A 221,364-nucleotide genomic window follows, 5' to 3' on the forward strand; every position below is an offset into this window, starting at 1 on the left:
CAAAATATATAGGATTTACAGAGCCCTTCAACAGTATTTAAACACTCAGTATGTCATACATTAATTTATTTGTGCCATTTATAATAAAAAAAAAAAAACCCACAGAATAAAATTTTCTACAATTACCTTCCTTAAGCTCAAACTGAGAGCACATTTTTACAACTTGATATAAAGTAACTACAAATATAAAGATGAGTTGCATAAGTAATGGAATGCTTTGGTATTAACACCTGTAAATAATCACTTTTATTTTATTTACTCTGGAGTGGAGCAGGTGAATGAAGACTTTTAGCTGTCAGTGTATGATAGTGCAGCAAATAACAAACAATACTTCACATGGTGATACAAGCACCAAATCCAGCACAAATTCTCCTTAGACATTGCTCTTTTGAAAAAAATCGACAGGCCACTTGAATTTTCAATAGGCGGCCATGTAGGGGTCAATTGAAGAATTACACAGGGGTTAAAATATAAAAATACTCCAATCATATTTAAAACTATACCACATTATTTGCCTGATCATAAAGATTCCAAAAAGGTGTAGTTTGGACTGTCTATGATTGAATGTTAAGGGGTTTTGTGGTAAAAACCTTAAGAATGGTGACAAAGGTCAATTTCAGTTGGTACAGGGGTAAAAAGTTAAAGTTGCTACAATTTTAGTAAAAAGTGGTGCAAACTGTTGATTGAGCTACTCAGATTAATAAATGGAATAGTTTTGACTGCGTTGAATGCTTGGTCTCCAAAGTAAAGGATAAAAAATGTTGACGTCCATTGAATTCTATGACATGTGACATATGTTACCCTGTAACGTGATACATGGTGCAAACTATTCCTTTTTGAAACCCTACTAACTCAGCCAATAATTTGCATCACCTTTGAATAAAATTGGAGCAACTCTAACTTCTGACCCCTGTATAAACTGAAACTGAACTTTATCACCATTCTTGTTGTTTTTACCCCATAACTCTATAGAATTCAGTCATAGATAATCAAAACTATACCTTTTTAGAATCTTTACAATCAGACAAATAATGTGGTATAATTTTCAATATGACTGGAGCATTGTTATATTTTGACTCCTATGTAATTCTTCAGTTGACCCCTACGTGGCCGCCTATTGAAAATTCAAGTGGCCCGTCAGTTTTTTCAAAAGAGTAATAGCTAAGGCGTACTTTTGCCAAATTTGGTGCTTGTATCACCATTTGAAGGACTCCTCTGTAAATATTCTGTTATCTGCTGCACTAGATGTGACAAAGACTGGAATATTGATAGGTCATAGAGAAACCACTTGCCGTTTTGTGTTGTCATTTGTCTTTTCATCTAGTTCATTTGTCTGCGGATGATAAGCAGCTGTTACACTCTTCTTTATACCCAGAAGGCCACAGAGGTTGTGGTTGAGCTAAAGAAAAAGAACACACACACACACACACACACACACACACACACACACACACACACACACACACACACACACACACACACACACACACACACACACACACACACACACACACACACACACACACACACACACACACAACATAACGTATGCTAACTTAAATATAGTAAACACCAAATTACTTTGGGTATGTATGTGTGTTAAGTATGTTCACCAAAAATGCACACATCTCATTCACAAATTCTTGCCCCTGATCAGATCAAATCTGCGTTGGGCAAACATGGTGAGATCATTTGGCAGATCTTCTGAGCTTTTTCAGATGATGATTTTGTTTTTAAAGTGAAGGCTTCAACCCATTTAGAAAAATCATCTGTGGCTGTAAAAATGTCCTGATAGGCATCGACAGTTTTTGGGAGAGGTCCAGTGAGATCTATTCCCAACAACTCCCAGACAGCCAACACCTACCAAAACAAAAAGGAATTATGTTGATACAAAAAAAAGGAATAGTAAAAACAAATATTGGGTAAAATTTACCTTTATATTTTCTAAGGGTTGTGCAGCTGTCAAAGGTTTTCTTGATCGCTGGCAACTGTCACATTGTGAGACCTTTAAGAAGAAGAAGAAGAAAAAAAAAAGCATTACTGTCACGACCAGGTGATTTTTGTGAAAAACATATAACATCAAGATACATACCCATGTGTCACTGTCAACAGTCATTGCATGCCAGTAAAACCTGGAACACATGGCAGAGTGTGTTTTTACTGTCCCTGTGTGGCCCCCAATGGGAGAGGAGTGAAATTCATCAAATAGTTGTCTTGCATCTTTTTTGGATTTGACTGCCTTTCTGTTTCCGAAAAAGAGCTCTCCTTCTGCAACAAGCATCCATATGAAGTTAAACAAAGACAGTGTAAAAAGAACACATACATACATATATACATACATATATATACTCAACAAAAATATAAAACGCAACACTTTTGGTTTTGCTCCCATTTTGTATGAGATGTACTCAAAGATCTAAAACTTTTTCCACATACACAATATCACCATTTCCCTCAAATATTGTTCACAAACCAGTTGAAATCTGTGATAGTGAGCACTTCTCCTTTGCTGAGATAATCCATCCCACCTCACAGGTGTGCCATATCAAGATGCTGATTAGACACCATGATTAATGCACAGGTGTGCCTTAGACTGCCCACAATAAAAGGCCACTCTGAAAGGTGCAGTTTTGTTTTATTGGGGGGGGATATCAGTGACCACCATTTGCCTCATGCAGTGCAACACATCTCCTTCGCATCATCCGTGAAGAGAACACCTCGCCAACGTGCCAAACGGCAGCGAATGTGAGCATTTGCCCACTCAAGTCGGTTACGACGACGAACTGGAGTCAGGTCGAGACCCCGATGAGGACAACGGGCATGCAGATGAGCTTCCCTGAGACGGTTTCTGACAGTTTGTGCAGAAATTCTTTGGTTATGCAAACCGATTGTTCCAGCAGCTGTCCGAGTGGCTGGTCTCAAACAATCTTGGAGGTGAACATGCTGGATGTGGAGGTCCTGGGCTGGTGTGGTTACACGTGGTCTGCTGTTGTGAGGCTGGTTGGATGTACTGCCAAATTCTCTGAAACGCCTTTGGAGACGGCTTATGGTAGAGAAATGAACATTCAATACACGAACAACAGCTCTGGTTGACATTCCTGCTGTCAGCATGCCAATTGCATGCTCCCTCAAATCTTGCGACATCTGTGGCATTGTGCTGTGTGATAAAACTGCACCTTTCAGAGTGGCCTTTTATTGTGGACAGTCTAAGGCACACCTGTGCACTAATCATGGTGTCTAATCAGCATCTTGATATGGCACACCTGTGAGGTGGGATGGATTATCTCAGCAAAGGAGAAGTGCTCACTATCACAGATTTAGACTGGTTTGTGAACAATATTTGAGAGAAATGGTGATATTGTATATGTGGAAAAAGTTTTAGATCTTTGAGTTCATCTCATACAAAATGGGAGCAAAACCAAAAGTGTTGCGTTTATATTTTTGTTGAGTATACATACATATATACACACACACGAGGTCTGTTAGAAAACTATCCGACCTTTTTATTTTTTTTTTAAAACTATATGGATTTGAATCATGTGCGCTTGCATCGGCCAAGCTTGAACCTTCATGCGCATGCGTGAGTTTTTTCACGCCTGTCGGTTGCGTCATTCGACTGTGGGCAGGCTTTGAGTGAGCGCTGGTCCACCCCCCTCGTCGGATTTTCATTGTCAGGAAAATCGCGGAGCGATTGGAGCAGCGCTGAATCAAATTTTTCCAGAAACTGTGAGAGACAGCCAGGTGGAAACCATTCGGAAGATTCAGACAGCTTTAGGTGAAGATACTCTGGGCGTCACACAGATTAAGGGTCATTACAACCGGATTAAAGACGGCCCACAGCGGCGCAGGGCGTGCCGCGCTCCGAGTGGCCATCGACAGGCTGAAACGACCAGATCATTTCCAAAGTGAAGGCTGTGTTGATCCGGGACGTCGTCTGACTACCAGAGAAATTGTGGAAGAGGTGGACATCAGCACTTTTGCGGCACATTCCACTGTTACAGGAGATTTTGTAATGAAACACGTGCGGAGGAATTTGCGCATCGGGACAGAGCCGCTCATAGCGCACAACAAAAAGAACGTCCGTGTTGGAAACCATTCGGAAGATTCAGACGGCTTTCGGTGGCTTTTCAGTCGAGTGAGTATCCGAGAAATTGTGTAACAGCTGAGCATGTCACAACTTGTCCTGTGAGACTTCCAACACGGACGTGTTTTTTGTTGTGCGCCATGAGCGGCTCTGTCCCGACGCGCGAATTCCTCCGCACGTGTTTCATTACAAAATTTCCTGTAACAGAGGAATGTGCCGCAAAAGTGCTGATGTACACCTCTTCCACAGTTTCTCTGGTTGTCAGACGACGTCCCGGATCAACACAGCATTCACTTTGGAAATGATCTGGTCGTTTCAGCCTGTCGATGGCCGCTCGGAGCGCGGCGCGCCCTGCGCCGCTGTGGGCCGTCTTTAATCCGGTTGTAATGATCCTTAATCTGCGTGATGCCCAGAGTATCTTCACCGAAAGCCGTCTGAATCATCCGAATGGTTTCCACCTGGCTGTCTCTCACAGTTTCTGGAAAAATTTGATTCAGCGCTGCTCCAATCGCTCAGCCATTTTCCTGACAATGAAAATCCGACGAGGGGGGTGGACCAGTGCTCACTCAAAGCCTGCCCACAGGCGAATGATGCAACCGACAGGCATGAAAAAAACTCACGCATGCGCACGAAGGTTCAAGCTTGGCTGATGCAAGCGCACATGATTCAAATCCATATAGTTTAAAAAAAAAAATAAAAAGGTCGGATAGTTTTCTAACAGACTCGTGTGTGTATATGTGTGTGTGTGTGTATGTATGGCACATTTCAAAGATACGTACGTCTTGAGGTAAATTTTTCTGCAGATCTTCTCAGAGTAGATTTATGAGATTTGGAATACCCTTCTGTGTATTTTCCCAGAGAGATGTAGTTGCAAATGTCCTCATATCTACTCTCCATAATGACTATAACTGTAAAAAATGTGCATATTTTGCTGTGAATATAAATAACCTGACTGTGTAAGTGACAAACCAGACAAAGCAGTAAGGATACACAAAGGTCCACTTATTGCTGTTGCATTTTCATGCAAAGACCAAACTAATGTGTGTTTCCTTCGGTGAGAGGCTCAACTCCCCGTGTGAATGTTCTGTTGAGTTGAGCATTCCGACAATATTATCCTATAAACACAGTGTGCACATGCAAATTTTAACCTTTTAAAATTGAAAAGACACTTATTGCTGTCGTATTTACAAGCAAAATCAAAACTGATGTGAGTTTTCTTCAACTGCTCGGTCAGAGTCCATCGCAGAAAGAAATGTGCCACACACCTCCAGGTACCCAACTCTCCTCTGCCGTGCACGTGGGGATGCAGGGGAATTTAATGACTCCATCACTGGTCTGTCCGCGGCTTACCCGTGCGGAGCACCTGGAGGGAGGAAAACCGGCGAAAGCCGAACCCTGAAAATCTGACTGTCTCTGGGATTGTAGTAAACCAGCCGCCCTGCCTGCTGTGGTGGTGAAAGAAAAACGGCAGAAACTTCTGACAACTCTGAGCGGTAGATCACTCAGCTCGTGCATCAATGAAGAATGCAGCTAGCTGCGAAAACTAGGGTGAATTGCAGTATCATCGATCTTGCAGCCCTACGCCTGTCTGAGGGTCACTTTGCCATCAATCGGGGACCCCTGCGTCCCCGCGGTTGGGGTTACGGTCACAGGCCCGGCTGGGGCCTTCATCCCCCTAAATGCAGACCTGCTGCGGAGGGTTGTCCTCACTCGGATGGGCTATTGCACCGCCTCGCCATCCCAAGGAAACGTCCTTGCCACCCTTGCCCACTCCTCCTCCATCTCCTCCGTGGGGAGGTAGGGGAGCACCACTTCACGCGGTACGCATCGGCTGCAGCTGCTGGTGGATGACTGCCAAGTCTCTCCATGCTGCCTGCGTTTGCACCTCCGTGCGCCACCAGCCCGCGTTGTTGACACGGGGGGTTCTCCGGCAGCAGGCACGCCCGCAAGCCTCCCCTGCCGCACTTGACCTCCTGAGAGAGGCGGTGTGTGAGTGTGTGTGTGAGATGAACTCTGAAGGGCTTGCTGGCCTCCAACCCTTTCAGTGTCTGACAGTTCAAAGGTTTTGAGGAAGTGATCCTTGATTGCTGCGCATTTGTTCACAGCAGTGGGGAGGGGGCTTTGCAGAAGTGCAATCAGTCTTGTTTCCATGTAGTTGTTGAGGGCCAACATGATTGTTGATGGCTGTATATTTGTTCGCAGCAGATCGTGATCAGCCTCGTTTGTTTCCATGGAAGTGAGTGCTGACACGACTTAATTTTGTGTCGTCTGCTGTGATCAAAGAGGTTCTCTCAAAGCAAACTGCACCTTGGTTTGTGCAAACCAGGTGGCAGTTTACAGAAGCGTGACATTGTTCCACAGAGATGTGATAGATGAAAACAGAAAACCCAGTCTTTGAGTCATTTGAACGTTTGAGTCGCTAAATCATGTACGGCAGTCCTTTTGTGCACGTGTGCTACAACACATCCAAACACAGAATGCATTCATGCAGAGTGAATCAGCTGGAGAGAAAGTGAAGTGCATCCGTGTGCATGTGCGTGTGTCTGATCCACGTACGTAGTGTCTGTGCATCCGTGGATAAGAACTGGTAATCGAACCCGTGCGCTTGACTGACTGCTTGATTACACAGCCGCAGCGCCAGTGATCAGAAACAGCAGGGTTTTGACAAATAAAGGCAGCCCCCCGTCTTGCTCTGAAAGGTGAAACAAGAGATGAACCGTTTTAAGTTTGCTTGTTAGTTTAAATAGCAATATTTTCTTTTTCTTGGGGGGGTCATAGAAGGACTCTGAACTTTGCGATCTGGTGTTCCAAGCCCTGACAAGGAAGCAGTGTGTCCCGCTGCACATCTTCAACCTCAGTGCCATTTGCGTTACGGCAAAAATGAAGACAGGGCAAGGGCTACACACGACAGAATGCATACGGGTGATTCTTAGACTATGGGCACTTTTATGTCCCTTGATCATATTTTATGAAAAAAAGAAGAAAGGGGAAATTTCACACTTTTATAGTTATCTTTACAATGAAAGTGTTTTAAGAAATTTGTCCTAGTAGTCTATGATGACTTTTTCACCTTTTTTCAGCATCATTATAAATTAAAAGCAAACATACACAGGTGCAAGCAAATCTACAAACACAACAATACGCGAAAAACGCTGAGTACGCGCGCATTTCAGGTGTACAGACAGCGATTAGTGTTTTGGTATTTGAGAGATTTGAGAAATATTTGGCGTGTTTGGAGTGTGTATTATATTTTGGTGGAGTATTTAGTGTGTGTGGTTCGTGTGATGGTGTTATTTATTTATTTTTTCTTTTTGGTAAAAATGAGGTGTTTTATGAATGTTGAGCAAGTGCTTCAGTTTTTGGGAGGTTTTTGGAGTAAGACGGAGCACACAGCGTGTCATCAGAGTCCAAACCAGACAGTGAGGATTCTGATGATGGAGATGATCAATCTTTTGTTCTGGATGAGAAACCAGAGCAAGTGGATCCACCGACATGCCCACAGATATCCACAGTGGATTGGAATACGTGCTTCTGTTTGCAGTTTGTTCAGGACTCAGGTGCTACAGAGCTCCACCCCAGCGCTGAGTCCTGGAACGCAGGGATGCAGACACACACTGCTCCAGCAGTTGCTCCAGGTGCACTCCGTTTAAAGCGTGGAGATCGTTAGCTTCAGTTTCATTTTGTTCCTCCTTCGTCTGTTTTGCGCTCTTAATTCGCAGGCTATTCTGTGATAAAGCTCGTTTGTCCACCTTTTCTCAACGATTTGTGATTTTTTACTTTGTGACCGGGCCACACATTTTTATTTGAATTAGTGCTGTTTGCTGTGTTGCTTGTTTTGTTGGTTCACATTCAGGTAAAATACTATACTACGAGGTCTATAGGAAAAGAAACCAACCTTTTTATTTTTTCAAAAACTATATGGATTTGAATCACGTGTGATTGTGTCAGACAAGCTTGAACCCTCGTGCGCATGCGTGAGTTTTTTCAGGCCTGTCGGTTGCGTCATTCGCCTGTGGGCAGGCTTTGAGTGAGCACTGGTCCACCCCCTTGTTGGAATTCCTTTGTCTGACTTCTTCCTGAGAGACTGGTGCTTTGCTTGATCAAAATTTTTTCTGAAACTGTAAGGCACATCCAAGTGGACACCATTCGAGAAATTCAGACGGTTTTCGGTGAAAATTTTAACGGCTGATGAGAGATTATGGAGTGTTACTGTCGCTTTAAGGACTGCCCACGGAGCCGGACGGCGCGCCGCACCCCGAGCCGCAGTCGTCAGCCTGTTTCAAGCTGAAAACTTCCAAATTTAAGCCTCTGTTGACCCAGGACGTCGTGAGAGAACAGAGAAGTTTCAGAAGAGCTTGGGACATTCCACTGTTAAAGGAGATTTTGTAATGAAAGACATGCGGACGGATTTGCGCGTCGGCACCCAGCCGCTCATCGCGCGGCGCCACAGCAAAACATCTCCGTTGGAAGCATTACAGGACAAGTTTGAACATGCCCAGCTGTTAAACAATTTCTCGGATACTCACTCGACTGTAAGCCATTGAAAACCGCCTGAATCTTACGAATGGTTATCAACACGGAGGTGTTTTGCTGTGGCGCCGCGGCATGAGCGGCTGGGTGCCGACGCCCGAATCCGTCCGCACGTCTTTCATTACAAAATCTCCTTTAACAGTGGAATGTCCGGATAAACTGCTGATCCCGAGCTCTTCTGAAACTTCTGTTCTCTCACGACGTCCTGGGTCAACAGAGGCTTAAATTTGGAAGTTTTCAGCTTGAAACAGGCTGACGATGGTGGCGCCGTCCGGCTCCGTGGGCAGTCCTTAAAGCGACAGTAACATTCCATAATCTCTCATCAGCCGTTAAAATTTTCACCGAAAACCGTCTGAATTTCTCGAATGGTGTCCACTTGGATGTGTCTCAGTTTCTGAAAAAATTTTGATCAAGCAAAGCGCCAGTTTCTCGGGAAGAAGTCAGAGAAAGGAATTCCGACGAGGGGGGTGGACCAGTGCTCACTCAAAGCCTGCCCACAGGCGAATGATGCAACCGACAGGCGTGAAAAAACTCACGCATGCGCACGAGAGTTCAAGCTTGTCTGACGTAATCGCATGTGATTCAAATCCATATAGTTTTTCAAAAAAATAAAAAGGTCAGTTTCTTTTCTAATAGACCTCGTATATACTATATTTATAGTTGTACTCAGTCCCTTTGACGAGAACATATTTATTTATTATTTTGGCAAATTAAATCAAAAAGAATTCAAGCTTCTCTTTTCTAAAATTTCCAAACTTGTGCTCTTTAAACTTACACTGTCTACGATCTGATGTAAAACTTGTGCCAGATCCCAATGCAGCTCTGAACTTGATCCACTGTGAACAACTGGAGTTGACTGAAAGACCAACAACATGCTGTGGCAGCTGGTGGAAAATGAACAAAACTGATTTCTGTCATATCTGTGATTTGTTTATTTGCTACGAGGTAAGAAGCTCTGTGAATATTTTATCAACACCACATCAGATCTCCAGTCTGCTTCTTTCCAGGCTGCTGTTCTGTAAAAAACCCCAGTAGGAATTTAAATATCGTTTGTTGTAAATAATTATGAAGTGTTGCTTATTCAGGAAAAATGTTGTTCACCTTTAAGACACTCCTCGTTCCACCTCCACCATCAACCTCTGACGTAACAGGTATAGCAGCAGACATCATCACCAGGCTCGGAGGATGTTCATTCAGTTGTTTAATTTTGTAGAAAAAAAGCAGATCACAGACATGACACAAAACTAAAGTCATTTCAAATGGCAACTTTCTGGCTTTAAGAAACACTATAAGAAATCAAGAAAAAAAAATTGTGGCAGTCAGTAACAGTTACTTTTTTAGACCAAGCAGAGGGAAAAAAATATGGACTCACTCAATTCTGAGGAATAAATTATGGAATCACCCTGTAAATTTTTATCCCCAAAACTAACACCTGCATCAAATCAGATCTGCTCGTTAGTCTGCATCTAAAAAGGAGTGATCACACCTTGGAGAGCTGTTGCACCAAGTGGACTGACATGAATCATGGCTCCAACACGAGAGATGTCAATTGAAACAAAGGGGAGGATTATCAAACTCTTAAAAGAGGGTAAATCATCACGCAATGTTGCAAAAGATGTTGGTTGTTCAGTCAGCTGTGTCTAAACTCTGGACCAAATACAAACAACATGGGAAGGTTGTTAAAGGCAAACATACTGGTAGACCAAGGAAGACATCAAAGCGTCAAGACAGAAAACTTAAAGAAATATGTCTCAAAAATCGAAAATGCACAACAAAACAAATGAGGAACGAATGGGAGGAAACTGGAGTCAACGTCTGTGACCGAACTGTAAGAAACCACCTAAAGGAAATGGGATTTACATACAAAAGCTAAACGAAAGGCATCATTAACACCTAAACAGAAAAAAACAAGGTTACAATGGGCTATGGAAAAGCAATTGTGGACTGTGGATGACTGGATGAAAGTCATATTCAGTGATGAATCTCGAATCTGCATTGGGCAAGGTGATGATGCTGGAACTTTTGTTTGGTGCCTTTCCAATGAGATTTATAAAGATGACTGTCTGAAGAGAACATGTAAATTTCCACAGTCATTGATGATATGGGGCTGCATGTCAGGTAAAGGCACTGGGGAGATGGCTGTCATTACATCATCAATAAATGCACAAGTTTACATTGATATTTTGGACACTTTTGTTATCCCATCAATTGAAAGGATGTTTGGGGATGATGAAATCATTTCTCAAGATGATAATGCATCTTGCCATAGAGCAAAAACTGTGAAAACATTCCTTGCAAAAAGACACATAGGATCAATGTCATGGCCTGCAAATAGTCCGGATCTTAATCCAATTGAAAATCTTTGGCGGAAGTTGAAGAAAACAGTCCATGACAAGGCTCCAACCTGCAAAGCTGATCTGGTAACAGCAATCGGAGAAAGCTGGAGCCAGATTGATGAAGAGTACTGTTTGTCACTCATTAAGTCCATGCCTCAGAGACTGCAAGCTGTTATAAAAGCCAGAGGTGGTGCAACAAAATACTAGTGATGTGTTGGAGCGTTCTTTTGTTTTTCATGATTCCATAATTTTTTCCTCAGAATTGAGTGATTCCATATTTTTTTTCCTCTGCTTGGTCTAAAAAAGTACTGACTGCCACAATTTTTTTTCCTGATTTCTTATAGTGTTTCTTAAAGCCAGAAAGTTGCCATTTGAAATTACTTTAGTTTTGTGTCATGTCTGTGATCTGCTTTTTTTTCTACAAAATTAAACAACTGAATGAACATCCTCCGAGGCCAGTGATTCCATAATTTTTGCCAGGGGTTGTAGTTAATTCGAGCGAAGCACCAGTGTGAGCTTGCTCATGGTGCAGGAAGTCCCAAACAGGAACTGCAAAATTTTTGAGTCCACAGTGTAACAGGAAATGTAAAATGTTTAACACATCCTGGACTGACCATAGATGAGATCTCATGGGATCTCACAGGAATTCAGTGGCAACTTGACACAAACAGGAAGTGCCAAACTTGTTTGTTTTTGCTGTGACATGTTTATCCAATGTAAGGTTTTTGTGTAACTTTTTGTTTGCCTTAATTAAAAAAAAAAAAAGAAAATTTAAAGAAGAGGAGATCTCATGGGAATTCAGTGAAGTTGACACTGAAACAGGAAATGTTAAATGCTGAGTCGACATTGAATCCGGGAATGCTAAAGTGAGAACCAGCAAGCACCTTGATAGCACATGAGGTCAGTCAGTTGCATGAAGTTTTTAGCCATGCTAATGCTGCCCAGAAGCATTTACTGAAAATAAAGTGCAAAAAATCTAAATGAGATGGTGAGGGCTTTCCAGGCATGTGAGACACAAATAAAAGAAAAATGCTTAAAATGGCTGGGGGTTAAGACAGCTGTCGTTGGGGGGTCTGGGGGCGAACCCAAAGGTTTTTAACCATGCTTATGCTCCCCAGAAGCATTTACTGAAACCTGAAGTACCAGCTGAAACACTGACAGCAGTGTGTCAACTGTACCAGGGGACAGTAATTTGCTGGAAATATTTTTGCTGGACTTTTGAGGTTCCCCTCCAAAACTTTAATGACAATCTGTAAATTTTCTTGAATGTCACTGAATGTTTCTTGAATGTTTTGGTTAATTTTTTTCTCTCTTATGCAGTTCAGGAACATACCCAATTTTGGGTGTATTTTGTGAATTTCATGAGCAAAAGCTAGTATGCAATGAAGAACTGACATTTAATGAATCAAACAAAGCCATGAGAATTTAAACTGATCAGAAACTGGAGGAAAAGAAGCATTTTGGGTGAATTTTATTATTTTCCCAGCAAACATTATTTGCTTACAACAAGATTAAATATTTTGTGATGAAGAATTGTTAACAGTGTTTAAATAAATCTAAGAATCCAATCTGAATCAAAAGCCATCAAAAATGAAAGAGAAAAAACATTTTGGGTGAATTTCACCCCAAAGAAGTCCACATTTTTTCCTAAAATGTATCATTTCTAAAAGCCCCATATTTCCACAATAATTAAATTTCAACATTCAGAGAACCACAAAGTATCCCAGCATCCAGCAGGGCTTCCTGACACAGACACCATCTCACACCTTGACTACTGCAACACCTTGCTGCCAGGTTAAACACCATGAACATCCAAACACATCACACCTTCACACCACCTTTTAGTCCAAATCTTCACACAGATTTTATCTGTGGGTTTTTTAATAGAATGCAACAGGCCCCAGACCCAGGGTCTATAGTTGCACCATAAACATTGCAGGCATTGTATCTGAGGGCTGTCTTCAAGATGGTGACCATTCCGATACTTGATGATAACTGCACCTCATGGACATTTGGGGGACCAGAGTTTGCCTCAAGGTATTTCTTCAGGTTCTTCTTCATAAGCCCTGTTGCCCCTATCTATATCTATTTACCTGTATCTATTTCTTGAAATGACCAAGTTCTTCAAAGGTCATTTTTAAGGTCTTGGTATTTTGTGATCCCCCACCCCACCTCTATTGAGACCAGTCATTGGGGACTGTTACATCGATAAATTTGGCTGTTATTTTTCCTTGCTTATTCCAAATGACAATATCAGGTTTTATTGCACCTCCTTCAATATGGCCGTTGCATGTCTATTGTGTCCTTTGCCATGTTCCTGTAGACTAGCCTTTGGTTATCTGCAAACTGCTTATCTGTTTTGCATTCATTTTTTGTCATTGTTCATTTGTGCAGCCAAGATTTTCACTAAGGCTTGATGTTCTGACCAGCATCCCATCCAGTTGTTTATCTCCAACACTGTATTCTCTTTTAATGTTATTGTCTTTTTTAAGGAGGCCTTTTAATGATTTTGGCCTCCCATAAATGTTGTCATTTTGGAGATCTCTGCTAGACTGCTGACATTCTGCTGTAATGTCGTGGCACAGTATTCCTCTTACTAAATCTGGTTCCTCTTATCTCCAAATATTCCGGGGCTAATTTATTCCATAATTCACACAGTTTAACTCGGTCAGTGTGGTTCCTTCTGGGACCAGTCTAACCAATCCCAGGTTAACTTTCTGAAGAATACTTTTGAATATTGTCAACCTCCTTCCATTTGATCAGTTTAGGATACTCCTGTATGTCTACTTTTCTTGTTGGCTATATCTTCTTCTAATGCTCACATCTGTATCTTGGTTTGTGGTTGGGGTGGTAAATGACTCCTGATTTGTTGGGGTGGTGAATAACTCCTATTCCTTTTGTGTGAGAGGCTGACTGGTTCTGGTGTTCTTTGCCAAATATGTCTTTGCTGATGAGGGTTATTTTTTGGTGATGTAATGGTCTGTGTGAGAGGAAATATGTTATACTTGAAGATTTGGTTAATTTCATCTTGCATTACTTGTTGTTATATCCTCATCCGTGAAGTGTTTCCATGTAACAAAATTTTGTCTTTGGGTGCGGAGTCACCCTTTTTTCATTTCATTTTATTTCATTTATAGGATATTGCCCACAGCAGTACCCACTTTTCCTCCCTCTTCCACCGACTGCTTTCATACTCTACCTGCTTCCTTTCCTCTAGCGACTGGTGATCATTCATTGATTTTTCTTGGGCTTCTTCCTTTACACTTTTTTTCTACTGTAAAATATTTTGGGATTCGAAAGGCAATTGAGTGTAGTTTTGCAGGTGTGAGATCTTCTTTCTTCTCTGCAGGTGGAATCAATTCTTTTATCCTTTCCTCAAATATTTTTTCTTGCCCCACTTTTTGTATCTTGAGTAAGCGAAGCAGTGTCAGATCTTTTTCTTCTCCTCAATGGACCAATGTACAGTGTTGTTTTTTTAGGTCTTTTGAGTCTGCTTTTGCTGGGGTCCAGGATCAGTACTTGGGTGATCTGGTGGGTTAGCTAGCTGAGTGCTGGCACAGACGAGACGTCTCCCCGCAGCACTGACAGAAGTTGTATGAATTATCATGTGTCTGTTCAAATGGCTCTTTAGTCTAAATCTTCGACCACACTCAGAACAGCCAAATGGTTTATGCCCTGTATGAATTATCAAGTGTTTGTTTAGGTTGCTTTTTAGTCCAAATCTCTTACCACACTCAGAACAGCTAAATTGCTTTTGTCCTGTGTGAATTATCATGTGTTTGTTCAGACAGCTCTTTCGTCCAAATCTTTTACCACATTCAGAACAGCCAAACCGTTTTTGTTCTGTATGAATTATCATGTGTCTGTTCAGGTGGCTCTTCTGTCCAAATTTTTGACCACACTCAGAACAGCCAAAGTGCTTTTGTCCTGTATGAATAATCATGTGTCCTTTCAGGTAGCTCTTTTGTCTAAATCTTTGACCACATTCAGAACAGCCAAATGGTTTTTGTCCTGTATGGATTATCACGTGTGTGTTTAGCTGGCTTTTTTGTCCAAATCTTCGACCACATTCAGAACAGCAAAATTGTTTATCACCTGTATGAATTATCATGTGTCCATTCAGGTGACTCTTTTGTCTGAATCGTTTACCACATTGAGAACAACCAAATGGTTTTTTTCCTGTATGAATTATCATATGTGTGTTTAGGTTGGCCTTTCGGTCAAATGTTTTACTACACTCAGAACAGCCAAATCGTTTTTGTCCTGTCTGAATTCTCACATGTTTGTTCAGAGTGCCCTTTTGTTTGTGTCTTTTACTCCATTCAGAACAGCTAAATGGTTTTATGCTTGCCTGCCTCCCCTTATGTGGCTCTGAATTCTTCATGTGATCAGCTGCTTTTCCATATTTAGACCAATTAAATTGTTTCTCCTCAATGTTGCAATTGCTTGAACCAACAATATTAGTATTTTTTCGACAGTTAAAAGGTGATTGAAGTTCTCCAGTCTGTTTCCAGTCAGAACTGTCATCAGTCTCAGTTCCAGAACTGTCTGAACACTTGCCACTGGTATATGGCTGTAAATGACTGTTTGGACCTGAGTTGCTGGCTGGTTGTGGTCCCCCATCATCCTCTCCATCAGCATCTGCTGTTCTGTGTACAGATGAGCTGCTGGCTACAGGCTCAGCCTCTGTGCTCTCATCACTTTGACTTTGATGAAGCTGTGATGACTCTGGTTTTTCATCATCATTTTCACTCTTCACAGGGACAGCAGTGAAACCAAACCTGGTGACATCTGCCTCCAGATGCTGAAGCTGCTCTCCCTGCTGACTTATCCACAGCTTCTCTTCTTCTTTAATGTCCTCCTGGTCGACACTCAGATTCCATTCCTGGTGTTCAGAGAGAGTTTCCTCTTTAATCACCAACAACGGCTGTATGTCTGCAACAAACAATTAAATTAATAAACGTTAGAACAACACTCATCAAAATAAAGTAGCAGAGTGGTGAGTTTGATGACAGTGTTATTGCACTGATGGAAATGATAAAGTGGAAATGTAGATCAGGAGAGTTTGTCACTTGTCTATTATAATATAGATTCTAGTATTAAAAGGTTTGTAGTTTTGGTTGTTGATGGGAGCTGTAGAAAGGCTGAGCTGTTCTTACCCGTGTACAACAGGCTACTGATGTACACAGGTACACAAACAAATAAACAAACCACTGCCGCCACCAAACTCCTTTCAGTTACCTTCTTTTTTAGATTCAAAGTCTCTGCTGATCTCGGACAAATGGAGCAAAAACATTGAGGAGGGTGATGCCACTTTCCTTCAGGAAGAAATTATCCAGAGATTTTATAGAATATGGAGAAATGTTCTAGGTATCTTTCATCAAAATCCAGCTCATTCTCAGTCACAGAATCACTGGAGGAATACCCAATAAGGAAATATTTGACTGCTACAACAACAGGTTATAAAGTCTCAGTAACACAAACAAAGCTGAGTGAACAAACCTGTTCTGTAGATGAGATTTGGAGGATTAAAAACAGCATCCAGCCCTTTAACTCTTTTTTTCTCTTCTTTTAAATGACACATTTGTTCTTCCTGGTCTGCGATCATTCCCTCATCAGCAGGTGTTAGCTGTAGTTTCAACATGTCCCTCAGCTGCTGGACTTCAGACATGTCTGTAGAAAGACTTTAAAAAACACAAAAGAAAGAATCAACAACCAAGTGGAGGAAAGACTAAAAACAGGCCGATTTAATCATCTGCTGCTGCTCTGTTGTCCAGGCTGACCAATCCATCAGGATAAATTAAGTCTTCTGATTCTAACTGGTTTGTGTGAAACCATGGCGTTGTGCTCAGAGTTCAGCAGTTTGGAGTCATGATGTTGATACATGACCTTCAAATTTTATGAATTGTGTGCATAGTTCAATTTTTGTGTGTATAAAATGAGAAAAAACTGTAATCGATAGTATCGACTGATCAGCCTCATCAGCCTGTAAACCCTGGATCTGTCCTGGATCAGAGACTCTGTTATTACTAAAGAACAATTTATTGGATTTTGTGTGAAATCAGTCAGATCTGATCTGATCTGGGCCCTTCAACGGGAAGAGCTCGTAGGAACTCCACCTGACAAAGGGCCCCAAACACAGATTTCAAGCACATCACCAAACTGAACTGTCCTTCATTTATCATCATAAAGCACAGTTTATCTTATTTATATCAAAGTGTATGTATTGCCGGATACAGCAAACATGCACCTAGCGATATTTGACCGGATCTCCTCGCTGACTGACTAGTTCAAATGACGTCATCATAGAGGGTATTTCAACATGGCGGAGCCCCCGGCAGTGAGTGTTGGTGCTAATTTTTCATCTTTAAATGCCATTTTGGGTGCCATAAAGTCATTTGAATCAGAACAGAAAATCACCTACTGGCGGAGGGATTCTCGGACGCTAAAAGCAGCTCAAAAATGTGGCATAGCCGTGCCCGAAATTATTTCCACTGTGTGGCGAAAATTTCCCCTGTGCCTGAAATTATTTCCACCGACGCTTTCTGCCATGCAGTGGAAATAGCTTGAGGGATTCTCGGTCACTAAAAGCAGTTCAAAAACATGGCATAGCCGTGTCCGAAATTATTGCCACGGCATGGCAAAAATTATTTCCACCGTGCCCGAAATTATGTCCAATGGCGCTTTTCGCCACGCGGTGGAAATAATTTCAGGCACGGTGGAAATAATTTTTTCAATCTTGGTAATTTTCTGTGTAGGGCGGGGATGATAAACAAAACCTGCAAATTCAGACGGAATAAAAACGAAAATACAGAAGTCCACGGCACGTGTGTTTATCCTGTTTTTTCTCTGTCAATGTCATGTCTGAAAAACCTTTGATCAGTCCACCCCTGAAAGTAGTTAATGGTAAAATATGCCAATTTTCAATAATGAAAATCACCAATATCGAGCTAATACCATGAATGTGAAATAAGGAGATCTTAAACTCCGATTGCCTTTAAGTTCCCACCTGACTGTGGCCGTTCCTTTCCGTCGTGAATAAATTTAGCCGGCCAGCAAAACAGCGCAACCTGCCATTTTGCCAGTGCCGCATACAACGAAATATCGTCCAGTCCAACTTTGCCGAGGGCGCCGCCATGTTGAAATAAACTCTACGATGATGTCATTTGAACTAGCCAATCAGCGAGGAGATCCGGTCGCTAGGTACGTGTTTGCCGTATCCGGTAAAATATAACCTATTTTTTTTGCTGATATTTGGTGTTCAGTCTATAATAAGAACTCCAACACAAACTAACAGCTATCATTTGGATGTGGTGGAGTTGGTCTGAAATAAAGTTTAGTGGACAAACCTGCTCTGGATCAGCGAACTTCAGGCTTAAAAACAGCATCCAGCACGTTGACTAATTTCTTCTCTTCTTTAAATCCACTCGTTTCTTCTTGCTGCTCTGCGATCTGTTTGTTTCTACCAACTCAAATATCTCGGCATTAGCAGCAGTTAGCCGCTGTTTCAACAACCTTCTCAGCTGTTCCACCTTTTCGCGCGAAGTTCGCCTTGTGTTCTTCCAGTTTGCTGTCGATCTTTGTGCTTCTGGAGCTCTTCAAAAACATATATTTTAGGATTACAGAGTGAAGTTTGATCTGTTCAGAGAAAAGTTTACAGCGTCTCCAGCTAACTAGCCTTAGCCTCGGACAACAGGAAAATTCTTCTTCGGTGGATTCTTCTTCCTCTATCGAGTTTTTTGGCGGTTTGCAACCCAGTGCATTACCGCCGCCAAATGTTGGGGAGCGCAGCATGAATGGAGTCTGACGTAGGTTATATTAATAAGGAAGTGGGGGAGAAAAAAGTGGAGGAAATTACACTGTACTATGTTCTCTTGAATAACCCTGTTCCCTTTAAATATGCCCACAGTGTGGTATTGTGGTCCACAATAGGACCAAAATGGAAATAAGTCTTTTGACTTGTTGTGTTATCCTTGAAATTCCATTATAAATGTATCATATATGCATAAATCAATCAGTCAATCAATCAATCAATCAATGCCAATACATATTTCTTAGACTTCAATTACATGTATCATTCAGAAATACAAACAGTGTGGTACTTTATGGCAAAACTGTGTCAAATAGGCAGTTCTCAAAAACTAAATGTCCATGCTGGAAGGAGACAAGAGAGGGAAGCCACCAAGAAACAACATTGAAAGAATATTTGGCTTCTGTGGGTGTGAGTGGAGAAACTTGGAATAGCACAACATATAGTCTTAACTTTTCTGACTTGTGGTTGTTTCTGTTGCATTTCTAACATTACAGAACTGCTAAAAATAAAAGTGTTTTATTTTATTGTTTTTAAAACTTTGTAGAACAAATGTAAACACCAAACTCTTTTAAATGTGGAGTTATGTGGTAAAAGCAGCAAGAATGGTGACCAGGGCCAATTTCAGTTTGTGCAGGGGTCAAAAGTAAAAGTTGCTTAAATTTTGGTAAAAAAAAAAAAAAAAAAAAAAATAAATAAAATGGTGCAAATTATTAAAATGGTTGAGCTAATAGTGTTTATAAATGTAATACTTTTGACTTTGTTGAATGTTTGGTGTGCAAAGTAGCTGCTCCGTGTTGTGTGACACAGCGCAGCACTGCTCTTACAGACAGAGAGTAGAGTAGACTTTGATGAATCTGCGTGTGCAGCAGTCAGTGCGTGCGGGAGAGAAAAAAAAGCTTGAGTATCGACCTTTTTACACAAGGATCGTTCAATATTACCAGCGTTGGTATCGATATTACCGATATTAGGATCAATCCGCCCACCTCTACTTTCCACACGTGTTTCCAACTTTCAGCTCATCACTAGGTGTATTTAAGCTCCATTGGCTGTACTGGTAGGCAGCACGGTGGCTTAGTGGTTAGCACTGTTGCCTCACAGCGAGAAGGTTTTGGGTTCAATTCCTGTGGCATTTCTGTGTGGAGTTTGCATGTTCTCCCCGTGTTTGCGTGGGTTTCCTCCGGGTGCTCCGGTTACCTCCCACAACCAAAGACATGCGGGTTAGGTGGATTGGAATCTTTAAAATTGTCCCTAGGTGTGTGTGGGTGTGTCTGTGTTTGTTTGACTATTTGTGGCCCTGCAACAGACTGGCGTCCTGTCCTGGGTGTACCCCGCCTCACGCTCTATGACTGCTGCTCCAGCCCCCCGCGACCCTTAATTGGACTAAGCGGTAGAAGATGAATGAATGAATGAATGGTTGCACGGGTTTTTCACCTGATCATTGTGCCTTGTGCCTTCGCTTCTAGCTCTGTTTCATTGTGTTTTTAAGTCCTGCTGCCACGTTGTGTTTTGACCACCTGCCTGTTTATATTGACCATGCCCTTTGCCTGATGATTCTGATCTGTTTGCTTCTTTTGGACTGCCTCTCTGTGTACCGGACCCTACTGATTTATGCAGTAAACACCTCTTTGAACCAGAGCTACTGTGTCGAGTCACACTCTCACAAATGCCACTAGCTTAGCTTATGGCAAGCTAAAAGTGGACGCTCTCGTTTTTGAATTCCTGCACAAAAAGTAGTCCCCAGATAATTGTGATATAGTCCTGTGAGATAATATCTCATCTAAATCAATTCTAAAATTTACCAGTAATGAAATTACAAAGATAACTGAAGAGTAGCCATAATAAATATTTAAGAAACTTAAAGTTCATGAGCAACTTCGCCTGTTATCACTCAAGCCCACTGTAAACACTGATATGATGGAGTTTGATACGGAAGAGTTCAGAAAGATACAATTGGAATGTTTTGATTACCATTTACAGTTGGCGATGAAAGTCTTGGGTGTTAAAGTCAGAACAAGAAGCTGCACTGAAAGAGATCTATCTGGGAAGAGACGCATTCTGTGTGTTGTTGCTCCAATGAGAGCGACACACTGAGCAGGGTGGCGAAAGTAGTCCGGCGAGCTCAATCTGTGGGCGCGAGCTATCCCACAAGTCCAAAATAGCAGAGATGTCGGTCCAATGAAAGCGGCACTCTGAGCAGGGTGGTGTCGAGTCCCACATTTGTCTCCAGCCTTCTCTGTTCGACAAACCTGATAATCAATCTATAATCTAAATCATAATATTGCGTAAAAAAGTAAATTCCTTCGGCTGTTCCCTTGTTTGCACACGGGGTTGCCACTTCAAATCTGAGGCCTAGAGCACCAAAATGTCTAGAACCGGTGTCGCAGACCGAACGGTCCAACCATTCCCCCCCCCCCCCATAAAAACTGGTCCCCCTGTCTTCACTGCGCATGTGTCATTTCTGTGTGTCAGCCGTGGTTCACCGATTATCACCTCATTTCTGCGTCAAACTGCATTCCAGTCATCATGTATCTAGGACCGATATTTGAAGCTTTTCTACAACAATCATTTCCACATAAATTCAGCATTATTTCATAATAAAAGACAGAGAAAGTGATCAGAGCACAGCAGCCAGATGAGCTGCTGCTGTATGGAGCTCAGTTTACTGTTAAAACTGACAATAATGCCCTTACGTATGTCCTTACTACTGCTAAACTGAATGCAAAGGAGCATCGTTGGCTTTCAGCTCTTGCTACCTATAACTTCACCTTGCAATATAGACCCAGGCCTAATAATATTGATGCTGATGTATTATTATAAAAGGGTCAATTATACAACAGCAATGTGTGTATGTAAAATGTTTTACATTAGTTATTGGTATAATTACACAAAATTTGTGTAGCCTTTATTTTATTTTATATTTATTCATTTATTTTACTTAATACCTGACAGGTTGGGCCTCCAGGTCGTGAATTTGCGAAATGTGGGATTTTCACCTCTGATTGGTTAGAAGGTGATCAGAAGGTTCCGCCCTTTTCACATCTGATTGGCTCGAAGGTGAGCAGCAGTAGAAGTCTGTTTTGAAATGTTATCTGATGCTCAAGCAGGACAGACAGACTGACTGACAGCTGAGCAGAGAGAAATGTTTTAAAAGTGGTAAATGTTTTAAGCTAAGTGGTAAATATATCTGCAAAACAGCTACAGCTTGGGACTCCGACAAGGGCGGTCGCATCTCCTCCACTCTCCCTTATCTCTGCTCTCTGCTTTAACCTTCAAGTCCCTACTTCACCAGACTGTGAATTCCTCAAATTATATTGGATTCTGGATCTATTGGACTACTATTGGATTAACCATGGAATTGATCAGCTGGTCTCTGAACGCTATTGACACCATTTTTTCTACAAGAAGGTCAGGACCGGGGGATCCTATCTGCCCAGATGGAACGCATCCTGCGGGCTATGTTCTCGACTCCTGGAGGTCTTGGCATGTGGCATGCTTTGCACCTTTCTCTGTTGAGGACGTCGAGGATTTATTCATTTTTGGTCTTATGGTAGCAGGGCTGATACATTTTGGCTTATGTGCTGCCCTGATCTACCGGAAAATTGGCAAGACGGCAGCATCAAGAACCACGGCCCCTCACTTGTCCATCATGATTAAAGAGGTTGGCAAGGTAGACTGCGATAACTCTTGAACTCAGACGCAAATTGGATGACATCTTGGAGCAGATGCGTGCCTTGCAGATGAAGCTGAAGATTTCAGAGGCCGGTGAATATTCTTAATTCATAACTGGGAATATTCTTAATTCATAATTTGGATTCGGTTGTGCAAGTGGAACTGTTAAAAGTGTTTTTCACTGCTGTAACCATAACATTACAGGCTTATCTGTTGTACAACTTCAGTTGTTCTATATTCCAACCTATTTTCCAGCTGAAAAAAAATTACGCTGCAGTTGAGCCGTTCCGCTGTTTCCGGGGGTGTAAAAATGTTCATTTCTCTACATTGATTGTGGACCCGCTTGTTCAGATTTAGAAGCAGGTCTTCAATTTATTCATCAACCTCTGTCAAAGCTATTTAATGTCATGATGACTGGGACTCTTGTCTGTTGCAGGCAAGAAAAGAGAATCATCCACTGTTTAATTCACACAGTAGTATTTGTTTCTTTTTTTCTTTCGTTCCTCACAACGTGCTTTTTCCATGGGACTGTGTGAAGGTTCTCTGGTGTGGACTGACTTTTCAATCAGTCTTTTCCACCAGCACTCGCTGTGCGGCAAGTTCTCTTGCAGCATGCAGCACAGTCAGTGCTGCAGACACGAGTATTTGAAGGGGAGACCGGGACTATTTGCCCCCGGAAATGTTTTTAATTTATAAACCTTTGAAACACTATTGCCTGCATTTTGAGGGCCAAATTTTGTCAAGTAAAGCTGTTTTGTTTTTTTAGTCTTTGTTACAGCCTTACTTCAAAACCAAAAGAAACAAGGCATCAGGCCAAAACATGGAAGCATGTAGAAATGTACCTGTGTCAGGGGCAATAAACCAGGTATCTCTGGCGCCCTCTTTTGGCTGCCCTGGATCTGTTCAGTAATTCTGCCCTTGGGCATGTTTGTAAACTAAAAACACTACTCTATCATTCTGGGAGGGGTACTGGTCTGTACCATCAGTCTTATAGCCATCATTATTAACTACCAATACTTCATTAATTTGCTGTCAAATGTCAATATAATACTAGCATTAATATGTTGCATAACTAGACAATTAGGTAACAGCTCAAAACACTTTTAATAACACTAACCCAAATTGATATCAAATCAAAATAATCAGTTCTGAATCTTAAGAATTGGAATTGATTCAATTCTTGAAATCTGAATCGATACCCAGCCCTAATAGTGACAGAGAACTTTAACCCCTGTATCGACTTCTTTCAATGACCATGTTGTTTGTAGATCATTTTTAAGGTCTTGGTATTTCGCTTGTGTGTCTTTGTTTTTTCATTTATCTTTGATGTCTTTTTAATAGAATGCAGTGGGCCCCAAACCTGGGGTCTAAAGTTGCACCCTAGTCTCTATAGTTATCCTAACCAGAGCTGGCATTGTGTCCGAGGGCTCTCTTCTAGATGGAGATTGTTCCCTTAATTGCAGACAACTGCACCTCGTGCGCTTGGGTGACCGGGGATTGCCTCAAGGTATGTCTTCAGGTTCTTCTTCATCAGGCCTGTTTCCCCCACCACAACTGGGATGATATTGATGTCTTTCAATGACCATGTTGTTCGTAGGTCATTTTTCAGGTCTTGGTATTTTGTGATCTTTCCCCTTTCTGCTCGACTCAGGCCATAGTCATTGGGGACTGTCACATCGATGATTTTGGCTGTTTTCTCTTGCTTGTTCCAGATGACAATATCAGGTTTGATTGCACCTCCTTCGATGTGTCTTCCTGCTGGGATCTCTTTGTCGTAGAAATCAAATCAAATCAATTTTATTTATATAGCGCCAAATCACAACAAACAGTTGCCCCAAGGTGCTTTATATTGTAAGGCAAAGCCATACAATAATTACGGAAAAACCCCAACGGTCAAAACGACCCCCTGTGAGCAAGCACTTGGCGACAGTGGGAAGGAAAAACTCCCTTTTAACAGGAAGAAACCTCCAGCAGAACCATGATCAGGGAAGGGCAATCTTCTGCTGGGACTTGTTGGGGCTGAGTGAGAGAACCAGGAAAAAGACATGCTGTGGAGGGGAGCAGAGATCAATCACTAATGATTAAATGCAGAGTAGTGCATACAGAGCAAAAAGAGAAAGAAACACTCAGTGCATCATGGGAACCCCCCAGCAGTCTAAGTCTATAGCAGCATAACTAAGGGATGGTTCAGGGTCACCTGATCCAGCCCTAACTATAAGCTTTAGCAAAAAGGAAAGTTTTAAGCCTAATCTTAAAAGTAGAGAGGGTGTCTGTCTCCCTGATCCGAATTGGGAGCTGGTTCCACAGGAGAGGAGCCTGAAAGCTGAAGGCTCTGCCTCCCATTCTACTCTTACAAACCCTAGGAACTACAAGTAAGCCTGCAGTCTGAGAGCGAAGCGCTCTATTGGGGTGATATGGTACTATGAGGTCCCTAAGATAAGAAGGGACCTGATTATTCAAAACCTTATAAGTAAGAAGAATAATTTTAAATTCTATTCTAGAATTAACAGGAAGCCAATGAAGAGAGGCCAATATGGGTGAGATATGCTCTCTCCTTCTAGTCCCCGTTAGTACTCTAGCTGCAGCATTTTGAATTAACTGAAGGCTTTTCAGGGAACTTTTAGGACAACCTGATAATAATGAATTACAATAGTCCAGCCTAGAGGAAATAAATGCATGAATTAGTTTTTCAGCATCACTCTGAGACAAGACCTTTCTAATTTTAGAGATATTGCGTAAATGCAAAAAAGCAGTCCTACATATTTGTTTAATATGCGCTGTGAATGACATATCCTGATCAAAAATGACTCCAAGATTTCTCACAGTGTTACTAGAGGTCAGGGTAATGCCATCCAGAGTAAGGATCTGGTTAGACACCATGTTTCTAAGATTTGTGGGGCCAAGTACAATAACTTCAGTTTTATCTGAGTTTAAAAGCAGGAAATTAGAGGTCATCCATGTCTTTATGTCTGTAAGACAATCCTGCAGTTTAGCTAATTGGTGTGTGTCCTCTGGCTTCATGGATAGATAAAGCTGGGTATCATCTGCGTAACAATGAAAATTTAAGCAATGCCGTCTAATAATACTGCCTAAGGGAAGCATGTATAAAGTGAATAAAATTGGTCCTAGCACAGAACCTAGTGGAACTCCATAATTAACCTTAGTCTGTGAAGAAGATTCCCCATTTACATGAACAAATTGTAATCTATTAGATAAATATGATTCAAACCACTGCAGCGCAGTGCCTTTAATACCTATGGCATGCTCTAATCTCTGTAATAAAATTTTATGGTCAACAGTATCAAAAGCAGCACTGAGGTCTAACAGAACAAGCACAGAGATGAGTCCACTGTCTGAGGCCATAAGAAGATCATTTGTAACCTTTACTAATGCTGTTTCTGTACTATGATGAATTCTAAAACCTGACTGAAACTCTTCAAATAGACCATTCCTCTGCAGATGATCAGTTAGCTGTTTTACAACTACCCTTTCAAAAATTTTTGAGAGAAAAGGAAGGTTGGAGATGGCCTATAATTAGCTAAGATAGCTGGGTCAAGTGATGGCTTTTTAAGTAATGGTTTAATTACTGCCACCTTAAAAGCCTGTGGTACATAGCCAACTAATAAAGATAGATTGATCATATTTAAGATCGAAACATTAAATAATGGTAGGGCTTCCTTGAGCAGCCTGGTAGGAATGGGGTCTAATAGACATGTTGATGGTTTGGATGAAGTAACTAATGAAAATAACTCAGACAGAACAATCTGACAGAAAGAGTCTAACCAAATACCGGCATCACTGAAAGCAGCCAAAGATAACGATACGTCTTTGGGATGGTTATGAGTAATTTTTTCTCTAATAGTTAAAATTGTATTAGCAAAGAAAGTCATGAAGTCATTACTAGTTAAAGTTAAAGGAATACTCGGCTCAATAGAGCTCTGACTCTTTGTCAGCCTGGCTACAGTGCTGAAAAGAAACCTGGGGTTGTTCTTATTTTCTTCAATTAGTGATGAGTAGTAAGATGTCCTAGCTTTACGGAGGGCTTTTTTTATAGAGCAACAGACTCTTTCCAGGCTAAGTGAAGATCTTCTAAATTAGTGAGACGCCATTTCCTCTCCAACTTACGGGTTATCTGCTTTAAGCTGCGAGTTTGTGAGTTATACCACGGAGTCAGGCACTTCTGATTTAAAGCTCTCTTTCTCAGAGGAGCTACAGCATCCAAAGTTGTCTTCAATGAGGATGTAAAACTATTGACGAGATACTCTATCTCACTTACAGAATTTAGGTAGCTACTCTGCACTGTGTTGGTATATGGCATTAGAGAACATAAAGAAGGAATCATATCCTTAAACCTAGTTACAGCACTTTCTGAAAGACTTCTAGTGTAATGAAACTTATTCCCCACTGCTGGGTAGTCCATCAGAGTAAATGTAAATGTTATTAAGAAATGATCAGACAGAAGGGAGTTTTCAGGGAATACTGTTAAGTCTTCAATTTCCATACCATAAGTCAGAACAAGATCTAAGATATGATTAAAGTGGTGGGTGGACGCATTTACATTTTGAGCAAAGCCAATTGAGTCTAATAATAGATTAAATGCAGTGTTGAGGCTGTCATTCTCAGCATCTGTGTGGATGTTAAAATCGCCCACTATAATTATCTTATCTGAGCTAAGCACTAAGTCAGACAAAAGGTCTCAAAATTCACAGAGAAACTCACAGTAACGACCAGGAGGACGATAGATAACAACAAATAAAACTGTTTTTTGGGACTTCAAATTTGGATGGACAAGACTAAGAGTCAAGCTTTCAAATGAATTAAAGCTCTGTCTGGGTTTTTGATTAATTAATAAGCTGGAATGGAAGATTGCTGCTAATCCTCCGCCTCGGCCCATGCTACAAGCATTCTGGCAGTTAGTGTGACTCGGGGTTGTTGACTCATTTAAACTAACATATTCATCCTCCTGTAACCAGGTTTCTGTAAGGCAGAATAAATCAATATGTTGATCAATTATTATATCATTTACTAACAGGGACTTAGAAGAGAGAGACCTAATGTTTAATAGACCACATTTAAATATTTTAGTCTGTGGTGCAGTTGAAGGTGCTATATTTTTTCTTTTTGAATTTTTATGCTTAAATAGATTTTTGCTGGTTATTGGTGGTCTGGGAGCAGGCACCGTCTCTACGGGGATGGGGTAATGAGGGGATGGCAGGGGGAGAGAAGCTGCAGAGAGGTGTGTAAGACTACAACTCTGCTTCCTGGTCCCAACCCTGGATAGTCGTGGTTTGGAGGATTTAAGAAAATTGGCCAGATTTCTAGAAATGAGAGCTGCTCCATCCAAAGTGGGATGGATGCCGTCTCTCCTAACAAGACCAGGTTTTCCCCAGAAGCTTTGCCAATTATCTATGAAGCCCACCTCATTTTTTGGACACCACTCAGCAATTCAAGGAGAACATGCGGCTAAACATGTCACTCCCGGTCTGATTGGGGAGGGGCCCAGAGAAAACTACAGAGTCCGACATTGTTTTTGCAAAGTTACACACTGATTCAATGTTAATTTTAGTGACCTCCGATTGGCGTAACCGGGTGTCATTACTGCCGACGTGAATTACAATCTTACCAAATTTACGCTTAGCCTTAGCCAGCAGTTTCAAATTTCCTTCAATGTCGCCTGCTCTGGCCCCCGGAAGACAACTGACTATGGTTGCTGGTGTTGCTAACTTCACATTTCTCAAAACAGAGTCGCCAATAACCAGAGTTTGATCCTCGGCGGGTGTGTCGCCGAGTGGGGAAAAACGGTTAGAAATGTGAACGGGTTGGCGGTGTACACGGGGCTTCTGTTTAGGGCTACGCTTCCTCCTCACAGTCACCCAGTCGGCCTGCTTTCCCGGCTGCTCGGGATCTGCCAGAGGGAAACTAACGGCGGCTAAGCTACCTTGGTCCGCACCAACTACAGGGGCCTGGCTAGCTGTAGAATTTTCCACGGTGCGGAGCCGAGTCTCCAATTCGCCCAGCCTGGCCTCCAAAGCTATGAATAAGCTACACTTATTACAAGTACCATTACTGCTAAAGGAGGCCGAGGAATAACTAAACATTTCACACCCAGAGCAGAAAAGTGCAGGAGAGACAGGAGAAGCCGCCATGCTAAACCGGCTAAGAGCTAGTAGCTGCGCTAAGCTAGCGGATTCCTAAAAACACACGAAGTGAATAATGTGTAAATAATTTAGAGGTGATTCAGCAGAGGGAGTGCTTTAGTTAAGGCACGTGAAGATTACACTGTGAAACAAATCGTTATCTAGGTAACTAGATCAATTTAACTGCGCAGATTAAACAGCTAACAGATACAGCAAAACACCGCTGTGCTCCGGAACAGGAAGTGATACAATACCGCAGTGAGAGCCAACCAGCAGTAGAAGACAGTTACTTTTCCGTTGGATGAGACTGGTGCTGGCTCATGCTCCCAGATGTTTTCTTTGACTTCTATCTCCAGTTCCTTGCATACTTTCCAGTGGAGATATTGACAGATCTTGTAGTGTCTGGATGTATAATGTCCGTCTGCCATGAGGATCTGGAATGCTGATGTTAGATGGTTTACACTCTCAACAGCTGTATGACAGAATCGGCATTTATCATTTTGTGAGATCCCTGCCATTTTTTTGAAGCCATTTGTTAGAAGTCCCTGATCTTGTGCTCCAATCAGAATTCTTTCTCCATCAAAACCAAGTTCTCCATTTTTAGCCACTGTATTGATCCAACTTTGTCAGTGTATTTCTTTTCGAGTTCTTCTTGGAATTGTCTGACCCTTTTGTACTGTTTCTATCTTTCCACTCAATGTTTTCCTTCTCTTTTGCTGTATTGTTCTCTGGTCTGTCTTGCAAGTTCACAAGTTTTTGATTTTTCCTTCCTCTGTCTCTACTTAAGTCATACCCGATATCATGCTCCTTCAGGATCTTGCTCAGCAGGTCTATGATTACGCAGAATAAAAGTGGTGAGAGGTTGTCTCCCTGAAATATCCCTCTCTGAACTCATATGTCTGGGATTGTTATTTGTCCCTTTGAGTGACTGAGGGTGATGGTGGTGTTCCACTTGTTCATTTGTGCTCTCAGGAAAGATCTTATTTCCTCATAGATGTTGTAGATTTATAAGCACCTCATGATCCAGGAGTGTGGCACGCTTTCAAATGCCTTTTTGTAGGCATATAGAGTTTAAATCAGTCAACGCGGTTCCTTCTGGAACCAGTTTAGCCAGTCCCAGGTTAACTTTTTGCAGGATAGTTTTGAATTTTCTGTTTTCCTTTAATTTATTCAGTTTTGGACACTCTTTCATGTCCATTTTTCTTGTTTCTTCAATCATATTTGCCAATTCCTCTTCTAGTTCCTGATGTTCTGGGTCTGTGTGCACCTGTATATTGTTTTGTGGATGGGCTGGTGAATGGCTCATTTTTGAGGGGGTAGTAATGACTCGCTTTTTTGGGGGGCAATGAATGGCTCGTTTTTTTTGGGGGGGGGGGGGTAATGCCTGATTCCTTTTTTGTTGGTGTGGTGTTTGATTCCTATTGTGTTGGGATTGTGTTTGACTCCTACTTCTTTGGTGTGAGAGGCTGGCTTGGTCTGGTGCTTTTTGTTGCATGTATGTTTTCTGAGGTCATTTGTAGGTGGTGCAATGGGTTGTGTCAGAGGGCAGGTGTCTGTTTTTCATTTGCCTTGAATTTCCTTCTAATAGAGTGCAGTGGACCCCAGACATGGGGTCTAAAGTTGCACCCATGTATGAATTATCGTGTGTGTTCAGGTTTCTCTTCAGTCCAAATCTTTGACCACATCCTGTATGAATTATCATGTGTGTGTTCAGGTTTCTCTTCAGTCCAAATCTTTGACCACATTCAGAACAGACAAATGGTTTTTGCCTTTTGTTTTTCATCTGTCTTGAATTTCCTTCTAATAGAGTGTAGTGGGCCCCAGACATGGGGTCTAAAGTTGCACCCTTAACATTATTGACATTGTATTCGAGGGCTCTCTTCAAGACGGTGACCTATCCTCTCCTCAAATACTGCCTTTGATCTCCTGCACCAGTTCTTGTGTTTGAGTAAGTGAAGCAGTGAAAGATCTTTTTCTTCTCCCCACTGGACCAATTTACAATGGTGTAGTTTCATTGGATTCTTTTGGCCCTTTGATGATGTTGTTGCTGGGATCCAGGATGAGAATTGTCTGGTGGATGACCCAGCTGAATGCTGCCACAGGAGAGATGCACCATTGCTGTCTTCACACGCCCTGGTGCCTAGGCACCTTGTGGAGTTTTTAAGCTGGTGTTTGTTTTCTTTGAATCATCCTCATACCAAGATCTCTACTGGTAAACCCCTTCACAGTGGGACAGAGGACACTCGAGGCTCATGTCCATTAGGAACTCCAGCGCACCCTGTGTGAATTATCGTGTGTGATCAAACTGCGCTTTCATCTAAATCTGATCACACTCAGAACAGAAAAATGCTTTTTGTGTTTTATTTCTCTTTTTTTTTTTTACAGAGTGCAATGGGCCCCAAACCCGGGGTCTATAGTTGCATCCTATAGATTCCTGGCATTGTATCCGAGGGCTCTCCTCAAGATGGTGATGGTTCCCTTAATTGCAGATATCTGCACCTCATGAGCACTTGGGTGACCAGGGATTGGCTCGAGGTATTTCTTCAGGTTCTTCTTCATAAGCCGTGTTGCTTCCACCACAACTACTATGATATCTATTTCTTTCAATGACCATGTTGTTCGTAGGTCATTTGTCAGGTCTTGGTATTTCATGATTTTCTCCCTTTCAGCTCTATTCAGGCCATAGTCATTGGGGACTGTTACATCAATTTTTGCTGCCTTCTCTTGCTTGTTCCAGATGACAATATCAGGTTTATTGCACTTCTTCAATATGTCATCCTGCTGGGATCTCTGTCGTGGATTAGTAGTTTTCCATTGGACAAGACTGGTGCTGGCTCATGCTCCCAGACATTTCCCTCTACTTCCACCTCCAGTTCCCTGCATACTTTCCAGTGGAGATGTTTACAGATCTTGTTGTGCCGGCTTGTACACAGTAAAATCACTAGTGTAAAACTAACACTGACAGTGAACATATAGTCTCAGGTAGGACCATATGTACACTGTCAGTGTTAATTTAAGACTGGTGATTTTACTGTGTATAATGTCCATTTGCCATGATGATCTGGCATGCCGATGGGTTACACTCTCAACAGCTGTATGACAGAATTAGCATTGATCATTTTGTGAAATTCCTGCCATTTGTTAAAAGTCCCTGATCTTGTGGTCCAACTAGAATTCTTTCTCCATCAAAACCAAGTTCTCCATTTGTAAGCCACCGTATAGACCCTTTTTTGTCTGTGTTCCTTTTTGAGTTCTTCTTGGAATCATCCAGCCCTTTTGTGCCGTTTATTTGGAAATGAGAACAACCCATGTTCTGTCTCAGTTTAAGTTATAATATGTGTATTAATATCGTAAATAAAGCTGGAAAAACATGGATCAGATGTAAAAATTAATGTGACTCTTGACCACTGTATGTTTTTTTTTTCTTCATAATGATCCTAAATAAAGAAAACATAAAAAACAAACTGCAAAAGATCCTACACTAACCGAAGTGAAGCAATTTGTTTTGTCAGCGTGGCCCAAACAAGCGTTTGATGAAAACATGCAGCCATATTTGAGAAGAAAATTTGAGCTACACTGAGGAAAATAAGTATTTGAACACCCTGCGATTTTGCAAGTTCTCCCACTTAGAAATCATGGAGGGGTCTGAAATTTTCATCTTAGGTGCATGTCCACTGTGAGAGACATAATCAAAAAAAAAAAAAAAGAAAAAAAAAAAAAAAAGAAAAAAAAAAATCCGGAAATCACAATGTATGATTTTTGTAAAATAATTAATTTGTATGTTACTGCTGCAAATCAATGTTAATATTTGGTACAGTAGCCTTTGTTTGCAATTACAGAGGTCAAACGTTTCCTGTAGTTTTTCCACCAGGTTTGCACACACTGCAGCAGGGATTTTGGTCCACTCATCCATACAGATCTTCTCCAAATCTATCAGGTTTGGAGTTTCAGCTCCCTCCAAAGATTTTCTATTGAGTTCAGGTCTGGAGACTGGCCAAGCCACTCCAGGACCTTAGTTGCCCTGGCTGTGTATTTGGGGTCATTGTCATGCTGGAAAACCCAGCCATGACCCATCTTCACTGAGGGACGGAGGTTGTTTGCCAAAATCTTGCAATACGTGACCCCATCCCTCCTCCCTTCAATACGGTGCAGTCATCCTGTCCCCTTTGCAGAAGAGCACCCCCAGAGTATGATGTTTCCACCACCATGCTTCACGGTTGGGATGGTTTTCTTGGGGTTGTTCTCATCCTCTAAACATGTAAGTGGAGTTGATTCCAAAAAGCTCTATTCTGGTCCCATCTGACCACATGACCTTCTCCCATGCCTCCTCTGGATCATCCAGATGGTCACTGGTGAACTTCAAACTGGCCTGGACATGTGCTGGCTTGAGCAGGGGGACCTTGCTGCCCTGCAGGATTTTAAACCCATGACAGCATCATGTGTTACTAATGTAATCTTTGTGACTGTGGTCCCAGCTCTCTTCAGGTCATTGACCAGGTCCTCCTGTGTAGTTCTGAGCTTTCTCAGAATCATCCTTACCCCACAAAGTGAGATCTTGCACGGAATCCCAGACTGAGGGAGATTGACAGTCATCTTGTGTTTCTTCCACTTTCTAATAAATAATCATAACAGTTGTTGTCTTCTACCAAGCTGCTTGCCTGTTGTCCTGTAGTCCATCCCAGCCTTGTGCAGGTCTACAGTTTTGTCACTGGTGTCCTTAGACAGCTCTTTGGTCTTGGCTATGGTGGACAGGTTGGAGTGTGATTGAGTGTGTGAACAGGTGTCTTTTATACAGGTAACAAGTTCAAACAGGTGCAATTAATACAGGTAAAGAGTCCAGAATAAGAGGGCTTCTTAAAGAAAAATTAACAGGTCTGTGAGAGCCAGAATTCTTGCTGGTTGGTAGATGTTCAAATACTTATTTGCAGTAGTAACTTACAAATAAATTATATAAAAAAAAAATCATACATTGTGATTTCCGGATTTATTTTTTTTTTAGATTATGTCTCTCACAGTGGACATGCACCTAAGATAAAAATTTCAGACCCCTCCATGATTTTTAAGTGGGAGAACTTGCAAAATTGCAGGGTGTTCAAATACTTATTTTCCTCACTGTAACAGTGGAAAATGATTGTTTACTCTGGGGATTCTGAGTAATTATACCAGATAGCCTAAAAGATCTACACGACAGCCACTGGGGTATTGTCAAAATGAAGTCCCTGGCTAGAAGCTTGATGTGATGGCCTTCAGTGGATGATGGTATTGAAACTGAAGTGAATCAGTGTGACATTTGCAAGTATCAGTGTAGTGCACCAGAACACCTGTGCATACCTGGAAATGGGCATCGGGTCCATGGAAACAAATACATTTGGATTTTGCTGAATCTAAGGGTCAGATGTTCTTAGTACTGACTGATGTATATTGCAGACGGCCAGAGATTGTTTCTATGTCCACTACTACTACGTGCAAGACCGCAGAAGTTTTGAGAAACTTGTTTGCTGCTTATGAGTTACTGAATGAAGTGGTAATTGACAATGGACCTCAATCCATTTCAAGTGAATTTGAGACATTCATAAAATTGATTGCAGTCAAACATATCAAAACTCCAGCATACCATCCACCATCAAATGGATTGGCTGAGTGATTAGTGCAAAGTTTCAAGAAGTCTTTGGCAAAAAACAAAACAGTTGGTTGTCAGTCGCTGCAACACTCGGTTGCAAATTTTTTGTTTGGCTACAGAAATACACCGCATGTGACAACTGGAATAACTCCAGCTGAACTGTTTGTGTGAAGACCTGTTCGCACAAGGTTGTCTTTGATAAAGCCAAATTTTTCACAAGTGCTTCAAGATCAATTGGTTCAGAAAGAGTCCAAGAGTAAAGGCAGACTCAGAAACTTCGAGACTTCTGTAGGACAGTCGGTGCTAGTTAGAAAGTACAGGAGAGGAGAGAAAAATGGGTTACTGGAGAGATTACCCAAGTTATGGGTCCAGTCACTTATCTGACTAATTTGACTAATGGGTCACGTGTGAAGAAGCATGTTAACCAGTTAGTGGTAAACAAGAACAAAGAATCAGAAAATGATGAAGGTAAAGATGTTCATGTTTTGGTGATGTTCTTGTTTTGGTCTTGGACTTCCTGAGGAAACGCAACCTCTGGAACCAGAACCTGCAGTGGAAGAGCCATTGCCAGTTTCACAGGAACTCAGGGAACCAGACCCTGTGCCTCAGGATGAAGGGGGACCTAAAAGAACGATTAGGCCTCTGGCCAGACTGAACTTGTTTTTTAGCAGAGTAATAATGTACAGGAGAGGACTGTGGTGTCCTATGAAAGGAACCAGCAGGGGGCCCCAGGCCTATATAAGGCTGGATCCACTCCTGTAGCAGGATCGGCATTGGTGAGCGTCAGGGCGTGACCAGCAGGTGTTGAGCTGGACACGTTATTGTACAACCCCTGGCAAAAATTATGGAATCACCGGCCTCGGAGGATGTTCATTCAGTTGTTTAATTTTGTAGAAAAAAAGCAGATCACAGACATGACACAAAACTAAAGTCATTTCAAATGGCAACTTTCTGGCTTTAAGAAACACTGTAAGAAATCAGGAAAAAAAAATTGTGGCAGTCAGTAACAGTTACTTTTTTTAGACCAAGCAGAGGGAAAAAAATATGGAATCACTCAATTCTGAGGAAAAAATTATGGAATCATGAAAAACAAAATAACGCTCCAACACATCACTAGTATTTTGTTGCATCACCTCTGGCTTTTATAACAGCTTGCAGTCTCTGAGGCATGGACTTAATGAGTGACAAACAGTACTCTTCATCAGTCTGGCTCCAACTTTCTCTGATTGCTGTTGCCAGATCAGCTTTGCAGGTTGGAGCCTTGTCATGGACCATTTTCTTCAACTTCCACCAAAGATTTTCAATTGGATTAAGATCCGGACTATTTGCAGACGATGACATTGACCCTATGTGTCTTTTTGCAAGGAATGTTTTCACAGTTTTTGCTCTATGGCAAGATGCATTATCATCTTGAAAAATGATTTCATCATCCCCAAACATCCTTTCAATTGATGGGATAAGAAAAGTGTCCAAAATATCAACATAAACTTGTGCATTTATTGATGATGTAATGACAGCCATCTCCCCAGTGCCTTTACCTGACATGCAGCCCCATATCATCAATGACTGTGGAAATTTACATGTTCTCTTCAGGCAGTCATCTTTATAAATCTCATTGGAACAGCACCAAACAAAAGTTCCAGCATCATCACCTTGCCCAATGCAGATTCGAGACTCATCACTGAATATGACTTTCATCCAGTCATCCACAGTCCACGATTGCTTTTCCTTAGTCCATTGTAACCTTGTTTTTTCTGTTTAGGTGTTAATGATGGCTTTCGTTTAGCTTTTCTGTATGTAAATCCCATTTCCTTTAGGCGGTTTCTTACAGTTCAGTCACAGACGTTGACTCCAGTTTCCTCCCATTCGTTCCTCATTTGTTTTGTTGTGCATTTTCGATTTTTGAGACATATTGCTTTAAGTTTTCTGTCTTGATGCTTTGATGGCTTCCTTGGTCTACCAGTATGTTTGCCTTTAACAACCTTCCCATGTTGTTTGTATTTGGTCCAGAGTTTAGACACAGCTGACTGTGAACAACCAACATCTTTTGCAACACTGCGTGATGATTTACCCTCTTTTAAGAGTTTGATAATCCTCTCCTTTGTTTCAATTGACATCTCTCGTGTTGGAGCCATTATTCATGTCAGTCCACTTGGTGCAACAGCTCTCCAAGGTGTGATCACTCCTTTTTAGATGCAGACTAACGAGCAGATCTGATATGATGCAGGTGTTAGTTTTGGGGATGAAACTTTACGGGTGATTCTTAGACTACGGGCACTTATGTCCTTTGATCATATTGTATGAAAAACAGAAAAAAGGGGAAATTTCACACTTTTATAGTTATCTTTACAATGAAAGTGTTAAGAAATTTGTTCTAGTAGTCTATGATGACTTTTTCACCTTTTTTCAGCATCATTATATGCAAATATTGCCGTTTTGTGCTTGTCCCACACCCAGACTTTTGATCTTCAATGATAAAAATGAATGGTAAAGAAACGTTTTTTCTAATGTTTTAAAATCTCTGAATAAAATATCAGTAAAATAATCAAAACATAATTGGGGTATTCAGTGTCATACAACTGTTGTGATTTTTTTTAAAACAAAATGTAGTTGTCCCACACTATTGCCGTAATTTCCACCACAACACTGTAATGTCCCTTTAAACAGTTTGTATGAAAGATTGTTTGGGTAGTTTCTATGGAGATAAACAGTGACATCAGAGCACATGTATATAGCGCCAAATCACAACAAACAGTTGCCCCAAGGCGCTTTATACTGTAAGGCAATGGTGTGGTGGAAATTACATTTACAAGGCCAATAGTGCCCGTAGTTAAAGAATCACCCTTACAGGGTGATTCCATAATTTATTCCTCAGAATTGAGTGAGTCCATATTTTTTTCCCTCTGCTTGGTCTAAAAAAGTAACCGTTACTGACTGCCACAATTATTTTTCCTGATTTCTTAGTGTTTCTTAAAGCCAGAAAGTTGCCAATGGAAATGACTTTAGTTTTGTGTCATGTCTGTGATCTGCTTTTTTTCTACAAAATTAAACAACTGAATGAACATCCTCCGAGGCCGGTGATTCCATAATTATTGCCAGGGGTTGTAGCTCTCAGACACGTCCTGGATCTCGCTTAGGCTAGGATCCCTCCCTTCCTTTAGGCTAAATTAGGAGGTCTGAGAATCCTTGTGAATACGGACCAGCTGTCTACCTGGGTGGTTGCCATCCAGGACCCAAGGTGGTTGCATAGTGTAGTGGATGAGGCAAAGCACAGCACCAGCACATGGCCTCAGACTTGACCTCTCAATATCAGCCAACTCTCTCCTTGACCAGTCATACCGCCAACATTCAAAGTCTTAAAACTTACATCCACACTTCTTTGCTCCACTCCCACCGCCTCCGGACACATTCTGCTCCTCTTCATCACCCAGCAGTAGCCCAATATCCACCAGCACCCTGGCGTTCAACAGCCTCATCAGTGGTCGTTAACTTGGGCCTCGACCGGATGCTCGTCCTGCTTCATTGTTTTAGGCTTGGGATCAGTGCTTTGAATCCACTGGCATCCAAACTGGGTATATGACCAAATTTAGTGTACGTGCATCTTGCTTTTCCCCTCTTGTACCTGAGCCTGGGACCAGTACTCAGAATGTACGGGATGTATACCCCATTTCATTAAATTAGCTTTATTTTACATTAATTAAGCAACCCGTTACTTCTGCCTTTGCATCACATTTTAGAGATTTGTTTTTTCATTTAGGTTTAAAGGATATCATTTAGATGAGAGAACCCTGATTTTTTATTTTTAAATAAATGTTTGCACAGATAGACACAAAATGTTTGTTTGCAATGCTGAGTTTAGCTATGCAAAAATTATTACTAGGAAATGGTTGACATCTCCAAACCTGGATTACCGGCACAATCTTGTGTATTCAATATTTGTCATGGAACGCATTACACATCCTAAGAGACTTCAAATGGACAAGTTTGACAGAATTTGGGAGAAATGGAGAACATATATTTTGACTTGATGGCCCGAATTTGTATAATTCTCCATATTACTGGTAAAAGTAACACTGAATGTTAATTGTATTATGTACACCTCTTGTTCTAATTTTTCTTTTTGTTCTTTTTCTTATGTATGCATAATGTAAATTTAAAAAAATAATAATTATGTTTTTAACCCTTTCAAATTGTTATGAATTTTTAATGAAGATTCGTGTACTGATAGTCCAGGTCAAAGGCTGAAGTCAGGAAAAAGCTTGGAAAACAGAATAAAAAAAAATCCCCATCTTTTAACATGGAACAAATTTTCAAACATTCCCATCTATCTCAAAAAAGATAAAATGCCTTTCATATTTTAGAGTGTTAGGTAGGATGGTATCTTTTATCATCTGACAAAGTCCGATCTGATCCACAATGTGTATTTTGTAGACATTTGACTTTAATATCGAAAAGTCCATCAGGTGTACATTTTTCATTATATCGCAATCAAAAGTGCCGCAATCACTCATTTTTCTGTTATGGATTCACCTACACCACCAACACTGGATGGAGGTTCCAATTTTATGCCAGTTTGTCTTCCAGTTAACAGTTGGAAACCAAGTGACAAAAAGCAACAACAGATTGTGCACAGCAGAGATAACCAGTGAAAATGATCTAAGAAAAAAAAACAAACCCGCACACAAAAAAATTTGATTTGATGCAAGTGCGTCAACTCAATACATGCTCCTGACATTCGATCACATCAAATGTAGCTTTTGAAAAGTCACTTCTAACAGGACTTTGACCTTGAAAACTTTTTCCAAGGTAAAAAATTGTGGGATTGGAAACTAGTGTTGGTGGAGGTTTGCGCTCTATGAACGCGGTGCTCGAATTATTTCTTTGAAATGGCATAAAGAAATGCCATTCTGCCTACAACCTTACAGCTGCACAAAACTCTGAAATGATGAGTTTTTTGTTTTACAAGATTTTTTGTTAACTATGTGTGTGCCGAATGAACTCAATTCATTCAAAATGAAGCCCCAGGATGCGTAGACTTTCTATCTTCACTGTATACCAGTTGGTATGAACCACTTCAAGGAAGGCAAAAACAGCTTTCATAGGGGTGAGATTTTGTTCCCCCCCTTTCATGAGGATTTTCACTCTCTCTTTTGTCTCAGCAGGTCTTCCTTGTTGTGTCGGTTGTGTTCAGGAAGTCCCTGGTTTGTGTTGGTGAATCCTACAGCCTCTACCCCACAAAATGAAAGTTGCCCCAGGCTTGGACCAATGAGTCCATTCTGGATGTCACAACCCCCTAACCCCAGCACCCAGAATGTGTAAAAAGACAATAAATATGCTGCACATTTTAGAAAACTACAATCAAAGTGTTTATTTTATGGATTAGAAGGGCCTGTTTTACATAAGCGTGTAAAAACACAAATTCCACAGACTGTGGCTGTTGAAGCTGTCATTGGCTGAGCTGCTCTATGATGTCATCATTCGAGGGGCAATGCTCATCGACATCAGCTCCTGGAACAGAAGCTTGCACGCATACGGCATCCGAACCAGAGAAATCTGACAAAAACAAGATCAATTAGTGTCAATATGAAGAACTAATGGGCTGACTTCTAGATCTTCTCAAAGTAAAAACAAGAAAAACTGTTGAATGTATATTGCTGAAGAAGTTGACATTTATTTGTGTGACATACCTGTGTCTTGTTGCGACAACCACGACACTCGTAAGTGTGCGTTCGTGTGTTGGCGATGGCCATGAGGCCACACAAATTGCAGACGTGAACCTGATATGGATCAGATGCCTCAAAGAGCCGTTCTCTGAGGAACTGAGCTGCTCCGTGAGCAATCTGACAGTCCCGTTCCATCTCCCCGAAACGCAGACCACCATCACTGAGGAGATAGACAGCATCGCCTTACAGCCTTGAAACAATGTCTTAAGACATTTTTAACGTAAGATTTCAGATGTGAATTTGATATTCAAGCCAACCCTCAAAATACAAAACCACCAGCTCCATCCTAAATAATTTCAGTAAAACTTAGTGGCAGCGCCAGGAAATTTTTGTTGGGGGGCCGAGGTAAAAGTTGGAGGGGCTCCACAAAACGTCATCGAATTGAACAATATATAGTAAACTGCTTTATAAATACCAAGGTATATGTTTTAGTCACCCGTGTTACTCTAAAATGTGGTATAAATTCGCACACACATCACTTAGAATCACGTGCTTTGTGATCCACAAACACAAATTGTGTGTGGGTTTTTACAAATAAATGTTTATTTGCAAAACTGAAAATTCTGTTTGTGAAAGGTGATTCAGCATTGGTGGATCACCAAACACACATTCATCACTTTGCTCAGTTACGCAATATTGAGGCATTCTCAGTGCAAAACTGCAGTTGAGATCCACAAATATGTCAGTCGCTATTCACATTATTGGCAGGATTATTGGGGGGGCTCGGCTCATTATTGGGCAGGCTTAACCCCCCCCCCCCCCAAGCCCCCCCTGGTGCCGCCACTGGACCCAAGAGCGGCCAAAAGCAGATCAACACTCTGTAAAGGCTAAAAATTGGATTAAATGTGAAATTTAGAGCTGCATCACCTGAATGCTGATTAAAAAAAGGCAATAATTGACGACAGGAACTGCAGGGGAAATCTGGGTGCAAGTACTTGTTTGTGCGGTACAAGCTTTCTCTGGGCCACCTTTTCCAAGTCTCCGTCCACTGACAGCTGCCTGCTTGTCTGTGGTGCCAAGTGTTTTGTTAGTCTCCAGTGCCCTGAACTGCCAACATGGCTGCAGAGCTGACGGTGAGAGGGTTAGACTTCAAGCCCACACAGTGAAGCTGAAAGTAGAGTGCAGTGTGCAGAATGCCAACTACTGCAGGAGATAACAGAATATCTACAGAGGAATGCTTGAAATGGTGATGCAAGCACCAAATTTGGCACAAATAATCCTTACTTTTTTGAAAAAAACAGACTGGCCACTTGAATTATCAACAGGTGGCCACGTAGGGGTCAATTGAAGAATTACACAGGTGTCAAAATGTAAAAGTTGCTTCAACCATATTAAAAACTATACAACATTTCCAAAAAGTTATAGCTTGTACCATCTATGACTAAATGTTCTGGAGTTATGGGGTAAAAACAGCAAGAATGGTGACAAAGGTCAGTTTCAGTTTGTACATGGGTCAAAGGTTAAAGTTGCTCCAATTTTCATGAAAAAATTATTGGAAATTATTGGTTGAGTTAATGTTTTAAAAAGGAATAGTTTGCACAATGTGTCAGGCTTAGTTATCATGCTACGGGGTAACATGCAGTGAGACACATAAGTATTTGATACACTATCAATTTTGCAAGTTTTCCCGATGGAGAGGTCTAATTTTTATCGTAGGGACACTTCAGCTATGACAATAGAATAGCTTTTATTGTCCGTTATTGTTAGATTCCGTCACTGTGAGAGACAGAATCAAAAAAAAAAAAAAAAAAAATTGAGAAATTCACATTGTATGATTCTTTTTAATAATTAATTTGCATTATATGAAATAAGTATTTGATCCAACAGAAAAACAGACCTTAATATTTGGTACAGAAAACTTTGTTTGCAGTTCCAGAGCTCAGACATTTCCTGTAGTTCTTGACCAGGTTTGCACACTGCAGCAGGGATTTTGGTCCACTCCTCCATACAGATCTTCTCCAGATCTTTCAGGTTTGGAGTTTCAGCTCCCTCTAGCTCTATTTTGCTCCTGTGTGAATCTTAGGAGTGGTTAGCATTTTTGTTAGCAGTTAGCGTGCGCTAGCTTGGCGCACAAAGTACACTACTTTACACTTTACATAAATCCTGCATGATGCTGGCAGATAGGGTGGCTCTTTTAGAGCAGGGGTTCTCAATCTGGTCCTCAAAGACCCCTGAACCTGCACATTTTCCGTCTCTCCCAGCTCTGCCACAAGCTGATTTGCCAAATCAGGTGCCTGTTAAGAGCAGATTGGCTGTGGCCTTGGATATGCCTGTTGTGAGTTCTTTGGACCCACAGGTGACTTCCACTCCTATCTCCAGGCCAAAACGACAGGCTTTAGTGATACGGGATTCTATCACCCGCAAAGTCAGGTTACAGATGCTGGCTGACGTTAAATGTATTCCTGGGGCCAGAGCTCCCGACATTGCATCCCATCTTAGGGTGCTGACACTGCAGAAGGGTAGACAAACAAAGGAACATGACACGAGATACAGCCACAGTTATTCACGTCGGCGCCAATGATGTCAGGATAAAGCACTCTGAGGTCACAAAAATGGACATAGAGAGGACTTGTGACCTTGCCAGAAACATGTCTCAGCATCAATAGCCTCTGGTCGCCACCCCTCCCGTGGTAATGAGGCGTTAAGCAAGCTGACATCGTTAAATAGGTGGCTGACGCAATTTTGTCAACAACAAGGCTTTAGTTTTATTGATAACTGGCCTTCATTTTGGGGCCACCATGGCTTGCTGATGCCGGACAGCTTTCACCCTACTGCAGAAGGCACCACCATCTTGTCTGCAAACATACATAGAGCTCTACAGGGAGGGTAACATTAGGACATTACAGCAGGCCACAGAGCAGGAGATTACAGACCCTGTAAGGCTTATGATGAATGTGGGTGTGGAATCCATTAGCTTAGCAGTGCAGAAAATCCCCTAAGGTGATTGTGCAGTTTATGTGGCAGGGAGGCAAATTCATCCAGTTGAGACTGTGGCCTGTTTCCGCAAATGTGACCATAAAAATCAGAGGGATATGCTTTGCAAGCTTAATACCCATTACAACACTGGATGACGTTGAAATTGAGGATGGCCCTTTGGCTGTTCCAGCAATATGAAATACAAGGTCTGTGAGAAAACAATCCGACCTTTTTATTTTATGCAAAAAATATATGGATTTGATTCATATGATTTTACGTCAGCCAAGCTTGAACCTTCGCGCGCATGCGTGAATTTTTCCACGCCTGTCGGTTGCGTCATTCGCCTGTGGGCAGGCTTTGAGTGAGCACTGGTCCACCCCTCTTGTCGTTGTTTCATTGCGAGGAAATGGCGGAATGATTTGGGCTTTTTTCCCCATCAGAAAGTTTTCAGAAACTGTTAGACAGGCAGCTGGAAACCATTCAAAAAATTTATCTGGCTTTCGGTGAAAATTTTACGGGCTTCACAGAGAATGAGTGTTACTACAGCTTTAAGGACTGCCCACAATGGCGCACGAGCCGCCATTGAGAGGCAGAAACCACCACATCATTTCTAAACGGATCGCTGTGTGGAGCCGGGACCGTCGTGTGCAATTTCTCTGGTTATCACAAGAGGTGGACATCAGCCATTTTCCGGCAGATTTCACTTTTAACAAGAGATTTTGTCATGGAAAGCCGCGCGGAGGCTTTGCGCGTGACGACCGATTTCGGAGTGTTAAAGGACAAGTTGGGACATGCCCAGCTCTCCACAATTTCTCTTATACTCACTCGACTGGTAAGCACTGAAAGCTTGTCCCAACTTGTCCTTTAACACTCCGAAATGGAGGTGTTCTTTTGTCTCGCTCCATCAGCAAATCGGTCAACCCCACTGAGCTCCTTAGTCTGGGTCTCATTAACATAAAATCACTGTCCTCAAAATCATTGCTGATTAATGATCTAATTATGGATCATCACTTAGATATGATTGGGTTATGTGAAACCTGGCTTAAACCTCCAGCTGTCCTCCCCTCAAATGAGGCTCCTCACTGGCATACACATTTGGTCATGTCCCTCGTGATGAGAAGCAAGGCGGGGGTGTTGCTCTTATTTATAAATCTAGGTTTAGTTTTTATTAACAGTTGGGGGTCATAAATATAATGTTATCCTATCTATTCGTTATTCCTTATCTATATAATTCGAATATCTGATTCTCTGCTCTGCCCACGATGCTACGTATTCCCAAGGTCACAAGAATAAAAATCAGCTGTATTATTGTGTCACTGCCCCCGGCCCACACTTTGAATTCTTAGATGAATTTGGGGGGTTTATCTCTAACTTGTCAACTAGTGCAGATTCTGATTATTGGTGACTTTAGCATTTATATAAATAAGCCTTCTAATCCCCTCTGCAAATCATTTATGGAAATTATGGATGTATTAGGACTCCAGGAATGCATTCAGGATTCAACACACGTGTGGAAATACCCTGGATTTGGTTCTCGCACGTGTTATTGCTGTCACGAATATTGACATCATGCCTCTTGCTTCAGTAGTCAAAACTATTCCATTTATTCACCCTATTAACCAATAATTTGCACCAGTTTTTACCACAACTGGAGCAACTTTAACTTCTGACCCTTGTACAAACTGAAACTGACCTTTGTCACCATTCTTGCTGTTTTTACCACATAACATTCAGTCATAGATTGTCCAAACTCAACCATTTTGGAATCTCTATGATCAGACAAATAATGTGGTGTAGTTTTCAATGATTAGAGCATCTTTTAAATTCTGACTCCTGTGTAATTCTTCAATTGGCCCCTATCTGGCCACCGATTGAACATTCAAGTAGCCAGTTTGTTTTTTCAAAAGAGTAATGTCTAAGGAGTATTTGTGCCAATTTTACTATCACCATCCGAAAGATTGTTTCAGTTATCTGCAGCACTAAGCCCCACCCTTTACACTTAACTACCATCTGCCACTGTCTAGCCAGCTACAATTGTGACAGTGAGGGCCTGGTTCATATGTTTTTATGCCAGAGTGTTTTTCTGGCCTCTGGAGTCCACAAGGCAGTGAATCTTTGAAATCAGACTTTTCTTTCATAGACATGTGCAGCCCATCCAAGGTTAATGAGCACCATCTGCCCAAAGCATTTGCTTTTAAGATAGCAGTAACTCACCCTCGCCCCTTCTCCTGTCAGTATAACAATTCTTACCAGGCTTAGAAACAAAGACACTCAAGACAACCAGGAGCTGGATTTTGGTTGTTGGAGGCTTTTAAAGATGTGATGCCATTAGGAACGTACATCAACTGGAGAATTGCAGGTACGACGTCAAACATGTTACCAACAAACTTTATTGTAATTTTCCAAGAACTGCAAATGCATTACGGGAAACACTTTTTTTTTTTTGCACAGTTAGCCTGCAGAAAGTTTTCTTAAATTTCACTTTACACTGCGAATGACTGCCTGAGCAAATAGAGTGACTGGAGGCAGTGATTCAAGACAGATTTAGATTTAGGGTTAGAGTTAACCCTAACCCTTATTCTATGTAGTATAAGTTGCACCAATTAAAAAAGGTCTCTTGAACAGGAAAAACCCATATATAAGTTGCACTGGTGTATAAGTCACACCTTAATTCTCTATTACAGGTGAGCCCTGTTAACTCCTGCATGTGCAAGATCCAATTTGGCTTTACTCACGGTCAAATTTAGACTACTGTATAAAAGTCAGTTTCTGTGCCGATGATCCCTGACTATTCAAAGTTTTTGGATGCGACTCTTTAGGTCCTTACTGCCCGCTCAGACTGGGCCGGAATTTATGCACGCCACACACGCGCCCGTTTGTGCGTGTCTGGCAAATAGTCAGGAATCTTCAGCACAGAATCCCAAACCCACTCCAGATGAAGAAATCACCACCATATAGGAAGGAATCACTCTTCAAATGGTCAAAATTATTTATGGCAAGGTAAGGTGATCTAAATTTTTTTTAGTCAACTTCATTAACTCGCAGTTTCAGATAACCCGCAGTCCGATTTTGTGCAACCCAACTCGGTCGAGTTAACAGAGTTTACCTGTACCAGTTTATGAATTTGAGATTTTTGTGCATTGTTGATGTGTACTTTTTACTACTGGCATTCTTTTATTACTGAAGTATATTCCATTTCATGCTTTGATTAATGTGAAAGTCCGATATAAATAGATACTGTAATTATTATTGGGAATAAAGTCATGATTTTTCAATGATATAAATCACACCCGAGTATAATTCGTAGAGCTCCCCAAACTAGTTAAAAACCATGACATACTGCGGAGCGGTGCGGCGGCACAGGAAAAACACCTCCGTGTTGATAACCATTTGTAAAATCCAGGCGGCTTTTGATGGCTTTCAGTGGAGTGAGTATATGAGAAATTGTTTAACAGCTGGACATGTTCCAACTTGTCCTTAAGGCTTCCAACAGAGGTGTTTTTCCTGTGGCGGAGCGTCGCGGCGGCTGCGAGCCGACGCTGTAATCCGTCCGCATGTCTTTCATTAAAAAAAATCTCCTTTAACAGTGGAATATCTGGATAAAATGCTGAAACCGACTTCTTCTGAAACTTCTCTGTTCTCTCACGACGTCCTGGATCAACAGAGCCTGAAATGTGGAGGTTTTCAGCTTGAAACAGGCTGACGACGGCGCCTGAGAGCGCTGCGCGACGTCTCGCACCGTGGGAAGTCCTTAAAGCGACAGTATCACCTCAAAATCTCTCATCAGCTGTTAAAATTTTCACCGAAAACCAGCTTAATTTTTCGAACCGTGTCCACTTCGATGTGTCTCACAGGTTTAGAAAAAATTTTGATCAAACAAAGCGCCAGTCTCTCAGCAACTTCTCAGACAAAGGAATTCCGACGAGGGGCTGGACGATTCCTCCCACAAGGAGTGCTCACAGGCGAAAGACGTCACCGACAGGCGTGGAAAAACTCACGCATGCGCATGAGGGTTCAAGCATGTCTGACGTAAAAACATATGAATGAAATCCATATAGTTTTTGAAAAAAATAAAAAGGACCTATACTTTATTGACAGACCTCGTACATACATACACACACACACACACACATATATATATATACACATATATATATAATGGTTACATACACTTCATAATGCAAACTCTTGGACACATCATCAGTGATAGTACCTGGGGTCATGGGGGGTTTCGGGTCTTTCAACTTCAGACCCCCTCGCCCAGGCGACCCGACCGGGAGTGATCAAATCCCGGCCTGTGTCCAAGAAGCTGTCGCCCACTGCTTGTCCCTCCTGATCCACAACCACCGTGAAGCTCTCTCTGCAGCCTCGAATGCTGCAGTGATGGCCTTTCTTTTGCGTGCTCCAGTGATACCCAAGAGGCTATAGGCCTTGCAGAGTGACTTTCCTGCAAAGCCCCTTACTCCAACTTCGACAGGAAGGCACCTCGCATGCCACCCCCATCTGCGACACTCCACCAGCTCAGCATACTTCTCCCTCTTCCTCTCACTGGCTTCCTCCATTCTCTCCTCCCAGGGCACTGTAAGCTCCAGCATAATGACCTGCTTAGATGACTCTGAAAACAGAACGATGTCTGGTCTAAGATTGGTTTCCAAGATGTTTTCAGGAAAGCGAAGCTGTTTCCCCAGGTCCACCCTCAACTGCCAGTCCTTCGCTGCACCCAGGAGACCTGTCTGGGCCTTCGGTCAGGCGGGTGGTTGTTCTCCAGCTCGCACAAACGAGATTTCCCGCCTTAATGGTTTCAAGCTCTCGCACTGGACTATGGCAGTATTGATGGACTCAGCAACTACTTTCAGCACCTGGTCATGGCGCCAACGATAGCGACAATCCCCCAGCGCTTTGGGGCAGCTGCTGAGGATGTGCCCCAGAGTTCCTCTCCCCTGGCACAAGGGGCATGCTGAGGTATCAGCCTTGCCCCAAGTGAAAAGGTTCGACGGGCTGGGTAGGACATCATAAACTGACTGGATTAAGAATTTAATGCGGAAGGGTTCTGCCTTCCACAACCCCGGCCACGAGATCTTCCTCTCTATGGCTCCCTCCCATCTGGTCCATGCGCCCTGTTGTCTCAATCCCACCATCTGGCTTGCACGCTGCTCCTCAACCCCAGCTCTCACTTCGCGTTGAACCAGGTCCTGCCTTACCTTGCCCTCAGTTTTGTTATAGTGGATTGTTGGGATAGTACCCAGGCCCGCCCGGCCGATTGCCACAGAACCCACAAGCTCCTTGTTACGCAGCCGTGCTTCTGCCTGGTCCACAGCTTCCTGTGCCTTCCACTTTCTGCCAGTCCTCACCTCAATACCTGCTTGAGATACTTTCATGTCCTTGGAATCCCTATATTGGAGCACCTCTCTTGCTCTGATAACCCTAAACTCCTCAGTAAGGCTTTTGATAGGGAGCGTCAGCTTGGTCTTATTGCCGTAAAGGGCAATGCTGCTCAGGCTTCGAGGTAAGCCCAACCAACGACACAGATGGCTGCTGATCCTCCTCTCAAACCCTTCCACCGTAGAGATGGGAAACTCATACACGAGCAATGGCCACAGTATTCTAGGCAGGATGCCATGCTGGTATAACCACACCTTGAATTTACCCGGAAGACCTGACTTGTCGACTGTTGTCAGCCAACTCTCTAATTGTTCATTAGTTGCCCTAATGGAGGCGGCATCCTTTAGGGAGCAGTCAAAGGTTTTTCCAAGGCTCTTCACAGGTTTCTCTGTGACAGATGGTATACGGGTACCTCCTAGATAGAAGTGGAACCGATCAGTCACCTTCCCTCTCTTCAGGACCAGTGACCTGGATTTTTCTGGCTTAAAGCGCATCCAAGCCCAGGTGGTTGACCTCTCCAAACCTTGGAGGATCCCTCTGCACCCAGGAACTGACACTGTTGTTACTGTCAGGTCATCCATGAATGCCCTGATAGGAGGCTGCCAGATCCAAGACTTAGTTTGAGGACCTCTACATTCCGGCTCGGCAGACTTGACTAGCATGTTCATGGCCAGGGCAAAGAGTATCACTGAAATAGTACATCCCGTGATAATCCCTTTCTCCAGCTGATAATACTCTGATGTAACTGTGCCAGAAGTGAACCTTAAGTTAAAGCTATTATAATAATCCATAATGAGGACTTTGATGTTGCTCGGGACGTGGTGCCTCTCCAATGCCGCCTCCACTAGCTTGTGAGGTATGGAACCATACGCATTGGCTAAGTCCAACCATAGTACCGCCAGGTTTCCTTTCCCTTCTCGGGCCTCTCTAATCAGTTGTGTTACCACACCACTGTGTTCCAGGCATCCTGGAAACCCTGGGATCCCCCCCTTTTGCACTGAGGTGTCGATGTACTGATTCTTCAAGAGGTAGACTGACAGCCGCTGGGAGAGGATACTGAAAAATATCTTCCCCTCAACGTTAAGAAGAGAGATGGTTCTAAACTGCTCAATGGTGGTTGACCTCTCCTCCTTTGGAACCCAAACCCCTTCTGCAGATCTCCACTGTTGGGCCACCTTACCCCTCCTCCAGATAACCCTCAAGATCCTCCACAGGTGCCGCAGGAGCTTGGGGCACCTTTTATACACCAAGTAAGGTACCCCATTGGGTCCAGGTGCTGAGCTGGACCTGGCAGCCTTGACAACAGCTTTGATTTCTTCCCAACTAGGTGTTTTGATGTTAAAGGCAGTAATCGGAACAGGCGGATTAATCAGGCCTCTGCATTCACCCAAGTCCTCCTCCCGGCCTGCATCGCTATAGGTATTATGGAGATATAAATCTACCTCCTCCTTTGAGCATATAAGGTGGCCACTACGTTTTTGACCTAGCAACTGTTTGGCACACCCAAACGGGTTTGCCAGAAAGGAAGCACGTCTCTTGGCTCTCTCTCTGGCCCGCTTCCTGTGCCATTCTGCTCGCCGGAGGGTCAACAACCTCTTCCTAAGAATACCTCGAAGTTCTACCAATCCTAACTTCTCGTCCTCACTTGCTCCCTTAAACTGCCTCTTCAGGAGTCGTAGTTGCTGGCGTAGCTGTGAGATCTTTTCTGCCCTGCGGTTCTTGGAGTACTGGTTTGTAATGACTCTCTTTTCTGCCAACCCAAACCTTTCGGTGGCGATATTGATGATCACAGTTGCCATCGTTTGGAGTTTCCTATTTGCCCCTCCCCTCATGGTAGCTTCCAGGATACATATATATATACATACATATATATATACATACATATACATACATACATATATTTATATATATATATATATATATATACATACATACATACATGGTCTGTTAGAAAAGTATCCGACCTTTTTATTTTTTCAAAAACTATATGGATTTGAATCGTGCGTTTGCATCAGCCAAGCTTGAACCTTCGTGCGCATGCGTGAGGTTTTTCACGCCTGTCGGTTGCGTCATTCGCCTGTGGGCAGGCTTTGAGTGAACACTGGTCCAGCCCCCTCGTCGGATTTTCATTGTCAGGGAAATGGCTAGCGACTGCCGCTTTGCTCCATGAAAATTTTTTCAGAAACTGTGTGAGACAGCCAGGTGGAAACCATTCGGAAAATTCAGATGGCTTTCGGTGAAGATTCTATCGGCGTCACACAGATTAAGGAGGATTACAACCGGATTAAAGACAGCCCACAGCGGCTGGGGGCGCGCCGCGCTTCGAGCGGCCATCGACAGGCTGAAACAACCAGATAATTTCCAAAGTGAACGCTGTGTTGATCCGGGACGTCGTGTGACTACCAGAGAAATTGCAAAAAATGTGGACATCAGCACTTTTGCGGCAGATTCTACTGTTACAGGAGATTTTGTAATGAAATGTAAACTCACTCCTCGTGTGTATATATATATATATATATATATATATATATATATATATATATATATATATAAAAGATGAAGCTGTCATTTAGCTGCAGATGTTAGCTAAAGTTCACAGTCAGGTCAACAGTGTTTGTAGGTCACAGACAAGAGCAAATGGTTCTTGTGTCTCACCGTGAACGGCCCTCCATTGGCTGCCTGTTCAGGATCTGAACAGGACCCCGGGCTCTTGAATGAATCTTGTCATCTACCATGTGCTTCAGACGCTGGTAATATGTTGGGCCAATAAAGATCTGCGATGTGAGTTTCCGGCCTGTGAAACCATTGTACAGAACCTGAATGGCAGATGGACAGAAATCAGTAATAAACCAAACTACAGCAGACCATAGAAGTAGAGAGATGGAACGCCAACTCCTGATCTCGAGGGCTGAGGTTGTGCCGCGGATGCGCGAGAGGAGTTTGGGTTCTTTACTTCCGGTCTTTTGCTCTGCAGCCAGTGCTTCGTTCACATGTTTTATAAACTCCAATATTCTGCTGGGAATCAATGATATCAAACATCACAAAATAAGGTTAAAGGTTTTGATCAATGAATCTGAATAATGTACAGAGCCTTACATTTTGTAGCTGCCCCGATTATCGCTCACAAAGTCACGCTGCTCTCAAAATAAAAATGGATCTTCAGTGCTGAACTGTTATTACTGCGAAGGTTTGCAAACCGGTTATGTTGAAAGATCAAGATATAACCCACATATCCCACACGTCGGGAACTATTCAGATCAAATATATCTTATATAAAATACAGATCTTGGAATCAATTAGCAACAAGGCAAGTTTTAAAAGACAGTTAAAAGTTAAGTTTATTCAGTCAGCTAAGGGAAGAGGATCACGCCACCTTTTTATTTATTTATATATATATATTTTTTAATGTGATTTCTGGTCCAATAGATGAGCTTATCTTCTACTCCATTATTTTCTTGTCCAAAACGTGGTGCTAAATTTGCCATCTACACTTCTACAGGGATACAGTAGCTATTTATTTTAAGATTTTATTGTTCTCTATTAACTATACACTTATTGCTATTTACATTAATTGATGAGATTATAATGTCTCTGCAATGTTTACGTTTAATCGAGCTCCTCAGTGTTGTCAAGTTTTAGCCTCACACGGACCACAATGGAAATAAGTGTTTAATTGTGTCATCTGTGAATCATTGATATATTCATCTTTTTGTGTTCATATTGATTTTACAAAATCAGTTCTGTAAATACTGATGATTTCCTGTTTAACTCTAAATACTATTTTATCTGAGGTAACAAGGCTCAAACTGCTCAACTCAGCATCTAAGAGTCAGCTGGTGGTCTCCGGTGACAGCGGTCACCTGCGTCATCCTGTCAGCCGCTGTCTGGTAGAATGCCGCCTGTGAGGCCTTTCATGTAAATTTAAATCATGTAATATACAAACCTGCTGGGCTTGCTGGTTATTTTACACAGTTTTGGCAGCTTGTTAGAAACTGAAGGCAGGTGTTAGGTCCTTCATGATGCCTCTCTTATTTTCTTTGTGTTGACTTAAATAAATGATGCATATTTCATCGTACTGACTGTGTGATACCTCAGTGATATTGATATTGAAATAATGTATGACTGAACTTCCTACTTTTAAACTCTGATAGGACTGAAATGATGGTTCTTGGTCCAGTGAGACATCGGCATCAATTTGACCGGTTAACACTTAGCCTAGGCTCATGTGTCATACATCACACTGACAAAGTGAGGAAACTTGGGGTAATTTTTGATCCTACATTGTCCTTTGATCTCCACATTAGAGATATTACAAGGACTTGCTTTCTTCCACCTGTGAAATATAGTGAAGATTCGTCCCATCCTGTCTATGGCTGATGCTGAGACCCTGACTCGTGCTTGTCTCTTCTGGATTGGACTACTGCAATGTTCTATTTTCTGGTTTACCATAGTCCAGCATTAGGGCTCTCCAATTGGTTCAAAATGCTGCAGCCAGACTTTTGACACGAAGCAGAAAGTTTGAGCATACTGCACCCATTTTTGCGTCTCCTCACTGGCTTCCTGTCCCTGTGAGATCAGATTTTAAGGTTCTGCTACTAGCCTTTTCACGGACTGGCACCTCCCTACCTAGCTGACCTAATTAAACCCTACGTACCGGCCCGGGCTCTGCGTTCTCAAGGTGCAGGACTACTTTGTGTCCCTAGGGTGAATAAAAAAATATGCGGGTCATAGAGCTTTCTCTTATCGTGTGGAGACTTTCAAGTCCAGAATAAGACGCACTTATTTTCCCTTTCGCATGGCTAGCATATTGACATAGTATAGTTCTACACGTTTTACTTTTTAATTCAATTTATTAGGAAACGGAGCGTGCCACGGCCTCAACTTTATCTAAAGTCTGGGTCTTTTAGTGAAGCTTAGGGCTACTGGTCGGCGATCACCTTAGTATTTCTTCTGCTTTCCTTGTTGCTTAATGCTGACAAATTACACTGCATTTGTCTTTCTGATGCCTGATTCTGTTTTTTCCTCTCTGAGGTGCGGCTCCATCCAGAGATGGGTGTGGTGTCTGTTCCAGAAACAGTCCTGTGCATCGGCAACATTTCCTGTATGTTCGTTTTGGGAATTGTTTTGTAATTTGTGTCTGTAGCTTGGCCCAAGCAGAGGGTCACCCAAATGAGTCTGGTCTGCTTGAGGTTTCTTCATCAGAGGGACTTTTTCCCTTACCACTGTTGCTCTGGTTGGTAAGGTTAGACCTTACCTGTGTGAAGCACGTTGAGAAAGCTTTGTTGTGATTTGGTGCTATATAAATGAAAATAAATTGAAATTGAACTGAAAATAAAATGCAAGTTGTTCATAACAATGAGTTTTGTTGTTCAGCAAAAGAATGTGGTTCTTCTGGAACAATATCAGGATCTTCAAGACTGATGCTAGCCAATATTTCTTTGAAATGCTGTGGAAAAAAATAGAAATTGCCGCAGTGAGGCCGGCAACCTTCTGATATCGCACACACCTCTGCTTGTTGCCGTTGGACTGACTAAAATCCCCCCAAGTGTGTGTGTGTGTGTGTGTGTGTATATATATTATATATATATATATATATATATTTTTTTTTTTTCCAGCTGTAAATTTTTCTCCCCAAAACAGAGTTTATTTATGTTTGAGAGGTCACACCCACATTTTTGAGGTGCAAATATGCAGATATGACTCAAGAAAATATTTTATATTTAGTGGTAGAAACAGACAAACAGATTGGAGTTGTACATGAGGTATATGAATTTGTGAGGTTTTTTTTTGGTCAGGTTAAGTTCTTCATCAGTGTGATGGCCGTGGAAAGAAACTGTTCCTGTGTCTAGTTGTTCTGATGTACACAGCTCTGTAACACTGACCAGATGGGAGGAGTTTAAACAGAGTGTGTCCAGGGTGGGAGGGGTCTGCAGAGATGTTACCAGCTGGCTTCCTGGTCCTGGACCGGTATAAGCCCTGGACGGAGGGCAAGCTGGCTCCCAGACCTGACAGTTGGTTGAAGTCTGTGCCTGTCATATTTGGAGGCAGATGGAAACCAAACAGAGAAATGGAGATGCACAGGACAGACTGGATGATGGATGTGTAGAAGATGATGAGCAGTTCCTGGTGCAGGTTGAACGTCCTGAGCTGTTTGAGGAAGTACATCCTGTGCTGTGCCTTTTACCTGGTGAAATCTATGTGACAGGTCCACTTTAGATGCTGGGAGATGGTGGATCCCAGGAACCGGTAAGTATCCACAGTAGACACAGTGTTGTTGAGGATTTTTTTTTTTTTTGGCGGGTGGGGTGGGGGGTGGGTGGAGAATGTCAGTGATGATGGTGCTGAAGTCCACGAGCAGGATCCTCATGTACATCTGCAATCCAGGTGCTGCCAGATGTAATGAAGTCTGAAGAATATAACTGCATTTTCTGCTACTAATTCTTGTTCTTATCTTTCAGAAATAACCAGAGAAAATCATCCGGTCTGTATGATTAAAATGTATATGTCTTTGACCTGATTCCATTATGCTGACGTTTGAGTAACGGCGTGATGTTTCTGCCATAATCCTAAAACTACTGTTTTATGATCATATTGTGTTGATGTATGCTTGCACTGTCCAGATGAATGTGTTTAGACTCATATTAACGTAGTACAATATCCACTGTATTCGAGTTAGGGCTTCTTTGTAAGAGCACATTATGTGCTGAAGATACTGTACTCGTTATTCTACTTTTGACTAATTGTGGGAGTATTGAAACTGCTTTTGTGGCCGGTTTAGTACCAGTGGAATGTCTAGACAAGATGTACCCCGTCTATATTGTTGCTGCGAAACTAAGTGGTGAACCGCAGGCACATCTGTGCACGCCAGCCTGCTGACATTTAAGATATATGTTATGGCTAAGGATAATCTCACGAAGTGCGTTTATGCCCACACAGAGTTGTTTTGCAGATTCTCACGGGAACAAGGGAGAGGAAGCCTGAAGAATGTGGCCATGACCTGTCCTGTACAGGCCAGTCAGGGACAGGTGTGGTAAAGACACTCGAGGGAAGTCATGTGCTAGTAACCTCTCCTTCCAAGCTAGTCTGACCACACAACGCAAGGGGAGGAGAATTCCCAGAAGCAAACGGTTCTCACCAACTTCTTGCACCAGTGAGGAGGGGACCACGCCGCAAGAATAGATGAATTATTGTTAGAGCAGGGTATTTAAGTGGTTCATAGATAGCATGGGGGACTCTTCTTATCTCCTGCTGAGAGCTAAGGCTACATCAGGACTGAGAACAGGCTTCACAGAGCTCTGTGTAAGATTTTACTACTCAATGTTTTAAATAAAACTCTGTTCTGAACAGTAAATCAGGCAGGGTTCAATCTGAACAGATTCTTTTGCCTCATGACTTCTTTGTTTCCACTTTCCCTGGGATCAACGGATGCACGGTGACTGCCAGACGAGGTCAAGTGTCTTGGGGAGCCAGTCTCCAACAAGAGCCATGTTGACTGCATCCTCAACTGATCTGTTTGCCTGGTAGGCAAAGTGTGGGCAGACCAGCAGGGCTCCTGTAATGTCCTTCAGGTGGCTCAACACCAGCTGTTCAAAAGATTTCATAATTACTGATGTCAGGGTGATGGGCCCGTAGTCATTTAGTCCACAGAATTGTTGAAAATCTGGGTAAAGATGGGCACCAGTTGATTAGCACATCCTCTCAAACAAGAGGGAGAGACATCGTCAGGTCCAGGAGCCTTCTTGATCTTTTGTCTGCGAAACTGCTGGCATACTTCCTCTTCACAGTTCGTTAGTGTGGGTGGGATTGCAGGGGACAGAGGTGTCCAGGAGGGCAGGTATTCCATTGTTGTTGGGGTGGGTGAGGGGTATTAGAGGGTCTCTTTCAAAACTGGGGATTCTCCACAGGTGGGGGAAAGGTGTCCTGTTGGTGATGGCATGCTGAAGACCTCTCCACACTGTTGCAGGATTATTTGTCCCTGTCACATTGGCGTATTTGTAGAGCTGCTCATTACAGCGTATCGTCTATGCTGCAATGAGCAGCTCTCCACCCACTTCACGTGGAGTTTCTTCTCAATACACAGCAGTATACTGAGGGCTACGCGCGTAGGATGGAAGAAATTAAACATGTTTAATTTTCTTTGGCGTAGAGCACTAGACACAGTTTGAAGCAGGTCTGCGCAGCACAACGTTACTGCATGCAAGTCTGTGCAACAATGCGCTCTCTCTCTCCCTCTCTCTCTCTCTCCCCCTCCCCCCCCCCCTCTCTCTCTCCCCCCCCCCCCTCTCTCTCCCCCTCCCCTCTCTCTCTCGACACTCGCTGCATGTCGGTGCGATCATCAAACGCTCTGATTAATCAGTCTGATCAAAGCTGAAAAGAGCTGTGACTCTTTAAAATAAACGCGCACTCGCTGCATGTCGGTGCAATCATCAGACGACCTGATCGATCAGTCTGATCAAATCAGCGGACCTGATCGGAGCAACCAGAGTCACAGCGTTTTGTTCAGGGCAGCCTTTACCACAGCCAGATTCAGCAGCATCTGGACACAATGAAAGTGATCCACCAAGACAAAAACTAAATAAATAAATAAATAAATAATGTTAAATGACTCTGTTTTTGAGCCGCACCACACCATGCAGTAGAGAACAGAGCGCACTTCCACAGAGGCAGAAAACAGCACTGAACTGGTTTAATAGCAGCATGGTATACGCGACTGTGTGCACAAAAGCGAACACACGCAGCTGCAAGTATGAACGAACACTGAAAAAGGCTGAGTATGCGCGCATTTCAGGCATATTTAAATGAAACATAACGCTGCAATGAGCAGTTCTATGAATACACCAATGTGAAAGGGGCTTATCAGAGTAGCTCCTCTTTGCAGGTGCAGAGCACTGTCAGGGATATGTTCCCTGAGCCAAGTTTCAGTGAAACACAATGCGGGTGATCTGTCAAAGTCTGCGTTTTTCCTACTGAGGAGCAGCAATTCATCCATCTTGTTCAACCAGAAAGGGTATGTTGGCAAGGTGGATAGATGGGAGCGCAGCCCTCACTGTCAGTTTCACTGCATCGCTGCCACAGCGACATCTTCTCCAACCAAAACATCTGTGAAACTCCCTAGTTTCTGAAAACCAGCAGAAAAGTTCCAGCAGATGACAGTTCAATATTTATGAGCTCTTCCCTGGCGTAAGAGACCAAAGGAGGTGAGGAGAGTGCAAAAAAAACAACAAAAAAAAAAAAACACACACACAATACTTGGATGGGGGACCTCTGTGGAACACCAGCGGCTGCATGTGTTTCTCCAGCTAAAACTGGAGTTGCGTCAGGAAGGGCATCCGGCGTAAAACTTGCGCCAAATACCAATGCGGATCTGGTTGAATCTCCTGTGGCGACCCCGAACACAAAAATGGGAGCAGCCGAATGGACAACAAACAACACGCAAATAATAATAATAATAAAAAAAACACAAAGTACATCAGCAGCGCCATCTTGGATCGCCACCAAATTGCGTTAATCCAAATGCTGACACATCTCAACACCCGCTTGCCCAGCTGCTAAAAAGTGTATGCAGGTGAGAAGGTCAGTGATACTGAGCAGTACCATGTCCTCCATTATATATAAGCCTCTGAGGCTCGCTGGTGTTCATCTCTGGGTTCCAGAGCATCAAACAGAGAGTCTATGACTTCCCCTGGATGGGACAGCTGTAGGTTCCTTCCCCATCCGTGGCTGGTACGCATTTACAGCTGGATGGACTGAGGCAAAGCGGGATCACTGCCTTGTCTCAGGACACAATACAGTAAAGTAAGCAGGGCAGGAACCCAGGTCTCCATATTGCCAGGTAACCTTATCCACTCAGCTACCTGCTCTACATCCTTCATCACATCAGAGAAATCATACCTATGGTGTTACTGACAACACCAAAATCAGGAAAAGCTGCCAGTACACAGAAAATGAAAATAATAATAATAATAATAAAAAAGTCTTGCAGTGATCGCTACATTTCCTTTGAGTTTTATTTCATTGGAGACTGTATCAAAGATATTACATTAATATATATAGTACTGTGCAAAAGCTTTAGGCATTCCAGAATTATAATACAAGTAGGGTTTGATAGTCTGAAAGTCACAATGGATTTAATTTATTTATGAATGTTTATCAGGTTTTCATAATTTTTAATGGTTTTATGATGTATTAAATAAGCCTAAAACATTTGCACAGTAATCTATATCTATTCCTGTATTTAAGGCCTGCAACCCACACACACTGATTTGAAGTTAAATACTTCAGAATAAACACATGATGAAAGTGAGCCTGTCAGCAGGGGTCTGGGGGCTGGTCAAGGTGGCCAGAAAATTTGTGGTTTCTGTTGTCCAGGGATGCATTCTGGAGGGGTTTTAGATTACTATTTTCTCGCCCGATTTCCCCCAATTTAGTTGTACTGCTAAATGTGTGAATTTGTATTTTATTTTGCACATTTTCACCTTTTCTTTGCCTTCATCAACTTTGCCTAATCAACATTAATATCACAGCCTACATGTTAGGTGATCAGATGAAAAATACTTCTTTACATTCCATTCTAGCAAAATTGGTCTAAATGATCTTTATGTAATAACTTTGTTAAAAATATACAAAAGTACATTTTACAGAGTTCAACTCAAAAAGTCTACACAGCAGCAAGATATAACCCTGAGAAAAAAAAATAATGCTTATAATTTCATCCAGAGCACCATGGGAGGAATAGCTGGTCTGGCCTTAGGGCTTTGATTAAACCCACAATTCCTGGAACTGAGGTTGAACAATCACTTAGCATAATGTAAATGGTAAACGGAGTGCATTTATATAGCGCTTTTCCATCTGCATCAGAAGCTTAAAGCACTTTACAATGATGCCTCACATTCACACGCACACTGATGTCGGGGTGCTGCTACACACTGTGAGGGGATTAAGGACCTTGCCCAAGGGCCCTTAGTGATTTTCCAGTCAGGCTGGGGTTTGAACTGAGGATCCTCTTGCGTGAAGCCCAACGCTTAACCACTAGACCATCACCTCCCCAGTGAATATATCCAAGCGAGCTTCAACCACGCATTACAAACACACATAAGCACGTTTGTGAACTCCATGTGAAATTCATCAGGTCTGTCACTCACAAAACACACAACGTTATAAACTTTTTTTTGACCACTTTTAATAAGCTCACCTCATTTCCTCTAAGGTGGTAGCCATATTCAGACAGCAGGTTGGACACTTTCTGCACATTGACAGCATCATTGAATGGCGTGGCATCACCGATCTCACCTTTGTTTGCAGAAACCTAAATGAAGATGATGAAGACATGAGGAGAAAATATATGAAAGTGAATGTAGCTGTAAGTCAAGACAATTTTTTTTATTTTTATTTAATCATTAGAGCTACTATTCTGTTTCATTACCATCATTTTCACATCTGCCCGTTTATGCACATTTTTTTTTTTTTATAAGTGGAAAGAGTTGCATTAGTGCCTGAGATTTTTTTATTGTGAGTAGAAAATGACAGTGGTACTCTTTGGTAATAATTGTTGCCAGTGGGGCAAAACGGGTTAATAATTCTGCAGTTATATAGCGCTTTTACACCAATGCTTGAGATGACATGTAATCATCGTTATCTTATGATTATTACCTTGCCCTGCAGACATTCAATCAAATGCCCAACTGTCATACGAGATGGGATGGCATGAGGGTTAATTATGATGTCAGGTGTAATTCCCTCACAGGTAAATGGCATGTCCTGCAACACAAGACAACAAAATATAGAAAAACATAAATGTTGTGGAGCACAAAATTAAACTTGACTCAAGTAGAGCGATGGGGCTGGAGATTATAAAAAAAAAAGCAAAACCCAGTAATTAAGTGTTACTGGTCTTCCCTGATTCATGTATCCACTGTGTTGCAACACAGTGCAAAACCACAGTCTGGCTTCCATATCGAAAGAGGTAAGAATCTGTACTTCTGCCCGTCACTGACTCAACCATGTGAAATGAGACTGTGGTGTAAATATACATACAGCAAGGCTTTTTTTAAAGATGGCATCACAAACGATATACCACAGGCCAGAATTAGGAGGAAGGACATGAAAGAGCACGTCCACAGGCACAAGAATGGCTTTTGGAAAGAACTCTTAAAATGTCCTGGGTTAAGGAATTTGAGCTTTTTATGTGCATTTGTGTGCAATTTTTGAGTGGTATTTTTCTGACTCTCAATGTAAAAATACTCTTCAGGCAACATTCTACGTTCACATAGATAAGATACTGGCTGTCACTGAGGACAGACAGCTCAAGGTTTCTCCCCTCATGAAAAATTATCAAGTAAGACAGAAAATCTTTTTCTATTTTTACTTAAAGAGAAAAAAAGTCCGAAAGTATCTGCTGATACAAAGTACAAATCAATATTTTTATTTTCCTAGATATTAGATTTACACAAAACACATTGCAAGCACAATGAAGTCAAGCCAGTGCACATGCTGGTGAGTTTAGCCACTCTGACATGTATTGGTGTGAAGAGAGAGGGGGAAAAAAAAGCTCTTTAAACCAAGAGGCTCCTCTATGGAGCCCGTCTAGGGACATGGTAGTTCATTTTTTTTTGGCCCAGATTATTGTGTTCCCTCACAATACTTTTGTCTTCCCTTGCAACAGTTTCTGCGTTCCCTCACAATAATTTAATATCATATTAAAGCTCATGCCTATCAGAGCACACAGTGAATGGAATCAGGTAGGGGGAGACTGAACGCATATGTGCGCGTGCACGCACGCACGCACACACACACACACACACACACACACATACACACACACACACACATAGACAGACAGACACACACACACACACACAGAGACACACACACATAGACAGAAACAGCAACAGGATTCATGAGAGAATGGGATCCCGGGAGATGAGGGAATAAGTTCCTACAACTTGCACAGCTGTAAGACTCTGTATGAAATATAGTTTATTTATACAACAGTGATAGTACGTAGCAACACCTGTAGTTCAGTAGCCATGCAGGCTTCCAGAGCCGTGGAGTTTCCCCAGAATAAAGGCATCTTCTAGTGCATCATATCTGTGCTGAAACAGACCATTTTTCTTTAAAATACGCTTCAGAGTCTTCATGTACATAATCACATTGTGCCTCACAGACAAAGCCTCCAGTATATTATTGTTTGTGAGCCCCAAGTTAAAGTAAAAATTAATCAAGTTCTGGTTATCCATGACATACAATCCATCCAAACGATTCAAGGAACGTGTGTGTCGCCAGGCTGGAAATATGGACTCAAATGGTATTGCAAGGGAATGCAATAATCTGGGCCCCCCCCCAAAAAGAAACATTTTTTTAAATAGCTCATCAGTTCCACTTTGTACAACATTGTAGAAGTAAAACTAGGACATTATAGCAACTGCATTATGTTTCAGTTGTTTAAAAATACATTAATTCTCATTATCATGTGTACAGAAATGTCTTATTCAGCTGAAATGACTGGTTGTTCACAATCTACTCAGATCCTCCATAAAAGCAAGAACTGGAGGGGAGTTGATGGTCTAGCGGTTAAGGCGTTGGGATTGAGACCAGAAGATCCTCGATTCAATCCCTGCCTGACTGAAAAATCACTAAGGGCCCTTGGGCAAGGTCCTTAATCCCTTGTTGCTCCTGGTGTGTAGTGAGCGCCTTGTATGGCAGCACACTGACATCGGGGTGAATGTAAGGCATTATTATAAAGCGCTTTGAACATCTGATGCAGATGTAAAAGCACAATATAAATGCAGTCCATTTACCATTTATTTATTTCTTCTAGTTTTTTTTTCTAGGTATAGGGAGGAGGAAGGGTGTTGAGGGTTAGGGTATTTTGTTGATCATTGTTTAGTTGTGTGCACTTTGTTTTTCTATCTTGTATCTTTTTTCTATCTTTAATTTTAAATAATGTACTAATTCTGAAGTTTTGTAACAGACAGATGCCAAAGGGATTATGGGGAAGATGAGCCTCCGCTAACACTGATTGGTTGACTCATTCATTCTATGTAAAAACTAACACATTAATGTGAGGTGTTGGTGTTTACATATAAATGTGCTTTTGTAAAATATGCCATTTTTTATTTGCAAAAAAAAAAAAACAAAACAAGTTGTGATTAGACAACCGTCTGATATAGCCGAGCTGTAATGTCCACATGTTACGTTTAGCTTAAGCGCCTTGCAGGATCCACACAGTGTCGCCGCAGCAACCAACCAGTCCCGCTTTCCGACAACTGTCGCAACAGCTACGCTTTGAGTGGCATTTTTCCTCCGCGTAGTTCCACGGATCCGAGGACACTGATTTGCATCTGTAACACACAGATCAGTGTCCGCGGACTTATAAAACTTGCATGATGTCATAAAAAAAAAAAAAAAAAACGCTTTGCGATAAGCATTTTAAAAACTCAGTGACGATCACAATTATAGAGTAAACATGAACACCCCCCACCCCCATGATGAAATCTGTGGAATTCCTCGGATCCGCGGGGTTTTCACAGCCCTGGGTCTAACCTTACCAACCCTCAGAGCAAGCACACAGGCGAGAGTGGTAAGGAAAAAATCCCTCCGATGATGTGAGGATGAAACCTCAAACAGACCAGACTCAAAGGGGTGACCCTCTGCTTAGACCATGCTACTGACACACGACAATACAAATATACAGGAAATTTGGGCCATGCTGGTGCACAAGACAGGATGCTTGCAGAAAACGACACCCACTCCCATCTCTGGATGAAGACTCACTTTAAACAGAGAAAAAAACAATCAGGCGGTAGAAAGACAACCAACAGTATAATTTATCAGCATTTAGCAACAAGAAAAACAGAAAAAAATACTAAGGTGATCGCTGGCCACTAGCCCCAAGTTTCACTAAAAGACCCAGAATTTAGATAAAGTTGAAGCCGCGGCCCGCTCCGTTTACTAATCAATGAATTAAAAAAAAAAAAAGTATAGAAAGATACTATGCCAGTATGCTAGCCATACGAACGGGAAAATAAGCGCGTCATAAGTCTGGATTAGAAAGTCTCTACAGAATCTGACTTTTATTGATGCAGGGAGATCATTCTGCAGAACAGGGGCACGATAAGAGAAAGTTCTATGACCCACAGACTTTTATTCACCCAAGGGATACTAAGTAGTCCTACACCCTGAGAACGCAGAGCCCGGGCCAGTACGTAGGGTTTAATTAGGTCAGCTAATTCTCTCATCTCCATAAAATCCTTAGAGGACTGACTTGCATCAGTAAAAAGCAATTTCCTACTTTTAAACTCTGACAAGACTGAAATGATGGTTCTTGGTCCAATGAGACATCGGCATCAATTTGCTTTCTACCCTTTTAAATTCATCTATTAGTAAACGGAGCGGGTCGTGGCCTCAACTTCATCTAAACTCTGGGTCTTTCAGTGAAGCTTAGGGCTAGTGGCCGGCGATCACCTTAGTATTTCTTCTGTTTTTCTTGTTGTTTAATGCTGACAAATTATACTGTATTTGTTGTCTTTCTGACTAACTCCATTTTTTCCTCAATGTCCGAGGTGTGGCTCCATCCAGAAGTGGCGGTCTTCTGTAATGATCATAAAATAGATGGGATCTGTGGACCCAAATCCCCCCACTCCCCCGGCTCTCCCCAGCCAACCTCCCTTCCTGGACACCAGCATGGACTTCCAAAGAGAGACCTGGAGTCACCATCATGGTATATAACATGATGGTTCCTTTACCTCCTGCCTGTACTGGATACCACAGGTTCCCTTCTGTCCATGTCGACTGGCGAACTTGTCTCCAATCTGCGGAATCCGCACAGAGCGAACCTGCAGGAGACAAAGTAGATTAAACTTCTAAAACGCTTATGATACATTCAGTTTCAACAGCATTATCATAAGACAAGTATCATTGTAAGTTTGGGCTATAAAACATCCGAGGTTCAAGAAAGTCACATGTATCTGTGGTATCGGGGCTCAATGCCTCTAGGCGGTTGCCAACATGTACATGAGGTATAACAGTCCTACGTCTGCTGGACAAGAGTGATTCTTAAAAGAACTTTGTCCGAGTAATTTGATGCTCTGCGACCAGTGCAGTCTGGCTTTATGCACACAGTCAAACATCGACTGCATCCTGGCTGTGTAAATACTCACTGAAAACAAGTGTGAATGTCAGCAATATGCTCTCTGGGGAAAATCTACAGGATCCCCAGTCACTGATGAGTGAGTGGCTATGTACAAAACACACACACATATACATATATACACACATACATACATACATACACATACATACATACACATACATATACACACACACATATACACATACACACACACATATACACATACATACACATATACACACACACATATACACATACATACACATATACACACACACATATACACATACATACACATATACACACACACATATACACATACATATACATACACATATACACACACACATATACACATACATATACACATACATATACATACACATATACACACACACATATACACATACATATACACATACATGAACCATCCCTTAGTTATGCTGCTATAGACTTAGACTGCTGGGGGGTTCCCATGATGCACTGAGTGTTTCTTTCGCTTTTTGCTCTGTATGCACCACTTTGCATTTAATCATTAGTGATCGATCTCTGCTCCCCTCCACAGCATGTCTTTTTCCTGGTTCTCTCCCTCAGCCCCAACCAGTCCCAGCAGAAGACTGCCCCTCCCTGAGCCTGGTTCTGCTGGAGGTTTCTTCCTGTTAAAAGGGAGTTTTTCCTTCCCACTGTAGCCAAGTGCTTGCTCACAGGGGGTCGTTTTGACCGTTGGGATTTTACGTAATTATTGTATGGCCTTGCCATACAATATAAAGCGCCTTGGGGCAACTGTTTGTTGTGATTTGGCGCTATATAAATAAAATTGATTGATTGATTGATACATACATACATATACATACATACATACATACATACATACATATATATATATATATATATACACATATATATATATATACACATATATATATATATATACACATATATATATAAGAGAGAGCGAGTGAGCAAGAGAAAATTAATTTCTGCTCACCCTGATCTTGCAAAACTTGTAGCCCTCCTGGTTAAGGGTTACCATGACCTGATCCACAATGCCGGTCTCACTGGTTCGCAAGAAGGTGCTGCAGTCCCTCTTGGTGTATCGGCGATTGGTGCTGTCCAGCTCATCATCATTTTCTGGCAGAGTCACAGTTTTTCCGATGATTACGTCCTCACCAGACACACGAACACCAGGTGCAATGAGGCCATCATCATCCAGCTTATCGTAGATGGCATGTCGCATACCTGAAAAGAGACAGCCCAGATTTATTAAAAATTTTTAGATTCAAAGTGATGTGATTCAATACAGACTAATAAGTCACTTTTTAGTGGCCAGTGAAGACACCAGTTTTGAACAGTTAAAGTCGGGTGTGAGGGTGTGGGTGTACGACCAAATAAAGCCCTCACCCTGACAGGTTTCTCTTGTGGGCTTCTCAAACATCTCTTCTTGATCAAAGCCCTTCTTTGACTCTTGTTCTTTGTATGATCTATAGAAAACAGACCTGCAAAGAAGTAGAGAGAGAAAAAAAAAAGTAAATTACCCATGTTCCCATATCAATCAATCAATTCAATCAATTTTTTTATATAGCGCCAAATCACAACAAACAGTTGCCCCAAGGCGCTTTATATTGTAAGGCAAGGCCATACAATAATTATGTAAAACCCCAACGGTCAAAACGACCCCCTGTGAGCAAGCACTTGGCTACAGTGGGAAGGAAAAACTCCCTTTTAACAGGAAGAAACCTCCAGCAGAACCAGGCTCAGGGAGGGGCAGTCTTCTGCTGGGACTGGTTGGGGCTGAGGGAGAGAACCAGGAAAAAGACATGCTGTGGAGGGGAGCAGAGATCAATCACTAATGATTAAATGCAGAGTGGTGCATACAGAGCAAAAAGAGAAAGAAACAGTGCATCATGGGAACCCCCCAGCAGTCTACGTCTATAGCAGCATAACTAAGGGATGGTTCAGGGTCACCTGATCCAGCCCTAACTATAAGCTTTAGCAAAAAGGAAAGTTTTAAGCCTAATCTTAAAAGTAGAGAGGGTGTCTGTCTCCCTGATCTGAATTGGGAGCCGGTTCCACAGGAGAGGAGCCTGAAAGCTGAAGGCTCTGCCTCCCATTCTACTCTTACAAACCCTAGGAACTACAAGTAAGCCTGCAGTCTGAGAGCGAAGCGCTCTATTGGGGTGATATGGTACTACGAGGTCCCTAAGATAAGATGGGACCTGATTATTCAAAACCTTATAAGTAAGAAGAAGAATTGACAGCATATGACAGCAGGCGTTCAATAGCCAAGTTCCATGACAGTTTAATGTGAAGTTTAGTGATACTTTTAGAATGTTGACAAAATACAATTGTAAAAGGACATCATTTCCATGCAGTGGTGTTATGTAGCCTTTGGGACTTGTCCTCTCCCAATATTAATCAAGCTAAATATATTCATAAAGCATTTCAAATGGGGGGGAAAAAAAAAAAAAAAAAAAAAAAAAAAAAATCTACAAAGTGCTTAAACTCCAGAACAACATTAGAAAGATCGCCATATTACAGAGCAAAAACAAGAGTCAATGGAAGTCCCCTTTCACATCACAACAGAAGGCTCTTCCAACAAGGTAGGGATCACCTTTTTATGTGTGTCTGTATGGCAAAAGTGACTCCAACCCTTCTACAGCTGAGCCACTGGCGTACTCGACAATCAGGTTTTTGTTAAACTTAGAAGACTCATCATCGACCGAAACAGTGTGCTGAATGGCACCGTACTTCTTAAGGAAGTCAATCACTTCTTCATCTTGAACTAATCCGGTCAGTTCCTCAACAATGACTGTATCTTGACACTAGACCTCTGTATAAAATCCATGTTGCAATAGAGCAATGCTGACATCACCCAGCTGGACTCCTGGCTGGGTCATGCTAAGTTTTACATTGTAACCCTTCTTTGTCTGATGGAGCTACAGGTGATAATACGGTTCAATGTCAGTTTGCAATTTGGACCAGCTATCAGAATTCCTAGGCCATCGTTCACGGAGTCCAGGTAGGATCATCAACATTAAACTCACTCACTCAGAGCTAACTTTTCAAAAGGAACATATATTCTCAGTCATCGATAGGAACAGTATGACACAGTACATCAGTGTTATTCACTGAACAAGGAAAAAAATACGATGCGCGCAAAGATAGAATAAAAAACAAAAAGAAGTGTCCTTTATTGTTGTGGGGGTTTTCTTTTTTCCTACTGGGTTCTTCATTGAGCTCAGTTTATCTTTTCATTGGGGCCCTTAGGGTTGTGTTCATTTCTGTCCTACCACACCACAAGTAAGGAGGTGAGTACAGTTGTCCTCCTCAGCTCTGGCTCTCCATCCGGTCCCTCAGATCTGGATCTCCGCGGTGAACCGTCTGGTGGCTAACCGCTGGCTGCTGATCTCTTCACTCCAGATTCGACTCCTGATGCACTGACGTCCGCTCTCAACATCAATCGATAAAATCCCTCAAAAAACCTGACTGCTGAGCAGTTAACATCAACCGAAATTCCGTAGGTTTAACAGACAGCGACTTTCAACTGTTTAGCTCAGTTTTAAACTTATGGACAAACTTTGGCAGGGCCGCCCTCACACACGTGTGTCCAGTTGGTGTGCTCTCTTGCTGCGCCGCTCTCTTAGCGTGCTGCGCTCACCGGCAACGCGGTCGCCTGTGACGTCACGGCGGAATGCCTTTTCTGCTCAGGGACATGGAGTTAACAGTAGATGCCAGCTATCACTCACAAACTCATACAAGTGAAAAAATTGACTTCTGCTCCTCTTAAATGATTTCTCTTTCTCTTTACTATCCTTTATGAAGCCTGGGCTACATCTGGCAGCAGTATTTTGTACCATCTGTAGACAATAACTGTTTTTCTATCCATTGTGGTGACAGATATGCACGTCCTGCTAAATAATGCCATTCTGCTGTACTTTCACATCCAACATTGCTGTAATGTCATCTGAAAAGAGATAAGAAGCTCTCAGTCTCTCACTGTATCCACATATCGCACAATGTATTTCAGAATGTCACATGGTTCTTTCTGTACACCATGTGACCAATAATTGAAGAAATGGCCTGAAAAACCACCTCAACCTACTCATGTAAGTGTAAATATTTTGAAACAATATTTTGAGAGGGTTTTATGTTTTCCATAAAGCGAGAGTTACGAATGTAACTACAGTTCTGTGAATTCCGGATGACCGCCAGAGGGCGGTGCTTTAGCACCTGGATAACTACATGTGCGCAGCACAGAGGTCGAGAATATATACCAACAAAGTCACGCAATTGAATGTGACCTGGGTGACGTCACTGGTTGTCTTTATATACCAGACGCACCCAGCGCTCGCTTCTTTTCGGAACTCGCAAGACTCTGAGTGACAAGCAACTCTGGCGGTCATCCGAAATTCATAGAACCGTAGTTACATTCATAACTCTCGTTCTATTTCATTCCTCCTGACCGCCAGAGGGCGGTGCTTTAGCAGCTGGATGACTTAATACCAACAAGGTCACGAAGAGTCACACTCAACTCCAATCAGCAGTGGGGAGTGGAGGCAGACAACACCGCCGAAGTCACCGCAGGAGGAGCAGCCACATTCAGTCTGTAATAGCGGGCGAAGGTACAGGACGAAGCCCACGTAGCAGCAGCACAAATATCACTCAAAGGGACACCTCTCAGTGCAGCCCAGGAGGTGGACACCCCTCTGGTGGAATGGCATGTAACCTTAGGAGGCTGAAGACCTCTGGACCTGTATACTTGTAAAATGGCATCCACGACCAAATGCGAGAGTCGCTGCTTTGAGACAGCACAGCCTCTTTTGTGATCACTGTAACACACAAACAGGGCATCCGTTTTCCGGATCCTGGCAGTCGCATTAATGAACTGCTTCAACATTCGGACAGGACACAGGGAACCTGAAACAGATAATCCTGGATCAGAATGCGGGACATACCCAGCCAAGGAAACTGGCTGGTTAACATGAAAAGTTGAAATTCTCTTGGGTAAAAAGGACGGATTAGGCCACAGCGTAACCCCAGATCCGTCAGAATTCCATCGCAAACAGTCTCCAGCGACTGATAGGGCATGGAGCTCTCCCACCCGCTTAGCCGAAGACAGTGCAAGTAGAAAGGCAGTCTTCACTGACACCCATTTAAGATCAGCACTTTCAACTGGTTCGAAAGGGGATACGCTTAAACCCTCCAGGACTAGAGGAAGGTCCCATGAAGGTACGCGTGCAAGCCTTGGAGGCCGCAAACGTAGAGCACCTTTCAAAAAACAACACACTAAGAGGTGTGAACCCACTGACCGGCCATCAACGTAGACGTGCCGGGCAGAGATTGCAGCAACATAAACCTTCAAGGTGGCGACAGAAAGTCCTTTCTCCAGCAGTTCTTGTAAATATTTGAGGAGAATAGGCACAGGGCAATGCTCCGGGTCTAACTTTTGTTTCTCACACCACCGCGCAAACAGCTTCCATCTGTTGTCATAAAAAGCCCTGGTAGAAGCAGCACGTGAATTAAGGATAGTCTGAACAACAGCCTGGTCACAAGAACTTAACAAGGAGTCTGGCCCCTCAAGGCCACACATACAGTTCTGGGTGAGGGTGCCAAAATCCTCCCCTGTAGCTGTGACAACAAATTCTTCCTCTCCGGGAGAGCCCAAGGTTCTCCCTCAAGGAGTTTGTAAATCATGGGAAACCAAATCCTCCCAGGCCAGAATGGAGCAACCAGCAGCACCCTGTGGCAGCTCTGATCTATCCTGTGCAGTGTCAACATCAGCAGCGGGAGAGGAGGGAAGGCATAAAGGAGGCAATCTGGCCACGGGTGAGCCAATGCATCCTGCCCCAGCGGGCTGTCTGGTTCCAAGAGGGAGTACCATCGTGGGCAATGTGTCGAGGTGCTTGAAGCGAAAAGGTCCACTTCCGCTGCACCATATTTCTACCAGATCATTTGGACCACAAATCGGGTTCAGTCTCCACTCTCCTGGTGGTGGTTTCTGTCTGGAGAGTAAATCCGCTGCGCTGTTCTGTACACCGGGCAGATGAACTGCTCTGACACTCTGAAGGCGAGACAATGCCCATAAGAGAAGCTTCCGAGTTTCTGCCAATGAGTGATTGGACCTGGTGCCCCCCTGATGGTTTATGTGATAGACTGTTGACATGTTGTCCGACCGGACAAGAACATGTCTTCCTCTCAGGGCCGGGAGGAAATGCTTGAGAGCCAGTCGCACAGCGCGACGCTCCAGCACGTTTATGTGTTGGAGTCTCTCCTGGGGACTCCAGACACCCCTCACCATCCTGTGATTCCACATGGCCCCCCAACCTTTGAGTGATGCATCTGTAACAACCACCTCTTGGTGGGAAGGAACAGAGCCTAGAGGGACACCCTTGCAGATGAAGTCCACGTTCCCCCAGGGTTTGAGGTGCAGAAGGCACTGGTTGGAGAGTCCTACAAGCCTGTGCTGATGCAACTTTGAGTTGAGGCCTAGGTTGTTGATCCAAATGTGTAGGGGACGTAAGAACAGACGTCCCAAAGGTACCACTAGCGACATTGCAGTCAATTTGCCCACCAACCGGAGCAGCAAACCAAAAGGCAGTGTCACAGCCCGTTGAATGTCTGAGACGAGACGAATTACATCGTCCACTCTCTGCGGGGATGGCGATGCAGTTATAGTCAGGGAGTTGATGGCAATGCCGATGAAGGTCGTTTGTTGACTAGGAACAAGAGAACTCTTTGCAAAGTTCACTGTGAGTCCTAAATGAGAGACATGGTTCAGTAGAAGAGCTGTGTCGTTGTGCGCCTGTTCCTGAGTCGGAGCGCAGACAAGCCAATCGTTTAAGTAGGGTAGGATTCTTAATCCAAGAGCTTGCAGTGGGGCTAGTGCTGCAGCCATACATCTGGTAAATGTACGAGGGGCGAGAGAGAGGCCAAAAGGAAGCACCCTGAACTGGTATGCCTGACCTTTGAAAGCAAAGCGGAGAAACTGCCTGTGATGAGGCGCCACTGGCACATGGAAATAGGCGTCTTTTAAGTCGACACTTGTGAACCAGTCTCCTGGTGTGATAGTTTGAAGGACGTCTACTGTGCGGAGCATGTGAAACTGCAGCACTTTGATATAACGATTCAGACGTCGGAGATCGAGGATAGGATGAAAGCCGCCATCCTTCTTTGGAACAAGGAAGTAAATTGAATAGAACCCCCTGAGCTGGTCTGAACTGTGAACTGGCTCTATGGCCCCCTTCTCCAGGAGTTCCAAAATCTCCCATTGTAGGGCAGCAGACTGCACCGAGTCGGAAACAACAGTCATCCTCACCCCATTGAACTTTGGAGGACGACATCTGAACTGAATTCTGTAACCTTCGAACAAGGTTGAAATGACCCATGGGTCTTGAACTTGAGCCTCCCAGTGGCTGAGTTGATTTCGTGAAAAACGGCTGGGGGCCAAACATTGGCAGTCAGACCCGACCACCTCTGCCTCGCATCCCTGAGGACCTCTGGGTGCAATTACTGGAAGCTCTGCGAAACCGTTCAGTTCTCGGGGGTCTGCCCGTAAGCTCACGAAAGGCAGGCTGCTGGGAGAGCTGGCCCTCAACTGCAAAAGCACGTGCAGCTCTGGGAGTCGGCGGAAGCCTGGATGTAGAGTGAAAAGCTGTAGCACGTCTGACTGGCTGAGGTCTGGAAGACCGGTGTAGGTCAACAAACTGTTGCCGAGATTTACTAGCCTCGACAGCACGCTCTAAAGTTTGTTGGGCCGCAGGTCCAAATACTTGGCCTGGAAGAACCAGCAGCGAACGGAGTGTGCCTCTGCAGGATTTGGATAGGGGGGACTGCGCAAGCCACACCTGACGTCTAGTGATGGTAAGGGTTGACATCAGTCTGCCAAGCTCTCTGGACATATAAGCGAAGGTTTGGAGTGAGGCATCACTAAGACTTTGCGTAGCATCATCAACCTCTGCCTCCCTCAAAGACTTTGAGAGGGCAAGGGCTAAATGGGACAGTGAGTTGCCTAGGCGACCGATGCGAGCAGCTATGTCATAGCTTTTGGTGAGGAGGTCATCAGTGACCCTACACTGAGGACGTGGGCAGCGGGCATCCGGCCGAGCAGCATCAGCTGGAGCCACAACCAGGTTTGCAATAATGCTGTCAACGGCGGGCATATGGTTCAGACCATACTGCGCCGAATCACACATAGAGCTAAGGGCTCTGCAGTCCTGTGATAGATGGGTCAATGGTTTGGGGTCCGCCCAACATCGGTGGAGCTCCTCGATATATGGTTATGAAACTGGAACGTTGAAGTCATGCTTCTGAATGACTTTGAAAAAGGCACTTGAAGCGGTGGTTTCAGCAGGGGGATTGTCGACCCCAAGCCTGGATAAAGCCTACTGAACAGCTTGCTTGACAAAGGATAGTCCAGGTCCGGTTTGCGGCATGGACTCTGCCTCAGAGGTATGACAGCCCACTAATGAATGGCTTGGAGAAAGACCCCTCTCATCCTCATCCTCCACACAGTTTATATCACTTGTCATGTACAAGGAATGAGTTGCAGCAATAGACACGACATCTTCCTCCTGCTGAGTAACTACATTGGTCTGATCAGCCTCATTAGGGACAACAGGAACTGTCACTGCATCCCTAGGCTGTAGATTCAGAAGCAAGGACTTAATCTGAGCAAACTCAGAACTCAACGTTTCGACCTTTTCAGCCAAAGCATGGTCATGAGTAACCTTCTTAGCAGAAGGGGCTCCTGCATGTGGGCGTTTACGGCGCTTTGGGTCCTTCCTGGGGCTGGAGGCCAAAGTCCCACTAGATATTCCACTTTCCAATGCCGCAAGTCTAGCAGATCTCTCTGCCAGTGGCATGCTGGCACAATTAAGGCAGGCATCGCCAGTCAGGGCTTCCCTCAGGTGTCTGATCCCAAGACAGGAGGGGCAAAACATATGTCCATCATCTGGGCTCAAGGGAGCCAAACAGGTACTACAGCCATGCAACAAAGGCCCTGTCAACATTGTGGACTGCGTGCAGATGGCTAATGCAAGCCCTGATGGTTACAAATGGAAAGACAAAGTGTGACTCACACGCAGTGTAAATAGTAACATGAGGCATGGAGCGTGAAGCACTCACAGCCGCAGACTTGACACGAGGCACGGAGCGTGACGCACTCCAGCCGCAGACTCGGCACGAGGCACGGAGCGTGAAACACTCATAGTGTAAAAGCTAATACAAGGCCCGGAGCGTGAAACACTCACAGCCACAGTAATAACACGATGCACACAGCCGAAAAACTCATAGCCCAAGTGCTAAGTCACTTAGAGCAACGACAACACTAGCTGCTAGCGGAGCTGTTAAACCTAGCAAATGGCGGCAGTGCAGATGAAGTACTTCAAGGAGTGGAAAACACTCACTGCAAGCCCAACACAGTACACTATACTGGTTCTGATACACACACTACTACGTAGTTAACGGGGTTAGTGACACAACTAAACAAATAGCCAGCTTTCATCGAAACAACACAGCTAATGTGCACAGAGGAAAATACCCAGCAGGGCAGCGGCAAAGGCGTGCACCCAGCGTTTAGGAAGGTGTACTCACGACAGGCGTCAAAGAATACAAAAAACGGTGAAGCCGTGTCTCGCAGCCTCTGGAGGACGTGTGCAGTGCATGTAGCTCCAACTGAAGGTGGGTTACGAGGCTACAAGCGAGAGCGGCAATCGCAGCTAAATGCGTTCTCAACCTCTAAGAATGCGAGAATGAAGAAAAGAAGCGAGCGCTTGGTCCATCTGGTATATAAAGACAACCAGTGACATCACCCAGGTCACATTCAATGGCGTGACTTTGTTGGTCTATATTCTCGATCTCTGTGCTGCACACATGTAGTTATCCAGGTGCTAAAGTACCACCCTCTGGCGGTCAGGAGGAATGAAATAGAACATGGAATTAGGCAGCGAGGAGGCCAGCCATAATTTGGATGGTCAATTTTTCAAAAGACGGCTGAAAATAACAGGGGACGACTTGCTCATAGCAGTCTAAAATATGTGTATAATGCATAGATCTCGCTAGCGTTATAACAGAGTAACGGTCCGTTATGCTGCCTGAAAAAACATCTCACCTGTAACACATCCAGAAGCCATATCAACACATTAAAGGAAATGGCGCGCTGAAATCTGGCTGTTAGTGACCATCCAATGATCCACCGGGATTACTCTGTCCACCTCCGCGACCGGTTTCAAGTATACGGCATTCGCAACAAACAGCTACGGAGACTTCAGAAAACAAAGTACTCGTGAGTACTTGTGTGTTTCTGACAGCGGTGACATGACTATTAGAAATATCCAAGCACGCTTCAATGGTATGTAGCTGCTAACGTTAACAACTGAGGCATAGATTAATTAAAGTCTACGTAAGTGTGATGTCATGTTGTGACGACTTGTTTTTAAGTGATAACTGTTCATTCTGATGCAGCCATGGTAAAACCAGCAGCCCTGAGAAGGTTTAGTGCACCTGCACGGCCATTAATCATAAACGCAGCCTGTTAAAATCAAAACAAAATGTTTAAAAGTGTTGTATATAACTGTGAAAAATCTTATATGCCTGTGAAAAACAGACATTCCACGTCCATGCACAAAGCAGCAATAAAACAGCTGACGTGGTTTAAAACAGTGCAGCAGCTGTTTTAACCATCTATGTCAGCTGTTATATTGCAACTTTATACATGGACGTGAAATGTCACAGATCTGTGACATTTCACGTCCATGTACATGTACAAAGGCAACGATCACGGCAACAGTAAACCTGCATCCTGTAACACAAACAGCAGAATCACCACAATTAGGTTCCAAAATCCAAGAGACTGAAAAGTTAAGAGTTTTGGGGTGAAGTGTGTCGTCTCCTCTGTAAATCCGAGCCATCACTTTCAATTTCAATTTATTTTCATTTATATAGCGCCAAATCACAACAAGGCTGCCTCAAGGCGCTTCACAAAAGTAAGGTCTAACCTTGCCAACCCCCAGAGCAACAGTGACAAGGAAAAACTCCCTCTGAGGAAGAAACCTCAAGCAGAACAGACTCAAAGAGGTGACCCTCTGCTTGGGTCATGCTACAGACACAAATTACAAAACAATTCACAAAATGAACATATAGGAAATGTTGCCGGTGCACAGGACGGTTTCCGGAACAAAAGGAAAAAAAAGGGGAATCAAGCATCAGAAAGACAACAAATACAGTATAATTTGTCAGCATTAAGCAACAAGAAAAACAGAAGAAATACTAAGGTGATCGCCTGCGACTAAGCCCTAAGCTTCACTAAAAGATCCAGAATTTAGGTAACGTTAAGGCCGAAGCATTTCCTAATAAAATGAATTAAAAAAGTTAAAAGCATAGAAAAATACTATGCCAGTATGCTAGGCATACGAAAGGGAAAATAAGTGCATCTTAAGTCTGGACTTGAAAGTCTCTTCAATCTGACTGTTTTTTTGGACACAGGAAGTTCATTCCACAGAACAGGGGCACAATAAAAGAAAGCTCTATGACCCACAGGGTTTTTATTCACCCAAGGGACACTAAGTAGTCCTGCACCCTGAGAACACAGAGCCCAGGCCGGTATGTAGGGTTTAATAAGGTCAGCTATGTAGGGAGGTGCCAGTTCACAAACAATTTTATAGGATAGTAGCAGAACCTTAAAATCTGATCTCACAGGGACAGGAAGCCAGTGAAGAGACGCCAAAATGGGTGTAGTCAAACTTTCTGCTGTGTCCAGTCTACTGTCAGGAGGGAGGGGGTTGGGGAGGGATCATCGAGCCACTCGGTGGATCTGTTCCTACAGTAGACTCCGTGGTCAAACTTTCTGCTTCCTGTCAAACGTCTAGCAGCATTTTGAACCAACTGGAGACCCCTAATGCTGGACTGTGGTAAACCAGAAAATAAAACATTATAGCAGTCCAATCTAGAAGAGACAAACGCATGAATCAGGTTCTCAGCATCAGCCATAGACAAGATGGGATGAATTTTTGTTATATTTCGCAGGTGGAAGAAAACAGTCCTCGTAATATCTCTAATGTGGAGGTCAAAGGACAACGTAGGATCAAAAATTACCCCAAGGTTCCTCACTTTGTCAGTGTGATGTATGACACACGAGCCTAGGCTAAGTGTTAACCGGTCAAATTGATGCCGATGTCTCACTGGACCAAGAACCATCATTTCAGTCTTATCAGAGTTTAAAAGTAGAAGGTTGCGAGACATCCAGCTTCTCAATCTTCTAAGGCTTTTATGTGGATGAGATTACCAGCAGTTAACAGCATGTATAACTTAACATCACCAGCATAGCAGTGAAAGGTAACCCCAAAACGCCACAATATGTGCCCAAGGAAAAGCAGGGGGCCTAAGACGGACCCCTGTGGAACCCCAAATTTCATGTCACTAAGGTTAGAGGTCGCGGGGGCAGCAGCTCAAGCAAAGCCGCCCAGACCTCCCGGCCCTACCTAGCTGACCTAATTAAACCCTATGTACCGGCCCGTGCTTTGTGTTCTCAAGGTGCAGGACTACTTTGTGTCCCTAGGGTGAATAAAAAGTCTGCGGTTCACAGAGCTTTCTCTTATCGTGCCCCTGTTCTGTGGAATGATCCCCCTGCTTCAATAAAACAGTAAGAATCTAATTAAAGGCCAGACTTAAAACGCACCTATTTTCCCTTTCATATGGCTAGCATACTGGCTTAGTATGTTTCCATGCTTCTTACTCTATTAGATTAATTTTATTAGGAAACGGAGTGGGCCGCTGCCTCAACTTTATCTAAAGTCTGGGTCTTTTAGTGAAGCTTAGGGCTAGTGGCCGGCAATCACCTTAGTATTTGTTCTGTTTTTCTTGTTGCTTAATGCTGACAAATGACATTGTATCTGTTGTCTTTCTGATGCTTGATTCTATTTTTTTCCCTTTTCGCTCTGTTTGAGGTGCGGCTCCATCCAGAGATGGGTGTGGTATCTGTTCCAGAAACAGTCCAGTGCACCGGCAACATTTCATGTATGTTCGTTTTTGTGAATTTTTTGTAATTTGTGTCTGTAGCATGGCCCAAGCAAAGGGTCATCCCTTTGAGTCTGGTCTGCTTGAGGTTTCTTCCTTACCACTGTTGGTAGGGTTAGACCTTACCTGTGTGAAGCACCTTGAGGCAACCTTGTTGTGATTTGGTGCTATAGAAATTAAAATAAATTGAGTTGCCGCAGACACTCAGAACTGACACAAGCACAGCGAAGGCAGGGAAATCGATTTTTAGGGGAGACCGTTCGGTCGGCGACACCGGTCCAGGTGAAAACCAAAGTCTCTCTCACACACACACACACACACACACACACACACACACACACACACACACACACACACACACACACACACACACACACACACACACACACACACACACACACACACACACACACACACACACACACACACACACACACACACAAAATGGATTTTAGCTCACATCGGATAAAATGTCCTGCCCGACTGCAATGTATTTCCATTAAAAACCCCTAGCATGGAACCGGAAGGATCAGTCTGAACGTGAACAGTAACAGAGGTACAAAATTAAAGTTCAGTACTGACACTTGCCAACTCAAGGCATCTGGGACTGGAGTCATTTCCTTGATTAAAAGCCCGACCGTTCATTTTTTCAAACCGTGCTCAGACTTGGTCCCGCAGTCTGAATGTGCACCTGGTAAATCAGACACGACAAAAGCCTGTGATTTCAATTCAGTTTTTTTTTTACTTCTAGAGTGCCATTTGACACTTTTCTGCCTTCACTCTTTACTATCATATTTTAATAATTTTTGCAGTTCACACACTGATTAAAAATGGATCAGAAAAGTCTGTAAATTTACAACATGGAGTCAGAAAAAAAGGAAACTGTACACTTTACCTTTAAATTGGAGGTGATGATTGTAAAAAGAAAAGCTTACAGAACTGCAGCTGCATAAATCAGGCTTTAAATTAATTAAATCATCATAAATAGTAAATTTATATAAATTTGATAGCTTAACCATTTTTATATTTATTTTGTTAGTACCTGTACCTGGGTGTGTTGCTGTATGTGGTTAAATGATTTAAAAAATGTTGAAAACATAAAAGGCTCGTTCAGTAGTTCAGCGCAATTGGAACCAAAATGGCGCCATGTTCTGAGCTGATGCTACTCTCTGAATAAAGGGATTCTAGAGAAAAGAAGAGGAGAGCAAGGGGGTTTCAGTTTTAAGGTGTAGCTTGTAACTTATTTTAGGTTTAGTTTATAAATAAAACTGAAAGGAGTAGCTTTTATTAAATTTTATTTTAGTTACCCTCAATGCATGGCAGAGCTGTTAACTTGTCAACCATGTACAATGCAAGTCAAGTCTGGGAGCATGTGCTGATGCTGATGGGCACATTTTTTTTTTTACCAGCTGAATCCCTGCAACTGCTTTTGAGTACCTCTCAACTTGTATGAACCTTAATTGTCAAATTCACTCATTCACACTACAATGCCAGAAGCTGCCTAACCGATGCTCAACTGTGCTCTGGGAGCTACATGGAATTTAAGGACTTTGTCCATGTGTACCTTAAAGGTGCTTACAATGGGGAACAAGTACTATATTTAAAATATTTGGAATCTCAGATCGAATTCTGGTGCATTTTCAGGTCTATTTACCCCCCACCCCCCCCCAAAAAAAAAAAATCTCCAAAAGAAATGTTATTTTTTGTTGGGTCAGGTCAAGTTTTCCACCCCAGTCTTTTCACACAATTTGTATTGTGGTTCAGAAAAGTACACAATAAATGACAATTCAAAGAACTCAAAAATAATAATTTTCAGTATCAATTCAAATGGAACAATTCTTAGTTTTTCCTACGTAGTTTTGGCACGAGCTTTGGAGCCATTGATAATTTTTCATTTCAAATTCTTGGCCACCTTAAAATGCTTATAACCGTGTTCAAGATTAATTTCTGATTACTGTAATTTCTAACTTAAAAAAAAAAACAGTAAACTTGCAGTTAAAATAGTTTTAATAAAAAAAGGTTCTTTAGAAATCTTTGGTTGTTCATCTGTAAGTTAAAACCATAATTTATCTGTCGTGTTGAGATAATTTCTTGATTAACATTATAATGAATAATGTTCATTATAATGAACATTTGCATTTATTTTTAGACAAAGCATGAAAAATAATGTGTACATTAGATATAAAGAAATATGAAACTGCATTGTGCTTTTCTTTGATTACTTGGTAGTTAAAGTAAATAAAAAAAAAATCTAAGTTGTTTAAAGTTGAGTCTTTACTTGCAGTTCTATTTCATTCCTCCTGACCGCCAGAGGGCGGTGCTTTAGCACCTGGATAACTACATGTGCACAGCACAGAGATCGAGAATATATACCAACAAAGTCACACCATTGAATGTGACCTGGGTGACATCACTGGTTGTCTTTATATACCAGACGCACCCAGCGCTCGCTTCTTTTCTACATTCTCGCATTCTTAGAGGTTGAGAACGCATTTAGCTGCGACTGCCACTCTCGCTTGTAGCCTCACAACCCACCTTCGGTTGGAGCTACGTGCACTGCACACGTCCTCCAGAGGCTGCGAGACACGGCTTCACCGTTTTTTGTATTCTTTGACGCCTGTCGTAAGTACACCTTCCTAAACGCCGGGTGCACGCCTTGCCGCTGCCCTGCTGGATATTTTCCTCTGTGCACATTAGCTGTGTTGTTTCGATGAAAGCTGGCTATTTGTTTAGTTGTGTCACTAACCCCGTTAACTACGTAGTAGTGTGTGTATCAGAACCAGTATAGTGTACTGTGTTGGGCTTGCAGTGAGTGTTTTCCACTCCTTGAAGTACTTTGTCTGCACTGCCGCCATTTGCTAAGTTTAACAGCTCCGCTAGCAGCTAGTGTTGTCGTCGTTGCTCTAAGTGACTTAGCACTTGGGCTGTGAGTTTTTCAGTTGTGTGAATCGTGTTATTACTGTGGCTGAGTGTTTCACGCTCCGGGCCTTGTATTAGCTTTTACACTATGAGTGTTTCAAGCTCCGTGCCTCGTGCCGAGTCTGCGGCTGGAGTGCTTCACGCTCCGTGCCTCGTGTCGAGTCTGCGGCTGTGAGTGCTTCACGCTCCATGCCTCGTGTCAAGCCGACGGCTGTGAGTGCTTCACGCTCCGTGCCTCGTGTCGAGTCTGCGGCTGTGAGTGCTTCACGCTCCGTGCCTCGTGTCAAGCCGACGGCTGTGAGTGCTTCACGCTCCGTGCCTCGTGTCGAGTCTGCGGCTGTGAGTGCTTCACGCTCCGTGCCTCGTGTCAAGTCGACGGCTGTGAGTGCTTCACGCTCCGTGCCTCGTGTCACTATTTACACTGCGTGTGATTCACGCTTTGTCTTTCCATTTGTAACCATCAGGGCTTACGTTAGCCATCTGCACGCAGTCCACAATGTTGACAGGGCCTTTGTTGCATGGCTGTAGTACCTGTTTGGCTCCCTTGAGCCCAGATGATGGACATATGTTTTGCCCCTCCTGTCTTGGGATCGGACACCTGAGGGAAGCCCTGACTGGCGATGCCTGCCTTAATTGTGCCAGCATGCCACTGGCAGAGAGATCTGCTAGACTTGCAGCATTGGAAAGTGGAATATCTAGTGCAACTTTGTCCTCCAGCCCCAGGAAGGACCCAAAGCGCCGTAAACGCCCACATGCAGGAGCCCCTTCTGCTAAAAAGGTTACTCATCACCATGCTTTGGCTGAAAAGGTCGAAATGTTGACTTCTGAGTTTGCTCAGATTAAGTCCTTGCTTCTGAATCTACAGCCTAAGGATGCAGTGACAGTTCCTGCTGTCCCTAATGAGGCTGATCAGACCAATGTAGTTACTCAGCAGGAGGACGATGTCGTGTCTATTGCTGCAACTGATTCCTTGTACATGACAAGTGATATAAACTGTGTGGAGGATGAGGATGAGAGGAGTCTTTCTCCAAGCCATTCATTAGTGGGCTCTCATACCGCCAAGGCAGTCCATGCCGCAAACCGGACCTGGACTATCCTTTGTCAAGCAAGCTGTTCAGTTGGCTTTATCCAGGCTTGGGGTCGACAATCCTTACATTTACCAGATCTATGGCTGCAGCACTAGCCCCACTGCAAGCTCTTGGATTAAGAATCCTACCCTACTTAGACGATTGGCTTGTCTGCGCTCCGACTCAGGAGCAGGCGCACAACGACACAGCTCTTCTACTGAACCATGTCTCTCATTTAGGACTCACAGTGAACTTTGCAAAGAGTTCTCTTGTTCCCAGTCAACAAACGACCTTCATCGGCATTGTCATCAACTCCCTGACTATGACTGCATCGCCATCCCCGCAGAGAGTGGAAGATGTAATTCGTCTTGTCTCACACATTCAACGGGCTGTGACGCTGCCTTTTGGTTTGCTGCTCCGGTTGATGGGCAAATTGACTGCAATGTCGCTAGTGGTACCTTTGGGACTTCTGTTCTTACGTCCCCTACAGATTTGGATCAACAACCTAGGCCTCAACTCGAAGTTGCATCAGCACAGGCTTGTACGACTCTCCAACCAGTGCCTTCTGCACCTCAAACCCTGGGGGAACGTGGACTTCATCTGCAAGGGTGTCCCTCTAGGCTCTGTTCCTTCTCGCCGAGAGGTGGTTGTTACAGATGCATCACTCAAAGCTTGGGGGGCCGTGTGGAATCACAGGATGGTGAGGGGTGTCTGGAGTCCCCAGGAGAGACTCCAACACATAAACGTGCTGGAGCTTCGCGGTGTGCGACTGGCTCTCAAGCATTTCCTCCCAGCCCTGAGAGGAAGACATGTTCTTGTCCGATCGGACAACACGTCAACAGTCTATCACATAAACCATCAGGGGGGCACCAGGTCCAATCACTCATTGGCAGAAACTCGGAAGCTTCTCTTATGGGCGTTGCCTCACCTTCAGAGTGTCAGAGGAGTTCATCTGCCCGGTGTACAGAACAGCGCAGCGGATTTACTCTCCAGACAGAAGCCACCACCGGGAGAGTGGAGACTGAACCCGATTGTGGTCCAAATGATCTGGCAGAAATATGGTGCAGCGGAAGTGGACCTTTTTACTTCAAGCACCTCGACACATTGCCCACGATGGTACTCCCTCTTGGAACCAGACAGCCCGCTGGGGCAGGATGCATTGGCTGCGATGGAATTCTGATGGATCTGGGGTTACGCTGTGGCCTAATCCGTTCTTTTTACCCAAGAGAATTTCAACTTTTCATGTTAACCAGCCAGTTTCCTTGACTGTGTATGTCCCGCATTCTGATCCAGGATTATCTGTTTCAGGTTCCCTGTGTCCTGTCCGAATGTTGAAGCAGTACATTAGTGCGACTGCCGGGATCCGGAAAACGGATGCCGTGTTTGTGTGTTACAGTGATCACAAAAGAGGCTGTGCTGTCTCAAAGCAGCGACTCTCGCATTGGGTCGTGGATGCCATTTTACAAGTATACAGGTCCAGAGGTCTTCAGCCTCCTAAGGTTACGTGCCATTCCACCAGAGGGGTGTCCACCTCCTGGGCTGCACTGAGAGGTGTCCCTTTGAGTGATATTTGTGCTGCTGCTACGTGGGCTTCGTCCTGTACCTTCGCCCACTATTACAGACTGAATGTGGCCGCTCCTCCTGCAGTGACTTCGGCGGTGTTGTCTGCCTCCACTCCCCACTGCTGATGCGAGGTGAGTGTGACTCTTCGTGACCTTGTTGGTATTAAGTCATCCAGGTGCTAAAGCACCGCCCTCTGGCGGTCAGGAGGAATGAAACAGAAAGAGAGTTACGAATGTAACTACGGTTCTATGAATTCCGGATGACCGCCAGAGTTGCTTGTCACTCAGAGTCTTGCGAGTTCATTCCGAAAAGAAGCGAGCGCTGGGTGCGTCTGGTATATAAAGACAACCAGTGACGTCACCCAGGTCACATTCAATGGTGTGACTTTGTTGGTATATATTCTCGACCTCTGTGCTGCGCACATGTAGTTATCCAGGTGCTAAATCACCGCCCTCTGGTGGTCATCCGGAATTCATAGAACCGTAGTTACATTCGTAACTCTCGTTATGGCAGCAACAATAAAAAAACTGTAGCTTTATTTGGTAAAAAATAAAATAGGTTGACTACATAAAATGTTCAATCAGTTCAACAGCGACTGATTCTTCCTACAGCTAAAAGGCTAACATTAGCTGATAAACTTCAGCAGAGCACGAACATCACAGATTATTTTCAATTACTCACTCACCTCAGACAAATTTTTGCCTGTTACTCAAACTCATTGATCTTGTGGCTTTGATTCACAGACAGAGTTAAACTCTCGAGTGAATGATAACGGTGTTAGCATTTTTAGCAGGTGGAAGCTTCGCCCATTAGCTACACTTAATGTATCATTACTGGGAGAACGATGCAGCTCATAACTTTTAATGTCCACAACAAAGTAAACCGTTAGGAGAATCACTGAGCAGTTCCCAAAAATATTACTGAAAAGCTTCCAAAACAAAATAACCTTTCTTCTTTGGTGGCTTGCAAGCAACACAGTGCATTACTGACACCAGCTGTTTGGCGTGTAACTGAATAGAAGTGAATGAATGGATTCTGACGTATGCTACCAAAAATAACCCAGAGACGTTCACCACGTGAGTAAAAACCCAGATTTCCGGTAATTTCCGGTGAACATTCATCACGATTTCCCAGAGTTTTGTTTATTCAGTGATCAAACTGCTTCACTTTCAAAGCTACTTCTCAAAACCTGAAGTAACCAGTTCAGCTCACTTCAGCACAGCATCTGGCCAATTAGCCTAAAGTGGGCGTGGTTGGTTTTGACCCTGAGCACCTCATTTCTTAACTCAACATGCTGCAGTGATGGACTAACCTGAAGAAGCCTCGATCCACAGCTGATCTGTTCATGATGATTGAATCCTCCTGGTTGTAGCCCGTGTATGAAGCAATAGCTACAATTGAATTAATACCTGAAAACCACAAAGAATCTGTTGGTTAAAAAATAAACAAACAAAAAAAACGGAAAGATCTGCTAGGCTGTGAAAGGGTAAAACAATCCACCTGAAGACATGATGAACAACAATCCCAACATAAGAGAATATGTACAGTAACTTGACAGCATCTGTACCTGCAGGGAGCTCCCTGAAGCGCAGGTACTCCATTGAGCGTGTGGTGACTAGTGGTTTCTGAGGGTAGTACAATACATGGGCCAGGGTGTCCATTCTGACATGGAAGTTAGTGATGTAGACGCCCATAGCTTGCTTCCCCATAGCTGACTGGTATGTGTTCCTGGGAGACTAAACAAAAGCAGATGTGTCCATTAACAGGAATGCATTCAGCACACACTGGACCTTCAACAAGGCCTCACAGTCCCTTTTAATTTAAAACAGATTTATTGGTGCTGGGATTTCCTAGAAGATCAGACTGGGAGCTGATTAATATTTACATCTACTGGAACAAAAAAATCTCAAAATTAGTGCATATTTATTTAAATGACCCTGTATTCAACCTTTCATTTGAACCGTCAATGATCATGTTGAAATAACAGAATATGACATGAAGTGGGACCTGGAATGATTTTCCTTTTAATTGTAAACCAAATTATGCATTAACTCAGAACAATTAAACTACATGAAATTCATGAAGATTGAAAAGACTGTTAAAGCATTTCAAAAACCACAGCTAAAGCTTGTTGAATATTTTGAAAATCATGGCAAAATATCAATAACATACAGTGAGGAAAATAAGTATTTCAACACCCTGCGATTTTGCAAGTTCTCCCACTTAGAAATCATGAAGGGGTCTGAAACTTTCATCTTAGGTGCATGTCCACTGTGAGAGACAACCTAAAAAAAATCTGGAAATCACAATGTATGATTTTTTAAATAATTTATTTGTATGTTACTGCTGCAAATAAGTATTTGAACACCTCTGAAAATCAATGTTAATATTTGGTACAGTAGCCTTTGTTTGCAATTACAGAGGTCAAATGTGTCCAGTAGTTTTTCACCAGGTTTGCACATACTGCAGCAGGGATTTTGGTCCACTCCTCCATACAGATCTCTAGATCTTTCAGGTTTGGAGTTTCAGCTCCCTCCAAAGATTTTCTATTGAGTTCAGGTCTGGAGACTGGCCAGGCCACTCCAGGACCTTGAAATGCTTCTTATGGAGCCCCTCCTTAGTTGCCCTGGCTGTGTGTTTGGGGTCATTGTCATGCTGGAAGACCCAGCCATGACCCATCTTCAATGCTCTTACTGAGGGAAGGAGGCTGTTTGCCAAAATCTCGGAATACATGACCCCATCCATCCTCCCTCCAATACGGTGCAGTCATCCTGTCTCCTTTGCAGAAGAGCACCCCCAGAGTATGATGTTTCCACCACGCTTCATGGTTGGGACGGTTTCTTGGGGTTGTTCTCATCCTCTAAACATGGTAAGTGGAGTTGATTCCAAAAAGCTCTATTCTGGTCTCATCTGACCACATGACCTTCTCCCATGCCTCCTCTGGATCATCCAGATGGTCACTGGTGAACTTCAAACGGGCCTGGACATGTGCTGGCTTGAGAAGAGAGACCTTGCTGCCCTGCAGGATTTTACACCATGACAGCATCAAGTGTTACTAATGTAATCTTTGTGACTGTGGTCCCAGCTCTCTTCAGGTCATTGACCAGGTCCTCCTGTGTAGTTCGGAGCTTACTCAGAATCATCCTTACCCCACAAAGTGAGATCTTGCATGGAATCCCAGACTGAGGGAGATTGACAGTCATCTTGTGTTTCTTCCACTTTCTAATAAATAATCATAACAGTTGTTGTCTTCTACCAAGCTGCTTGCCTGGTGTCCTGTAGTCTATCCCAGCCTTGCGCAGGTCTACAGTTTTGTCCCTGGTGTCCTTAGACAGCTCTTTGGTCTTGGCTATGGTGGACAGGTTGGAGTGTGATTGAATGAGTGTGTGAACAGGTGTCTTTTATACAGGTAACAAGTTCAAACAGGTGCAATTAATACAGGTAAAGAGTGCAGAATAAGAGCGCTTCTTAAAGAAAAATTAACAGGTCTGTGTGAGCCAGAATTCTTGCTGGTTGGAAGGTGTTCAAATACCTATTTGCAGCAGTAACATACAAATAAATTATATATATATATATATAAAAAAAATAAAAAATCAGACATTGTGATATCCGGATTTTTTTTTTTTAGATCATTTTTCTCACAGTGGACATGCACCTAAGATGAAAATTTCAGACCCCTCCATGATTTCTAAGTGGGAGAACTTGAAAAATCGCAGGGTGTTCAAATACTTATTTTCCTCACTGTACATTATAGTAAAAAAAAAAAAAAGCCACATTCTTGTGTAAATTCCTGTAAATCCACTTAAAACCACAGTGTCTGTTTCCCATGAAAAAGTCTACATTAATAAAAACGTATTTATATTCTTGTGTAAATTCATGTAAATCCATTCAAAGCCAGTCTCTTTTTTCCAATGAAAGAAGGTCTAGATTAATGAAAAAAGTCACATAATCTTGTCTAAAATCCTGTTTGAACAGCACAATGTTTATTTTCCAGGGAGAGAAAAATTCTTACCGTGTTTCCTGATGGCACAGTTCACTTTTCCCGTTTCATCTGTGTTCATGAAGCCAGTCTCAATTCCACGGATTCTTGTCCTTATCAGACTTTTTCAAACAGTCTTTCTCGCCATCTTCTCTCTGTCTGATGTCGCACCAACATGCTGCACAATTCTTCTTTTAACAACTTTAGAGCTCTGAAGGTTTGAGGTGTCTACATGCTACGTTTAGCTTAAGCGTCATGCAGGAGCCACACAGCGTCGCCGCAGCAACCAACCAGTCCTGCTTTACGACAACTGTCGCAACAGCCAGGCTTTTTTCTCCTCCAAACTCTGCGGATCCAAGGACACTGATTTGTATCTGTAACACACAGATCAGTGTCCGCGGACTTATAAAACTTGTATGATGTCATAAAAAAAGAACACTTTGTGATAGACATTTTAAAAACTCAGTGACAATCACAATTACAGAGTTAAACACTAACACACCCCCATGATAAAATCTGTGGAATTTCACGGATCAGCGGATTTTTCACAGCCCTGTAAAGTATAATTCTATCCATCCATCCTTTTTCTTCTGCTTTATCCGGAGTTGGGTCGCAGGGGCAAATCAACAGAAAAAACTAAGGTGACCGCCGGCCGCTAGCCCTAAGCTTCACTCACAAACCCAAAATTTAGATAAAATTCAGACCGAGACCTGTTCTTTTGCTAATAAAATGACTTCAAGGGATAGGAAGCATAGTAACATACTATGCCAGTATGCTAGCCATACGAAAGGGAAAATAAATGCATCTAAGTCTGAACTCGAAAGTCTCTACAGAATATGGTGGGGGTGTTGATCTTATTTATAATCTAGGTTTAGTTTATTAGCTGTTGGGGGATCATAAATATAACTTGTTTGATCATCTGATTCTCCGCTCTTGCCAACAATGTTACATATTGCCAAGGCCACGAGACAAAAAAATCAGGTGTGTTATTGTGTCACTGTATATAGGCCCCCTGGCCGATATAAGTTCATCTCTAACTTGTCAACTAGTGCAGATAACATTCTGATTATTGGTGACTTTAATATTCATATAAATGAGCCTTCTGATCCCCTCTGCAAATCATTTATGGAAATTGTGGATGCATGAGGATTTCAGCAATGCATTCAGGACTCAAGGCACATTAGTGGAAATACCTTGGATTTGGTTCTCACGTAGTATTGCTGTCACAAATACTGACATCATGCCTCTTGCATCAGTGGTCTCTGATCACTCACGTATTAGGTTTACAGTTTCGCTGCCGTGTTTAGTGGAACAAAAACCTTATTTATCACTGCGGTGATGCATCAACTCAACTATAACTGAACTTGAAGCTAGACTGCCTGATATCTTAACTTCACGTTTGGAAAATGCCCAATCAGTAGACAGTCTTGTGGATAGGTTAAACTGTGCTCAAAACTACACTCGACATGATTGTGCCACCTATATTAAAGCCATACTCCCCCAAAACACAGCCACCTTGGATCAATGCCTATTTGTGTGACCTCAAGCATAAGGCTAGAGGTCTAGAATGGAAATGGCGCAGTTCAAAATTAGAAGTATTCCACCTTGCGTGGCGTGATGCTATCTTAGACTATAAGCATGCACTACTGGCTACAAAGTGGAAATTATAATCCTAACCCCATCAAGAAGAAGTCATTTTGTCACTAGAGGAGAATAAGCAAGGCGGTAAGTGAAATACTCTGAAAAACCGAAGTTTTGAAGAGATTTTAACTCGGTAACATAACATTAGCTTCCTGGCTGATGCTAACCATCGCTCGATGCAAGGCTGCGCACTGTGTGAGAGGAACTGAACACATTAGATATGACTGAAATGGAGGTGATACTACAGGAAATAAGAGGCTTTCACCAAGAAAATAAAGAACAATTGGGGGAAATTAAAGCTGAAATATCAAAGGTGAGCGTGAGACTGGATGAGGCTGGTGGGAGGATTGAGAAAGCAGAGGAGACGATTGAAAATACCGAGGACGCCATGATGGAAATAAAGTTACAGACAGCGCTGGAGGACAAATTAATGGACCTAGACATTCGAACGAGAAGGGAGAACATTCAAATTTACGGTGTACCCGAGGGAGTGAAGCGCGACTCAGCAACGAGTGACTTTGTCGAGAAACTGCTGTGTGAAGGTTTGGAGTTGTCCCAAGATGAGCTTAACATTAGCACTGAACGTGCGCACCGCTCCCTGAGGCCACCACCCGACGCCCAGCCACGCTCCATCATTGTGAAGTTCCTCAGCTTTAAAACCAAAGAACTGATGCTCCGTAAGGCATGGCGAAAAAGAGGATTCACCTGGAATGGCAATCAAGTGAGATTGGACCATGATTATTCCCCCCTCATCCTAAAAAAAGACAATATGCGGACGTGCGCAGAATATTGAAAGAGCAGCAGATCCCCTTTCAGACCTTATTTCCAGCCAGACTGAGGGTGAAATACACTGACAAAACCAAAATCTACAATACAACTGTGGAAACCACTGAAGACTTTATCCAAAAGAGGTTATGCAGTGAAGGTCATCAAGTCACCAGAAAAGGAGCTGACCTGGAGTAAAGTGGGCAGAGGAGCAGGGAGCAGTGTAGCGAGCAAGAAGCGGGAAGAATGCGACAAGGAAAACTCAGAGCCTTCAAGAGGACCTCACCCTCATCTTCTGAAAACTGAAAATTGAGATTTATCTACTTCGTCTTTACTATTTATGACTTTTATTGGATTTTGATAAATAATAAGTAAACAAGTAAGGTTTCTGATGGGCACTTTCGACAGTGTGGCCTTAGCCGTAAAGGGCCTCCTTCACTGACCGATGAAGAAGCCGCCTTTGGAGAATAAGCAGGGTCTATCACAGAGACCCCGACCTTGGAAGTAGGACTACTTCAGCTTGATTTCTATTTTTTTTTTCTTATGTTTTCTTTTTTATATGTTCTTTGTTCAATAGTTTTCGGGGGGTGCAGAGAGCCCATCAAACAATGTACTATAACTAAGGGTACTATAACGTAGATGAATAGCAGAGCAGTGAAACTGGTATCAGTTATCTTACATAATCCAGTGAAAAGGAGGAAACCTTTTATCTAAATTTAGAAGAGAAGAAGCCCAAATTGTTTTAATGCAGGAAACACATCTTGATGACAACGAACACGCAAAACTGAATAAGTTGGGTTTTAAACATGTCTTTTACTCCTCCCACAGTTCAGGGAAGCGGGGGGGGGGGGGGGGGGTGGATTTGCTGTCCAGAGCTCTAAATTATGAACACATATTGGAATGTCAAGATAAGGATGGTAGATATATAATGATAACGGGTGTTGTGATAACTCTCTTAAATGTATATATCCCCCCTGGTAGAGACTGGTCCTTGTATTAACAGATTCTAGAATTAACAACAACAAGTCAGGGAATTTTAATTTGTGGTGGTGATTTTAATATCAAAATAAATGCTAAATTGGATCCCTCAAATGGGAAAGGCGATGCAAGAAACATTGGAAAAACGAAGATATACCTTATGGATGAGTTAGGATTAATTGACATATGGAGAGATTATCATCAACAAACAAGGAATACACTCACTACTCACACAATGTCTATTCAAGGTTGGATTATATTTTTTACGTTTAAGAATATTTCTAGATTAAAAACTTGTGAAATAGGTCGTACTGTTTCAGATCACAACCCGCTGTTTGCTAAAATCTGCTTAGACAGGAGAAATAGATCTACCTTTTTGGGATTGGACACAAACATTTTAAATTATCCAAATATTCAAGAAAATCTGAAAAAATAGAGTTGTACTTAATACACAATGATAATGATGAGGGGTCACCCACAATACTATGGGATGCACTGAAAACAGTATTGAGAGGGAAAATAATTAGTATTCCCTCTCATCTGAAGAAAACAAGTTGACAAAAACTCCAGCATTTATAAGATAAGTTGTTGGGTTTACAACACCAACACTCTGCGACCCTGAAGGATGATATTAAATCTAACATAATAAGAATAAAAAAGGAAGCAGAAGATTTAAACACTATTGGCATACAGAAAAAACCTTTTATCAAGCAACAGTACTATGAGGGAGGCGGGAGATCATTAAAACATCTTTCTTATAAGCTTAGGAAGCAACAGACAGAGAGGACCATAAATAAAATAATGAATCCTTCTGACTGTGAAATAGTAATTGAACTCAACCTTACAAAGACAATAATCAGGACGTCAATACCTTCTTGTCTAAACTAGAACTACCAACACTGACAGAGGAACAAAATAAAAAGTTGCTATCCACCAAGAAATACACACGGCAATTAAAAATTTGAAGGGAGGGAAGAGGGCAGGGGCAGACGGTTTTGGACCAGAATGGTACAAAATAATGCAGGAGTACTTGGTCCAAACTTTTCTGAAAACATTCAACTGTGTGTTGGAAATGAAAACAGTTCCCTCCTCATGGAGTGAGGCAATAATTTCTATCATCCCAAAAGAAAGAAAGGATAGATTAAAATGTGATAACTATCATCCAATTAGTGTTTTAAATATAGACTATAAATTGTTCACCTCTATTATGTCAGAGTTGAAACAATTTTACCGCGATTAATACATAAGGATCAAACGGGTTTCATCAAACAAAGACAGACTCAAGATAGTATCAGGAGAGTCCTACACGAGGCAAGCTGGTAAAAAGAAATTAGAGACATTAGTGCGAAGTTTAAATGCCGAAAAGGCATTTGTTTCAGTGAGGTGGTCCGTTTTATAGAAGGTGCTTGAAGAATTAGGTTTTGATAAATCTAGAATTGATGTTATTTCAGGTTTATACAATAAGCCAACAGCTAGGATCAAAATTAATGGGGACCTTACTGAATCGCTCGTATTGGAGCGCGGGACATGACAAGGTTGAAGCATCTCGCCACTGCTCTTCGGCTTGTTTATTTAACTTTTAACTCTTTGGTGGTCAGTCCAAGAATCTGGGGAATCCACAACTATGAAATGTATGGCTGAGTGCCTGCTGAAGATTCTGGCAAGGAAGTAACCCAGATATTTTTGCGCCTGCCTCGGTCTTACTGGTCAGAGACGCTCCTGGTAGGAAACCCACTGCTTTATCTCAACATTTGTGTCCTCCACTGCTGAAATACAGCTTTGTCCACACGCTTGGTCGTGTCTCGCAGTTCCTTCGCAATGTTTCCAATTTTATATAGGAAGGAATCAAATTTAACTTCCATCATCTCAGAGATATTTGATGATATCAGAAGTTTTGCCCCAGAAATGCTTTAAGAACATCACATAAACATCTAACCATCTACTCGGTTCGCATCACCGGAAGTCCCCCCCAAATTATTTATTTTTATAAAAGGTAAAAAATCTTTGATGATCTGCGTGATGGTTTTGTCTGACATTGCCTTAAGCTGGCCTTTTAACCAAACATATTGTTTGCACCCACGCAGCTGGCAGCAGAGGTTTGTCAGGCTAAACCTGAGTAATCCCATCTTTGTTTTTTTTAAACGTCAATGTGACTTTTGTTGAGCGACAGTGAGCCTCAAATTTTTCCACACAATGCAGCTCATGAGTGCTTTGACTATCACCGGGCTTGGGGGAAAAAAAAAAAACAAACTGTGTGGAAAACACTGAAATGACTGATGGGGCTGAGGAGGAGCATTCCTACTAATTACTTAATGCTGATCCAGATTATGTTTTTGTTGCCCTTTGCCTGTGTATGCTTTAATCCATGGGTTAAAGCAATAAATTTTCATCTGACTGAATTTTTTTCCTGGCAAAAATCAATGCCAGCAATTCCCTAGAATGTGGCATAGTGGGGGCACACACTCTTTTTTCCTCAATAAATACAATAAACACATTATACAGTATACAAATCTATTCTAAATAGCCTCTAAGGAGAGACAGACAAAGCATAAAAAGAATGCAAAACCTGAACATAAAGATACATAAAAGGGTGGTGGGGGTGGGGTGTAGTCTTGATTGTAGGGGGTCTGGGGGTGCTCCCACAGAATTTTTTTTAAAAGAGCAAGTCAAATTTTGTACATTCTGATGAATTTTAATGGGTATGAAGCCCAATGAAACAAATAAAAGTCACTTCAATCTGTGAAGTAAAAACACACTATTGATTATGGGGGGTCTGGGGGTGTTCCCCCAGAAATTTTTTAAAAGAGCAAGTCAAATTTAGTATATTCTGGTGTGACATGCCCACCTCTTCCACAATTTCTTGGATAGTCACACGACTGAAAAGCCACCAAAAGCCATCTGAATCTTCCGAATGGTGGAAGAGGTGGGCATCATTTTTCGGAGTCCAGCATGTCCTGTGAGACTTCAACACGGAGTTGCTTCTGCTCCGTCAGCAGCTTCGTGCTGAAGCCATCGGCATGAATTTCGCTGCAACTCTTTTCATGGCCAAATCTTCTGTCACAGTGGAATGTGCCGAAAAAGTGCTGATGTCCACCTCTTCCGCAATTTCTCGGATAGTCACACGACGGTCCCGCTTCACCACAGCGTTCACTTTGGAAATGATTTGGTCATTTCAGCATGTTGATGGCCGACTGGAGCGCGGCTCGCTCTCCACCGTTGTGCGGGTGTCTTTAAACCGGTTGTACCGCTCCTTAATCTGTGTGATGCCCATAGGATCGTCATCGAAAGCTGTCTGAATAATCCGAATGGTTTCCACCTGGCTGTCGCCCAGTTTCTGGCAAAATTTGATGCAGTCGCGCTGCTCCAGCTGTTCCGCCATTTTCCTTGCAAAGAAAATCCGACGAGAGACTCCACCCATCCTCACACTAAGGCTGCTTACAAGCAAATGACGCAATCGACAGGCATGCGCACGAAGGTTCAAGGTTGGCTCATGCAAGCACACGTGATTCAAATCCATCAGGTTTTTGAAAAATAATAAAAAGGTCAGATACTTTTCTAACAGACCTCGTATAATTCTCGTTTTACATTATTTAGTCCACATTTCATTTTACCTTACGTTTATATTAGTTGTGCATATACTCAATAATTTACCGTTAAATTTCACTATCTTTTATTTGGCTAAAAATTACTCGCACCACGGAATGCTAAGTTTAACATTGAAAGCGCCATAGACATGCTAACGCGTTAGCATCGATCCCGTTTTTAAGTTATAAAATACATCTATCAATTGTTTTAGAAGACCATAAGTCGGTTTAATATAAAAAAAAGGTAAATATTACTCACAGACATATGCTCTTTAGGGTTTTAGCGGGGGAAAATTAAGATAAAGCGACAAACCATCGAAGCAGAGTCGGATCACTGCTTCACTGGTTCAAAGCAAAGCCATGCCTCGCTCTACTTGGGGAGTGTCTGCCAATGTTCCCACGAAGACAGGGAGAAGGACCGTGCTCATGGCAAGCAGTAAACAGAGCGGAGGAGGGAAAATTCACACAGTCCCTTCCTCCGCAGTCCACGCTGACACTGCTGCTGCTTTGATTAGCGCAGAATGGGATGTTGCTTTGACAGAGAGAGTATCATATTTCGGCCCCAAAACACGCATGACACCACGTGCGCACGCATATGTGTGGTTAAATTTTCCAAATGACGGAAATCCGTCGTGGTGACGGAGAACTTTAACCCATGCTTTAATCCCATAATCAGGATTGCTAATTAGTTCAGTGACACCAGGATCAAATTCAGGATCTACCCATTGATCCTGACTCATTCAATTTTCCTCTCAAAGCAATTCTGGAAGACTGTCTACTTTTTTGAACAAATAATCAAATCTCAATCAACCCTTCCTTGACTCATGGTCTGTCTCTCTCCACCAAATTTCTTAGAACTTGAGTTCATGCCCTTTTGACATATCTGAGAAATAACTAGACAAAGAGCAACATTCAGCTTCAATGATGAAGGTAAACAGACATTTTTCTATTATTACCAATTAACAATCTGATCACATCACATATTTATTAACAGGTCAAATTTGTTAGTCTACAGTTTGGTTGGTCTAATCAAATCCTATTATCTTGCTCAACAAATTTAAAATGGAAATGTGCAATCAAAGTGTAAATGGACTCTAAAATGACAAGAGTGAAGAGGAAGACTGTTTCTTTTGTTACCTGATTGTGATCAGGGAAAGGAATTATGGAAGCACAGACTCCCAGGATCATGGACGGATGAATCTCACAGTGGGTGTAGGTGGAGCAATAGGCCACTCCTTTTTCCTGAAGGTCATCAGGGGTCATAGCCAGCATCACGGTCTCTTCTTCTAAAGTGTCGATGTATTCCACCACACCACTAGCTACCAGGTCCTGCCAGCTACAAAGAACAACAAATAAGTACTGATTACGGCTGTTCTGGAAACACCTTGGTATATGGTACCACAAAAAAGGATTTAGTGTGTACATTATATTCAACCATTTCAGATATGCCCACACAAACAAAAAACAAAATACAATTTGAAATCACTTTAATTATATGAAACAAGAATTATCTTTAATTGCTACTTCTTTGTGAAAAAGGATTGGTTATTTTTTAAAATCTACTATGCCAAACCCTGTGGGCTCACAACCTACAGAGGGAACTGCTGGGGTTGGGTGCACTGTTCCATGTGTAGCAAGAAAGTCCAGGTGACTCGATGGACCAGAACTGGGCAACACAGGCTGGGTCTGGGGGTGGGGAAGGAATCAGAGCTTGTGCGGGAGGTGGAGCGCTACCAGTTACATCTGGTGGGCCTCAACTCCACGCACAGTTTCAGCTGCAGAACCACTCTCCTTAATAGGCGTTGGACCTTATTCTTCTCTGAAGTTGCCCAGGGTGTGAGGTGCCGGGCTGGTGTGGGGAGTGCCCGGCTGAGCGCTGCTACATTGCAGTTTACCCTGGTAGATGAGAGGGCTCTCTTCCTGCTCCTGCAGGTGGTGGTGGGGAACTCTGAGAATTCAGCCTTTTTGGAGTCCCTGAATGGAGTCCTGTATGGGGCTCCAGAGGGGAGACTCCATTGTTCTGCTGGGGGACTTCAACACACACATGGGCAACGAGGCATGATTGGGAGGAATGGCATCCCCGATCTAAACCCGAGTGGTTGTTTGTTATTGGACTTCTGTGCGAGTCACGGACTGTCCATAACGAACCTCATGTTCGAACATAAGGATGCTCATAAGTGTACATGTACCAGAGCACCTTAGGCCGAAGATCGATCGATTTTTTGATCATATCTGATCAGAGGCTGCATGTTCTGGACACTCGGGTGAAGAGAGGGGAAGAGCTGTAAACTGATCACCATCTGGTGGTGAGTTGGATCAGAAGGTGGGGTGGACTTTGGATAGACCTGGTAAGCTCAAACTGATAGTGCAGTTGAACTGGGAACATCTGTCCGACAGATCTTCAACTAGAGATGGGGCCGAGTCGATCCAAGTCAGTATTAGGTTCAGATATCAATGTAATTCATGGAACAGAAATTTCAGATACAACCAGAGCCACTTCTGTGTGTTTCTGGTGAAACGTCTTGCTGGCTACGGGGGGAAGGGGAGGGGGAGAAGGTTCCCCCCACAGGTTGCAGTCAGCTGAACTGGCGAGCATTAAGCTGACCTTTAAAAAAAAATGTCGGCTGGTTGGAAATATTTTATACTAATAACACTGCAAAGCAAGACATGCAATGTTTGCAAAGCCATGTTACTGAGAGGAGGAAGCCACCTACAATACAGCAAAGTTAATCAGCACAAGGATTTTTTTTAACAAGGACCAGAAAGACGAAATGAGCCAAGAGAAAGGCTATGACGATTTACCAGACTGACCCAGACGGTCTCCAAGAATGAGTAAATTAAAGACTTTTATTTATTTGGGGCGGTGTGCCATCTGGTGTTCAAGAGATGAACCTTCAGCCACAGCCCCAACAATGGCCCTGTTTTATATGTTTACATGAACATATATAACATCCATCCATCCATTTTCTTCCGCTTCATCCGGGGTCAGGTTGCAAGGGCAGCAGCTCAAGCAAAGCCGCCCAGATCTCCTGATCCACACACACCTCCTCCATCTCCTCCGGGGGAACCCTTGAGGCGTTCCCAAGCCAGCTGCGAGACGTAGTCCCTCCAGTGTGTCCTGGGTCTTCCCCGGGGCCTCCTCCCGATGGGACGTGCTCGGAACACGTCTCCAGCGACGCGTCCAGGGGGCATTCGAAAAAGATGCCCGAGCCACCTCAGCTGGCTCCTTTCGACGTGGAGGAACAGTGGCTCGACTCCAAGTTCCTCCCGAGTGACCGAGCTCCTCACCCTATCTCTAAGGGAGTGCCCAGCCACCCTGCGGAGGAAACTCATCTTGGCCACTTGTACTGGCAATTTTGTTCTTTCAGTCATGAGCCAAATCTCATGACCGTAGGTGAGGGTCGGAACGCAGATCGACCGGTAAATCGAGAGCTTTGCCCCCCTGTTCAGCTCTCTCTTCAATCAATCAATCAATCAACTTTTTTTTTTATATAGCGCCAAATCACAACAAACAGTTGCCCCAAGGCGCTTTATATTGTAAGGAAAGGCCATACAATAATTATGAAAAACCCCAACGGTCAAAACGACCCCCTGTGAGCAAGCACTTGGCTACAGTGGGAAGGAAAAACTCCCTTTTAACAGGAAGAAACCTCCAGCAGAACCAGGCTCAGGGAGGGGCAGTCTTCTGCTGAGACTGGTTGGGGCTGAGGGAGAGAACCAGGAAAAAGACATGCTGTGGAGGGGGGCAGAGATCGATCACTAATGATTAAATGCAGAGTGATGCATACAGAGCAAAAAGAGAAAGAAACAGTGCATCATGGGAACCCCCCCACAGTCTACGTCTAAAGCAGCATAACCAAGGGATGGTCCAGGGTCACCTGATCCAGCCCTAACTATAAGCCTTAGCGAAAAGGAAAGTTTTAAGCCTAATCTTAAAAGTAGAGAGGGTATCTGTCTCCCTGATCTGAATTGGGAGCTGGTTCCACAGGAGAGGAGCCTGAAAGCTGAAGGCTCTGCCTCCCATTCTACTCTTACAAACCCTAGGAACTACAAGTAAGCCTGCAGTCTGAGAGCGAAGCGCTCTAATGGGGTAATATGGTACTACGAGGTCCCTAAGATAAGATGGGACCTGATTATTCAAAACCTTATAAGTAAGAAGAAGAATTTTAAATTCTATTCTAGAATTAACAGGAAGCCAATGAAGAGAGGCCAACACGGGTGAGATATGCTCTCTCCTGCTAGTCCCCGTCAGTACTCTAGCTGCAGCATCTGTTTCTGCTTTGTCAAGTGTTTGATTGTATTGGATTAGATTGGAACATTTTTCATTGTTGACTACTGAGAGGAATTCTGACATTGCATCAGAATTTTGGCTCTCTGTTGGAACTGTTTACACAGAGACTGCTACCTGCTGCTTCGGACTTTGAACTAACAGTCTTTTTCAAGACTTTTTTACTTTTTTTTACTTTTTCACCGTGCTCCAACGCCTAAAGAAGACCTCTAACGGTCGAAACGTCGCGACGGAGCACTTTCATTAGCTAACTTTCATCTTTCGTTTTTATTTTATTTTTTAGCACTGTTGTCGTGCGTTACCTGTGCTGCTCCACAGCGTGTCTGGTGGATTTTTATTTTATTTTAGCACCGTTGTCGTGCGTTACCTGTGCTGTTCCATGGCCTGTCTGGTGGATTTTTATTTTATTTTTTAGTGCTAAAATGGGATGCCATTTTAGCACCACGACGGTCCAATACAGCGACAGCATCACTGCAGACGCTGCACCGATCCGTCTGTCGATCTCACGCTCCATCCGTCCCTCTCTCGTGAACAAGACCCCCAGATACTTAAACTCCTCCACTTCAGGCAAGGACACTCCACCAACCTGAAGAGGGCAAAGCACCTTTTTCTGGTTGAGAACCATGACCTCAGATTTGGAGGTGCAGATTTTCATCCCGGACGCTTCACACTCAGCTGCAAACCGCTCCAGTGCACGCTGAAGGTCCCAATTTGACAAAGCCAACAGAACCACATCGTCCGCAAACAGCAGAGACGAGATTGCGTGGTTCCCAAACTACACCCTGACTGCACCGAGAAATTCTGTCCATAAAGGTAATGAACAGAACCGGTGACAAAGGGCAGCCCTGGCGGAGGCCAACGTGCACTGGAAACAGGCTTGACTTACTACCGGTAATGCGGACCAAGCTCCTGCTGCGTGTCGTACAAGGACCGGATAGCCCTTATGGTGCGTTTACACATAAGCAAGACGCGTTCCGAATGTCATTTTTCTGTCATTCGTGACACATTCCTGACATTCTTATTGCGACTTAACGCATCTGAATAGGTTTCTTAATAGTGCGTGTTGGTGCGTGATATTCTTGATATTCGTGGAACATGTTTTTGGCTGTCAAAAAATCTTCCACGAATGTCACGCACAACCCTCATTTCACCTCCTGTCGTGGAGGTCACAACTGAGTGTGTTGATCCATCTTGAGTAGTGATCCTTAATAGAACGTGACAATGTTCGTAGTGGTTCCTGTGATGGTTCTTGGAGTCCAAACTGTCACGCGTTATTATGAAGTGACATGGAAACAGTCTGCTGTATGCTGCAGTATGCTGAAGAGGAACAGTGACGTGATGTCAGCCAAGTGTCGTTACACAGTTCCTGCTAAAGCTCCTCCTGCTGTTGTGACCGATGAGTGGGAGAACGAGTCTGAGCCAGAGGAAACAGAGGAGTGAGAGGAGATTCACGTGCAGCAAGACATCTCTGCACCTCCTCCAGTCCGGCGGAGGAAGAAGCGTGCGTGGGAGGTTGGAGACATGGAGTCCAAGTGGACCATGTTCTCCACCTCAATTGTCAAGGCAGCCGCTCGTACCTGTGGTTGCAAGGTCTCTGGTGCCTGTCGCGGCGGCAATCCCTGAACCCGGTGGTGGACGCTGAAAGTAAGGGATGCCGTCAAGCTGAAGAAGGAGTCCTACTTGTCTTTGTTGGCAGGTGGGACTCTGGAGGCAGCTGACAAGTACCGGCAGGCCAAGCGTGCTGCAGCCTGTGTGGTCGCAGAGGCAAAAACGTGGGTCTAAGAGGAGTTCGGGGAGGCCACGGAGGAGGACTATCGGTCGGCCTCTAAGAAATTCTGGTAAACCGTCCGACGCCTCCGGACGTGGAAGCCCGGACTGGGGATGTTGTCAGGCAGTGGAAGGAAGGAACATGTATACCATTAAGCATATTTATTTTGTTCTTTTACATTTGCATGTTTCAGCATTCTAAAGAGCTAATTTCTTGGAGAGAGAGAGCGTGCTGTCTTTTTTTAATAAAGTCTACTTTTCTCCCAAGACCCACCATTTCTCATCAAATAAGATTTTATTTTTTTCCACAGAGGCACCCCCAAAAATTGCATAAAGTATATATATCATTTTGATGAAGGAGCACATCTCCACATTTCCAAAATGCCACAAGAAACCACCAAAAAACAAATAAAAGCACTTAATTCTTATGCCAAAACATCACATCTAGGCTTGCACCTTAGAGGTCCCTTCTGGCAAACTGGAGCTGAACTTTCAGGATATCAGCAGATATCCAAATTCAGGTATTGGGAACGGATCAGAAGTGAAAAACTGTGGATCAGTACATCCCCATCTTCAACTCGCACCTCCGGCAGAGCTTTTCTGTCATCCCCTCAGAGGTTTGGGGCATTGAAACAGAAAGGGCAATATTCAAAGCTTCCATTGCTGAAGCTGCAGTGGGGAGCTGTGGCCTGAAGGGCTTCTAGGTGCCTCAAGGGGCAGCAACCCTCGAATACTGTGGTGGACACTGGTGGTCAGGAAAACCGTCCGAATGAAGGAGTCCTTCCAAGACATGTTATCTCGGAGGACTCCAGAGGCAGTTGCAAGGGACAGACAGGCCCGAAGTGCGGCAGCCTGTGTTGTGAGGGAGGCAAAGCAGCAGGTATGGGAGGAGCTCGGAGTAACCACGGAGAAGGGCTTTTGGTCAGCACCAAGGTCTTTCTGAAGGACCATGAGGCACATCAGAAGAGGAAAACAGAGACCAACCCAAGCTGTCTATGGGACTCTATTGACCTCAAATGAGGAAGTAATTGGGCTCTGGAAGGAACACTGAGGAACTCCTACATCAGACCGGAGTGCCCTCTATAGTAGGGGCAGAGCTGGAAACTGATGAGGGATCATCAACAATTTCCCTGGTGGAAGTCACTGAGGTCATCAAACAACTTCACAGTGGCAAGACCTCACGGACTGAAGAGAGCCATCCAGAAATTCTGAAGACTCTGGGTGTGGAGGGACTGTCTTGGATGAGGTGTCTCTTCAACACTGCGTTGAGGTGTGGGACAGTGCCTAGGGAGTGGCAAAATGGGGTGGTGGTCCCCATATTTAAAAAAGGGGACCAGAGAGTGTATGCCAATTACAAGGGCATCACCAGGGCTGTGAAATGAAAATTTTAAAATCTGAGGAAAATTTGCAGGTGGTCTGGGGTGCCCAGACCCCCAGGAGCCCATATTTTCAGCATTTTCTGGAAGAAAAAAAAAAGAAAATCTCAATAGAAGCACATATTTAAATGACCCTAGATCTCTCTCTCATCTTCAACCGCTTACACGGGATCGGGTCATGGGGGCTACAGTTCCAGCAGAGGACCCCAGACTTCCCTTTCCCGGGCCACATTATCCTAGATTCAACTTTTCATTTGAACTGTCAATGATAATGTTGAAATAACAGAATATGACGTGGAAGTAGGATCCGGAAAGATTGTCCTTTTAACTGTAAACCAACGTATGCATCAACTCATAACAATTAAACTACATGAATTTCACGAAGACTGAAAAGGCTGTTAAAGGACATGTCACACCAAAATCATAACAATTTAGATTCAGGCTCCACTGATCACCTGTAGTTATTGTACTCTCGCTCCTTTAGTTGGTCAATATGACGTCTCTTCAGTAGCAGTTTCTGTTTCTCCACAATCAGCAGCGGTCGACAGATTCGCCCGGCGTCTGTGTAGATTCTGATCTCTCGTTCTCTGATGTCTCTGATCATAGACACCTGAAAACAGGAAGGTTGAGAGCTATAATCTTACTATTAACGATTGCTGCCTCTCATGTGATGCCAATGGTGTGTTTCAGGCCTGAAGCTGGAACGCACAAAACAAGGCCATAGTTGTGGTGTGTGGGGCTGTACAGTTTTTATTCCTAACACTGCATCTTATCTTCTGTGGTGACCATTTTTGCATGGGCAGCACCGGAGGGGGCACTGGAGTTCCTCCTGGATTTGTCATAGCACCCCCACATTGCATCCCCAAGAAAATAATTCCTCCTTTATTATTTTAATTTCAATTCATCCCATGTTTTTAAGGCCTTGTCTACAATGAAACTCAACTTCTGCTATACAATCTTTTTGTCATTTTCAAAAAGTGTTCCATTCAAGAAATATCTCCATTCTCACAGATCCAGTGAAACCGCGTGAGAATGCTGTAATACACATGCCAGGCCTGTATGTAGCGCTGTAAAGTTTCTACAAAAAAACAGAGAAGACGTGGGGCTAATCAATTTAGCAACGAGAGCTACAACTTTAGAAGCCAGCTCATGGATTAAATAAAGTCTTTTAATCTGATCTGTTGCCAGAATTCATTATCACAGATGAAAATGGTTCTCCACATGACACCCTTGTTTTGGAAGAAACAACAACAAGAAAAAAAAAAAAACAATAATATGCAAAATTACACTGTTAACATGTTACAGAGGCAGGGCGATGACATCATCCTTTCAGTTTTCCACAGTAAGACACTTCTGGCGTTTTCAGATTGACGAGGTCTGTCCAAAAAGTATCGTACCTTTTTATTTTTTTTCAAAAACTATATGGATTTGAATCACGTATGATGTATTATTATATTATGTATTATAAATGTATTATAAATAAAACATATAACTTATTACTATCATGACATCACATTACACTCATTTTGTGGAAACCAATCAGTTCTGTTGATGAATGTTTATTTTCTTTTATGAGTGAAATATTTATCGAATCACACGTGATTCGATAAATAAATATTTAGTAATGTGATGTCATGATAGTAATAAGTTATATGTTTTATTTATAATACATCTTTCATTAATAAAAATCTCAAAGTGCTACAGGAAAAAACAAGGATAAATAAGAATAAAAATAGAAAATCTTAAGATAAAAACAAAATAAAATAATAAAATTGAATAAAAAGACTAAGATGCAACAGATTCAAATTAAGGCCTGTCTCAAGGCTTTTTTAAAAGCTTCCACAGTCTGTGGAGCCCTCTGATGGTCAGGGAGGTAGTTCCAAATATGAGGGGCAGAAGACTGTCTCCTGTGGTGTGAAGCTTGGTGTGAGGGAGACAGAGACGATTAGTGTTGTATGAACAGAAGGAACGGGAGGATGTGTGGGGAGTAAGGAGGTCTTTGAGGAATGTGGGGGCATTGCCATGGATGCATTGGTGGGTGATGAGAGCAATCTTAAAATGGATTCTGTAGGAGATGGGGAGCCAGTGAAGCTTATGGAGTACAGACGTCTCTCACTAAAACGTGGTTCACCTTTTGTGGCCTCGCAGTTTCGCGGATTTTTTTAGTGCAATTTCGCATGCTTCTTTTTTTTTTTTTACAGCGCATTGTGTTCTGAGTCCTTATCAGGCGGGCCGGTCGAGGCACCGCTCGGCATCACCGAGATTGCTCTCACTGCCTCCGATGCGCTTACGGGCTCGCTAAACGCAGCAGCAGGCCACTCACACAGCCCTCCTGTCTGCTGTTCGGAGCTGCGCCAAATCTGGCAACAGGTCCACAAACTACGCTCGCTGTTTTGATGTGGATGTTGACCGCAGCCGCAGAGCTCCGCAGCCACCAAGAGAGGACTTGGATTCTTTGCGGGTCCCGCAGCCGTACCTCCGGAGGCAGTGAGCGAAGGGAGAGCATGCGCATTGTGTTCTGCGTGTGTCTGTTTATAATCTTCTTGCCCAGAAGAAAAAAGAGAGTGTTTACACAGGAAAAGTGAGAAAATGTTAATGCCTGTTTGAGAAAAGTGTATAACATGTGTAGTGAGGGGTTTTACAGCCTTAAAACATCTATAATAATTGCAAAAAATAGCGCTGACTACTTCGCGGATTTCGTTTATCGCGGGTTATTTTTAGAACGTAACTCTCGCGATAAACGAGGGACCACTGTATAGGTACAATGTTCTCCTGTTTATGTCTCTCAACAGAGTTCTAGCTGCACTGTTTTGAATGTATTGGAGCCTTTGAAAGTTTTTTCCAGAGATCCCAAAGAGCAGAGAATTACAGAAGTCAAGCCTAGAGGAAATAAAGGGATGGAAGAGTGAGTGTATTTTCAAGTTGCTGAAATGGTTCGGTTTTTGCTGCCCAAATATCCATAAGTGGAATTGGAAAGAAGTGAAGTCTGTGTCACCTAAAAAACTACCTGAGGAACAGCAGTAGGCACAGATAAACCAGTGACCCAATGTCACTCCTGGTAATTAACACTCAGAGAACACAGTCTCTGGACAGCAACCAAATCATTGATGCTTTTTGCCCTTAACCACAACAACAGGTGTATTGTGCTCTTATGAAGACATCAATGGTAGGGGAAAGATTTTTTTCCCTGAGGCTATAGGTCTGTGGATATTTGTATTGAACAGTAGCCTATAGGTTTGTGTGAGATTTTGGTCATTCTGTATGTCAGGAGTGCCCAAGTTCGGTCCTCGAGATCTACCTCCTGACACTTAGTTGTCTCCCTGCTCCAACACACCTGAATCCAATGAAAGGCTCATTAAAAGCCTGATAATGTGTCTTTCATTTGACTCAGCTGCTGTATGTCATTAGTGACTGTCGCAAATCAGAATGTGGCTATGTGTATGCACACCCGTGAATGTGACAGAGGTGTAGCAGAGAGCTGTCGTGACACATGAGCGCATAGCACCCTCATAAAAATACTAAACTCCCCCATAGTACCCGCAGAAAAAAAATCTCTGGAGCAGCCACTTTTTTTGGATGTGATTTTGTTTTTTCTTAAGCCAGCATGATGCAACTAAACAGCAGTCATGTCACTCCCGTCACAATCTATGAAATGTTTGTTTATTTTTCATGTCTATGACAAGTTATTTATCACCATAAAAACTACTCTTTTCCATAACTTCATGCTGTGGCTGATCAAATTTATGCCTCTGTAGTTACAGTAGCTTTGCACATCACCCTTATTCTTACAAATAGGAACCAGCACACTTCATGTCCACTCCTCAGGCACTTTCCAAGATTTTATTAAAAATTCTGGTTAGAAACTCCACTGCTATCTCTACGAGACATTTACGGAAATTCAGCTGGACCAACTGCCTTTCCACTCTTCATCCCATTCATAGCTGCCCTCACTTCATACGAAGATCTTGCACATCCTGATTTACACTCTCCATATCATCCAGCCTTTTCTCTTTGTTTCTTCATTCATCAGTTCCTCAAAAATACTCCCACCACATTCTCAACACACTCTCCCTGCTTATGAGCACATTACCATCTGCATCTTTTACCACCCTAACCAACTGCACATCCTTTCGAGCTCTGTCCCGTTATCTGGACAATTCAGTAATTTCATTTTTCACTCATATAGAGCCAAATCACAAAAGGTTGCCTCAAGGTGATTCACACAAGTAAGCACTAACCTTACCAACCCCCAGAGCAAGAACACAGGCAACAGTGGTAAGGAAAAGCTTCCTCTGATGATGTGAGGAAGAAACCCCAAGCAGACCAGACTCAAAGGTGTGACCCTCTGCTTGGGCCATGCTACAGACACAAATTACAAAACAATTCACAAAACGAATATACAGGAAATGTTGTTGGTGGACAGAACAGGAGGGTTACAGAAACAGATACCACACCCATCTCTGGATGGAGCCGCACCTCAAACAGAGAGAGAGAAAAAAAAAACAAAAACAGAATCAGGCATCGGAAAGACAACAAATACAGTATAATTTGTCAGCATTAAGCAACAAGAAGAACAGAGGAAATACTAAGGTGATCACCGGCCACTAGCCCCAAGCTTCACTAAAAGACCCAGAATTTAGAGAAAGTTGAGGCCAGCCCGCTCAGTTTACTAATAAAATGAATTTAAAAGGGTAAAAAGCACAGTAACATACTATGCCAGTACACTAGTCATACGAAAGGGAAAATAAATCCATCTTAAGTCTGGACTTGAAAGTCTCAACAGAATCTGACTGTTTCACTGATGCAGGGAGATCATTCCACAGAACAGGGGCACGATAAGAGAAAGCTCTGTGACCCGCAGACTTTTTATTCACCCTCGGGACACAAAGTAGTCCTACACCCTGAGAACGCAAAGCCCGGGCCGGTACGTAGGGTTTAATCAGGTCAGCTAGGTAGGAAGGTGCCAGTCCGTGAAAACTTTTATAGGCTAGTAACAGAACATTAAAATCTGATCTCACAGGAACAGGAAGCGAGTGAAGAGATGCCAAAATGGGTGCAATGTGGTCAAACTTTTCACTTCGTGTCAAAAGTCTGGCAGCAGGATTTTGAACCAGTTGGAGAGCCCTAATGCTGGACTGCGGTAAACCAGAAAATAGAACATTGCAGTAGTCCAATCAAGAAGAAACAAATGCATGAATCAGGTCTCAGCATCAGCCACAGACAGGATGGGACGAATCTTCGCTATATTTTGCAGCTGAAATAAACCAGTCCTTGTAATATTTCTACTGTGAAGGTCAAAGGACAATGTAGGATCAAAAATTACGCTAAGTTTCCACACTTTGTCAGTGTGATGCATGACACACGAGTCTAAGATAAGCATTAACTGGTCAAATTGATGCCAATGTCTCACTGGACCAAGAACCATCATTTCAAACTTATCAGAGTTAGGGCAGTCACAATTATTACAATATTCGCCAATTGCGATTATTTTTCATATTTGCGATTACCGTGAATTATTTATTTTATCCACAAAGCATTAAGAGGACTCAGAATCTGATGTCATTGTGCTGCAGCCTCGCTCACTCGGTTTTGCTCTCGTCTTAAGGCAGGACAATAACATGGAGGCTGAGAAGCGATCCGTCCTGCCGTTTGGATAAGATGGCCGATTGAAACAGTGACTGTCTTCTTCAAAGCCGTTTGAAATGCAGTTTACAGAAGGAGCTGTCGGTGTGTGTATGGCTGTGTATGTGTGTGCACACAGAGTCAACAGGCTGCGAGGGAGGGGGTGGGGGAGGAAGATTCCTGAATGGAGGCGCGACACGTTACAGTCTGAGAACCATCAGTGCACGCAGAGCAGAGAGAGGATTTTAACCCGAGTGAACATGTTAAAAAACAAAACCAAAACGTGGAGCTGCCTTTACTTCTCTCTGAACTTTCTCTCACGGTGTGATTCTGCCGTTACCGTCCTGTTCACACCATGTGCGCGTCGTATACTGAAGTTATGAGATCATGAGATGAAATAAATGGTCAAATATCTTTAAAAACTTATTTTAAAAATGAGAATATATGAATGAACGTGGAGAAGCTGTGGTGATGTTCAGACACACAGATCACAAAAAGCAGGTGAGAACTCTGAACTTTAACAGCTGTTATTTGTTCAATCTTGAGCTTAATGTAGTGTTTAAGCACAAAACGTGACTGATGAGGAGAAACAAGTTCAGAAATGCAACAAACAACCACAAATCAGAAAAAGTTGGGACTGTATGTAAAATGAAGATAAAAATAAAAATGATGCACTATTCCCCGTTTCTCCACTCACAGAAGCCAAACATTCTTCCAGAGTTGTGTACTATGTGTACACGAGTTGTGTACTAATACTACGATAGTAGAATATAAAGAAGGGGGAAAAAAATAGACAATATATTCGTCAATCGCAATTATTTGTCTAACAATTACTCGTCTCCAGAAATTCCCAATCGTGACAGCCCTAGTTTAAAAGTAGGAAGTTGCTAGACATCCAGCTTCTCACTGATGTAAGAAAATCTTTAAGGATTTTATGTGGATGAGATTACCAGCAGTTATATCTGAGTATCATAAGCATAGCAGTGAAAGATAATCCTAAAATGCCACAATATGTGTCCAAGGGGGGCTATATAAAAAGAGAAAAGCAGGGGGCCTAAGACAGACCCCTGTGGAACCCCAAATTTCACGTCACTAAGGTGGAGGTAGTGCTATTGTACAAAACAGTGAGAACGACTGGTCAGGTATGACATCAACCATGTAAGATCACTCCCAGTAATCCCAAAATAATTCTCCAGCCTATTGAGTAGTTCATGATGAGCCATGGTATCAAAGCAGCACTGAGATCTAACAGCACCAGAACCGTAGTGGTGTCTGAATCCATTGCAAGCAGAAGATCATTCACCACTTTAGTGAGAGCTGTCTCTGTGGAATCATATTTCTAAAAGCAGACTGCAGTGGCTCAAAAAGATTATTCTCAGTAAAGTGGTCCATGAGCTGACACAAAATCACTTTTCCAGAATTGTAGAGCAAAATGATAGATTTTATATGGGCCTCCAGTTTTTCAATACACTAGGGTCAAGATTAGATTTCTTAAGACAAAATTTTCATGTGTTTCTTTTTATTGTTTTGCACCTTAAACACATTTTACATATATGTATTTACGGGTTTCTAAGGAACTGTTTATGCATTTACACGTTACAGTCTTTGTAAACATTTTAAACATGTTTTTAAAGGAACTTTCTATTCTTTCACACATTTTACACCCTTTTCAAACATTTTAATCGTGGATACATTACACTGACCAAGTGAGGAACCTTATGCCCCAGTCACACAGCACTTAACGAAGGGCACGAAGCCCAAACCAAACAAGAAATCTGGACTTTCGTTGGTATCGTTTAACCATTGTGCAGCTTCATTCCTGTAGCTGGTGTTTTATCAGGATTTTTAAACTGTTGAAAAATTTGAACAAATGCTACCGAAAACCTCAATTTGTCCGTATTTCATTTTGCTGTCATTCTTGACGTTTTTTTGTCATTTGCTTAGTTTTTGTAACGTTAGCATTTAGTTTGAATTCATTCGACCAGCTGAATGTTTTCACACAGTGCAGAAGCCATTTTGTGAGCACTGCTGCTGATGCTGCGTTCATGTACCATCAGAAATTACAGGGCAAACTCAGCCTGTTTGCTTGGATTTTTTTTTTACCTGGGTGGGGGGAGGTCAGCTTCACTGGGCTCAGGTACCTTATAAAGGCCAGAATTAATCTTTTGTGTGGATACAATTAATTATTTTGCCACAAGCAACTGCTGAATTTGAAACAACAAAAAAGTTGTGTGATTTCCAACGGTACTTGAACACAGCAGCAGCTCCTGCGTGCACTTATTTTTATTAACTATAACAATATGAGTGTAGGAATGACAATCCAGCCCTTGTGTACATGTGGCAACAGGTAGATGATTCAGATGATTATATAAAGAGCTGTTCTGGAAGGCAGAATTCACGCTGTGGATCAGCTGCAGCTGGTGGAAATAACCGCATGCGAGTCAATGTGCGGCGTTCACACAAACTGATCAATTTACTGCTCTGATATATTCATTCATCTTTAAACTTATATTTTTCCCCCCTTTTGACAGTTTTCTATTATAAATCAATATATATGGCTGAGTAATGTAATACAGTGATAGAACAGCCACCACGGCACACCAGAGTTTTTTTTTTTGTTTTTATTTTTTTATTTTTAAATTGGAGCAAGATGTAGTGCCCAGCGTGTCATCAGATAGTAAGGATTCTGATGAGGTGCAGAGCAGGTGGTCCCACCGATGTGCGCACAGATCTCCACAGCTTCTGTTTGCAGTTTCTTCAGGACTCAGGCGCTATGAGCTCCGTCTCAGCACAGAGTCCTGGAACTCAGAGATGCAGACACACTGCTCCAGCTATGGCTCCAGGCGCATTTACTTTAACGCGTTAAGATCAATGTTAGCTTTGGTTTAGTTTTGTTCTTCTTTCATCCCTTTTGCACTCGTGCTTCGCAGGCTATTTGGTGATAAAGCTCTTTCGTCCACCTTTTCTCAATGACTTTTTTCTTTTACTTTTTCCCTTTGTTCAGGAATCGTCATGTGCCATGTGACTGGGCCTTTAGAGAAATTTTTGATCCTACATTGTCCTTTGACCTCCACATTAGAAATATTACCAGGACTGCTTTCTTCCACCTACAAAATACAGCGAAAATTTGTCCCATCCTGTCTATGGCTGATGCTGAGACCCTGATTCATGTGTTTGTCTCTTCTAGATTGGACTACTGCAATGTTCTATTTTCTGGTTTACTGCAGTCCAGAATTAGGGGTCTCCAATTGGTTCAAAATGCTGCTGCCAGACTCTTGACAGGAAGCAGAAAGTTTGACCACGGACTTCGCTGCAGGAACAGATCCACAGAGCGGCTTGATGAACCCCCCCCCAAACGGTAGACTGGAGGTCCGCATGGACTCTCTCGTCAATTGCTGTTTTGTGTTCTGTACTGTAATGATATGATATGATTTTATTAAACCTCCAATGGAGACATAAAAACACATGATAAAAACATTACAAAACTACAACATGATAACAAAATAAAGATGATCTGGACTAGAATGGAGACAAAAGATTATTAACCATTGATATATCATGACTAGTAAACAAAAAATACTTGACACCGTCCGAGATACCACACTCTGGTCTCAAACTTAACGTACGTTTACATACACCTTTGTACGAGTTCTCAGAGATATCTGGCCTTATGTTGTCCTTATTACATGTTTGAATAACAGCAGACACTAAATTCTTTTGACTAGAGTTTTCACCTTTAACAACACGAGTGAGAAGATATTTACATAAAACATGAGTATGTGAAGATGATAAAAACATAGACTTAAACAGAGAAAGCTGTTGCATCTCAACATAAGTGTGAACCCGATCTGTGTTTAGAGCCTGAAGTAGTGAACATTTTTACAATATGACTTAACACCTAAAGCAGATTTAAAAAATTTTGCCTGGGTAACCTCAAGCTGATTCATTATGGTTTTACCCTGGTATACGAGGTCTATTAGAAAAGTATCCGACCTTTTCAAAAACCATATGGATTTGAATCACATGTGATTACATCAGACATGCTTGAACCCTCGTCGGCATGCTAGAGTTTTTTCACGCCTGTCGGTTACGTCATTCGCCTGTGGGCAGTCTTTGAGTGAGGAGTCGCCCACCCTCTCGTCGATTTTTTCATTGTTTAGGAATGGCTCAGAGACTGCTGCTTTGTTTGATAAACATTTTTTCAAAGCTCTAAGGCACAACTGAGTGGACACCATTCGATAAATTCAGCTGGTTTTCAGTAAAAATTTTAACGGCTGATGAGAGATTTTGGTCTGTAAGTGTCGCTTTAAGGACTGCCCACGGCGCCTGACGGCGATCTACGCTTCGAGGCGGCAGCGTCGCGCCGTTTCAAGTTGAAAACTTCCACATTTCAGGCTCTGTTGACCAAGTAAGTCGTCAGAGAACAGAGAACTTTCAGAAGAAGTCGGCATGAGGAGTTTATTCGGACATTCCATTGTTAACGGACATTTTGTAATGAAAGAACGTGCGGGCAGAGTCGCATGTCGGGCCGGGCCGGACCCGACTGCGGGGGGTCGCGACAGGAAAAGCACCTCCGTTGGAAACCTTAACGGGCAAGTTGGAACATGCCCAAGCTGTTAAACAATTTCTCAGTTACTCACTTGTTGAAAGCCATCAAAAGCTGCCTGAATTTTACAAATGGTTTTCAACACGGAGGTGTTTTTCCTGTCGCGAGTCATCACGGAAATGACTCGGCGAATTTGTGCGCACGTCTTTCATTAAAAAATGTCCTTAAACAGTGGAATGTCCGCATAAAGTCCTCATGCCGGCCTCTTCTGAATCTTCTCTGTTCTCTCACGATGTCCTGGGTGAATTAAGCCTTAAATTAGGATGTTTTCAGGTCGAAACAGGCCGACGACGGCGCCTGGAAGCGCTGCAGGACGTCCTGCTCCATGGGAAGTCCTTACACCGACAGAAACACCCCATAATCTCTCATCAGCCATTAAACGTTTCACAGAAAACCAGCTGAATTTCTCGAATAGTATCCACTCGGATATTCCTCACAGGTCCAGAAAAAATTTTGATAAAGCAACGCGTGCCGTCTCGAGCAGCGTGTGAAACAAAGGAATTCAGCCGAGAGGGTGGGACCACATCTCACTCAAGGCCTGCCCACAGGGAAATGACGTCACCGACACGCGTGAAAAAACTCACGCATGCGCACGAGGGTTCAAGCATGATTGGTGTAATCGCACGTCATTCAAATCCATATAGTAAAAAAAAAATAATAAAAGGGTCGGTTTATTGTCTAATAGACCTCGTATACACTCAAGACCGTATGTCAACACAGGACGAAGAGCTGCAGTATAAATGCGGGTAATGATACCAGGGTTACAGCCATTGACGCAGAGACCTGCGCCCTGCAGACAGTAAAATGCTCTACGAGCTGCTTGGATCCTAGCTTCAGCGTGGCTGCGCATAGTTTGCAAGGATGACACCAAGGTGCTTCACTTCGGAATTTTCAGTGAGCTGGATACCACAGAGAGTCCACCTCCATTCTGAAAAACGGCTTTTCCCAAATGTCACACATGTAGTTTTCGTCGGATTAAAGCGAAGTCCATGTCGATTAATATAGCAATCCGCTACATCTATGAGCTTCTGCAGCCCAGAGATGGTCAAACTACAGAGGAGCAAATCGTCCGCGTAACAACAAAGATTGTAAGTAGTGTCACCAATGGAGATACCACAATGCATATCTGACAGTTCCTGCACAAGGTCCTGATATAGAAGATTGAAGATGAAGGGTGAGGATAGGCCTCCCTGATGAGTACCCTTCTTAATCACGATAGCCTGGCTGACACTCTCACCCCATCTAACATGGATGACCAATCGACTATACCAGTACACGAGTATGCGCCAATATAACATGGGTACAATGTCGACAGCCTTCGAGAACATTATTGAGTGTGGTATTCCATCGAAGGCACCCTCAGCATCCAATGCACAGCCATAAACTGGAGACCCTCTACTAACACAGTAGTCTACAACATCACTCGTCATGGCAGCTGCCATGGATGTCACTCTGCTACCAACGAAACCAAACTGTAGGTCGTGGAACTCGTGTTCCCCTCACATGGCCAGTATGTGAACTTCTAGCAATTTAGAGAATGTTGTTGATATCACTACTGGCCTATAATGTTTTGCGATAGTAGGATCAATGTTCGGCTTCTTCAGAAGCAGTATCCGCAAGCCTTTGGTGAAAGAGTCTCCTACGATGCCAAATTGGACGCATAAAGTCAACATGTCGCACACCATCGGGATGATCCTAGTGCCCTTGGAAAACTTTAAATGTTCTGCTGATATACCATCAATACCGGCTGCGCAACCTTGGCGTAACTTACCAAGATAGGTCAGCAGCATGGATTCAGTCATCACGAAGGTGGTGTCTATGGCAGATTTAACGCCATCATAGCGACTGTTAACCTCGGACTCGGCACGTTGTACAGCATCACTAACATTACTGGTGTCGTAGTCAAACTTATCACTGTAATAGTTGCTCAGAGAGTTCAGGCTTATATCAGCAACTGTGGAGCCGGAGGTACATTTACTATGACGAACCAAGTTCCAAAATTTGTTGATGTTTCGTTGTCCAGCAAGAATATCCAGTTGCTTATATGTGTGTTGAATACCAGCATTTACAGCATTACGACAGGCATCGCGGAAAGATTTCTTCGCAAGTTTGTAACAGGCAAACACGTGTCCCGTGCGAGGCTTCCCAGAGGATTTCCAGAGACCGTACCAGAAGCGTTGTCTGTCCCTGTTGTATAGACAATCACTGTTCCACCAATGCTTCTTCCTATGGCGTCCACGACATGAGGATTGTCTATGGTCTATCACCTGTTGTGTGGCGCAGTGTACCATGTCCTTCATGGCATCACTGTGTGTCCACCTGGTGTCGAGCTGTCTCGTGGTCGGTGATACAGTCAATATCCACGCATGGTAAACCAGCAGCTGCTGTCTCAACAAAGGTGGCATACAACTGGCACTGAGCGTCGTCCAACCAGTCAATCTTGGGGAAGCTGGTGGAGGGTGGTCGCAGGTTGGAACCCTTGGTACCATTACTCAAACGAATAACGACACTGGTTCGAATCAGTAAGTGATCGCTAACAATATTAGGCATACACATAATTTTACAATCAGTTACCTTATCATGGGCAAATCTGGAGAAGAACACATGGTCAATATATGACTTAACACCATTTTTGTGATACGTATAATTGATATCTTACTTAAAATCAAAATTACAGGTGTAAAGATCATTTTGGCATATAAATTCATAAAGAAGGTTGCTATGTCTGGTGAAGGGATATGACCTGTACCAGTGCATGGACAGATGCCCAGCACAAGGCATGGAAGCCTTCATGTCCCCCAGTACGAGCACCGGAGGTGGGTCATTGGTGTTGATAATGCACTGGATGTCTTCTAGTGTCTCGCTGTATAACACTGCTTGGCTGGTCAGTCCGTTGTGATGAGGTAGATACGCACCAATCATCGTGAGATACACTTTATTGTCTACCACTACCTGAACCGCCATGATTCTGTCATTGTCACACTTTAGTGGTACATAGGTGTAAACCTTTTTGGTAGAATGACCTAAGCAGAGGGTCACCCCTTTGAGTCTGGTTTGCTTGAGGTTTCTTCCTCAGAGAGAGTTTTTTTCTTACCACTGTCACCTGTGTTTTTGCTCTAGGGGTTGGTAAGGTTAGACCTTATTTATGTGAAGCGCCTTGAGGCAGCTTTGTTGTGATTTGGCGCAATATTAACTAAATAATTTGAAAAAAAAATTGAAATAATTGTCACAATAGATTGAATTTTTTTCATATTTTAAAGCGTTATGTAGGATGATATCCTTTATCCATTGCAAAAAAAACAAAAAAAAAAAAAACTTGGTGGAGATGAACTTTTCATTTCAGTCTCCGAATCAAAACCCGCCCTGGGGCGGGTCATCGGCTGGTATTATAGTAACTGAGATCTTCTGAGGTTTTGAAGCAAGAAAATGATCTGAGAGGTCAACTGTCTGCGGCAGTCTTCTGGATGAACAGAGTGCTTGTTTACCTCAGAGACAATGATGTCCATCTGCCGTCTAAGTTTCCTGAGTGTGTTCATCAGCTGTTCGGGGTCTTTGTGGATACCAACCCAGCAGCCATTCACAAAGATCTTTGTGGCACTAAATCAAATATAATACATTACACACTTATTACACTTCTCACAATAAAGCACCCCCCCCCCCCCCCCAAAAAAAAAAAAAAAAAAAAGATTTAGTAATGCCTCATTTTTCAGTTACTCTTTGGGAAAACAATGGGTAATAACTTAGGTAATGGGTAACACGGGCCTTGGCCAAATACATAACCAGCACTGACATTCACACATGCTTCTGAAAAATGTGCATTTTGTTAGACTCAGGATGCAGCTCCACCCACCAGGACATCAGATTATTATTATTTTCAAAGTAGCACTTCATGCAGTTTGCAACATGGGTGTCATGTGATATGGGAAGTGCATACTGCATTTAAAAGTTTGCTCCTGTCAGAAAGGAGACATTTAAAGTTTAGTGAAAATGTAGCGAACTCAGCGATAGCAGCAGGGGAAATCTCCTCCAGGTTTTCCATGCTCCACTCCTCCAGAAATTCCAGAATCGGCGATGGCTGGGAGCCCACAGAGATGTAGGCCATCAGGGCCAAGTTCTTCACCAGACCAACAGCATGCCCCTGAAACAAGGTGGCACAGTCAGGTTTATCAAATCTGTGAATAAAACACTTGTACTCTGCTTTTCAGGTTCCTGCATGGTATACCTCAGGTGTTTCTGCCGGACACACCATGCCCCATAAGGTGTTGTGCAGTTGCCGAGGCTTTGCCAGCTTTCCGTCTCTACCAATAGGCGAGTTGACTCGGCGGAGGTGTGACAGAGTAGATGCAAAAGTCAGACGATTGAGCACCTGCAAGCATAAATATAAAAGAATGATAATATGACACTCAGCTCAGTACCTGGTGCTAGTATAACAAGACATCAAGAAAGCCTTTGAGCTTAAAGCTTCAATATAGGGATGGACAACTACAGGTGCTCTCCCACGGCAAGGACTATGTGCCCATTTACTGCCCATCTTCCAGGGACTATTCCAAGTTTCAAGTTTTTCTTCCATTTCCATTAGTTTCAACCAGTTATGCCAGTAACGCGTTACTTAGTAACGCATTACTCTAATCTAACCACTTTTTTTTAGTAACAAGTAATCTAACGTGTTAATCTTTCCAAATCAGTAATCAGATTAAAGTTACTTCTCCAAGTCACTGTGCGTTACTATTATTTTTGCATTGTGGGTCGATAGCAGCATTAAACTTGGTCCGTGGGCCGGGGTTCGACTGAACTGCCCACTTTAAGCGAGCTGTGAGCTTTTCATCCGCGGTTTTCTGCAGCAGGTATGACTCGTCCTCACCTCTTAAAGCGCGGTGATAACAGCACACCTGCACTGAGCTTTACAAAGACATTTTTATGCTTTTTTCCTCCTTTACGAGGTCTGTTAGAAAACTATCCGACATTTTTATTTTTTGCAAAAACTATATGGATTTGAATCATGTGCGCTTGCATCAGCCAAGCTTGAACCTTCGTGTGCATGCGTGAGTTTTTTCACGCCTGTCGGTTGCGTCATTCGCCTGTGAGCACGCTTTGAGTGAGCAATGGTCCACCCCCCTCATCGGATTTTTATTGTGAGGAAAATGTCTGAACGATTTGGAGCTTTGCTGCATCAAATTTTTCCAGAAACTGTGAGAGACAGCCAGGTGGAAACCATTTGGAAGATTCAGACGGCTTTCAGGGACGATTCTATGGGGATCACACAGATTAAGGAGTGTTACAACCGGTTTAAAGACGGCGCACAATGGCGGAGGGCGCACACGCTACGAGCGGCGATGGACAGGCTGAAATGACCAGATCACTTCCAAACTGAAAGCTGTGTTGATCCGGGACGTCGTCTGACTACTACAGAAATGGCAGAAGAGGTGGACATACCACTTTTTCAGCACATTCCACTGTTACAGGAGTTTTTGTCATGGAAAGAGGAGCGGAGGAATTCGCAACGGAGCCGCTAATGGCGCAGGACAAAAGCACCTCCGTGTTGGTCTCACAGGACATGTTGTAACATGCCCAGCTCTTGCACCATTCGGCTTTCGGTGGCTTTTCAGTCGTGTGACTATCCGAGAAACTGTGGACGAGCTGGACATGCCACAACATGTCCTGTGAGGCTTCATCACGGCGTTGCTTTTTGTCCCGCGCCATTAGCGGCTTCGTCCCGACGCGCGAATTCCTCCGCACGTCTTTTCATGACAAAAACTCCTGTAACAGTGGAATGTGCTGAAAAAGTGGTATGTCCACCTCTTCTGCCATTTCTGTAGTAATCAGACGACGTCCCGGATCAACACAGTGTTCAGTTTGGAAATGATCTGGTCGTTTCAGCCTGTCGATTGCCGCTCGGAGCGCAGCGCGCCCTCCGCCATTGTGCGCCGTCTTTAAACCGGTTGTAACACTCCTTAATCTATGTGATCCCCATAGAATCGTCCCTGAAAGCCATCTGAATATTCCGAATGGTTTCCACTTGGCTGTCTCTCACAGTTTCTGGAAAAATTTGATGCAGCAAAGCTCCAAATCGTTCAGACATTTTCCTCACAATAAAAATCCGATGAGGGGGGTGTACCACTGCTCACTCAAAGCGTGCTCACAGGCAAATGACGCAACCGACAGGCGTGAAAAAAAAACTCACGCATGCGCACGAAGGGTCCAGCTTGACTGATGCAACCGCACATGATTCAAATCCATATAGTTCTTGCAAAAAATAAAAAGGTAGGATAGTTTTCTAACAAACCTCGTATTTAGAATTCTGAGCTGAGCCGCTCCGTATCTGCTCGTTAAAAACAGCTGATCCTCCGCAACGCGTCAACAACTAACACTATTTTCCACTCAAACACACCTAAACTCTGAGGACCACATGATGTGAAAACGCAATAAAGCTTTCTTACCTGTAAATCTGGTCATGTTTTCTGCATAAATAAATGTTATCCATTCTTTGTGCTCAAACGCCAAAGCAGGGGCGAATCCAGAGGGAAAGGGGGCGTGGGGCAAGGATGTGCCCCACACAACACCCCTAGCTTAAAGGTCCAGTTTTGAAGCTTTTTTTTTTTTTTTTTACTACAACTACCAATATTACTTACAATAATAATAATTTCGATAAGTAAAATAGAGAGAATTTAAATGTTAGAAAGAATTTAATAGTTACATTTATAAACAATGTAGGTTAGAAATAGCAAGTTTTACTGTTACAGTGCTGTCGACAGTTAAATATGAGGTCAAGAAAGAGGTCTTTATTTTACTTTTTATAAAACAAGTATTTATTTTCATTGAAGTCAAGAAAGGGTGACTATAAAGCGAGTTTTGGCAAAACAAGTATCACTGTCATGTTGAGGTGGCAGAGGGTTGTTGTCGACAGCTGGGGAAAGTAACTAAAAAAGTAACTAGTAATCTAACTTAGTTACTTTTACAATTGAGTAATCAGTAAAGTAACTTACTTTTTCAGGGAGTAATCAGTAATTGGATTACTTTTTCAAAGTAACTGTGGCAACACTGGTCTCAACAGAGGTCTTGCATGAGGCAGACATGTAGCCTGAAGAAGGCTCAGATTCGCTTTGTCTGGTTCAGCTCTAAACCATCAACGATGTATGGCAGTGCAACCATTTCATTTAATAATTTTAATAATACTAACCACTGAAGGTGGACCTGGGATCAGCATCTCTGTCAACATCTACTGGACCAATAGATGCCTAACTACCCTCTGGGGGTGGCTGACCTAATGGATGCCACAATGGAACAGCATGTCATAATGACTTAAAAATTTTGGGAATTCTTTGAAATTAGATCAATTTTAGACTCTTTTTTGTGCATTTGTATTTTGTTTAGAATAAAAATGCAGGTCTAAGCCGTAGTTCACCCCTCTGAGTCTGGTCAGCTTGAGATTTGTTACTCAAAAAAATGCCAGAGGGAGTTTTTCAATTTAATTTCAATTTATTTTCATTTACGTATATAGTGCCAAATTACAACAAAGTTGCCTCAAGGCACTTCACACAAGTAAGGTCTAACCTTACCAACCCCCAGAGGAACAGTGGTAAGGAAAAGCTTCCTCTGATAATTTGAGGAAGAAACCCCAAGCAGACCAGACTCAAAGGTGTGACCCTCTGCTCGGGCCATGCTACAGACACAAATTACAAAACAATTCACAAAACGAATATACAGGAAATGTTGTTGGTGCACAGAACAGGAGGGTTACAGAAACAGATACCACAACCATCTCTGGATGGAGCCGCACCTCAAACAGAGAGAGAGAGAGAGGGGAAAAAAATAGAATCAAGCATCAGAAAGACACCAAATACAGTAGAATTTGTCAGCATTAAGCAACAAGAAAAACAGAGGAAGTACTAAGGTGATCACCGGCCACTAGCCCTAAGCTTCACTAAAAGACCCAGACTTTAGATAAAGTTGAGGCCCTGGCTCACTCCGTTTCCTAATAAAATGAATTTAAAAGGGTAAAAAGCATAGTAACATACTATGCCAATATGCTAGCCATACGAAAGGGAAAATAAGTGTGTCTTAAGTCTGGACTTGAAAGTCTCCAGAGAATCTGTTTCAATGATGCAGAGAGATCATTTAGTCCATGAGCCAAGCAGGTTTTCGGTACCACTTAAGGGGAATAAACAACACTTTGAATCCAGGCGCAGTGTATCATGGCCTACACAAAAATGTATGATAGCCATCCCATGGTGGTAGCTGGCGCCAGGTAGGGGTCAGTAAAGATTTACACAGAGGTCAAACTTTAAAAACGCTCCAATCATGTTGAAAACTATATCACATTACTTGTCTGGACATAATGATTCCAAAAAGGTATAGTTTAGACTATCTGTGATGGAATGTTTTGGAGTTATGGGGTAAAACAGCAAAAATGGTGACAAAGATCAGATTCAGTTTGTACAGGGGTCAAAAGTTAAAGTTGCTCCAATTTCAATACAAAATGATGCAAATTATTGGTTGAAATAAAAGGATTAATAAATGGAATAGTTTTGACTGTGTTGAATGTTTGTCTCCAAGGTAAAGGTCAAGCAAGTTTAACATCTATTGGATTCTATGACATGTGACATATATTGCCCTGTAACATGATAACTAAGCATAACAGATGGTGCAAACTATTCCTTATTAGAACCCTATTAACCCAAACAATAATTTGCATCTTTTTTTTTTTTTTTACTGAATTTTAGCAACTTTAACTTTTGACCCCTATACAAACTGAAATTGACCTTTGTCACCATTTTTGCTGTTTGTACCCCATAATTCCAGAACATTCCATCACAGATAGTCCAAACTATACCTTTTTGGAATCGATATGATCAGACAAGTAATGTGATATAGTTTTCAGCATGACTGGAGCATTTTTAAAGTTTGACCTCTGTGTAATTCTTCATTGACCACTACCTGGCTAAAGCTACCACCCTGGGATGGCTATCATGCATTTTTGTGTAGGCCATGATACACTGAGGCTGGATTCAAAGTGGTGTTTATTCCGCTTAAATGGTACCACTTTGATCAAAATTGATGAGTGGCTCATGGACTAATTCCACAGAACAGGGGCACAATAAGAGAAAGCTGAGAACGCAAAGCCTGGGCCGGTACATAGGATTTAATTAGGTCAGCTAGGTAGGGAGGTGCCAGTCCATGAACAATTTTATAGGTTAGTAGCAGAACCTTAAAATCTGATCTCGCAGGGACAGGACGCCAGTTAAGAAACGCCAAAATGGGTGTAATGTGGTCAAACTTTCTGCTTCCTGTCAAAAGTCTGGTAGCAGCATTTTGAACCAATTGGAGAGCCCTAATGTTGGACTGCGGTAAACCAGAAAATAGAACATTGCAGTAGTGCAATCTAGAAGGGACAAACACATGAATCAGGGTCTCAGCATCAGCCAAGACAGGATGGGATGAATCTTCGCTATATTTTGCGAGCTCAGCTTTTCATTGCTGAATGAAAAGTGAAGCTATTGGCTACGGGTGTTGCGTGATCGCTGCTTCTCTGGTTTTCTCTTTTGTAACTTGGTTTTTAGTGGCTAGAGCGTAATTTTTTTTCTTTGGGTATGTGCTTGGCATGGTTCTTGGTGCTTCAGTGTGTGTTTTTAACCATTTTTGATTGTTTAGTGCCTTTGTTGCAACGCATGATGCAGCACTTCACTCCCTCGGCTAGCGCAAGGCTAAGCTACTCTGCAGCTGAGCTACGGAGCCTGAACAACAATAATATCCCTCGGGACATCCTCGCTATAAGAGAGCTTGGTTTGCTCCGCCGACCTCGCTACGTCCACAAAGGATCACGGAGAAAGTTTGTATTCCATCGGACTGGGTCGTCTGTGCCGGTTATCTGGTCAGCTGAGTGCATCGGCACTTGGGTCATCAGAGCACTGCAGCTTCTGGGACTTGTAGTCCTGATGTCACAACAGTGATCTCTGACACTCTCCGGGCACTGGATGGAAAACGTGGAGTGGATTTTAAGCTACTTAGGTCTGTTCAAAGATGTCAGTCTGTCAACCCCATGGAAGTCTTCAGTTTGGGTCTCATAAACATCAGATCACAAATCAAAATCCCTGCTGATTAATTATCTAATTATGGATCATCACTTGGACATAATAGGGTTATGTGAAACCTAGCTTAAACCTACAGCTGTTCTTACTGCCCACCGGCGTATACATTTAGTCACGCGTGTCATGGTGAGAAGCAAGGCGGGGGTGTTGCTTTTATTTTTGAATCTACAGTTGTGCTCAAAAGTTTACATACCCTGGCAGAAGTTTAGTTTTTTTGGCCATTTCTCAGAGAATATGAATGATAACACAAAAACGTTGTTTCACTCATAGTTAGTGGTTGAATGAAGCCATTTATTGTCAAACAACTATGTTTCCTCTTTTGAAATCATAATGACAACACAAACTAAATGACACTGATCAAAAGTTTACATACAACCCCTGGCAAAAATTATGGAATCACCGGCATGGGAGGATGTTCATTCAGTTGTTTAATTTTGTAGAAAAAAAAAGCAGATCACAGACATGACACAAAACTAAAGTCATTTCAAATGGCAACTTTCTGGCTTTAAGAAACACTATAAGAAAAGGGGGAAAAAAAAAATTGTGGCAGTCAGTAACGGTTACTTTTTTAGACCAAGCAGAGGGAAAAAAATATGGACTCACTCAATTCTGAGGAAAAAATTATGGAATCACCCTGTAAATTTTCATCCCCAAAACTAACACCTGCATCAAATCAGATCTGCTCGTTAGTCTGCATCTAAAAAGGAGTGATCACACCTTGGAGAGCTGTTGCACCAAGTGGACTGACATGAATCATGGCTCCAACACGAGAGATGTCAATTGAAACAAAGGAGAGGATTATCAAACTCTTAAAAGAGGGTAAATCATCACGCAATGTTGCAAAAGATGTTGGTTGTTCACAGTCAGCTGTGTCTAAACTCTGGACCAAATACAAGCAACATGGGAAGGTTGTTAAAGGCAAACATACTGGTAGACCAAGGAAGACATCAAAGCGTCAAGACAGAAAACTTAAAGCAATATGTCTCAAAAATCGAAAATGCACAACAAAACAAATAAGGAACGAATGGGAGGAAACTGGAGTCAATGTCTGTGACCGAACTGTAAGAAACCGCCTAAATGAAATGGGATTTACATACAGAAAAGCTAAGCGAAAGCCATCATTAACACCTAAACAGAAAAAAACAAGGTTACAATGGGCTAAGGAAAAGCAATCGTGGACTGTGGATGACTGGATGAAAGTCATATTCAGTGATGAATCTCGAATCTGCATTGGGCAAGGTGATGATGCTGGAACTTTTGTTTGGTGCCGTTCCAATGAGATTTATAAAGATGACTGCCTGAAGAGAACATGTAAATTTCCACAGTCATTGATGATATGGGGCTGCATGTCAGGTAAAGGCACTGGGGAGATGGCTGTCAATACATCATCAATAAATGCACAAGTTTACGTTGATATTTTGGACACTTTTCTTATCCCATCAATTGAAAGGATGTTTGGGGATGATGAAATCATTTTTCAAGATGATAATGCATCTTGCCATAGAGCAAAAACTGTGAAAACATTCCTTGCAAAAAGACACATAGGGTCAATGTCATGGCCTGCAAATAGTCCAGATCTTAATCCAATTGAATATCTTTGGTGGAAGTTGAAGAAAATGGTCCATGACAAGGCTCCAACCTGCAAAGCTGATCTGGCAACAGTAATCAGAGAAAGTTGGAGCCAGATTGATGAAGAGTACTGTTTGTCACTCATTAAGTCCATGCCTCAGAGACTGCAAGCTGTTATAAAAGCCAGAGGTGGTGCAACAAAATACTAGTGATGTGTTGGAGCGTTCTTTTGTTTTTCATGATTCCATAATTTTTTCCTCAGAATTGAGTGATTCCATATTTTTTTCCCTCTGCTTGGTCTAAAAAAGTAACCATTACTGACTGCCACAATTTTTTTTTTCCTGATTGCCTATAGTGTTTCTTAAAGCCGGAAAGTTGCCATTTGAAATGACTTTAGTTTTGTGTCATGTCTGTGATCTGCTTTTTTTCTACAAAATTAAACAACTGAATGAACATCCTCCGAGGCCAGTGATTCCATAATTTTTGCCAGGGGTTGTACTCCTTTTAATACCGTGTGTTGCCCTTTTAACATCAATGACAGCTTGGAGTCTTTTGTGGTAGTTGTGGATGAGGCTTTCTGATGGTAAAGCTGCCACTGAATATGTCTTGGACTTTATTTACATTAATTACCAAGAAATACAAACAGCATGGCACTTTATGGTTATGTGTCTGTGATTGGACAAATTATGCACAGTGCAAGCTTTGCATTTTGTATCACTACTCTTAGTTTCATAGTGGAGTAGAGCAGAGAAGGATTTTCTTTCACCAAAACAGATCAAATCCAGGCTTGCATCTCAGATGTACCTTCTGGCAATTTGTAGCTAAACCTTCAGGTCTTATTTTTAAGAAGATCCTCCTCTATACCACTTCATCATGAAGATGGATAACTGGTGATACAAAATGGCCATTTGCCAATAAATGGCTTCACCCAACCACTAACCATAAGTAAAAAAAAAAAAAAAGTTTGTGTTATTCATATTCTCTGAAAAATGGCCAAAAAAAAAAAAAAATCTTCCAGGGTATGTAAACTTTTGAGCACAACTGTAGGTTTACCTTATTGACCGTTGGGGGGGGGGGGGGGGGGGGGGGGGGGTCGGGTCACAAATATAATTCATTTGAGCATCTGATTCTCCAGTACGCATTGTCAGGGTGAGAGGTATGGAAATCAGTCATGTTATTTTGTCACTGTTTATAGGCCTCCCGGCCCATATTCTGAATTCTTCGATTTATATGTATATTTGATAGGGACAGAACAAAAAGCATTGTTACAATAGCCGATGCAATGTTCATAGGTCATATAGGTAATAGCTAATTCGCAGACCTGGTCCCTAGAACATAAAAAGGACACTTGCACAATCATAAAACAGCACATAATAGTAGCAATAAAACAGTACAAGAAAACACAAAATATGGCTAATGTCTGCAGATTTGATTTAGGTTAAGCCATTGTCTTATTTTGTGTTTAAAGTCATTCAGATCTATAAGAGACTTCAATTCGGCAGGTATGGTGTTCCAGATCTGTGGATCTTTTACTGCAAACGCACTCTGTCCAAAAGTCGTTTTACATCGGGCTGGTCTACAGTCTCCACTCACAGCTCCTCTTGTAATAATACCACGAGTTTGACATTTTTGAATGATTCCTTTTACAATATCAGGAATAAGGCCGTTGACACATTTAAAAACTAAATTCAAAAAATTTTCAAAGCTTAAGAGTTTATGCTTTTCTAGGATTTTGCAGTAATGCCACCTAATTGGCTTTTGGTCAAGCACTTTTAAGGCTTGTTTGTAAAGGGAGTTCAAACCTTTTAGAGAGGATTGGTTCGCCTGGCCCACAACAGTGATGCAATATGAGAAATGGGACAAGATCATTGCATGAAAAAATAACTTGGCTGCACTAACTGACGAGCAAGATCTTATGAGACGAAAACAATTCAAGTTAGTCCTAACTGTCTTAGTCATTTTCTTTATACGACTCTCAAATTTAAGGTGGGAGTCCAAGACGACCCCCAGATATTTAAATTCATCTACTCTTTGAATTTCCTTTTGATTTATTTGTATCCTAAAGTTTTCTTTGGACTTTTGCCTTAATGAAAAACACAGACACTGTTTTAGAACAGTTTAAAGACAAGAAATTATCCTCCAGCCACTGAGAGACTCTGGTCATTTGTCTGTTAAGAAGCTCTGCAGCCTTTTCTGGAGTTTTTGCTGAGACATAGATTACTGTGTCATCAGCATACAGCTGGCATTCAGCCTCAGTGCAAATGTTCGGAAGGTCATTAATATAGAGACAAAATAAAATAAGGCCCAGAATGGAGCCTTGTGGTATCCCCATTTTATACTCCTGAGATGGCGATATCGAGCCATTAATTTTTACTCGCTGTGTTCTTGACTCCAAATAAGATGTAAACCAGCTGAGAGACTGTTAAGAAAAATTTAACTGCTTTAATTTGTGCAGGAGAACATGGTGGCCTTACGAAGGTCTAAAAATACTGCTCCAACCACATTTCCCTGATCCAATTTTTTTTTTGTCTATTCAGAACCCCAAAATTGCACTTTTAAGATTTAATGCCTATTCCTGCCTTTAGTTGAAACGCATGCTCCTTTGAAGACGTTTACTGTCAGGAACATCGTCACACCCTGACTGGATGATGAAATTAAAAACTCTATTAAAAGGAGAGATCAGCTGAAAAAGACAGCGATTGTAACAGGAAATACATTTGACTGGGATTGTTACCATAAAATGAGGAACTTTGTAACTAAACTTAATAAAAATAAACAAATTTTTTTTTTGAGGCTCGAGTTCAGAAAGTCTACCTCTCGAACTGCCACCTTATCGTGTTGGGGGGATTTGCATACTTGGATGATCCTCAGAGCTATGTTGTTGGGGGCTTCATGCCTCTGGTAGGGTCTCCCATGGTAAACAGGTCCGAGGTGACGGGTCAGACTAAGGGCAGTTCAGAAGCTCCTATGACTACTGCGATATCAAGGACCGAGACGTCACCCAGAATGGCGGAGCTGGAACCCTACCCTGGAGCCAGGCCTGGGGTTGGGGCTCGCGCGCGAGTGCCCGGGCCATAGCCCACGGGGCCAGGCCGGGCTCAGCCCGAAAGAGCGACGTGGGCCTGCCCTCCTGTGGGTTCACGACCTGCAGAGGGGGCCATGAGGGTCGGGTGCAGAGAGGACTGGGTGGCAGTCGAGGGCGGGAGGCCCGGCGGCCCAGTCTGTGCTCACAGCCTCTGGCTATTGGGACATGGAACGTCACCTAGCTGGGATGGAAGGAGCCTGAGCTTGTGAGGGAGGTTGAGAGGTACCGACTAGAAATAGTCGGGCTCACCTCCACGCACAGCTTGGGCTCTGTTACCCAACTCCTGGAGAGGGGCTGGGCGCTCCACTTTTTGGGCGTTGCCCGCAGGGAGAGGCGGCGAGCTGGGGTAGCATTGATCATTGCTCGCCAGCTCAGTCGCCATGTGTTGGTGTTCACCCCATTGAACAAGAGGGTCGTATCCCTATGCCTTCGAGTCGCAGACAGGTCTGTCACTGTTGTCTCGGCCTACGGGCTGAGCGGCAGTGCAGAGTACCCGGCCTGTTTGGAGTCCCTGGGAGGGGTACAAGATAGTGCTCCAACTGGGGACTCCATTGTTCTCCTGGGGGACTTCAACGACCACGTGGGCGGTGACAGTGAGACCTGGAGGGGGGTGATTGGGAAGCACGGCCTCCCCGATCTGAACCCCAGTGGTGTTCAGTTGTTGGACTTCTGTGCTAACCACTGTTTGTCCATCACGAACACCAAGATCGAGCACAAGGGTGTCCATAAGGACACTCTGAGCCGGAGGTCGATGATCGACTTTGTGGTCGTATCATCTGACCTTCGGCCATGTGTCTTGGACACTCGGGTGAAGACAGGAGCTGAGCTGTCGACTGATCACTACCTGGTGGTGAGTTGGATCCGCTGGGAAGGAGGAAGCCGGTCAGACCTGACAGGCCCAAAAGTATCATGAGGGTCTGCTGGGAATGGACTGGTGGAACCCTCTGTCAGTGAGGTCTTCAACTCCCACCTCCGGAAGGGCTTCTCCCAGATCCTGGGGGAGGTTGGAGACATGGAGTCCGAGTGGACCATGTTCTCCACCTCCAGTATCAATGCAGCCGCTTGTAGCTGTGGTCGCAAGATCTCTGGTGCCTGTCGCGGCGGCAATCCCCGAACCTGGTGGTGGACGCCAGAAGTAAGGGATGCCGTCAAGCTGAAGGAGTCGTCCTACTTGTCTTTGTTGGTAAGTGGAACCCCGGAGGCAGCTGACAGGTACCGGCAAGCCAAGCGTGCTGCAGCCTGTGTGGTCGCAGAGGCAAAAACTCAGATCTGGGAGGAGTTCGGGGAGGCCATGGAGAAGGACTATCGGTCCGCCTCGAAGAAATTCTAGCAAACCGTCCGACGCCTCATTGACCCTGACTGGGGATGTTGTCAGGCGGTGGAAGGAATACTTCGAGGATCTCCTCAATCCCATCGTCACGTCTTCCAAAGAGGAAGCAGAGACTGGGGACTCAGAGGCGGACTCACCCATCACCCAGGCCGAAGTCACCAAGGTGGTCAGAAAGCTCCTTGGTGACAAGGCTCATGGGGTGGATGAAATCAATCCTGAGTACCTTAAGTCTGTGGATGTTGTGGGACTGTCTTGGTTGACACGCCTCTGCAGCATCGCGTGGCGATCGGGGACAGTGCCTCTGGATTGGCAGACCGGGGTGGTGTTCCCTCTGTTTAAGAAGGGGGACCGGAGGGTGTGTTCCAACTACAGGGGGATCACACTCCTCAGCCTCCCCGGTAAGGTCTATTCCAGAGTACTGGAGAGGAGAATTCAACTGATAGTTGAACCTCGGATTCAGGAGGAGCAGTGTGGTATTTGTCCTGGTCGCGGCACACTGGACCAGCTCTACACGCTCCATCGGGTGCTCGAGGGTTCATGGGTGTTCACCCAACCAGTCCACATGTGCTTTGTGGATCTGGAGAAGGCGTATGACCGTGGGGGGGTGGGGGGGTGCTCCGGGAATACGGGGTCCAGGGTCCTTTGCTAAGGGCTATCCGGTCCCTGTACGACCGCAGCAGGAGCTTAGTTCACATTGCCGGTAGTAAGTCAAACCTGTTTCCAGTGCACGTTGGCCTCCCCCAGGGATGCCCTTTGTCACCGGTTCTGTTCATTACTTTTATGGACAGAATTTCTAGGCGCAGCTAGGGTGTGGAGGGGTTCTGTTTTGGGAACCACAGAATCTTATCTCTGCTGTTTGTGGACGATGTGGTTCTGTTGGCTTCGTCAAATCAGGACCTTCAGCATGCATTGAGGTGGTTTGCAGCAGAGTATGAAGCGTCAGGAAGGAAAATCAGCCCCTCCAAATCTGAGGCCGTGGTTCTCGACCGGAAAAAGGTGCCTTGCCCTCTTCAGGTCGGTGGAGTGTCCTTGCCTCAAGTGGAGGAGTTTAAGTATCTTGGGGTCTTGTTCACAAGTGAGGGACGGATGGAGCGTGAGATCGACAGACGGATCGGTGCAGTGTCTGCAGTGATGCAGTCGCTGTATCGAACCGTCGTGGTGAAGAGAGAGCTGAGCAGGGGGGCAAAGCTCTCGATTTACCGATGGAGCTACGTTCCGACCCTCACCTATGGTCATGAGATCTGGCTCATGGCTGAAAGAACAAGACTGCGAGTACAAGCGGCCGAGATGCGTTTCCTTCCGCGGGGTGACTAGGCACTCCCTTAGAGATAGGGTGAGGAGTTCGATCACTCAGGAAGAGCTCGGAGTCGAGCCGCTGCTCCTCCACGTCGAAAGGAGTCAGTTGAGTAGTCCAGCAGTTAAGGGACATATTTTGGCGAAATCGTTCACATTGTGATAAAAGTGCCAGATTTGGTACAGAAGTAGCTTAGGGTATTAGGTTTCATATAAAATCGAGACCCCAGCTGGATCTTGCTTATGAGGGCAATTATATGGATTTTAATACATACCGCTAATTTTTGCCAAAATATCATAATATTATAACATTTCTCATATATAGTTACTTCTAGCATGCTCATACACATGACTGTGGTGCCCAAAAGCCGTTTTAAAGGCCAGGGAGGTAAAATATTATATCACCAGTGTCTACACTTGATCTCTTGTCATAGCAAATATGCACCGCTTGCATGTACAGGAGCTTTGGGTTGCATTTGGAGTTGGAAAACACCAACGGTATATACCAGCTCACACAATTTCTGGCATTCTTGGGTATGAAACATGTCTAACACTGTCATTTTTCCATGCAGTCACTGGGTGTGACACCGTCTCATCTTTTGCTGAGAGGGGGAAGAAATCTGCTTTTGAGACCTGGAAAGTCTTTCCTGCTGTCACTCCTGTCTTCTCTAGTCTGTCAGCATGTCCTGAGTCAATACAAGGTGATGATTTATCTTTGCTGGAAAGATTTGTAGTCCTTCTGTACAAGAGGACCAGCCCTGATACCAGTGTAAACAAGGCCCGACAAACATTATTTGCACATGATGCCCGGACCATTGAGAACATACCACGAACTCAAGATGCTCTTCAGGAACACCTGAAGAGAGCTGCATATCAAGGTGGGCATATCTGGGGACAGTGCCTACAATCACTACAGCAGCAACCTAGCCCACAAGGCTGGGGATGGCAACTCACTGATGGAAGATGGACTCCAAAGTGGACCACATTACAAGAAGCTTCAAAAGCTTGCCAAGAGCTGATTAAATGTGGATGCAAGAAAGCATGCAGGGGCCTCTGCAAATGCTATAGAGCAAGTTTACCATGCACTGCTCTTTGCTTCTGTAGTGGTAGCTGCAATCAGGACTAAATTACTATAATATCACCATTGCTGTTTGACAGTTGACCCTCCACAACTGAGTTGGTATCATCCTCTGATATTTTTCAATGGAAGAGTTAAAAATGAAAAAGCAGTTCAATGCTTGAATGACCAGAGTGGTCACTTGGATATGTGCCCCTTGTATTATTTCTTGACAAGCCCATAAGCCTATTTTTGCTGAATTTAGCAGTTAGAATTGACTTAATAGTTCAGAAATCAGCATTAATAATTTATGTAATAAACATATATAATCTCAGTATTTATTTGATATGTCATTTGTCCAGAAATATTTATACATGTTCATTCAGAACAGGATTATATCACCCCTACCCCTTAATTACAGTGACACGTGGCACTTTTTAGGTAGTTTTATAGTTGTTATAGACAGCAGGGGTGGTGGCCAAGTGGTTAATGCACTTGGTTTCAGTTCAGAAGGCTCCGGGTTCAAATCTCACCCTTGCCACATTTCTCCATGTAATGTGGAGTTGCGTCAGGAAGGGCATCTGGCGTAAAACCTGTGCCAATTCAACATGCAGATCCACCTTGGATTTGCTGTGGCGACCCCAAGTGCAAAAACAAGGGAGCAGCCGAAGGGACTTACTAAGAGCCGTTATAGACGGCTGTTATTACAGTAAAAAGAGGTATAAGAATTATTAGGTACTTTCTGGGTTTACACACAATTATCTGGTCACAACAGGAAGTTTTGAAATGCAATCCACTCGATCATAAAATTTGTTAGGGATCTTTCCTATACCCCTTATAAAACCCAGCATATCGCTTTTCCAAGGCTTAATAGAAAATTAGTTGGTATATTTTAGTATATTTGGATATTTTTGACACAAATAGCAAATTTGGACACTTCATTTGGTTATAACAGTCAGTTACAAGTTATTGTTGAAACCTGTCCACCTTCTAGAATTGGCACGATTTTCACAATTTTGCCTGAAATTGTTTTTCTCTGGCCTCACTAACCAAGGTAGATTTTGATGTGGGTCATTTGCTTAAATTAATCTCCAAAGAACATCTCTGCCAATTTTGGTGCTTTTATCACATTTTGAATGAATTTTTTTCCCTTATCCGCTGGACTAGAGGTGGCTCGGGCATCTTTTCCGGATGCCCCCTGGACGCCTCGCTGGAGAGGTGTTCCGGGCACGTGCCATCGGGAGGAGGCCCCGGGGAAGACATAGGACACGCGGCATTCCCCCGGAGGAGCTGGGGGAGGTGTGTGTGGATCGGGAGGTCTGGGCAGCTTTGCTTGAGCTGCTGCCCCCACAACCCGACCCCGGATGAAGCGGAAGAAAATGGGTGGATGGATGGAGTTCAGAAAGTAGGAACTGACAGTAGAAAGATATGGAAGGTTTTGAATCAGTTGACTGGTAGGAAAAACAATCAGTCTGTCCTTTTTTGTGGTAGATAATAAATTCATAACAAAGCCGGTAGATATTGCTAATTATAATAATGACTATTTTATAAGCAAATTAGACAAATTGAGAGAGAATATGCCTAATCTAAGTAATGTTGAATCCTATATAGTGATAAAAAAAAATAAATAAAATTATCGATTGTAAAAACAGGTTTAAATTTGACAAAGTAAGTACAAATAAGGTAAGGGAACTGCTGAAACCAAGCCCTCAGGTGTTGACGGTCTTGACAGTAGGCTTCTCAAACTAGCGGCTGATTGTATTACTCCTGTTTTAGCCCACATAATAAACCTTAGCTTTACTTGTAATACATGTCCACGGGTGCGGAAACAAGCTAAAATGATCTCACTACTGAAAAATAAGAAACTTCCATTTTCAGTTTTAAATAGTCAACCCGTAAGTATTTTACCTGTGTTAGGAAAAATTATGGAGTCCATTGTATATGAGCAAATTAATAACTATTTTTCCCCTAATAACTTATTCACTGATTTTCAACATGCATAGAGAAAGAGTCACTCCACTGCCACGGCGTTGACTCATATGTCGGATGATTGGTTGAGAGAGGCTGAAAAGAAGAACATAGTTGGTACAGTGTTTCTTGATCTCTCTGCTGCTTTTGATATTATCGATCCTGATTTGTTATTGGAAAAACTTACTTGTTATGGTTTTGAGCTATCAGCTCTAACTTGGTTCTATAGTTACTTATCTAACAGAACACAGACAGTGTTTTTTAATGGCAGTTTTTCTAACACCAGGAGGGTATTATGCAGAGTGCCACAAGGGAGTTGCCTCAGTCCATTATTATTCACAATTTTCACAAATGATTTACCATATATTTTACATAAAGCTAGTATAGTAATGTATGCAGATGATTCAACCATTTATACATCAGCACACTCACGCAATGATCTTGAAACTGTTTTAAATATGGAATTGCATAATGTGGTTGAGTGGGTAACATCCAATAAGTTAGTGTTAACTATAGAGAAGACTAACTGTATGGTTATTGGATCTAGCTGTGTTATGAAAAACCCCATGTTAGACATTAAGATTAATAATATGATAATAAATTAAGTGCATGAGACCAAGCTCCTGGGTGTAGTGGTAGATTTAAAGTTATCATGGAAAAAACATACAAATAATACTTTGTAAAAATGGGAAAGGGTATATCAATTATGAGAAGACATGCAAGGTTTCTAAGTTACACTACAAGAAAGTATGCTATTAATGCATTATTATTAGTATATTTGGACTATTGCCCAGTAGTTTGGACTAATGCTACTGGGGAAATGATAAACAGATTACAGAATATTCAGAATAGGGCTGCTCATGTGGCACTTAGATGCATTTATAGGACAAATATCATCACAATGCATAAAAAAATAAATTAGTTGTTAGTCAAAGATAGACTTTTATGTGCGCTGATCGGTTTTGTTAGAAAGAGTATTGTCACTAACTACCTTATATTTTGTTCAGGAATTTTTCTTTTAGTTCAGAAAATCATACTTATAGAACCAGACATGCTGTGGTGGGAAATTTTACGTTACCTGTAGCTAGAACCAATGCCATTAAGAACACTGTCACATTTACTCATTGCAAATGAATGTTTCTTTAAAAAAAACTTCTGACACAGTATTTATCGGTATCTGAGTCAACCCTTTCACCATGCATAGATGATTAATTTGATTTGATATGTTTTTGGTTTTGATATGTGATTTTTATTTTCATTTATTTTATATATATATTTTTAATGTATTTTTAATTTACTACAACCCCTGGCAATAATTATGGAATCATCGGCCTCGGAGGATGTTCATTCAGTTGTTTAATTTTGTAGAAAAAATGCAGATCACAGACATGACACGAAACTAAAGTCATTTCAAATGGCAACTTTCTGGCTTTAAGAAACACTATAAGAAATCAAGAAAAAAAAATTGTGGCAGTCAGTAACGGTTACTTTTTTAGACCAAGCAGAGGGGAAAAAATATGGACTCACTCAATTCTGATGAATAAATTATGGAATCACCCTGTAAATTTTCATCCCCAAAACTAACACCTGCATCAAATCAGATCTGCTCGTTAGTCTGCATCTAAAAAGGAGTGATCACACCTTGGAGAGCTGTTGCACCAAGTGGACTGACATGAATCATGGCTCCAACACGAGAGATATCAATTGAAACAAAGGAGAGGATTATCAAACACTTAAAAGTGGGTAAATCATCATGCAATGTTCCAAAAGATGTTGGTTGTTCACAGTCAGCTGTGTCTAAACTCTGGACCAAATACAAGCAACATGGGAAGGTTGTTAAAGGCAAACATACTGGTAGACCAAGGAAGACATCAAAGCATCAAGACAGAAAACTTAAAGCAATATGTCTCAAAAATCGAAAATGCACAACAAAACAAATAAGGAACGAATGGGAGGAAACTGGAGTCAACGTCTGTGACCGAACTGTAAGAAACCGCCTAAAGGAAATGGGATTTACATACAGAAAAGCTAAGCGAAAGCAAAATTAAACAACTGAATGAACATCCTCCGAGGCCGGTGATTCCATAATTTTTGCCAGGGGTTGTACATTTGTAAATCTGTTGGATCCCAGGAAGAGTAGCTGCAGTTTGCTGCAGCTAATGGGGATCCAAACAAACAATAAACCCTAGTGTATTGAAAAATTATAGGCCAATATCAAATCTATCATTTTGCTCTAAAATACTGGAAGAAGTGGTGTCATGGCAGCTTGTGGACCACCTTACTGAGAATTATCTTTTTGAGCCATTGCAGTCTGCTTTTAGAAAATATCACTCCACAGAAACAGCTCTCACTAAAGTAGTGAATCACCTTCTGCAAGCACTGGACTTGGACACCACCATGGTTTTGGTGCTGTTGGGTCTTAGTGCTGCGTTTGATACTGTGGATCATCATATTTTACTCAATAGGCTGGAGAATCACTTTGGGATTACTGGAACTGCCCTTGCATGGTTGACGTCATATCTGTCCAGTCGTTCTTATTGTGTTTTGTAAAATAGCACTACCTCTGATCTTGGGGACATGACGTTTGGGGTTCTGTAGGGATCCGTTTTAGGCCCCCTGCTTTTTTCCCCCTTTATGTAGCAAAAGCTGGGAATATACTCAGCATTTTGGGATTGCCTTTCATTGCTATGCTGATGATACTCAAGTGTACATGCCAGTAACTGCAAGTAATCTTACTTACATAAAATCTTTAGAAAATTGCCTTGCATCAGTGAGAAGTTGGATGTTTAGTAACTTCTGACTTTTAAACTTGGATAAGAGTGAAATGATGGTTCTTGGTCTAGCAAGACATACGGTACGCGTCAATTTGACCAGCTAGCGCTTAGCTTAGGTTTGTGTGTTATACATCATACAGACAAAGTGAGGAACCTTGTTGTAATTCTTGCAGCAGAAAAGCCAAATACCATGTCACTAAGGTTAGAGGTAGTGTTACTGTACAAAACACAGTAAGAACTGGTCAGGTATGACGTCAACTACGCAAGGGCACTCTCAGTAATCCTAAAACGATTCTCCAGCCTATATATATGAAATGCAGCATTAAGATTTAACAGCACCAGAACTGTAGTGGTGTCCGAATCCATTGCAGGTAGAAGATCATTCATTACTTTAGTGAGAGATGTCTCTGTGGAATGATATTTTCTAAAAGCAGACGGCAGTGGCTCAAAAAGATTATTCTCAGTAAGGTGGTCCATGAGCTGCTGTGAAACCACTTTTTCCAGAATTTTAGAGCAAAATGATAGATTTGATATCGGCCTATAGTTTTTCATCTAAGAATTCAGAGTATGGGCCAGGGGGCCTATATACAGTTGCAAAGTAATACGGCTGATTTTTATTCTTCTTACCTTGGCAATACGTAGCATCATGGGCAGAGCAGAGAATCCGATGTTTAAACGAATTATATTTGTGACCCCCAACAGCTAACAAACTAGATTGATAGATTTATAAATAAAAGCAACATCCCCGCCTTGCTTTGCATCACGAGGGATGTGACTAAATGTGTACGTCAGTGGGCAGGCCTCATTTAAGCGGAGGACAGCTGTAGGTTTAAGCCAGGTTTCACATAATCCAATCATATCTAAGTGATGATGCATAACTAGATCATTAATCAGCAATGATTCTGAGGACAGTGATCTTATGTTAATGAGACCCAGACTAAGCACCTCAGTGGGGTTGACAGTTGGACTGTTTGGATTTAGAGATGGTTCCAGAGTAGCATATATAAGATGCCTGGAAGTAGGTTTAGGTTTGAGACATTCCACGCGAGTTGTAGGACTGCATTTATATAGCGCTTTTCCATCTGCATTAGACGCTCAAAGTGCTTTATACATCAATGCCTCACATTCACCCTGATGTCAGGCTGCTGCCATGCAAGGTGCTCACTACACACTGGAAGCAACTAGGACATTAAGGACCTTACCCAAGGGCCCTTAGTGATTTTCCAGTCATGCTGGGATTTGAACCGAGGATCCTCTGGTCTCAAGCCCAACGATCAACCACCAGACCATCACCTCCCCCAAGCCACACACTAAATATTTGATATTGCTGAACAGCCAAAGGGCCATCCTCAATTTCAACATCATCCAATGTAGTAATGAGTATTAAGTTTGCAAAGCATATCCTCTATGATTTTTATGGACATGTCTGCGGAAACAGGCCACATTCTCAACTTGATGAATTTCCTTCCCTAGCAGATAAACTGCACTATCACCAGAGTGGATTTTCTGTACTTTTTTCCGTGCTATGCACTTCCTCGAGGGGTTGACAAGGTTAGTTCTTACCCATATGAAGTGCCCTAACTGTGACTTTGTTGTGATCTGGCACTACCTAAATAAACTGAATTTAATAATTTATATAGCACTTTCTTACAGTGATAATACTCAAATGTACATGTCCATTATTACATTATTACAAATCTGTCTCATCCTCTGTCTCTGAGGATTATCTGGCTTTAGTGAAAATCTGGATGCCACATTTTCTTACTTCTAAATTCAAAAGGACTGAGATGAGTCAATTGTGTACTGGGTACTTTGAGGTACAAAGTGTTTCCAGCCACATTCAAGAAGTCACTGTAAAGATCAAGGACCAAGATTTTAAATCATTATCTTGTGTCTCCCAACCATAAAATAAAACCAGAAGCACCATGACTGTAAGATGAGTACCTTCATCCACCATGAAAAATATCTACATGGTCATACACTTCTGTCCAGCTATCTCAAAGCCATAGCCTCTTCCCAGATGCAATTTATGCCAAACCTTCCTAGATGTCAGTGATGTGTGAGCTTTACATGTTGATGTTGTACCTGCGACACTCCTGCTCTGGTTTGGTGGGCTTTCTTGACGTCACCCCAGTTGCCTGTTGCCAGCGAGTATTTGAGGCCATCTGAGATGATGCGGGTTTTGATGGCTAGCTCGAGATTGAAGTCCTTTCCCTTGTCAATGAACTTCTGTGCATAAATTCTGATCTCCTTGAGCAGGTTCTTAAACATGCTAGAAGAACAAAATCATACATTGATTATATCACAACTGGGAAAAACAATACCCCCATTATTCACTGCTTCCATCAGTAATGAATAATTGATGAACATGATTAAACTGCTAATAAATTTGGCAAATCACAATGATGCACTGACTTTCACAATAGAAGTCTTTGCTGTGCAGCAGCAGCTGTTCTCATGTTAAAATGCTACAATTTCAAGCACAGTGGGGAAAATGCATTAACAACCATAGATTATTCATTTAATTTATTGCTAGCAAACACAGTCTGTGCACAGCAGCTCTTAGTTGGCTCTTGTTATTTAACATATAGCTTCTGAAAATTTCAGCCTTGGCCCAGTGGGTACATATGGTGCAATGTACGTGTCTGGGATGTTTGGTGGATGGGTCTCCGATGCTGGTGAGCCAGAATGTTTAATCGGTTAACGTGGGCACCTAAATACACAAAACACAACCGTGATGCTTGCTGTGTGCTTCAGGTCAGTCTTGCTGCCATAAACTCAGTTACTGAAATGGGACCTCAAGTACCTTTATAATTTTATTACTCCCCTAGAGTGTCTTAACTGAAAGAGCAGCGTCAACTCAGAACATGGCGCCATTTTGGTTCCAACTGCACTGAACTACTGAATGAACCTTTAATGTTTTCAACATTTTTTAAATCATTTAACTACAAACAGCAACACATGCAGGTACAGGTGCTATCAAAATAAATATGAAAATAGTTAAGCTATCAAATTTAAATAAACTTACAACTTATGATGATTTATTTAATTCATTTAAAGCCTGATTTATGCAGCTGCAGCTCTGTAACTCAGTGTCATGCAATGACGTGCGTGACAGTTTTAAAGTTCTCCGTCTCTGGACTTTGCTTTATTATGGACTAATCTGACCCTCAACAAGCTTTTCTTTCTACAATCATCACCTCCAAATCAAAGGCAAGATGTACATTTTCCTCTTTTACTGACTTCGTGCTGTAAATGTCTGGACTTTTCTGATCCATTTATCAGCGTGCTATAAAAACTATTATAATATGATGGCAGACGAAGGACTGAAAGCAGAAAAGTGTGAAATCACAACTGTTTGTGTCTGATTTAACAGGTGTACGTCAGGCTGCGGGTCCGAGTCTGAGCATGGTTTGAAAAAATTAATGGTCGGAGTTTTAATCACAGAAATGATTCCGATCCCACTTTTCTCAAATGAGCAAGTATCATCAGCTGAAAATTAGTTAGTACCTCTGTTACTGTGCACCTCCAGACTGCTCGGGGTTTTTAATGGGAAATACATTGCGATTGGACGGGACATTTTATCCGAACAAAATCCGTTATATACTGTGTTTATTACATGGAAAACAATACAAAAACTCTGGGAGTTTTTTTGTCTGGTGATTGTGAATATCTGGTTATACGATGACGGTTTAGGTGAGTTTTACTGTACATGGGACTGAACAATAAATTTACCTTTCAAAGCTTTGACGATGATGTCGGCTTCCATCTCACATGGCTGACTATTTTTTCCAAATATTTTTTTCTGTTCAGATCTGAATGGAATCTGTACATCTTGAAGCTCTTGTTGTGTCGATTTGTGCCTCCAAATGCACAACAACACGGCATTTTCAGTGAATAAATAAATAAAATAACTGGTTTTACATGCAGACACATTAACAGCCAATGTTATTTTGAACCCAAGTTGGCATCTTTTTCCAAGTCCGCTGCAGAGTGGTACCTTAAAATCCTAAAGCCTCATTTATGTTTCTACAACTCTAACTCCGTGGCCATGCAATGACAATGATGTGCACATTAACCCTTTAAACTTCTCAGTTGCATTGGTGGGTATCTTAATGCTATTTACCACAGGAACGGTGGCTTTTTCTGGATCAATTTGTCCCACAACAAGTTCCACCATCAAGCCACGCAGAGGACTGTGATCTAAAGTGGTTGTCTTTGGTTGGTCACTCCCAGGGATATTTGTGTGAAACTTAATACCATATTACAGTGCAGGTAGGAAGCAGCATTTTGTTAAAGGACACGGTCGCACCAAAATCATGACAATTTAGATTTAGGCTGTTAATGACCATCCGATGATCCACCGGGATTACTTTGTGCACTTCTATGGCCGGTGTTAAAGTATACAGCATTCGCAGCAAACAGCTATGGAGATGTCTTGTTTTTAAGTGATAACATTTTGATGGAGTCACGGTAAAAGCAGTGCTTTGAGAAGGTTGATATGCACCTGCATGGCCATGAGCCATAAACACAGCCTGTTAATAACATATCTGCGCCATATAATATCATAACTCACACTGTCTCAAAGTTAAAAAAATAAAAATAAAAAATCAAACTTACCACAAAACACAAAAGGGGTAAAATCCTGAACATGCCAGACTCTGAGGTGTTACGGATTTATTTCCAAATGTAAAGTCCCCATAATCAAAGAAGCGCATGGGAGATCACCGCTGCAGCTCTGCCTCTCAATTGTGGCATGTAAAATGACTTTCATCAACTCCTGGAAATAATGCATTCTGACTTTTTTCCAATGTAACAAATCCATCTCTGTGTCCAGGCAGTCTGTTAAAACAGAGTCCTGCAGATGTCCCACATCCATGTCCACAGCTTCAGTAAACAAGCATCCACACAAACCGCGCATCACCACACTTTAGGTTCCAAAATATGACACTCTGAAAAAGTTAAGAGTTTCACGGTGAAGTGTGCCGTCTCTTGTCTGTAAATTCGAGCCATCACTTTCTAACGGCAGCTCATAAGCTTTGTCTTGTGTTAAAAGCCAGTGAATAAAAGTGGGTTTTAAGATTGGTTTTAAAAACAGACAGTGAGGAGGCTTAATGTGGACAGGTAGATCATTTCAAATTTTAGAAGCAGCAACAGAGAACGCTTAGTAACCTCTGGGAATTCGCTTGGACTTTGGTACCTCAAGAAGTAGCTGATCAGCTGACCGGACGCATGGTGCAGGGGCGTAGGGGTGAAGAAGCTCACAGAAGTAGGGCGGGGTGAGGTCATTTAATGATTTAAAAACAAAAGAATCTTAAAATGAACTCTAAAGTGCACATGCAGCCAGTGGAGGGAGGCCAGGATCGGTTTAATGTGCTCCCTCTGTCGTACTCCAGTTAGCAGACGAGCTGCAGCGTTCTGAACTAACTAGAGATGTGCAAGGGAGGACTGGCTAACTCCAAAATGAAGTGCATTACAGTTATCCAGCCAAGAGGTAATGAAGGCACGGATTACTGTTTCAAAGTGCCGAAGTGCGAGAAAAGGCTTCATCTTAGCAAGCTGCCTGAGGTGAAAGACACTTGACCTAACTACTGCACTTATTTAGCGATCCAATTTAAAATCGCTGTCCATCTTAAAACCCAAATTAGTAACAGTATTCTTCGCACAAGCTGCCAATAGACCCAAATCAACAGGGAACAGTACACAGGAGCTGCTAGGGCCAAAGACTCACGTCTGTTTTCTTATCATTAACATTTACGAAGTTTAGGGCCATCCAGGCTCCAAGATCTTCAAATGGTAAATGGACTGCATTTATATAGCTCTTTTCCATCCGTATCAGATGCTCAAAGCGCTTTACAATAATGCCTCACATTCACCTGAATGTCAGGGTGCTGCCATACAAGGTGCTCACTACACACCGGGAACAACTTGGGTTATTAAGGATATTGCCCAAGGGCCCTTAGTGATTTTCTGGTCAGGCTGGGATTTGAACAAAGGATCTGGTCTGCTTGAGCAAAGAATTTGTGATGCTACAGACACAATTTACAAAACAATTCACAAAACAAATATACAGGAAATGTTGCTGGTGCACAGGACAAGAGGGTTCCAGAAACAGACACCATGCCCATCTCTGGATGGAGCTGCACCTCAAACAGAGAGAAAAAACAGAATCGGGCAGCTGAAAGACAACAAATAAGATATAATTCATTAGCATTAAACAACAAGAAAAACAGAAGAAATGCTAAGGTGATCGCCAGCCACTAGTCCTAAGCGTCACTAAAAGACCCAGAATTTCGATAAAGTTGAGGTCGTGGCCCACTCCGTTTACTAATAAAATAAATGTAAAAGAGTAAAAAGCTTAGTAACATATTATACCAGTATGCTAGCCATACAAAAGGGAAAATAAGCATGTCTTAAGTCTGGACTTCAAAGTCTCTACAGAATCTGAGTGTTTTATTGACGCAAGTAGATCATTCCACAGAACAGGGGCACGATAAGAGAAAGCTCTGTGACCCACTGACTGCCTGTAGATCCTCCATGGACCATGGCAGGGTCAGAGTGCTCCTGCTCTGGGACACTGACCCTCTCTGGTTGGACATTTAATGAGCTGTCTGTATTTGGGAAGTTTGTGGGAGAGATAACTTTTGTTAAAGTCACCCAGGACAATAACTAAGTCCAGGTTAGTTTGCTCCACACACAGTATCTTGTTGGCGAGTGTGCACTGTGCCTTGTGCACGTTAGCCGGCAGTTTGATGCAAGCACCAGCCAAGATGAAAGAGCTGAACTCAATGGGGCGAGTAGAACTGTTTGCAGTTAATAAAAAAAAAGTTTCCAGATCAGGAGAGCAGTGCTGTTGGATCACTGTTACATCGTTACACCGATGATGTAAAAACAGATTCCACCACCCTTCATTTTTCCGGAGAGTCCTGAGTCTCGGCCCACTCTGAAAAGTTGGAAGCCTGCCAGCTGTAGTGCAGAGTCCGGTACTGAGCCATAGAGCCACGTCTCCATGAAGCACAAAACAGCAGATGCAGTGAAATCTCTGCTATTCCCCAACGGTAGCTGGAGTTCGTCCATTTTATTTTGCAGAGAGCGCACGTTGGAGAGGGATATTCCTGGTAGCGGTGTGTAGTAGCTGCTCCGGCTCGTCTCCCCCTCTTGCAGCGTTTCACTGCGCGGGCCAAGGTGAGGACACCTTTGGTCAAAATGCCCAATAAATCCACTGAAGGCTCGAGAAAAATGGGGAAACAAATCCGCTGGCGTTATTCCCCTGATCTTCAAAAGCTCTGTGCGAGTGAAACACATCTGGGAACCGCTGCATAACACAGGAGTAACACACAAAAACAAAGAAATGCGCACCAAAACACAGAGGTAGCTGTCCATGGCACCATGTTAAATCAAACAGTACGGGAGTCATACGAAGAACAAGACAGGCAGATCCTTAGTTTTACTATCCGGCTGCTGCATTTACCGCGACGACAATGACCACTGAGCATCATCAGTCTCTAATTAAACACTGTGAGGTAGCTGACTGGATTAACAGCATTTTATGAAACATTAATCTACCACTTTTTGTGATATGAGAGTGACAATGTACACAGAATGTAGTAGTGCACATCTGACAGATTCCTGCAAAAATTCTTCAATATTTATGTCACAAGCATAATCAGAAAACAAAAACTGAAGGACAAGAAAAAGATCCCACCCTCGAAAGAGGAAAGCCAGTAGCGGTCCAGCCAAGTCCAGCCTCTTGTTACCATAGTGATCTCTGTCATCGAGTTCTCGTCTACCCAGAGCTGCAAGCAGCAGTCTGTGAACCATGTACCTGCACAGGAAACACAAGGTAACAAAGCTCCGTCCTCCGGTAACACTGTGTCACAGACGACCACACAAAACTCACCCTAAGAAATAAGCCTTTTTGGTCTCACAGAAGTCACTGACACCAACATGTGGCAGCATTTCCTTCTGAAGAACCTCTTTGGCATATTTGATCCTCCTCTCTTTTGTCACTCCAGGTTTTGCTCCTCTGGAACCGATGAAGTTCAGAGCCACATTCTGCTCCTGGATGACAAAGGCTTCATCCAGTGAAGGCTTCACCTGCAAGACCGATGAGATCATAAGTTACATCATCATACTATATGTGAATGGGAGGGGCCAACGCCTGCATTAACACTAATTCACTTCAAGGAATTTTATTTTCACAGCATTCATCAGATTGAAATAAAAATCACATAATTTTACATATTTCTGCCATACAAAATTATAAACTCTACAAATACTCTGTCCATATGACTTATTATACTTCTAGTACACGGCTGCATTACCTAGATAGTTGCTATCACTCATGTTAGCATCTAGCCTGCTCAGGAAAAAAGCCTGCTAAATTTATCAATATGTTCTGCTAATCCAGACTGACTGGGGGAAATCATGTTGGGAATTTATGAAATACTTTCACCTTGCATTCATGCTACATGTGGCAGAAGAAAAATCTGCTACATGCAGCATGTGGCAGATCAAGTGCTGTGCGCATCAGCCGGCCGAGATAAAAATGCGCTGTTCCCGTCTTCCAACGAGAATCCAGCAATAATCAAATATTGAAAACAGTGAAATAAGAAAATATACAATGACTTCAGATTTGTACACTTTGCTGTAAAAGCCAATTTACTCACCAATGATTTAACCTTCTTAGCTCGCTTTCTAAAACTCCATAATATCCATTTTTGAGCAAGTACTGGAAGATTATCTCACATTAAAGTTGATCCAATCTTAAAAAGATTAAAGTATTTCTAGTGTGTCGAGAACAGTTGACAACTTGTCAATTCAGGTAATAAAAATTATAAGCTTGAAGTCAGTCACCATCTCCATCATCTCGGGGTCGTCAAAGTCGTAAATGATGTGTTCCAGAATGTCTCTGTCCGAAACAAAGCCTAGGGCTCGAAATACAATGATGATGGGCACTTCCTGTCTGATGTATGGCAGCGTGGACACAATCCTCTGGCCAATCGCACTCTTCTTCACTCCCTACAGGACAACAAATTAATAATTAAATAGTGATCTTGCACTCAGACATCATCACTGTGGTAAAGATACAGACCCACGGCTTTAACCACATGACCATCAGGTGAAACAGGTGGAGGAACAGATCAGCTCCATTTTACTCACAGGGCTGGTAGAGGTGTTGAGGATGCAAAACTTACATAGTTAAATTTCCATTCTCAACATCTGGAAACCTCAAAAACTCATGATAGGCTCCTTTTTATCAGCTTCTCTTCAGCATTAAATTTTAATTCTAATCCAATTACATTTTTTTCCGCGAAACTGATTGGTTAATTGTGTGACCTATCAGACGTATAATATCTGTGGAACGGTGGCCAAAGATGTATTACTCCGCGCCCTGACTGCTGTTGGAACAACACTGCCTCACGGTAAGCCTCGCCGACCGAATTAGCTACAGAAAAATAAACCGTGCAAATGATGGAATTGGATTAGAATGGGAATAACCTCCTCATGTCTGAGGATTTGCAGATGTTCATGCTGTTATACGGTTGCAAATATCTGTTTTACGGGCTCAGCTAATGCGTGGCCGATAAAGCACAATTTGCGACCGTATAACAGCATGAATGTCCACAAATCAATTGACACAACAAGGTTATTCCATAAATGGACTGCATTTATATAGCGCTTTTCCATCTGCATCAGACGCTCAAAGTGTTTTACAATAATGCCTCACCTTCACCCCAATGAGAGGGTGCTGCCATATAAGGTGCTCACTACACACCGGGAGCAACTAGGGGATTAAAGACCTTACCCAAGGGCCCTTAGTGATTTTCTGGTCAGGCTGGGATCTGAACCGAGGATCCTCTGGTCTCAAGCCCAACGCTTAACCACTAGACCATCATCCCCCCATCAAGCGTTCAATTCAGCCCTACTGTTGGCTGAGAAGCTACAGGCTCTTTTCAACCTAAAGCCTAACTTAAATGGCTGGATTTTCTGTCAATGTGTTTGGGTTAATGGTGTTTTATCCTCTAAAAACTTTTCTTCCACAGGCGCTCCACAGAGCTGTGCTTTGTCACTGTTGCCTTTTATTTTATACACTAATGACTGTAGGAATAAGTATGAGAAGAGGCACTGTGTGAAGTCTGCAGATGACATCGTTATACTGAGTCTTCTGAATAATGAGGAGGAGGGGCGTGGCCCTGTAGTTGATTTCATTGCTTGGTGTGAGAACTTATCTGTCCATCAAGGTTTCTAAAGGCCCCCTGACACGTGCATGACTTTGATTCATGCACTAACACGCATGTCGTTGTGATGATCCCACCCGCTATGTTCCCAGCTGGACGCCATGCTTTGTTCCACCGCCTGCCATGCACTCTATGCTGGACGTTGCATATATAAAATAATTATTTCGTAGCAGATTAATCATGTTCTCTGCAAGTTGTCTGTTGAAAACAGCTCTAATCGCTTCATGAATCACAGAGGACCACTCCAGCTGCACCATTCATGCGGAGAAAGCATTTGGAGCTGTCTAAAAAGGTAATTATTTCTCATGTTTACATTGTGATGGCTTGATAAAACAGTTGCATGTTCTTTCCTTCTTGTCAGCAGCTGTTAAAGTATGTTTATGACAGATTTAATATCTTGTTATAATCCTTCAGACGAATGTTGATTCAGTAGATGAGTACAAATATTTAGGATGCATCACAGACAGCAAATTATCCTTTGAGAGTAACACAGATGCATGCTGTGTGTAAAAACATCCAGAGACTTTTCTTTTCGAGGAAGATGAAATCATTCAGTGTGTGCAGGACTGATGACTGTTTTGAATCAGTTCTGACATTTTGCATTGCGGTGTGGTATGGTGGCCTTCCAATGAGCAGCAAGCGTAAGCTAACAAAGCCGGTTAATGTGGTGTCTAAGGTGGTTGCGGAAACTGCCCCGAGCACCCAGTCTTTGAGGAGCTTAACTTGCTCCCTTCTGGACGCCATTTTAGGCTACTGAAGTTAAGGACTAGCCGTGCCGGGGATCTTTTCATTCCTGTGGCTATCAGGAACCTGAATTCACTGACATCTTTTGAATTTTTCACAGGTTTTTAAAATATTGTACTATTTATGTATTTATTCCTGTCCATGTGTATGGTGATAGTTTTATCTGTGTATTGTCATATTGGATCTAGTCACTGGTTTTTGGGGGGAAGGAATGTCTTTATGGTTGAGTTTCCTGTGTCGTGTGTACAATTGCTGTGTGTGTCTGTTGGTGCTTTGTTTTACATGTGTGTTCAACATCCTGCTGCATATTAAATTTACTTTTTAAGGATAGATAAAGTGAAACTATAGCCATCACGTGGAGGTGATGGCCATGTGGATAAACTAGTGGGAGGATCCTTGGTTCAAATCCCCGTCAGACCAGGGAATCACTCAAGGGCCTTGGGCAAGGTCCTTGATCTCAAAGTTGTTCACAGTGTGTGGTGAGCACCTTGCATGACAGCACACTGACATTGGTTTGTGTGTGAGAGAGAATGGGTGAATGTGAGGTATCACAGTATAAATAGAGTCCATTTGCCATTTAAACGGTTTTCAGATTATCTGTTAGCTTCCTCAGCTATCTAGAAGTACTGACAGGCAAGAGATAAAGGTAATAGCTAACAACAAAATAGTCACACAAAAACACTTAATGACTATTACATAATGGCTGAGTTGATCCTTGTCATTTGATTGGTGATTTGTATGTCACATAACATGGGTTATTCTTCCCATTTGTGTTGCATTTACCATGCAAATTTGGTTCTATCTGTTTTGTACCATTGCACGCTGTGAAGACCGCGCGCAATTGTGAGTGCAACGTTTAGGTGAAAGATTTTTCACCTCATGAAACATTGGGAGTTGCTGGTCTAGTGGTTAAAGCGACTGGCTTGAGATCAGAAAATCACAAAGAGCCCTGGACCATGGTCTTTACCTCCAGGTGTGCAGTTGAGCTCTTTACATCACAGCACGCTGACATCAGTGCGAGGCATGCAAAGAGCTCAACTGCACACCTGGAGGTAAAGACCATGCTCCAGGGCCTTTTCTGATTTTCTGGTCTCATGCCAGTCACTTTAACCACTAGAACAGGGGTGGGCAACTTGTTCCAGAAAGGGTCAAGAGGGTGCAGGTTTTCTTTGCAGCCACTGACTCTACCAGGTGATTTCACTGATTAACATCAATTTGAGCAGGTGGAATCAGTTAATCAATGAAATCACTTGGTGGAGTCAGTGGCTGCAAAGAAAACCTGCACCCTCTTGACCCTTTCTGGAACAAGTTGCCCACCCCTGCAGTAGAACATCAACTCCCAAGGTTCTACATTTCTGGTTGAAAAATATAAAGTGAAGACAAACAGTTGACATACCTATAACCAGTAGTGATGATAATCATTCAGTAATGAATGAACTCATGTACTCACCTGTCCCCCTCTAGCCATCATGCTGACCCAGATGGTGCTAGTGGGACGTGACGAATTCTCCAGACAAGAGCGACACTCCGCTGTGTAGGCATACTTTGAGTCTTTCTTAGCAAAGACATAGACTGTGTTGGTAGCCATCTTTTCCTGAGCAATCAACACCTGAAAACCAGTATACAAAGGAGGGGTCCCCAGTCACATAGGATGAGCAAAAAAAAAAGAAAAAAAAAAGAAGAAGAAGAAGCAATCACTTGGGATTTGCTCTCACTTTAACATTTACTTTCCATGAGCAAGGTGTTCCACAAATTACATAACAGATGGCAATTTGAAATTAGGTGGTAGTAGGTGCTGCAAATTTAGGGGTGCCCAGGGGCATGCTCCCCTGGACAACTTTGAACATGTTGTGGGAGGAAACTGGAGCACCAAGAAGAAATCCATGCAAACACACAGAGAACATACAAACTCCACACCAGGTGGAGGGACCAGGTGGGACGCGATTCCACAACATTCTTATATATATATATATATATATATATATATATGTGTGTGTGTGTGTGTGTGTGTGTGTGTGTGTGTGTGTGTGTGTGTGTGTGTGTGTGTGTGTGTGTGCTCGGATCACCTCCTCAGGCTGTAGTGACACCCGCCCCAAGCCAAAAATTTTTTTTTGCAGTGATAAGGTTTGCGATCAAGATTTCCTGCAGTAATTTATCTGTAAACTGAAATCTATAAACTACTTAAACTGAAAGAAAAAAGAATACACACACACACACACACACCCCATGACCGATAAAAAAAGAAAAAAAGAAATGTAGGCAGGAGTGGATTTTGAGAGGCAGAAAAATAGCTGCGAGGGCTACATACATGGCAGCAAGCATCCATATGCAACTGTAAGCAAGACAAGGAACGCAATCATACTCCATCACACAACAGCCTACTCCATAAAGCCCCTTTCACATTGGCGTATTTGTAGAGCTGCGTATTGCAGCGTTGTGTTTCATTTAAATACGCCCAAAATGCGCTCGTACTCAGCCTTTTTCCGTGTTCATTTCATACTTGCAGTTGCGGGGGTTTGCTTTTTAATCTGGGCACACAGTCGTGTGCACCATGCTGCTATTAAACCAGTCCAGTGTTATTTAATGCCTCTGTGGAAGTGCGCTCTGTTCTCTACTGCAGGTGTGGTGCGGCTCAAAAACAGAGTCATTTAACATTATTATTATTATTATTATTATTTTATTAATTTATTTTTTTGTCTTGGTGGATCACTTTCATTGTGAACATAGAGATTCTGCTGAGTCTGACTGTGGTAAAGGCTGCCGTGAATGAAACGCTGTGACTCGTTAAACTTTTACAGCTCCGGTTGCTCCGATCGGGTCCGCTGATTTGATCAGACCTGATCGATCAGGTCGTCTGATGAGCGCACCGACATGCAGCGAGTGCGCTTTTATTTTAAAGTCACAGGTTTGATCAGACACAGAGAGAGAGAGAGCGCGACGGAGAGAGAGAGAGAGAGAGAGAGAGAGAGAGAGAGAGAGAGAGAGAGAGAGAGAGAGAGAGAGAGAGAGAGAGTGCAAGAGAGGGAGAGAGAGTGCGACAGAGGGGGTGAGAGAGTGCGAGGGGAGGGGGGGGGGGGGGAGAGAGAGAGGCCGCACGCGAGCGAGAGAGTGAGCGAGCGAGCGACCTGCTGTTTCTGTTGTGTTTCTGGATTTCTGAGTTGAGGTTCGATTCCCTGTTCTGATCACACACAGGTGCTGTGGGCTGCGTGATCATGTTCTCAGCTGATTCCTCTGGATGCACGCACTCAGTTTTTGGTTGTGTACAGGGGCGCAGTGCTGCACAGAATTGCATGCAGTAACGCTGTGCTGCGCAGACCTGCTTAAAACTGCGTCCAGCGCTCTATGCTTTCTTACGCTGAAAAAAATTAAACATGTTTAATTTCTTCCGTCCTACATGAGTAGCCCTCAACATACTGCTGCGTAGGGAGAAAAAAACAACGTAGAGCTGCTAAAAGTGGGTGTAGAGCTGCTCAACTCAGCGTCGACGATACGCCACAATGAGCAGCTCTACGAATACGCCAATGTGAAAGGGGCTTAAGATGCATTTCCAGCGTACTCCATATGCATCACAACTGTATGCAAGCCCAGTGTGAAAAAGGGGCTTTAGAGATAGACATCTGTTTAAGGCAGAGTGTGACTCATCTTTGTCAACGATCTTTGTAGAAGCTGGCGAGTGAGAACGTTCTGTCCTGTCCCAATAATGATGAATAAAATAAAGGTTTTGAAAATTAATCCCAAAAATGTTCATAATAATGGATGCATATCATCGTGCCGCGCCCAAGCCATATCTGAAAGCTGAGGCCAATCTGCCAAATAGAGAGAGATGTGAGCCACATACACGCACACACACTTCCTGCTCTATAGATAGATAAGCACAAACTAATTCCATGCTTCCTTAAATTCAAATGAAACACAATATTAGTTATTGAATTAAGTGCTAAAGCTTGAAGAATAGTGCAAGTATACAGGCATTACTAGTGTGTGTGTTTGGGTGGTCCCCCTCCCAAAAAAAACCCTTCAAAATAAAGGTTTTGAAAATAAATCCTCAAAGCCTAAAGGACTGAGTTGATAATAAACACTTATGTCATTCAGGTCTATGTTTTGATTGATATATTATATAAAAGCTGTTTCTCAATGTTCAATTGCAAGGAATTTAGGGATTCAAGCATCTACAGTCAATAATATAGTCAGAAAATTCAAAGAATCTGGAGAACTTTCTACACGCAAGCGGCAAGGCCGAAAACCAACATTGAATGACCCTGACATTCGATCCCTCAGGCGGCACTGCATTAAAAACTGACATTATTGTGTAAAGGATCTTACGGCGTGGGCTCAGGAACACTTCAGAAAACCATTGCCAGTTAACACAGTTCATCTACATCTACAAGTGTAAGTTAAAACTCTACCATGCAAAGTGAAAGCCATACATAAACAACATCCAGAAACACAGCCACCTTCTCTGGGCCCGAGCTCATTTGAAATGGACAGATGCAAAGTGGAAAGGTGTGCTGTGGTCTGATGAGTCCACCAACGTCTTTTTCAGGGACGTCCCTGCTTATTTCAGCAAGACAATGCCAAGCCACATTCTGCATGTGTTACAACAGTGTGGCTTCATAGTAAAAGAGTGCAGGTACTAGAATGGCCTGTCTGCAGTCCAGAGCTGTCGCCCATTGAAAATGTGTGTCACATTATGAACTGCAAAATACAACGGAGACCCAGGACTGTTGAACAACTGAAGTTGTACATCAAGCAAGAATGGGAAAGAATTGTACCTACAAAACTTCAACAATTAGTGTCCTCAGTTCCCAAATGCTTATTGAGTGTTGTTAGAAGGAAAGGTGATGTAACACAGTGATAAACATACCACTGTCCCAGCTTTTTTCAAATGTGTTGCAGGCATCCATTTCAAAATGAGCAAATATTTTCACAAAAGCAATAAAGTTTATCAGGTTGAACATTAAATGTCTTTGTGGTGTATTCAATTGAATATAGGTTGAACAGGATTTGCAAATCATTGTATTGTTTTTATTTACATTTTTCACAACGTTCCAACTTCATTGGAATTGGGGTTGAAGGACAGGAATGATTTTCCTTTGATTTTCCAATGTTCATGTATCCATCCCCTGACTTGTTTGAGGAAAACTGCCAACAAAACTGATTATTTACAGGTATTATACCAAAGGGGCTAATTACTTATGCAACCCATGATCTTGGCTTTTTTTTTTTTTTAACTTTATGTTTATTTAAGTTTTAGTTTTTTCAAACATAAAGAAAACACAAATCATAATTAAACGACATAATAGACCGATTTTACCAAAAATAAGATACATTCAGAAATAAAGATATTGAAAGCCATCATACGTTGCATCATCTCTATGTATGTCTGTCATTAAACAATTGCTTACATCAAGAGTAAATATATGATGTCCATTTTTCCCAAAACAGTTTCCCTTTGTCCAAAGATTGTCTCAGAGAAAAAGTTATTTTTTCCATCTCGTATATTTCGTTAACAATGTTCATCCATTCTGTAAGGGTTCTTCTTGTAGCCATCTTCTGGTTATTGCTTTTTTGCTGGCTGCCTGTAATATCTGAAGGAGGTAACGATCCTTTTTTTCTCATCCCGATAGGTATATTTCCTAAGTAAAATACACTGAAAGTTTCATGTATTTGAAGTCTGGTTACAGTCTTTTATTATGTCTGCCCAATAGGTGGCGATTTTGGGGCAATTCCAGAATATGTGGTAATGTCCAGCTGATGACTGTCCACAATTCCTCCAACAATTGCCCGGTATATGATTTTTGGTCTGATGTTCTTTGATTTTAGGTGTTGTAAAATATCTCATTGTGTTCTTCCACATAAATTCTCTCCACAAATCTGAGCTTGAGGTTGTCGTGATAGTTTTACATATATTTAACCAATCATCTTCTGTTAATTTAATTCCGGCCTCTTTTTCCCATTTCTGTTTTATGTACATAGTTGAATTTGCTCTTCTTATTTGCAAAACAGAATATGTGGAGGAGACATACTTTTTAGTAAGTTTCCCTTTGCATACATCCAAGATAAGTCTGACCAAGTCATCAATTTCTTGTTTTGTATTTCTGATATTATTATTGAAGTGATGTCTCAACTGAAGGTACCTGTAGAAATCATCCTTCTCCAAGGCGTAATCAATTGCTAGTTGTTGGAAGCTTTTTATGTTGCCATCTGATATTTTCCAATATGCAGTTATCCCTTTGTTACACCAGTATTGGAATTTGCTATCAAATTTGGAGGGAGTAAATTGTGTATCATAAGCAGGCCAACGCAAAATTCGTGCAGCTTTTTCAAAGGCCTCTTTTCTAGATTCTTTAAACCAAATATTTAATGGTGTTTTTATGTAAACATTTACACTGTTTAAAAGTAATTTAATTTTCTGTTTGTCTCCCAAAATAGAGGGAAGGGGAACACCAGTCTCTGCTTGATCAATTCCTTTCCATTTGGCGTCCTCAGCTAAGTCACACCACAAAACCAAAACTAAGCTGTGTGGCCTTGTAATAACTTTCGAGACAAGGGAGAGCCATGCCTCCTTCGCTCTTACTTAATTGCATGGTTTCATATTTTATTCGTGGGCGTTGTTTATTCCAAATGAAACTAGAAATCATTATGTTCCATTCAACAAATTGCCTGGAGGACACTTCGATTGGTAATGCCAAAAATAGATATAGTAATTTAGGTAATATGGTCATTTTTATCATTTCAATTCTATGATACATGTTCATGGGGAGGAGCAACCATCTCTTTAAATCTGCTTTAATATTGTTTGTCAGGGGGTCATAATTGTATTTGAGAAGGTCATTTGGATCCTTGGGTATTTAGACCCCTAAGTATTTAATTATACAGTTGTTCCAATTACACTGTAAGCGTTTTAGGACATTTTTACTCGGTTTATAATTGTAAGTGAGGATTTGAGTTTTTTGGAAATTTAATTTGTAACCAAAGTATGATCCAAATGTATCAAGTAGGGTTATTAATGTGGTTAGGCTGGTCTCGGGTTTGGTAAGTGTAAGCAAAACATCGTCAGCGTATAGACAAATTTTATATTCTTTGTCTTTTACAAAGACGCCTTTGATATTATCTATTTCTCTAATTGCTTGTGCTAGTGGCTCAATATACAATGCGAATAAGGTTGCACTGAGGCCGCATCCTTGCCTACATCCCCTTTTCAGTGAAATTTCACCGGAGAGATCCCCAATAATTTTTATCCTGGCTGTGGGGGAATGGTATAGTGATTTGAGACATTGGATGAATTGATCATCAAAGCCAAAACGTTTTAAGGTCAGAAATAAAAACTCCCATCGGACAGAGTCAAAAGTCTTTTCAGCATCAAGGCTTAAAACAACTGACTCTGTGTTTGTCATGTATTTTACAAGGTGAAGGGCTCTGCGGATGTTGTCGTGTGCCTGTCTCCCTTTCACAAATCCCGTCTGATCAGTATCTATTAATTCTGGGATAATCTGTTCTAGTCTTTTTGCCAGGATTGTTGTAAATATTTTATAATCTACATTTAGTATTGATACAGGCCGATATGAGCCGCATTCAGTTGCATCTTTCCCTGTTTTTGGTATTACAGAGATAAGGGCTTGATTCCAGGATTTAGGTATTGTACCTCCTGTGAGCACATAATCAAAGCAAGATTTAAGCAAAGGTATAATTTTTTGTCTAAAATATTTGTACCGCTCTGAGGGAAACCCGTCAGAGCCTGGCATTTTGTTTCCCTTTAAGTTTGAAATTGCTTTATCGATTTCTTTTTCTGTTATTTTTTGTGTAAGTTTTTTGTTTTGTTCTCTTCCTATCAAAGGTAAGTCTAATTTTGTAAGAAAATTCTCTACTATAGTTGCATCTGCTGCAGATGGCTGAGAATATAAATTTGTATAATAAGTAATAAAGGATGTCTGAATCTCTTCTAAATTATATTGTACTGTGTTATTAACTGGGTCTCTTATCTTGTGAATATTGCGGCTGGCTTGTAGTTTTCGTGTCCTCCAGGCAAGTAACTTTTTAGCTCTTGGTCCATTCTCGTAATAATTTTGTTTAATAAATTTTGCTTTCCTTTCTATGTGATCGTCATATAGATTGTTTAATATTTGTTTAACTGAAAGGATTTTTTGCAGCGTATCGTTGTCTTTGTTTCTCATGTGTTGTTGTTCTAAGAATTTTAGTTCAGCAGTCTTGTCTGAAATTAGTTTCTCTTTCTCTTTAATTGATGACCACATTATAAGCCTTCCTCTCAAAACTGCTTTTGCTGCGTCCCATATCACACTAGGTAAAGTTTCATCGTTATCATTATGATATGTGTAGTCTGTTAATTGTTCTTCTACATATTTTTAAGGTCTATATCATTAAGGAGGTTATTGTTAAGTCTCCAAAGGGTTTCTTTTCGCTTGGTATCTAAATGTAGCGTCAAATATACTCCTGCATGGTCTGAAACATCTCGTACTCCAATTTCACATTGAATAATTCTGTACCTGTCTGAGCTGAGCATGAAAAAATAGTCTAGATAACATAGTACGTGAATGAGGAAAAAAAGGTAAAGCATTTCTCATGTGGATGAAAATCTCGCCACACATCTTTCATACCCACTTCTTTAAGCAATTTGTTAATCAGTATTGCTGGAGGTTGTATCCTCTTATTTGTGGAAGAGTCAAGAGAAGGGGATAAATGAGCGTTCCAGTCTCCAGCACATACTAGTACTCCAGATATTTCAGTACATATTAAGTTGAATATTTTTTTAACAAACTGCTTATCATTTCCGGGAGGGTGATAAACATTAAGTAATGTCACTTTTTTATGATCAATCAAACCCTTTACTAGCACATATCTTCCTTCAGTGTCAGAAATTTGCGAAGTGAACTCAAAGTTGATTTTGTTTGAAATAAGAATTGCCACTCCTCTCGCATTTCCTTTTTTGAAAGATGAATAGTACGTATGTTTGAACCATTTTTTAATTTTTTCATGCTCAGTGTCGTTAAGATGCGTCTCTTGCCAAAATATCACTTCTTGTTTCTCGCGTTTAATTTTACTGATTATTTTACTACGTTTTATTGGGTTATGTAAGCCGTTTACGTTAAGGGAAATAAAATTATACTTTTGTCTATTAATTTTACTTAATCAAGTCAACACAATGTACATTATAGAGTATGTGGCTAAGCATGAACAAAAAGGTCGGTCTAGAAGAACAATAATAACAGTGATAACATTGATGAACAACATAATATAACAGTGACTTCCACAAGTGAAGTGGATTATCCACTTCGAAGTTGAGAGGAGAGTCCCTATGGAACAAGGGAGCCCCTGACAGCGCGGACTGCTGGTCCATAGCAGCGCGCAGAACGAAAAAACAAGCAATCGCTATCCAGTGTCTGGGTCAAGATTGACGTTTGGATGAGGAAAGTGTCATATGTCGTTTCACGTCGAGTAGAGAAGAAGCCCTTAAGAAGCATCTGCGTCACGTTGAAACTCCTTTAATCTTTCTTGGATACTTTTGATCCTTGATTCCTGTTTGCGTCGTGTCATGATCTTGGCTTTTATATTTTTAATTAACTAATATCAAGTTGTAGAGATTTACTTTCAGTCTGAGTCTAAGGAAGATAATTTTAGAAATTTTTATATTGAAAAGCCTGATTTACTTTTTGTATTCGAAATGCCATAAACAAATTAAAACCCATGAAATACCAAGGAGAATGAATACTTTTGCAAGCCACTGTATACACACACGAGCCACATACAAGCACACAGGTTTCTTGTCTTATAGATAGATATTTCAGATTACATAATGGCTGAGTGGATCCTTGTCATTTGATTGGTCCTTTGTATGTCACATGACATGGATTAATTTGTCCCATTTGTGTTGCATTGCATTTAGAGTGCAAATTTGGTCCCATACGTTTGGTACCATTGCACTCTGCACACACACAATCATACGCGCATACATCAATCAATCAATCAACTTTTTTCTTATATAGCGCGAAATCACAACAAACAGTTGCCCCAAGGCGCTCCATATTGTAAGGCAAGGCCATACAACAATTATGAAAAACCCCAACGGTCAAAACGACCCCCTATGAGCAAGCACTTGGCCACAGTGGGAAGGAAAAACTCCCTTTTAACAGGAAGAAACCTCCAGCAGAACCAGGCTCAGGGAGGGGCAGTCTTCTGCTGAGACTGGTTGGGGCTGAGGGAAAGAACCAGGAAAAAGACATGCCGAGAAGGGGGGCAGAGATCGATCACTAATGATTAAATGCAGAGTGATGCATACGGAGCAAAAAGAGAAAGAAACAGTGCATCATGGGAACCCCCCCACAGTCTACGTCTAAAGCAGCATAACCAAGGGATGGTCCAGGGTCACCCGATCCAGCCCTAACTATAAGCCTTAGCGAAAAGGAAAGTTTTAAGCCTAATCTTAAAAGTAGAGAGGGTATCTGTCTCCCTGATCTGAATTGGGAGCTGGTTCCACAGGAGAGGAGCCTGAAAGCTGAAGGCTCTGCCTCCCATTCTACTCTTACAAACCCTAGGAACTACAAGTAAGCCCGCAGTCTGAGAGCGAAGCGCTCTAATGGGGTAATATGGTACTACAAGGTCCCTAAGATAAGATGGGACCTGATTATTCAAAACCTTATAAGTAAGAAGAAGAATTTTAAATTCTATTCTACAATTAACAGGAAGCCAATGAAGAGAGGCCAACACGGGTGAGATATGCTCTCTCCTGCTAGTCCCCGTCAGTACTCTAGCTGCAGCATTCTGAACCAACTGAAGGCTTTTTAGGGAACTTTTAGGACAACCTGATAATAATGAATTACAATAGTCCAGCCTAGAGGAAATAAATGCATGAATTAGTTTTTCAGCATCACTCTGAGACAAGACCTTTCTGATTTTAGAGATATTGCGTAAATGCAAAAAGGCAGTCCTACATATTTGTTTAATATGCGCTTTGAATGACATATCCTGATCAAAAATGACTCCAAGATTTCTCACAGTATTACTAGAGATCAGGGAAATGCCATCCAGAGTAACAATCTGGTTAGACACCATGCTTCTAAGATTTGTGGGGCCAAGTACAATAACTTCAGTTTTATCTGAGTTTAAAAGCAGGAAATTAGAGGTCATCCATGTCTTTATGTCTGTAAGACAATCCTGCAGTTTAGCTAATTGGTGTGTATCCTCTGGCTTCATGGATAGATAAAGTTGGGTATCATCTGCGTAACAATGAAAATTTAAGCAATACCGTCTAATAATACTGCCTAAGGGAAGCATGTATAAAGTGAATAAAATTGGTCCTAGCACAGAACCTTGTGGAACTCCATAATTAACTTTAGTCTGTGAAGAAGATTCCCCATTTACATGAACAAACTGTAATCTATTAGACAAATATGATTCAAACCACCGCAGCGCAGTGCCTTTAATACCTATGACATGCTCTAATCTCTGTAATAAAATTTTATGGTCAACAGTATCAAAAGCAGCACTGAGGTCCAACAGAACAAGCACAGAGATAAGTCCACTGTCCGAAGCCATAAGAAGATCATTTGTAACCTTCACTAATGCTGTTTCTGTACTATGATGAATTCTAAAACCTGACTGAAACTCTTCAAATAGACCATTCCTCTGCAGGTGATCAGTTAGCTGTTTTACAACTACCCTCTCAAGAATCTTTGAGAGAAAAGGAAGGTTGGAGATTGGCCTATAATTAGCTAAGATAGCTGGGTCAAGTGATGGCTTTTTAAGTAATGGTTTAATTACTGCCACCTTAAAGGCCTGTGGTACATAACCAACTAACAAAGATAGATTGATCATATTTAAGATTGAAGCATTAAATAATGGTAGGACTTCCTTGAGCAGCCTGGCAGGAATGGGGTCTAATAAACATGTTGATGGTTTGGATGAAGTAACTAATGAAAATAACTCAGACAGAACAATCGGAGAGAAAGAGTCTAACCAAATACCGGCATCACTGAAAGCAGCCAAAGATAACGATACATCTTTGGGATGGTTATGAGTAATTTTTTCTCTAATAGTCAAAATTTTGTTAGCAAAGAAAGTCATGAAGTCATTACTAGTTAAAGTTAATGGAATACTCAGCTCAATAGAGCTCTGACTCTTTGTCAGCCTGGCTACAGTGCTGAAAAGAAACCTGGGGTTGTTCTTATTTTCTTCAATTAGTGATGAGTAGAAAGATGTCCTAGCTTTACGGAGGGCTTTTTTATAGAGCAACAAACTCTTTTTCCAGGCTAAGTGAAGATCTTAAGCTACGAGTTTGTGAGTTATACCACGGAGCATACATGCACAAACAAAAATCCCCTGCACCTTCTGGAGGCTGTGAGCAGGAGGACTTATAAACATTCATTATTTGTATAATAACTAACTAGTGCTGATATTATTTCATAGCCAGCAATTCTAAGTTGGATGTCGACTTTATTTTTCTGTTCAAATACTCAACATTACTGTAGAAACATGACTTGCTATAATCCTTTTAACTGCAAAGTCTAGCTTTGTATAATAATCTATCATAGTCACTGTTTTTATATTAGTGCAGGTGAATATTGAAGAATCTTAAGTACAACTTGGATACTTTTTGCTGCTGTGGACATAATCATCCTACCATTGGAGACAGATGAATATTATTTACTGAACTGTAACAACATTTGTAACTGCTAATATTCAGACTGCTGTATTTTACAAATTTCTCATGAAATTTCTTCAAATGATTGCTCTAAGATGCATTTCAGAGCATTGATAACCCATCTTCCTTGTCCTGAGGGTTGACTTTTCCTCAGATTTCTCCATTACTGATCAGATCCCCGATATATACATACAGAATGGCTGAAGGAGTGTGCAGTTGGCAGCATCTCTTAGAAGCTGGAGCTTGCCGTGAAGATGGCATACAAATGAAAGTTACACACACAAGAACATGTTTCTTAAGCCGCTGTCGCCAAACCCACCGAAGTGGGACAAGTCATAGCAATAAGACAAGTGGGTCTCTCATTCTGCTTGTTCTATAGGACAACAATCTGAAAATGCTTAAAGCCTGGGTCCCACCGAATAATGAAGGATGAATAATGAGCCACGCAGCATGTTTTCTTTGCTACGAGAGGGTTTCTTCAACTATCGTGGGAGTTTCGTAGCTCTGAGAGGCTCTTAGAGGCATTATCTTCAGTTAACGAGGCTCCTCTCTGAGCATGGCACTAATTTCAAGAAGTTCAAAATTAGCAACAACAGCGTGGCGCAGTTTGTGTACGAGCTACTGCGACGGCTTAGAGGCATGTGCGTGGTGCTTACAAGGATGCGCCTGGCGGTTACGGAGGACCTGAGAGGCTATTTTTGGATTGGCTGCCCTCTTGTGCACACAATTCCACCTGCTCTGTGCGCTGTATATAAAACAGTTATTTTGTAGCGGATTAATCATTTTCTGCCAAATCTTGGATGGTGAAAACACCTCAAATCGCTTCTGGAATCACAGAGGACTGTTTCATCTGGACACTTTTTCCCTCTCTTTCCTGCCCCATGTGGAATGTATTTTGAACAGCTTAAGGTAACTATTTTTAATGGTTTTTATAGCTCGATAAACAGTTCCTAGCTGTAAAAGTATATCTATAGTTGATTTAATAGGTTGTTAATGGATCTGGTGTCTGCGCACTGATCCAAACAAGCATTTAGGCAGAACACCAGCTCACAAAAGAGTGATTTTTCAGTCAATATTGGACGAACACAAAGTTAAAATTTGTATGACTGCGTGATGTGGATGTGTGTTTAAAGCGGCAGAAGAAATAACTCCAGTGAAGCCGCTAAAAGCAGCGCCTAGCTGTGCCACAACACAGAAGGAGACGCGCACAAATGACCGATTTTGAAGACATAAAGTTAAAAGCTGTATCATGGTGGACTTGTAAGCTGTGTAATATATTTTTTTTTTGAAAGTGATCCACAGATGTATATAATTAAAGCGACCACCTCATTCTGTATGCAGAACGGCACCGCGTGCAAAAGGGCGATTTTGCAGAAATAAATGGACGAACACAAAGTTAAAAGTGATCACGGTGTAAAAATGACTGTTTAAAGCCAGTGAAAAAATAAAGCTAGCAAGCCACAGATGGAAAGGAAGCCAGTGAGAAGGAGCACAGAGGCGGCTCTCCAGGAATGGACAGCGGCATGAACGCAAAAGAGCGATTTTGCAGAAATAAACGGACAAACATAAAGTTTATAGTGGGATCATGGTGTGTGTGCTTAAAGTCGCAGAAGAAATAAAGCCAGCGGGCCGCGGAGCCAGCAAAGAGCATAGAGGCGGCTCTCCAGGAACCCATGCTTCGGTTCTAGCTGGTCTGGTGCATTACATGTGGACAGCAGCCTGTCGCACAGCGCACAACTGCAGGACTGTACTGGAGTGTCTGTTTTTGGACTGCATTCAAAAAATGTGACATCTTTAAATGCTGCTGCGAATTGAAAACCCACACTTTAAAAGGGACCAGGTGTGGGAGGGCTGGAGGTTTGGACCAAACCCATCATGGCTAAACGTGCGGCAATATGGCGTTATCATGGCGCTATCATGGCACTATGTGGCTTAGTGCAGCTGATGCGAGCCATTCGAGGCTCTAATGACATGTCGGTCGTGGCTCACTTGAGGCTGCTACGTGGCACATGCAGGGTACAGAGAGGCACATAGAGGCACCTTCATAGCGGATACGTGATAGATGAAAACGTGGGTCATTCTTCGAATATCACTGACACACCCATGCTTGGCTCATTATTCATCATTCATTATTCGGTGGGACCCAGGCTTAATGTCTATGCCTGGATGTTATCTTTAAATTAGCTTATGTAAGTTTGTTATTTCATCTCACTAATCTTGAAATGATTAAAGTTGGCATGTAGCAATAGACTGTTTTAGCACTGTCCAGCATCCTTTACCTTTTCAGAGCCATTGATGATGAAGTACCCACCAGGGTCAAGTGGGCACTCATTCAGTTCACACAGGTCACGGTCGGTCAGACCGCTCAGGAGGCAGTAAGTGGAGCGAAGCATGATGGGAATTTTACCAATGAAGGTCTTCTGGTGCTGTGTTTGTAGCTGGTCCTCACCCTCCTTGATGATGGTCTTTGTGATGTCAACATACAAAGGAGCAGAGTACCTGTTTGGGTGAAGCCACACATGACAGACACATAGGCAGTTAAGAGTTTCCAGATTAATCAAACTCTCCCCGCAGATGGAGATCCAAAGTCAGACACACACCCCCACCCCCCTTCTGTTTCTATGAACCAACCCTGTTTCCATGTTTTTGTTTTTGGAATTTTACACTTTATCAGTACAATTCAAGAGTACCTCTGCACATTGCTCACAGTAATAGAACAGAAGTAGCTTGAATTCCAAGCGTACAACGTTTCTGTATCTGCTATACAACGGGGCAAAAATATCAAATTTATACAAAGTAAGTCCTGGGCACCATAGAAGACCTGCAAGGGCTGGCACACAGACGCTGTGTCAATCACAGGGCCAGAGAACAGGAGGAATGATTGGCCATAGCGTCCTTCAAATGTTGTCACACACTTGAGTAAAGGCACATCGTTCACAATAACTCAAAAACAAATAGGCTGTATAGGATGGGTTCAGTCATGGCAGCACAAAAACACAAAGTATGGAACTTTTCTGAAAATATGATGTTGTAACCATGTCTCTCTAAGCTCACCTGCTCATAATGAATGATGTACAGTAGTGTTCAGAATAGTAGTAGTGTGCTATGTGACTAAAAAGATTAATCCAGGTTTTGAATATATTTCGTATTGTTACATGGGAAACAAGGTACCAGTAGATTCAGTAGATTCTCACAAATCTAACAAGACCAAGCATTCATGATATGCACACTCTTAAGGGTATGAAATTGGGCTATTAGTAAAAAAAAAAAAAAAAAAAAAAGTAGTAAAGGGGGTGTTCACAATAATAGTAGCATCTGCTGTTGACGCTACAAACTCAAAACTATTATGTTCAAACTGCTTTTTTAGCAATCCTGTGAATCTCTAAACTAGTATTTAGTTGTATAACCACAGTTTTTCATGATTTCATCTGCGAGGCATTAATTTTGTTGGTTTGTAACCAAGATTTTGCTTGTTTACTAGTGTGCTTGGGGTCACTGTCTTGTTGAAACACCCATTTCAAGGGTATGTCCTCTTCAGCATAAGGCAACATGACCTCTTCAAGTATTATGACATATCCAAACTGATCCATGATACCTGGTATGCGATATATAGGCCCAACACCATAGTAGGAGAAACATGCCCATATCATGATGCTTGCACCACCATGCTTCACTGTCTTCACTGTGAACTGTGTGTTGTGTGGGCCGCTGAAGAGGAGGTACTGCTGGCCCACCACCACCAGAGGGCGCCCTGCTTGGAGTGCGGGCTCCAAGCACGAGAGGGCGCCAGACCCAGAAGAAGTGACAGCTGTCACTCATCCTCTGCACCAGCTGTCACTCGTTCATCATCACCACCATAAAAGCCGGACTGCAACTCCACCTCCCCGCCGAGAAATCGACTACCATTACCAAGGTAATTTCTCTGTGAACTTAAGACTGTGTATCTGACTAAACTCTTCTTTGCAGCCGTTTTCCTGTCGGTGAGACTCGTCTGTGGAGGTGGCGTTTGAGGTGTTCAGCGACGGCTTCGCAACACCTCCCACCCAGATAAGTGCTCAAACAGGAGCTGCACGAGTGTGTGCTTGGAGGTGGAGGCGCTTCCTCCCTCGTTAACTGTGGATTTACTGAGTGTGCGGACTCACACTCACTCATCATATTTCTGCTTTCTGCCAGCAGTACCAGGGTCGACAGCCGAAGACAGAGGCCACCTGGGGACTCGGGACTTGGCGGCTCCGGTGTTCTTCAGACCGTTGGTGGTGGAAGCCGTGTGGGACGCAGCTTCTCTCTCGTCGGGGGTCTTCTATCTTCGAGCCTGCCCACACGTCACGTGGTGTTAAATTGACTGTGCAGATTACAGTACGTTTCGTTGTGTATTATCGCAACATTAAATTGTTACCTTTTTGGCTTATTCATTGTCCGTTCATTTGCGCCCCCTGTTGTGGGTCCGTGCTACGACACCTTTGCAACACTGTGGCTTGAATTCAGAGTTTGGGGGTCGTCTCACAAACTGTCTGCGGCCCTTGGACCCAAAAAGAACAATTTTACTCTCATCAGTCCACAAAATATTCCTCCATTTCTCTTTAGGCCAGTTGAGGTGTTCTTTGGCAAATTGTAACCTCTTCTGCACATGTCTTTTATTTAACAGAGGGACTTTGTGGGGGATTCTTGCAAATAAATTAGCTTCACACAGGCGTCTTCTAACTGTCACAGTACTTACAGGTAACTCCAGACTGTCTTTGATCATCCTGGAGCTGATCAATGGGTGAGCCTTTGCCATTCTGGTTATTCTTCTATCCATTTTGATGGTTGTTTTCCATTTTCTTCCACGCGTGTTTTTCTTTTTTCTTTTTGTCCATTTTAAAGCATTGGAGATCACTGTAGATGAACAGCCTATAATGTTTGGCACCTGCGTATAAGTTTTCCCCTTTCCAATCAACTTTTTAATCAAACTACGCTGTTCTTCTGAACAATGTCTTGAACGTCCCATTTTCCTCAGGCTTTCAAAGAGAAAAGCATGTTCAACAGGTGCTGGCTTCATCCTTACATAGGGGACACCTGATTCACACCTGTTTGTTCCACAAAATTGACAAACTCACTGACTGAATGCCACACTACTATTATTGTGAACACCCCCTTTTCTACTTTTTTTTTTTTTTTACTAATAGCCTAATTTCATAGCCTTAAGAGTGTGCATATCATGAATGCTTGGTCTTGTTGGATTTGTGAGAATCTACTTGTACCTTGTTTCCCATGTAACAATAAGAAATATACTCAAAACCTGGATTAATCTTTTTAGTCACATAGCACTACTATTATTCTGAACACTACTGTAACATTATTACATCCGCCAAGGATGTTAATAAAATCATTGGTGTTTATTTATTTATTTATTTGTGCCTGTCTGTCTGACTGTTAGCGGGATTCAGTCAAAACTACTGCACAAATTTTTGACTCTAGATACAACCTTAATTCCAATGAAGTTGGGATGTTGTGTGAAATGTAAATAAAAACAGAATACAATGATTTGCAAGTCCTATTCAACCTATATTCAATTGAATACACCACAAAGACAAGATATTTAATGTTCAAACTGATAAACTTTATTGTTTTTGTGCAAATATTTGCTCATTTTGAAATGGATGCCTGCAACACATTTCAAAACAGCTGGGACAGGGGCAACAAAAGACTTGGAAAGTTGATGAATGCTCAAAGAACACCTGTTTGGAAACAGGTGAGTCTCATGATTGGGTATAAAATGAGCATCCCCAAAAGTCTCAGCCGTTCACAAGTAAAGATGGTGCGAGGATCACTACTTTGTGAACAAATGCATGAAAAAAAAAATAGTCCAACAGTTTAAGACCAATGTTTCGCAATGTTCAATTGCAAGGAATTTAGTGATTCCATCATCTACAGTCCATAGTCCAGGATTCAGAGAATATGGAGAACTTTCTACACGTAAGCGGCAAGGCCGAAAACCAACATTGAATGCCCGTGACTTTCGATCCCTCAAGCGGCACTGCATTAAAAACTAACATCATTGTGTAAAGGATCAGGAACACTTCAGAAAACCATTGTCAGTTAACACAGTTTGTCGCTACATCTACAAGTTAAAACTCTACCATACAAAGCAAAAGCCATACATCAACAATATCAAGAAACGTCGCCGCCTTCTCTGTGCCCGAGCTCATTTGAAATGGACAGACGCAAAGTGAAAAAGTGTGCTGTGGTCTGATGAGTCCACATTTCAAATTGTTTTTGGAAATCATGGATGTCGTGTCTTCCAGACAAAAGAGGATAAAGACCATCCAGATTGTTACCAACGCAAAGTTCACAAGCCAGCATCTGTGAAGTATGGGGTGTGTTAGTGCCCATGGAATGGGCAACTTGCATGTCTGTGATGGCACCATCAATGCTGAAAGGTACATCTGGGTTTTGGAGGAACACATGCTATTATCCAAGCAACGTCTTTTTCAGGGACGTCCCTGCTTATTTCAGCAAGACAATGCCAAGCCACATTCTGCACGTGTAACAACAGTGTGGCTTCATAGTAAAAGAGTCCAGGTACTAGACTAGCCTGCCTGCAGTCCATACTTGTCGCCCATTGGAAATGTGTGGCGCATTATGAATCGCAAAATACGACAACTAGACCTGGGCTGTTGAACAACTGAAGTCGAACATCAAGCAAGAATGGGAAAGAATTCCACCTACAAAGCTTCAACAATAGGTGTCCTCAGTTCCCAAATGCTTATTGAGTGTTGTTAGAAGGAAAAATGATGGAACACAGTGGTAAACATACCACTGTCCCAGCTTTTTTGAAATGTGTTGCAGGCATCCATTTCAAAATGAGCAAATATTTGCACAAAAACAATAAAAAGTCTATCACTTTGAACATTAAATATTTTGTCTTTGTGGTGTATTTAATTGAATATAGGTTGAAGAGGATTTGCAAATCACTGTATTCTGTTTTTATTTACATTTTACACAATGTTGTGCACTATCAACATGATGTTGATAGTGCATATGAAACTTTTTTACAAATATTTACATCATTATATGATAAAAATGGTCCAATTAAACAAGACTACAGAAAACAAAAAATCCAAGCTCGACCATGGATGACGAAAGGGTTACGAAATGCATGTAATAAGAAAAATACACTGTATAGAGAATTCATAAAACTAAAGACTAAAGAGGCAGAAAATAGATATAAGAAATACAAAAATAGATTAACTAATATTATACGGGTATGTAGGAAGGAATATTATAGTAACATATTATATAATAACAAAAACAATATTAAAGGAATATGGGATATATTAAATAGCATTATCAAAAATGGTAATAAAAACCAGAGTTACCCTCAGTATTTCATTGATAATAATGTCAAGAAGGAAAATAAGGATGAGGTAGTCAACGGTTTTAATAATTTTTTTGTAAATATTGGACCAAGCTTGGCAGAAAAAATTCCAGATTCCCAACCTGAGGATTGGGATAATAATCTTATAGAAAGAAATCCCTGTTCAATGTTCCTCACAGCAGTGGATGGAAATGAAATTATAGACATTGTGAATAATTGTAAATATAAAACATCTACCGATTTAAATGAAATTGATATGGTGGTGGTAAAACAGGTCATTGAATGGATTGTAGAACCATTAACATACATCTGTAACTTATCATTTCAAACCGGTAAATTTCCCAATCAAATGAAAATAGCTAAGGTTGTGCCGCTGTATAAGACTGGGGATAGACACCACTTCACAAATTATAGACCTGTTTCTTTGCTTCCACAATTTTCCAAATTATTAGAAAAGTTATTCAATAATAGATTAGACAAATTCATAAATAAACATAAATTACTTACTGATAGTCAATATGGATTCAGAGCACATAGTTCAACATCACTTGCATTAATAGAATCAGTTGAGGAGATTACAAACACCATAGACCACAAATTACATTCAGTTGGAATATTTATAGACCTTAAAAAGGCTTTTGATACAATTAATCATGACATATTAATCAATAAACTTGAACAGTATGGGATTAGGGGGTTGGTGTTGCACTGGGTGAGAAGCTACTTAAGTAACAGAAAACAGTTTGTGAAGTTGGGGGAATATACATCATCATGCTTGGACAATGCTTGTGGCGTCCCACAGGGGTCAGTATTGGGTCCAAAACTGTTTCTAATTTATATAAATGATATTGTCAATGTTTCCAAAATATTAAAATTAGTATTATTTGCAGATGACACAAGCATTTTTGTTCAGGGGGGGATTTGCAGGAGTTACTGAGGAGGATCAGTATAGAAATGGGAAAATTGAAAATATGGTTTGACAGAAACAAATTATCATTAAACTTAAGTAAAACAAAATACATGTTATTTGGCTATTGTAATACAGACATACAGGTTCAGTTACAAGTCGAGGGGGTAGATATTGAAAGGGTACATGAAAATAAGTTTCTGGGGGTGATAATAGATGATAAGATAAACTGGAAGACTCATATAAAACATATACAAAGTAAACTGTCAAGAAGCATTTCAGTTCTAAACAAAGCGAAACATTCTGGACCACAACTCACTCCGCATTCTTTACTGCTCACTGGTTTTACCATATTTACAGTACTGTGCAGAGGTATGGGGTAATACTTATAAAGGTACAACACAATCACTATCAGTAATGCAGAAAAGAGCTATAAGAATTATTCATAATACTGGCTATAGAGATCATACAAATCCACTATTTTTACAATCCAAATTCTTAAAATTCACAGACTTGGTTCATTTTCAAACAGTACAAATTGTGTATAAAGCAATAAACAATTTACTTCCAGCAAATATTAAAAATATGTTTTTTAACAGATCAGGGGATTACAGTCTGAGGGGGAAATTTAATTTAAAGCATCAGTGGGCACGAACAACATTAAAAGGTTTCTGTATTTCTGTCTGTGGGGTGAGGATGTGGAACAGATTGGGAGTGGGGCTCAAGCAATGTCCAAGCATGAACCAGTTCAAACAGCGGTACAAAAATATGTTTTTTTCTGGGTATAGGGAGGAGGAAGGGTAATGAGGGTTAGAGTGTTTTTGTTTTTTGCTTCGGCTTGTAAATATATAGTATTTTGTATGTAAGTAGGTATGTGTAGGTGTATATTTATGTTTGTGTATATATATGTGTATATATGTGTATGTATATGTGTATGTATGTTGATGTGTGTATGTATATATATATATATGTGTATGTGTATGTATATATATATATATATATATATTAATATCGGTTTAGGTGTGTAGGAATCTATGTGTATATGTGGCAAAGGGTATTACTGGTTGTGGGGAAGAAGGGGTAGGGATAAATAAGCTGATGCTTCACCCTACCCCTTTTCGGACATGTTGGGTACACAATAGGAACTTTTTTGTTGTTGTCTTTACTGATCTATCTTGTAATTGTTGTTGTATCAAATGTTCGAAATAAACAGTTTTCATTCATTCATTCATTCATTCAATGTCCCAACTTCATTGGAATTGTGTGTGTGTATGTATATATATATATATATATATATATATACACACACACACACACACACACACACACACACACACACACACACACACACACACACACACACACACACACACACACACACACACACACACAGTCCACTGGGGGGGGGGGGGGGGGGAGAAGAATGGGTAAAAAGTGAACTCACACCTAGCCCAAATGTAAACTCCACACGATCAAACCCCCCACGCACACACACGCAGTAGCCAGCTGCAACTCCGCTTTCAGTTCTCTCATGAATGTGGCACATTAAATAAAGTCCATTAACTCCTCAAAATAATGTATTCTGACTTTTTCCCAATGTAACAAATCCATCTCCGTGTCAAGAAGTCTGTTTAAAAAAAAAAGTCATGCAGATATCCCACGTCCATGTACACAGCTTCAGTAAACAAGCATCCACACAAATAGCGCATCACCACATTTTAGGTTCCAAAATCTGACACTCTGAAAAAGTTAGGAGTTTCAAGGTGAAGTGTGTCATTTCCTGTTTGTAAATTCAAGCCATCACTTTCTAATGGCAGCTCAGAAGCTTCGTTTTCTGACGGAGCAGGTTTGGTTTCCTCTGTCTGTCAGTCATCGGGATGATTCTGCTCATTCTAAAATTTATGTCACACACCCAAAAATGCTGAAAATTGTCAAGTGAGACCTTTTCCAGAAATGCACCTGGGGGGGGGGGGGGGGGGGGGGGGGCTTAAATTGAAGGCAAAGAATGGCGGACAACTCACTACATGGCGCAGGGATAAAACACCCACCATAGCATTTTAAATCTAAAGTGTGGGCACATTTTGGATTTTATGCTTTGAAGGGATAAGCAGAACTGGGCATGTTGAAAGCTATTTGTAAAATCTGTAATGCACACGTTGCGTACTGCGGAAATACGATAAACCTCAATGCCCACCTAGCAAGGCACCATCCTGAAGTAAATGCAGAGCTTCCAGCCAAACGTCCTGCAGCAGCAAGCCAGCAGACACTGAAAGCAGCATTTTCCAATCTACCCAGCAGTTCTGAAAAAGCGAAGCGCATCAGAAAATCAATCGCGGACTTTATTTGCAAAGACCTGCAGCCTTATAGTGTTGTGGAAAATACGGGTTTCAGGAACATGCTACACACGCTGAGGCTGAGGTACGCAATACCTTCCAGAAGGTATTGCTCGAAAACAAAAGGCTTACATTTGATTTCAAGTGCTCAGGTTCAGGTGATGTTTGTGAATTTATTTTTTTACAGCACTAAATGAGCAGAACAGTTAAATAAGCTGCTAAAGTAACTATTTTTGTTTGTGTATTATATATTTTATTTACTACTTTTGATGTCTAGGGTTTTAAAAGAGCACTTTTCAAATTCAAGTTAATAAAGTTAGAATCACATTTGAGTTTTCAGGTGCTCAGGTTCAGGTGTTCCGTTTGTGAATTTTTTTTTTTTTTTTACAGCACTGACTGAGCAGAACAGTTAAATAAGCTGCTAAATAAATATTAAAAACAGATTCACATGTGATGTGTATTTTTGTGGAAATATGCCTCCTGATATAGACTGTAGATATCATTATGCAACTTTTTCACTGGTATTAAGAAAGCTAAACTAAGAATCGCAAAAATCGGCAATATCATAAAAATCGCAATTTAAATCAAATCGGCACCCAAAAATCGTGAGAGGATCAAATCGGGGGAAAAGCATATCGTCCCATCTCTAATAATTAGTCAATAATGACAACAATATTACTTGCTGGAAAAGCCAAAAGAAAAATGAGTTTTAATATTAGTATTGTGCTACAATTTATTTGACCAGTAGATGTCAGTATGGAGATGTGCTGCTGTGGTGACACCCAACAGAGCAGAGAGAAGATAATGTTAGTATGACCCTTTCAAATGGTGCTTGTAGTAGCTTTTATACTAAAAACTCTTCAAAGACAGAGTTTAATCTGTTATATCTAAAAATGCTCTGTGACATTTTCTTTTGGCCAGCTGTGACCAGTTACGTTGCAGCGAGCTGTCGCCAACTCAGCACTAACAAAGTGATGCTTCAAGACAAAGTGGAACTCAGAATGGGCTCAGGCATGCTTCAAACATGACGACTGTACAGATTTTGGGCTTCCAGTCTGTGTTCCATGTTTTAAGCTGTCTCCTCTGTACTGACAGTACAACCAACAGAGTAGAAAAACTAGCAGTCACATTTTCAGAAATTTGGGAGTTAACTTTATAGCAAATTATCTGTTTTTGTGAAATCCTGAGTTAAAACATTATCGCCATCACTTCCAACCATTTGTTATAACTTCAACCTGGACATGTCCCAATATATCTTTCTATCCAACAAAGCCATGAGTCTTTTCTAGCTTGCAACGTGAGGTGTAGGTCCTCCTTTGCAAGTAACCACCGCTGATCTTGTGTATGTTCTGTCCTGCGAGTGCATCTCTTTACTCCTTAACTCTGCAGAGTAAACACAACTTAATCCTGCATCCTTCATTATGTTCTCTCACTGTTTTTTCCTTTTCAGTAAACAATTCTTGCCATCATCTACAAATGTTTTTTCTTCTCTTGAATGGCCAGCAACAGAGCATGACACAGGTTTGGAGTAGGAACATCACTGCATACACCACACCACATAACCTTCCTTGTTGCTTAAAGGTAAAAGCAAAGGGGCTGAGACCAGAGAATCATTGGTTCAATCGTCTGTCAGAAAGGAACATCACTAAGGTCCTTAATCCCCAAGTTGCTCCCTCTATGCAGTTCAGCTCCTTGCATAGCAACACACATCAATGTGTGAGTGAAAATGGGTGAATGTAAAGCACTTTGAGCATCTGTACCAGCTAGAAAAGCACTACAGCAAAGCATCCATTTGCATATCAATTAATGTCTGGAAAAAGCAGGTGCCAGAGACAAACATACAGCCAAAGAAGTATGAACACTGCTAAAGGAGACTTACGTCAAGTTTCTGAGCCTTGCTTCATTGGGCATCATGGGAGATGGGGCACCGTCTCGCTCCCAATGGGTAGGCTTTGACAAATAAATCTGTTCAAACTTCAACAAGTATCGTGGCTGTGAGGAAAAACAGGTCAAAGTCAGAGGTCTTGCATTTCATTTCAAATAATCTGCAACATTAATGGACGAAAGGGTTGATCCCATTGGGATCATGTGCAGGTACCACTGCATCCACTACACCATAGAACTGCCTTGGCTCTCGGATGGCAACCGTCCATGCAGACAACTGGCCCATCCCTACCTCTCCAAAGTAACCATCTACCTGCTGTAACCAGGTGAAAAAATGGGCGTGTAATTGAAGTTCCCAATACTGAGGCACCTGTGTGCTGTATCATGTCCAGTGAGATACACCACACGTAGGGCTGTCACAATTATTACAATATTCATCAATCGCGATTATTTTTCATATTCGCGATTACCGTGAATTATTTATTTTATCCACAAAGCATAAAACGACTCAGAATCTGACATTGTGCTGCAGCCTCGCTCTCGTCTTAAGGCGGGACAATAAGGAGGCTGACGGCAGATTAAAACAGTGCCGTCTTCTTCAAACTTCAAAAGCCGTCTAAAATGCGGAGCTGTCGGTGTGTGTGTCTGTGTCTGTGCCTGTGTGTGTGTGCGCGCGCAGAGTTAACAGGCTGCAGACTGCGAGGGAGGGGGTGGGTGAGGGAGATTCCTGAATGCAGGCGCGACACGTTCAGTGCGTAGCGAGTGCGGAGCAGAGAGAGGATTTTAATCCGAGTGAACATGTTAACAAAACGAAAACGTGAAGCTGCCTTTACTTCTCTCTGAACTTTCTGAAAAGGTGTGATTCTGCCGTTACCGTCCTGTTCACACCATGTGTGCGTTGTATGCTAAATTTATGAGATCATGAGATGAAATAAACGGTCAAATATCTTTAAACACATATTTAAAAAATGAGAATATATGAATGAACTGAGCCACAAAAAAAAAAAAAAAAAAAAACAATGTTCAGACGCCCAGATTACAAAAAGCAGGTGAGAACTCTGAACTTTAACAGCTGTTATTTTCCAAAGGTATTTATTTGTTCAATCTTGAGCTTAATGCAGTGTTTAAGCACAAAACGTGACTGATGAGGAGAAAAAATTTCAGAAATAAAACAGAAACAACCACAAATCAGAAAAAGTTGGGACTGTATGTAAAATGAAGATAAAATTAAAAAAGTTGCACCATTCCCAGTTTCTCCACTCACAGAAGCCAAACGTTCTTCCAGAGTTGTGTAATTATACTACAATAGTAGAATATAACGAAGGGGAAAAAAAGAAAAAAATAGACAATATATTCATCAATCGCAATTATTTGTCTGACAATTAATCGTCTCCAGAAATTCCTAATCGTGACAGCCCTAACAACACGCTCAAAATGTTGTAGCACCAGCACTGCTCACAGATGTGACAGTGACTGGACTTCTTGCCTGTCAACTCCAACACAGGTCTATCCTGTAGTGATGCGCAGGTCAGCGTTTTTTTTTGTTTGTTTCTTTGTTTTTTAAAAACAACCACACCCACCCAACTCACAAAAATATGCTGTGATTTACGACCCAAACCGGACCAGACCTGTGTGAGTGAATAAGAGGGAGTTCAGAAATAAACTAGCAGACCATTACCATTTCAGGAGCAGGTATCGCTTCACATTATAAACCGAGAGTTACGAATGTAACTACGGTTCTATGAATTCCGGATGACCGCCAGAGGGCGGTGCTTTAGCACCTAGATAACTACGTGCGCAGCACAGAGGTCGAGAATATATACCAACAAAGTCACGCCATTGAATGTGACCTGGGTGATGTCACTGGTTGTCTTTATATACCAGACGCACCCAGCACTCGCTTCTTTTCGGAATGAACTCGCAAGACTGAGTGACAAGCAACTCCGGCGGTCATCCGGAATTCATAGAACCGTAGTTACATTCGTAACTCTCGTTCGATTTCATTCCTCCTGACCGCCAGAGGGCGGTGCTTTAGCACCTGGATGACTTAATACCAACAAGGTCACGAAGAGTCACACTCACCTCACATCAGCAGTGGGGAGTGAAGGCAGACAACAACGCCGAAGTCACCGCAGGAGGAGCAGCCACATTCAGTCTGTAATAGCGGGTGAAGGTACAGGACGAAGCCCATGTAGCAGCAGCACAAATATCACTCAAAGGGACACCTCTCAGTGCAGCCCAGGAGGTGGACACCCCTCTGGTGGAATGGCACGTAACCTTAGGAGGCTGAAGACCTCTGGACCTGTATACTTGTAAAATGGCATCCACGACCCAATGCGAGAGTCGCTGCTTTGAGACTGCACAGCCTCTTTTGTGATCACCGTAACACACAAACAGGGCATCTGTTTTCCGGATCCCGGCAGTCGCACTAATGTATAGCTTCAACATTCGGACAGGACACAGGGAACCTGAAACAGATAATCCTGGATCAGAATGCAGGACATACACAGCCAAGGAAACTGGCTGGTTAACATGAAAAGTTGAAATTCTCTTGGGTAAAAAAGGACGGATTAGGCCACAGCGTAACCCCAGATCCGTCAGAATTCCATCGCAAACAGTCCCCAGCGACTGATAGGGCATCGAGCTCTCCCACCCGCTTAGCCGAAGACAGTGCAAGTAGAAAGGCAGTCTTCACTGACACCCATTTAAGATCAGCACTTTCAACTGGTTCAAAAGGGGATAAGCTTAAACCCTCCAGGACTAGAGGAAGGTCCCATGAAGGTACGCGTGCAAGCCTTGGAGGCCGCAAACGTAGCGCACCTTTCAAAAAACGACACACTAAGAGGTGTGAACCCACTGACCGGCCATAAACGTAGACGTGCCGGGCAGAGATTGCAGCAACATAAAACTTCAAGGTAGCGACAAAAAGTCCTTTCTCCAGCAGTTCTTGTAAATATTTGAGGAGAATAGGCACAGGGCAATGCTCCGGGTCTAACTTTTGTTTCTCACACCACCGCGCAAACAGCTTCCATCTGTTGTCATACAAAGCCCTGGTTAGAAGCAGCATGTGAATTAAGGATAGTCTGAACAACAGCCTGGTCACAAGAACTTAACAAGGAGTCTGGCCCCTCAACGGCCACACATACAGTTGAAGGCGTTCTGGGTGAGGGTGCCAAATCCTCCCCTGTAGCTGTGACAACAAATCGTTCCTCTCCGGGAGAGCCCAAGGTTCTCCCTTGAGTTTGTAAATCATGGGAAACCAAATCCTCCCAGGCCAGAATGGAGCAACCAGCAGCACCCTGTGGCTGCTCTGATCTATCCTGTGCAGTGACAACATCAGCAGTGAGAGAGGAGGGAAGGCATAAAGGAGGCAATCCGGCCACGGGTGAGCCAATGCATCCTGCCCCAGCGGGCTGTCTGGTTCCAAGAGGGAGTACCATCGTGGGCAATGTGTCGAGGTGCTTGAAGCGAAAAGGTCCACTTCCGCTGCACCATATTTCTGCCAGATCATTTGGACCACAATCGGGTTCAGTCTCCACTCTCCCGGTGGTGGTTTCTGTCTGGAGAGAAAATCCGCTGCTCTGTTCTGTACACCGGGCAGATGAACTGCTCTGACACTTTGAAGGCGAGGCAACGCCCATAAAAGAAGCTTCCGAGTTTCTGCCAATGAGTGATTGGACCTGGTGCCCCCCTGATGGTTTATGTGATAGACTGTTGACGTGTTGTCCGACCAGACAAGAACATGTCTTCATCTCAGGGCCGGGAGGAAATGCTTGAGAGCTAGTCGCACAGCGCGAAGCTCCAGCACGTTTATGTGTTGGAGTCTCTCCTGAGGACTCCAGACACACCTCACCATCCTGTGATTCCACACGGCCCCCCAACCTTTGAGTGATGTATCTGTAACAACCACCTCTTGGCGAGAAGGAACAGAGCCTAGAGGGACACCCTTGCAGATGAAGTCCACGTTCCCCCAGGGTTTGAGGTGCAGAAGGCACTGGTTGGAGAATCGTACAAGCCTGTGCTGATGCAACTTTGAGTTGAGACCTAGGTTGATGATCCAAATGTGTAGGGGACGTAAGAACAGAAGTCCCAAAGGTACCACTAGCGACATTGCAGTCAATTTGCCCATCAACCGGAGCAGCAAACCAAAAGGCAGCATCACAGCCCGTTGAATGTGTGAGACAAGATGAATTACATCGTCCACTCTCTGCGGGGATGGCGATGCAGTCATAGTCAGGGAGTTGATGGCAATGCCGATGAAGGTCGTTTGTTGACTGGGAACAAGAGAACTCTTTGCAAAGTTCACTGCGAGTCCTAAATGAGAGACATGGTTCAGTAAAAGAGCTGTGTCATTGTGCGCCTGCTCCTGAGTCGGAGCACAGACAAGCCAATCGTGTAAGTAGGGTAGGATTCTTAATCCAAGAGCTTGCAGTGGGGCTAGTGCTGCAGTCATACATCTGGTAAATGTACGAGGGGCGAGAGAGAGGCCAAAAGGAAGCACCCTGAACTGGTATGCCTGACCTTTGAAAGCAAAGCGGAGAAACTGCCTGTGATGAGGCGCCACTGGCACATGGAAATAGGCGTCTTTCAAGTCGACACTTGTGAACCAGTCTCCTGGTGTGATAGTTTGAAGGACGTCTACTGTGCGGAGCATGTGAAACTGCAGCACTTTGATATAACGATTCAGACGTTGGAGATCGAGGATAGGATGAAAGCCGCCATCCTTCTTTGGAACAAGGAAGTAAATTGAATAGAACCCCCTGAGCTTGTCTGAACTGTGAACTGGCTCTATGGCCCCCTTCTCCAGGAGTTCCAAAATCTCCCATTGTAGGGCAGCAGACTGCACTGAGTCGGAAACAACAGTCATCCTCACCCCACTGAACTTTGGAGGACGACATCTGAACTGAATTCTGTAACCTTCGAACAAGGTTGAAATGACCCATGGGTCTTGAACTTGAGCCTCCCAGTGGCTGAGTTGATTTCGTGAAAAACGGCTGGGGGCCAAACATTGGCAGTCAGACCCGACCACCTCTACCTCGCATCCCTGAGGACCTCTGGGCGTGATTACTGGAAGCTCTGTGAAACCGTTCAGTTCTCGGGGGTCTGCCTGTAGGCTCATGAAAGGCAGGCTGCTGGGAGAGCTGGCCCTCAACTGCAAAAGCACGTGCAGCTCTGGGAGTCGGCGGAAGCCTGGATGTAGAGTGAAAAGCTGTAGCACGTCTGACTGGCTGAGGTCTGGAAGACCGGTGTAGGTCAACAAACTGTTGCCGAGATTTACTAGCCTCAACAGCACGCTCCAAAGTTTGTTGGGCCGCAGGTCCAAATACTTGGCATGGAAGAACCGGCAGCGAACGGAGTGTGCCTCTACAGGATTCAGACAGGGGGGACTGCGCAAGCCACACCTGACGTCTAGTGATGGTAAGGGTTGACATCAGTCTGCCAAGCTCTCTGGACATATAAGCAAAGGTTTGGAGTAAGGCATCACTAAGACTTTGCGTAGCATCATCAACCTCTGCCTCCCTCAAAGACTTTGAGGGGGCAAGGGCTAAATGGGACAGTGAGTTGCCTAGGCAACCGATGCGAGCAGCTATGTCATAGCTTTTGGTGAGGAGGTCATCAGTGACCCTACACTGAGGACATGGGCAGCGGGCATCCGGCCGAGCAGCATCAGCTGGAGACACAACCAGGTTCTCAATAATGCTGTCAACTGTGGGCATACGGTTCAGACCATACTGCACCAAATCACACATAGAGCTAAGGGCTCTGCAGTCCTGTGATAGATGGGTCAATGATTTGGGGTCCGCCCAACATCGGTGGAGCTCCTCGATATATGGTGAAACTGGAACGTTGAACTAAGGCTTCTGAGTGACTTTGAAAAAGGCACTTGTAGTGGTGGGTTCCGCAGGGGGATTGTCGACCCCAAGCCTGGATAAAGCCAACTGAACAGCTTGCTTGACAAAGGATAGTCCAGGTCCGGTTTGCGGCATGGACTCTGCCTCAGAGGTATGAGAGCCCACTAATGAATGGCTTGGAGAAAGACCCCTCTCATCCTCATCCTCCACACAGTTTATATCACTTGTCATGTACAAGGAATCAGTTGCAGCAATAGGCACGACATCTTCCTCCTGCTGAGTAACTACATTGGTCTGATCAGCCTCATTAGGGACAACAGGAACTGTCACTGCATCCCTAGGCTGTAGATTCAGAAGCAAGGACTTAATCTGAGCAAACTCAGAACTCAACGTTTCGACCTTTTCAGCCAAAGCATGGTCATGAGTAACCTTCTTAGCAGAAGGGGCTCCTGCATGTGAGCGTTTACGGCGCTTTGGTTCCTTCCTGGGGCTGGAGGCCAAAGTCCCACTAGATATTCCACTTTCCAATGCCGCAAGTCTAGCAGATCTCTCTGCCAGTGGCATGCTGGCACAATTAAGGCAGGCATCGCCAGTCAGGGCTTCCCTCAGGTGTCTGATCCCAAGACACGAGGGGCAAAACATATGTCCATCATCTGGGCTCAAGGGAGCCAAACAGGTACTACAGCCATGCAACAAAGGCCCTGTCAACATTGTGGACTGCGTGCAGATGGCTAACGCAAGCCCTGATGGTTACAAATGGAAAGACAAAGCGTGAATCACACGCAGTATAAATAGTAACATGAGGCACGGAGCGTGAATCACTCGCAGCCGCAGACTCGACACGAGGCACGGAGCGTGAAGCACTCGCAGCCGCAGACTCGACACGAGGCACGGAGCGTGAAGCACTCGCAGCCGCAGACTCGACACGAGGCACGGAGCGTGAAGCACTCGCAGCCGCAGACTCGACACGAGGCACGGAGCGTGAAGCACTCGCAGCCGCAGACTCGACACGAGGCACGGAGCGTGAAGCACTCCAGCTGCAGACTGGACACGAGGCACGGAGCGTGAAACACTCACAGTGTAAACGCTAATACAAGGCCCGGAGCGTGAAACACTCACAGTGTAAACGCTAATACAAGGCCCGGAGCGTGAAACACTCACAGTGTAAACGCTAATACAAGGCCCGGAGCGTGAAACACTCACAGCCACAGTAATAACACGATGCACACAACCGAAAAACTCACAGCCCAAGTGCTAAGTCACGTAGAGCAACGAAGACAACACTAGCTGCTAGCGGAGCTGTTAAACTTAGCAAATGGCGGCAGTGCAGACGAAGTACTTCAAGGAGTGGGAAACACTCACGGCAAGCCCAACACAGTACACTATACTGGTTCTGATACACACACTACCACGTAGTTAACGGGGTTAATGACACAACTAAACAAATAGCCAGCTTTCACCGAAACAACACAGCTAATGTGCACAGAGGAAAATACCCAGCAGGGCAGCGGAAAAGGCGCACACCCGGTGTTTAGGAAGGTGTACTCACGACAGGCGTCAAAGAATACAAAAAACGGTGAAGCCGTGTCTTGCAGCCTCCGGAGGACGTGTGCAGTGCACGTAGCTCCAACCGAAGGTGGGTTGCGAGGCTACAAGCGAGAGCGGCAATTGCAGCTAAATGCGTTCTCAACCTCTAAGAATGCGAGAATGTAGAAAAGAAGCGAGCGCTGGGTGCTGGCGTGACTTTGTTGGTATATATTCTTGACCTCTGTGCTGCGCACATGTAGTTATCCAGGTGCTAAAGCAACGCCCTCTGGCAGTCAGGAGGAATGAAATAGAACAAGAGAAGAGAAACATTGCAACCAAACCAAAAGACAAAACAAGAGGGAGCTGGGGGGACATAAATAAAAAATAAATAAAAGAGCCAAACCCACCTGCACCATCTTGTTACTACTTTAATTTGAAACGGAAACCTGGCTATGTATATCGCAATATAATATCACATTTTAACTGTTTTTTGCTTGTAAATAGTGTATTTACTGTATATACTCTTGTTATTCCCACGCGGTAGTTGCCTACAGTGCTTTTTGGAACTTAGTTCTCTTACCTATTAGCATACTAACTATGCATAGATGTTTTGCAATTATCCCTTTGTTATGTAACATCGCAAATTTCCCCATCGTGGTACTAATAAAGGATTATCTTATGATGGTTTTTAAAAATCACAAAAACTTACACCGGTATTATTGTGGATGGTACGAAATGGCACAGTCCTACATCTGCTTCATTCAGAGCATCTTGTTTTACGGTGTTTGGCATTCAGATGTACAGGATCAACTTTTCAATGTCATGTTTGGAGACTGTGCCATCATGTGGTTATTGATAACGCAGTTTATTTCTGATAAACCTACCACGTGGCAACATGATGCCGTCTTCCCTTATCAATGTTACGACAGAAACAGATTTGAGAAGCGCCACAGAACACAGCACACATATTATGGTGTGTAAATTTATCCATTCAGCAATAAAGGAGATGCACAGTGCACACTGCAAGCAGGGTTCTTCGGGTTCTGTTTGATGCAAAGCTCAGTTTATCAAAAAAAAAAAATCCCACTTTAGATTGCTTTATGCTCCTGATGCGTGTCTGTGCTAAACTGCCAAGTGGCACATATAAACAAGATAGAAAATGACACCCTGTGAAACAGACAGTGTGAGGTTTTTCTACAACCCCAATTCCAATGAATTTGGGACGTTTTGTATAAAATGTAAATAAAAACAGAATACAATGATCTGCAAATCCCTTTCAACCTATATTCAACTAAATACACCACAAAGATAAGATATGTAATGTTCAAACTGATAAACTTTATTGTGTTTGTGCAAATATTTACTCATTTTGCAGGGCTGTAAAATGAAAATTGTGAAATCCGAGGAAAATTTGCAGGGGTCTGGGGGGGGTTATAGATCCCCAGGAGCCAGGGTCTAGGGCCCTGTGGAGCTCCAGAATTAAATTATTTAATTTTATCTAATGATACTTTATCTGCATCTCCTGGAAGAACAAATATCAAGATTAGTGGATATTTAAATGATCCTATATTCAACCTGTCAATGATGATGTTGAAATAACAGAATATGACATGGAAGTAGGACCTGGAATGATTTTCCTTTTAATTGTAAACCAAATTATGCATTAACTCAGAACAATGAAACTACACGAAATTTATCAAGACTGAAAAGACTGTTACAGCATTTCAAAAACCACAGCTAAAGGTTGTAGAATATTTGGAAAATCATGGTAAAATATGAATAACGTACTTTATAGTAAAAAGTCACTTATATTCTTGTGTAAATTCAAGCAGCCTAAATCCATTCAAAGCCACAATGTCTTTTTTACAATGAAAGAAAGTCTAGATTAGTGAAAAAAGTCACATAATCTTGTCTAAAATCCTGTTCGAACAGCAGAATGTTTATTTTCCAGGAAGAGAAAAAAATCTTACCGCGTTTCTTGTGAGAGCACACTTCACTTTTCCCGTTTCTTTCATCTTTCAGGTGTGTTGATGAAGCCAGCAACAATTCCACAGATTCTTGTCCCTATAAGACTTTTTCAAACAGTCTTTCTCACCATCTTCTCTCTGTGTGACCCCATGATGAAATCTGCGGAATCCCGTGGATCTGCGGAGTTTTCACAGTCCTGATTTTGAAATGGATGCCTGCAACACGTTTCAAAAAAAGTGTTGCAGGCATCCACTTAAACTGTCCCACAGTTGGGATACTAAGTCTAGACTGAAAACCCATCTCTCTTCCTTGGCTTTCAATACTGGCTAAGTGGTATATGCTTTGCTCTGCTATTTTGCTCTGTATTTTTAGGGCCTGAGTAGGAAAAGTCCTATGAGGACCCTATTGTAATTCTGTTCTTCCTTTTGACGGCTTTAATTTTGTCATATCATCATGAAAATTGATACACATGTCAAGCAAGACAACCTCTTACAATTCATAGGGGCGTCGCCCATGGGCGGGGCAAAATGCCTCAATAGCGCCCCCTTGAAACTTTCAAAAACCCCTCCCCATAGGGTTTTTTTTTTGGGAGTAGGGAGATGAAAATTGGTACACGTATGACTTGCATAGACGTACAAAAACGTCTCTTGCACCATGGGTCTACTCCAAGCAGTAAGTCGGCCATTTTGAATTTTCTTCTCATTATGGCGTGATTTCCACATGTATTTGAACAAACTCCTCCTAGGGATTTTGCCCAATGAACTTCAAATTTCTTTCACAGCATCCACAGATGATACTGATCAAAAGTTATCGAAAGCTTTTCTCTATGTCGAAGGGTGTGGCCGCTATGGTGCCGCCATTTTGACCCTTCGCCATAGAACATCAAGTCATGATAACTCCTTCATGCTTGCCTGATTGATTTGAAACTTCACATGTGTGATGATGGTTGGACCCTGAACACACATGGCCCCTCTCTTTGTACACTGAGCGGCCCCTAGTGGATGAGCAATCAACATGTCATAACTCCTTCACACACTGTGTGATTTGCTTGAAATTTAAACTGTGGGATGAGTGGTTGCCCCTGTACACACATGCAAACATCTGATCACAAGGGCACGCACTGGCCTGGGTAGGCGTTTGCACGGAACAAGGGCCCGTATATGACTGCTTGCAGTCCTAGTTTAGATTTGTTATTCTTTTCCTTTTGTTGGTGCAACACAGAAGTAGGTGCTGAAAAATTTAATAAGGTGCTGAAAACATATAAAAAGTATACAAAAGAGACTAACGTTTCAATGTGAAAGTCACATCATCAGAGTCCTGCAAAGACAAGGATGGTACAGCTTAAACACTAATAAGAACCAGGTGTCCTAATGTTTCAAAAAGGCATGACTATCCGTTAAAAACAGTACTCACTCAATTAGTAATCAGCAGCTAAAGCAGCTCATCTAGCAATTCTGTTTGAACAACATGGTTATAATAAAATTGATATTGGTAAAGCATGGGATAGAGATCTAAATACTGATCGTGCCTCTTTACTTAAGAAAAAAAAAATCGAAATCTTCAACATCTAAATTGTTTTTTTTCTACCTGCTATACTCCATTAGCAGGAAGAATAAAAAACATAATTTATAAACATTGGCACATTCTTAATAGTGATCCCACACTTAAAGACATCTGTGCTGAACCGCCTAAATTTATATTTTGGCGTGGCGGTAATATTCATGATAGACTTGTTCATTCAGATATGACTATTCCCGTCTCATCTGCCTGGCCTTCCAGCCCGCCAAAAGGTTTCTTTAGATGTGGCAATTATGCACATTGTTCTAATTCCACTAATGCTTTGTCTTTCTCTCATCCTCGTACTGGTAAGCAATATTTTATTTCTTCATTTATCAATTGCATTACTACACACGTAGTATATCTCTTAAAATGTCCTTGTGGATTGGCATATATTGGCGAAACAAAACGTCCACTTAAATTACAGATAGCTGAACATAAAACAGCAATCCATACTCAGAATCTAACTTATGCCATGGCAAGATATTATAAACAGGCCAGTCATGGCTCTCCAGCATCCTTAAAATTTTGGGGGATTGGGGGGTGCAAGTGAGCACCGTATGGAGTAGATGTGTTTTAGTTGAGCTCTCCAAACGTTGGCTTTATTTGATAAATTCCAGACTTTTTGGAGATATTTCCTGGGCTATTTTATTTAAGCCAGCTCCTAAAGACTTCAACATGACTAAACCAAAGGGTAAGAAGCCAGATAAATCGGAAAATAACAGCAAGGAGACAGTCATGCTAGCCGAAAACTCTGGGCTAATGCTAGCTGAGTCCGAGCAGCCAACTTCTGATGCTAACGAGGAATCCGTGGTCCTTTCTGCAATCCGAGACCTGAAGACTTCAATGAATGAGAGATTTAATGCACTCGAAGAGTCAATTGACGCCACTAAAGCAACAATTGCAGACCTGCTTATGCGCACACAGGTTGAAAAGGCTAGCTCTGACCATGATCATCGCCTAGCACTTGTCGAAAAGGCTCTCGTGTCTATTCGTTCTGAAAATGACTCGCTTCGCCTGAAGGTTGTGGACCTCGAGGCTCGTTCCAGACGCTCCAACATAAAAATCGTGGGCCTGCCTGAGAATATTGAAAAGGGGCATATGGAGCAGTTTCTGACAATGTTTCTCCCCGAGCTATTGGGAGCTGAGCACTTTAACAAGCCGCTGAAAGTAGATTGCCACACCGCTTGGGCGCCCGGGCTCCAGAGGCTGACGGCTGCCCGCGCGTAACTATAGCGCACATCCACCACTACCCAGTTAAGGAGAAGATTTTACAACTTGCACACCAGAAATTCCCTCTGCACTTCAATGGAAAACCTATCTACATCTTCCCTGACTACCCGGCAGAGGTGATGAAGCAGCGCCAGGCTTTTTCAGAGGTGCGTAAACGTCTACAAGCGGGTGGTGCGCGATGCGGCTTCATCTATCATGCCCGGCACAGAGTCTCTCACGGTTCTGCAATGAAGGTGTTTTCCACCCCACATGAAGCGGAGACCTATGTGAGGACCGTACAAGATGACTGAGCCATCTGGAATCTGTGGAGTAGTTTGCCCAGGACTGGATGACTTTTGACCACATCTGGACGCTCATATTTTAAGTTCGAGAGTCTGGAACAGGCTCTTCTTCGTTTTAGAAGTACTGTATTTTTTATTCTTTTTCCTTATGGTCCAAGCAGCCCTACGTGCGTATGTGCGGGACAAGTTCTCACTTTGTTTGGGAAAGTGGGATGGTGGGAGGGGGATGATCTTGTTTGCTCCTTTATTTACATGTTCAATAGTTTTATGCTGTATAAGGGCAACATTGTTAAGCACTGCATTTGCATTTGTCAATTTTTGTCATGCCTTCTAGTGCATCAGTTAAGAGTGGTGGCGTAAAATTTGTGAGTTGGAACGTGCGTGGACAGGGACACGTGCTGAAACGGGCTAAGGTGTTCTCTCATTTAAAATCACTTTCTGCAGATATCTTCCTTCAAGAGACCCATATTAGGCCATCTAAGGAACAACTACTCAAGTGTAGTTGGGCAAATCAAATTTTCCAATCTGCATTTTCTAGTAAAGCTAGAGGTGTGGCTATACTGATTGGAAAAAACATCCCTTTCAGACATGTCCCTACTATACGTGATCCAAATGGTCGATTTCTTTTGGTCATGGGTTATATTCAATCTCATCATCTAACATTTATAAACATTTACGCCCCAAATTTTGATGATCCTTCCTTTTTTCGCAAAATTTTCAATTTGATATCTGATTTTTCTAACAAATATAATTATGGTATGGCTGGAGATTTTAATTGTCCCCCTGATTTGTATCTCGATAAATCTGTCCAGACATCTCAGGTGTCCTCTTCCTCTGTGGTTTTAAAAAATTTAATGAATGGTATGAATTTGAGGTTATGTAATCCCACGGACAGGGATTATTCTTTTTTTTCCTCAAGTACACAAGTCCTATTCTAGGATAGATTATTTTTTACTTGATTCAAAATTGATTTCTAATGTAATATCCTCAAAATATCACAATATTTTGATTTCTGACCATTCCAACATCTCTAGAACTTAACTTGCGTGAGATGAGGCCTTCATATAGTTGGAGATTCAACCCTCTATTACTGAATGAAGTGTCATTTTGCCCATCCATAAACACTAAAATCAGAGTTTTTTGAGAATAATGATAAATCGGATGTAACTGATTCAATTTTGTGGGAGACATTTAAAGTTGTTGTACGAGGACATATTATTTCTTTTGAATCCTCTTTGAATAAAGAACGTAGACAGCGCCTTCAGGAAATAGAGGTAAAATTAACTCAACTGGAACAAGCTCATAAATTAACCTCTTGTCTTTCTACTTACCGGGCCATCCTTAAATTGAAATGAGTACAATTCAATTTTGTCCACCAAAGTGAGTAATCAATTATTAAGAATTAGACAAAAATATTTTGAACTAGGGGATAAACCTCAAATTGTTATCGCACCAGCTACGAGGTTTGCAAGCCAGTAGAGCAATACACAAAATATGATCAAAATCTGGCAAAATTTTAATTGACCCTAAAGCTATCAACAGGCGTTTTAGAGAATACTATACAGAGCTTTATGAGTCAAAAGCTAAAGGTAATATCTTTGATTGGCTTGATAAGTTTGAACTTCCCAAAATGAATGACACAGCGAGAGAAGCATTGAATTCTGACATCACCTTAGAAGAAATAAAAAATGCTATTAAATCTTTCCCAAATGGAAAAACGGTGGGCCCAGATGGCTATGGCATTGAATGTTACAAACAGTATGCGGACAAAATTTCCCCTGTTTTACTCAGGATGTTTACACACTCTTCCCAAGTCTCAGGATTTCCGAACACATTCTATGAAGCCAATACTTCACTGTTATTAAAAGATGGGAAAGATGAGACGGAGCCTTCTTCATATTGTCCCATTGCTCTGTTGAATATGGATATGAAAATCTTCACAAAAATTCTAGCAAACAGACTAAATAAACATATTAGTTTGATTGTACACCCTGATCAAACAGGATTTATACCTCATAGATTTTCATTTTTTAATGTAAGAAGATTGATGAATATCATGTACCACAGACATTGGGGAAATGAAAAGGTGGTCATACTTAGCCTTGATGCCGAAACGGCTTTTGACCAAGTGGAGTGGGCATACATTTTAGCTGTATTGGATAGGTTTGGTCTAGGTAGTCGATTTATATCATGGATCACTTTATTGTATGCATGTCCTTCCTCCTGTATTCTCACTAACCAAGAACTATCAGAGCCTTTTCTTTTGCACCGTGGGACACGTCAGGGGTGTCCTTTAAGCCCCCTGCTTTTCGCTATTGCAATCGAACCTCTTGCCATTGCAATCAGGAACAGCCCATCTATACACCCTGTCCATCTGGGGAACATGCGTCACTCAATTTCACTTTATGCGGACGATGTTTTGTTTTTATCTCAACCAGAACAATCTCTTCCTGCTTTGCTTGAGTTGGTGAAATTATTTGGTGAAATTTCTGGCTATGCTATCAACTGTCAAAAAAGTGAATTCATGGTGCTAGGTGCAACCCTCAACGCAGACTTTTTACAGTCCCTTTCTTTTAAAACTACTGACAAATTAAAGTATCTTGGTGTAATATTGCCTAAAAATTCCAAATTGATTTTGAAACTGAATTTCCTTGACAAAGTAGATACATTTTTAGCAGGGGTGGTGGCCAAGTGGTTAATGCGCTTGGTTTCAGTTCAGAAGGTTCCGGGTTCAAATCCCACCCCATTTCTCCATGTAATGTGGAGTTGCGTCAGGAAGGGCATCCGGCGTAAAACCTGTGCCAGTTCAACATGCAGATCCACCTTGGATTTGCTGTGGCAACCCCGAGTGAGAAATGGAGGACTCTTCCCATATCTATGGTGGGTCGGATTAATGCTATCAAGATGGTTGCTCTTCCTAAATTCCCGTATCTTTTTCAGAATTTACCAATTTATTTGAGTACACTGTTTTTTAAAAATGTGGATTCAATTGTCCTTCCTTTTGTCTGGGGTTTTAAAAATCATAGAATATCAAAAAAACATTTATGTAAACCCAGAGAAGGGGAAGGACTTGGTTTACCTAATTTCCAACATTATTATTGGGCTGCAAATTGCAGGGCATTGATGTATTGGCAGAAGGCTTACAAAGATTTATCATCAAATATACCCCTCTTTTCATCTCCAATTCAAAATTCTAAAATAGATCATTTTATTGTTTCTAATTGTATAAAAATATTTTCTCAAATTAAGAAAGTTTGTGCATTACCAATGACTTCTGTTCATGCTCCAATTTCTCATAACCATGCCTTTCCACCGTCTTCGCTAGATATAGCTCTAAAAAGTGAAATGATGCAGTGCAACTTTTTATTTTTGTGAAAAACCCTTATATAAGTGTTGTTTTGTCTCATATGAAAATGTTTAATAAACATATTTGACAAAAAAAAAAACAAAAAAAAAAAAAACAAATTGGGGGGGATTGAGAGAATTACAGTTCCACCCAGAGGAGGTGATATTATTAAAAAACTTATATAGAGAAGCATTTTGGATTTATACTTTAGGCACCTTGGAACCTTTTGGTTTGAATGAAGAACTAAAATGTACTTGTTTTCTTTAATTAATAATTGTTTTTTATTCTGGTTTTTGTCATGTTTGTTTTGGGACAGTGTGTCTCTAATCATGAATTGATTACTAATTGAGTGAGTGCTGTGTTTGACAGATAGTCATGCCTTTTTGAAACATTAGGACACCTGGTTCTTATTAGTATTAAAGCTGTACCATCCTTGTCTTTTCAGGACTCTGATGAAGATGTGACTTTCACGTCGAAACAGTCTCTTTTGTATACTTTTTGTATGTTTTCAGCACCTTATTAAATTTTTCAGCACCTACTTCTGTGTTGCACCAGCTGTTTTTCTCTTTTACAAATTAGTCCTATCTGGTTGCACCAGATTTGTTTCAATTTCAATTAATTTATATAGTGCCAACTCACGACAAAGTCGCCCCAAGGTGCTTCACACAATTCATAACAACACAAATTAATTTAAAATCTAAATTAACAGCAAGAAAAGCACAATAATAAGATAAAACAAAGTAGAATAAAAAGAAATTACAAAGCAAACACAAAAAATTAAATTAATGATAAGACAGTCTAAAAAAGTGGGTCTTCAGTCTTGATTTAAAAGTCTCCACTGTGTTGTTTGTGCTATACAGAAGCGCAGAGAACTCTCCTTTTATGTTCTACATTAAATATCTTGTCTTTGTGGTGTACTCAATTGAATATAAGTTGAAGAGGATTTACAAATCATTGTATTCTGTTTTGATTTACATTTCACACATCCCAACTTCACTGGAATTGGGGTTGTTTATTCTTTCTATAGTATCCTGGAAGTCATGTTCTGAAAAGCTTTGCAGTTTTACTTTTAACATTCTTTGTGCTGCTCTTATTTGCAGATTCAAAACATGGATCTCCACATCACACAGACTTTATGATGTTTGCTAGACTTTGGACACAGATGAGTGATTCCATTTGCCACTTTTTGGCTGCTCCTGTATTAATCAAATGCAATTGTGCATCACTCTGCTTGTAGTAACATCCATGTAACACCAGGCAATGGAAATTATGACACAGGAAATGTGACAGCGATTCCATCTCAGAATTTTTGAGTACAACTGAAATGCGGCACGGTAAATATATCAAAGTACAACTATAACCCAAAATTTATTTTTATAGTTAGGTGGCCAAAATTTTGCAAATTCAAGCCAATTTAAACCAGGGGAACAGCAGAAGTTTAAAAACCACACAGTGCTCTCACCGGCTCCTCCACTTCTCCGGAGGCGTGCTGGGCTTCAGCTTGGAGGTCAATGGGAGGGGCATCTTCCACAATTCTCTGCACTGACATCTGGATGAATTCATCGAAGGAGTCAAGCTGCTGTCGAACCAAACCCTTCTCATCAAAGTATGAGCTGAAACAAAAATCAGTAGCCATCATTTACATGATTGCAGTTGTTACCATTAATGACAGATACATGTAAGTAAGACCCTTCGGCTGCTGCTTTACTTCAATTCAATTTATAATGCGCCAAATCACAAAAAAAGTTGCCTCAAGGTGCCTCACACAAAACAGCTCAAAGTCAAAATAAGTGAGTAAATTAAAAGATTCAAATGCACAATTAAAAGACAAGTAAAAGAATAAAACAGACAAAAATAAAAGCTATTCATAAGAAACGGAGTAAAAATAATTTTTTGTCACGACTTAAAAATGTCCACGGCATCTGAGTGCCTCAAGGTCGCAGGGAGACTGTTCGAGCGGGTACATGATAAGAGAAGGCTCTTTGACCCACGAACTTCTTCACCCTAGGAACACACAGCAGTCCCGCATCCTGCGACCACAAAACCCAGGACGGTACGTAGGGTCTCACCAAATCCACCAGGTAAGAAGGCGTCTGTGAACAATTCTATAGGTTAGCAGCAAGACCTTAAAATCTGCTCTTACAGAGACAGGAAGCTAGCGCAAAGGTACCAGAATGGTTGTCATATGTTCAAACCTTCTGCTTCATGTCAAAAGTCTGGCAGCAACATTCTGAACCAGCTGGAGACCCCTAATGCTAGACTGCAGTAACCCTGAAAATAGGACATTACAATAATCCAATCTAGAAGAAATGAAAGCATGAATCAGGGACTCAGCATCAGCCATAGGCAGGATGGGATGAATCTTCGTGATATTTCCCAGATGGAAAAAAGCAGTCCTGGCAATATCTGTAGTATGGAGGTCAAAGGACAACGTGGGATCAAAAATTACCCCAACATTCCTCACTTTGGCTGTATGATGTATGACACACAAACCCAGGCTGAACACTAGCTGATCAAATTGATGCAGATGTCTCACTGGACCAAGAACCATCATTTCAGTCTTCTCAGAGTTTAAAAGTAGGAAGTTACAAGACATCCAGCCTCTCAATGATGCAAGGCAGTCCTCCAAAGATTTTATGGGAATGAGATTTCCCGTAGTTATCGGCATGTACAACTGAGTATCATAAGCATAACAATGAAAGGATCAAAATGCCGCAGTACTTACCCAAGGGGGTGCTACATAAAGAGAGAAAAGCCTTTTTCGTCACAACAGTACAGTAGAGCAAATGCAATACCGCCCCTGCTGCACCGATTCTCCGGCCAATCTCAAGCTCCAACGTCCCCTCACTCGTGAACAAGACCCCGAGGTACTTGAACTCCTTCACTGCTCCATGATAGAACGAGGCAGAGGAAACGTGACCCGGCCTGGAGGAAGCCTGGAGCATTCATCTGTAGCCAGGCCTGGATGCAGGGCCTGTCAGCGAGCGCCTGGTGGCTGGGCTTGCCACGGAGCCCAGTTGGGCACAGTCCGAAAAAGCAATGTGGACCTTCCATCTCCACCCTGTGGGCTCACCACCCGCAGGGGGAACCACTGGTGTCAGGTACGCTGTCTTTTGGGTGGCAGTGAAAGTCGAGGGCCTCGACAGATCAGACCTGGGCGGCAGGAGCTAGCTCCGGGGATGTGGAAGGTCCAAAAGTTAGTGAGAGATTAACAATTTCCAGCACAGTCGGCTCAAGAATGGGTCATAGGTCCTTGGATCAAATTAGCAGGTTGTACTTTTTGTAGACATGAGTTTCGTCAGCACTCCTCGTGAGATACTATGAAATTTAGTAAATCTAGGCAACACCTCAGTGGTAGCACCCACCTCAACAGCAGGGTGCAGTGGCTGAACCAAGGCGTGTTGAGATATGCTCGACCTACAATCTCAATTCCAATGAAGTTGGGATGTTGTGTGAAACGTAAATAAAAACAGAATACAATGATTTGCAAATCCTCTTCAACCTATATTGAATACACCACAAAGACAAGATATTTAATGTTCAAACTGATAAATTTTATTGTTTTGTGCAATGCTCAAAGAACACCTGTTTGGAAACAGGTGAGTGTCATGAATGGATATAAAAGGAGCATCCCCAAAAGGCTCAACATTCACAACAAAAGATGGGGCAAGGATCACCACTTTTTGAACAACTGTGTGAAAAAATAGCCTAAAAGCTTAAGAACCATGTTCTCAATGTTCAATTGCAAGGAATTTAGGTAGTCCATCATCTACAGTTCATAATATAATCAGAAGATTCAGAGAATCTGGAGAACTTTCTACACGTAAGCTGCAAGGCCAAAAACCAACACTGAATGCCCGTGACCTTCGATCACTCAGGTGGCACTGCATTAAAAACCGACATCATTGTGTAAAGGATCTTACCGCGTGCACTCAGGAACACTTCAGAAAACCATTGTCAGTTCTCCAGGTAGGGAATGAGGTCTTGTCCCATTTCAAGTACTTCGGGGTCTGGTTCACGAGTGAGGGAACAATGGAGCGTGAGATTGGCCAGAGAATCGGTGCAGCAGGGATGATGTTGCCTTCACTCTATCGTACTGTTGTGACGAAAAGTAGGGCTGAGCCAAAAGGCGAAGCTTTCAATCTACTGGTCAATCTTCGGTCCTACAATCACCTATGATCATGAGGTGTGGGTCATGACCGAAAGAACTAAATCGCAGGTACAAGCAGACAAAATGGGCTTCCTTAGGAGGGCGGCTGGTGTCTCCCTTAGAGATATGGTGAGAAACTCGGTCACCCACGGGGAGCCTGGAGTAGCACCGCTGCTCCTTTGCGTTGAAAGGAGCCAGATGAGATGTTTCGGGCATCTGGTAACGATGCCCCTTGGGCGCATCCCTATGGAGGTGTTCCAGGCATGTCCATCTGGGAGGAGACCCAGGACTAGGTGGGGTAAATATACCTCCCCACTACCCTGGGAACGCCTTGGGATCCCCTAGTCAGAGGTGGTCAAAAGGGAAGTTTGTGCTCCCCTGCTGGAGCTGCTGCCCCCGCGACCTGATCCCAGATAAGCGGTTGAAGATGAGTGAGTGTTCCGAAATAAAATTATTCTTGTCGCTGTCTCAGAAGACAATGTGGACATTAGGGGTCGACCAATTATCAGCACTGATATTCAGCAGTTTTGCAGATATTGGTATCGGCCATTTATAACCCTAGCAGAGGCTCACACCTTTGGTCTGCTTGAGGTTTCTTCCGCAGGGGGAGTTTTTCCCTTACCACTGTTGCCAGTGTTCTTGCTCTGGGGGTTAATAAGGTTAGACCTTACTTGTGTGAAGCGTCTTGAGGCAACTTTGTTGTGATTTGGCGCTATATAAATGAAAATAAATTGAACCTGAAAAATTTTAAATTATAACAGTTGATATTCCAATATGCCAGTTTATTTTTCTCAGCAATGGCTGTAACGACTCACTGGTCGCCAAGTTCCACCTTCACACATACATTTTTTAAGAACAGATCGCCAGTCAGCAACTTCAGTGTTCCATGCTGTGAACGGCAGCTGAGAGCTTCTCTCCGCTGCAGCGCAAAGCAGAAAGCGGAGTCTCTCTCCCGCTGCAGAACTCTGTGTCGAGTTTCAATTCAGAGTCACAGAAAGAAAAAAACTTCACCCGAATCTTTCATTAAATAATCCAGAGCTCCTCCTGTGTCGGTAGCTGTTGTCAGATACAGAAGTTAAGTTTATTTTACTGTTTAAAGGCTTCATGTTTGCAAAAAATCCAGGAGGGGAAAAGAAGACCATGCTTTCAGCTAAACAAGGAGAGAGGAGGAGGGGAGCTTCACTAATTTTCACATGACAATAAGTCAATACTTTTCATAGAATTATTTAAAAACTGAACAAACCGTTTACAAATTATCACGATAGTTTGTGTGAACAGCGACTTTCACGCTAAACATTCATTAAAGCAGCTAACAATCATAAACGATCATCTTCAGCACACAGCTTCATGTTTATGAAACATGAAACTGTGGAAAAACTATTCATCAACATTTTTCATCCAGGTTTTATCCTTTAAAAAAAAACGGTTGGACAAACAAAATCAGTCCAGGTTCAGCTCTTGTTCAACTAAGACAATTATTAAAGGGGTTATGTTTAAATAAAAAAAATAAATAAAAAAAACATCAAAAATGTTGAAGAAAAAAAAATAGATGAAATGTTGTGTGTATCTGATATTAATGTGTTAACATTTTGAACATTATTTATGACCTGTGCATAACATAAAACATACATGAAATATGCATAACATTTAAGTTAAATTGTCTGAAGTTGTGGCTCGTGCAGTCTATTACAAAACATTACAATCTTAAATTACTCTAATTTATTCCACTTTAAAAAAAAAAACAAAAAAAAAAAACACTGATGTGTGAGAAGGGCCCATCATATTGAGCTAATGGCCCCTGACTTCAGGCATTGATTGACTGTGAGCCCAAACCACTCTTCAAATATGAACTGCTGCTTACTGGTTTGGAGCAAAGTCTGTCCCACAGCACTACTTGATTTGTTAGACACCATAGTGGGGTGGAATAGCAAAAGAAGCATTCATTTTTTGATAAAAGCATAGAATTTTAGTAAAAAGTGATGCAAATTATTGGTTGAAATAAAATGATTAATAAATGGAATAGTTTTGACTGTGTTGAATGTTTGGACTCTAAAGTAAAGGTCAAACAAGGGCGACGTCCATTGGATTCTATGACATATGTTACCTTGTAACATGATAACTAAGCATGACATGGTGCAAACTATTCCCTTTTAAAATGCTATTAACTCAACCAATAATCTGCATTTTTTTTTTTTTTTTTTTTTTTTTACAAAATTGGACCAACTTTTTTTGACCCCTGTACAAACTGAAACTGACCACTGTCACCATTTTTGCTGTTTTTACCCCATAACATTCAGTCACAGATGATCCAAACTATACCTTTTTGGAATCATTATGATCAGACAAATAATGTGGTATAGTTTTCAACATGATTGAAGCATTTTTAAATTTTGACCCCTGTGTAATTATTTACTGACCCCTGTAGCTCATTAGAGGTCAGCTCCAAGATGCCTCCATATCTGAAAATAAGCAGTTAATTTAGAATGTGTGTGCCAAATTCCATGCTTTCATCACAAAATGAACAATTTGTTGGTGTTGAAGGCTGCTGTGTCGACTGTATTTATTTATTTGTTCATTTATTCAACTTCATGTTATTTATAGCACCCTGCACTTTTTGTGTGAAGGTCATGTTGAAAGGTTCTGTGAATCTAGGTTTCTTTTACCTCATTTTTTGCAGACTGGCTCTCTTGTTCTGTGACTGTCCCGGTGCTGCTGTAACATTGTAAATTTCCCCGTTGTGGGACCAATCAATTTTTATTTCTAAAGTGCTTTACAACAACCAAAGTTGATCAAAGTGCTGCACATAGTTAAAAACAATCATAAGATAAAACATATACATCTAAAATATATTACAGTTGTCGATTTCCAGGGAGTCACAGCTCTATGTGTCAAAGCCCAATTGAAACAAATGCGTTTTCAGCCTGGCTTTGAACAGGGGCAGGCTGATAACAGGGGTATCTTATCAAACATATGCTGCAAAACACCTAATGAAATATTTTAATATTTTAATATATTTAATATTTAAATGTTTTCCACCTTTTTGACTTTTTATTGCAGGTAAATATTGACCTGAAATATCAGTATCAACCTCCGAATCTTGTCAATAATCGGTATCGGCCCTTAAAAATTCATATCTGTCGACACCTTGTGGACATCCTCATCTCTTGTTGAAAAAGTTTTGCTCCTTCTCTCTTTTGTACTTTTTCACGGTTCTGACAAAGGCATTTATTATTCATCACACTCACTCATCTTCAGCCGCTTATCCGGGATCGGGTCACTGGGGCAACAGCTAACTAACTTAGAATCCTGGTATACTGCTCAGTCAACCAGAAGGTGGAGCACTGACCCTCCGGTATTGTTTCCAATGCCTTTCTGAGCTGTGCTCATATGTTGACTCATGTGCTTACATCACCTGATCTTTAACTAGAATAAGCAAGTTTGGAAAATGGATGGATAGATGCAGAAATGCTGCAGCTAAGCAACCGTAGATAACGGGGCTGATATAATTAAAATTAACTGATTTCAACCTCTGTAAAAAAAAATAAGTCATCAAAAAAATAATTATTTTTTCTTTAGAAATCAGTACTTAAAACATCAATATGAAATTAGTACCATTAATTAAATGGTACCTGTACATGTATGTGCACCTTCATGTTTTAACATGTCAATAAAGATTATAACTAATGATATTATCTGTATAGTCAAAATTCAAATTTAAAATTCCAAATTTATTAATTTATATAATGCCAGTTCACGACAATCCCACCAAAAGATTAAAACATGCTAAAAAAGTAATCAATAAAAAATACAAGAATTAAAAAAAAAAAATCATAAAATACTTAAGATAACATACATAAAATGCTAAGGATGAAACAGGGAAAACAAGTGGGTCTTAAGTTTGGATTTAAAAGTCTCCACAGTGTCCGACTGCCGTATATGCAGTGTGAGATCATTCCACAGGGCAGGGGCACGATAGGAAAAGGCTCTGTGACCGGCAGACTTTTTATTCACCCTGGAAACACAAAGAAGTACCAGGGGCAGGGTATAGTCTCATTTAGAAGAGTGAAATAAATAACAATGAAAAATGTCTATTTAAAAATCAATAAAAGTCTATTTAAAATGAGGGACATAAAAAAGTTGATTTTTTTTTTTTTTAAACCAGCCCTGATACATAATCCAGTGTTCACACTGATAAGACGATTGAAATGGCAACGGCAGTGATATACTCTGATCAGTCACTGAAGCAGCAGATTTTCCCACACTTCACCCTAACCAAGATGGAACCTTCATCCTAATCATCCAGCATTACAAGCTCCCACATTTAAAAGATCTAGTGTAGACGACACACAATGGGCCTCATGCATCAACGTTGCGTATGGCGATATTTGAGCGTATATGGGGTGTACGCCAAAATGGCTATGCTACTTGGCATTTATCAATGTGGTCTTTGGCGTACAGTGCTCTGAAAATATACACCAGGTCGAGAGGTGGTGTAAATTCTACACCAAAATGATCCAGCACTGGAATCCACATAAAAATGAAAACGATCAACATGATAAACAGTGCCATTATACAAATCAATGCATATGTTACATAAATAACACTTTCTTGATTATACCACATAATAATTAATACAAATCCCGCTTTTACGGGATTGTTGGTCTATGGAGCACGATCCGTGGCCACACCGCTGACCGCAAAGAAAGCGCTGCTCGCCTTTTTCTCCAGAGCCTGGAGCCAGAGCAGCGCTGAGCTTAACTTTATGTGGTGTGATCGTTTTAGACAATGAAATTGATAATTACAACTGTAGTGTTGTCATTCCCTTCACCCGTGCTGCAATCAGGTTTTATCTTCTCCATTCGTTTGTTACAATAAAATAAATAAAGTAATAAAATAAAAAAATAAAGAAATCTGAAAAATTAGGCGTGTCTTAATTGAGCTAGCAAATATCCACATGTCAAGAATTATTGACGTAAAAAGAGAATACAGTGGTCCCTCGCTAAAACGCGGTTCACCTTTCGCGGCCTCGCAGATTTTTTTTAGTCCAATTTTGCATGCTTTTTTTTTTTTACAGTGCATTGTGTTCTGCGTGTCTGTTTATAAGAATCTTCTCGTCCACAAGAAAAAAAGAGCGCCAACAACTACCCATAACTGTGTTCTTCACTTGTAAAAAGACACCTGCAGCGAGGTGTGACTCAGTGGAAAAAGGCACGGCGTCAGGACGAAGAGGCGCGATCAAAGGAACTGTGAAATACTGGTCAGTGACTATTAATAATTTCTTATGTGTCCAACCTCGTACGTTAATCGTTAAAATTAAATTCGTTAGTTCTAAAAGCCATCATAATTATTTATAGGAAAACGTTCTATTTTTATTTCTCAAACAAATGTTTGGGCCTGAAAACAGGTTGGTCTTATTTTTCTACTAAGGTTTGAACTTTGAGAGTGTTTACACATGAGAGAAAAGTGAGAAAATGTTCATGCCTGATTGAGTAAAGTGTATAAAATGTGTAGTGAGTGGTTTTACAGCTTTAAAACGTCTATAGTAATTGTAAAAAAAATAACGCTGACTAGCTACTTCGCGGATTTCGCTTATCGCGGGCTATTTTTAGAACGTAACTCCCGCGATAAATGAGGGACCACTGTAACACTTTTTTGATTATACTACAAAACAATTAATACGACGGCCGCTTATGACACTCTATTGGCACGCGTCGTGATTGGTGGAGTTCTTTTTCTTTGCCGTCTTCCTGGCTTCCATGTCGTAAAATGAGGGTGTGTCTGAAGCAGAGTCTGAATATTTATGGGCGTGTTCATTATAATTACGATTGTTTTCACCCACCGCATTTATCAAGGTCACGTCGGGCGTACACCGGAAATGGGCAGGTGCGCACTGCTTGATACATGTCACGGCAACTTTGGTGTACTTCAAATTTACACTGTAAATTTACGCCACAAGTGCGTAACGTTGATACATGAGGCCCAATGTTTCCAACTGTTTACAGATGACTTTGCCATGAGTTTATCCCACACCTATCCAAAATCCCCATTTCTATCCATACTGACAGTGGAACCCACAAATTACTGTTGATTCAGAATCATGTTCAATCACTCCTGAGCAGTTGACACTCGCATATCAATTCTTGTTGACAGATTTCAATGCAGTCACTTTGGAATAAATAAGAAATCCAAACACCATGGTACACTATAGTAAATCTGTCTGGAGGAGGCAGTCCTCAAAAACTGAGTGGCCGTGCAAGAAGGAGACTAGTGAGGGAAGCCATCAAGACACTTACACAACTCTGAAGGAGCTATGAACTTCACTGGCTGTGATTAGAGAACTATTCATAACTGAATAACCAGTTATACAGCTTCAGAGTGGAGTGGAACAGCAAAGGATTTCATTCAAAAGACACAATCTCAACTGCCATTTGCCAGAAGGCACATGGGAGGCTCAATCCTACAGTTGGATGGTTTGCATAGTGATGCAACAGAGGAGGGGAAAAAAAATACAAATTTACCATTCTGTCAATCCATGTGTGAATGAGCTGATCATTTAGATCAGTGGAGTCTGGCTGATCTCTAATGCACTATATAGGATCAATAATAATGGCAAACAGAAATCTTTACTGTACACAGTAACTACAAATGTTACAAGTGATCATCAGATTCTGTTTATACATTCAGGTGTTTACCTGATAACGATCCAACAGGCTTCTTGCCACAGATCAGGAGTGATTTCATCATCATCCTCATCGTATTGGTTATCTGACAACACAGACACAAAACATATTGTTAGCATCCACACTAATGCAAGAGTCTCTTTATGTTAACCTGGAATACGGAATAAATGCAGAAAACCCATGGTTTGACAAATGTTATTCAGTGTGACAGAATATATACAATCCCAATTCCAATTGCAATGAAGTTGGGACATTGTGTGAAATGTAAATACAAACAGGATACAATGACCTATATTCAATTGAATACACCACAAAGACAAGATATTTAATGTTCAAACTGATAGACTTTGTTTTTGTGCAAATATTTGCTCATTTTGAAATGGATGCCTGCAACAGTGTAAATTCATATTTCAGAAAGTAAATTCTGAAAACATAAAATTATCTCAATTTACTCTCGGAGTACAGCTTTTCAAAACTTTGCAACGAAATTGCATTGGTGACTGAATTGCTCATTTTATGCTGCCATGAAAGAAAAAATAAGCTCAGTAATCCGTCTTTCAAAGTTGATCCATTATTTTGTGGTGCCAAATATTGTAAATAGCAAATTTGAGCTTTATGTTTCCATTCAGCTGATATATTGCTTTCTGAAAATGCAAATACAGGTTCAAAATTGGTTTGCGCCATGTTACTGTACCATACTTTGCGAATTTTTTTTCACTATGAAGTCATTTGAGCTAGATAAAAAAAGTTACATAAAGTTGGTATACCAATATGCTCTCCACAAAAAAATTATGAAGTGGCTGAGCACTAGCCCACATAGTCAAATCATAAAGACAATGGAGGCCTATTTTTGACATTCTACGATCATGTTCGATTTTCAAGAGTCAATAAATCAAAAACCCTTCAGGTTATGACCATAATGTTTTACACACATAAAACTAGTACCCCAGATATGCGTATTATACAATATGAAGATTATCCATTGAATCTTTGCTCTTTTAAATTTTTTTTGCGAGAATGGACAAACTGCTATTTTTGTGATGCTATAGAATGAAAAATGAGCTCTGAGTCCCTCTGAGTTTTTGAAATTTACTACTGTATCTGGGGTGCCCAAATAGGGTGTATTCCAAATTTGAGCTTTATATCTGCATTTTTAGCTGAGATAATGCCTTTTAAAAATGAAAAAAAAAAAAAGCTCAAAATGCATTTGCGAGTAATAAATAGGATTGTGGGTACCCTGATTAAAAAACTTATATCTAAAAAAACTACTTGGAATTAAGAAGAAATATTTTGCATGTGTTCATCAGACAATGGCCTGGGAATGCCTCGGGATCCCCCAGTCACAGGTGGTCAATGTGGCACGGGAAAGGGAAGTGCTGGAGCTGTTGCTCTCGTGACCCAAACCCGGGAAGCGGTTGAAGATGACTCATCAGACATACAACCCCTGGCAAAAATTATGGAATCACCGGCCTCAGAGGATGTTCATTCAGTTGTTTAATTTTGTAGAAAAAAAGCAGATCACAGACATGACACAAAACTAAAGTCATTTCAAATGGCAACTTTCTGGCTTTAAGAAAACTATAAGAAATCAAGAAAAAAAGATTGTGGCAGTCAGTAAACGGTTACTTTTTTAGACCAAGCAGAGGAAAAAAATATGGAATCACTCAATTCTGAGGAAAAAATTATGGAATCACCCTGTAAATTTTCATCCCCCAAATTAACACCTGCATCAAATCAGATCTGATCATTGACATTGACCCTATGCCATGACATTGACCCTATGTGTCTTTTTGCAAGGAATGTTTGTGCAGTTTTTGCTCTATGGCAAGATGCATTATCATCTTGAAAAATGATTTCATCATCCCCAAACATCCTTTCAATTGTCCAAAATATCAACATAAACTTGTGCATTTATTGATGATGTAATGACAGCCATCTCCCCAGTGCCTTTACCTGACATGCAGCCCCATATCATCAATGACTGTGGAAATTTACATGTTCTCTTCAGGCAGTCATCTTTATAAATCTCATTGGAAAGGCACCAAACAAAAGTTCCAGCATCATCACCTTGCCCAATGCAGATTCGAGATTCATCACTGAATATGACTTTCATCCAGTCATCCACAGTCCACAATTGCTTTTCCTTAGCCCATTGTAACCTTGTTTTTTTCTGTTTAGGTGTTAATGATGCCTTTCGTTTAGCTTTTCTGTATGTAAATCCCATTTCCTTTAGGCGGTTTCTTACAGTTGGGTCACAGACGTTGACTCCAGTTTCATCCCATTCGTTCCTCATTTGTTTTGTTGTACATTTTTCGATTTTTGAGACATATTGCTTTAAGTTTTCTGTCTTGACGCTTTGATGCCTTCCTTGGTCTACCAGTATGTTTGCCTTTAACAACCTTCCCATGTTGCTTGTATTTGGTCCAGAGTTTAGACACAGCTGACTGTGAACAACCAACATCTTTTGCAACATTGCGTGATGATTTACCCTCTTAAGAGTTTGATAATCCTCTCCTTTGTTTCAATTGACATCTCTCGTGTTGGAGCCATGATTCATGTCAGTCCACTTGGTGCAACAGCTCTCCAAGGTGTGATCACTCCTTTTTAGATGCAGACTAACAAGCAGATCTGATATGATGCAGGTGTTAGTTTTGGGGATGAAAATTTACAGGGTGATTCCATAATTTTTTCCTCAGAATTGAGTGAGTCCATATTTTTTTCCTCTGCTTGGTCTAAAAAAGTAATCGTTACTAACTGCCACAATCTTTTTTTTTCTTGATTTCTTATAGTGTTTCTTAAAGCCAGAAAGTTGCCATTTGAAATGACTTTAGTTTTGTGTCATGTCTGTGATCTGCTTTTTTTCTACAAAATTAAACAACTGAATGAACATCCTCCGAGGCCGGTGATTCCATATTTTTTTGCCAGGGGTTGTATGTGAGTACTTGTAAAAAAAAAAAAAAAAACACGAGAATCCGAGTCGGTTACCCTGGAAGATTTTGTAAAATCTGATGATTTCACACGGAATGACCCATTTGGAAGCGAGAGCCTCCAACAGTGAGCCTCCACATAGCATTAATCATCACATCATGCACATGTATTCAATGAATATTGTTATTGTAAGTCTATAGCATGATAGAATGTTTTCAATTTTTGTTAAAAGTATATGTAAAGCATTGGTGGGGACAGCTAACCAAAAGTTACCTTTGATAACTGCTAATCCGCTAAATGAAAAGTTAGCTTTTATAATGATAAACTGATGGGGGAAAAAAAAAAATTAGTGGAAGCTACATCTAACCACTATCCGCTAATTTTCTATATTGACTCCGTCCGGTACACTGTCAGCTACTGACATGCCAGTTTTGAGTTTAAGCAGCACCGATGCTTTTGGGTAGAATCAAAGGCGAGCAGAAACCCAACACAAACACTGAGTTAGTGTTCCTGTCTTTCTGCGCCCTGCACGCTGCTGTAAGGAAGAGACGTTTTCATTGACAGCATACAGACTCCTTGACGTGAGGCAGAGGTCATGAAAAGGAAAGCAGGTTTGACTTATGGTTTGATTTAAAGACCAAACTAATTCCAGGCAGTTTATTTATATTAACGTTAACTGTTATTTTTACAAAGTGAAAATATCACTTGAATATCACGCGAATTCCTCCGCACGTCTGTCTCAATGTGCCGAAAAAGTGCTGATGTCCACGTTTTCCGCAATTTCTCTGGTAGTCAGACAACGTCCCGGATCAACATTCAGCGTTCAGTTTGGAAATGAACGACACATTCCACTGTTACAGGAGTTTTTGACATGGAAAGAGGAGCGGAGGAAGTCGCACGTCGGGACGGAGCCGCATGGCGCAAAGCAACGCCGTGATGAAGCCTCACAGGACATGTCCTGGCATGTCCAGCTCATCCACAATTTCTCAGATAGTCACACGACTGAAAAGCCACCGAAAGCCGTCTGAAAGCCATCTGAAAGCCGTCCTGTGAGACCAACACAGAGGTGCTTTTGTCCCGCGCCATTCCCAGCTCTATGGTGCATTCCTCCGCTCCTCTTTCCATGACAAAAACTCCTGTAACAGTGGAATGTGCTGAAAAAGTGCTGATGTCCACGTCTTCTGCCATTTCTGTGGTAGTCAGACGATGCCCCAGATCAACACAGCCTTCACGTTGGAAATGATCTAGTCGTTTCAGCCTGTCGATCGCCGCTCGGAGCGCGGTGCGCTCTCAGCCGCTGTGGGCGGTCTTTAAACCGGCTGTAACACTCCTTAATCTGTGTGATCCCCATAAAATCGTCCCTGAAAGCCATCAGAATTTTCCGAATGGTTTCCACCTGGCTGTCTCTCACAGTTTCTGGAAAAATTTGATGCAGCAAAGCTCCAAATCGTTCAGACATTTTACTTGCAATAAAAATCCGACAAGGGGGGGTGGACCACTGCTCACTCAAAGCCTGCTCACAGGCGAATGACGCAACCGACAGGCGTGAAAAAACTCCCGCATGCGCACGAAGGTTCAAGCTTGGCTGACGCAATCACACGTGATTCAAATCCATATGGTTTTTGCAAAAAATAAAAAGGTCGGATAGTTTTTTAACAGACCTCGTATAATGAGTCAGGCTACAGTTTTTGATTTAGGTTTTATGGTTAACTGGTTATGCTAATTGCTCATTTGCAGCAACAAAAATACCACTTTTTTCACCATATATTTTATAACATTTATATGTTTCAATGTTTTATGGCAACTCAGCACTTTGATAAAGCAATGCCATTTGAAATAATTATTTTTGTTCTTTATTATACGTAAACTGTTTTATTCTTTATCATTTTTTATTTCAACAGCCAAGGAACATTTAACGATTTGTTGATTTTCAAGTATTTTAAGTTTTCAAATAATGTTCTGTTGTTAAATAAAGTAATGGAAGGAGAGAAAAACTGTTTTCCTGGCACATTTTTAAAAAATTCCCCACTAATCCGATTAATCGTGTCGAAACCCCATCAGATTCATCGATGATCCAAATAATCGTTTGTTGCAGCCCTATTTGGCATCTCTTCACTGGCTTCCTGTCCCTGTGTGATCAGATTTTGAGGTTCTGTTACAAGTCTATAAAACTGTTCACAGATTGGCAGCTCCCTACTTAGCTGACCTAATTAAACCCTACATACCGGCCCGGGCTTTGCGTTCTCAAGGTGCAGTACTACTTTGTGTCCCTAGGGTGAATAAAAAGTCTACGTGTCACAGAGCTTTCCCTTATCGTGTCCCTGTTCTGTGGAATGATCTCACTCAATAAAACAGTCATATTCTGGAGAGACTTCAAGTCCAGACTTAAGACAGACTTATTTTCTCTTTTGTATGGCTAGCATACTGGCATAGTATGTTTCTATGCTTTTTACTCTTAATTCATTTTATTAGGAAGCGGAGCGGGCCATGGCCTCATCTTTATCTAAATTCTGGGTCTTTTGGTGAACCTTAGGGCTAAATCATCTTAGTATTTCTTCTGTTTTTCTTGTTGCTTAATGCTGACAAATTACACTGTATTTGTTGTCTTTCTGATGCTTGATTGTGTTTTTTTTTTCTCTTCTCTCTGTTTGAGGTGCGGCTCCATCCAGAGATGGGTGTGGTATCTGTTCTGGAAATCGCCCTGTGCACCGGCAACATTTCCTGCATGTTTGTTTTGTGAATTGTTTTGCAACTTGTGTCGGTAGCATGGCCCAAGCAGAGGGTCACCCCTTTGCGTCTGGTCTGCTTGAGGTTTCTTCAGAGGGACTTTTTCCCCTTACCACTGTTGCTCTGAGGGTTGGTAAGGTTAGACCTTACCTGTGTGAAGCACGTTGAGAAAACTCTGTTGTGATTTGGTGCTATATAAATGAAAATAAATTGAAATTGATTTGAGTCACGTGAAAACATCATGCAGAAAGCAACGGCCCAGCTGGACACTGTTCAAAAGAGGCCTTTCCGAAATGTTTCAAACAATGGCAGAACTACTAGAAGTATGAGCAGTCCCAAGGAGACTACTTGGAAGGGGATTAGGAATTCAGACCCCTTGGTGAGTAATAGTAGTCACTTGCCCAGTTCCGGATCACTGCTGTAGTTTTTGCGCCGCAGTTTCTCGTAATCAGCGTGAATAAGCTAATACTTGGTACCAATGGAAAGATTGATGTTTTGTCTACAAGCTCGACCGGATCCAGCCGTCCTTGTGATCAGCAGAGGAATCAAAACATCCCGATGTCTGCGGTGTGTGTGCTTTTTCTCACTCACTCATTCCTGCAAGTCTGAAAGTAACGATCTCTAAAACATAGCAAAGGTGAGTTAGCCATTCGGTGTTTATGGTTCTAGAGTGGGAAAATACTTATTTACTTGGGTAGAAAATGTCAGTGTGTTATGTCTTGCTGTTTAATTGCTGCGTGCATTTATCTCCGATGCGAAAATTTGCCAGTTACGGATCGCTGGAGCAGCAGCCTCGTGTCTGTAGTTGTGAGCCTTGTGTACTTTGGGGGTCATCTCAAAATAACGAATGGGCATGAATGTGGGGGCTTTTACTTTTTAATTTGGGAGAAATCTCACCTCCACACTTCATTTTTTGCTCGCAAAAACGTATAACAGCACCTTTCGAAACTAAGTAAATTCTCATTTAATAAGTATAATTTCTATCATATTGTGTTCAAAACACATTCTCGGGCACAGTGTGTATCATTCTACATTAGAAGGGCTCCAACCAGATGCCAGGAATGACCCCAAAGTGACGCAGAGTGTCGTGATCCGGAACCGGCAAAAGTGATCCATTTCTGGCAAATGTTTGCACCACACATAATGTGGCTTCACACTTTAAGTAGAAGTGCTACTCCACCCAGACTTTTTCAGCTAAATAACATCCAAATACCCAATACACAATTAAAGGACATTCAGTTGCATTATGGTTCCGTATAGCGGGACTTTAAAAAAGGTGATCCGGAACAGGGCAACTGTCTGTATTTTTCGCAAAGGTTGGCTACTTTTTGCAATTTGTAAGTAAAGCCTGCTTATTCCACTTAAATTATTAATTACAGGGAACTGTTGTGTCACTTTTTGGCCTGCACCGTCGGACGTAAAATAACTTTAAACTTCATAGAAAGTGTTATAAATCAGTATTTTCAGTCTATTCGTGTTCATTTTGGCCGCTTCCAGCACTCGTACGCACATACTCTAATGCTAACACCATAAATGGCGCCAGCGACCGATTTAAAAGCCTTTGTGAACACTTTCCATCATGTTTATTGTGAACTCTGCAACTAAAAAAAAAAAGACAAAGTGATCGCCTTACTAAAGCTACCGTTAGCCGTGCATTAGCACTGAAGAGAGTGGCATTAAACCTGTCTCGGATGACGCCGATGTTAGCCTTTATCAGCGACCTGACTAACGTTCAGCACAACGGCGTAAATCAGAGAAGATAATGAAAACCCACCTTCATCCTGATCGTACATATTTCAAGCCACAAAATGAGCAGAACAAAAATTTACACGCTACTACTGCTATTGCTACTTCTTCGTGTTTAATGGCCGTTGACAATCAGCTTAAATGGAACATTACCGCCACCAACTGGACTGGAGTGTTGGTCAGGAGGCTAACGCCCCCCCCCCCCCCAAAAAAACAGTAGACTTATGACCGGTGCAGTAATCCTGTATTCTACAGAAAGTCGTAAAAGTAATTACCTATGCCGTTGGTACTTTGGACGCTGTATAAGAACATGCTCTACGGTCTCTTGACTGTCTGCATTCACAGGTTCCGTCAACGTTTGTTAATCTTAAACAATGAGTCTCTGCAGACAGTTATTTACAACATCCCTGTTAAAATCTGGACTGAAATATCTTGGTGTTCATATTACCAAAGACACAAAATCAGTGGACGAATTGAACTTTTGGAAATCTCTAGATAAGTGTAAAATCAATTTAAATTTGTGGTCTCCGTGTGACATTTTTATTTTTGGTAGAATTTTTCTTACAAAAACGGAATGTCTCTCAAGATTCATGTATCCAGCATATCCCATGTCCTTCCCTAAAGCCGTAGATTTTGAGTGTTTAGATGGAACAATTAAAATTAATTGGCTTAGTTCTTTTCTGAAAAATGAAAATGGATTTTGGTTTCATCTCACCTCAAAAATGTTTATGGATTTAGGAGGTATTAAATTCCTCCTTTAAAAAAAACCTGCCAATTAAACTTTCTTCCTTTCATCAACAAGTGTTAATTTAAGTACCATTTTAGTCCCCACAACACCCCCACTCTGGAACTCCCAATATGTGTTATTTAGAAACAAATTTTTATTTTACATGAATTGGTTGAATCGAGGTATATGGTCAGTGATGCATAAATGAATAAAGTAAATAGACCCCGACCGCCATCTTGGAGAGGTCATCGTAGTGATTCTGTCACAAGGCACAGTGATTAGTGAAGGTTCTTTTTTAATCTTCCCAACATAATACAGTAGTGTTCAGAATAATAGTAGTGCTATGTGACTAAAAAGATTAATCCAGGTTTTGAGCATATTTCTTATTGTTACATGGGAAACAAGGTACCAGTAGATTCAGTAGATTCTCACAAATCCAACAAGACCAAGCATTCATGATATGCACACTCTTAAGGCTATGAAATTGGGATATTAGTAAAAAAAAAAGTAGCACCTGTTGAACATGCTTTTCTCTTTGAAAGCCTGAGGAAAATGGGATGTTCAAGACACTGTTCAGAAGAACAGTGTAGTTTGATTAAAAAGTTGATTGGAGAGGGGAAAACTTATACGCAGGTGCAAAAAATTATAGGCTGTTCATCTACAATGATCTCCAATGCTTTAAAATGGACAAAAAAAACAGAGACGCGTGGAAGAAAATAGAAAACAACCATCAAAATGGATAGAAGAATAACGAGAATGGCAAAGGCTCACCCACTGATCGGATCCAGGATGATCAAAGACAGTCTGGAGTTACCTGTAAGTGCTGTGACAGTTAGAAGACGCCTGTGTGAAGCTAATTTATTTGCAAGAATCCCCCACAAAGTCCCTCTGTTAAATAAAAGATGTGCAGAAGAGGTTACAATTTGCCAAAGAACACATCAACTGGCCTAAAGAGAAATGGAGGAATATTTTGTGGACTGATGAGAGTAAAATTGTTCTTTTTGGGTCCAAGGGCCACAGACAATTTGTGAGACGACCCCCAAATGCTGAAGTCAAGCCACAGTTCACAGTGAAGACAGTGAAGCATGGTGGTGCAAGCATCATGATATGGGCATTTTCTCCTACTATGGTGTTGGGCCTATATATCGCATACCAGGTATCATGGATCAGTTTGGATATGTCACAATACTTGAAGAGGTAATGTTGCATTATGCTTGGTTCCAATCCAACAAAATTAATGCCTCGCAGATGTGAAGAAATCATGAAAAACTGTGGTTATACAACTAAATACTAGTTTAGTGATTCACAGGATTGCTAAAAAAGCAGTTTGAACATAATAGTTTTGAGTTTGTAGCATCAACAGCAGATGCTACTATTATTGTGAACACCCCCTTTTCTACTTTTTTTTTACTAATAGCCCAATTTCATAGCCTTAAGAGTGTGCATATCATGAATGCTTGGTCTTGTTGGATTTATGAGAATCTACTGAATCTACTGGTACCTTGTTTCCCATGTAACAATAAGAAATATACTCAAAACCTGGATTAATCTTTTTAGTCACATAGCACTACTATTATTCTGAACACTACTGTTAAGTGTGAAATTCCAAGTGTTCCAATACTTTTGGAGGACACTGTATCCTAAGCGTTTGATGAGTGCAAAATGTTTGTGGTATTATTACTGTTTTGTTTAAGAATGTTTAATTTTCACTGTTGCTGCACTACTGAGATATGATAATTTGGCCATATTGGCCATAGGCAAAAAAAAGTAGATGGAGCTCTCCCAGAAGCTGAAAGGCAAATAACAAAACAAAAAAAAAGTTTAAGGGGGGGGGGGGGTCTGGGGGAGTTCTGCACTCACTCCCAGAAGCTGAAAGGTTTTAGCCATGCTCATGCTCCACCGAAGCCAGTTTCGAGTTTTCAGTGCCGCAGTAAGTTCAAAGGTCAATGCATATAAAGATTGCGCATTCCCAGAATCATGGCAGCGAAGTACAGTCAAGTCTGTCTGCAGAAATGGGAATGATTACAGCAGTTTTTTTTTTAAATTAAGTTTAACATTTACACAAAGTACAAAGGTATGCCAGGGGTCAATACACAAATAAAAAAGCTTTAGGGTTTCATGATGACTGAATCGAGACTTTGTCATGTAATTCAAGCGAGTAGAGTTTGAACAGGGGCTTTTTTTCCTGAAAATTTACATTTATGAATATGAAATTTAGCAAATATAATTAAGAAATTTATGAGATAAAATTCTTTCTTTTTAGAATTACATACATTATAGAAACCAAAAAGCACATCAGAGTACGTTAGACAGAAGTTACCAAGAATATTAGACTGTATAAAGCGAAGGACATCTTTCCAACATGCAACGGTTAGAGCGCATGTCCAAAAGAGACGAATGACAGTTTCATCATTGGCCTGAGAACAAAAAGAGCAGCTGCAGTCCATGTCCTTGTGAAGACACTTTTTTTGCAGGGTAGCATCTGTGGAGAGGTTTGAAGCACACATCTCAAAATTTGTTTGTAATAAAGTATTTATGAGATAAAGTCCATACAGCAGTTCAGTTAATATCAGGCACAAACTGCTTCTAATAATGAATAACATAAGGAATAGTAGCAATGTTTTTCTGGAGTAAAGATCAAATTTTTTTGTTTCTCATGGAAGGGCTGGAAGAAAAAAATATTTTGCTCAGAGATGATTCAAAAATTGGCAAATCAGGGGGCCTCGCAGAAAACAGCATCAACACACCTTAGGGGACTGCATCCATAACAACAGCGTATTCCTTTGGGGTAACTGGAATCTTATAAGATGATAAAAATTCAGAATAAGACATCAGAAGCCCCTGACTATTGAAAAGTTGCCAAACAAAAATTATATTGTTATTGTACCAGATAAGGAAAAATAGAGATTTGTTTTTATATACAACCCCAATTCCAATGAAGTTGGGACATTGTGTAAAATGTAAATAAAAACAGAATACAATGATTTGCAAATCCTCTTCAACCTATATTGAATTGAATACACCACAAAGACAAGATATTTAATGTTCAAACTGATAAATTTTATTGTTTTGTGCAAATATTTGCTCATTTTGAAATGGATGCCTGCAACACGTTTCAAAAAAGTTGGGACAGTGGTATGTTTAGCACTGTGTTGCATCACCTTTCCTTCTAACAACACTCAGTAAGTGTTTGGGAACTGAGGACACTTATGATTGGGCATAAAAGGAGCATCCCCAAACGTCTCAGCCATTCACAAGCAAAGATGGGGTGAGGATCACCACTTTTTGATCAACTGCATGAAAAAAATTGTCCAGCAGTTTTAGAACAATGTTTCTCATCATTCAATTGCAAGGAATGCAGGGAGCCATCATCTACAGTCCATAATACAATCAGAACATTCAGAGAATCTGGAGAACTTTCGACATGTATGCGGCAAGGCCAAAAGCCGAAAAGCCAATGATTCAATTTCTTTTTGGTTTTATCAATGAAAGGATCAAAGTACCAGCTTGCATCTTTCTTCAGTGCTTTGGGAAATAATAACTCCAAGGTAGGTTACTTGAGATTTGACAGGAATACAGTAAAAGGATGATTGACAACAGCCCTTAATAGGAAGGAGCTCACATTTATTTACATTAAGTTTAAGGCCTGAGGCTTCAGAGAAATTCTTTATGAGATCTATAGCGATAGGAATTTGGTCAGAGTCACGCAAGAACAGAGTGGTGTCATCAGCCACCTAATATTAACTTCTAGCGATTGAGATGTTGCGAATGTTACTGTCCGAGATGTAAGTTGCAAGAATTTGCGCTGCAATCAAGAAAAGATACGAAGAAACTGGACACCCCTGGCCAGTTGGAATCTTGGAGTAGTCCCATATTTAAGTTTAAAACAACAGTTTGTGTTAGCAAAAAGTGTTTGGATTGATTTCATAAAGAAATGACCAAAACCAAATTTCTCCAAGGCTTGGAAAATGAACCTGTGTTCCAAAGTGTCAAATGCCTTATAGAAATCCAAGAACATGACAAAACTGTCTTCATTTATGAGGTCAGAATAGTCAAGCATGTCTAAAACAAGCTGTATATTGTTCGTTATGTGTCTGTGGGTCATAAATCCCGACTGTGATTCATCAATAATTGTAGATAGTTTTTTAATTCTTTTTACCAAAATTATAGTTAAGAATTTGTAATCATTATTAAGTAAACAAATTGGTCGCCCGTTCTCAATAAATAGATGATCCTTATTAGACTTTGGGATAAGGGTAATAATGCCTTGTGTAAGGGTAGTTGGCAATTTGCCTAGTGCAATGCTTTCAGAAAGTTTTTAGAATAAAGTGGGAGAGTTCATTTTCAAAAGTCATAAAATTCACTTGATAATCTGTCACTGCAAGGGGATTTATTATTTTTTAGACATCTTATAGCTTCTTGCACTTCCTTAAGGGATAAATATGAATTACAAAAATTCTTATTGTTGGGTATTTTCTCCTCCAAACATTCTTAAAACCTTTAACAAGACAAACAGAGTCAAGAAACACCAGTGAGACAGAAAGTCAAATTTAGCTCGCGAGGAGTGCAGACAGTCCGTACACGTAGTACCACTGAGAGCACTGGGGACTGCTGCGCATGCTCACTCTTTTTATTAGGAAAACCTACCCACATTGTGAAACTTGTCCTAAGGGGGGGGGGGTTCGCATGACAAGTTTCCTCCCGTAATACAAAACATCTCATGGCACGTATGCCAATGGTTGCAGCTGTGTGGAGAAACGGTTCCTTTTGTTTAATCATATCTTTGAAGGTCAGCACATCTCGTTCTTGCAGGCTCCTCTGTTTGCACTTATCATCTGTTCTGCAAAAGCTTGGAGTGTCCTGTTTAAAACAGTAAGCATTTGTACAGCATAAGGTCAAAATAACCTCCATCTCTTCACTCCCAGTCGTTAGTGGCTACAAAAACAAAGTTGTGCTGTCAGTGTAATAATAACAAGTACATTCTCAGGGTTACGTTAAGACAGGTGCAAAACAGCTCAATAACATTTCATCAGAACAAAGACAAAGGAACAAATGTTTAACAGTGATAAATATATATATATATATATATATATATATATATATATATATATATATATATATATATATATATATATATACAAAATCTTTAACATTTCCCTCCTGTTATCGCTTGTTAAACATATAGTAGGCATCACCTAGCTTAGCACTTCTTTTGGGATTTTCACTAAGAGGTTCATCATGGTATGTTCTACAGGCTTACACCCCAGAGGTTATGTCATCATTGTCATCATCATCGGTGTCTGGGTCATCATACTTCCATTGGTCTGGGTACAGGTCATGAGAGCCCTCTTCCTCCTCCTCGTCGTTTTGCCTCAGGAGTGGATATGAAGCTGGTCCCCCTCCTGGTCCTGGACCTATTGCTGTGGTTATCATTCTATTTGCAAGGCCTCGAAGACATGGAATACAACAACATCCACACAATGTTAGAATCGCAGCAAATACTGCTATAGACACTAATAGTGAAGAAATCAAAGACCTCCATTTTCCCATCCCTTCCAGCCACCAATCCCAGCCTTCGGTGTTTACTCCACTGTGCTCTTTCATCTTCCTGTTCAACGTCCTCAGCCCGTCGATGGCTTGAGTGAGGCTGCCATCTGCAGCTGTGTTGTTGGGAATGAATGTGCAGCATTGTTCTCCGAACATGGCACAAACACCTCCTTTCTCTGCCAACAACATATCCAGAGCAATACGGTTCTGGAAGGCCATAAGGGACGTGGCTTCTAACTGTGAATGGACAGCCTTAAATCCTTCCTCAGTCCAATTTCCTAATTTCTGTACATTGTAGTGGATGTAGTTTATTCTGTCCACGTTCTTATTAATTGAACACCACCAACAGATGGAGGATTCGAATCCAGCTGCTATTTGATCAGCCAGTTTATACTCCTCAGGCACTCCTCTGGGGACTCCTATCGCATCAATATATGTTGGATCTCCCACTCCTTTCCAATCTCTTTTACTCTATGTCTGGTTATGCCTTTCTGCCAGTCTTCAGGAATGAGAGAGGCTGTATATGTCATGACTTCTTCAGGTGCCATGGGTATGGCTTTAACTGGTTTAATATTACCTGTAATATAGGTCTGGGTCCCATACATACAACACAGTCCTTCTTTGTAGCTAGTCCTGCTTGTTCTGCCATTAAAAGCCAATTATTATTTTGTCCACTAATTCCTGTAGTTACTAGGAACCAGTCATCTGTTTTCATGTCTTTTGTATTTCTTATGGATGCACCCTTTGTCCTGCCACTATACCATGATCCCTGTTGATCATCCTGTGTCCGTGTCAAGGATGTAAAAGGGACTTTGATTACTACCGAAGCATTTCGGGGAAAGCAGGCCTGTACACCAAATTGATATGCTCTTTGTTTACTACATCGATGCCCTACAGGTATAAGTGGATTGGGGTCTTTGTCCTCTCTTTTTGGCCTATTTAGTTTGTTGATGTGTCCTGTATTGTCGTGTCCGACACTTATGGCTTTCACTAATAAGCCTAATCCAAAAAAGAAAAGTAACATAATAAGGACTGTCCATGGGGTCCAGGGACCCTCGTTCTTTTTGTTTTTTACTTTCGTCATTTCTACACACTACAGCACACCTATGTTCAGAACAGTGGCTTCTTAATGTCTTCTGCTAGCTTTCGTGTCTAACCTGGATCTTAACACCAAGCTCACACACTATTACTAGTCTTATCCTACTGCTCTTACTGTTTGTCTGTGTCTGCAGAAATGACTTTCTTACAGTGAGTTAAATGAATCCATGTACTTCTTTCCCCAATTTTCAAAGCTGTGGGTGTTGTGAGTAGTACTTGATGGGGCCCTTCCCACTTAGGTGAATGCCAGTGTTTTCTCTTGATGCTTCTTATCAACACCCAGTCTCCAGGTACCACTTTAGGGTCATCCTGTGGAGAAATGGGATCATCAGTGTTTGAAACTTTCCCTCGTTGTCTTTCTAACATCTTCCTCATGTAATCTGCCAAATTGGCTTCCTCAGGTACATCCCAAATTTGCCCATAATATGGCAATCGGTATTTTCTGCCAAACAATGTTTCATACGGTGTCAACCCCATGGTACTAGTTATGTTTATATACATTTTTACCAAATCTACACAATGTGTCCATGGTCTGCCTGTTTCCTCCATTGTCTTCCTAAGTCTGTTTTTTACTGTCCCATTCATCCTTTCCACTAATCCGGCACTTTGTGGATGATAAGCACAGTGATTTTTGAGAGTAATCTGTAGCGCTTCTCCTACGTATTGCACTATTGTATTAACAAAATGCGCTCCATTATCTGAATAGACTGTTTCTGGTATTCCAAATCGTGGAATGATGTCTTTGCACAATGCTTTAGCCACTGTAAGTGCATCTGCATGTTTTGTGGGGAACAATTCTACCCATTTTGAGAACGCATCAATTATGACTAAACAAAATTCTTTTCCTTCATGTTTACTCAGCTGTATATAATCCATATGAATCACTTGAAAGGGATATTGTGGTGTTGGAAATTTGCCTCTTTGGGGTCTCAAATTACCCTGTGAGTTGTGTTTTGCACATGTCATGCATGCTCTACAATGCTGTTTTGCATATGCATCGAACCCATAAAGACAAAAAATAGATTGTAATTGCGACATCATACCCCCTGATGAGACATGCGTCACGCCATGGCTCATGATAGCCGCCCATTTAAACATATTTTTTGGCAATATGGGTTTCTTTTGTGGTCATAAGTACAATTCATTTGCGAATGTAGCTCCTTTGTTTAACCACATCTGCTTTTCTTTCTCAGGTGCCTGCTGTTGCATCTCAGCAAGCAGTGTGTGACCTAAATGCAAATCTGGAGTGGTTTCCTGTACAACAAAAATAGAAGAAGCTGCTGCTGCCTCCTTTGCTGCTCTGTCAGCAAAATCATTTCCTTGTGAAACTATATCAGAGCCTTTGGTGTGAGCCGCACATTTGCATATAGCAATGTTCTGTGGTAACTGCACAGCTTTCAGTAGTGCTGTTAAAAGAGTGGCATGAGTCACCGGCTTTCCAGATGATGTCACCATTCCACGCTCTTTCCACAATTTTGCAAACACATGCACTGTGCTGAAAGCATACTGGCTGTCTGTATAAATTGTTACAGCCTTTCCTTTAAATAAATGACAAGCTGCAGTTAGAGCTACTAATTCAGCTGCTTGTGCTGAGAATGATGATGGCAACGAAGTAGAATCCAATACTTCTGAATTTGTGACAACAGCATATCCAGATTGTGTTTGTCCATAAGCATTTTTAGTGGAGGATCCATCCACATACACAATTGTACTGTGTGGGATGGGCGTATCCAAAAGATCAACACGGGCCTTCATACAGACAGTTGCTACATCAAGACAATTGTGCGGCTCACCATCCTCAGGTAAACGTATCAATGTGGATGGATTCAATGTTGTACATCGCTCTACCGTAAGGTGTGGTTGTGATAATAGCAAGGACATGCACAAAAGATGTCTTGCTGGGGACAAAAATCTCATGTTTGTCTGCAACAGAAGTGCAGAAACTGCATGTGGAACTTTCAATGTCAGCTGATGGAATAGAACAACATTACTGCTACTTTGAACAGCCATAGAGGCTGCAACAACAGCTTGTATGCATGGTGGTAGAGCACTTGCCACTGCGTCCAATTTAGATGAGTAGTAGGCAACTGGCCTTAATTTTGAGCCATATACTTGTACCAAACACTAGTCATGAACTTATTCTTACAATCAACTGTTTGAATGAATGGTTTCTGGTAGTGCCAAAACTGTGGATGACACTAATGTTTGTTTGACTTTTACAAAAGCTTCCTCAGCATCTTTGTTCCATTCCACCACAGTTGACATTGAAATATCATCTTTGTACATCAAATCAGAAAGTGGACTAGTCAATTCTGCATAGCAAGGAATCCATGCCCTGCAGTAATTTGTCAGTCCAAGAAATGACATCATCTGTTTTTTAGTTTGTGGTTTCGGAGCATGTAAAATCGCTTCCTTTCTGTCAGACAGGATCGTGCGCCCTGTGGCTGATAATTCATGTCCTAAATATTTTACTTTATCCCTACACAACTGAACTTTGCTTTTACTCACTTTGTGGCCATTATCAAATAAGAAACACAATAATGCTACTGTGTCAGTTATGCAGTTTTCTCGTGTGTCAGAGGCAATCAAAATGTCATCAACATACACTAATAGTTGGCTATCTGCCGGTGGAACGAAATTGGCTAAACATGCTGACATGACTTGGACTTTCTGCATAACCCTGCGGTAATCTGGTAAATGTATATCGTTGCCCTTTAAAAGTAAAAGCAAACCAGAATTGACTATCTGGGTCCACTGGTACAGAGAAAAATGCATTACTGATATCTATTACAGAAAAACAACTAGAATTTGGTCTTAATGAATTTAACAGTGTGTGCGGATCTGGAACACATGGAGCTCTCTTTACTACAGCAGCATTTACAGCTTGGAGATCCTGTATCATTCTCCATCCTACTGAGGGCGGAGCCTTTTTTACAGGAAATATGGGTGTGTTACATGGTGAATCTGGACATGGTACTATAACTCCTGCTGTTAACAAATCCTCTATTACTGGTCTGATTCCTTCAAGTGCATCAGGTTTCAACGGATACTGTCTTACACATGGTCTGTATTCTGTTTTTGGTCTTATAACTACAGATTGTGCATTTTTTATCAGTCCTACGTCTGAAGGACCTGTTGTCCACAATCCTGATAGTACTGAAGAGAGAAGATCATCTTCTTCAGGACTCAACTGAAACACTCAGGATTGTGAAGTGGACACATCAATATGTGTTCCGGCTGTCAGCACCAATGAGACATTAACTGGCACTTTATACAATTTAGTTGATGGACTGAACTCCGTTCGTGGTCCAACTCTGCTCCAATCAGTGGCTGACAAAGCTGTCATGACTGTCAGTCCCAAATCTTGCCATTCTGTCAAATATGGTTTACAAAGTGACACATGTAATGGCATACCTGTGAATCTCAATTTTAAAACATCTTCAGTGGCACCTGTCACTGTTATGACGGCTGTTGAGTTGCCATCATGAATCAAATCTGTCATTGTCAGCTTCATAGGTGAGATGTCTTTCAATTTGTTTTCATAGTCACCATCAGGACCTGGAGTGTCTTTGTGCCACATTGTGACATGCAGGTCAGGTGGCGACATTGTTCTTCATCTTCATGTGTCTCATTCATTGGTGGTGCAGACGGTAATTTTGTATGACTACGAGTTTGTGGTTTTCCTATTTTTATTTTTGGTTTTACTGCTAAGTCATAATGCTGTGGTTCGTCCTCTACCTGAGGATATAATGATTTTCCAGACGGTCCTGCCGCCTGTTTCTGAGGTTCTTGTGGTTCTTGTTGTACTATTACATCTTCCTCTGCTTTCCCTACTCCTTTCTTTTTTCCTCATTTTTTCTAGTCTCCTTTTCTCTGCTCCTTTCTGTCTGTTCTGTGCTTCCTCTTCCCAAACTGCCACTAAATCACCCCCTACTTGCTGTTTTTTTTTTTTTTTTTTTTCTCCTCATCACCTTTATGTTCCTTTTCTAACCTTTCCTTCAACTTCTGAATACTAGTCAGGTTCAGTCGTCCGTCAAAGTCATGTTTATTTATCCAGGTCTCCAATTTCTTTGTTGCTTTTGGATTTTTTTTTTTGCTTCCATAAATTTCCAGTCGTCAGTTGATAAATTTTCCTTATTTTTAGACGTCTTTCCCCCCATTTTTATTATTATTCTTTGTTATAATTTGGACTTCAGACAGGGGCACACCTAGGGTGTTCTAAATCTGAAGTTTTCACTTCCTTTGGACGTGACAATTAATTTGCCGTCGTGTGGTTGATTCCTTTCACTTCCCCGTAGGAAGCGGAATCACTTGCCTCTGCTTCCACACACGGTTGACACTTACGTTGTCCAAAGTATTACACTTTCACACAGTTATTTTATTTACACAAATACATAGAAACACTTTTAATAACCGTACGCATATTCTTAGGCCAGGGGAGCTCGCCCTCCCGTGGAATTTAACTAATGTCCTGCATTAGGGGACTCCACCGTCCCTGCGAGATTTAACTGCCTTTTCACTGTGCACGTATTTCTACCCGGTATTTCCTTTACGTATTAAAACAGAGGAGTCCGTACCCTCCTTCGGAATTTAACTACGTGCGTTCCTCGCTACCGTAGAGGAGTCCGCCCTCTGTCTGCACTCCCGGACGAGCCCCCAGTCAATGTTGGGTATTTTCTCCTCCAAACATTCTTAAAACCTTTAACAAGACAAACAGAGTCAAGAAACACCAGTGAGACAGAAAGTCAAATTTAGCTCGCGAGGAGTGCAGACAGTCCGTACACGTAGTACCACTGAGAGCACTGGGGACTGCTGCGCATGCTCACTCTTTTTATTAGGAAAACCTACCCACATTGTGAAACTTGTCCTAAGGGGGGGGTTTCGCATGACAAGTTTCCTCCCGTAATACAAAACATCTCATGGCACGTATGCCAATGGTTGCAGCTGTGTGGAGAAACGGTTCCTTTTGTTTAATCATATCTTTGAAGGTCAGCACATCTCGTTCTTGCAGGCTCCTCTGTTTGCACTTATCATCTGTTCTGCAAAAGCTTGGAGTGTCCTGTTTAAAACAGTAAGCATTTGTACAGCATAAGGTCAAAATAACCTCCATCTCTTCACTCCTAGTCATTAGTGGCTACAAAAATAAAGTTGTGCTGTCAGTGTAATAATAACAAGTACATTCTCAGGGTTACGTTAAGACAGGTGCAAAACAGCTCAATAACATTTCATCAGAACAAAGACAAAGGAACAAATGTTTAACAGTGATAAAATATATATATATATATATATATATATATATATATATACAAAATCTTTAACATTTATCAGCTAGGATAATTTTACAGTTGGTAATAGAATTCAAAAACTGACTACTTTTTTTGTTCAGAATAGCTAGACGAGTAGAGTGTTGTAAAAATCTGAACAAAAAGATGCTACAGACTGGAAATCAGTTACAATTTCATTGTTAATTTTGATTGAGTCTAAGGTATTGTTAAGTTTTGATTTTTCTAAACCAAAAAAGTAAGAAGAGCATTGCTCACCCTCCTCTAACCATCTCGCTCTTGATCTGACAAACACACCATGAGCTTTTCTTTTATCAAGTTTGTTTTAGCAATCCACAAGGTGGAGTACCTCATCCTCAGACATATTCTCACAATTCATATTAGATAAAGATGCAATCTGAGAGCAGAGATCATCTTCCTCTTGTCTTCTGAGCTTTGTTAGGTTACTACTGTAAGATCTCAAACTTTCCAATGTCGTATTTCAGTAATTCCCCAAATGGACCGAAAGAATTGTTTTTACATGCGTCATGCCAACGTGAGGAAATAAGACTTCTAATAGTTTCAATAAGAGTGATGTGTGTCAAAAGGCTGTTATTGATCTTCCAACATATAGCTCTGGGGATGCAGTAGTTTCTTCGTGCAAGGGGTTTGTCAGCGACGGGGAGAGGGGAGGAGCATCGAGTTTCAGTGTGCAGGTGTCCCGACGAGATGGCATTCCTGTCAAGAAACCAGCCCCCCGCGCAACTGCACATGTGCACGCATGCGCAGTTCTGTCGATTTAGGTGTGGGGGTGCCTAAATCGACAGACCCACACAACTCGACAGAACACCTGTAAAACCAACGGAAAAAGAGGAGAACCAACTCCAAGCAGATCAGTTTACTGACAGTCAAAAGTACAGTTGGGCGGATCGATCCTAATATCGATACCAACGCTGGTATTGATATTGAACGATCCTCGTGTAAAAAGATCGATACTCAAGCTTTTTTTTCTCTCCCGCACGCACTAACTGCTGTGCACGCAGATTCATCAAAATCTACTCTCTGTTTGTAAGAGCAGCGCTGCGTCACAACACAGAGCAGCACACCCTTGTATTGTTTTTTTGTCAGCCCTCTACCATAGGAGATTTTGTTTTAAGTTGTGTTGAGTGATATTTTTTTAAACAATAATGTTGATTGTGATAATAAAGTATTTTTGTTGTGTGGGCCGCTGAAGAGGAGGTACTGCTGGCCCACCACCACAAGATGGCGCCCTGCTTGAAGTGCGGGCTTCAAGCACGAGAGGGCGTCGGAGCGATCAGGAGTGACAGCTGTCACTCATCATCCGTACCAGCTGTCACTCATCCACTACTCATCACCACCACCATAAAGACCGGACTGCAACTCCACCTCCCCGCCGAGAAATCAACTACCAATCAGGTAATTGTCTCTGCTGACTCATACGTTGAGTAATAATCTGAACTTCTGTTGCAGCCGTTTTCCTGGTGCTTTCCTTATCTGTGGGATTGGTGTTTGGTGTGACAGCGACGGCTTCGCCTCACACCCCAAACCAGATAAGTGGTTAGACAGGAGCTGCACGAGTGTGTGATTGGAGGTGGAGGTTCTCCCTCCTTACTGCATACAGACTGTGGGATTACTGAGTGTGCGTCCTCACACTCATCTGGACTGTCTTTGTTCTCTGCCAGCAGTACCGGGTCTGACTGCTGAAGACAGCGGCCACCTGGGGTGCAGGGCTTGGCGGCTCTGGTGTTCTTCAGCTCTGTTGGTGGTGGAAGCTGTGTGGATCCGGCTTCTCTCTCGCCAGGCGTCTTCTATCGTCGAGCCTGCCCACACGTCACCTGGTGTATGATTGACAGTCACTATATTGTTATTGTCTGTACATCGTTGTGTGATTCACAACATTAAATTGTTACTTTTTGGCTTATCCATTGTCCGTTCATTAACGCCCCCTGTTGTGGGTCCGTGTCACGTCACTTTCACAACAGGATTTCTCGGCCAGCATCATGGATCCCGAGGGGCGTCAACCATCGCTTGAACAGCCAATGGGAGAGCGAGGTGCACAGGCGCCAGCAGGAGGCGTGTTGGGTGAGCTGCAGCACATCTTAACCGCCTTTACCGCTCGGTTGAACTTAATTACCGAGCAGAGCAGTGTTCTCAATCATAGGATGGAGGCTCTCACCGCCCAGGTGGAAGCGCGTGCTCAGGGCGCTGCTGCAGCACCTCCTCCTGCTGACCGTGTGCCAGAAACAGACATTCCGCTGGTCGTTCAACGAACCCCCCCACCTTCCCCTGAAGCATACATAAGCCCTCCGGAGCCGTACGGAGGCTGTGTGGAGACGTGCGCGGACTTCTTGATGCAGTGCTCGCTCGTCCTTTCACAGCGTCCCGTCATGTACGCAGCAGACGCCAGCCGGGTGGCTTATGTGATCAATTTGCTTCGAGGACAGGCACGCGCCTGGGCTACGGCGCTTTGGGAGCAGAATTCACGGCTCCTAACGGTTTATACTGAGTTTGTGAGGGAGTTCCGACAGGTGTTCGACCACCCTCATAGAGGCGAGGCCGCTTCAAGTGTGCTGCTGTCGATACGACAGGGGCGTCGGAGCACCCCAGTGCCTTTACCTGACATGCAGCCCCATATCATCAATGACTGTGGAAATTTACATGTTCTCTTCAGGCAGTCATCTTTATAAATCTCATTGGAACGGCACCAAACAAAAGTTCCAGTATCATCACCTTGCCCAATGCAGATTCGAGATTCATCACTGAATATGACTTTCATCCAGTCATCCACAGTCCACGATTGCTTTTCCTTAACCCATTGTAACCTTGTTTTTTTCTGTTTAGGTGTTAATGATGGCTTTCATTTAGCTTTTCTGTATGTAAATCCCATTTCCTTTAGGCGGTTTCTTACAGTTTGGTCACAAACGTTGACTCCAGTTTCCTCCCATTCATTCCTCATTTGTTTTGTTGTGCATTTTCGATTTTTGAGACATATTGCATTAAGTTTTCTGTCTTGACGCTTTGATGTCTTCCTTGGTCTACCAGTATGTTTGCCTTTAACAACCTTCCCATCTTGTTTGTATTCGGTCCAGAGTTTAGACACAGCTGACTGTGAACAACCAACATCTTTTGCAACATTGCGTGATGATTTACCCTCTTTTAAGAGTTTGATAATCCTCTCCTTTGTTTCAATTGACATCTTTCGTGTTGGAGCCATGATTCATGTCAGTCCACTTGGTGCAACAGCTCTCCAAGGTGTGATCACTCCTTTTTAGATGCAGACTAACGAGCAGATCTGATTTGATGCAGGTGTTAGTTTTGGGGATGAAAATTTACAGGGTGATTCCATAATTTATTCCTAAGAATTGAGTGAGTCCATATTTTTTTCCCTCTGCTTGGTCTAAAAAAGTAACCGTTACTGACTACCACAATTTTTTTCCTGAAAGCCAGAAAGTTGCCATTTGAAATGACTTTAGTTTTGTGTCATGTCTGTGATCTGCTTTTTTTCTACAAATTAAACAACTGAATGAACATCCTCCGAGGCTGGTGATTCCATAATTATTGCCAGGGGTTGTACATGCAAGAGTTTAAACACTTTAGCTGTTTTAAGGAAAGTGTGAGAACTACAGACTTTCACAGCAAAAAAAAAAAAAAAAACAGGTCTTGCACGCTAAAGTGTTCACAGCCTGATCATTTTGCTGCTTTGTTTCCAAACACTGGAAGTGTCTCGTCATAGAACGGAGCCGACGTGGTCCAACTACAACCCCTGGCAAAAATTATGGAATCACCGGCCTCGGAGGATGTTCATTCAGTTGTTTAATTTTGTTAAAAAAAGCAGATCACAGACATGACACAAAACTAAAGTCATTTCAAATGGCAACTTTCTGGCTTTAAGAAACACTATAAGAAATCAAGAAAAAAAATTGTGGCA

At 42.0% G+C, this 221,364-nt stretch overlaps 1 protein-coding gene across 1 annotated transcript; it reads right to left on the reverse strand.

Moving 5' to 3' along the window:
- Nucleotides 1-39,531: 39,531 nt before the first annotated feature.
- On the reverse strand, nt 39,532-204,934 carry polr2b (polymerase (RNA) II (DNA directed) polypeptide B). The gene is made up of 25 exons (XM_034182216.1): nt 204,811-204,934; nt 197,394-197,466; nt 188,014-188,164; nt 170,783-170,895; nt 160,586-160,805; nt 147,102-147,260; nt 143,523-143,687; nt 142,567-142,763; nt 142,372-142,491; nt 136,752-136,938; nt 115,728-115,871; nt 115,504-115,643; nt 114,991-115,102; nt 101,733-101,887; nt 94,984-95,182; nt 84,467-84,635; nt 84,212-84,308; nt 65,741-65,835; nt 65,328-65,578; nt 63,954-64,043; nt 59,860-59,967; nt 59,402-59,515; nt 50,866-51,026; nt 39,877-40,072; nt 39,532-39,742 (listed from the first exon to the last, which is right to left on the reverse strand). The coding sequence occupies exons 1-25, from the start codon at nt 204,827-204,829 to the stop codon at nt 39,653-39,655; spliced, it is 3,525 nt and encodes a 1,174-aa protein (XP_034038107.1). The 5' UTR covers nt 204,830-204,934; the 3' UTR covers nt 39,532-39,652.
- Between the last annotated feature and the right edge of the window lie 16,430 nt (nt 204,935-221,364).

This window comes from Thalassophryne amazonica, chromosome 11 (genome assembly GCF_902500255.1).
Source record: "Thalassophryne amazonica chromosome 11, fThaAma1.1, whole genome shotgun sequence".
NCBI lineage: Eukaryota > Metazoa > Chordata > Actinopteri > Batrachoidiformes > Batrachoididae > Thalassophryne > Thalassophryne amazonica.

Excerpts from the sequence above, each read along its gene's own strand:
- polr2b (XM_034182216.1), bottom strand. Across the intron at positions 188,165-197,393 it reads GCCTGTTGGATCGTTATCAG|CTCATACTTTGATGAGAAGG; the intron begins GTAAACACCTGA and ends TTTTTGTTTCAG. Across the intron at positions 40,073-50,865 it reads CCAATGGAGGGCCGTTCACG|TGATGGTGGTCTGCGTTTCG; the intron begins GTGAGACACAAG and ends CTATCTCCTCAG.